General features: G+C 44.1%; 1 protein-coding gene and 1 long non-coding RNA gene across 2 annotated transcripts; one reads left to right on the top strand and one right to left on the bottom strand.

Annotated features, from left to right (window-relative positions):
* Positions 1-14,130: 14,130 nt before the first annotated feature.
* Positions 14,131-19,256, bottom strand: LOC120997755. The gene is made up of 3 exons (XR_005778217.1): positions 19,168-19,256; positions 17,959-17,963; positions 14,131-14,162 (listed from the first exon to the last, which is right to left on the bottom strand). It is a non-coding gene; the product is annotated as an uncharacterized LOC120997755 (long non-coding RNA).
* Positions 19,257-108,071: 88,815 nt separating this feature from the next.
* PLG (plasminogen) lies at positions 108,072-286,960 on the top strand. The gene is made up of 19 exons (XM_040429283.1): positions 108,072-108,205; positions 141,662-141,797; positions 145,026-145,132; positions 153,580-153,694; positions 162,012-162,151; positions 163,053-163,173; positions 189,094-189,212; positions 213,534-213,696; positions 216,030-216,151; positions 220,082-220,247; positions 225,221-225,396; positions 227,559-227,707; positions 228,610-228,706; positions 230,686-230,806; positions 235,440-235,514; positions 244,806-244,946; positions 248,856-248,962; positions 285,428-285,573; positions 286,723-286,960. Exons 1-19 carry the CDS (start codon positions 108,160-108,162, stop codon positions 286,882-286,884), a joined length of 2,409 nt encoding a protein of 802 aa, XP_040285217.1. The 5' UTR covers positions 108,072-108,159; the 3' UTR covers positions 286,885-286,960.
* The last annotated feature ends 1,398 nt before the right edge of the window (positions 286,961-288,358 follow it).

Genomic DNA, 288,358 nt, shown 5'->3' with positions numbered 1-288,358 from the left:
AGGAGAAGTTGGGCAATATGTTTTGGGGTGTCATTTTACATATACCCATGCTGGGTGAGATAAATATCTTATGTCAAATGCCAACTTTGTATAAAAGATATTTCTCTCACCCAGCATGAGTATATGTAAAAAGACACCCCAAAACACATTGCCCAACTTCTCCTGAGTACGGCGATACCACATGTGTGACACTTTTTTGCAGCCTAGGTGGGCAAAGGGGCCCACATTCCAAAGAGCACCTTTAGGATTTCACAGGTCATTTTTTACACATTTTGATTTCAAACTACTTACCACACATTAGGGCCCCTAGAATGCCAGGGCAGTATAACTACCCCACAAGTGACCCCATTTTGGAAAGAAGACACCCCAAGGTATTCCGTGAGGGGCATGGCGAGTTCCTAGAATTTTTTATTTTTTGTCACAAGTTAGCGGAAAATGATGATTTTTTTATTTATTTATTTTTCTTACAAAGTCTCATATTCCACTAACTTGTGACAAAAAATAAAAACTTCCTTGAACTCACTATGCCCATCACGAAAATACCTTGGGGTGTCTTCTTTCCAAAATGGGGTCACTTGTGGGGTAGTTATACTGCCCTGGCATTTTAGGGGCCCGAATGCGTGAGAAGTGGTTTGAAATCAAAATCTGTAAAAAATGGCCGGTGAAATCCGAAAGGTGCTCTTTGGAATGTGGGCCCCTTTGCCCACCTAGGCTGCAAAAAAGTGTCACACATCTGGTATCACCGTACTCAGGAGAAGTTGGGCAATGTGTTTTGGGGTGTCTTTTCACATATACCCATGCTGGGTGAGAGAAATATCTTGGCAAACGACAACTTTTCCCATTTTTTTTATACAAAGTTGGCAGTTTAAGCGAGATATTTCTCTCACCCAGCATGGGTATATGTAAAATGACACCCCAAAACACATTGCCCAACTTCTCCTGAGTACGGCAATACCAGATGTGTGACACTTTTTTGCAGCCTAGGTGGGCAAAGGGGCCCACATTCCAAAGAGCACCTTTCGGATTTCACCGGCCATTTTTTACAGAATTTGATTTCAAACTCCTTACCACACATTTGGGCCCCTAGAATGCCAGGGCAGTATAACTACCCCACAAGTGACCCCATTTTGGAAAGAAGACACCCCAAGGTATTCACTGATGGGCATAGTGAGTTCATGGAAGTTTTTATTTTTTGTCACAAGTTAGTGGAATATGAGACTTTGTAAGAAAAAAAATAAAAATAAATCATCATTTTCCACTAACTTGTGACAAAAAATAAAACATTCTAGGAACTCGCCATGCCCCTCACGGAATACCTTGGGGTGTCTTCTTTCCAAAATGGGGTCACTTGTGGGGTAGTTATACTGCCCTGGCATTTTCCAGGGGCCCTAATGTGTGGTAAGTAGGTAAATGACCTGTGAAATCCTAAAGGTGCTCTTTGGAATGTGGGCCCCTTTGCCCACCTAGGCTGCAAAAAAGTGTCACACATGTGGTATCTCCGTATTCAGGAGAAGTTGGGGAATGTGTTTTGGGGTGTCATTTTACATATACCCATGCTGGGTGAGAGAAATATCTTGGCAAAAGACAACTTTTCCCATTTTTTTATACAAAGTTGTCTTTTGCCAAGATATTTCTCTCACCCAGCATGGGTATATGTAAAATGACACCCCAAAACACATTCCCCAACTTCTCCTGAATACGGGGATACCAGATGTGTGACACTTTTTTGCAGCCTAGGTGGGCAAAGGGGCCCACATTCCAAAGAGCACCTTTCGGATTTCACCGGCCATTTTTTACAGAATTTGATTTCAAACTCCTTACCACACATTTGGGCCCCTAGAATGCCAGAGCAGTATAACTACCCCACAAGTGACCCCATTTTGGAAAGAAGACACCCCAAGGTATTCGTTGATGGGCATAGTGAGTTCATGGAAGTTTTTTATTTTTTGTCACAAGTTAGTGGAATATGAGACTTTGTAAGAAAAATAAATAAATTAAATCATCATTTTCCACTAACTTGTGACAAAAATATAAAATTCTAGGAACTCGCCATGCCCCTCATGGAATACCTTGGGGTGTCTTCTTTCCAAAATTTGGTCACTTGTGGGGTAGTTATACTGCCCTGGCATTTTCCAGGGGCCCTAATGTGTGGTAAGTAGGTAAATGACCTGTGAAATCCTAAAGGTGCTCTTTGGAATGTGGGCCCCTTTGCCCACCTAGGCTGCAAAAAAGTGTCACACATGTGGTATCTCCGTATTCAGGAGAAGTTGGGGAATGTGTTTTGGGGTGTCATTTTACATATACCCATGCTGGGTGAGAGAAATATCTTGGCAAAAGACAACTTTTCCCATTTTTTTATACAAAGTTGGCATTTGACCAAGATATTTCTCTCACCCAGCATGGGTATATGTAAAATGACACCCCAAAACACATTCCCCAACTTCTCCTGAGTACGGCGATAGCAGATGTGTGACACTTTTTTGCAGCCTAGATGCGCAAAGGTGCCCAAATTCCTTTTATGAGGGCATTTTTAGACATTTGGATACCAGACTTCTTCTCACGCTTTGGGGCCCCTAAAATGCCAGGGCAGTATAAATACCCCACATGTGACCCCATTTTGGAAAGAAGACACCCCAAGGTATTCAATGAGGGGCATGGCGAGTTCATAGAATTTTTTTTTTTTTTGGCACAAATTAGCGGAAATTTATATATATTTTTTTTCTCACAAAGTCTCCCTTTCCGTTAACTTGGGACAAAAATTTCAATCTTTCATGGACTCAATATGCCCCTCACGGAATACCTGGGGGTGTCTTCTTTCCGAAATGGGGTCACTTGTGGGGTATTTATACTGCCCTGGCATTCTAGGGGCCCTAAAGCGTGAGAAGAAGTCTGGAATATAAACGTCTAAAAAATTTTACGCATTTGGATTCCGTGAGGGGTATGGTGAGTTCATTTGAGATTTTATTTTTTGACACAAGTTAGTGGAATATAAGACTTTGTAAGAAAAAAAAAATAATAATTTCCGCTAACTTGGCCCAAAAAAATGTCTGAATGGAGCCTTACAGGGGGGTGATCAATGACAGGGGGGTGATCAATGACAGGGGGGTGATCAATGACAGGGGGGTGATCAGGGAGTCTATATGGGGTGATCACCCCCCTGTCATTGATCACCCCCCTGTCATTGATCACCCCCCTATAAGGCTCCATTCAGATGTCCGTATGTGTTTTGCGGATCCGATCCATGTATCAGTGGATCCGTAAAAATCATACGGACATCTGAATTCAGCCTGACAGGGGGGTGATCAATGACAGGGGGTGATCAATGACAGGGGGGTGATCATGGAGTCTTTATGGGGTGATCACCTCCCTGTCATTGATCACCCCCTTATAAGGCTCCATTCAGATGTCCGTATGTGTTTTGCGGATCCGATCCATGTATCAGTGGATCCGTAAAAATCATACGGACATCTGAATGCAGCCTGACAGGGGGGTGATCAATGACAGGGGGGTGATCAATGACAGGGGGGTGACCAGGGAGTCTATATGGGGTGATCACCCCCCTGTCATTGATCACCCCCCTATAAGGCTCCATTCAGATGTCCGTATGTGTTTTGCGGATCCGATCCATGTATCAGTGGATCCGTAAAAATCATACGGACATCTGAATGCAGCCTGACAGGGGGGTGATCAATGACAGGGGGGTGATCAATGACAGGGGGGTGATCAGGGAGTTTATATGGGGTGATCACCCCCCTGTAAGGCTCCATTCAGATGTCCGTATGTGTTTTGCGGATCCGATCCATGTATCAGTGGATCCGTAAAAATCATACGGACATCTGAATGCAGCCTTACAGGGGTGTGATCAATGACAGGGGGGTGATCAGGGAGTCTATATGGGATGATCACCCCCCTGTAAGGCTCCATTCAGATGTCCGTATGTGTTTTGCGGATCCGATCCATGTATCAGTGGATCCGTAAAAATCATACGGACATCTGAATGCAGCCTTACAGGGGGGTGATCAATGACAGGGGGTGATCAATGACAGGGGGTGATCAGGGAGTCTATATGGGGTGATCACCTCCGTCATTGATCACTCCTCTGTAAGGCTCTATTCAGACGTCCGTATGTGTTTTGCGGATCCGATCCATCTATCAGTGGATCCGTAAAATTCATACGGACGTCTGAATGCAGCCTTACAGGGGGTGATCAATGACAGGGGGGTGATCAATGACAGGGGGGTGATCAGAGAGTCTATATGGGGTGATCACCTCCGTCATTGATCACTCCCCTGTAAGGCTCCATTCAGACGTCCGTATGTATTTTGCGGATCCGATCCATCTATCAGTGGATCCGTAAAATTCATACGGACCTCTGAATGGAGCCTTACAGGGGGTTATCAATGACAGGGGGGTGATCAATGACAGGGGGGTGATCAGGGAGTCTATATGGGGTGATCTGGGGTGATCAGGGGTGAATAAGGGGTTAATAAGTGACGGGGGGGTGTAGTGTAGTGTAGTGGTGGTTGGTGCTACGTTACTGAGCTACCTGTGTCCTCTGGTGGTCGATCCAAACAAAGGGGACCACCAGAGGACCAGGTAGCAGGTATATTAGACGCTGTTATCATAACAGCGTCTAATATACCTGTTAGGGATCCAAAAAATCACATCTCCAGCCTGCCAGCGAACGATCGCCGCTGGCAGGCTGGAGATCCACTCTCTTACCTTCCGTTCCTGTGAGCGCGCGCGCCTGTGTGCGCGCGTTCACAGGAAATCTCGCGTCTCGCGAGATGACGCACGGATGCGTCCAGGAGGAATGAATCAACCACCTTCCGGATGCATCCGTGCGTTAGGCGGTCGGGAGGTGGTTACGGACCAGGCCATTTTTTGAAAATCTGACCAGTGTCACTTTAAGTGGTGATAACTTTAAACCGCTTTGATTTATCCAGGCCATTCTGAGATTGTTTTTTCGTCACATATTGTACTTCATGACACTGGTAAAATAAAGTAAAAAAAACACATTTTTATTTATAGAAAAATACAAAATTTAACAAAATTGTAAAAAAATTGCAAATTTCCAAGTTTTAATTTCTCTACTTCTATAATACATAGTAATACCTCCAAAAAATTTTATTACTTTACATTCCCCATATGTCTACTTCATGTTTGGATCATTTTGGGAATGATATTTTATTTTTTGGGGATGTTACAAGGCTTAGAAGTTTAGAAGCAAATCTTGAAATTTTTCAGAAATTTTCAAAAACCCAATTTTTATGGACCAGTTCAGGTCTGAAGTCACTTTGCAAGGCTTACATAATAAAAAAAAACACCCCTCAAGGTATTCAAAACTGATTTTACAAACTTTGTTAACCCTTTAGGTGTTCCACAAGAATGAATGGAAAATAGAGATACAATTTCCAAATTTCACTTTTTTGGCAGATTTTCCATTTTAATAATTTTTTTTCAGTTACAAAGCAAGGGTTAACAGCCAAAACAAGCTCAATATTTATGGCTCTGATTCTATAGTTTACAGAAACACCCCATATGTGGTCGTAAACTGCTGTACGGGCACACGGCAGGGCGCAGAAGAAAAGGAATGCCATACGGTTTTTGGAAGGCAGGTTTTGCTGGACTGTTTTTTTTGACACCATGTCCCATTTGAAGCCCCTCTGATGCACCCCTAGAGTAGAAACTCCATAAAAGTCACCCCATCTAAGAAACTACACCCCTCAAGGTATTCAAAACTGATTTTACAAACGTCGTTAACCCTTTAGGTGTTCCACAAGAATTAATGGAAAATAGAGATACAATTTCAAAATTTCACTTTTTGGGCAGATTTTCCATTTTAATATTTTTTTTAACTTTTACAAAGCAAGGGTTAACAGCCAAACAGAACTCAATATTTATGGCCCTGATTCTGTAGTTTACAGAAACACCCCATATGTGGTCGTAAACTTTTGTACGGGCACACGGCAGGGGGCAGAAGGAAAGGAATGCCATATGGTTCTTGGAAGGCAGATTTTGCTGGACTGGTTTTTTGGACACCATGTCCCATTTGAAGCCCCCCTGATGCAACCCTAGAGTAGAAACTCCATAAATGTACCCCATCTAAGAAACTACACCCCTCAAGGTATTCAAAACTGATTTTACAAACGTCGTTAACCCTTTAGGTGTTTCACAAGAGTTATTGGCAAATGGAGATGAAATTTCAGAATTAAAATTTTTGGGAAATTTTCCATTTTAATCAATTTTTTCCAGTAACAAAGCAAGGGTTAACAGCCAAACAAAACTCAATATTTATTGCCCGGATTCTGTAGTTTATAGAAACACCTCATACAGTCAGGTCCATAAATATTGGGACATCGACACAATTCTAAAATTTTGGGCTCTATACACCACCACATTGGATTCGAAATGAAACAAACAAGATGTGCTTTAACTGCAGACTGTCAGCTTTAATTTGAGGGTATTTACATCCAAATCAGGTAAACAGTGTAGGAATTACAACAGTTTGCATATGTACCTCCCACTTGTTAAGGAACCAAAAGTAATGGGACAATTGGCTTCTCAGCTGTTCCATGGCCAGGTGTGTACGGGCACACGGTAGGGCGCAGAAGGAAAGGAATGCCATATGGTTTTTGGAAGGCAGATTTTGCTGGACAGTTTTTTTTTGACACCATGTTCCATTTGAAGCCCCCCTGATGCACCCCTAGAGTAGAAACTCCATAAAAGTGTCCCCATCTAAGAAACTACACCCCTCAAGGTATTTAAAACTGATTTTTACAAACGTCGTTAACCCTTTAGGTGTTCCACAAGAGTTATTGGCAAATGGAGATGAAATTTCAGAATTAAAATTTTTGGGCAAATTTTCCATTTTAATCCATTTTTTCAAGTAACAAAGCAAGGATTACCAGCCAAACAAAACTCAATATTTATGGCCCTGATTCTGTAGTTTACAGAAAAACTGCTGTACAGGCACACGGCCAGGCGCAGAAGGAAAGGAATGCCATACGGTTTTTGGAAGGCAGATTTTGCTGGACTGTTTTTTTTTTTACACCATGTCCCATTTGAAGCCCCCCTGATGCACCCCTAGAGTAGAAACTCCAAAAAAGTGACCCCATTTTAGAAACTACGGGATAGGGTGGCAGTTTTGTTGGTTCTAGTTTAGGGTACATATGATTTTTGGTTGCTCTATATTACACTTTTTGTGAGGCAAGATAAAAAGAAATAGCTGTTTTGGCACCGTTTTTATTTTTTGTTATTTACAACATTCATCTGACAGGTTAGATCATGTGGTATTTTTATAGACCAGGTTGTCACGGACGCGGCGATACCTAATATGTATACTTTTTTTTATTTATGTAAGTTTTACACAATGATTTCATTTTTGAAGCAAAAAAAATCATGTTTTAGTGTTTCCATAGTCTGAGAGCCATAATTTTTTCAGTTTTTGGGCGATTACCTTGGGTAGGGTATGATTTTTGCGGGACTATTTTGGGGTACGTGTGATTGTTGATTGCTTGCTATTACACCTTTTGTGATGTAAGGTGACAAAAAATGATTTATTTAGCACAGTTTTTATTTTAAATTTTTTACGGTGTTCATCTGAGGGGTTAGGTCATGTGATATTTTTATAGAGCCGGTCGATACAGATGCGGCGATACCTAATATGTATACTTTTTTTTTATTTATGTAAGTTTTACACAATAACAGCTTTTTTAAAACAAAAAAATATATGTTTTAGTGTCTCCATATTCTGAGCCATAGTTTTTTTCTTTTTTTTGGGCGATTGTCTAAGATAGGGGCTCACTTTTTTTGCGGGATGAGGTGACGGTTAGATTGGTACTATTTTGGTGGGCAAACACCTTTTTGATCGCTTGCTGTTGTACTTTTTGTGATGTAAGGTGACAAAAAAATTGTTTATTTAGCATAGTTTTTATTTTTTATTGTTTACGGTGTTCATCTGAGGGGTTAGGTCATGTGATATGTTTATAGAGCCGGTCAATACGGACGCGGCGATACCTAATATGTATACTTTTTTTCCCCTTATTCTTTACCAATTTTTTTTTACTTTATTTGTTTATTTTTACTTGAAACTTTTAATTTTTGGGGGGAAAACTTTATTTTTTCAACTTTTTTTAACTAAATTTTTTGTCCCACTTTGGGACTTGATCTTTTGGGGGTATATTCCTTTACAATGCATTCCAATACTTCTGTATTGGAATGCATTGGCTGTATGAGTAATACTGTGTGTATTACTCATACAGCTTCCGGCCTTTGAGATCCAGGGGGCTGGATCTCACAGGCTCATCACCGGAAGGCAGCGCGATGCCTTCCTTAGGCATCGCGCTGCCTTCCATGCCATCGGGTCCCCCCTACAGCCGCATGGGGACCCGATGGCACCACCCGCCGCCGCCACAGTAGGTAAAAGCCGCAAACCGCAAGTCTGAATTGACCTGCGGTTTGCGGCGATCGCCGACATGGGGGGGTTACGGGACCCCCTGGGCATTTAGCCGAGTTGCCTGCTCAATGATTTGAGCAGGCACCGGCTTCCGATCACCGCCCGACGCACGGTGGTGATCAGAAATACACAGGGCGTACAGGTACGCCCTGTGTCCTTAAGCACCAGGACATAAGGGTGTACCTGTACGCCCTGTGTCCTGAAGAAGTTAAAGGGGTTGTTCCACAAAAAATATTTTACAGTTTTCAAACCATCACTTGCATGTAATTTTGCAATTGCATGTAATTGAACATTTAGCATAGCCACTGAGTTATTCAATCAAATGTATGTGTATAGCGCAACCTGCTGTTTTTTTCTTACTTCTTTGTCCGGATCACTGAGATGGTCACACATGCTCAGTTTCATTCTTCAACTGTCCTTAGAGGTGTGATAGGAAGAGAGCAGCAGAAAAGACTCTCCCCTTGAGCTCCCAGCTTGATATAACTCTAGCAGAGCCCCCGTAGGGGAGATCTCTGGATCTATGTGAGTCACAGGGCTGGTTTTAGCTTTGTTAGAAAACATCTAAATGGAGAACATCTAAATGGAGTTTGTATGTTTGACCATGTTTCCATGGGTCTCCTCGGGGAACTCCAGTTTCCTCCCACACTTCAAAGACATAGAGAATTTAGGCTGTGTGCCCCACTTGGGACATGAAAAAAAAAAAATCTTTGTATCATGTTAGCTAGTAAATATAAGATATAAAAATAAGATTCCTTAGTGGTTAAAAAGATTATGAGATTATGACAAAATTGCAAGCCTTCTAGACAACTCAAGTCTCTTTCTCAGGCATGTTATAAGTAGGGATGAGCAAATTTCATATTTTGAAGTTTGTGTGCAGGTTCGTGTTGTGGTATTTACTGAATTGAGTTATGGATTCCGTTAACCACAGATAATAGCGCAATTCCATGACGGAATGCATAACGGAATGCCTTTAGAAGTATTCTGTTATTCATTCCGTCATAATAGAAGTGTATGGCCTGCATAACGGATCCGTCCAGTTTTTGTTATGCTGGAGTCCTCTTCTGCATAACGTAAACCGGACGTATTTCGTGATGGAATTGCATTATGGTCCGTGGTAACGGAATCCATAACGCAATACGGTAAATACCACAACACAAACCCGCACAGGAATTTCAAAATATGAAAGTCACTCATCCCTAGTTATAACATAGTATCTGAGGAATTACATATTTAAACAATCAGACAAAATAGGTACAGATTCCCAATACACATCAGGACTACAGAATCGCAGGTATCTTTACCTACACCACCCCAAATGTGGTCTATTGATTATATGTACCAAATATCCTATTGGGGATCTCTATGTGTGTGAAACCTGTCAAAAGTTTAAAACAAGCATGAACTCATTGCCACAAAATAAAAAAAAGAAATATCTGACTGTACAGAAACAGTTTTGCAGCCATGACCACAACATCACAGACATGAAAGTCTTGATATTAAAAGGAAATATCACATCTAAGAAGTTTACAAACTGTAATAAAAAAAAGTCTCCTTTGGCCTCACCCACTTTGTCCAACTTTTATTTCAACTTTTATTTTGGAAAAGGTAGAACAGGTAATTAATAAATATGGTGCTCATTCTGGACAGCATATTTCTCAGTGTATTCACATCACACAACTGGCATAAATACATCGATAAATCTGCTGCTTCCAATCTCTTACAAAGCTGGCTGCCTGCAGCCACCACCAGGAGGAGCTCAGTGTGTATAAATGTATACAGTTACCTTGGAATCTGTAATAATCTCTTTGCATTGAGCTCCCCCTAGTGTTGGATGTGTAAAAATGCAGTGATTTCTCATAGGGAAGAGAAGAAGCAGTTAGTTTAGTGCCGCAACCCCTCTACCTGCAGGCCCCATAGCAGTTGTGTGGTCTACCTCCATTGAAGGTACGCCATTGCCTGTGATTGAAACTTGTAGAGGTCTCAATATTTTTGTCTTTAACTCCATATAGTGGACCTTTGTTCAAGTTTTCACTTTTACAGATTGTACCAGTTGATATTGCTTGGACTTTTTGCAGTACTGATTTTCATCTAAACTCTATAGATGTACAGAACCATAATTAAGGAAATTCATTATTTTATGTGTATGAGACTAGTGTTCATATTAAAAGAAACACAGTGGTGGTTACATTTTAACCATTATGCTAACACATTGATCCAAAAACTGCTCAACCCTGATTTAAACTCTGATAAATGGCCAGAGCCTCCAAATCTTTCTGTACTTTAAACACGTTTCTGTCAACATTTTGCTCACACAAAGGTATTGTAACAATCTTGTCAACTCCTCCTCAGTGAAAGCCTTTTTGGCAGTAAATGATCCAGAGTGTAAATGCAATGAAAATGGGGGAAAAGGTGGACATGTATAATATAGAACTTAACCCCCAACAGTCACAATAAAATTGGAAAAAAACCCTCCTAAAAATGTCAATTTTATTGTAGATTTTAAGTTTGTGTCTGAATTAAATATAGCCAGCGCACAACTCAGGTGACTGGAGTGCAGTTTTACCCCTTAGTGACATATCTAATTTTACCCTTAAGGACCAGTAACATTTTCCCCCTCTGCGCTCCCGTGGTGGTAACTTTTTACAATTTTTTTTATATTTAGCTATATGAGACCTTGAATTTTGCAGAAAGAGTTGTCGTTTTATTTTAACCATAATAAGGTACATACAGTGTAATAAATAACTTTTATTATTTTATTTGCAAGGGAGGGGAGATAAAAAAAAATGCCATTTTAACTATTTTGTGGGTCTACTTTAAGGGCCAGGGATTGTGTACACGCGTGTCCTATGTCCAGACCAAAGTGGTCAGGTAAGGAAGCACAGGCTGCGGCCTCCAACACAGGCTGGAAGAAAAAGGTCCGCCATTAGAGCCTGCTGTGCGAGGGCAGAGGAGGAGCAGCGGGTCCAGACAGTCATACCAGCAGCAGGGACAGGTACATAACGCAGAGCCCATGCCCACCTGTATGTGCAGATAGCAGTAGGTATGGGCCGCCAGCATAGCCACATTAAAAAAGAATACCCTTTTTTGATATCAGAAAAAACTTTTTTTTCTCAGAAAAAACTTTTTTCTGAGGTTTAACTGATAGCGCATCCAGACGCTATGTCCGGGCTCAAGACAAGGACACACAGGTGAGAGCTGCCTTCGTTTGTTTCTACCCTTTTTTGATAGTTCATTTAATTCTGTGTCTAGAATAGACTTTGTTTTACACAGTGGTCAGTCACTAAAACGTATGTAAAAAATCATGAGTCATAAGTTATTTCAAACCAAACCTGTTTCAATGCCAATCGTGGTCATTAAAGCCTTTAGATGCTGGCATCCTCTGCGGCCAATGAGGATGCAGGTAATTGATTTCAATGCCCAGGGTCTCACTGAAGAGACCCAGGGCATTTAAGCTGCAATTCTTATTTTGGTCAGCAGGTGGCAGGCCAACATAAGAAATGAGAAATTCTGAACAATTAATGGATGTAAAAAATCCCTGATTGTTCAGAATTAAAAAAAATATGGATTTTGTAGATGATGAAGGGAGGTTTGCTTATCGGAAATTGGAGATTAATGTCTATCTCCGTATTCCGTCCCTTCTATTCTATTCCCAGACTGTTGTCTTTGTTTCCTATATAACCCGCTTATTCTGTGTATTACCCCTTCCAGCCCTTCATACACCCCAGGAGTAACATACAACCCTTGCAGATATTTATATATAACAATAGTTTACTGATAACATAAAGATAACATAGCAATGGACATTATACATAAAGATACAGACACTAGAAATAACACAACACATAGAGGAAACCGCCACACACAGCTGCCTCCGTTCCTGCCCTACCTGGATGCTAAGCAATGTGGCTAATAATGTGTTTGTATATTAAGTATATCCATAGTCCTGGATATACACTTCTAACCAACTCACATCCAGTACCTGACCATATAGAGACTCATGCATAAATAGCATATACTGTATATAATCTACACGTAATACAATCGCAGACTTCAAATATCTATATGTACACATATAAAGTCTACTGGGATATTATACTTATATACATACACATATAACCAGATATATACTTAGCTTGCTCCTGAAGTGTTGTTGGTCCAAGGGCTGGCAGGAAGAGAGCGAGACTCCCAAGCTTCATGTCACCTATATATTCCTATGTCCCAGCCCCCACCATGGAGTCCACCCTGTGACCACCTAAATCTCTTCCCAATTTGTTGGCCAATGTTGGAGAATGTTGTCCAACTGCTTTTACAATGTGCCCTTCCTGCCTTTGATATGCTAACAAGGGATACAATAACCAAATGGCTACTGCCATACTGATATCACTGAATGGGTGAATACCACTGGATCAATATACACTATATCCAATTATTAGGCATATTTGTGTGGTCATCAGGCTGAGGTTCTGGCTAAGAGCCATATTTTCCTGTAACATATCCCCCTGTTGTCGGTATATCAACACACTATGTTGGAAGCCTGGTCTATGTGTGGGAGTGTTTACAATGAGAAAAAAAAATGATAAAAAGCTCATTTATGTAGCATGTTGATTCATCTTCTTGTGCATGGAGGGTTCTGATGTTCATCTGGGATTTCATAAGGAGGGGATCATCTGGTGCCTTCTTGATGGGTCTTAACAGATGTCTGGTCACCTTCTTAGATCAAGGACATTCATTGTGTCTCTGGGCATTTCTCCACCTGTAATCTTATTAAAACACAAGAGTCTGCTCCTCAGGGGAGCACACCTCAACAGCTGCAGTTCTGAAAATCTGTCAGGAGATATCATGGCCTCCCCCTGTTGACAGTATCTGTAGATGACACTTGGCTTTCTTAGTAGGCACATTACAAACTGTGGCTATATATCACAACCCAGTGGGAGTTCCCACTTGCAACAGCTGCACCCAAGTTCCGTGTCCCACTGGACAGTCGCAATTCCTGCAAATCGCCTCTGCGGATCACTGTGGGGTCAACCCATTCCCTTGCAGAATCCCCAATAGTGAGAGCTATGCCCCACAACCTGCTAGTTGTGCCGCGGGCTTTGTGGGCTAGTGGTCCACTGCGGCCCCCAGGAATTCAAGTGGGGCTCAGCCTGTGGGCGACCCCATTGGAGTAGCGGGACAGGTCACATGTGCCTGTGGAATCTTCAGTTCCTACTCCTTTGCGGGCGGATGCGGTTCCGGCGTCCGTGCCGACGAGATCGGGTATCCATGCTGGGCCACTTGAGCATCCGCGTGCACGCTTGAAAGAAGGTTCGCAAAGTGTTACGCGGCTGAACGTACCCGCATCTTATTCGCTACGCCGGCCACTGACGGGGAATATACCTGTACATCAACCCTAGTAGATTAGAGTGCAGGCATGGGTTAAGTGATCAATGACCAGCCAAGGCCGCACAAGTGTCAGGGATTAGGAGTCTTAGGTCTTAAGTCCTAATCTTGTGGATGGATAAATAAATAAATAATTAACTACTTAATTCGAGTGCCGCGGTTCTATATATTTTAGGGATTAGGATAATCATATGGCCTATGAGGAATAGACACATGGCACTCTGTGATTGGCTAGCAGGTGTTTAAGAGGTGATCTCCCTGGCTGGTCAGTGCCCACTGTTGTTTTGACAACCCGGGTGTATGTTGCTGTTCACATTCTTCCAGACTACCTGTGCATGACCTCTGAATTCCTCAATCCATGTCTAGAGACTGCCTGTGGGAAACTTCAATGCGGAACAGTTTGTCTCGTGTTGGACCTCGGATCGGACCCTGGAAATGTCTCGTCCCTAGGTACTACGTTACACAGACTATTTCTGTGCATAAGAACTTTGGCCTTGTCTGGCTGTCCCTTGTGAGTTTTCCTTCACAAGTTATTATTTGGATTGATTACCTGTATATGATTTCTGGTCTGGACTGTACTGCCGTCATTTAATAAATCCACCATTGTTTAAACTCTGTCTGGTTGTTTGGGGTTCTGCACCAGTACAGAACAGTGGGTCCCAACCTCCAGTTATCATGGATCGTATCCAGCAGCAATTAGTGGAATTGACCGGAGCAGACAATCTCTTGGTCCAACAGAGGATGAACATCTCTGCTGTAAATCTCAACAAGATCCATGCACAACTGGCAACAGTCAGGGACGAGCTTAAACTCCTCCTTCACGAAGTTCAGGGTTTGCCCGACCCGACTCCAGCAAAACCCAGAGTGGAACCCAAGATACCGCTACCTGAGTTTTTTTCGGGAAATAGGCAGGAGTTTCTCAACTTCCGTGATTCCTGCTATTTATATTTTGAATGACGTCCTGCATCTTCAGGGAATACCAAACAGAAAATCAGCATTTTATGTCCCTATTGAGGAAGGATCCGCAACGTTGGGCCTTTAATCTCCCGGCGGGATATCCGGGGAGACCTTCTTTCATACCATGAGTGTATTATATGATGATCCGAACTGCACTCGTACCATCTCCAACAAGGACGACGCCCAGCGGAGGAATTTGCTGCAGAGTTCCGTTGCTGTGCCAACTGGGGGGATGCCGCTCTCTGGCACCGGTTCCGGTTGGGACTATCTGACCCTGTCAGAGACTTGTTATTATCTCTACCATCCCCACCATCACTAGATGTGGCAATCAAGCAGGTCAACGCTGATCATCGAATTCGGGAACATCGTCTGAAGTGGTCTTCTCACCAAGCCTCATCCAGTCCATCTCCAAAACCCAGTAATCCGGCTGACAAACCCATGGAACTGGGGTCCTCTCACCTTATGCCTACTGAGGGGGCTCATCACCAAAATTAGGGTCTTTACCTATATTGTGGAGGAGTTGGTCACCAGCTAAAGAGATGCCCATTACTCCTGCCGGGAAACGACAAAGCCTAGTGGGAATCGAGGAGAACCCACTAGGTGCTCTGCTGCCTCCTCTTAAAAGAAGTCGGCTTCTCATACCCATTTCTATTGAATGGCAAGGGAAGGACCATCCTTTTTCCGCCTTACTTGACTCGGGAGCTGTCGGAAATTTTATCGACTCTTCCCTGCTTCAACAGTTCGTTAAGCCGAAAGCAGCCATTTCCGTCACCGCTGTGGACGGGTCTCCCCTTCAAGAAGGCCGGTCGTTGTGGATGACACCCGGGTTGCAGGTAACGGTGGGGGCTGGTCACCGGGAGGTCTTAAACATTTTAACCCTGGACATGCCATCCACTCCTGTGATTTTGGGTCTCCCCTGGTTGAGACTTCATAATCCAGTAGTGGACTGGCACTCTGGACAAATTTGCCAGTGGAGTTCTGATTGCCTCACTAGGTACATTTGTCCGGAGTGTGTTACCTAAACATAATCATCACTTCCAGGATGTGTTCAGCCCACAGGGGGCTGATGTGTTACCTCCTCATAGGCCATATGATTGTCCTATTGATTGGTTGCCAGGTACCATGCCACCCAGAGGACATCTGTATAATCTCACTGAGCCTGAGATTCAGGCCCAGCGGGATTATATAAAAGAGAACCTCGATAAGGGTTTCATTTGACCGTCTACTTCTCCCGCAGGAGCAGGATTCTTCTTTGTGGGAAATAAAGACGGCAGATTGAGACCCTGTATCGATTTCCACGGCCTCAATCGAATTACGGTGAAGAATCAGTACCCTCTTCCACTTATTAAGAAATTATTCTCTCAGGTGGCGGGGGCCCGAGTCTTCACCAAACTCGATTTGCGGTGTGCATATAATTTGGTATGCATTCGTAAGGGTGACAAATAGAACATCGCATTTAACACCAGGGACGGGCATTACAAGTATCTAGTAATGCCTTTCGGTCTCTGTAATGCCCCTGCGGTCTTCCAGAAGTTCATTTATGATGTCCTCCGGGATTTCTTGGGTAGATTCATGGTCATCTACTTAGACTATATACTAATCTACTCATCGGATCTGCAGACTCACCGGGATCATGTGTGTCAGGTTTTCCAGAAGCTGAGGGAGAATCGCCTATACACCAAATTCGAGAAGTGTCTGTTTGAGGTGAGAGAATTGCCCTTCCTAGGGTATATTGTCTCTTAACGAGGTTTGGCGATGTATCCATCGAAGCTCTCAGCTGTTCTGGATTGGCCTCCGCCTATGGACCTGAAGGAATTACAGCGTTTCTAAGGTTTCGCCAATATCTACCGCAAATTTATTAAGAACTTTTCTGCGGTGGTAGTGCCCCTCACGAACCTCACTAAGAAGGGGGCGAACCCATCTAAGTGACGAGAGAGGCTGGCGAAGCCTTTGAGACGCTGAAGCGGGCCTTCTGCTCCGCTCCAATCCTCATTCATCCAGACACTTCTCAACCTTTTTTCCTTGAGGTTGATGCCTCTGAGGTTGGTGTGGGGGCGGTTCTCTCCCAGTATTCTGGAAATCCTGAGAGGCTTCATCCTTGTGCCTTTTTCTCCTGGAAACTCTCACCAGCCGAATGCAATTATGACATCGGCAATAGAGAGCTTCTGAGAGTTAAGTTGGCCTTTCAAGAGTGGAGAAATTGGCTAGAGGGTGCGGAACATCTCATTACGGTTTACACTGACCACAAAAACCTTGAATACATTGAAAGTGCCAAGAGGTTAAATTCTCGTCAAGCTCATTGGGCATTATTTTTCACTCGTTTAAATTTACGGTTAACTTACAAACTGGGAACAAAAAATGTCAAAGAAGATGCCCTCTCCCGTTGTTTCCCAGAGGTCATTTCGGTACGTGACTCTGAGCCTGAGCCCATTATTCCTGCGAGGTACTTCGTAACCGCTTTGAACACCCCAGATATAATGGAGGATTTGTGTTCTCTTCTTCTGCCTTTGCAGTCAGAGAGCCCTCCTAACAAACCTGAAGGTCGGCTGTTTGTGCCTGTAAATTTCAGGCTCAGAATCAGACAACAGTTACATGATTCTAAGTCGGCCGGGCATCTGGGGATAAAAAACACCATGTCCCTTTGTAAACGTCATGTCTGGTGGCCTAAGATGTTTTTTTATATCAAAGCCTACATACAGGTATGTAGTATTTGTGTTCAATGTAAACTGGCTCGGTCCACTCCCTCTAGTACTTTGCTTCTGCTGCCTATTCCTTCGGCCCCATGGACCCACGTGTCCATGGACTTCATAACAGATCTGCCTAGGTCTTCCGGTTGTACGGTAATTTGGGTAGTGGTGGACCGTTTTAGTAAGATGGCCCATTTTATACCACTCCCCGGATTGCCATCGGCTGTAGAGCTGGCAGATCTGTTTGTCAAACATGTTCTCCGATTAAATGGGGTGCCGGAGGATATTATTTCAGATAGGGAAGTCCAGTTTATCTCCCGATTTTGGCGTTCTTTCTGCTCTCGGTTGGGGATTAGGATGTCATTTTGATTTGGTTTTCACCCAGAGACTAACGGGCGGACAGAGAAAACTAGCCAGACTCTGGGACAATGTCTCCGGTGTTTCGTGTCAGACTGCCAGGAGGAACAAGCAGCTCACCTTCCCTTTGCGGAGGTGGCTTATAACAACTCTGAACATGCCTCTACCAAGATGTCTCCGTTCAGGTGCGTGGGGGGCAGGAATCCAAGACTCTCCTCTCTGGTAGGGGCCTCCACTGACTCACCGGTGGCGGACCAATGGTTCCAAGATAGGCAACCCATTTGGTTGTTGGCGCGGCGGAATCTTCGTAGTGCAACAGAAAAGATTTGCTGATCGTCATCGCACTGCGGAGCAAGAGTTTAAGGTAGGAACATTCCCTTGAGCCAACCGTCTGCCAAACTGGGGCCTAGATTCATTGGTCCATATCCGTTGACACAGAAGATCAATTGGGTGAGTTACAAGGTTGCTCTTCCCCCATCAATTCGAGGAGTGAACACTTTTCATGTTTCACTGCTCAAATTGGCAGCCGAGTCAGCTCCCTTCATTCAAACTCCATCTCCAGTGGAGGTTCAAGGGGAGCCTGAATTGGAGGTTAATAAGATTTTGGACTCCCGTTTCGTCCAGAGGTACCTCCAGTATTTAGTGGACTGAAAAGGATTTGGTCCAGAGGAGAGATGTTGGGTACCTGCCCGCCAGGTTCATGCAGATGAATTAGTGGCAGCTTTCCATCGTGAGAATCTGGGGAAAGCCCATTTGGAGTCTTCTGAGCCGCCTCCTCAAGGGGGGGGGGGGGGGGAATGTAAGACAATCCCCTGTTTTGCGGTCCACTGGGGCCCCCAGGAATTCTCGTGGGTCTTGGTCTGCAGGGGACCCCATTAGAGTAGCGGGACAGGTCACACATGTGCCTGCGGAATCTTTGGTTCCGACTCCTTTGTGGGCGAACGCGGTTCCGGCCACTGACGGGGAATATACCTGTACTTAAACCCTAGTAGATTACAGGGCAGGCATGAGTTAAGTGATCAATGACCGGCCAAGGCCGCACAAGTGTCAGGGATTAGGATAATCATATGGCCTATGAGGAATAGACACATGGCACTCTGTGATAGGCTAGCAGGTGTTAACGAGGTGATCTCCCTGGCTGGTCAGTGCCCACTGTTGTTTTGATAACCCGGGTGTATGCTGCTGTTCACATTCTTCCAGAATACCTGTGCATGACCTGTTGAGAAAGGCTTGTATGCCGAAACGTGTCCTGGTTATAGGACATTTTCTGGAATGAAATAAAAGAAACCTACTTGCAAAAGACACAGCTGCTGGGATTTGTTGTTCTACCTGTGCATGACCTCTGACTTCATCAATCCATCTCTAGAGACTGCCTTTGGGAAACTTCTATGCGGAACAGTTAGTCTCGTGTTGGACCTCGAATTGGACCCTGGAAATGAACTTTGGCCTTGTCTGGCTGTCCCTTGTGAGTTTTCCTGCACAAGTTATTATTTGGATTGATTACCTGCATATGATTTCTGGTCTGGACTGTACTGCCATCAATTAATAAATCCACCATTGTTTAAACTCTGTCTGGTTGTTTGGGGTTCTGCACCATTACAGCTAGCACCCAAATTACACGCTATGCCTCCATGGTAGTTAGTTACTACCGTTAATGGGACCAGTCAGTTTTGGCCTGACTAAACGCCTACTTATAAGTGCCAGTGACAGACAGGGAGATAGACTGACATTTCTCCATACTACGTAGGAACCCATACAGAGGCTGACAGTACAGGGTTTACCTGAGTAAGACATACTGGAGAGATGCAATGACATGCCCTTATGATGACACTCTGAGCCAAGTTTAAGGAGCAACAGACCTTGGCACCGAAAAAATTAGAACCATATATTATATGCCGTCCTACTGATATAGGCGAGGGTTGCCTCACACAAACAAACTTTGGCTACTTTCACACTCGCATTTTGGGCGGATCCGTCATGGATCTGCAAAAACGGATCCGTTACAATAATACAACCACATGCATCCGTCATGAACGGATCCGTTTGTATTATCTGTAACATAGCCAAGACGGATCCGTCTTGAACACTATTGAAAGTCAATGAGAGACGGATCCGTTTTCTATTGTGCCAGATTGTGTCAGAGAAAATGGATCCGTCCCCATTGACTTACATTGTGTGCCAGGACGGATCCGTTTGGCTCAGTTTCGTCAAGCGGACAGCAAAACGCTGCAGGCACCGTTTTGGTGTCTGCATCCAGAGCAGAATGGTGACTGATCGGAGGCAAACTGATGCATTCTGAGCTGATCCTTTTCCCTTCAGAATGCATTAGGGCAAAATTGATCCGTTTTGGACCGCTTGTGAGAGCCCATGACGGATCTCACAAACGGAAAGTCAAAACCGCGAGTGTGAAAGTAGCTTTAGTCAGTTTTATTAAGGTACCTGCCCAACATGAAAGGCAAAATCTTAGCACTCCCAGAATTAACTGTCCCATTGTACAAGAAGTTATAAAAGATTACATGAACAATCATTTATGAACCAACCAATTGATGCAAGCAAAAGTGCTTATCTACAATCCATTGTCTACTCATGCTTGAGGGACAATGTCACCTCTTGTGAACTGTATGGCCCCCCTGAGGCTCACACCTCTGAATACTGTGGTGACCTCAGGCAATGGCCTTTACAGTAAAGAGGGTCATACATTTCTAACAGCATCCCCAACAGACAATTGTGTGTAGAAATTTAAGACAAGATCCATGGGTGTCCACAGAAATTTTTCCAGGGGGGGGGGGGGGGGCATAATTTTATTGACATCCATGCTCTGCTTGTTTCTGAGAATGTAATGAAGGGTAGGGGCATATTCATTATCACAAAGTATAATAACGCATGAGCTGTGCAGTGGCGGATCCAGAGCCTGGTCTCGGGAGGGGCACTTCCAGATTATTTCCGTCCGCCGCCACAAAACAATGGTGCTTATAGAACAGATTACACAGTGTAGCGGTATACTGTATATTGTGTGGCACAGTGTATGCTATATGTGTATAACATAAACATATTTCACATGAAAACTTATAATTACTTGGCTTGGCCCTTGGGGATCTCAGACAGCACTTCAACACTTGGCTGGGGGGCTCGGCGGAGCTGATGTGTTTTATCCTAATGAGAAAGATTTCATAATAAGGATTTGGAGAAGGGGCAGAGGGATAGCAGAGCAGGGAGAGTCTGGTGCTGCTACTAGGGGGCTCATACCATGTGGGAGTAATAAAGCCCACCATAATGCCCCCCAGTAGAAATAATTCTCCTTATAATGTGACAGTGCAAAAAATACCCCCTTGTAATGCCCCCAGTTGAGCTAATGCCCCCATAGTGTCCCCATAATTGCCAGTATAAAATACCCCTATATAGTGCCCCCAGTAAATGCCTCCATAGTGCTCCTCTCCCCCCTTCCTCCTAGTGCCCCCATAATGTACCAGTATAAAATGCCCCAGTAGATGCCCTCAGTGTCCCCCATCATTTGCAAGTATAAAATACCCCTTCTTAGTGCCCCCCGTAGATGACCCCATAGTACTCCTCTCACCCCTTCCTCATAGTACCCACCATAATGTGTCCCAGTATAAAATTCAACTGTACAGAGCCCCCCATATAAAACACCCCTTCTTTGTGGCCTCAGTAGATGCCCCTATAGTGTCCCCAATAATGTGCCAGTAATAACAGCCCCCCCATCATGTGCCAGTAATAACAGCCCCCATCATGTGCCAGTAATAACAGCCCCCATCATGTGCCAGTAATAACAGCCCCCCATCATGTGCCAGTAATGACAACCCCCCCTTGTGCCAGTAATGACAGCCCCCATTATGTGCCAGTAATGACAGCCCCCCATTATGTGCCAGTAATGACAGCCCCCCATTATGTGCCAGTAATGACAGCCCCCCATTATGTGCCAGTAATGTCAGCCCCCCCATTATGTGCCAGTAGACAGAGACCCCCATTATGTGCCAGTAGCCACCAGTATTGTACACAAAAAAACACTTATACTTACCTCCTTGGCAGCGATGCGATGCAGGCCTCTTCCGTCCTGTGTCCCGCGCTGTACGGCTCAGGCGGCGCGATGACGTCATCGCGCCGCCTGCGCCGGCCTCTAATAGGCTGCCTGCCTAGTGCCTGCAGCCTATCAGAGGAAGGGAAAGGGACACGCCTCTCCCTCCCCTGCCTCAGCACAGTCATCTGTATTGCTGTCCTGAGGACGGCGATACAGATGACTATGGAAATGAACGCTTCCACAATGGAAGCGTTCATCTCCCTGTGCCGCCCCCCCACTTCTGCTGGCCCCAGGGAGGGGCACTTGCCCCCCCTTGCCCCTCCCTTGCCCCTCCCTGCGGACGCCCATGACAAGATCACATTTGCATTACATTAAACAAAAGGTTCTGCAACAGTCCCCGTGTGTTAGTAACCATGTCACCATACACTGAGAGCTATTATAGGATTGCATTGCTTGCAGACTCTGGCCAGGATATGGGGTATCCCCGAGTTACATATTATGGGCAGATCTTTAGGGATCCCCACCACAAATCTATTATAACAGATTCCCAGTAGGGATATGGGTTCGAATCCCAGCAGAAACTTTTCTGAAATACAGGCTAAATTAGAATACACAAGCACTGACTCCATATATAGACATACAGGGCGGGACACAGGAAGAGGCTTCATCGCATCGCTGACATGGAGGTAAGTATAAGTGTTTTTTGTTTTTTTTAATACCCGACTGTTACTGCCATGGGGGGAGCGGGAGGCACTTGATACTGGCACATGGGGGGAGGGGGGTTGGCACCTGATACTGGAACATTGGGGGGGTTGGCACTATGATACTGGCACATGGGGGGGAAGGAGAGAGGCACCTGATACTGGCACATGGGGGGTTGGCACCTGATACTGGCACATGGGGGGGGGGGGGGGCACTATGATACTGGCACATGGGGGGAGGGAGAGAGGCACTTGATACTGGGACATGGGGGGGGGTGAGGAGAGTTGCACTTGATACTGGCACTTTTTACTTTTGGGGGGGGGAGATGGCACTATGATACTGGGACATGGGGGGGGAGGAGAGAGGCACTTGATACTGGCACTTTTGGGGGGGAGATGGCACTATGATACTGGGACATGGGAGGGAGAGAGAGGCACTTGATACTGGCACTTTTTTTTGGGGGGGGGGGGAGATGGCACTATGATACTGGGACATGGGGGGGAGGAGAGAGGCACTTGATACTGGCACTTTTGGGGGGGGGGGGAGATGGCACTATGATACTGGCACATGGGGGGGAAGGAGAGAGGCACCTGATACTGGCACATGGGGGGGAGGGGGGTTGGCACCTGATACTGGCACATGGGGGGGTTGGCACTATGATACTGGCACATAGGGGGAAGGAGAGAGGCACTTGATACTGGGACATGGGGGGGAGGAGAGAGGCACTTGATACTGGCACATAGGGGAGAGGAGAGAGGCACTTGATACTGGCACATTGGGGGGAGAGAGGCACTTGATACTGGAACTTTTTTTGGGGGGGAGATGGCACTATGATACTGGGACATTGGGGGGGGGGGGAGAGGCACTTGATACTGGCACATAGGGGGGAGGAGAGAGGCACTTGATACTGGCACATGGGGGGGGGAGAGGCACTTGATACTGGAACTTTTTTTTTGGGGGGGGGAGATGGCACTATGATACTGGGACATGGGGGGGTTTGGCACTTGATACTGGCACATGGGTGGATTTGGCACTATGATACTGGGACATGGGGGGGAGAGAGGTACTTGATACTGGCACATGTGGGGTTTGGCACTATGATACTGGCACATGGGGGGTGGGAAGGAGAGAGGCACTTGATACTGGCACATTGAGGGGGAGATGGCACTATGATACTGGGGTATGTGGGGGGGAGGAGAGAGGCACTTGTTACTGGCACATGATGGGGGAGCATCTATGGGGACACTTACTGGCACATTATTGGGGGGCATTATGGGGGATACTAGGCCGGCAGCCTATCAGAGGCCGGACACTGAGGACATCTACTGGGGCACTATATATGGGGCATTTTATCCTGGTACATTATGGGGGGCACTAGCAGGAAGGGGGGAGAGGAGCACTATGGGGGAATTTACTGGCGGCACTATATATGGGTATTTTATACTGGGACATTATGGGGGCACTATGGGGACATTAGCTCAACTGGGGGCATTACAAGGGGGTATTTTTTCACTGTCTATTATAAGGAGAATTATTTCTACTGGGGGGCATTATGGTGGGCTTTATTACTCCCCCATGGTATGAGCCCCCTAGTAGCAGCACCAGCCTCTCCCTGCTCTGCTATCCCTCTGCCTCTTCTCCAAATCCTTATTATGAAATCTTTCTCATTAGGATAAAGCACAACATCAGCTCCGCCGAGCCCCCCAGCCAAAGTGTAGAAGTGGTGTCCGAGATCCCCAAGGGCCAAGCCAAGTAATTGTAAGTTTTCATGTGAAATATATTTATGTTATACACATATAGCATACACTGTGCCACACAATATACAGTATACCTCTACACTGTGCCACACAATATACAGTATACCTCTACACTGTGCCACACAATATACAGTATACCTCTACACTGTGCCACACAATATACAGTATACCGCTACACTGTGTAGTCTGTTCTATAAGCACCATTGTTTTCTGGCGGACAGAAAATAATCTGGAAGTGCCCCTCCCGAGACCAGGCTCTGACTGCTAGGGGGGGGGGTCTGCTGAGCTAACGGATGCCCCCTATGGCAGTAGCACCACCATAGCCCCCATATATGGCAAAAAAATTATTGCTTCGGAGGGGGGGTGACACAATTTTCTACCGCACCGGGTGACACCAGCCCTAGCAACGCCACTGGTTTTATGTGTCCATATTGCAGACAATGGAAACACTGTATATTCTCCCGCTTTCTTCGTTGAAGAGCACTAGAATACACATGCAGTGGTCTATGAGCTGCAACCTTTGGTATATGGACATCTTGCAGATTGTAAGTAACTGCTACCTGCTTCCTTATTTGTATGGACCCTTTAGTAAATCCTTCCTGACCTGCTCTATTACCATTGCTGCCACCATCAGAGATGTCTCCTTAGCTGCATTCAAACGAATTGTGGTATCAAGATATGGAAACTTCTCCACAAACATACGTATCATGCCTTGGCGGGCTCCTACACCATGATCCTTTGTTACCTTCCTATACATAGCTTCAAACCTTCCACAAAGCGACAAGGGCTCATCATGGATGGTAGGCCTGAAGTTACTTAGGACCTCTGGGGTGACGTCCGTATGCCTTGTTACCAATTTCATGAGGATGGAAAGTCTGTCTTCCTCATCATGATATAGGCCATTCCTGGGGGCAATTTTCTCCATTACCTCAAATCTTTGAAAAATATGTGTAGACAACCAAAGCTTGAACAGTTCCATGCGATACTCTGGAGGGACAGAAAGTTTATTGCAATGTCCCTCAAAATATCACAGGAAGTGAACGCATCTGCGTCTGAATCATATGTAGGAATCAATTCACATATCTTTAGCAGAAATTCCATCCTCTCCATGTTGTGAAAAGAGTGCAATTCTGCCGTATTGCTGTGACACATCTGTGAGTTGGAAGTGGTCTGTAAATTTCCCATGCCACTTCCTAATCCACAAACTGTGTCACCAGCAGCACTTATGGAAGCTATTGGAGTGGTTTCAGTCTGATGGGAGGCAGCCATAGGAGGGGTCTCACTCTCATCATTTTGCTTTGACTGTAAATCTTTGGGATGTGAGAGCTCAGTTATTGTCTTGTGCATATTACTAATTGTCTCATCCCTCTTTGTTAACTCGGTCCTCAGGTCAGCAATTATCACCTCTGTAGAGGCTGCTTTTTCCTTATAGCCCGTTATCTCCATATACAGCTGTATAAATTTTTTAGCAACATCTGCATAATATTTTTCTTTCTCAGCTAACTGAGACTGCAGAATGCTGATCTAACTGTCTTTTTCTACAAGTACCTCTTCTTTTTCTTTAAGTTGTGTTTCTAGACTAGAAATCCGCTTCTGTACAACAACAACAATGCAAATTAGCAGGGGCCTTCAAATGATTCCACCTTCTCCAGCTTGCTAATGGCATCATCAAATATGCACATCAGCTTAGCAAGCATGTGAATCCGCTTGGATGTTTGGTTAAACACACTACGCTTAGCAATGTTCAATTTGTCATAGGAATCAGCTTAATCTACCAGAGATTCCCATAACATTTGCAAAGATTCATTTGATCTAGGCAATACAGGGTTAAACGTACTGTATCTACTTAACTTTTGAAAAGTCCCATGTCCTGCTTTGTCACTCATGGTTATCCCTGCGTTGTGTTACTCCTGTATTCTGCTGCTTGGGTCCAAGAAAGACTCTTTTACCAACCAGCAGGATTATACTGAAGGACTGGAAAAAAAATTAAGAAAAAGCAAAAAATACAAAACAAAAACGAACACCTTACAGGTTATAATGGGAAACAAAGGAAACAGTCAGTATCCTAGGAACGTCACTTAAATAGGTTCTCTGTAATTAATTGAACTCACACTAGGACTCAATGAAACTGTGTTACCTGCCCGAATCTACCAGGTCTAAAAACCTAAATTCATAGTATAACAGCAATTTCATCAGTATATCCTAATGGAGATGAATTAAAACAGTTGGGCCTGGCTCTCCATTGATGAAGGGAGGTTTGCTTATCGGAAATTGGAGATTTATGTCTATCTCCGTATTCCGTCCCTTCTATTCTATTCCTAGGCTGTTGTCTTTGTTTCCTACATAACCCGCTTGTTCTGTGTCCCTCCAGTCCTTCATATACCCCAGGAGTAACATACAACCCTCACAGATACTTATATATAATAATAGTTTACTGATAACATAGCGATAACAAAGCAATGGACATTATACATAAAGATACAGACACTACATAGAGGACACCACCACACACAGCTGCCTCCTTTCCTGCCCTACCTGGATGCTAAGCAATGTGGCTAATAATGTGTATGTACAGTCAGGTCCACAAATATTGGGACATTGACACAATTCTAAAATTTTTGGCTCTATACACCACCACAATGGATTTGAAATGAAACGAACAAGATGTGCTTTAACTGCAGACTGTCAGCTTTAATTTGAGGGCATTTACATCCAAATCAGGAGAACGGTGTAGGAATGACAACAGTTTGCATATGTGCCTCCCACTTGTTAAGGGGCCAAAAGTAATGGGACAATTGGCTTCTCAGCTGTTCCATGGCCAGGTGTGTGTTATCATGGTGACTGCGATTTGAAAAACTATTTGGTTAACATTATGTTCCCTGTACTTTTAGATGCTCAGAGACGGTTACATAATTCTTCAATAACTTTCAATGGCTTGGAAGGAGCAGTTAACGTTTTTGTCCTGCAAATTTTTGTTGTACGTTTAAAAGGATTACCACTGGAAGTGTATTGGGGTATTGAAACTTACTTCCACGTTTGTTGGGAGTTTTAAAATGAATCCTTTAAGTTGGGGAAAATACTGTAAGTTAAATGGGTTGTCCAGTGTCCGGTAAGAAACACTGGGGGATTAAGCTGCAATAAAGAATTAAGCAGTACTTACCCAGTGCATCCAGGGCTGCCGTCCCAGTTCTCTCTGCTGGGCTCTATTTTCCCAGCTGCAGTGGTGATGTGGTGTAGGCAACACATTACTGCTGCAGCCAATCAGTGGCCTCTTTTGTGCACCAATAAGACCAGTGATTGGCTGCAGCAGGCACATGTTGTTAGTATAACATCCCCACTGCAGCCCCACAGGTAAGCAGAGCCCAGCCAGGAGAACCAGAGCAGGAAGTACCGCTCATTTCTTTATTATAGTTAAACAAAACATGCAATGCAACAGCTCACTGCAAACCAAATAAAGTACAAAATTGCATCATAATTGCAAATGCTATACTAATAAGTTAGAGATGCTTGGCAAATCGTTTTGTACAAAATTATTTGAGCCCGTCTGCCGCACTTCAAGGCGATCTCTGTTAGACGGGTTCCTAACACTAAATTTTACCTGTTATGTGCCATGACGGCTACTATATAATTCAGAAAGTGCAGGTTCCACATGCATGCTGGATCCGCCTGAATTTCTGTCATTTTTGGTGCCAAAATGGCCTCCATTATATCCACGGAAAGCAGTTACCAGCATGCATGCCGGGCCCACTCCACACCACCCCTGGCGCCAAAAGGTCACCAAAGACTGCAATGAGAGTCCACACACTATCTCTCTCCTGGTGCCAGATGGCTTCAGTGAGTGAGGGGAGCAGGCCAAGCTATACAGTACAGACCAAAAGTTTGGACACACCTTCTCACACGTTTTCTTTATTTTCATGACTATGAAGGCATCAAAACTATGAATTAACACATGTGGAATTATATACATAACAAACAAGTGTGAAACAACTGAAAATATGTCATATTCTAGGTTCTTCAAAGTAGCCACCTTTAGCTTTGATTACTGCTTTGCACACTCTTGGCATTCTCTTGATGAGCTTCAAGAGGTAGTCCCCTGAAATGGTCTTCCAACAGTCTTGAAGGAGTTCCCAGAGATGCTTAGCACTTGTTGCCCCTTTTGCCTTCACTCTGCGGTCCAGCTCACCCCAAACCATCTCGATTGGGTTCAGGTCCGGTGACTGTGGAGGCCAGGTCATCTGGCGCAGCACCCCATCACTCTCCAAATAGCCCTTACTTTCAAAGTTTTCCCAATTTTTCGGCTGACTGACTGACCTTCATTTCTTAAAGTAATGATGGCCACTCGTTTTTCTTTACTTAGCTGCTTTTTTCTTGCCATAATACAAATTCTAACAGTCTATTCAGTAGGACTATCAGCTGTGTATCCACCTGACTTCTCCTCAACGCAACTGATGGTCCCAACCCCATTTATAAGGCAAGAAATCCCACTTATTAAACCTGATAGGGCACACCTATGAAGTGAAAACCATTTCAGGGGACTACCTCTTGAAGCTCATCAAGAGAATGCCAAGAGTGTGCAAAGCAGTAATCAAAGCAAAAGGTGGCTACTTTGAAGAACCTAGAATATGACATATTTTCAGTTGTTTCACACTTGTTTGTTATGTATAGAATTACACATGTGTTAATTCATAGTTTTGATGCCTTCAGTGTGAATCTACAATTTTCATAGTCATGAAAATAAAGAAAACTCTTTGAATGAGAAGGTGTGTCCAAACTTTTGGTCTGTACTGTATGTGTAATGATGCTCTGCAACAGTTGACATGTGTATTATAAGGTTCTGCAGCAACTGAGGTGTGTAATATGAGCGTCAGCAGAGGCTGAGGTGTGTACTATAATGTATGGCAGCAATTGAGGTGTGTATCATGAGATTCTGCAGCAGCAGAACTGTGTATTATGAGTTTAAGTAGCTGAAGTGCATATTATGAGGGTCAGCAGAAGCAAATATGCTTATGAGGTTGCAGCCTTGGAGGTGTGGATTATGATGCTGTGAGGCAGCAGAAATTTGTATTATGAGTTACAGCAGTTAAGGTGTGTATTATGATGCTCCTTATCAGCTGAGATGTGTATTTTGGTGTTTTACTGCAGCCGAAGCTTGGATTATTAGGACCTGCAGCAGCTGAGGTGTATATCATGAGGTTCTGCAACATTTGAGGTGTGTATTATGATGTGCTGCAGAATCTGAAGTTCATTATGCAGTTATGTAGCAGCAGAGATGTGTATTATGAGGTTCTGATATACAGTGGGATGCGAAAGTTTGGGCAACCCTGTTAATCGTCATGATTTTCCTGTATAAATCGTTGGTTGTTACGATAAAAAATGTCAGTTAAATCTATCATATAGGAGACACACACAGTGATATTTGAGAAGTGAAATGAAGTTTATTGGATTTACAGAAAGTGTGCTATAATTGTTTAAACAAAATTAGGCAGGTGCATAAATTTGGGCACCACAAAAAAGAAATGAAATCAATATTTAGTACATCCTCCTTTTGCAGAAATTACAGCCTCTAAACGCTTCCTGTAGGTTCCAATGAGAGTCTGGATTCTGGTTGAAGGTATTTTGGACCATTCCTCTTTACAAAACATCTTTAGTTCATTCAGGTTTGATGGCTTCCGAGCATGGACAGCTCTCTTTAAGTCACACCACAGATTTTCAATTATATTCAGGTCTGGGGACTGAGATGGCCATTCCAGAACGTTGTACTTGTTCCTCTGCATAAATGCCTTAGTGGATTTTGAGCAGTGTTTAGGGTCGTTGTCTTGTTGAAAGATCCAGCCCCGGCGCAGCTTCAGCTTTGTCACTGATTCCTGGACATTGGTCTCCAGAATCTGCTGATACTGAGTGGAATCCATGCGTCCCTCAACTTTTACAAGATTCCCAGTCTCTGCACTGGCCACACAGCCCCACAGCATGATGGAACCACCACCATATTTTACTGTAGGAATGCTGTGCTCTTTTTCCTCCATGCATAACGCCCCTTGTTATGGCCAAATAACTCAATTTTAGTTTCATCAGTCTACGGCACCTTATTCCAAAATGAAGCTGGCTTGTCCAAATATGCTTTAGCCCACCTCAAGCGGCACTTTCTGTGCTGGGGGCAGAGAAAAGGCATCCTCTGCATCACTCTCGCATACATCATCTCCTTGTGTAAAGTGCGCCGAATGGTTGAACAATGCACAGTGACTCCATCTGCAGCAAGATGATGTTGTAGGTCTTTGGTGCTGGTCTGTGGGTTGACTCGGACTGTTCTCACCATTCGTCGCTTCTGTCTATCCGAGATTTTTCTTGGTCTGCCACTTCGAGCCTTAACTTGAACTGAGCCTGTGGTCTTCCATTTCCTCAATATGTTCCTAACTGTGGAAACAGCTGAAATCTCTGAGACAGCTTTCTGTATCCTTCCCCTAAAGCATGATGGTGAACAATCTTTGTCTTGAGGTCATTTGAGAGTTGTTTTGAGACCCCCATGTTGCTACTCTTCAGAAAAAATTCAAAGAGGAGGGAAACTTACAATTGGCCCCCTTAAATACTCTTTCTCATAATTGGATTCACCTGTGTATGTAGGTCAGGGGTCACTGAGCTTACCAAGCCAATTTGAGTTCCAATAATTAGTTCTAAAGGTTTTGGAATCAATAAAATGACAACAGTGCCCAAATTTATGCACCTGCCTAATTTTGTTTATACAATTATAGCACACTTTCTGTAAATCCAATAAACTTCATTTCACTTCTCAAATATCACTCTGTATGTCTCCTATATGATATATTTAACTGACATTTTTTATCGTAACAACCAACGATTTATACAGGAAAATCATGACGATTAACAAGGTTGCCCAAACTTTCGCATCCCACTGTAGTTTAGGCGTGCGTTATGAGGTCATGCAGCAGCTAAAATGTCCATTATGAGGTTGTGCTGTAGCTGATGTCTGTATTATGAGATTTTGCAGCAGCTTGAGGTTTGGATCGAGTTTAAAAAAATACCCCTTTCTGATGGAAGTGTCCCTTTAATGGGTTTCACATAAGCCATCAGTCTGCCCATAGAACAGCTTTGGCAGTGTCCCAGAATAATGAGGAGTTTATTATATGTTCTCTATTAGTTGCCAAGCATTCAGTTTCCCATCCTCTAACCAAGTTTCAGAACATCTCCTCCTTTGCTAAATACAATCACCATAATTAGTTTGTCCCCTTTGGCAATATATGAGATATCTGCATTGTTATAGGGAAGTCCTTGGCCAGGAATCATGCACATGAGAATGTTCATTCTCTACCTGTCACGAGGGTGTCACGACCTATCGCTGACCCTGTTGTGCCTGGGGTCAGAAGGTCGCAGCAGGTAGCTACTCGCTCGGTTTCAAGGGATCGCTCCATGACCTAGTTGTGGGAATGGATTCCGGTCCAGGTTTTCCTGCGAGGTTTGCGATCCTTTTTGTCCCAGTTAGGAATCGGTAGCTTTTCCTTTCAGCTGTTCTTTGTCAGCCATTCCCAGCTACTATATATTACAAAAAAGAAACCACATAAAGTCACAAGACTATATCTCAATATATATCAATTCCTGCAGAATCACTAATGAATCACAGAAAGCAGGAGTTTAAAACTTAACCTTTAATACTAATTTAATGATAAAAGAATCACTTCCAGGTCCTACTTCCAGGTCCTACGGACCTTAACTACTGCCTCAACCCACACGAACACCCTGGTGGTGGGTGCTGTGGTCTTGTGCCTATCCTCACTCACCTTTTCATTACCCTAGACATTCCCAACACGTTTCCCCAAACTTTGGTTTATCGGGGGAATAAATGCAGGGTAGAAAAAAGGTTGTAACATTAGAATAAAGAATAAAAACTGAAGCACATGATACATCAATCAGAAACTGTTATAATTCAGCATGATTATTAATGCACACATAATTAGTTCTAAATCAAACAAGACTCCATGATCGTCTGTAGATAGTTCAATATAGATACATTTCATTCACCAACTGTGACCATTAAAGAATGAATATTCAAAAACCATACCACTCAACAGTGGCCCTCAATTCATGCATATATTGATATTATATGCTTAATACCACTCCAAAGTGGCCCTCAGTAATTAAACACATGGACATAACAAACCTACCGTAATCGCCCAGGTATTGCTGAGAAGGGATATACATGCGCTTTAGATGCTGTGCAAAATTATATCATTCCCAGCAAAACAGATATTTCTTATGATATTACCCTGATATAACATTGTAGTCAAAAAGACCTCTCACATGTCCAAAGGGCAAAACGCAGGTGGCGGTCGGGCTGGTGCAATTGTTGATCAGTATAGGTGTGCAACCCCATGTTCATCTTGCTCCCTATATATAGGGGGTATGCGTACGCTGACCACACCACACTTCCAGTGAATGAAGCACACGCCGCGCTCCACGTGCGCTCTCATTACACCGGATTTCCAGTCAGTGGAACGCAAATGCGCTCCATCAGGTAATGTCACTCCCTGTCCGAAGGAGCGTGCATATACTCATATAATTATGTCGAAGGGCAACATATAAAGACGTAGAATTATAACGCCAAATCGAAGTCTATAACCGTAGAGGTCACATTTGAAAGAGGTGATTAGAGTGGGCTATATCTAAATGGAGAACTATTTTATATATAAAAACAATCCTGTTCAGGGTGCAATAATAATCAGGTACATAATAAAGGAGCTAGAAGTTAATACTCAATATGCAAGGAGGCCCCTAGTTGTTCGGGGCAACCACATTTAACATCATATAGGATATAATTTTCAATGACACTTCACGTGTCGATACATAAGGCTAGTCTTATCACCAATGTAATATGTAATGAAACTATCTGAAATAGGAGAGAAATTAATGCTTCTGTTCATTCCTCCATACACCAGAGACACCAGGGAGAAAAAATCTACAAAAAACATGAGAAGGTCAATCTCTCATTGAGTCCAAGAGGGGACTGGGATCGAAATCGATAAATCCATTCAGATTCTTTTTGGAGAATCCTCCGATCCCAATCCCCTCTTCTCTGGGACTCATGCACCACCTCCAATGCCGAGAACCTAACTGCGTCTGGATTTCCACCATGAGCCTCCACTACATTATTTGCCACTGGATGTCCTTCTTTTTTGTAATATCATTAGTATGTTCACATATCCAGCATCATAATTCTCCATATGTTTTCCCGATGTAATCCCTCGGACAAGTGCATTGACACAAATAGATGACCCCTTTAGTTCTACAGTTAATAAAGTCCCTAATAATGTATTTCCGGCCGGTGGCCGAGCAAGTGTTCGTCTTTGTATTGGTAATGAATCTACAGGCTTTACATCTGCCGCATTTAAAGATTCCCAAAGGTTTGCGATTAAGCCATATGCTTTCTCGTTTAGGACCAATGTAATGGCTATGTACAGTCGTGGCCAAAAGTTTTGAGAATGACAAAAATATTAGTTTTCACAAGGTTTGCTGCTAAACTGCTTTTAGATCTTTGTTTCAGTTGTTTCTGTGATGTAGTGAAATATAATTACACGCACTTCATACGTTTCAAAGGCTTTTATCGACAATTACATGACATTTATGCAAAGAGTCAGTATTTTATTGGCCCTTCTTTTTCAGGACCTCTGCAATTCGACTGGGCATGCTCTCAATCAACTTCTGGGCCAATTCCTGACTGATAGCAACCCATTCTTTCATAATCACTTCTTGGATTTTGTAAGAATTAGTGGGTTTTTGTTTGTCCACCCGCCTCTTGAGGATTGACCACAAGTTCTCAATGGGATTAAGATCTGGGGAGTTTCCAGGCCATGGACCCAAAATGTCAATTTTTTGTCCCCGAGCCACTTAGTTATCACTTTTGCCTTATGGCACGGTGTTCCATCGTGCTGGAAAATGCTTTGTTCTTCACCAAACTGTTGTTGGATTGTTGGAAGAAGTTGCTGTTGGAGGGTGTTTTGGTACCATTCTTTATTCATGGCTGTGTTTTTGGGCAAAATTGTGAGTGAGCCCACTCCCTTGGATGAGAAGCAACCCCACACATGAATGGTCTCAGGATGCTTTACTGTTGGCATGACACAGGACTGATGGTAGCGCTCACCTTTTCTTCTCCGGACAAGCCTTTTTCCAGACGCCCCAAACAATCGGAAAGAGGCTTCATCGGAGAATATGACTTTGCCCCAGTCCTCAGCAGTCCATTCACCATACTTTCTGCAGAAGATCAATCTGTCCCTGATGTTTTTTTTTGGGAGAGGTGGCTTCTTTGCTGGCCTTCTTGACAACAGGCCATCTTCCAAAAGTCTTCGCCTCACTGTGCATGCAGATGCGCTCACACCTGCCTGCTGCCATTCCTTAGCAAGCTCTGCACTGGTGGCACTCTGATCCCGCAGCTGAATCCTCTTTGGGAGACGATCCTGGCGCTTGCTGGACTTTCTTGGACGCCTTGAAGCCTTCTTAACAAGAATTGAACCTCTTTCCTTGAAGTTCTTGATGATCCTATAAATTGTTGATTGAGGTGCAATCTTAGTAGCCACAATATCCTTGCCTGTGAAGCCATTTTTATGCAACGCAATGATGGCTGCACACGATTCTTTGCAGGTAACCATGGTTAACAATGGAAGAACAATGATTTCAAGCATCACCCTCCTTTTAACATGTCAAGTCTGCCATTTTAACCCAATCAGCCTGACATAATGATCTCCAGCCTTGTGCTCGTCAACATTCTCACCTGAGTTAACAAGACGATTACTGACATGATCTCAGCAGGTCCTTTAATGACAGCAATGAAATGCAGTGGAAAGGTTTTTTGGGGATTAAGTTAATTTTCATGGCAAAGAAGGACTATGCAATTCATCTGATCACTCTTCATAACATTCTGGAGTATATGCAAATTGCTATTATAAAAACTTAAGCAGCAACTTTTCCAATTTCCAATATTTATGTAATTCTCAAAACTTTTGGCCACGACTGTACAAGGCGATCAAGTAGGCTCCTCCCCTTACAGAAAGTAATGCTCAGGCAGGGAGGGACAACATCAGAGAGATCAGGGTCCATTCTAAGTATCGGTCAGAACTCTTTCAAGATATTTCAAACCTCCTTATTGGCTGTACCATAAGTAGATATAATACGAATAGTATTTTCTTGATCTTTTATTCTACTTTTAGGATTTAGGAGCTCATTTCTATCCTGGTCCCTGGCATATTTAAATGCCTCTCTCAACAGAAAGATCCGGATATCCTCTTTCTCTGAACCTAGATGACTCTCGATGAAATCCTTCCATTTCCGAACAGTTCCTTCTTACTCTTAGAAATTGACCCTTAGGTATCCCTTTTTTAAGGGCATACGGATGATAACTAGACCAATACAATAGGCTATTAGTGGCCGTAGGTTTCCTATACACAATAGTGGTCAGTTTATCCATTTGTCTAGTTACTACAGGGTGGGCCATTTATATGGATACACCTTAATAAAATGGGAATGGTTGGTGATATTAACTTCCTGTTTGTGGCACATTAGTATATGTGAGGGGGGAAACTTTTCAAGATGGGTGGTGACCATGGCGGCCATTTTGAAGTCGGCCATTTTGAATCCAACTTTTGTTTTTTCAATAGGAAGAGGGTCATTTGACACATTAAACTTATTGGGAATTTCACAAGAAAAACAATGGTGTGCTTGGTTTTAACGTAACTTTATTCTTTCATGAGTTATTTACACGTTTCTGACCACTTACAAAATGTGTTCAATGTGCTGCCCATTGTGTTGGATTGTCAATGAAACCCTTTTCTCCCACTCTTCACACACTGATAGCAACACTGCAGGAGAAATGATAGCACAGGCTTCCATTATCCGTAGTTTCAGGTGCTGCACATCTCATATCATCTGAAGGCAATCGTCTATGCTGTGAAGATACGAGATGTGCAGCACCTGAAACTACGGATACTGGAAGCCTGTGCTATCATTTCTCCTGCGGTGTTGCTATCAGTGTGTGAAGAGTGGGAGAAGAGGGTTGCATTGACAATCCAACACAATGGGCAGCACATTGAACACATTTTATAAGTGGTCATAAACTTGTAAATAACTCATGAAAGAATAAAGTTACATTAAAACCAAGCACACCATTGTTTTTCTTGTGAAATTTCCAATAAGTTTGATGTGTCACATGACCCTCTTCCTTTTGAAAAAGTTAAAGTTGGATTCAAAATGGCCGACTTCAAAATGGCCGCCATGGTCACCACCCATCTTGAAAAGTTTCCCCCCTCACATATACTAATGTGCCACAAACAGGAAGTTAATATCACCAACCATTCCCATTCTATTAAGGTGTATCCATATAAATGGCCCACCCTGTACAACAATAGTCAGTTTAGGTAGCTTGATAAGCCTGCCTGAAAAGATGTGTTTTTAAGGCACGTTTGAAGGTGAAGAAGTTGTGACGACCTAGTATTCCAGGGCAGAGTATTCCAGAGACCAGGTACAGCTCAAGAAAAGTCTTGAAGACAGGAGTGAGAGGTACGAATTATGGAGGTTATTAATCTTAGGTCGCTAACAGAGCACGAGTAGGGTGGTAGATGGAGATGAGGGAGTAGATGTATGGAGCTTCAGCACTGTGGAGAGCTTTGTGGGTGAGGGTGAGAAGTTTGAACTGTATTCTGTGGTGGATGGGCAACCAGTTAAGTGACTGGCACAGACTAGTAGCATCAGTGTAGCGGTTGGATGGATAGATGAGCCTGGCTGCAGCATTTAGGACAGACTGAAGGGGGGAGAGTTTAGTGAGAGGGAGACCGATTTGTAATGCATTGCAGTAGTTAAAACAAGAATCAATCAAGGCAACAACAAGAGTTTTTGCAGTTTCCACCGTAAGAAAAGGGTGAATTCTGGCGATATTCTTAAGGTGCAGATGACAAGAGTGTGTAAGTAATTGAATATGGGAACAAAGGAAAGATCAGAGTCAAATGTGGCCCCAAGACAGCGGGCATGTTGCACAGGAGTTATCATAGTGCTGCAGACCGAAATCTAAATATCAAGTTTAGGTGAGTTAGTAGATGGGGAAAGACAAGAAGTACCGTTTTTGAGAGGTTCAGTTTTAGATACAGAGAGGACATGATGTTAGAGACATCTGCCAGACAATTACTGGTGTTTTGGAGTAAAGCAAGGGTAATGTCAGGGGATGAAGTGTGCAGTCTGTCCGATGGGGGCTGTATAGAGGAAGAAGAGTAGAGGACCTAGTGCTGAGCCCTGAGGAACGCTGACATCAAGAGGAAGAGGAGAAGAAGAAGAGCCAGCGAATGATACACTAAAGGAGTGGCCAGAGAGATAGGAAGAGATCCAAGAGAGAGCAGTGTCCTTAAGGCCAATTGACTCCCTTTACATACCAAAGATATATCATCGATGTATCGAGTCCAAAACACAATTTTATCTGTCCAGCATGTTGAACAGTCTGGGAATACAAAGACATCCTCCCACCAGCTTAGATTAGCATATGAGGGTGCACATGGGCTCCCCATAGCAGTCCCCCTGAACTGATGGTAAAGGCGGCCATCAAAGAGAAAATAATTATGCGTTAGCACGTATTCCAATAACTCCACCACAAATCGGTTGTGGCCATTGAAATGCGTACCTCGGGTTTTGAGGAAATAGGAGGAAGCCCCTAAGCCCTTGGCATGAGGAATCGAGCTGTATAGGGATTCAACATCGCTAAGATACATTCTTAATCAAAATTGAGAGTCTCCACTTTTCTCAAAAAATCCATGGTGTCTCTGGTGTATGATGGCAATGACATTACAAACTGACTTAAGATCTTATCAATATAAATGCCACAATTGCGTGTTAACGAATTCACGCCAGACACTATGGGTCTCCTTTTTAGGGGGGCAGTCCCTTTGTGGATTTTTGGTAACCAATAAAACGTGGCAATACTCGGTTTAGTTGCGAGCATAAATTGATGTTCTGCTCCCCCTATCACTTTAGATTGCAATGCATGGTCAAGGATAGCCCTTAGGTTTGTAAGACATACTGTAGATCAGTGGGATCGGATGTCAAGTTCCTATAACATTCATCATCCGATAATAAGGTAAGGCACATCTGGCGATATTGTTCCGAGTCCATTACTACCAAATTACCCCCTTTATCTGCCGGTTTTAGTGTAATGGTGTCCACTTTTTCTAAACTAATCAGAGCTTCCATCTCCTGGATGTATTATGATACTGTATCGAAAGCTCTTATATTTTCTCAAGTTCAGTAGTCACCATCTCAAGAAATATATTGACACGATCTGAATTCATCGGGGGTGGTAATTTTTTGCTCTTAGGCCTAAGTTCGGTAAAAGGACCCTGCCCTAGCAATCTTGAGCCTTCTTCCCAAAGGTCAGCTAGGATCTGAATATCAGATAAGTCACTTTGAAAAACACCCAACTGATCACATAACTGTCTATCGACAGCACACCAAGTGACACTTTTGTAGTGACAGGCATTACAGTCCCCGTACACTACATACCCCACTGCTTTAAGCTGAGTACGGCCTCGTACTCCATCAGGGCTCGCCCAACTGGAATCTCTACCTGAAACAGAAAAAAGAGACATGCAGGCATACATACATGTAATTCATCTGCATTTACATTCATATCAGGTCCAATTGGCAAAGATGAAGGGTGGTGACAAGGGGCGTCGTTCTCTTCTCTCAGGATAGTGAATGGAACTGGGGCGCTGACCTGGCACAGCGTAACATTATAACCAGGATAGTCCATGACAATGAATAAGTCCATAATAGAACAGCAAAATAGATAAAACAGTATAAAAGTTCTTGGAGGCTCAAAGAACAAACATGAGTCCGTACCCAGGTTACTTTCCTAATAAATCACAGAGGCTCTCATGCGGTGGAGTCCATCTCTGGGCACATTTCCTTTTAAAAGAGCAAAAATCTCAGAGGCTCAGGTTCTTTTGAGTCTGTCTCCGGGCACGGTTCCTTAGTATGAAGTTGCACAATAAAAGGACAGCAAAGACAAGTGCTGTAATACCCCTGATCAACCTGAAAAGGGGGTGAAGGGTAAAAGGTGCAACTAAGGAACAGGCACAACTTGGCGTAGGGTAGCAAAAGCAGGCAGGAGGTCCTGGAAACAAACGTGGCTTTGTTGGCTTTATTACTTCAGTGGCCAACACCTACCACTGAGCCGTGGATGAACTGGCAGCCGCAACAAAGGACCAGGAAAACGTAGGACTCCTGTCCTGAAAGGGTTAACACCATACTTCTTCGGTGAAATAAATCAAAGGCCTAGCAGGCTGATTCACAGTGGCATATCATAACCACTTGGCTCCGCTGGCAAGTACGGCCTGTAGTAGTCCTCTACAGGAGGATGGGCCCACATAACTGTATTAGGGGGCAGCTGCAAGGTGAAGGGGCCCCTAATAGGTATTGGCCCCATAGGCCTAGGGGTAAACCCTTGGGTGGACCGTACCGGTCCCGGCATGATAATGGTGGGATGGATTGGAGTGGTTACCGCCGCCGCAAGCGGTCCGGTGGGCTCTGCGCAGCTATTCACAGCAACCGGAGGTCTTCTTTGGGGCACTGGCGGAGCGGTGGCAGCAGAAGGTAGTCTACGGGTGGTGACAGGCACCCTTACCTCGTCCTTCTTTGGCGGCGTCTGGATCCTGGCGGTCGCGATCTTGCGCAGCTCCCGCAACTTCTCCTCCAGCCGGACAATCTGCTCACCGATGCTCTCCGTGTCAGAGTCGCGGTCATCTGCTGGCGCCGCCGGCGCAGGTACAGGGAATGACGGCTCGGACTCGGCCTCTGCAGGTTCTGGTGGCGCATCGGGTCTCCGACCCTTCCGGATGTTCTCCAAGGTAGCATGAAGTCCTTGCAAGTTTTCCATATCTTGTATGGTCTTCTCCCGACGAGGCAGCTCGGGGGAAGGATAGGGGCTCACCCATTTCTCCAACACGGTTGGCTGCCAGAAGACGTTAGGCCCAATGAAGGAGCTCCGCTCCTGGAAGGCGTGATGGGCCGGCTCTGGAGAGCGTTCCGGTTCTCGCTCGCAGCCAGAGTAGTCTTCTTCTTCTGCCTCCCAGTCCTCAGGTTCTCGCTTGGGACGGGTCACGGCAGTGGCATAAGGGCCTCTCAGGCTCTCGGCAGGGGTGAACTCCACTTCCTCTCCCTCGCGGAGGCTGTGCTGATAGGAAGGGAGGTAGTCTCTCTTGACAGACCTTCGGTTAACATATAGGTCTCTGCCAGTCAGGTAATCTTGGATGAACCCGTAGCCACGGGTTTTGTCAAAGGACACCACCACTCCCTTTCTCCTTTCCAGGCGGGGTTGGGTGTTGGTGTGTCGTTCATGAATTGTCTTGGTCAACTCTTCATAGTAGATCTTGGTCTTGGTATTTCGCTTTATTGCGGCCTCCCGGATCTCCGCCATTAGTGAGGACCATTTGAAAGAGGGCTGAAAAAAGTCTCTCCACGAGCCATAGCAGGGCTCTGGTTCTTTCTCCCTCGGGCGGCAGGCGGGTTTCTCCGGTCCCGGAGAGTAGGCCGGTGGAGCCTCCTCTGGCTCTACACCGATATCAGACATCTTTGCAATCTCAGGTGCGGACGTTGCAGCAGCGCTCTGTTCACTTTCCAACATGCTCGACCCTTCTCTGGAGAGCGATAGGGTCGCGTCAATTAAATCAGCCAGCTCCTCCCCTTGCACTGGGAGGCCGCCCCCCAGGTATTCCAGTATATGGAAGGCGGTGTCCATGCTGGCAGACATGCAAATGTCCAGATAAGCAGTGGCGCCTGACCTTGAACTCCTTCCCGCTATTTCCTCAGAAAGGCGCCAATTTTCCCCGCCTTTTCGGGATGAAGATGACGCAGCAGTTATTTCAGCAAGCTCAGCGGCCATCTTTAGCAAGAAACGCTGTCTATTCACTGACAGCAAGCAGGATGATGAAAAGTCCACAAAACCACACTCCAATGTGGCGATTTTCTTCCTCTTGGTAGCGCAACACTGCACAGCGCTTTTTAGAGGTTTTAGGAACACTTTGGGTATATTTTTCAGTCCACAAAGTCCATTTTAAATAAACAGGCAATTTGTCACTTTGGTCACAGGGCAACTGTATAAGGCACAAAGTTCACGCTTCTTGCACTGGAAAGCGTGCGTATCCTGTTCGTGACGCCAAAAGAGAGGTGCAGCGTACTCAAGTTGTGTGTAATAGAGTTTCTGGGTGTAGTAGTGCAATGACACTAACCTGAGACGGCTGACTCTCTGCATAGGCAGGTGATGGTAGGAAAATGTTCGTGACGCCAGTGCCAATTAAACGGTGGCACGCCGTTTGCTGATAGCAGGAATAAATGAGGAACACCGTGATGTTAAAACAGAACTCCAACTTTAGTAGTTTTAAATATAGAGACATACACGGAAGCGCAGTTCCTTTGCATACAGTCGATTTTTCAATACGGTTGATGCAGGCCATACAGATTGAGCAAGGTGACTACAGAGTGTTAAACACACAGGACTTGCAGTACAGGAGCTTGCACTCTATCTCTGACTGATCCTGGAACATAGCAAATCTTCTCCAAGGCCCAATACCTTCACTCTGGCGTATATCCTTGGTTCTCTCTTTATAAAGTACCTCCTCTGTTATATTGAGTACCTCTTGCTTCTCTGCACTTTGCCTCTGTCTCCCTCTCAGCTTCCTCAGGCTCTAGAAACTTCAGCACACTCTAGAAACTTCTGTACGGTGGTATTCCTGCTTCTGCATATCTATACATTCAGGAGGGGAACCTTCTCCATGGATTCGGAACCCGGTTACAGGGACTGCAATACCCTCTCCTGGTCCGCAGGCTTCAGGCCTGGACTGGTCTCTGACATAGTCTAAGCTCCAGCTTCAGACTGCAGGCTGCAGCTTTAGACAGACACTTAGACTAGACTCACTCTCACTTCCCTGACTGGGCCTTATATAAACTAGGGCTCTCTAGCTCCCTCTAGTGACTAGAAGCTGGAATGACACCCCTAGCAGGCCTGTACATGCAAGTATAATAGTAACAGGGAAATACATAGCATTACATTACATGACAATTTATAAAGATGACATATACCAACTTCCCCATAATTAAGGAGGGACGACAGCACACCAAGTGACACTTTTGTAGTGACGGGCATTACAGTCCCCGTACACTACAGGTCCCTTAATTAGTACGGTGAAGGTCCTCTGGACTGATTCTGGGAGACAATAACAGTGGGTTGACCAGAGGAAGAACCTTTTTTTGTATCTTTAAATGCGGCAGATGTAAAGCCTGTAGATTCATTACCAAAACAAAGAAAAACACTTGCTCGGCCACCGGCCGGAAATACATTATTAGGGACTTTATTAACTGTAGAACTAAAGGGGTCATCTATTTGTGTCAATGCCCTTGTCCGAGGGATTACATCGGGAAAACAGATATAGAATTACAACGCCGGATATGTGAACATACTAATGATATTACAAAAAAGAAGGACACCCCGGTGGCAAATCATGTAGTGGAGGCTCATGGTGGAAGTCCAGATGCAGTTAGGTTCTCGGCATTGGAGGCGGTGCATGAGTCCCAGAGAAGAGGGGATTGGTATAGGAGGATTCTCCAAAAAGAATCTGAATGGATTTATCGATTTCGATCCCAGTCCCCTCTTGGACTCACTGAGAGATTGACCTTCTCATGTGTTTTGTAGATTTTTTCTCCCTGGTGTCTCTGGTGTATGGAGGAATGAACAGAAGCGTTAATTTCTCTCCTATTTCAGATAGTTTCATTACATATTACGTAGGTGATAAGACTAGCCTTATGTATCGACATGCGAAGTGTCATTGAAAATTATATCCTAGGGGCCTATTTTCATATTAAGTATTAACTTCTGGCTCCTTTATTATGTACCTGATTATTATTGCACCCTGAACAGGATCGTTTTTATATATAAAATAGTCCTCTATTTAGATATAGCCCACTCTAATCACCTCTTTCAAATGTGACCTCTACGATTATAGACTTCGATTTGGCGTTATAATTCTACGTCTTTATATATTGCCCTTCTACATAATTATATGAGCATATGCACACTCCTTCGGACAGGGAGTGACATTATCTGATGGAGCGCATTTGCGTTCCACTGACCGGAAATCCTGCGTGTGCTCCATTCACTGGAAGTGCGGGGCAGTCGGCGTACGCATACCCCCTATATATAGGGAGCAAGATGAACATGGGGTTGCGCACCTAGACAGATATCAACAATTGCACCAGCTAGATCGCCACCTGCGTTTTGCCCTTTGGACATGTGAGAGGTCTTTTTGACCACAATGTTATATCAGGGTAATATCATATGAAATATCTGTTTTGCTGGGAATGGGACAGTTGATATAATTTTACACAGCATCTAAAGTGCATGTATATAACCTTTCTCAGCAATACCTGGGCGATTAGGTTTGTTATGTCCATGTATTTAATTACTGAGGGCCACTTTGGAGTGGTATTAAGCATATAATATTTATATATGCATGAATTGATGGCCACTGTTGAGTGGTATGGTTTTTGAATATTCATTATTTAATGTTCACAGTTAGTGAATGAAATGTATCTATATTGAACTATCTACAGACGATCATCGAGTCTTGTTTGATTTAGAACTAATTATGTGGGCCTAAGATGTGGATTTGAAAACTATTTAAGTTAACAGATTGGTGCATTAATAATCATGCTGAATTATAACAGTTTCTGATTGATGTATCATGTGCTTCAGTTTTTATTCTTTATTCTAATGTTACAACCTTTTTACTACCTTGTATTTATTCCCCTGATGAACTGAGATTTGGGGAAACGCGTTGGAAATGTCTAGGGCAATGAAAAGGTGAGTGAGGATAGGCACGAGACCACAGGCCACCCACCATCAGGGTGTTCGTGTGGGTTGAGCCATTAGTTAGGGTCCGTACAGGGACAATTTTTACCCAATTGCATCCCTGACTCTCTCTCTCCCCCCCTTTTGGAATAATGTAATTTTGATTGACAGATTAGTATAAAGTTTTGTATCCATTATTTGCTTTGTAGGACCTGGAAGTGATTATTTTATCTTTATAGTCGTATTAAAGGTTGAGCTTTAAACTCCTGCTTTCTGTGATTCACTCCGATATATTCTCCCTTTCTACTTCCCTTGTTGCCAGATATAGAGCTTCCTTCCAGATTTTCTATTCTGACCTCTGGTGCTCTGCAGCTGTTGGAACAGTTGGAACTGGTGCTGTTTGATCTCCTGTTCTCTTCTGTTTGTTATCTCCCCACGCGGATTGTATGTGGTGTTATTTTTGTTTGTCCTTTCCCTGTTGTTACCTGAGGTGTCAGTGGTGAGGACTAGTGCTCCCATCACCCTACTCACTACCTAGGGCTTCTTTCAGGGTAATCCAGGGATGAGGCATGTGATCAGCGTACAGGGGAGCAGCCCATCTAGGGATGTCAGGGCAGCCAGGTGCCAGTGTTAGGTGAGTTAGAGATCACCACTCCTCCCTCATCCTAGTGAAAGGGTACCCTCCTTCCCTCCTCTCTGCACAGCACGTCTGTTACCTGCCATATCAGATGTGATACTACCCTTAGCTTAGGATCCACTGAAATGCCCCTCCTATTTGTTTACTCTTCTGTTCCAGTCGTGTAAGAGTTAAAATTTTTGTATTATGTGGTATATGGTCATGTAATAATTTTGACTCCAAATTTCTATACAGCACACTGTATCAGAGTTTGGAGCTTATGCAATAGAAATACTATATAGTATGGCTGAACTGCATAACATAAATATCTAGAAAGCGACACCACCGCTAATATGACCCCCAGCAGAGTTTGTGATGCAGATAAGAAGTGCCAATGCCAATGTAAAATACTTAGCACTTTTCAAAACTCTCATAGAAGTAAATGGAGAGCATGCCGCGCTTTCCCTGTGCACTCTCCATCACTTTGGGGGCCTTGTTATAGACTTAGATATGGGTCCCATCTCTGGGACCCGCACCTCTCTGACACTGGTTGTATATCTTAGTGATATGCCACCAATGTGTGAGATGGACCAACTCTTTCAGGGTGTTAAGCCTCCCTGCTGGAATATATGGTTTTGGGGAGCCAGTAAGGCTCAGAGCTTCACAAACATTGGTATAAAATAGCAGTTGTTTGTCTACTATCAGCAGCTGTTAACAGGCTAGGCCCCAATTAACCAACAGGGGATGAAAGGGCTCTGGTGGTATTCAAGTCAGATAATTTATGTCCTCAAGCTGGCACTAATCTGATGAAGATAAAATGAAAGAGGGTCATTTATCAAGCTGAAATACACCTATATTAACTGTATTTCAGGTGCAAACTGCGTTTGCAATTGTTAGTTGTGCCACAATCTGCAACTTCTCCCCCTTACGTCATGTCTAAAATTGTGGGTGTTGCGTGGGAGGGGAAGGGACGGGCGGGCAGGCCCGTCTCATTTACCATTTTCTGTGCCTGTTTCAGATGTAGAAAAAGGTCTATATGTAAGACAGCTAGGAAGCTAGTGGAGCCTGCACCTTTTCATAACTTCGGCGGAACCACCGCCAGCTTCGGGATTTATTAACACCGACGCCGGCCTTAATAAATGTGCCCCAAAGTGTTCATGAGGGCAGATTAAGGACAGATTTGGAGGACCTCCTCTGTTTTGAGTATATTTATGAAGAAACTGTTATTTTTATATGCAATGCACATTTTTCAGTATTCTATCTGTCTTGATTGATCTAATGGGGACCTCACTTGGGAGAGAAATGTTAAAAAATGTTTTCTTATGTTAACCCCTGCCATTTTTCACCTTAAGGACCATGCCATTTTTTTGCAAATCTGACATATGTCACTTTATGTGGTGATAACTTTAAAACGCTTTTACTTATCCAAGCCATTCTGAGATTGTTTTCTCGTCACATTTTGCACTTCATGACAGTGGTAAAATTTTGTCAAAATATTTTATTTATAAAAAAAAATAAAAAATTAACAAATATTTGGTAAAATTTGCAATTTTCAAAATTTCTATTTCTCTGCTTTTAAAACAGATAGTGATACCTCCTAAAATAGCTATTACTTTACATTTCCCATATATCTACTTCATGTTTGGATCATTTTGTAAATTACATTTTCTTTTTTTGGGACATTAGAAGGCTTAGAAGTTTAGAAGCAAATCTTAACATTTTAAAGAAAATTTCCAAAACCCAATTTTTAAGGACCAGTTCAGGTCTGAAGTCACTTTGTGGCACTAACATAATAGAAACCACCCATAAATGGCCCCATTTTAGAAACTAAACCCCTCAAGGTTTTCAAAACTGATTTTACAAACTTTGTTAACCCTTTAGGTATTCCACAAGAATTAAAGGAAAATGTTGATGAAATTTTGGAATTTCACTTTTTTGGCAGATTTTCCATTTTAAACCATTTTTTCCAGTAACAAAGCAAGGGTTAACAGCCAAAGAAAACTCAATATTTATTACCCTGATTCTGTAGTTTACATAAACACCCCATATGTGGTCGTAAACTGCTGTACGGGCACACGGCTGGGCACAGAAGGAAATGAACGCCATATAGTTTTTGCAGGGCAGATTTCACTGGGATAATTTTAAGTTGCCATGTCACATTTGGAGACCCCCTGATGCACGCCTAGAGTAGAAACTCCAAAAAAAGTGACCCCATTTTGGAAACTACGGGATAAGGTAGCAGTTTTGTTGGTAGTATTTTAGGGTACATATGATTTTTGGTTGCTCTATATTACACTTTTTGTGAGGCAAGGTAACAAAAAATAGCTTTTGTTTTGTTTTTTACAATGATCACCTGAAGAAACTTGTGAAGAAAAAAGATGGCTAACTACGTCCATGCATCGACTACAGGGGTCTTAACAAGATAACCGTAAAAAATAAAGTAATAAAATAAGTACCCTCTTCCCCTAATTCCTGAATTGTTTGATTGCCTGAGGGGAGCTAAAGTTTTCTCCAAATTAGACCTACAACCTGATCAGGATTCGCCAGGGGGATGAGTGGAAGACCGCCTTCAACACCTGCGATGGTCACTAGGATTACCTGGTAATGCTCTTTGGACTAAGCAATGCCCCTGCAGTGTTCCAGGAATTCATGCAGAGACTTGCTATATTCCTGTTTTGTCATGTACCTAGATGATATCCTTGTTTTTTCTCCAGATTTGGCTACTCACCGGAAGCAGGTTCGTCTGTTCCTTCAAAGGCTAAGAGAAAATCGTCTATACGCCAAGTTCGAGAAATGTTCCTTTGAGCAGTCCTCTCTGCCATTCCTAGGATACATAATATCCGATACTGGTCTGCAGATGAATCCTGAGAAGCTGTCACTGATTTTTAAGCGGCCTCGTCCTTCAGGTTTAAAAGCGATCCAGCAGTTCATGGTATTCGCCAACTACTATTGCCAGTTTGTGCTGCACTTCTCGTCCTTGACTACTCCCATCTCCACCTTGACCCGCAAGGGAGCAAATCCTAAGAATTGGACAGCTGAGGCTGAATCGGCCTTCTAAGCCTTGAAGCAGGCCTTTTCTGTGGCTCCGGTTCTCTTTCGCCCTGATGCTAACAAGCAACTCTACCTGAAGGTGGATGCATCGTCTCTTGGAGCTGGGGCGGTGCTTTCACAAAAAGTTTCTTTCGGTAAGACGGTAACCTGTGGTTTCTTCTCCAGGGCCTTCTCTGCTCCTGAGCGCAACTATTCGATTGGGGACAGGGAGTTATTGGACATCAAAATGGCACTGGAGGAATAGCGTTACCTTCTAGAGCGAGCATCTCATCCTGTGGTGATCCACACCAACCACAAAAATCTGACCTATTTGCAGTCTGCACAAAGACTGAATCCCCATCAAGCCAGATGTCCTTATTCTTTGCCTGTTTTGATTTCGTTCATTTCCATGCCACAGAGAAGAATATCAAAGCAGAGGCTCTCTTGAGGTCCTTTGATGCTACTGATCTGGAGGAGGATCCTCAACACATCATTGATCCCACAAAAATTGCTGTTTGTCCTGTCAAGTTGTCTGAAATTCTGCCCGGAAAGACTTTTGTTGAGCAGAACCTCAGGAAGCAAGTTCTAGTCTGGGGTTATTTCTCAAAAATTGCCGGACAACGAAAGACTTTCAAATTCATTGCTCAACGGTACTGGTATCCATCCATGCGGCAAGACATCCAAGAGTTTGTTGCTGCCTGTCCGTCATGTGCGCAGTATAAAACCTCCAAGCAACGTTCAGTGGGTCTCTTACTTCCTCTTCCTGTTCCTGAGGCTCCTTGGCAACAGATAGCCATGGATTTTATTACTGATCTATGCTTGTCCTCTGGGTGTTCTGTGATCTGGGTGGATCGTTTTTCCAAAATGGCGCACTTTGTCCCTCTGCCTGGTCCTCCTTCTGCTCCGCAGCTGGTGAAAAAATGTATTGACAGGAGGTGCTCAAACCCACATGCAGTCGTGCATATATATAGGGGAGCAAATCCTGCACTTGTGGCCCGTTGCTAATGGCGATCCCCAGCAAAAATGCATACGGTGGAGGATGTCCGCAGCGAACCACAAGTACCACAATAGACATCCCACACAAGGTAGCAATTGTGTGGATGTCATAATCAATATAACAATATAACAAAATAGCAAAGACAGGTGCACGCTGCGGTCTTACTAAACCCTCAAACTGGTTTTAAAATTGAGAGATTAGTCAACATGTCCTACGGTGTAGAACATGTCTAAGCCCGGGCACCACGCCAAGGTTTCTCAAGTAGCCCGGGACCTAACACTCTCCTAACTGGGCCGTATGGGCAATACCAGGAGCCAGTGGGCAAATTACAGGAGCATGAGGCCGACTCACAAACAACTCACCAGTTACCTCCAGCATGTGTCCATGCTTGCAATGGGAGGAGGGAGGAGTCTGCGAGTCCCACTCAAGACTGGCTGATATGGCCCAGGCCTCACAGGTGCACCTAAATGTGGCCTGTAGATGGAAAACAGGCACATTTAAATTGGAGTTTATACACCTCCAAAAATCTCTATATATACAAACTGAAAAGACTAGCGTGGGATTAGCAGGAGGTGCTCAAACCCACATGCAGTCGTGCATATATATAGGGGAGCAAATCCTGCACTTGTGGCCCGTTGCTAATGGCGATCCCCAGCAAAAATGCATACGGTGGAGGATGCCCGCAGCGAACCACAAGTACCACAATAGACATCCCACACAAGGTAGCAATTGTGTGGATGTCATAATCAATATAACAATATAACAAAATAGCAAAGACAGGTGCACGCTGCGGTCTTACTAAACCCTCAAACTGGTTTTAAAATTGAGAGATTAGTCAACATGTCCTACGGTGTAGAACATGTCTAAGCCCGGGCACCACGCCAAGGTTTCTCAAGTAGCCCGGGACCTAACACTCTCCTAACTGGGCCGTATGGGCAATACCAGGAGCCAGTGGGCAAATTACAGGAGCATGAGGCCGACACATGCTGAAGGTAACTGGTGAGTTGTTTGTGAGTCGGCCTCATGCTCCTGTAATTTGCCCACTGGCTCCTGGTATTGCCCATACGGCCCAGTTAGGAGAGTGTTAGGTCCCGGGCTACTTGAGAAACCTAATACGGTGTTGGACCTCCTTTTTCCTTCAGAACTGCCTTAATTCTACGTGGCATTGATTCCACAAGGTGCTGATAGCATTCTTTAGAAATGTTGGCCCATATTGATAGGATAGCATCTTGCAGTTGATGGAGATTTGAGGGATGCACATCCAGGGCATGAAGCTCCCGTTCCACCACATCCCAAAGATACTCTATTGGGTTGAGATCTGGTGACTGTGGGGGCCATTTTAGTACAGTGAACTCATTGTCATGTTCAAGAAACCAATTTGAAATTATTCGAGCTTTGTGACATGGTGCATTATCCTGCTGGAAGTAGCTATCAGAGGATGGATACATGTTCTCATTCTGTTTACGCCAAATTCGGACTCTACCATTTGAATGTCTCAACAGAAATCGAGACTCATCAGACCAGGCAACATTTTTCCAGTCTTCAACAGTCCAATTTTGGTGAGCTCGTGCAAATTGTAGCCTCTTTTTCCTATTTGTAGTGGAGATGAGTGGTACCCGGTGGGGTCTTCTGCTGTTGTAGCCCATCCGCCTCAAGGTTGTGCGTGTTGTGGCTTCACAAATGCTTTGCTGCATACCTCGGTTGTAACGAGTGGTTATTTCAGTCAACGTTGCTCTTCTATCAGCTTGAATCAGTCGGCCCATTCTCCTCTGACCTCTAGCATCCACAAGGCATCTTTTGCCCACAGGACTGCCGCATACTGGATGTTTTTCCCTTTTCACACCATTCTTTGTAAATCCTAGAAATGGTTGTGCGTGAAAATCCCAGTAACTGAGCAGATTGTGAAATACTCAGACCAGCCCGTCTGGCACCAACAACCATGCCACGCTCAAAATTGCTTAAATCACCTTTCTTTCCCATTCTGACATTCAGTTTGGAGTTCAGGAGATTGTCTTGACCAGGACCTCACCCCTAAATGCATTGAAGCAACTGCCATGTGATTGGTTGACTAAATAATTGCATTAATGAGAAATAGAACAGGTGTTCCTAATAATTCTTTAGGTGAGTGTATATGCACGACTGCATGTGGGTTTGAGCACCTCCTGCTAATCCCACGCTAGTCTTTTCAGTTTGTATATATAGAGATTTTTGGAGGTGTATAAACTCCAATTTAAATGTGCCTGTTTTCCATCTACAGGCCACATTTAGGTGCACCTGTGAGGCCTGGGCCATATCAGCCAGTCTTGAGTGGGACTCGCAGACTCCTCCCTCCTCCCATTGCAAGCATGGACACATGCTGGAGGTAACTGGTGAGTTGTTTGTGAGTCGGCCTCATGCTCCTGTAATTTGCCCACTGGCTCCTGGTATTGCCCATACGGCCCAGTTAGGAGAGTGTTAGGTCCCGGGCTACTTGAGAAACCTTGGCGTGGTGCCCGGGCTTAGACATGTTCTACACCGTAGGACATGTTGACTAATCTCTCAATTTTAAAACCAGTTTGAGGGTTTAGTAAGACCGCAGCGTGCACCTGTCTTTGCTATTTTGTTATATTGTTATATTGATTATGACATCCACACAATTGCTACCTTGTGTGGGATGTCTATTGTGGTACTTGTGGTTCGCTGCGGACATCCTCCACCGTATGCATTTTTGCTGGGGATCGCCATTAGCAATGGGCCACAAGTGCAGGATTTGCTCCCCTATATATATGCACGACTGCATGTGGGTTTGAGCACCTCCTGCTAATCCCACGCTAGTCTTTTCAGTTTGTATATATAGAGATTTTTGGAGGTGTATAAACTCCAATTTAAATGTGCCTGTTTTCCATCTACAGGCCACATTTAGGTGCACCTGTGAGGCCTGGGCCATATCAGCCAGTCTTGAGTGGGACTCGCAGACTCCTCCCTCCTCCCATTGCTAGCATGGTCACATGCTGGAGGTAACTGGTGAGTTGTCTGTGAGTCGGCCTGATGCTCCTGTAATTTGCCCACTGGCTCCTGGTATTGCCCATACGGCCCAGTTAGGAGAGTGTTAGGTCCCGGGCTACTTGAGAAACCTTAGCGTGGTGCCCGGGCTTAGACATGTTCTACACCGTAGGACATGTTGACTAATCTCTCAATTTTAAAACCAGTTTGAGGGTTTAGTAAGACCGCAGCGTGCACCTGTCTTTGCTATTTTGTTATATTGAAAAAATGTATTGAACACATTTTTCACCTCCATGGTTTTCCCCACTGTATTGTGTCAGATAGAAGTGTGCAGTTCCCGTCTAAGTTCTGGAGAGCTCTTTGTAATCTTTTGAATGTGTCTCTGGAATTGTCTTCAGCTTATCATCCGCAGTCTAATGGTCAAGTGGAACGCATCAATCAAATTCTGACCAATTTTTTGCGACATTTCACCAACCTCCATCATGATGACTGGTTTGAGTTATTAGCTTGGGCTGAGTTTTCATATAATAACCATGTCAGTGAGTCTTCCAAGAAATCACAATTTTTTGTTGTTTACGGTCAACAACCTAACATCCCACTCCCAGTGTCTTCTACTTCTGGTACCCCTGCAGCGGATGCAACTTTAAGAGAGTTCTCTAAAATCTGGGAGGCGACCAGGGCAGCTCTGAAAGAGGCTTCCGTGCGCATGAAGGAGGCTTCTGATAAAAGACGTAGAGATTCTTCTAAGTTCCATCCTGGTGATAAAGTGTGGCTTGCCTCCAAATACATTAGGCTTAAAATGCCCTCTTACAAATTGGGTCCACGCTTCATTAGGCCATTTGAGATCCTCAAGCAAATTAATGATGTTTCCTACAAGCTTAAGCTGCCAACCTCTCTTTGGGTATCGAATTCCTTCCACGTCTCCCTGATGAAACCTGTCATCCTGAATCATTTTGTCAAAAAACCTGTCTCAGCTCCTGTTGCAGTCAGTGATGAAAACATCTATGAGGTAAAAGCTATTCTGGGCATGAGGAAGAGTAGAGGTAAAACCCTGTTTCTTGTGGATTGGAAGGGGTTTGGTCCCAAGGAAAGATCTTGGAAACCTAGAGAAAACATCAATACCCCTCTTCTTCTGAAAATGTTTTTGTCCAGGACCAGGCCTTGGTAGAGGGGGCGTAAGGGGGGGTGGGTACTGTTAGCCCAGCGGTCCATGCCAGCGCTGCTGCCCATAACCGCGGGCAAGGGTGCCGGGCTCCCTCTTTCCCTGCTGCCATGCGCCGTGCTGACAGGCGCGGGCAGCAGATAGTTTAACTATGGTGTCTGAGTTCGATGCCAGAGTTACCTTCCTGATGGAGACTTTCACTAGTGTTTGAACTTGCATAGGTGTGGATTGCAGCAGGTATTTAAAGGCGCTTCCTACCACAGGAAGATGCCTGAGCAACCTCATGGTTTTAGCTTGTCTATCTCCAAGTTCTAAGTAGTGTTGATCACGAATATTCGAATTGCGAATTTTAATCGCGAATATTGGCACTTTGAGAATTCGCGAATATTTAGAATATCGCAAAATATATTCGTAATCGCGAATATTCAATTTTTAAAAAAAATACCAGTTCATGCGCATTTTTATGCAAATTCTTTAGGCGAATTTTCGCAATCAAGAAAATAATGCTTAGAGATCATGAATTCGCAAATTCTCGAATATATGGCGAATATTTGCCCAAATATTTGCGAAATATCGCGAATTCAAATATATTGCCCCTGCCGCTCATCACTAGTGCTAAGGTGTTTCTCTTGTCTGCTTCGCTGTGTACTGGACCTTGTACCTCCTTGGCAACCAAGTCCCCTCGGTGCTTGCACCAAGCACTCTGACCCCCTGGTCAGCTTCCACTGACTTGGGGACTGCTCTGAAATAGCCCCTGGCAACTACCCTAACGGCCCAAGCCTATCCTCACCATCACAGGCTCTAGCGAAGACCAGGTAGTGGCTGAGTTACGCCCCTCCAGAGTATACCCAGTCAGTGGCGCAGTAGGTCCATACCCGCTTGCATAACACAGTGTATGGTTATAAGAATGATGAGAAGCTTAGGCCTTTATTTAAACCACAAGAGGCAACTGTATTTAATTCAAAAATAGCCTCCCTTTGTGCTAATAAACGCTTCCAATTTCCACCCCTGCTGCCTACCAATATTCTATCAATACCTCTTACCTTCTAGAGAGCACCATCACATGCATCATGAATTTTCAAATGGCGAGGGATGTGATTCAGTTATGTAAAATCCTTTTCATCCTTGGCTGCAACAATACTCAAAACATGTTCTCGAGTACGTCTCTTTAATTCACGTCACATCATGCCCACTTAAATGAGGACACATGGGCAACTGGCAACATAGATCACACCAACCGTATTACACGAGATGGTGTGCGTGATCTGATAAGTTCTGCGACTCGTTCCATGTGTGAAAGATGTAGTTTTCATGATGTTGGGGCAGGCGACACAATTAGCACTTGGACGACATCCCCATTTTGGGCCCTTGGAGCTGAATAATTTACTGGGATTCGTACCTTGATAATGACTGTGTACTAATATGTCAAGTAAATTTTTCTCTCATTTGTAAGTAATAGATGGATTAGGAGGCAAATATTTTTTAAGAGTGTTATCCATATATAAGTTATTCCAATATTTATTTAAAATTGAAGAAATTTCAGTGTGGCCTGAATTGAATGAAGTAATAATTCTCACAATGTCTCTTTGGGGGTCCCTCGGTGTTGGCCGATTCTGTAATAGAGCATCTCTTTTAGAGTGTCTAGCATGCAAATACCGGTACCCTCTTTTTTAATGATGAATCATAATATCCTCTTTCTTTGAATCTGTTGTGTAGTTCTCTTGCTCATACCTCAAATTCGCTATCTCTGGAACACAGTCTCCTTAATCGCTGGAATTGGCCTATAGGGATGCAATTTATCAAATTTTTGGGATGGGAGGATTTGGCATGGAGGAGGGTTTCCGGTATAAATCTGTATAGATGAAACAATCTTTGTCTACTTGCACATCCAGGAAATCCATGTTGCTTCTACCGGCTTTGTATGTTAAATGGATATTCATATCATTTCTGTTCAAATACATAATGCATTTCTGTAAGTCATCTACCATACCCTGCCAGATCATCAAGATGTCGTCAATATACCGGCTCCATAGATGTACCTTCTTGATCTGGTCAACTGGGTCGTTCAAAAAGATCCTCCTCTCCCACAGCCCCAGGAAAAGGTTTGCATAAGAGGGCACGCAAGCTGCCCCCATTACAACACCCTGGAGCTGTAGGTAGTAGGATCCCTTGAATGTAAACAAATTATGTCGCAAGGTAAAGTCAAGAATTTCCAAAATGAATAAACCATATTCACCGTCCACATTGGACATCGAAAAAAATTACTAACTGCCTGCATTCCATCCTCATGGTGGATTGATGTATTCAGCGATTCCACATCACAGGTTACAATAATCATATCGTCCTCCAATTGTAAACCATTTACCTTATGTAAAATGTCACCAGTATCCTTTAAGTAGGAAGGGAGATTTTCAACCAATGATATCAGGGTGTAATCTACTAATTTACATATGGGTTCACACATGTTGTTCGTTCCAAAGACAATTGGTCGACCCGGACCCGCATCCTTTAATTTTTATGCACCTTCGGTAACATATAGAATGTTACAAACACTCCTTTATCACATGCTCCTTGAAGTATCCTGCCAAGCGCATCCTGGAAGGCATTCAGCGGATTGTACGTTAATTTTCTATAACACCTGAAATCACGTAGTTATCGAAATGCTTCTTGTTCATATACCTGAGGGTCGTGTTCCAATTTTTGTTTTGCCCATTCTGCAAATTCAGTGCGCCGATCTGGGTCATCCTCGTTGAGATGCTGCAGTAGCTGGAGTTTGTAAGGGTGCCATTTGTGAGTAGCTAATATCCGCCGAAGGGATGTTCGACTAATGCCACTCTCCAGTGACATGCGGCGAGTGCTATGCTGTGGGCTCTTGCTGAATGAAGCTAGGACAGCCACTGATGTTTCTTCATTAGAGACAGATTTCATGCGTCCACATTTTGGCAAATCCAACACTGAACCAGTTTCACGAAACTTAGCAAGCAGTTTGCTAACTGTAGCATGGGAGATGGGTGGTCTCGTAGGGTGTCTTGCATTGAAATCTGCTGCATTGACCCGGTTACTGCGTTCACCAGACATCAACACAATTTCTATCCGCTCCTCACGTGTTAACCTCGGCGACATGTCAATGGCTGTAAACAAAGAAAAACTTGCAAATAACTCATGAAAGAATAAAGTTATGTTAAAACCAAGCACACCATTGTTTTTCGTGTGAAATTCCCAATAAGTTTGATGTGTCACATGACCCTCTTCCTATTGAAAAAACAATAGTTTGATTCAAAATGGCCGACTTCAAAATGGCCGCCATGGTCACCACCCATCTTGAAAAGTTTCCCCCTCACATATACTAATGTGCCACAAACAGGAAGTTAATATCACCAACCATTCCCATTTTATTAAGGTGTATCCATATAAATGGCCCACCCTGTAGATTAACCAGCCAAATGTCAACATTACCTCCTTTATCTGAGGGTTTGATTATCACATTTTTTATATTCCTCAGTTGTTTAAGTGCCATCCGTTGTTGCCCATTCAAATTATCCCTCGATAAGACAGTTGGGATCCCCTTCAGATCTTCCGTCACTAGTTTAACAAAAATATTGATGTTAGCATAAAGTGATGTGGGTGGAAACTTCTTTGACTTTTTCATTTTTGAAAAAAATGATTTTTTTAGTGTCTCCATATTCTGAAAACCATTTTTTTTTTTTTAGCGATTGTCTTAGGTAGGGTCTTAATTTTTGCGGGATGAGATGACGGTTTAATGGGTACTAGTTTGGGGTGCGTCTAACTTTTTGATTGCTTGGTATTATACTTTTTGTGCTTTAAGGTGACAAAAATTGAATTTTTTACACCGTTTTTATTTTAATTTTTTTACGGTGTTCATCTGAGGGATTAGGTCATGTGATATTTTAATAGACCTAGTTGTTATGGACACGGCGATACCTAATATGTCTACTTTTTAATTTTTTCACTTTTAACAAAATAAAAGCATTTTTTAAACAAAAAAAACATTACCTCCTTTATCGGAGGGTTTGATTATCACATTTTTCATATTCCTCAGTTGTTTAAGTGCCATCCGTTGTTGCCCATTCAAATTCTCCCTCGATAAGACAGTTTGGATCCCCTTCAGATCTTCCGTCACTAGTTTAACAAAAATATCGATGTTAGCATAAACTGATGTGGGTGGAAACCTCTTTGACTTTTACATTTTTTTTTTTATTTTTTTTTGTGTCTCCATATTTTGAAAGCCATAGTTATTTATTTATTTTGCCCGACTGTTTTAGGTAGGTGCTAATTTTTTGCGAAATGAGGTGATTGTTTTCTTGGTACTATTTTGGGGGGGCATACGCATTTTTGATCGCTTTTGTTTATTTTTTACGGCGTTCAGGTGAGGGGCTGGATCATGTGATATTTTTATAGAGCCAGTCGTTACGTATGTGGCAATACAGTGTATCCAAAGAATAGGCAGCACTCCAAATGTGGTAAAAGGTAGCCATACCTTGCAATCTCTTAATTTGCGTTGCAGGATCCTTAACGATCCGCCGTACGCGTAGAAGTTGACTTCTTGGGAGGGACTTAACCATTGCCCTTGGATGACAGCTGTCAAAATGTAGCATAGTATTACAATCTGTCAGTTTAATGAACAGATCCATGATAAGGGATCCCCCTTGTATCTTAACCATAGTGTCAAGAAACTGAACTTGCTGAGTAGAGTGGGTGAGAGTAAACCTGATCTCAGGTTCAATAGTGTTGAGGAAGCCGTGGAAGTCCAACAACTCATCCTCACTGCCGTCCCAGACGACAAACACGGACACACGATCCTCTAATATAGGTCAGCTGCGTATGTTCAGCTGAGCCTATCCTCTTTTTAACCCTTCACTTACCTTATGCACTAGCACTTTATATGTTTATATTAATATCAACATGATATATGTATTCTAATCACGTTTGTAATCATTGAAATACTGTATGTATTCATTATAATCATGCACTTTCATATTAATTGTTATGTTTGACTGTATTATCAGAAATTGTTATCATTGATACTCTGGTTAAATGACACATTTTTATCATGTGACTGTATCCGGGTATTTATACCCATGTGAGACACTATTATAATTGCTTGACAAAGGCCCCAGTGTGTGGGCTGAAATGTTGCCTGGGAATAAACGGGTCATCACTGCCTATTCTTTGGATACACTATATTGGAGGAAAGGTTGTCCACCTTTTCAAAGGATTTTGCACCCAAACTATTTTTTGTGCACTGTGCTGCTGTTACTATCTGGTTTTTGTATGTGGCAATACCCAATATCATTTTTTTTTTCTTATTTTTTTTTTACAATTTTATGTTTTATTTTGGGAAAGGGGCTTTTTTTTATCCCCTCTGCAATGCATTACAATACAACTTGTGTTATAATGCATTGGCTGTCAGCTTTTATACTGACAGCCTGCCTGTAAGACCCAGCCTAAGGGCTGGATCTCACAGGCTGCCTTCTCTGCCATTAAGTCCCCGCCATTGCAGAGTGGGGACCCGATGGAGATGCGGAGGGCACGCGTACCGTCCACAAACCCTCTGCATGCCGCGGTCAGCTTTGACAGAAATTGTTATCATTGATACTCTGGTTAAATGACACATTTTTATCATGTGACTGTATCCGGGTATTTATACCCATGTGAGACACTATTATAATTGCTTGACAAAGGCCCCAGTGTGTGGGCTGAAACGTTGCCTGGGAATAAACGGGTCATCACTGCCTATTCTTTGGATACACTATATTGGAGGAAAGGCTGCCTTCTCTGCCATTAAGTCCCCGCCACTGCAGAGTGGGGACCCGATGGAGATGCGGAGGGCACGCGTACCGTCCACAAACCCTCTGCATGCCGCGGTCAGCTTTGACGGTTTTCACCGATGCTGAAAACCGAAAAACGGTTTTCACCGATGCTGGTGTATGTATCAGGGGCCCAGCTGTCAGTGACTGCCATGCCCGTGCCGCTGATTGGGCAGACGCAGCTCCTGCATCCGCCTGATCAGCTCGCCTTACATGTACGGCGCTGGTCCTTAAGGGGTTAATAAACTGGCTGCTGTGGAAGGTGTCAACAATACCCCTATCATATATTTTCAATGTTTTCAATGAACTTAAATATTCATATATGTTAACTGAAACCTACAACTTCACTCAGTACACCTACCTGGTATTACAAATTGTTTTCAAAGTGAAACTAGCTCATTAAATACAGTTCCACGTTAATGGATATGTTTTGATATTCAGTGATCTATGTTAAAAAGTGGATCATCAATGCATAGCTTTGACACAATAATCCCTTCAGATCGGTTACTAACAATAAATAATACCTACCTTATCAACAAGAGACTCTGTATTGTATTATGTTTTTTTAATTTCTAAAAAAGCTGTATGGTTTATATTAGTTATTGTGATTCAATGGCAATTAAGGTAAGATAATCCTTTAATAGTATCACCATGTGGAAATTCACAGTGTTACATCAGCACAGAGAATACTTAAAAAAAACCTCCAAGATAAAGGCATTACAATGACAGAAGATTACTGATAAAAAAAATTAAAAAAATTAAGGGATATAGATATCACAGCTTATAGAAATCAGTCTCTGGATGGAATGATATCAACAGGAACCTGTAGGTGATGAGTGCAGTCTTCGCTTGGGTTGGTGTTGGTTGTACAGCCTAACCGCAGCCGGGAGGAATGACTTCCGATAGTGCTCCTTCTTACATTTGGAGTAAAGCAGTCAGTCAGTGATGGTACTGCCCAAGCATGGGATGGGAGTTATTCTCCAGCATGGAGATCAACTTGGATAGTATCCTTCTCTCACCTACTACCTGCACTGGTTCTAGTGGGCTCCCCAGGACAGAGCTGGCCCTTCTCATCAGTTTGTCAAGTTTCTTCTTCTCCCTGGTTGAGATGCTGCTACCGCAGCAGGCCACTTCCACAGAGTTGAAATAGGCCCTGAGAAGTGCCCACTGCACTCCAAAAGCTCACAGCCTCCTAAGCAGGTAAAGCCTGCTGTGACTCTTTCTGTATAGTGCGTCCATGTTATCTGCTCAGTCCAGCTTATTATTGAGGAGTCCACAACCATTTCCTTAGTCTTCCTGGCATTAATCCTAAGGTGGTTCTGCTGGCACTACTCCACAAATTCCTGGGTCAGTTCTCTGTACTCCATGTCATCCTCGGCTGTGATGAGGACTGCTATTGCCGAGTCATTAGAGAACTTCTGTAAGTAGCAGCTAGAAGAGTTGTACTTGAAGTCTGCAGTATACAGTGTGAAGAGGAAAGGAGCAAGAACTGTACCCGAAGATGCCCCTGTACTACAGATCACCTTGTCTGACACACAGACAATTTAGATATACAATTGCATATCTAAAATCAGTACTGTAAAGTAACCCTAATGCTAAGTGTTGTACTCTTACCATGCAAACTATATTTAATAGAAAAAATGAAAATGCAAGGGTTTCCATATGCCCTAAACGTGCAGCTGCCGAGCGGGGGGCCCACTGTAAGTGACAGCAGGGCACCCCAGAGAGAAGGCAGGGGCCATTCCTCGCTGAACGAAGGCTGTGTATACAGTTCAGGAAGCAATTTGCGCTTCCTGTCCCGGCCCAGTGGTCATGTGACCACCGGGTCTGGGGGAGTGCAGGAGCTGGCGGGTCTTCCATCGACCATGATCAGCCCTGAACTGAGGCTGTACAGCACAGTATTATGCTGTACAGCCTCTCTGGGGGGTGTATTTCCCCTGTAACTGGGCTACAATGTCAGCCCAAGTTACAGGAGAAATCAATAATGAAAAAAAAAAGTTAAATCTCCTACACAGGTCTTGTATGACCTTATGGGGGACACAAAGTTTAAAATGAAAAAATTAAAATAATAAAGTGTTTTAGAAAACAAAAACAAAAAACTTTCACATGTAAAAAAATTCCCCAGTCAAGTAATTTAAAAAATGTTAAAAATAACAAAAATTATAAATAAAATAGACATATTTTGTATTGACGAGTCTGTGACGACCAGCTCTATAAAAATATCACATGATCTACCCCATCAGGGGAACACCGTAAAAAATAAATAAATAAATAAATAAACATTAACCAAAACAGCTTTTTAAATTTACCTCACCTCCAAAAATACATAATGTTAATCGATCAAAAAGTCGTATGTACCCCAAAATGGTAGCAATAAAACGTCACCGCATCCCGCAAAATATGAGCCCCCACACAAGACCATAGCCAAATAAAAACTCAAAAATGATGGCTCTAAGAAAAAAGAAATATAAAAAATACTCTTATTGTGTAAAACGCAAAAAAAAAATAGACATTTTTCCTATTGCTGCGTCCGTAACAACTGGCTCTATAAAAATATCACATTATTTACCCCATCAAGTAAACGGTGTAAAAAAAACTAATAAAAATTACACCAAAACAGCTTTTTTTAGTCACCTCACCTCCCAAAAAAACACAATATCAATCAAACAAAAATTCTTATGTAGCCCAAAGTGGTAGCAATAAAAACTTCACCTCATCCCGCAGAAAACAAGCTCCAACACAAGACCATAGCCAAAATTTTTTAAAAATATGGCTCTAAGAAAATGGCAACACAAAAACAGGATTTTTTTTTCTAATAATGTTCTTATTGTATAAAAATAAAAAAAATAGACATATTTGGTATTTTTGCATCCATAACAACTGGATCTACAAAAATATCATATAATTTACCCCATCAAATGAACTATGTAAAAAAAATATAGAAAACTGACACCAATCAGCTTTTTTTGTAAGTTCACCTCCCCAAAAATTAGATAAACAGCTACCAGAAAGCCAAATGTACCCCAAAATTGTGCCAACAAAAACTACAGCTTGTTCCACAAAAAATTAGCCCCCACGCAGCTCAGTCAACAAAATTTTTTAAAAGTTATTGCTCTTAAAATCCATGACACTAAATTCCACGTTAGAAAATCCAGATGCCCCTCCTTCCCTTCTGAGCCCTGGTGTATCCCCAAATAACAGTTTACGACAACAATTAGGATGTTACTGTAATCAGGAGAAAACTGGTAGCAAATTGTAGGGGGATATTCTTCTGTTATCTTTTGTGAAAAAGAAAGTTTGGGCCTAAAGCACTATTTTCTTGTAAAAAAAAAATGTCATTGTTCATTTTCACAGCCAAGGGTTATACATTCTTTGAAACACTTATTGGCTCAAAGTGCTCACTACATCCCTTAAAAATTCCTTGGGTGATGTAGTTTACAAAATGTGGTCACTTTTTGGGGGTTTGTACTGTGGGAGTATCTCAGGGTCTCTTCAAATGCAACACAGTGCCCTAAAACCATTTCACCAAAATCTGCTCTCCAAAAATCTATCTGCGCCCTGCCATGTGCCCATACAGCGGTATACGACCAAATATGCTGTGTTTCTGTAAATTGCAGAATCGGGTGAATAAATATTGAGGTTTGTTTGGTTGTTAACCCTTGATTTGTTACAGGAAAAAAATTATTAAAATTGAAAATCTGCAAAAAAAAATTGCCTTCATACCTTTGGAATATTTAAAGGGTTAATGTAAAAGGGGATATTAATTATTAATATTTTGAATTAATATTAATAATTAATATTAATAAATTGGCGTAAATCATCTATTGCTGACTCCACCTATTTATTCTTTATCCTACCTGTTGCTCTACCTTTTCCTGAACTACGTGCGTTGAATTACGGCGGTGACAAAAGACTATTAACTGCGTTAGGACAATAAAGTATTTATTAAGCAATCACAAGTCTACCGTGAAATATATATATTTATATCAATGGTTATATAAATATATAGATGCACACGGTATTACACTAACAGCACTCTAATACTACACTAACACAATGCAATCCCAACTACAATATCACCCCAAAATCTATCTAAATATACACTCACACACACATTATATCAGCACCCTCCGAGACCTAACTACACGCTGTCCCTACAGGGTAGAAAGGGTTAAATACAATCAGGGGCAAAAGCAGGGACCGGGTACTGTAGGGGTTAAAATGATATAAGGTTGGTGGCATAGGGTATGCAGGGGTTAATGCAGGGGTAAAAGGATATGGTGTTGGTGGTATAGGGTTAATGCTATTGCAGGCATTGGTGGCAGTGGGAAATGGTAAATATTGCAGGGGTTATGGTGTTGGTGGTATAGGGTTCTTGGTGGATGCAGGGGTTAAAGATATTGGTGGCAGTGGGAAAGGGTTAATGATAATAATATTGTAGGGTTTGGTGGCAGTGGGAAAGGGTTAATATTTCAGGGGTTATGGTGTTGGTGGTATAGGGTTCTTGGTGGATGCAGGGGTTAAAGATATTGGTGGCAGTGGGAAAGGGTTAATGATAATAATATTGAAGGGTTGGTGGCAGTGGGAAAGGATTAATATTGCAGTGGTTATGGTGTTGGTGGTATAGGAGTCTTGGTGGATGCAGGGGTTATAGATATTGGTGGCAGTGGGAAAGGGTTAATGATACTTGGCCAGCCTTGAGGGGTTAATGCTCATTCCTAGAGGGTTAATGCTTGTTTCCAGGGGATGATTCTCGTTTCAATGCTCGTCATCCTGGGGATGGTTCTCGCTTCAGTGTGGCTGCTGGGCTCCACTTCCCTTCTGAGTGCTCCGCCGCTGGACTATTTAAATCCGACGGTGCTCGCTCTTTGATCCTCTGTCTTTTGATATGTCCGCCACTGGATACTTGTCCAGTTATCCGGGCGGCATCTTTCCCCCTGGCATGCACTTGCAGGGGGATTAGGGGATTACTCAGCTGGAGGGGGCACCCGCGATTGGGGGAGTATATTTAATATACAGTATATAGACATGCATATAATACAGGGGCATGTACAGTATGCATACCTATATATACTTGTACTGGGTATATATATATATATATATATATACACACATACACCCCCTACTGGCAATTCAGGGCCAATATCTATGTATATGTATATTTTAATGGAGACATATATATATATATATATATATATATACAGTACAGACCAAAAGTTTGGACACACCTTCTCATTCAAAGAGTTTTCTTTATTTTCATGACTATGAAAATTGTAGATTCACACTGAAGGCATCAAAACTATGAATTAACACATGTGGAATTATATACATAACAAACAAGTGTGAAACAACTGAAAATATGTCATATTCTAGGTTCTTCAAAGTAGCCACCTTTTTCTTTGATTACTGCTTTGCACACTCTTGGCATTCTCTTGATGAGCTTCAAGAGGTAGTCCCCTGAAATGGTTTTCACTTCACAGGTGTGCCCTGTCAGGTTTAATAAGTGGGATTTCTTGCCTTATAAATAGAGTTGGGACCATCAGTTGCGTTGAGGAGAAGTCAGGTGGATACACAGCTGATAGTCCTACTGAATAGACTGTTAGAATTTGTATTATGGCAAGAAAAAAGCAGCTAAGTAAAGAAAAACAAGTGGCAATCATTACTTTAAGAAATGAAGGTCAGTCAGTCAGCCGAAAAATTAGGAAAACTTTGAAAGTAAGGGCTATTTGACCATGAAGGAGAGTGATGGGGTGCTGCGCCAGATGACCTGGCCTCCACAGTCACCGGACCTGAACCCAATCAAGATGGTTTGGGGTGAGCTGGACCGCAGAGTGAAGGCAAAAGGGGCAACAAGTGCTAAGCATCTCTGGGAACTCCTTAACCACTTCCCATCTGGGCCCTTTGCCCCCTTCCTGACCAGGCCAAATTTTGCAAAACTGACATATCTCACTTTATGTGGTAATAACTTTGGAACGCCTTTATTTATCCAAGTCATTCAGAGATTGTTTTCTCGTGACACATTGTACTTCATGATAGTCATAAATTTGAGTCAAAATATTTCACCTTTATTTATGAAAAAATCCCAAATTTACCCATAAATTTGAAAAATTCGCAATTTTCTAAATTTCAATTTCTCTGCTTTTAAAACAGAAAGTGATACCTCATAAAATATTTATTATTTAACATTCCCCATATGTCTACTTTATGTTGGCATCATTTTGGAAATGTCATTTTATTTTTTTAGGACGTTAGAAGGCTTAGAAGTTTAGAAGCAATTCTTCAAATTTTTAAGAAAATTGCCAAAACCCACTTTATAAGGACCAGTTCAGGTCTGAAGTCACTTTGTGGGGCCTACATAGTGGATACCCCCATAAATGACCCCATTGTAGAAACTACACCCCTCAAGGTATTCAAAACCGATTTTACAAACTTTGTTAACCCTTTAGGCGTTCCACAAGAATTAAAGGAAAATGGAGATCAAATTTTTAAATTTCACTTTTTTGGCAGATTTTCCATTTTAATCAATTTTTTTCTTTAACACATCAATGGTTAACAGCCAAACAAAACTCAATATTTATTACCCAGATTCTGCGGTTTACAGAAACACCCCACATGTGGTCATAAACTGCTGTATGGGCACATGGCAGGGCGCAGAAGAAAAGGAACTCCACATGGTTTTTAGATGCCATGTCCCATTTGAAGCCCCCTGATGCACCCTTACAGTAGAAACTCCCAAGAAGTGACCCCATTTTGGAAACTAGGGGATAAGGTGCCAGTTTTATTAGTACTATTTTTGGGTACATATGATTTTTTGATCATTCATTATAACACTTTATGGGGCAAGGTGACCAAAAAATTGGTTGTTTTAGCACAGTTTCTATTTATTTATTTTTACAGCGTTCACCTGAGGGGTTCAGTCAAGTGACATTTTTATAGAGCAGATTGTTACGGACGTGGTGATACCTAATATGTATACTTTTTCTCATTTATTAAAGTTTTACACAATAATAGCATTTTTGAAACCAAAAAATTATGTTTTAATGTGTCCATGTTCTGAGAGCTATAGTTTTTTTATTTTTTGAGAGATTTTCTTATGTAGGGGCTCATTTTTTGCGGGATGAGGTGACGGTTTTATTGGTACCATTTTGTGGGACATACGCGTTTTTGATCACTTGGTGTTGCACCTTTTGTGATGCAAGGTGACAAAAATTGCTTGTTTTGACACAGTTTTTTTTTTTTTTTTTTTACGGTGTTCACCCGAGGGGTTAGGTCATGTGATATTTTTATAGAGCTGGTTTTTACGGACGCGGCAATACCTAATATGTCTATTTTATTTTATTTTTAATTTTTTTTTTTATTCCTTACTTGGGATTTTTTTTTTTTTTTACATGTGAAACTTTTTTTTATTTTATTTTTTTAACCCTTTATTTTATTTTTATTTTATTTTACACTTTTCGTCCCCCATAAGGTCATACAAGACCTCTGGGGGACATTTACTTCACTTTTTATTTTTTTTTACACTGTTGATTTCTCCTGTAACTGGGGCTGACATAGTAGCCCCAGTTACAGATGAAATGCACCCCTAGAGAGGCTGTACAGCAGCAATCCTGCGCTGTACAGCCTCACAGCAGGGCTGATCGAGGTCTCTGAGAGACCTCACACAGCCCCTGCACTCTCCGGTCACGGCGGTCACATGACCGCCGGGCCGGAACAGGAAGCGCTCAGCGCTTCCTTCTCTGCAGACACAGCGCTCGGTGAGCGCTGTGTCTGCAGCGATCGTGAAGGCAGGGACACCTGGGAACTGTCCCTGCCTTGTCTTAGGGTTGCCCTGCTGTCACTGACAGCGGGCAACCCGATCAGCAGCTGCACGATTAGCGTGCAGCTGCTATTTCTGACAGGACGTTTTAAAACGTGCTGTCAGAAATAGACGTCCACCCATAGGACGTTTATATCCTATGGGCGGACGTGAGGCGGTTAAAGACTGTTGGAAGACCATTTCAGGGGACTACCTCTTGAAGGTCATCAAGAGAATGCCAAGAGTGTGCAAAGCAGTAATCAAAGCAAAAGGTGGCTACTTTGAAGAACCTAGAATATGACATATTTTCAGTTGTTTCACACTTGTTTGTTATGTATATAATTCCACATGTGTTAGGCTACTTTCACACCTGCGTTAGGTGCGGATCCGTCTGGTATCTGCACAGACGGATCCGCACCTATAATGCAAACGCTTAGATCCGTTCAGAACGGATCCGTTTGCATTACCATGAAAAAAAAAAAATGTTTTTTTTTTTTTTTTTTTTTTTTTTGTTCATGCTGATGCAAACTGATCCGTTTTGACTTTACATTGAAAGTCAATGGGGGACGGATCCGTTTGAAAATTGAGCCATATTGTGTCAACTTCAAACGGATCCGTCCCCATTGACTTAGGCTACTTTCACACCTGCGTTAGGTGCGGATCCGTCTGGTATCTGCACAGACGGATCCGCACCTATAATGCAAATGCTTAGATCCGTTCAGAACGGATCCGTTTGCATTAGGCTACTTTCACACCTGCGTTTAGGTCGGATCCGTCTGGTATGTGCCCAGACGGATCCGCACCTATAATGCAAACGCTTAGATCCGTTCAGAACGGATCCGTTTGCATTACCATGAACAAAAAAAAAATAAAAAAATTTTTTTTTTTGTTCATGATAATGCAAACGGATCCGTTTTGACTTTACATTGAAAGTCAATGGGAGACGGATCCGTTTGAAAATTGAGCCATACTGTGTCAACTTCAAACGGATCCGTCCCCATTGACTTACATTGTAAGTCTGGACGGATCCGTTTGCCTCCGCACGGCCAGGCGGACACCTGAACGCAGCAAGCTGCGTTCAGGTGTCCGCCTGCTGAGCGGAGCGGAGGACAAACGGAGCCAGACTGATGCATTCTGAGCGGATCCGCCTCCACTGAGAATGCATTAGGGCTGGACGGATCCGTTCGGGGCCGCTTGTGAGCCCCTTTAAGGCTACTTTCACACCTGCGTTTAGGTCAGATCCGTCTGGTATGTCCCAGACGGATCCGCACCTATAATGCAAACGTTTAGATCCGTTCAGAACGGATCCGTTTGCATTACCATGAACAAAAAAAAAAAAAAAAAAAAAAAATTTTTTTTTTTTTTTTGTTCATGATAATGCAAACGGATCCGTTTTGACTTTACATTGAAAGTCAATGGGAGACGGATCCGTTTGAAAATTGAGCCATACTGTGTCAACTTCAAACGGATCGGTCCCCATTGACTTAGGCCTCTTTCACACTTGCGTTGTCCGGATCCGGCGTGTACTCCACTTGCCGGAATTACACGCCGGATCCGGAAAAACGCAAGTGTACTGAAAGCATTTGAAGACGGAACCGTCTTCCAAATGCGTTCAGTGTTACTATGGCACCCAGGACGCTATTAAAGTCCTGGCTGCCATAGTAGGAGCGGGGAGCGGGGGAGCGGTATACTTACAGTCCGTGCGGCTCCCGGGGCGCTCCAGAATGACGTCAGAGCGCCCCATGCGCATGGATGACGTGATCACATGGATCACGTGATCCATGCGCTTGGGGCGCCCTGACGTCACTCTGGAGCGCCCGGGGAGCCGCACGGACGGTAAGTACACTGCTCCCCCGCTCCCCACTACACTTACCATGGCTGTCAGGACTTTAGCGTCCCGGCAGCCATGGTAACCACTCAGAAAAAGCTAAATGTCGGCTCCGGCAATGCGCCGAAACGACGTTTAGCTTAAGGCCGGATCCGGATCAATGCCTTTCAATGGGCATTAATTCCGGATCCGGCCTTGCGGCAAGTGTTCCGGATTTTTGGCCGGAGCAAAAAGCGCAGCATGCTGCGGTATTTTCTCCGGCCAAAAAACGTTCCGTTCCGGAACTGAAGACATCCTGATGCATCCTGAACGGATTTCTCTCCATTCAGAATGCATTAGGATAATCCTGATCAGGATTCTTCCGGCATAGAGCCCCGACGACGGAACTCTATGCCGGAAGACAAGAACGCAGGTGTGAAAGAGCCCTTAGGCTACTTTCACACTTGTGTTAGGAGCGGATCCGTCTGGTATCTGCACAGACGGATCCGCTCCTATAATGCAAACGCTTGCATCCGTTAAGAACGGATCCGTTTGCATAACCATGAACAAAAAAAAAAAAATTTTTTTTTTTTTTGGTCATGATGATGCAAACGGATCCGTTTTGACTTTACATTGAAAGTCAATGGGGGACGGATCCGTTTGAAAATTGAGCCATACTGTGTCATCTTCAAACGGATCCGTCCCCATTGACTTCCATTATAAGTCTGGACGGATCCGCTCGCCTCCGCACGGCCAGGCGGACACCCGAACGCTGCAAGCAGCGTTCAGGTGTCCGCTCACTGAGCGGAGCGGAGGCTGAACGCTGGCAGGCGGATGCATTCTCAGTGGATCCTCCTCCATTGAGAATGCATCAGGGCTGGACGGCTGCGTTCGGGACCGCTCGTGAGCTCCTTCAAACGGAGCTCACGAGCGGACACCTGAACGCAGGTGTGAAAGTAGCCTTACATTGTAAGTCTGGACGGATCCGTTTGCCTCCGCACGGCCAGGCGGACACCTGAACGCTGCAAGCTGCGTTCAGGTGTCCGCCTGCTGAGCGGAGCGGAGGACAAACGGAGCCAGACTGATGCATTCTGAGCGGATCCGCATCCATTCAGAATGCATTAGGGCTGGACGGATCCGTTCGGGGCCGCTTGTGAGACCCTTCAAACGGAACTCACAAGCGGAGCCCCGAACGCTAGTGTGAAAGTAGCCTAAACGGAACTCACAAGCGGAGCCCCGAACGCTAGTGTGAAAGTAGCCTAATGAACAAAAAAAAATAATAATAATTTTTTATTTTTTTTATTTTTTTTGTTCATGATAATGCAAACGGATCCGTTTTGACTTTACATTGAAAGTCAATGGGGGACGGATCCGTTTGAAGATTGAGCCATATAGTGTCAAATTCAAACGGATCCGTCCCCATTGACTTACATTGTAAGTCTGGACGGATCCGTTTGCCTCCGCACGGCCAGGCGGACACCCGAACGCTGCAAGCTGCGTTCAGGGGTCCGCCTGCTGAGCGGAGGACAAACGGTGCCAAACTGATGCATTCTGAGCGGATCCGCATCCACTCAGAATGCATTAGGGCTGGACGGATCCGTTCGGGCCGCTTGTGAGACTCTTCAAACGGAGCTCACAAGCGGAGCCCCGAACGCTAGTGTCAAAGTAGCCTTAATTCATAGTTTTGATGCCTTCATAGTCATGAAAATAAAGAAAACTCTTTGAATGAGAATGTGAGTCCAAACTTTTGGTCTGTACTGTATATATATATATATATATATATATATATATATAAAATCACAAATATCGCAGCAGCACAGTCAGACGTAGTAAACTGGGTGCAATTCCCCACAGAGGCCGGCCCCTCCTCCACGATATATACTTCACAAATGACGAGGCAGCACTTCCAGCTTTAGGTGATAGGGTGAAGACCCCAAAACTTTAATCCCAGCAACGTTTCGGCCTGCTCAATGAGGCCTTTATCAAGCTACATAACAGTGCATACAACCAGGTATATATACCCACAGTTCAATAAATGGAAATACAATCAGTGAATACACATGTCATCAATTAGGTCACATGATCGCTAACCACACCATCACATGACACCCTGTGTGTGATATACATTACTAATACATCCATACAAAAGTTACAAAAGTTATAAGAGTGATCATACTTCATTATTACTAAATGTACACTCCAATTTACATATGTGCTTTACATTTTGTTACACAAAATTCGTGTCCCTTACGTGCATACTCCAGATAGTGAGTCCAGTACATAAGTGTTCAGTGCATCAAGAGTTAAAATCTATTGATAATGATGCAGCTGCATCATATCTAAAATTAAAAGCATTGGGTCTCACCGCCCGTGGACCCGAGACGTCTCTCACCCAACCCCCGATGACGGCGCGCACCTACGCACACACTCCATGGACCGCAGCGTCATCCAATGGAGCGCATCGCAGGCACAGCAGCAAGGGGGAAGAAGGGCAAGGTCATGTGACACGACAACAGTCGCACAGCGTCGGGGGGGCGTGTTCAGTATCCATGGAGATGTGGGATGTGTATCCCAATGCGGTAAATGGCGGAAGTGCCAGGACCGGTACACAGTGCACAAAACTACATGTCATAATACATCCTTAACATCAGTATGTGGGGATGTCCGGGGGCAGCAGCAATCACACTCGGCCATAGCCAGAGGCGATCTCAGCATCCCCACCGGCCCCCCACTAAACTGCAGGATAATTCCGTGTAGCTCCAATGGGACAAATCCTTCCCATCTACTCGCACCTAAAGTAATGATACATGTGTATACCAACTAGCTTCCAGGCTTGTGGCTAGTAACATAGCATAGACCGTCTCCGAAAGAATTGCTAGCTTGTAAAATAACATGCAGAAGTCCATAAACATATTGTGCACCATGTAGCCCACTCCGGCACACATCAGCCACCGTCCGCCAATTCATCTCACAGTGGTCACTTCCTCACTAGCGTACTCAGGGGGTCCACACGCGGCTCCATCCATACTATAGACAAAGGGTCATTAGGCTCATCCAGAAGTTATCTGAAATAAATGAAAATTGTATAAACATACAAGGGATGCAATAGGTTCAAGAAAGCCAGCACTGTTATACATCCCCCAAACCAGACCAGATGACTAAGATCCCCCATGTTCAATAAGCTAACTACACATTCCCTATCCACAAAGTTCCCATCTACATTCTGCATTGAGGCCATCAGGCTTCAATGTGTGTAACCTATGAATCCACATAATCTCACATTGTTTCAACAGTCTTTCCCTATTACCTCCCCTTTTAAGTGGGGGGATATGATCTATCACCCTGAACTTGAGGTCATTCTCCCTGTGTCCAGCTTCAACGAAGAGATCTCTCCTCTTTTGGCGAATAGAATACCTATGATAGTTCATTCTAGTCTTCACATCACAGATAGTTTCCCCCACATACAAAAGATTGCAGGGGCAGGACAGAAGATAGACGACAAATGAACTATCACAGGTCAAGAAGTGTCGTATTTCAAATTGCGTATTTAACACCGGGTGCATGAATTTCTCCTCTTTCAGCATATAGCTACAATTAACACAACTTAAACACGGATAACATCCATACTTTCTGCGACCTATATATGTCTGAACCGAGGCCCTATTACCAGCCACCTCTGCTCTGACTAATTTGTCTCTAAAGCTGTCAGCTCTCCTATATGACAACCAGTTAGCATAGAGCCTTTCAGGCTCTGAATGTCTGCCCTCACTGCATTGATATACGTGTCTATAGCTGGACATTTGATCTGTGGTGTGAAGTCACTCTTGGCGTGCAAACCCACACCGCGAAGAGAGAGTTCACAACTCCGCTCAATGTCTCCACTAATCATATGCTTATCAGTTTCAGAAAACCACACTTTCAACTTTATGTTTCTAAAAAACTTCTGCAGGGTTCAAATATGGCGCCGACTTACACCAACATTTTCATGTCGGGCCTGGAGGCTGAACACGTCTATGTGTCCCACCACTACAGCCATGTGCGGGGGTGGTGGAGATACATAGACGATGTTTTTGTCGTCTGGGACGGCACTGAGGGTGAGTTGGCTAGTTTTCATGAATTTTTTAATGAAATGGATCCTGAGATCCAGTTCACTCTCACGTACTCCACTGAGCAGGTCCAATTTCTGGACACCATGGTTATGAAACAGGATGCCGGACTAGTGACGGATTTGTTTACTAAGCCGACGGACTGTAATAAACTATTGAGGTTTGAGAGCTGCCATCCGCGGTCCATGGTAAAAACATTGCCACGGAGTCAGTTTCTCCGCGTGCAGCGTATAGTGAAAGATCCACAGTTACGGATTAAGAGACTGTCAGAAATGGCAGACAAATTCACCAACAGAGGGTATCCAAAAAGACTGGTCCATAGACAGTTGGATGAATTGGAGTCCAAGGGCCTGAAGGAAGTTAACAAACAAGTTAGGGTGCCATTTATCTCTACATACACTGAGGGTAGTTACCAGATAGCAGGTGCCATCAAGAAACATTGGCCTATACTCAGTAGTAATTTCGGCAAGGTTAAAGAGTTTGCCGTACCCTCCCTAATGTCATATAGGAGAGCTGACAGCTTGAGAGACAAATTAGTCAGAGCAGAGGTGGCTGGTAATAGGGCCTCGGTTCAGACATATATAGGTCGCAGAAAATATGGATGTTATCCGTGTTTAAGTTGTGTTAATTGTAGCTATATGCTGAAAGGGGAGAAATTCATGCACCCGGTGTTAAATACGCAATTTGAAATACGACACTTCTTGACCTGTGATAGTTCATTTGTCGTCTATCTTCTGTCCTGCCCCTGCAATCTTTTGTATGTGGGGGAAACTATCTGTGATGTGAAGACTAGAATGAACTATCATAGGTATTCTATTCGCCAAAAGAGGAGAGATCTCCCTGTGCCCAAACACTTTGTTGAAGCTGGACACAGGGAGAAGGACCTCAAGTTCAGGGTGATAGATCATATCCCCCCACTTAAAAGGGGAGGTAATAGGGAAAGACTGTTGAAACAATGTGAGATTATGTGGATTCATAGGTTACACACATTGAAGCCTGATGGCCTCAATGCAGAATGTAGATGGGAACTTTGTGGATAGGGAATGTGTAGTTAGCTTATTGAACATGGGGGATCTTAGTCATCTGGTCTGGTTTGGGGGATGTATAACAGTGCTGGCTTTCTTGAACCTATTGCATCCCTTGTATGTTTATACAATTTTCATTTATTTCAGATAACTTCTGGATGAGCCTAATGACCCTTTGTCTATAGTATGGATGGAGCCGCGTGTGGACCCCCTGAGTACGCTAGTGAGGAAGTGACCACTGTGAGATGAATTGGCGGACGGTGGCTGATGTGTGCCGGAGTGGGCTACATGGTGCACAATATGTTTATGGACTTCTGCATGTTATTTCACAAGCTAGCAATTCTTTCGGAGACGGTGTATGCCATGTTACTAGCCACAAGCCTGGAAGCTAGTTGGTATACACATGTATCATTACTTTAGGTGCGAGTAGATGGGAAGGATTTGTCCCATTGGAGCTACACGGAATTATCCTGCAGTTTAGTGGGGGGCCGGTGGGGATGCTGAGATCGCCTCTGGCTATGGCTGAGTGTGATTGCTGCTGTCCCCGGACATCCCCACATACTGATGTTAAGGATATATTATGACATGTAGTTTTGTGCACTGTGTACCGGTCCTGGCACTTCTGCCATTTACCGCATTGGGATACACATCCCACATCTCCATGGATACTGAACACGCCTCCCGAAGCAGTGCGACTGTTGTCGTGTCACATGACCTTGCCCTTCTTCCCCCTTGCTGCTGTGCCTGCGATGCGCTCCATTGGATGACGCTGCGGTCCATGGAGTGTGTGTGTAGGTGCGTGGCGTTGTCGGGGGTTGGGTGAGAGACGTCTGGCCCGACGCATGCGCACTGCTGAAGGAGGGACGCTAACGCTGGCCGGCTCGGCGGGTCCACGGGCGGTGAGACCCATTGCTTTTAATTTTAGATATGATGCAGCTGCATCATTATCAATAGATTTTAACTCTTGATGCACTGAACACTTATGTACTGGACTTACTATCTGGAATATGCACGTAAGGGACACGAATTTTGTGTAACAAAATGTAAAGCACATATGTAAATTGGAGTGTACATTTAGTAATAATGAAGTATGATCACTCTTATAACTTTTGTAACTTTTGTATGGATGTATTAGTAATGTATATCACACACAGGGTGTCATGTGATGGTGTGGTTAGCGATCATGTGACCTAATTGATGACATGTGTATTCACTGATTGTATTTGGCATTTATTGAACTGTGGGTATATATACCTGGTTGTATGCACTGTTATGTAGCTTGATAAAGGCCTCATTGAGCAGGCCGAAACGTTGCTGGGATTAAAGTTTTGGGGTCTTCACCCTATCACCTATTCAGGAGAAGTTGGGGAATGTGTTTTGGGGTGTCATTTTACATATACCCATGCTGGGTGAGAGAAATATCTTGGCAAAAGACAACTTTTCCCATTTTTTTTATACAAAGTTGGCATTTGACCAAGATATTTATCTCACCCAGCATGGGTATATGTAAAATGACACCCCAAAACACATTCCCCAACTTCTCCTGAATACGGAGATACCAGATGTGTGACACTTTTTTGCAGCCTAGGTGGGCAAAGGGGCCCATATTCCAAAGAGCACCTTTCGGATTTCACTGGTCATTTTTTACAGAATTTGATTTCAAACTCCTTACCACACATTTGGGCCCCTAGAATGCCAGGGCAGTATAACTACCCCACAAGTGACCCCATTTTGGAAAGAAGACACCCCAAGGTATTCGCTGATGGGCATAGTGTGTTCATGGAAGTTTTTATTTTTTGTCACAAGTTAGTGGAATATGAGACTTTGTAAGAAAAAAGTAAATAAAAAAAATCATCATTTTCCACTAACTTGTGACAAAAAATAAAAAATTCTAGGAACTCGCCATGCCCCTCATGGAATACCTTGGGGTGTCTTCTTCCCAAAATGGGGTCACTTGTGGGGTAGTTATACTGCCCTGGCATTCTAGGGGCCCAAATGTGTGGTAAGGAGTTTGAAATCAAATTCTGTAAAAAATGACCAGTGAAATCCGAAAGGTGCTCTTTGGAATATGGGCCCCTTTGCCCACCTAGGCTGCAAAAAAGTGTCACACATCTGGTATCTCCGTATTCAGGAGAAGTTGGGGAATGTGTTTTGGGGTGTCATTTTACATATACCCATGCTGGGTGAGATAAATATCTTGGCCAAATGCCAACTTTGTATAAAAAAATGGGAAAAGTTGTCTTTTGCCAAGATATTTCTCTCACCCAGCATGGGTATATGTAAAATGACACCCCAAAACACATTCCCCAACTTCTCCTGAATACGGAGATACCAGATGTGTGGCACTTTTTTGCAACCTAGGTGGGCAAAGGGGCCCATATTCCAAAGAGCACCTTTCGGATTTCACTGGTCATTTTTTACAGAATTTGATTTCAAACTCCTTACCACACATTTGGGCCCCTAGAATGCCAGGGCAGTATAACTACCCCACAAGTGACCCCATTTTGGAAAGAAGACACCCCAAGGTATTCGCTGATGGGCATAGTGAGTTCATGGAAGTTTTTATTTTTTGTCACAAGTTAGTGGAATATGAGACTTTGTAAGAAAAAAAAAAATCATCATTTTCCACTAACTTGTGACAAAAAATAAAAAATTCTAGGAACTCGCCATGCCCCTCATGGAATACCTTGGGGTGTCTTCTTTCCAAAATGGGGTCACTTGTTGGGTAGTTATACTGCCCTGGCATTCTAGGGGCCCAAATGTGTGGTAAGGAGTTTGAAATCAAATTCTGTAAAAAATGACCAGTGAAATCCGAAAGGTGCTCTTTGGAATATGGGCCCCTTTGCCCACCTAGGCTGCAAAAAAGTGTCACACATCTGGTATGTCCGTATTCAGGAGAAGTTGGGGAATGTGTTTTGGGGTGTCATTTTACATATACCCATGCTGGGTGAGAGAAATATCTTGGTCAAATGCCAACTTTGTATAAAAAAATGGGAAAAGTTGTCTTTTGCCAAGATATTTCTCTCACCCAGCATGGGTATATGTAAAATGACACCCTAAAACACATTCCCCAACTTCTCCTGAATACGGAGATACCACATGTGTGACACTTTTTTGCAGCCTCGGTGGGCAAAGGGGCCCACATTCCAAAGAGCACCTTTCGGATTTCACTGGTCATTTTTTACAGAATTTGATTTCAAACTCCTTACCACACATTTGAGCCCCTAGAATGCCAGGGCAGTCTAACTACATCACAAGTGACCCCATTTTGGAAAGAAGACACCCCAAGGTATTCGCTGATGGGCATAGTGAGTTCATGGAAGTTTTTATTTTTTGTCACAAGTTAGTGGAATATGAGACTTTGTATGAAGAAAAAAAAAAAAAAAATCATCATTTTCCACTAACTTGTGACAAAAAATAAAAAATTCTAGGAACTTGCCATGCCCCTCACGGAATACCTTGGGGTGTCTTCTTTCCAAAATGGGGTCACTTGTGGGGTAGTTATACTGCCCTGGCATTTTCCAGGGGCCCTAATGTGTGATAAGTAGGTAAATGACCTGTGAAATCTGAAAGGTGCTCTTTGGAATGTGGGCCCCTTTGCCCACCTAGGCTGCAAAAAAGTGTCACACATGTGGTATCTCCGTATTCAGGAGAAGTTGGGGAATGTGTTTTGGGGTGTCATTTTACATATACCCATGCTGGGTGAGAGAAATATCTTGGCAAAAGACAACTTTTCCCATTTTTTTTATACAAAGTTGGCATTTGACCAAGATATTTATCTCACCCAGCATGGGTATATGTAAAATGACACCCCAAAACACATTCCCCAACTTCTCCTGAATACGGAGATACCACATGTGTGACACTTTTTTGTAGCCTAGGTGGGCAAAGGTGCCCAAATTCCTTTTAGGAGGGCATTTTTAGACATTTGGATACCAGACTTCTTCTCACGCTTTGGGGCCCCTAAAATGCCAGGGCAGTATAAATACCCCACATGTGACCCCATTTTGGAAAGAAGAAACTCCAAGGTATTCAATGAGGGGCATGGCGAGTTCATAGAAAAAAAAAAAAATTGGCACAAGTTAGCGGAAATTGATTGTTTTGATTTTTTTTTCTCACAGTCTCCCTTTCCGCTAACTTGGGACAAAAATTTCAATCTTTCATGGACTCAATATGCCCCTCAGCGAATACCTTGGGGTGTCTTCTTTCCAAAATGGTGTTATTTGTGGGGTGTTTGTACTGCCCTGGCATTTGAGGGTCTCCGCAATCATTACATGTATGGCCAGCATTAGGAGTTTCTGCTATTCTCCTTATATTGAGCATACGGGTAATGAGATTTTTTTTTCCGTTCAGCCTCTGGGCTGAAAGAAAAAAATGAACGGCACAGATTTCTTCATTCGCATCAATCAATGTGGATGAAAAAATCTCTGCCAAAAAAAGAAAAAGGAGGGGAAAGGCGTCTGCCAGGACATAGGAGCTCCGCCCAACATCCATACCCACTTAGCTCGTATGCCCTGGCAAACCAGATTTCTCCATTCACATCAATCGATGTGGATGAATAAATCATTGCCGGGATTTTTTTTTTTATATATACAAAGTGTTTGCCAAAGTATATGAACACCGCCACCTCCTCAGCTCATATGCCTCGGCAAATGTATCTTTTACTGCAGAGGAGAAATCTCGTCTTGCAGCGCCGCATACACCGACTTGCGTGTAATCTGACAGCAGCGCAATGCTTCTGTCAGAATGCACATCAGTGCTGCAGCTAGTCGATCGGTTGGTCCACCTGGAAGGTAAAAAAAACAAAACAAAAAAGAAAAAACCAGGCCGCAACGCAATAAATTTATTAACTTTTGAACAGAACATATAAACTTTTTTTAACTTTTTTAACTGAACGTTAACTTTTTTACTTACCGGTATTTTTTTTTTGTTTAGTTTTTTTTACCTTTATAGAACAAACCTCTCCTTCCCCATGGGACAATGTGCAAAGCGCAAATCGCCCAAAGATGTGGCGAAGTACGTTATGCACTTTATCCCAGGTGAAAGGAGAGGTTTGCAGCAGCTGTGAGTAAAAGGGCCCTAATAGCCCTGTGTGCCTGTCCTGTGAGATGCAATCCCTATGCTAAGTGTACTTGTGTGTGGTACTTCCGGAAACACTCACCAAAGCATAGGGCAGGGTGGTCAGGACAGTCAGGACAGAAATAGCGGGTGTCACGCCTTATTCCACTCCTGCTACAGACACGACATCTTTTTCGGGGTGACGGTTGGGTTGAGGTACCAGGAACGACACTGGGGAAATGTCGCTCGTGTAGACGGCTAACTACACTGGTGGATGGGGCCACGGAACCTCCTGGATACAGGAGGTTCTCAATGATCTCTTCCTGGAATTTGAGGAAGGATCCTGTTCTCCCAGCCTTACTGTAGAGAACAAAACTATTATACAGCGCCAATTGAATTAAATATACAGACACCTTCTTATACCAGCGTCTGGTTCTGCGGGAAACTAAATACGAAGACAACATCTGGTCATTGAAGTCCACCCCTCCCATGAGCGCATTATAGTCGTGGACACAGAGGGGCTTTTCAATGACACGGGTTGCTCGCTCAATTTGTATTGTCGTGTCTGCGTGAATGGAGGAGAGCATGTAAACGTCACGCTTGTCTCTCCATTTCACCGCGAGCAGTTCTTCGTTACACAAGGCAGCCCTCTCCCCCCTTGCAAGACGGGTGGTAACGAGCCGTTGGGGGAAGCCCACGCGACTAGTTCGCGCGGTGCCACAGGCGCAAATCCGTTCTAGAAACAAATGCCTAAAGAGGGCCACACTTGTGTAGAAATTGTCCACATAAAGATGGTACCCCTTGCCGAATAAGGGTGACACCAAGTCCCAGACTGTCTTCCCACTGCTCCCCAGGTAGTCAGGGCAACCGACCGGCTCCAGGGTCTGATCTTTTCCCTCATAGATCCGAAATTTGTGGGTATAGCCTGTGGCCCTTTCACAGAGCGTATACAATTTGACCCCATACCGGGCACGCTTGCTTGGGATGTATTGTTTGAAGCCAAGGCGCCCGGTAAAATGTATTAGGGACTCGTCTACGCAGATGTTTTGCTCGGGGGTATACAAATCTGCAAATTTCTGGTTGAAGTGGTCTATGAGGGGCCGAATTTTGTGGAGCCGGTCAAAAGCTGGGTGGCCTCTGGGACGGGAGGTGGTGTTGTCGCTAAAATGCAGGAAACGGAGGATGGCCTCAAATCATGCCCTGGACATAGCAGCAGAGAACATGGGCATGTGATGAATCGGGTTCGTGGACCAATATGACCGCAATTCATGCTTTTTAGTTAGACCCATGTTGAGGAGAAGGCCCAAAAAAATTTTAAGTTCGGAAACTTGGACTGGTTTCCACCGGAAAGGCTGGGCATAATAGCTTCCCGGGTTGGCGGATATAAATTGTGTGGCATACCGGTTTGTCTCTGCCACGACTAAGTCCAAGAGCTCCGCAGTCAAGAACAGCTCAAAAAATCCCAGGGCCAAACCGATTTGAGCCGTCTCAACCCGAACTCCAGACTGGGCGGTGAAAGGGGGAACTAATGGTGCGGCTGAAGTTGGTGATTGCCAATCAGGGTTTGCCAGCACCTCAGGGATTCTAGGGGCTCTACGGGCCTGTCTGTGCGGTGGCTGCGACGGGGTAACTACTGCACGTGCCACCGTACCAGCTTTAACTGTCCTTCTGGTGCTCGCCACATCACCATGTTGTGCGGCAGTGCTGGTACTAGGTCCAGGGAGGGCTGCGCTGCTGGTGTATGCCTCACCACGTGATCCGGCAGCGACAGCCCCACTCTGCTGCTCTTGAAGCGGATCCTGCATAACCTGTGGTCTAGCGACACGGGGCCTGGTACGCCTGGTGCTATCAGGGACCTCCACCTCCTCGTCCGAACTTTGGGTCAGAGAGCCACTGCTTTCCACAGGTTCATATTCTGACCCGCTAGATTCGTCAGATGAGGGTTCCCACTCCTCATCCGACTGGGTCAGAATCCTGTAGGCCTCTTCAGAAGAATACCCCCTGTTTGACATTTTGGACTACTAAATTTAGGGGTATTCCCTGAGACTACCCAAGAAAAAAAGCAAGCCTGTCTTACAAAGGTGAGGCTAGCGAAGTACCGGAGGCCGCTGCGGTTGATAAAAAATATCAAAACTGATTTTTTTATCGCCGCAGTGCGTGTAAAATGAATGTGCAGTGATCAAAAATATATATATTTTTTGTCACTGCGGTGGGGCGGGCGTGGGTGAACGCACGTGTGGGCGACCGATCAGGCCTGATCGGGCAAACACTGCGTTTTGGGTGGAGGGCGAGCTAAGGTGACACTAATACAATTATAGATCTGACCGTGATCAGTTTTGATCACTTACAGATACTATAAAAGTACAAATGCTGATTAGCGATACGCTAAACAGCGAATAAGTGACTGCGGTGCGGTGGGCTGGGCTGGGCGCTAACTCACGCTAAACTACCTAACCAAGGGGCCTAAACTATCCCTAAAACCTAACAGTCAATACCAGTGAAAAAAAAAAAGTGACAGTTTACACTGATCACTTTTTTTCCTTTCACTAGTGATTGACAGGGGCGATCAAAGGGGTGATCAAAGGGTTAATTGGGGTGCAGGGGGGTGATCTGGGGCTACAGTGTACTGTTGGTGCTACTCACTGTGAAGTCTGCTCCTCTGCTGGATCCAACCGACGAAAAGGACCAGCAGAGGAGCAGACAAGCCATATAACAGATCATATTTACTAATATGATCTGTTATATGGCTTGTGATTGGATTTTTTGAAAATCGCCAGCCTGCCAGCCAATGATCGTTGCTGGCAGGCTGGTGACGAACTTGTTCTTTAACTTTTGCCGGCCCGCGATGCGCATGCGCGGGCCGGCTTTGAGCGAAATCTCGACGCATATATGCGTGACTCTGCGCAGCGCTGCCACCTTCGGAACGCGAATCTGCGTTAGGCGGTCCGGAGGTGGTTAAAATGACTTCAGAACTGAACTGGTCCTTAAAAAAATAGATTTTGGAAATTTTCGTAAAAATTACTTCTAAAATTCTAAACCTTCTAATGTCCTAAAAAAATAAAGTTACATTACCAAAATGATGCCAACATAAAGTAGATATATGGTGAATGTTAATTAATGAGTATATTATGAGGTGTCACTATCTGTAAAGCAGAGAGATTCAAATTTAGAAAACAGTGAATTTTTTAAAAAATTCGTTAACTTTTGGATTTTTTTATACATAAAGGTGAAATATATTGATTCAAATTTACCATTAACATGATGTACAATGTGTCATGAGAAAACAATCTCTGAATGGCTTGGATAAGCAAAAACGTTCCAAAGTTATTACCACATAAAGTGACATGTCAGATTTGCAAAATTAGGCCTGGTCAGGAAGGGGGAAAATGGCCCGGTGTGGAAATGGTTAATAAATTTCCCCCAAAGTTTTCATTGTTATACTACTTGAACAATAAAAATACTTACATTTTTTTTTTACAGATGCCATTTTTTATTGTGTTTACTGTGACCGATAAATTAAATATTAAGTTTTTAGTATTGGTAGTTACGGGTGCAGCTTATCTTTTTTTCTGATCTCTGATTTATATTGGGGGAAATAACATAATGGGAGTTGTTCGGTTTCCGATATCGATGACCTATCCTCAGGATACGTCATCAATGTCAGATTGCATAGGTCTGACTGCTGGCACCTCTGCCGATCAGCTGTTTAGAGACCACGGTGCATGTTCAAGTGCTGTGTTCTCTTCACCGTTTACTTGCTTAGTGTCAGCATTGCACCACTGAGCAGTATAATTATAGCTGCTCCATCCCATTCCCTTGAATGAGAAGGAGCAGTTGTAGCTACACTCCATACCATTCAAGTGAATAGGTTCTGAGAAATTGTAGTTACACTGCTTGCTGCTGCAGTCCCGACGGTGAGCAGGTAAATAGTTAAGAGAACGCAGTGCTCTTCAAACAGCTGATCGGAAGGGGTGTCAGGAGTTGGAGCCCCGCTGATCTGATATTGATGATCTATCCTGAGGATAGGTCATCAATATTGGAAACCAAACGACCCGTTTATGTCATCGTTCTCCTAGGATGATATAAAAACCATACAGGGACAAAATGAACATCTGTGAGCCTCCTTCTTGCTCAGCTTGCTGCCTGCACATCCCCTCTAGCCCCCCTCTTTTTCTCCATGCAGGCGTAAAGGGGTTTTCTCATCTGAGACAATGGTGGCATATCACTAGCATATGCAACCATTGTCTGCACTGGGATTCGCACCTACAGTCAGGTCCATAAATATTGGGACATTGACACAATTCTAAATTTTTGGGCTCTGTGCACCACAACAATGGATTTGAAATGAAACAAACAAGATGTTCTTTAACTGCAGACTGTCAGCTTTAATTTGAGGGTATTTACATCCAAATCAGGTGAACAGTGTAGGAATTACAACAGTTTGCGTATGTGCCTCCCACTTGTTAAAGAACCAAAAGTAATGGGACAATTGACTTCTCAGCTGTTCCATGGCCAGGTGTGTGTTATTCCCTCATTATCCCAATTACAATGAGCAGATAAAAGGTCCAGAGTTCATTTCAAGTGTACTATTTGCATTTGGAATCTGTGCTGTCAACTCTCAAGATGAGATCCAAAGAGCTGTCACTATCAGTGAAGCAAGCCATCATTAGGCTAAAAAAACAAAACAAACCCATCAGAGAGATAGCAAAAACATTAGGCGTGGCCAAAACAACTGTTTGAAACATTCTTAAAAAGAAGGAACGCACCGGTGAGCTCAGCAACACCAAAAGACCCAGAAGACCATGGAAAACAACTGTGGTAGATGACCAAAGAATAATTTTCCTGGTGAAGAAAACACCCTTCACAACAGTTGGAAAGATCAAGAACACTCTCCAGGAGGTATGTGTATGTGTGTCAAAGTCAGCAATCAAGAGAAGACTTCACCAGAGTGGATACAGAGGGTTCACCACAAGATGTAAACTATTGGTGAGCCTCCAAAACAGGAATGCCAGATTACAGTTTGCCAAAGGACATCTAAAAAAGCCTTCACAGTTCTGGAACAACATCCTATGGACAGTTGAAAACAAGATCAACTTGTACCAGAGTGATGGGAAGAGAAGATTATGGAGAAGAAAAGGAACTGCTCATGATCCTAAGCATACCACCTCATCAGTAAAGCATGGTGGTGGTAGTGTCATGACGTGGGCATGTATAGCTGCCAATTGAACTGGTTCTCTTGTATTTATTAATGATGTGACTGCTGATAAAAGCAGCAGGATGAATTCTGAAGTGTTTCGGGCAATATTATCTGCTCATATTCAACCAAATGCTTCAGAACTCATTGGACGGCGCTTCACAGTGCAGATGGACAATGACCCAAGGCATACTGCAAAAGCAACCAAAAAGTTTTTTAAGGGAAAGAAGTGGAAAGTTATGCAATGGCCAAGTCAATCACATAACCTGAATCCGATTGAGCATGCATTTCACTTGCTGAAGACAAAACTGAAGGGAAAATGCCCCAAGAACAAGCAGGAACTGAAGACAGTTGCAGTAGAGGCCTGGCAGAGCATCACCAGGGATGAAACCCAGCGTCAAGTGATGTCTATGTGTTCCAGACTTCAGGCTGTAATTGACTGCAAAGGATTTGCAACCAAGTATTAAAAAGTGAAAGTTTGATTTATGATTATTATTCTGTCCCATTACTTTTGGTCCCTTAACAAGTGGGAGGCACATATGCAAACTGTAATTCTTACACCGATCACCTGATTTGGATGTAAATACCCTCAAATTAAAGCTGACAGTCTGCAGTTAAAGCACATCTTGTTCCTTTCATTTCAAATCCATTGTGGTGGTGTATAGAGCCAAAAATTTTAGAATAGTGTCGATGTCCCAATATTTATGCACCTGACTGTATCTCCTAAAAGGAGCCCTGAAAGTAGTGGAGGTCGCACTCTGCATGCGCAGCCGCCCTCCATTCATTTTTATGGGGTGGCCGAAAATAGCCGAGCTGGCTCAGCTATTTCTGTCAGGTCCATAGAATGAATGGGAGCGGTGGCCGTGCATGTGCGGTGCGCTCCCATTTACTTCTATGTGCAGCATTGTCTCAGATGAGAATACTCCTTTAAGTGAGAGCAGCAAATACAGGTTAGGTAGCTGTGACTTCAACTTGCTCTAATTCAGGATAGATCATGACTAGAGGACGCCTCTGTCTGCATTATAGCTTGAGAAAGATCACTTAGAAGTTCCCCCCTTCTTCCCCGCAGCCACACAGCCTGAGCTGTGGGAGAGATTAAAGGGTTTATCCTGTGAATATTATTTAACAGCTATCAGTAAGTTGGGCAGCAGTCCATGTCCCACAGGGATGAATGGAGCAATGGACCAACATGCACAGTACTGCTCCATTCAGAGAGAGGGCTCAGTGACCCCTCATTCTAGAGATTGAGAGTTCTCATTTGCTGAACTCCCCGCAATCAGATACTTTAACAGTATAGTGTTGTATTATGTTGATTATCGTTTAACACCAAGAATCCATGGGGAGCTATTACTAAGCTGGACTGACTCATTTGAATGGGTCGTTGGCTTTTTTCTATTAATTTATAGGTCATCAAAATCAGATTAGCTGTTTGAAGAGAAAACAGCGCTCATACCAGCGCTGCATTCTCTACTCTGTTTACCTGCTCACCGCAGCAATTGAGCAGGTGTAAATACAAGTATGGAGTCCCAGTCCCCATTCACTTATATGAGACAACAGACCAGAGCAGAAAAAGCAGCGCTCATATGAGTGCTGCCTTCTCATCAAACAGCCAATTGACGAGGGTGCTTTGAGTTGGACCCCCACCGATCTGATATGGATGACCTATCCTGAGAAAAGGTCATCTATAGTAAAAAGCGGACAACCCCTGTGCAGGCTGATCTGAATGCTTGTTATATTTTTAATTTTGTGAGTATAATAAATTATTTTTTGAAAATCGCACCCCTAAGTGCTTCACTATCCTTTGCGTTTCTTTGGTTTATGAGGAAACCGGGATTTATGAGAAGATTAAGGAATACCAGATAAGGTGTTTGCTGAAACCTATGGAGATGTGGGGAGACAAATGGTGATAAATACGCACATTGTGAATGGAACCTTGTGAGTATAATTCTTCCTTGCGGTTGTAAAAAATAGTGGCAGTACTTCACCATATGGAGTTTCTATTTGCACTCTGCAGGCACTTGTAGATCTGAGGAGGATTTTGTTACATCCTGTGAACCTAGTGAAAACCTAGTTCTCTTCCCCTTTAATCAGAGGAGAAAGGAAAAGAAAAGAAAATGAATATTCTTTCATATACCTGTTTCTGCCAAATACTGATTGAGGGGTGCTATATACCCGTTTCCGTCAAATATTGATGGAGGGCTGCCATATACCGGTTTCCGCCAAATACTGATTGAGAGGTGCAATATACCTGTTTCCACCAAATACTGATTGAGAGGTGCTATATACCTGTTTCCGCCAAATAATGATTGAGGGGTGCCATATACCATCTTCCACAAAATACTGATTGAGGGGTGCTATTGCTATATACCTGTTTCCGCCAAATACTGATTGAGGGGTGCTATATACCTGTTTCTGCCCAATACTGATTGAGGGGTGCCATATACCTTTTTCCACAAAATAATGATTGAAGGGTGCTATTGCTATATACTTTCTTCCACCAAATACCGATTGAGGGCTACGATACACCTGCTTCCACAAAATACTGATTAAGGGGTGCCATATACCTGTTTCCGCAAAATACTGATTGAGGGGTGCTATATACCTGTTTCCGCCATATAATGATTGAGGGGTGCCATATACCTTCTTCACCAAATACTGATTGAGGGCTGCGATACACCTGCTTCCACAAAATATTGATTGAGGGGTGCCATAATACTGATTGAGAGGTGCAATATACCTGTTTCCACCAAATACTGATTGAGAGGTGCTATATACCTGTTTCCGCCAAAAATAATGATTGAGGGGTGCCATATACCATCTTCCACAAAATACTGATTGAGGGGTGCAATTGCTATATACCTGTTTCCGCCAAATACTGATTGAGGGGTGCTATATATCTGTTTCTGCCCAATACTGATAGAGGGGTGCCATATACCTTCTTCCACAAAATACTGATTGAAGGGTGCTATTGCTATATACTTTCTTCCACCAAATAGCGATTGAGGGCTGCGATACACCTGCTTCCACAAAATACTGATTAAGGGGTGCCATATACCTGTTTCCGCAAAATACTGATTGAGGGGTGCTATATATCTGTTTCCGCCATATAATGATTGAGGGGTGCCATATACCTTCTTCACCAAATACTGATTGAGGGCTGCGATACACCTGCTTCCACAAAATATTGATTGAGGGGTGCCATAATACTGATTGAGGGGTGCCATATACGTTTCCGACAAATACTGATTAAGGGGTGCTATATACCTTCTTCCACAAAATTCTGATTGAGGGGTGCTATATACCTGTTTCCGCCAAAAACTGATTGAGGGGTGCATCATATCAGTTTCCGCCAAATACTGATTAAGTGGTGCTATACACCTTCTTCCACAAAATACTGATTGAAAGGTGCGATTGCTATAAACCTTCTTCCACCAAATACTGATTGAGGGCTGCGATACACCTGCTTCTACAAAATAATAATTTAGGGGTGCCATATACCTATTTCCGCCAAATACTGATTGAGGGGTGCCATATACCTGTTTCCGCCTAATACTGATTGAGGGGTACCATATTCCTTCTTCCACTAAATACTGATTAAGGGGTGCTATTGCTATATACCTTCTTCCACCAAATACTGATTGAGGGCTGCGATTCACCTGCTTCCACAAAATACTGATTGAGGGGTGCCATATACCTGTTTCCGCCAAATACTGATTGAAGGGTGCTATTGCCATATACCTGTTTCCGCCAAATACTGATTGAAGGGTGCTATTGCCATATACCTGTTTCCGCCAAATACTGATTGAAGGGTGCTATTGCTATATACCTTCTTCCACAAAATACTGATTGAGGGGTACAATATACCGGTTTACACCAAATACTGATTGAGGGCTGCGTTTCACCTGCTTCCACAAAATACTGATTGAGGGGTGCCATATACCTGTTTCCGCCAAATACTGATTGAAGGGTGCTATTGCCATATACCTGTTTCCGCCAAATACGGATTGAAGGGTGCTATTGCCATATACCTGTTTCCGCCATATAATGATTGAGGGGTGCCATATACCTTCTTCACCAAATACTGATTGAGGGCTGCGATACACCTGCTTGCACAAATATTGATTGAGGGGTGCCATAATACTGATTGAGAGGTGCAATATACCTGTTTCCACCAAATACTGATTGAGAGGTGCTATATACCTGTTTCCGCCAAAAATAATGATTGAGGGGTGCCATATACCATCTTCCACAAAATACTGATTGAGGGGTGCAATTGCTATATACCTGTTTCCGCCAAATACTGATTGAGGGGTGCTATATATCTGTTTCTGCCCAATACTGATAGAGGGGTGCCATATACCTTCTTCCACAAAATACTGATTGAAGGGTGCTATTGCTATATACTTTCTTCCACCAAATAGCGATTGAGGGCTGCGATACACCTGCTTCCACAAAATACTGATTAAGGGGTGCCATATACCTGTTTCCGCAAAATACTGATTGAGGGGTGCTATATATCTGTTTCCGCCATATAATGATTGAGGGGTGCCATATACCTTCTTCACCAAATACTGATTGAGGGCTGCGATACACCTGCTTCCACAAAATATTGATTGAGGGGTGCCATAATACTGATTGAGGGGTGCCATATACGTTTCCGACAAATACTGATTAAGGGGTGCTATATACCTTCTTCCACAAAATTCTGATTGAGGGGTGCTATATACCTGTTTCCGCCAAAAACTGATTGAGGGGTGCATCATATCAGTTTCCGCCAAATACTGATTAAGTGGTGCTATACACCTTCTTCCACAAAATACTGATTGAAAGGTGCGATTGCTATAAACCTTCTTCCACCAAATACTGATTGAGGGCTGCGATACACCTGCTTCTACAAAATAATAATTTAGGGGTGCCATATACCTATTTCCGCCAAATACTGATTGAGGGGTGCCATATACCTGTTTCCGCCTAATACTGATTGAGGGGTACCATATTCCTTCTTCCACTAAATACTGATTAAGGGGTGCTATTGCTATATACCTTCTTCCACCAAATACTGATTGAGGGCTGCGATTCACCTGCTTCCACAAAATACTGATTGAGGGGTGCCATATACCTGTTTCCGCCAAATACTGATTGAAGGGTGCTATTGCCATATACCTGTTTCCGCCAAATACTGATTGAAGGGTGCTATTGCCATATACCTGTTTCCGCCAAATACTGATTGAAGGGTGCTATTGCTATATACCTTCTTCCACAAAATACTGATTGAGGGGTACAATATACCGGTTTACACCAAATACTGATTGAGGGCTGCGTTTCACCTGCTTCCACAAAATACTGATTGAGGGGTGCCATATACCTGTTTCCGCCAAATACTGATTGAAGGGTGCTATTGCCATATACCTGTTTCCGCCAAATACGGATTGAAGGGTGCTATTGCCATATACCTGTTTCCGCCATATAATGATTGAGGGGTGCCATATACCTTCTTCACCAAATACTGATTGAGGGCTGCGATACACCTGCTTGCACAAATATTGATTGAGGGGTGCCATAATACTGATTGAGAGGTGCAATATACCTGTTTCCACCAAATACTGATTGAGAGGTGCTATATACCTGTTTCCGCCAAAAATAATGATTGAGGGGTGCCATATACCATCTTCCACAAAATACTGATTGAGGGGTGCAATTGCTATATACCTGTTTCCGCCAAATACTGATTGAGGGGTGCTATATACCAGTTTCTGCCCAATACTGATAGATGGGTGCCATATACCTTCTTCCACAAAATACTGATTGAAGGGTGCTATTGCTATATACTTTCTTCCACTAAATACCGATTGAGGGCTGCGATACACCTGCTTCCACAAAATACTGATTAAGGGGTGCCATATACCTGTTTCCGCAAAATACTGATTGAGGGGTGCTATATATCTGTTTCCGCCATATAATGATTGAGGGGTGCCATATACCTTCTTCACCAAATACTGATTGAGGGCTGCGATACACCTGCTTCCACAAAATATTGATTGAGGGGTGCCATAATACTGATTGAGGGGTGCCATATACCTGTTTCCGACAAATACTGATTAAGGGGTGCTATATACCTTCTTCCACAAAATTCTGATTGAGGGGTGCTATATACCTGTTTCCGCCAAAAACTGATTGAGGGGTGCATCATATCAGTTTCCGCCAAATACTGATTAAGTGGTGCTATACACCTTCTTCCACAAAATACTGCTTGAAAGGTGCGATTGCTATAAACCTTCTTCCACCAAATACTGATTGAGGGCTGCGATACACCTGCTTCTACAAAATAATAATTTAGGGGTGCCATATACCTATTTCCGCCTAATACTGATTGAGGGGTACCATATTCCTTCTTCCACTAAATACTGATTAAGGGGTGCAATTGCTATATACCTTCTTCCACCAAATACTGATTGAGGGCTGCGATTCACCTGCTTCCACAAAATACTGATTGAGGGGTGCCATATACCTGTTTCCGCCAAATACTGATTGAAGGGTGCTATTGCCATATACCTGTTTCCGCCAAATACTGATTAGAGGGTGCTATTGCCATATACCTGTTTCCGCCAAAAAATTTTGATTGGAGGGTGCTATTGCCATATACCTGTTTCCGCCAAATATTGATTGAAGGGTGCTATTGCTATATACCTTCTTCCACAAAATACTGATTGAGGGGTACAATATACCGGTTTACACCAAATACTGATTGAGGGCTGCGATTCACCTGCTTCCACAAAATACTGATTGAGGGGTGCCATATACCTGTTTCCGCCAAATACTGATTGAAGGGTGCTATTGCCATATACCTGTTTCCGACAAATACTGATTGAAGGGTGCTATTGCCATATACCTGTTTCCGCCAAATACTGATTGAAGGGTGCTATTGCTATATACCTTCTTCCACAAAATACTGATTGAGGGGTACAATATACCGGTTTACACCAAATACTGATTGAGGGGTTCTATATACCTGCTACTGCCAAATACTGATTGAGGGGTGCCATATACCTTCTTCCACAAAATACTGATTGAGGGGTGCTATTGCTATATACCTTCTTCCACCAAATACTGATTGAGGGCTGCGATACACCTGCTTCTACAAAATACTAATTGAGAGTTGAAATATACCTGTTTCCGCCAAATACTGATTGAGGGGTGCTATATACATTTTTCCGCCTAATACTGATTGAGGGGTGCCATATACCTTCTTCCACTAAATACTGATTGAGGTCTGCGATTCACCTGCTTCCACAAAATACTGATTGAGGGGTGCCATATACCTGTTTCCGACAAATACTGATTAAGGGGTGCTATATACCTTCTTCCACAAAATTCTGATTGAGGGGTGCTATATACCTGTTTCCGCCAAAAACTGATTGAGGGGTGCATCATATCAGTTTCCGCCAAATACTGATTAAGTGGTGCTATACACCTTCTTCCACAAAATACTGCTTGAAAGGTGTGATTGCTATAAACCTTCTTCCACCAAATACTGATTGAGGGCTGCGATACACCTGCTTCTACAAAATAATAATTTAGGGGTGCCATATACCTATTTCCGCCTAATACTGATTGAGGGGTACCATATTCCTTCTTCCACTAAATACTGATTAAGGGGTGCTATTGCTATATACCTTCTTCCACCAAATACTGATTGAGGGCTGCGATTCACCTGCTTCCACAAAATACTGATTGAGGGGTGCCATATACCTGTTTCCGCCAAATACTGATTGAAGGGTGCTATTGCCATATACCTGTTTCCGCCAAATACTGATTGAAGGGTGCTATTGCCATATACCTGTTTCCGCCAAATACTGATTGAAGGGTGCTATTGCTATATACCTTCTTCCACAAAATACTGATTGAGGGGTACAATATACCGGTTTACACCAAATACTGATTGAGGGGTTCTATATACCTGCTACTGCCAAATACTGATTGAGGGGTGCCATATACCTTCTTCCACAAAATACTGATTGAGGGGTGCTATTGCTATATACCTTCTTCCACCAAATACTGATTGAGGGCTGCGATACACCTGCTTCTACAAAATACTAATTGAGAGGTGAAATATACCTGTTTCCGCCAAATACTGATTGAGGGGTGCTATATACATTTTTCCGCCTAATACTGATTGAGGGGTGCCATATACCTTCTTCCACTAAATACTGATTGAGGTCTGCGATTCACCTGCTTCCACAAAATACTGATTGAGGGGTGCCATATACCTGTTTTTCCACCAAATACTGATTGAGGGGTGCTATATACCTGTTTCCGCCAAATACTGATTGAGGGGTGCTATGTGCCTTCTTCCACAAAATCCTGATTAAGGGGTGCTATATAACAGTTTTCGCCAACTACTGATTGAGAAGTGCTATATACCAGTTTCCGCCAAATACTGATTGACGGGTGCTATACACCTTCTTCCACAAAATACTGATTGAAGGGTGCGATTGCTATAGACCTTCTTCCACCAAATACTGATTGAGGGCTGCGATACACCTGCTTCCACAAAATACTAATTGAGGGGTGCCATATACCTTCTTCCGCAAAATACTGATTGAGGGGTGCTATATACCTTATTTTACAGAATCCTGATTGAGGGGTGCTATATACCAGTTTCTGCCAAATACTGACTGAGGGGTGCTATACACCTTCTTCCACAAAATACTGATTGAGGTGTGCTATTGCTATAGACCTTCTTTCGATTTAACACAACCAGTTCTAGTTGGTCAAACTATCATGAAGTATTGGGCTAGACCCTAAATCAATATTGAAAATCACAATGAATGGGTAGCTTTAAAAAGTATATAAAACATAACATTTAATTATGTATAGGATAAAATAATGGGCCCTACTAAACTTGACAAATAATGTATAAATAGTTGCCACTAGTTACACATATCTCCTAAAATAATGGACGGAGATAAGAAGGGACCAATAAAGGGACAGTAGTATGTAAAGAGACAGGATGAAGGGTAGCCAGGTACCAAGGCAGAAAGACACAGTGCTGGGTCCCAAAACCCTAAGTCGCCCTGTCTATCTGTGTCCTCCCTCCTGTCTACCACAATATCCCTATTATCGCCCTTCCTAAGAATGGACTGCCCAGCTTTGCCCGATAGCCAGAATATGGTCCTGAGGGGGTTACCCTAACTGAAGAACAAGGGGCAAATAAGCTGGCAGAGAATATTTGTGATGAATCAAATGTAAGTAAATCCACAGGTGTTGGGAAATCACCTCCAGTGCCAATCAAGTTCATACACAAACAGATAAATAATCAAAGTACATAACACATTCTATTGATGGTATGGTCCCGACGCGTTTCCTCAGTATAGCCTGATTCGTCAGGGGACAAGATTATGCTAGAGAGCCCTAAAAAATGGGCTCTATTCTCCAACAAAAAAGGAGGGTCACAGAGGGCACACTGAATATTCACAACCTGCAAGCTATTAGCAGTCTACCTGGTGTTGGAGACCTGCGCAGCAGAGAGAATATACCGGTGAATACCTGTGTGGCCTCCAATTGGCCGACCGTTGTAGGGTAAAGGCCAAGTCACCCTCAATTTTAAAAGACCTGCGGTTATCACTGGTATTTGATCTCTGACCGTATGGAGAAAGAGATACAGGGTGTTCAAAGAATGGTGCACACCCCTATCCAGGTATATGTCTAAACCTGGAGAATAAACCAGAAATAATCAGAGGTCAACAGTCTTATCCAAACCAAGATATTTTGTTTAATAAGACTTCAATCCAAACCTGGTAAACCAGTGATCATATATTCATACATGCATATCATTAACTGAAAGTATCTATTCAGTGTACTTCCAGGAAGAAAGGCATTCTGTCAGTTAATGGTATCTATTTAAGACACACATTGTAACCGATCCCCCACCAGTGATGTCACCAGCAGATGTTAAAAGGTCAGTACAACGTTACTTATCTGATGCTAGTAGCAGTCTGACATACAAGCAAAAAATGATAATAAGCAACTTATCTGTACAGTCCTTGGTAATGACTGTTTCTAGATAGGAATGGATGAGGGGTATTCCCTGGCGTCCCGCGTGTAGCAGTGGCAATGTAGCCAGATTCGCGGGTCATTTAAAAAGCCGAGAAGCCCCGCCTCCAAATAACGCCCCCTCTTTGTCAAATCGCGTCATAGTCACGTGATACTGCCGATATTCCGCCCATAATCACGTGGTGCTCTTTCTTACTATGACGTCTGGCGTGGAGGCGGATTCCTATTGCCAGGCAACCAAGATGACACTACGCTTTCATAGTCAAGTCGAGGTCAGTACATATCAGGTAGCCTACCGGAACGCCGCCTACCCTTATTAGGTTTCAGGCGGCTTCAAGTCTCCACTGCGCTTGTTAGGGGTAATTGTTATGGTGAGATGCAGGGATGAGATCAGAGGGCAAGTAAGTTCAACGTCTGCTCCCACCACAATATGAATTGTTTTCCATTGGTCCGTCTGGTCTGCGGTGTTCCTAATGGAATATTAGAGTTTATCAGTTGGTTCTTCAAATAGCTGTCTTGACAAACGATTGCAACATCACAGCCATATTTAAATATGCCTATCTTAATCAAGATCCCCAAAGGGGGTATAATGACCTAGTTCGAAATGTCACTCCAGCAGTATTTTTATTTTTATTTTTTGTTGCCACAATGATACAACTACTTTCTGAAGGAAACTGGAGGGGACCGCAGAGGTAGCACTGTCAAGGTACAATGTAGCAGCCAAATGACAACTGCTCATTTAGACCTCTAGGGGCTACAGTCTGTAGATGGAATATCCACCAAGTCTCCCTCTGCAGTATTTTACGGTCCCAGTCTCCTCCCCTTTTGGGTCTCGCGACCAGTTCAATGCCCATGAATCTCAGCTCCGAGGCATCCCCCCCATGCATCATGTTGATATGTTTAGCAATGGGTGTGTCTCTGTCATTTCTAATGTCGCCTAGGTGTTCACCTATCCGACGTCGCAACTACCGGGTGGTTTTCCCGATATATTCAAGACCACAGATACAGTTGGCCCTATAACTAACTCCCCTGGAGCGACACTTGATAAAATGTCTAATTTGGTGACACTTGCCGGTGACATTGGCATGGAACGACCGTCCCTTTTGGATATGACCACATGCCACACAACCACTACAGCGAAAACAACCGATTGGGCGTTGAAGCCATGTCTCTTTACAATCACGTGTATCGCTGTAGTGGCTGTGTACAAGGCGATCCCTAAGACTAAGGCCCCTTCGGTAGGTGACCTGTGCTGTTTCCGGGATGACCACCTTGATGTCTGGATCAATGAGGAGAACCTCCCAGTGTCTTCTCAGTATCTGTTTGATCTCTGCGGAACAATCATCAAAAGTACCTATAAGGCGTATTAGGCCTATATCCGGTACTTTAGGTTTGGGATAGAGAAGTTCATCTCTCTTACTACCACAAGCTCTTTTAAAGGCACTTTTCAGGACCGCATCAGGATACCCCCTTTCCCGGAAACGACTTCTGAGGTCATCAGCCTGTGTTTTAAAGGTTTCCCAAGTGGAACAGTTCCTCCTGATGCGCAGGTACTGTCCCACTGGTATTCCCCTTTTTAACGGGAAAGGATGATGGCTACTCCAATGTAGGAGTGAATTTGTGGAGGTGGGTTTCCTGAAAATGTCAGTTTGAATCAAATCATCCCTGCCCCTCGAGATAGTGATATCCAGGAAAGGCAAGGTGTTCGCTTCAAAAACAGAGGTAAACTTCATGTTTATATCATTGACATTGAGATACTTAACAAATTCTGAGAACTCTGTTTCTCCCCCTTTCCAGACGACAAAAACATCGTCAATGAATCTTGCCCAAGTGACGATGCAGGAGATGTGTCTATTGGGCGCGTCGCCAAAGACTAGGGTCCTCTCCCACCAGCCCAGGAACAAGTTGGCATACGATGGGGCACATGAACTCCCCATCGCGGTGCCCCTGAGCTGGTGGTAGAGGACACCGTCAAACAGAAAGTAATTCCTTGTGAGGACAAAATTAAGCAGTTGCAGGACAAAAACATTGTGTGGAAAAAACTGTTGGCCCCTGGTATACAAGAAAGATTCCACTGCCCTCATCCCGAGGTGATGAGGTATGGACGAATAGAGGGCCTCAACGTCGATAGAGGCTAGGGATGTCCCCTCCTCCAAGCTGATACCCTCAAGACGACCAAGAAGATCACTCGTATCCCTCAGGTATGAGGGCAGTGTTTTAACGAACGGTGCCAATATGTGATCTAGGTAGATCCCCAGGTTTTGAGTCAAGCTGTTCACTCCCGAAACAATTGGGCGTCCCTTGACAGGAAACCCACCCTTATGCACCTTAGGTAGGCTATAAAAGGTGGCTAGTGTAGGATGTTTCTTATACAAGTACTCAAATTCGTCACCAGAAATGAGGTCATTGGTTTTAGCCTGTCGTAATATGTCAATTAACTCACTTTGATATTTATCCGTAGGATCACATTTTAATTTTTCATAGGTGTTCCTATCGTCAAGTAAGATATGACACATATTGGTATAGTCATTGGTGTTCATCAAAACGATGTTCCCCCCCTTGTCCGAGGGTTTGATGATAAGATTTTTCTTTTTCTCCAAGTCCAGCAAAGCTTTATATTCGCTTTTGCTGCAGTTGAAGCCACCATGGCTAGATGTCAAGCTGGTTAAGTCACGACAAACCTGGTTCACAAACACATCTATACAGGTTGGGTCCCCCAGCGGAGGCATTTTAAGGCTTTTGTTTTTAAGTGAGGTGAAAGGGCCTTTGCCCTCCTGGGGAATACTATCACTCAAGCCGTATAGAAGGCGAACATCTTGAAGGATGTCGGGTGAGATACCCATCTCCTTGCTCTCTCGCCTAGCGACAAGCGCAAAATGTTTGCGCCATCTAAGTTTTCTGGCAAAAAGATGGATATCTCTAGACCTTCTTTCACCAAATACTGATTGAGGGCTGCGATACACCTGCTTTCACAAAATACTGATTGAGGGGTGCCATATACCTGTTTCCACCAAATACTGATTGAGGGGTGATATATACCTTATATTACAGAATCCTGATTGAGGAGTGCTATATACCTGTTTCCGCCAAATACTGATTGAGGGGTGCTATATACCTGTTTCCGCCAAATACTGATTGAGGGGTGCTATGTACCTTCTTCCACAAAATCCTGATTAAGGGGTGCTATATAACAGTTTCCGCCAACTACTGATTGAGGAGTGCTATATACCAGTTTCCGCCAAATACTGATTGACGGGTGCTATACACCTTCTTCCACAAAATACTGATTGAAGGGTGCGATTGCTATAGACCTTCTTCCACCAAATACTGATTGAGGGCTGCGATACACCTGCTTCCACAAAATACTGATTGAGGGGTGCCATATACCTTCTTCTGCAAAATACTGATTGAAGGGTGCTATTGCTATATACCTTCTTGCACCAACTACTGATTGAAAGCTGCAATACACCTGCTTCCACAAAATACTGATTGAGGGGTGCAATATTTTTGTTTCCGCCAAATACTAATTGAGGGGTGCCATATACCTTCTTCCACTAAATACTGACTGAGGGGTGCTATTGCTATATACCTTCTTCCACCAAATACTGATTGAGGGCTGCGATTCACCTGCTTCCACAAAATACTGATTGAGGGGTGCCATATACCTGTTTCCACCAAATACTGATTGAGGGGTGCTATATACCTTATTTCACAGAATCCTGATTGAGGGGTGCTATATACCTGTTTCCGCCAAATACTGATTGAGGGGTGCTATATACCAGTTCCCGTGAAATACTGACTGAGGGGTGCTGTACACCTTCTTCCACAAAATACTGATTGAGGTGTGCTATTGCTATAGACCTTCTTCCACCAAATACTGATTGAGGGCTGCGATTCACCTGCTTCCACAAAATACTGATTGAGGGGTGCCATATACCTGTTTCCACCAAATACTGATTGAGGGGTGCTATATACCTTATTTCACAGAATCCTGATTGAGGGGTGCTATATACCTGTTTCCGCCAAATACTGATTGAGGGGTGCCATATACCTGTTTCCACCAAATACTGATTGAGGGGTGCTATATACCTTATTTCACAGAATCCTGATTGAGGGGTGCTATATACCTGTTTCCGCCAAATACTGATTGAGGGGTGCCATATACCGGTTTCCGCCAAATACTGATTGAGGGGTGCTATATACCTGTTTCCGCCAAATACTGATTGAGGGGTGCTATATACCTGTTTCCGCCAAATACTGATTGAGGGCTGCTATTGCTATATACTTTCTTCCACCAAATACTGATTGAGGGCTGCGATTCACCTGCTTCCAAAAAATACTGATTGAGGGGTGCCATATACCTGTTTCCACCAAATACTGATTGAGGGGTGCTATATACCTTCTTCCACAGAATCCTAATTGAGGGGTGCTATATACCTGTTTCCGCCAAATACTGATTGAGTGGTGCTATACACCTTCTTTCACAAAATACTGATTGAGGGCTGCGATACACCTGCTTTCACAAAATACTGATTGAGGGGTGCTATATACCTGTTTCCACCAAATACTGATTGAGGGGTGCTATATACCTTATTTCACAGAATCCTGATTGAGGGGTGCTATATACCTGTTTCCGCCAAATACTGATTGAGGGGTGCTATATACCAGTTCCCGTGAAATACTGACTGAGGGGTGCTGTACACCTTCTTCCACAAAATACTGATTGAGGTGTGCTATTGCTATAGACCTTCTTCCACCAAATACTGATTGAGGGCTGCGATTCACCTGCTTCCACAAAATACTGATTGAGGGGTGCCATATACCTGTTTCCACCAAATACTGATTGAGGGGTGCTATATACCTTATTTCACAGAATCCTGATTGAGGGGTGCTATATACCTGTTTCCGCCAAATACTGATTGAGGGGTGCCATATACCTGTTTCCACCAAATACTGATTGAGGGGTGCTATATACCTTATTTCACAGAATCCTGATTGAGGGGTGCTATATACCTGTTTCCGCCAAATACTGATTAAGGGGTGCCATATACCGGTTTCCGCCAAATACTGATTGAGGGGTGCTATATACCTGTTTCCGCCAAATACTGATTGAGGGGTGCTATATACCTGTTTCCGCCAAATACTGATTGAGGGCTGCTATTGCTATATACTTTCTTCCACCAAATATTGATTGAGGGCTGTGATTCACCTGCTTCCAAAAAATACTGATTGAGGGGTGCCATATACCTGTTTCCACCAAATACTGATTGAGGGGTGCTATATACCTTCTTCCACAGAATCCTAATTGAGGGGTGCTATATACCTGTTTCCGCCAAATACTGATTGAGTGGTGCTATACACCTTCTTTCACAAAATACTGATTGAGGGCTGCGATACACCTGCTTTCACAAAATACTGATTGAGGGGTGCTATATACCTGTTTCCGCCAAATACTGATTAAGGGGTGCTATATACCTGTTTCCGCCAAATACTGATTGAGGGGTCCCATATACCTTTTTCCACAAAATACTGATTGAGGGGTGCTATATACCTGTTTCCGCCAAATACTGATTAAGGGGTGCTATATACCTGTTTCCGCCAAATACTGATTGAGGGGTCCCATATACCTTCTTTCACAAAATACTGATTGAGGGCTGCGATACACCTGCTTTCACAAAATACTGATTGAGGGGTGCTATATACCTGTTTCCACCAAATACTGATTGAGGGGTGCTATATACCTTATTTCACAGAATCCTGATTGAGGGGTGCTATATACCTGTTTCCGCCAAATACTGATTGAGGGGTGCTATATACCAGTTCCCGTGAAATACTGACTGAGGGGTGCTGTACACCTTCTTCCACAAAATACTGATTGAGGTGTGCTATTGCTATAGACCTTCTTCCACCAAATACTGATTGAGGGCTGCGATTCACCTGCTTCCACAAAATACTGATTGAGGGGTGCCATATACCTGTTTCCACCAAATACTGATTGAGGGGTGCTATATACCTTATTTCACAGAATCCTGATTGAGGGGTGCTATATACCTGTTTCCGCCAAATACTGATTGAGGGGTGCTATATACCAGTTCCCGTGAAATACTGACTGAGGGGTGCTGTACACCTTCTTCCACAAAATACTGATTGAGGTGTGCTATTGCTATAGACCTTCTTCCACCAAATACTGATTGAGGGCTGCGATTCACCTGCTTCCACAAAATACTGATTGAGGGGTGCCATATACCTGTTTCCACCAAATACTGATTGAGGGGTGCTATATACCTTATTTCACAGAATCCTGATTGAGGGGTGCTATATACCTGTTTCCGCCAAATACTGATTGAGGGGTGCCATATACCTGTTTCCACCAAATACTGATTGAGGGGTGCTATATGCCTTATTTCACAGAATCCTGATTGAGGGGTGCTATATACCTGTTTCCGCCAAATACTGATTAAGGGGTGCCATATACCGGTTTCCGCCAAATACTGATTGAGGGGTGCTATATACCTGTTTCCGCCAAATACTGATTGAGGGGTGCTATATACCTGTTTCCGCCAAATACTGATTGAGGGCTGCTATTGCTATATACTTTCTTCCACCAAATATTGATTGAGGGCTGCGATTCACCTGCTTCCAAAAAATACTGATTGAGGGGTGCCATATACCTGTTTCCACCAAATACTGATTGAGGGGTGCTATATACCTTCTTCCACAGAATCCTAATTGAGGGGTGCTATATACCTGTTTCCGCCAAATACTGATTGAGTGGTGCTATACACCTTCTTTCACAAAATACTGATTGAGGGCTGCGATACACCTGCTTTCACAAAATACTGATTAAGGGGTGCCATATACCTGTTTCTGCCAAATACTGATTGAGGGGTGCTATATACCTGTGTCCGCCAAATACTGATTGAGGGGTGCTGTATGCCTGTTTCCGCCAAATACTGATTGAGGGGTCCCATATACCTTTTTCCACAAAATACTGATTGAGGGCTGCTATTGCTATATACTTTCTTCCACCAAATACTGATTGAGGGCTGCGATACACCTGCTTCCACAAAATACTGATTAAGGGGTGCCATATACCTGTTTCTGCCAAATACTGATTGAGGGGTGCTATATACCTGTGTCCGCCAAATACTGATTGAGGGGTGCCGTATACCTTCTTCCACAAAATACTGATTGAGGGCTGCGATAGACCTGCTTCCACAAAATACTGATTGAGGGGTGCTATTGCTATATACCTTCTTCAAAAACAAAATCCACATATGCGTTCCACAGACGGGAACCAAACACAGCACTATTGCTTTACACATATGCATGTGATATATGCAAATGTCGTCTCGATGGACAATATGTGGAGCGCAACATGCGTTCCTAGTAACAGACTAAGTCCATAGATATAACGGAAACTTTAAGGGAGGTAGTAATGAGAAGTATATATATGGCTAGGGAGCTATATAACAGCTTAGGGAGAGTATTATATTGCAGAAAAGGAGGGAGGGGTTTGGAAAGGGTTAAGATGTATTCTATTTTACTAATAAATCACCTCTATAACAATACTACAAATTCCCTACATATTGCAGAACGAACTACCAAGGGGTAATCCATATGTGATAAGGATCACCCCGTGGTAAGTATTAAACGATAAATATTACGATGGATCTTTCTGATCCGATAGCTCTGACTAAGGCTTACATTTACAATACTAGAACCTATATTGACAGATATACGGAGGTACAGGTGAGAAAGAAATGGAGCAACACAGTGATGGGGATATATTCCAGTGTAAATAATATGAGCCAGAGACGGGTGAACCTAGCTATAGGAAACACCCAAATGACAGTTGTTCATTAAGACCCTCTGGATTTGATGCTTTCAACTATAAATCCATTGGCACTCCCGCTGCAATATTTTTCTATCCCAATCACCCTTGCGTGGGGAGGGGGGGGAAACTTAAATAAATTGGAATTTTAATGAGCTTGGGTCCCCCTCATGAAATTCCTGAACATGATTGACCACTGGTGTATCCCTTTTATGTTTGATATCTCCGATGTGTTCACCAATTCTCCTTCTCAATTCTCTTTTGGTCTTTCCTACATAATTTAGAGGGCATTGGCAGGTGATAAGGTAAACTATTCTACAGTGTACAGGGTCTATAGCCTTTCCCATAGCTAGGTTCACCCGTCTCTTTCTCACCTGTACCTCTGTATATCTGTCAATACAGACTCTAGTATTGTGAATGTAAGCCCTAGTCAGAACTATCGGATCAGAAAGATCCATCGTAATATTTATTGTTTAATACTTACCACGGGGTGATCCTTATCACATATGGATTAGCCCTTGGTAGGTCGTTCTGCAATATGTAGGGAATTTGTAGTAATGTTATAGAGGTGATTTATTAGTAAAATAGAATACATCTTACCCCTCTCCAAACCCCCCACTCCTTTTCTGCAATATAATAACCTCCCTAAGCTGTTTTTGCCAAATACTGATTGAGGGGTGCCATTGCTATATACCTTCTTCCACCAAATACTGATTTAGGGCTGCGATACACCTGCTTCCACAAAATACTGATTGAGGGGTGCCATATACCTGTTTCCGCCAAATACGAATTTAGGGGTGCTATATACCTGTTTCCGCCAAATACTGATTGAGGGGTGCCATATACCTTTTTTCACAAAATACTGATTGAGGTGTGCTATTGCTATATACCTTCTTCCACCAAATTCTGATTGAGGGCTGCGATACACCTGCTTCCACAAAATACTGATTGAGGGGTGCTATATACCTGTTTCTGCCAAATACTGATTGAGGGGTGCCATATACCTTCTTTCACAAAATACTGATTGGGGAGTGCTATTTCTATATACTTTTTTCTATCAAATACTGATTAAGGGGTGCCATATACCTTCTTCCATAAAATGCTGATTGAGGGGTGCTATTGCTATATACCTTTTTCCACCAAATACTGATTGAGGGCTGCGATATACTTTCTTCCACAATTACCGCTCTTCTCTACGGACTTAGGCAGAGGGTCATTTAGAAAATGACAGGCAGAGGAAGAGGTAGACCATTCTCAAGGATGGTAGGGATCGGGCAGGTGCACCAGGCCGGAGCCTTAGTGGTAAGTTGGAGAAGGCGCATGCGATAACTTCAAAGGGCGCACCAGAGTTGTTTGAAAGGCTCACTCAGCCTTCTGCTTCTGCACCCTCCTTTATCCTCTGTATCTGCACCCCCCTCACTATCTGCTATGTGCACCCCCAAAGATACCACCACCACCATAGCCCCTCCACTCGAGTAAGAAGAATTATTTTCCCATCAATTCACAGACCTTACCGATGCGCAGCCATTCTTGGCATCGGATGAGGAGAGAAGGTAGCAACGGCTGCCACCCAGCGGTCTGACGACAGTACCCAGATAAGCCCAAGGAGGGTGGTCCCCTCTGTTGCTGCCTACTCTGAGATCTCTATTGTCAGTGGTGGTGAAGGTGACGATGATGACGTGTCGATGGACGTCACGTGGGTGCCCACAAGAGAGGAAGAGGAGGGGAGTTCAGAGTGAGAGACGGAGCAGCAGATAGGGAAGAGAAGGAGGAGAAGCAGGCAGTGCACAGGAGTCAAAGAGCAGACTGCAAATGTATATGGAGCAAGTCATCCACCATGCAATGTCATATCTTGCGCTCCCAGGATGCCAGCACCTGGCTTCGCAGTGTGGGCTTTTTTTAACGGGTCAGCTGCTGATAATAGTGTTGCCATCTGCAGCCTGTGCTGTCAACGCATAAGTCGCGGCAAGCCCAACAGTCACCTAGGGATGACCGCCTTAAGAAGGTACCTGGCCTCCCATCACCGAGCCCAGTGGGAGCAACGCTGTCAGAACCCACAAAGCCACACTACCGGAGCTCCACGTCCTGCCTCTTCTCCTTCTCATCTCTCCTCCTATTTGTCTTCCACTCCACCTTCCACCGTGCCGTCGTCACGTTCATCTGGCACAAGTTAGCCTTCCGTGGCCCAAATGTTCGAGCGTAAAAAAATTATGACGCCGCATAATCCTCTTGCCCAACGGCTGACCGCTGGCTTGTCGGAACTGCCAGATCTCCAACTACTGCCATGTAAATTGGTGGACTCAGAGGTCCACCAATGGAAGGTACCCGGAAGGAAATATTTCTCCCAGAAGGGCATCCCTGAACTATATGGCCATGTTCAGCGGCAAGTTAATATATTTCTGGCACACAGGGTCGGTGCCAAAATACATCTGACCACAGCAAACACGGGCAGGGAAGGTACGTAACTTTTACTGTTCACTGGGTGAACTTTCTGACGGCCGTCAAGCATGTAACCATAATCAATGGCACCCATGTGGATTTGGTGTTACCACCACGGATTGCATGCAGGCCTGCCTCTTCTTCTCATCCTCCTTCTCCATCCTCTGTCTCCTCCTCGGCTGACTCCTCCTTTTCCACTGCTACCGCCTCTTCCGCTGCACCTCCCAAGCTCCCCAGAACCTATTTGACATGCCAGGTGAGACGTTGCCATGCTGTGCTGTTGTTGTTGTGCCTGAAAGCCAAGAGCCACACTGGTCCTGCACTCCTTTCAGCATTGAGGTCACAGGCCGATAAGTGGCTAACCCCACTCAATTTGACATTTTATAAAGTGGTGTGCGACAATGGTGCCAATCTGCTGAGTGCACTGAGACTGGGCAAAATTACACACGTGGCACACGTCCTGAACTTGGCATGGCACACATGGCACACGTCCTGAACTTGGTCATGCAGCGATTTGTTGCCAAATATCCTGGGGTCCAGGACGTCTTGCGGCAGGCCAGGAAAATCTCTGGCCATTTACGGCCATGGCTTGCCTTGCTGACATTCAGTGGCGACACCACTTGCCCGTCAGACGTCTGATTTGCGACTGCCCGACGCGCTGGAACTCCACCTTGTATATGCTTGATAGGCTGCTCCAGCAGAAACGTGCCGTTAACGACTACGTGTACAAACTCTGCGGCAGGACAGGTTCTATGCGTTTGTTTTTTTTCACCACGCCAGTGGCTGCTCATGCGCGACGCATGCATACTTCTGCGGCCATTTGATGAGATCACCAAACTGGTCAGTCACACCCAGGGCACCATCATTGACATCGTACCTTACGCCTTCTTTCTGGAGCGTGCATTGTGTCATGTCATTGATTAAGCTGTCAAGGAGCAGGAGCTGGAAGATGAGGAAGTCAAAATGCTGAATGAATTCCCAGGGGGGGCTACCCCATCTGAGACAAGTCAGCAGGAGTCTGAAGAGGAGTCAGAGGAGGATGGTGGCTGGGGGGGAGGAGGAGGAGGAGGAGCAAGAAGAGCAGGTTTTAAACTTTTCGGGGATCCCTGGTGTTGTCCGTGGCTGGGGGAGGAGACCGAGGATGACATTCTCCTGGTCGATAAGCAGGAGCCAGGCTGCTCCACCGCTTCCAATTTAGTGCAAATGGGGGCCTTCATGCTCCAGTGTTTGAAGAGGGACCCCTGTATAAAAAGCATAAAGGTCAAGGACCTGTAATGGGTGGCAATTTACTTTGGACCCCCGATACAAACACAAAATGGCGGACATGTTACCAGCATCACAGTGGGCTGTCAGAATGCAGCATTTACAGGCCTTGCTGCGAGAGATGCTGCATTCTGCTGTTGTGGGCACTGGCAGAGGAATTTCCACCCACAGCGAAACAGGTGCAAGTACCAATCCTTCCGCGCCTGCAAAAAGTAGGGGGTTTGAAGATGTGTTGGTCACTTCAGATATGAGATCATTCTTGCAGCCAACCTATCGACAGCCGCTCTCCAGATTCAGCCTTAGAGAATGGCTAGACTGACAGGTGTACGACTACAACGGGTGGAGCCGATGTGGATGCTCTGAAAAGTGAGGAACCCCTTGACTACTGGGTGTGCAGGCTTGACCTGTGGCCAGAGCTGGCACAATTTGCCATGGAACTCATGGCTTGCCCCTTGTCGAGTTTCCTGTCCGAAAGGGCTTCAGCGCAGCAGGGGGGATTGTGACCAATAAGCGCACTCGCCTAGCTCATGATAGTGTGGACTACCTCACATTTAAAAAAAATAAATGAGGCATGGATCTCGGAGGAATTAAACACCTGTGATGACCACGTGTAATTGAATTTCCTCATGCCAGCCCACACATATCCGCCACCACCCAGAACAAAAAATAGTCCTTGCCTTATGTATATACAGCAGCATAAAAGGTCTTTTATGTCAGGTGAATGCCTAATTTTTGGGGCCTGTACTGGCCGACCGTTACATATTTATCCTGTGACCGCCTGATGCACCTCTAGCCACAGAATCCAAAGTTCTGTGCTGTCAGGTGAATGCCTATTGGCTAATTTTTGGGGCCTGTACTGCCCGACAGTTACATTTTGTATCCCGTGACCGCCTAATGTACCTCCAGCCACAGAATCCAAAGTTCTTTGCTGTCAGGTGAATGCCTATTGCCTATTTTTTGGGGCCTCTCCTGGCCGACAGTTACATATTTATCCTGTGACCGTCTAATGTACCTCCAGCCACAGAATCCAAATGTCTTTGCTGTCAGGTGAATGCCTATTGCCCAATTTTTCGGGCCTGTACTGGCTGACATAATTTTTTCTTTATCTCTAGCCACATAATCACACCCCTGTCTCACTCCTCTGCCTCTCATTATGGTGGCGTATGAACCGCATTCACCATAAGGACCTTCTAATGTCACAGGATCATGTGACTGTGCCCCCTTATACCCTGCATTGTGCCCTCTTACCACACCCTGTGCAGTACCCCTAGTCATTCCCTGTACCGTGCCCTCTTATACCCTTTTATCCGGTCACTGTATAGCGGTGTTATCCGGTCACTGTACAGAGGTGTTATCCGGTCATTGTATGGCGGTGGTATCCAATAACTGGATAGCATTAACTGTATCCCTTTCCCTGCCCAGGCCATCCTTTTTTAGACCTTAGATGAGCGGGAAAAATATGCAGATTGAGGTGCAAAGGACCTCTGCGCCGCAATCTGTGTCAGAAATACACTTAACATAGACGTATTTCTATATAATAAATGACCACCTAATTGTATTATTATTCGAGTGTAGGGCTAATATCTTTATATTATATAGATTCTAGTGTACTATACTGTGCCCTGTATTTCCCAGTAGAAAATGATCCTTTGGAAACACAGTCCTCATCCCTGACCACCAGGACCAGGTTGCGCTCTGTCACTACATGGCGGCCTCCCCTCTCCGCCACGCTTCTCCGCTGTGTACTGGTGCTTATTCTGACACTAGGGCTGGGTTCCCATTCTATTTTTGCCATCCATTTAATGCATACTTAAAATGTGGGCGTTAACAGATGTCTCAGACTGATGCCGTACAGTGGCGTCCGTTCACCATACAGTTCCATGGTCCAAAAATTTTTTACATTAACGCATGCATTTTTTTAATGGACCCTGCAGGATACAAAAACGTGGAGTGCTGCACATTTGTATACATCAAACCGATAGGAAATCATAAATTTTAGGCTCCAGCAGGGCACATTTTTGAGAGTTTCCCTTTAAGACGCATAAAAATGGCCCCTGATTAAAATACATATTTTTTGTGGGAATTTGTGTGCCAATGATCCCCCTCTGGTATGTCACTGTCCATGTTGTGGGACTATTTGTGCACTCATAGTTTGTATTTGGTGGCTGCAAATATGACCTGAAGGTTTTTCAGGTTCATCTATATTAAAGTCAATGGGCGTGATGCGAACGCGCGGTTCGCGAACATTTGATCGCGAAAGCTCGTTGGCGAATCGTCCCGGCCGATGTTCGTCCATCACTAACTTATTAATATCGTTGTTGCACCCAATGATCTAAAAAAAAAAATATTCTGAAGCAACCTTTATGCTATCTATTTAAGCAGTTTTTGGTTAAATTAAAAAAAGAAGGAAAATATTTTAGAAACACTGGGATAATTCATTTATTTTGAAGCTGGGAACCTTTTGGTTTGGGTTATGCATTTCTAAAATAATATACATTTTATTTATTGGGATTACTGAGATTTTTAAAGAAAAAAATATCTACATTATCTTCTTCCAAACATCAACCGTAAATAGAAGCTTACGACACTTCATTCAAGGCTATGTTTGAACAATTTAAAGTATAAGAATCCAGAGGTCACTTAGATAATGATTGATTAAAGCTTGCAACTCTGTTTGCTAAACTGACTATTGTGTCCATCAACTAAAGTACATTTAAGTTAGAGTTCTCCACTCATTCTCTCTCAACACTCAACTAAAATGATCACTAGCAAATTTTTGTTTCTCCTTTTCTTGCCTTGGGCAGGTAAGCTATTTCTATGTAATATATTAGAATTGCCTTAGTCTTTTTTTTTTCTCAATTTCCTAAAATATTTGATTTTATTGTATTTTTTTTAACTCTGAATGCTTACTTGTTTAGTTGTTTCTAGGAAATATGTGCCTCTACTGTACTAAAAGTAGCTAACATATTTATAAACACTTTTTAAAAATTACATTACTCTTGTCACTATAACTGATGTCTTGGCTATATATTTATTACATGTATGTTTATTACAGTGTTTTTGCACTGCACAATTCCATGTTCCATTTCTTAGAATAGTACAAAAATTTATTTTTACAGAATATGGTGAGGAAAGAATTGCAGTATTACCTCTTGTATTTATATTGTGCTTATAAAGATGCAGAGCTTTAACCTTCTCCATAGCACCTGTGTAGTCAGGAAAGAGAGTAACCTGAGCTGGCCCCCTTATTTCATGGCAGCTGCCTATGTGGTATGTACAGCTGTGGAAGAATTTTTAAAAAATTGCATAGGATCCATCTTTCTGATGGATTAACACTTAGGATACTGGAGGTTTTTTCGTTTTTGCGTTTTCATTTTTCTTCCCTATTTTCCTTGAGCCCAAACTTTTTTATATTTCCGGCCACATAGCTGTATGAGAGCTTATTTTTTTGTGGGACAGGTTGTACTTTCTAATGCCACCATTAATTATGGCATAAAATGTAGTGGTAAGCGGTAAACAAATTCCAAATAGGGTGGAATTGGAAAGAAAACGCAATTCCTCCACCATTTAAGTTTTTTTTTCCCACAGCTTTTCATTTACGGCAACACTGACCCATGTCCTTCATTCTCTGGGTTAGTACAATTACAACAATACCCCATATGTATAGGTTCTTTATGTCTAAATAGTGTAAAAATAAATTTAAACTTTGATAATTTATTTTTTTACATCACCATATTATGACCTCCATAACTTTTTTATACTTATGTCTACTGAGCTGTTTAGGGGCTCTTTTTTTTGCGGATCAATCTGTAGTTTTTATTGATACCATTTGGGAGTGTGTGTGACTTGTTGATCACATTTTATAAAAATAATTTGGGTAAGAAAAGCAATGAAAAAATGGCAAATCAGCCATTTTGACCCTTTTTTCCGCTCTGCAATTCGCCGTATTATTATTTTTCTCTATTTTAATAATATAGGCGTATTTGGTTGCGGTGATACCCATGATGTTTATATTTATTGTTATTTAGGTATTTCTTTTTTTATAATACGGAAAGAGGGGTGATTTAAAATTTTATATTTTTTTATTTTTTATATCATTTTTAAAAATTTCTTATTTTTTGTGATGATTTTGTGGCTCATATATGTGTGGAGGTGGTGGCAGCAGCAGCATCAGGAGGAGTCCACAGAGTGGCCCAATGATTGAGTCTGAAAGTGGCGACAGCAGCAGCATCAGGATACCACAGAGTGGCAAGGTGACATAGTGTGGAGATGGCAGTAGCAGCATCAGGGTACCACAGAGTGGCAAGGTGACATAGTGTGGAGATGGCAGCAGTAGCAGCAACAGCATCAGGATACCACAGAGTGGCAAGGTGACATAGTGTGGAGATGGCAGTAGCAGCAGAATCAGGATACCACACAGTGGCAAGGTGACATAGTGTGGAGATGGCAGTAGCAGCAGAATCAGGATACCACAGATTGGCAAGGTGACATAGTGTGGAGATGGCAGTAGCAGCAGAATCAGGATACCACAGAGTGGCAAGGTGACATAGTGTGGAGATGGCAGTAGCAGCAGCAGCATCAGGATACCACAGATTGGCAAGGTGACATAGTGTGGAGATGGCAGTAGCAGCAGCATCAGGATACCACAGAGTGGCAAGGTGACATAGTGTGGAGATGGCAGCAGCAGCATCAGGATACCACATATGGTGACGCTGCATATGTTGACACAGAGCACCCTGACCATGCTTCACCTTCTGCCCACATATTCTATATATGACCATGTTACCTCCTCCGGCGGCTTAACAAAAAAACTGCCACACCGCTGAGTAGGTGATTTTCCCCCCAACAGTCCGCACTGACTGACTGCTACCGCCCCTGCTTCCGTGAACCTCTGCACCACTACTTCTAGGCAGGTAGACTGCTGCAAAGCAGGTGGTCTACCCCAGACACGTTTGTTTCCTGACCTCCCACTGCTGCCAACATGATGACTCCCAGCCATGCTTTCAACACATATAACCGTCGGCGTGAACTGAAAATATATTTTTATTTTTGTACTGAAATAGGCCACTAAACACTTTCAACACATATAACTGCCGACGTAAACTGAGAATACATTTTTCTTTTTGTACTGAAATAGGCCACTAAACGCTTTCAACACATATAACCACCGAAGTGAACTGAGAATATATTTTTCTTTCTGTACTGAAATAGGCCACTAAACGCTTTCAACACATATAACCGCCGACGTGAACTGAAAATATGGTTTTCTTTCTGTACTGAAATAGGCCACTAAGCGCTTTCAACACATATAACTACAGAAGTGAACTAAGAATATATTTTTCTTTTTGCACTGAAATAGGCCAGTAAACGCTTTTAGCAGAAATAAATGCACCAATGAAGTGTGCATATATTTTTCTTTCTGTACTGAAATAGGCCACTAAACGCGTTTGCCACAAATAAGTGCACCAGTGAAGTGTGTATATTTTTTCTTTCTGTACTGAAATAGGCCACTAAACGCTTTTGCCAGAAATAAATGCACCAGTGAAGTGCGTATATATTTGTCTTTCTGTACTGAAATAGGCCATTAAACGCTTTTGCCTTAGTGACCACTCATACGTGTTTTTACATCGGTCACTAAGGGGCCTTAGTCTAAGCGCTGCACGAGTCCCCAATGCAGTGGGGAGCGGGGGCCCGGCTCTCACACTTTACATACCGAAAAATGAACGCCAAAAATTTATAACGTAAAAACGCTGTGGCAGTATTGCTGTTTTTCCCATCTCCCTCCCAGAAAGAGTTAATAAAAGTTCATCAGAAAGTTATGTGTACCCCAAAATGGCACCATTAAAAACCTCAAGTTGTCCCGCAAAAAAACAAGCCCTTATAAAGATATAGATGGAAAAATAAAAAAGTTATAGCTCTTGGAACGTGACGGTGAAAAAAGGAAGAAAAACGCTTGGTCAGTAAGGCCCAAAACAGGCTGATCACTATAGGGTTAATATTATAATGAAATAGGTTCTTAGTTTTGTCCCTGCTATGCAGCGCTATTTTCATAGACATACTTATTGTTTCAGTGGAGGACACAGACAGCAGAGGGCCCCTGTGCAAGGAATGTACCTGGGCCCCCCAAACCACACATACAAATGTAAACATATACGTGCAAATAAAAAACATCTTGTTAACATCGGTCAATATGTTTACAGTATATATTTTTTTTTTTTATGCTAGCTCACGCCTCTAACTCTGCCCAAAGCATAACTATACACAACCAGTCCCCTTAATGCCACCGCATAGTAATTATTCCCCCTTTGTACCTGCACATAGTAGTAATGCCCACACTGTACCCCTTCACAGTAGTTATGCCCAGAGATGCCCACTTCACAGTAGTTATGCCCACATGTGCCCCCTTTACAGCACTTATGCCCAGATATGTGCCTCCTTCACAGCAGTTATGCCCAGATCTGTGCCCCCTTCACTGTAGCTATGCTCCCTTCACAGTAGTTATGCCCAGAGATGTGCCCCCTTCACAGTAGCTATGCCAGATATGTGCCCTTTCACAGTAACTATGCCAAGATATGTGCCCCCTTCACAGTAGTTTTGCCCAAATATGTGCCCCCTTCACAGTGGCTATAGCAGATATGTGCCCCTCACAGTAGTTATGTCCAGATATGTGCCCCTCACTGTAGTTATGTCCAGATATTGTCCTCCTTTCACAGTAGCAGTGTGATGTGTGACACTAGATTGTGCTGATGCTGTGGAGCCAGGGCCATATTTAGATTTTATGCTGCCCTAGGCACTTTAGTGCCGGCTACCTCCTCCCACTGAAGTCCATATTTTTTAGATAGCTGACAGTAAAATGCTCCCTAGGCCTTCAGCTTTCCCTCAGGACTCCCTCATACACTTGCACAATTAAAGGGCTGACCTGTTACTTGTGCACTTGGCAGCTGAAGGCATCTGTGTTGGTCCCATGTTCATATGTGGCTGCATTGCTAAGAAAAATGAAGTTTTAATCAATGCAAACGGAGGCGTTACCATTACTCATAGAGGCTCCGCTCTCTCTGTAACTGCCGCGCCCTCTGCACTGGCCAGTTGTGATGACAATTTCACTGCAAGGCCCTGTCAAAGTAGACAGGGAGAGGCCGTTGCAAAGAAACCGGAGCATCTATGTGTAATGGCAAAACCCTGTTGCTCCTATTGGCTCATTTGCATATATTAAAACATAATTTTTCTCAGCAATGTGGGCACATATGAACATGGGACCAACACAGATGCCTTTTAGCTGCCAAGTGCACATGTAACAGGTCACCCAGTTTTATAGGAACAAATCTGCTAACAGATGCTCTTTAAAGCAGTTGTCCAGGTTCAGAGCTGAACCCGGACATATCCCCTTCTCCCCCACTCAGCCCCTCTGACATTTCATACTCCAATGCTCTCCCTTGGCCTGCACTGTAAAGCGTAGGGCAAGGGCTGTTTTGTTTACAGCCCTAGCAGTATTCCCAGTGTATTTATAATGGTCCCTGCAGTACCCCCTATAATTATAATACCCCCTGCAGTGCCCCCTGTAATTATACCTCCTCACGTACCCCTGGAGTTATAATCTTCAATGTAGTGCCCCCATACATTATAATGCCTGTCATAGTAACAAAGTAACATAGTATATAAGGCCGAAAAAAGACATTTGTCCATCCAGTTCGGCCTGTTATCCTGCAAGTTGATCCAGAGGAAACAGAAAAAAAGGTAGAGGTAGAAGCCAAGTTTCCCCACTTAAGGGGAAAAAAAATTCTTCCTGACTTCATTCAGGCAATCAGAATAACTCCCTGGATCAACGACCCATCTTTAGTAGCTATAGCCAGGGAAATTTCCCGGTAGGCCGTCGGCCCTGGGGCCGCTTTAAGATGTGCCTTCACTTTTTCGGCGGCCGGCGAGGCGAATCCGAAAGCTAGCCTCTGATGTAGTGGTGGCCGGTGGGTGGAGCTGAGCAGGCCGGCCGGCCGGCCTCCGTGGGAGCGGCACTGCTCCCTCCGACCACCTGGTGTCGCTGTGAGTGGCAGCCCGTGATCCTCCTGGCCCGGCCTGGCTGGCTGTCCTGTGTGTGGCCGCCCCTCTCTTCCTGAAAGTGGCCTCAGGCTCCCGCCGCCTCACCAGATTCAATATGCCGGGCCCAGTCTGCAGACCGGAAGCAGAGCCCGACCCCTGTGTATGCCGCCGTCACCGATGTAAACAGCCCTGGGGGTAAGAAGGGGCCAGGCTGTGCCCACATGTGACTGTGCAGGCTGTCAGGGTTATGTAGTGTATATTATTTACATACAGTCTTATAAATTATAAGACTGTATGTACACTAATATACACTACATAACCCTGACAGCCTGCACAGTCACATGTGGGCACAGCCCTGGCATCCAATACATATCACAGAGAGTTATACTGTGCATTATAAGCTATACTGCACAGTATAGCTCTCTGACATGTATTGGATGCCAGGGCTGTGCCCACATGTGACTGTGCAGGCTGTCAGGGTTATGTAGTGTATATTAGTGTACATACAGTCTCCAGTTTACAGGAATCTCCAGGAGTGACATCAGCTGGGCAGATCAGCTTCTAGGATCTGGGCTCCATGGGCACTCTGTAGCCCTCACATGCTTCTTTATGCATCACAGCAAGGAGATTGGGGCAGTTGACAGCAGGGCTCTGGCTGGAGGTAGCACTTTGTGAAAGGTTGTCACACAGGTTGTCAGGGGCTGGGAGGGGAGAACATCTTGGTGTGAAACCTGGTGTCACTGTGCTGTACAAAGGATCTGCATGGTGCCTCCACAGAGGGCAGGGAATCAGATTGACTGAGGAGGGCTTGTACTTTGGAGAAGAATATGTGGTTTCATGTGACAGAGCGTGTCACAGAAGAGTGTGTGGATGAGGATACGTCGTGTCTCCAGGAGCTCTGCCCCTGACATCTCCAAGTGACAGACAGTGCTGGACCACCCTGGCACCCTGCACACATTATAAATGCACAGTATAGCTTTCCCTGATATATATTGGATGCCAGGGCCATGCCCACATGTGGCGAGTGGCGGTGCATTATACACAGCAGCACGGTGTCCGGTACTCACACAAAGACGTGGTAGACAAATGCCCAGCCCCGGGGTCTCTCCAGCACGTTGTACAGGTAGTTATGCAGCCTCTGGTACTTCACGTTCCTCCGGCAGCTCTGGCTGCTGTTGTATGACAGCGGCTTCCCCAATAAGCTCATGCAAGCTCCCTGCTTCCCCCGGCGGCTCTCCTGCAAGCCCCCTCCCGGTCCCACACCACTGCCCCTGCCAGTGTCACTTGTGCCCAGGAGAAGCAGCCCGTCCCCTCTACTGGAGTTCAACAGCACCCTGTTGCCCCGAATCGACTCCACATCCTTCATGCCGTAGTAACGGTCCCTGCCCCTGCCATTACCTCCAGAGCTGTTTTTTATCCAGAGCCTCCCACATCACCTCCACTATGGTTGCGAAACATGGCATCACCGGCGTGGGCACAGAGGGCTCCGGGTGCATGCACAGAGCAGACCTGGGGACAGGGTGGCAGCGCTTCCTGGCTTCAGACTGTCAGATTTGATCACAAGTTGGCACTAGCCATACATACAGGAAGGCTCTGTGTGCAGGGTGCCAGGGGGGTCCAGCACTGTCTGTCACTTGGAGATGTCAGCGGCAGAGCTCCTGGAGACACGACGTATCCTCATCCACACACTCTTCTGTGCGATTCCTCTGCTCTGTCACATGAAGCCACATAGTCTTCTCCAAAGTACAAGCCCTCCTCAGTCAATCTGATTCCCTGTCCTCTGTGGAGGCACCATGCCCAGCGGATCCTTTGTACAGCACAGTGACACCAGGTTACACACCAAGATGTTCTCCACTCCCAGCTCCTGACAACCTGTGTGACAACCTTTCACAAAGTGCTACCTCCAGCCAGAGCCCAGCTGTCAACTGCCCCAATCTCCTTGCTGTGATGTATAAAGAAGCATGTGAGGGCTACAGAGGGCCCATGGAGCCCATATCCTAGAAGCTGATCTGCCCAGCTGATGCCACTCCTGGAGAGTCCCTTGCTGCTCTCTGTACAGGAGGGGACAGTGATCACACAGCTCTCTGCATCCAGCAGGCTGCTCAGCCTCCACACAGGCAGCTCCCAGCAGTCTACTGTGCCTTCATACATAGAAGCCTGGAGGTCACTTCCAGGCAGCTGAAACTCCATGCATGATGGTCAGAGTGGCTGTGAGAAGCTTGGAGCCCACCACCTCCAGGCAGCTGAACTTCAACAACTTTTCCAGGAGAATCCAGCAACTCTGTGACAGCAGGAAGGGGTTGCCAGTCACTCACTTGTCCCTGTGCAGCCTGCAGCTCCAGTCCTTCTCCTGGTGCTGCTGCTGACATACATTCAAGGGGGACAGAAGGGGAAGGGGGGTAAGGAAGAGGGGAGTGAGGAAGAGGGGGGGGGTGAGGAAGAGGGGGAAGGCCAGGTACTTACAGGAGGACTATATCTGAGTATAAATTAAAGGGGTTGTTCGGGTTCAGAGCTGAACCCGGACATACCTCCATTTTCACCCAGGCAGCCCCCCTGACTTGAGCATCGGAGCAGTTCATGCTCCGATGCTCTCCTTTGCCCTGCGCTAAATCGCGCAGGGCAAAGGCATTTTTTGAAGATCTGGTGATGTACCGGGGCTCTCCATGGGGCTGCCAGGAAGCCCAGTGACGTCACAGTCGCCGGGATTTAGCGCTGCCCTAGCCAGTAAAACGGTAATATGAACAATGGGGTTCTACAAAAGAGCTATTGTGGGGCAAAGTTCATATTCGTGTTTACACACGTGTTTTAAAATGAATGCTTTCCCCTTTTATAAACAAGTAAATAATGACGCAACGCTGTGGGGCTGGTATGCAACTTTTTCCAGGGCTGGTATTTATCCCCAGTCCGGCCCTGGCTATAGCCTAGAAACATAGAAACATAGAATGTGTCGGCAGATAAGAACCATCTAGTCTGCCCAATATACTGAGTACTATGGATAGCCCCTGGCCCTATCTTATATTAAGGATGGCCTTATGCCTATCCCATGCATGCTTAAACTCCTTCACTGTATTTGCAGCTACCACTTCTGCAGGAAGGCTATTCCATGCATCCACTACTCTCTCAGTAAAGTAATACTTCCTGATATTACTTTTAAACCTTTGCCCCTCTAATTTAAAACTATGTCCTCTTGTAGCAGTTTTTCTTCTTTTAAATATTCTCTCCTCTTTTACCTTGTTGATTCCCTTTATGTATTTAAAAGTTTCTATCATATCCCCTCTGCCTCGCCTTTCTTCCAAGCTATACATGTTAAGGTCCTTTAATCTTTCCTGGTAAGTTTTATCCTGCAATCCATGTACCAGTTTAGTATCTCTTCTCTGAACTCTCTCCAAAGTATCAATATCCTTCTGGAGATATGGTCTCCAGTACTGAGCACAATACTCCAAATGAGGTCTCACTAGTGCTCTGTAGAGCGGCATGAGCGCCTCCCTCTTTCTACTAGTAATGCCTCTCCTTATACACCCAAGCATTCTTCTAGCATTTCCTGCTGCTCTATGACATTGTCTGCCTACCTTTAACCCCTTAGGGACGCATGACGTACCGGTATGGCATGTTTCCCGAGTCCTTAAGGACCCATGACGTACCATTTAAAATGCGATTGCGGCCCCGCGGGGGTTAATAGGAACGGGATGCCCGCTGAAATCATTCAGCGGGCATCCTGTCATAATGAAGGGGAGGAGTGTCATGTGATCCCCCCGTATCGGCGATCGCCGCAAACCGCGGGGATCAGAAACTTTTTTCACCCCCCCTGCACCACTGAATGATTTTATGCCGGCGGGTGGTGCAGGGGGGGGGGGGGTTGCAGGCGGTGCGGGCGGTGTGTCAGGTGGGATCGCGATCCCCTGCCCGCCTCCTCTTGAATATTCATTGGTGTCCAGTGGGTATACCAGAGTGTCAGCACATTGCTGACACTCTGGTATAAACGGCTGACATCTGTGCTGTGATGTCAGCCGTTTAACCCTTTCCATACCGCTGTATGGAAAAGGTTAACAGTCAGGGAGCTCCCTCTCCCATCGGGGGGCTGCTGTGCCTTTGCGGCCCCCAGACAGGATGGGGTGACAGAGGGAGGGAGCCCCCCTCCTTACCGTTCCCCGTCTGCTCAGTTGTGGCAGACGGGGAAGGTTCCCATGGCAACAGGATGCCTTCTCAGGCATCCTGCTGTCCATGGTGCTAAATGCATAGATCTGTTCAGACAAAGTGTAAGTAAAATACAGTACAATACACTATATAGTGTACTGTACTGTAATATACAGACATCAGACCCACTGGATCTTCAAGAACCAAGTGGGTCTGGGTCAAAAAAATATATAAAAAAGTGAAAAAAGTAAAGAAAAAAAACCCTCATTTATCACTGAATAAAAATTTTAAAAATAAAATACACTACACATATTAGGTATCCCCGCATCCATAACGACCTGATCTATAAAACGGTCATGTTACTTTCCCCAAACGGTGAACGCCATAAAAATAAAAAAATAAAAACTATGAGAAAATTTAAATTTTGCCCACCTTACTTCCCAAAAAAGGTAATAAAAGTGATAAAAAAATTTGCATGTATGCCAAAATAGTAACAATCAAACCATCATCTCATCCCGCAAAAATCATACCCTACCCAAGATAATGGAAACACTAAAACATGATTTTTTTTAAAATCACTGTGTAAAACTTACATAAATAAAAAAAATGTATACATATTAGGTATCGCCGCGTCCGTATCGACCGGCTCTATAAAAATATCACATTATCTAATCTCTCAGGTGACCACCGTAAAAAAATAAAAATAAAAACGGTGTAAAAAAAGCAATTTTTTGTCATCTCACGTCACAAACAGTGTAATAGCAAGCGATCAAAAAGTTATATGCACCCCAAAATAGTGCCAATCAAACCGTCATCCCATCCCACAAAAAATTAGACCATACCTAAGATATAATCTCCCAAAAACTGAAAAAACTATGGCTCTCAGACTATGGAGACACTAAAACATGATTTTTTTTGTTTCAAAAATGAAATCATTGTGTAAAACTTACATAAATAAAAAAATTGTATACATATTAGGTATCGCCGCGTCCGTGACAACCTGCTCTATAAAAATACCACATGATCTAACCTGTCAGATGAATGTTGTAAATAATAAAATAAAAAAACGGTGCCAAAAAAGCTATTTCGTGTATTATAGAGCAACCAAAAATCATATGTACCCTAAACTAGTACCAACAAAACTGCCACCCTATCCCGTAGTTTCTAAAATGGGGACACTTTTTTGGGAGTTTCTACTCTAGGGGTGCATCAGGGGGGCTTCAAATGGGACATGGTGTCAAAAAAAACAGTCCAGCAAAATCTGCCTTCCAAAAACCGTATGGCATTCCTTTCCTTCTGCGCCCTGCCGTGTGCCCGTACAGCAGTTTACGACCACATATGGGGTGTTTCTGTAAACTACAAAATCAGGGCCATAAATAATGAGTTTTGTTTGGCTGTTAACCCTTGCTTTGTAACTGGAAACAAAATATTAAAATGGAAAATCTGCCAAAAAAGTGAAATTTTGAAATTGTATCTCTATTTTCCATTAAATCTTGTGCAACACCTAAAGGGTTAAAAAAGTTTGTAAAATCAGTTTTGAATACCTTGAGGGGTGTAGTTTGTTAGATGGGGTCACTTTTATGGAGTTTCTACTCTAGGGGTGCATCCCCTGATGCACCCCTAGAGTAGAAACTCCATAAAAGTGACCCCATCTAACAAACTACACCCCTCAAGGTATTCAAAACTGATTTTACAAACTTCAAATGGGACATGGTGTAAAAAAAAACAGTCCAGCAAAATCTGCCTTCCAAAAACCATACGGCACACCTTTCCCTCTATGCTCTACTGTGTGCCCGTACAGTAGTTTATGGCCACATATGGGGTGTTTCTGCAAACTACAGAATTGGGGCAATAAATATAGCATTTTGTTTGGCTGTTAACCCTTGCTTTGTTACTGTAAAAAATGGATTAAAATGGAAAATTTGGCAAAAAATCTAAATTCTGAAATGTTATCACCATTTGCCATTAACTCTTGTGGAACACCTAAAGGGTTAACGATGTTTGTAAAATCAGTTTTGAATACCTTGAGGGGTGTAGTTTCTAGAATGGGGTCATTTTTGGGTGGTTTCTATTATGAAGCCTCACAAAGTGACTTCAGACCTGAACTGGTCTCTAAAAAGATTTGCTTCTAAACTTCTAAGCCTTGTAACATCCCCCAAAAATAAAATATCATTCCTAAATTGATGAAGAACATGAAGTAGACATATGGGAAATGTAAAGTAATAACTATTTTTGTAGGTATTAGGCTACTTTCACACCTGCGTTCGGGTGTCCGCTTGTGAGCTCCGTTTGAAGGGGCTCACAAGCGGCCCCGAACGCATCCGTACTGCCCTAATGCATTCTGAGTGGACGCGGATCCGCTCAGAATGCATCAGTCTGGCAGCGTTCAGCCTCCGCTCCGCTCAGCAAGCGAACACCTGAACGCTGCTTGCAGCGTTCGGTTGTCCGCCTGGCCGTGCGGAGGCAAGCGGATCCGTCCAGACTTAAAATGTAAGTCAATGGGGACGGATCCGTTTGAAGATGACACCATATGGCTCAATCTTCAAACGGATCCGTTCCCCATTGACTTTCAATGTAAAGTCTGGACGGATCCGTTCAGGCTACTTTCACACTTAGAATTTTTTTTTAACTATAATGCAGACGGATCCGTTCTGAACGGATGCAAACGTCTGCATTATAGGAGCGGATCCGTCTGAGCAGACATCAGACGGACCCGCTCTGAACGGTAGTGTGAAAGTAGCCTTACTATGTATTATAGAAGTAGAGAAATTGAAACTTGGAAATTTGCAATTTTTTACTTCATTTTTGGTAAATTTGGTATTTTTTTATAAATAAAAATGATTTTTTTTTTACTTCATTTTACCAGTGTCATGAAGTACAATATGTGACGAAAAAACTGTCTCAGAATGGCCTGGATAAGTCAAAGCGTTTTAAAGTTATCAGCACTTAAAGTGACACTGGTCAGATTTGCAAAAAATGGCCAAGTCCTTAAGGTGAAATAGGGCTGAGTCCTTAACCTCTTAAGGACACATGACGTACCGGTACGTCATGATGTCCTGGTACTTAAGGACACATGACGTACCGGTACGTCATGAATGGTTCCGATCACTGCCGCTCGGCGGGCGGTGATCGGGACCCGGTGCCTGCTCAAATCATTGAGCAGGCACCTGGGGCAAATGCGCCGGGGGGTCCTGTGACCCCCCCATGTCGGCGATCGCAGAAAACCGCAGGTCAATTCAGACCTGCGGTTTTCTGCGTTTCCGGGATATTCGGGTCTCTGAAGACCCGATAACCCGGAACAGGATGGTGATTGTGGTGTGATTTCACTCCACCAATCATCATCCAGCGATCCTGAGTGATGATGGTGACATCACCACTCAGGATCGCTTTCTGATTGGTCTGTGGGCGGTCCGGCGGCAGATTCAAAAGAGGCAGGCGCTCCTCTCCTCCTCCTTTTGTGTTCCGGAGCCGGAGGAGAGAGGAGCTGCCTGCACGTGTGTCTGCCATCGCTGCCAGCACCCCCAGGACCCGATCTCTACCCCCAGGACCCGATCTGTGCCCCAGCACCCCCCATCAGGTACATAGGGACAGCACAGGGAAAGTTTGGTTTAGGCAGGGAAAAAAAAGGGAAAGTTAGTTTCTGAACTTTGATTGCATCACCCTAAGTTAGGGTGTCTGGGGTCCGCAGCACAGCTGTGTGACCCTAGACCCCCCAGGGGTGCTGCCACTTCCCCCCCCCCCGCCCCCTGACCCCCCCCACCTTTTTTGGGGTGCATTTTTTTCTTTTCTTTTTTGGTGTACGCTGACTGTGGCCGGCACTTAGTGTTCGGCCACTGTTAGCGCATCGCACACCTCACCGCTGATCAACTTCGGACGGTTGATCAGCGGTTTTGAATTTTTTTTTCCACATTTTTTGCCCTTTTTTTAGTTAGTTGTTTTTTGTTTTTTTCTGTTAGTTTTAGGGTGAGTTCGTGAACACCCGTGCCCCCACACACACGCACACAAAATAAAGAGTTACACACACGCACATATACACGCAGACACACACTCCCCTATGGCCCGCCGGATGTTCTCGGCCGAGGAGGCATACGCCCAGCTTGCCTCCAACTTCGAGAGTCCCAGTGAGGACGAGGATGACCCCACTTTCCTGTTGTCATCCGCGTCCTCCTCATCATCTAGCGATGATGATGAGCCCCCAAGGCGGCTGAGACGCCGCCAGGCGGAGCAAGGGGACCGCCATGTTAGGGACCCTGTGGCCCAGCCTAGTACGAGCAGCTCTGGGGCTCGTACTGGTTTCCCGGCCCACCAGTTAAATCCACCGGAGCACCCTGCCGGTGAACTTGTCTGGTGTAGCCCAGAGCGATACGAGCCCGTGATTCCTGATTTTGTAGGCCAATCAGGAATCCAGATTTCCACAGTGGACTACACTGAATATGACTTTTTTCGTCATTTTTTCAGTGACCCACTGGTAAATCTGATGGTGGAGCAGACGAATCTGTACGCCCAACAGTTCGTCGCTCAACACCCGGGCTCCTTTTTGGCCAGGCCCGGTGGCTGGACGCCGGTCAGTGCAGCCAAAATGAGGACATTTTGGGGCCTCGTGCTGCATATGGGCCTGGTCAAGAAACCCAGTGTCAGGCTGTACTGGAGTGGGGACGTCCTATACCAGACCCCACTTTACAGTACAGCCATGACACGCTCCCGGTTTGAGGCCATCCGGAAATGTCTGCATTATTCCAATAATGCAGCATGTCCACCCCGAGGTGATCCTGCCCATGACCGTCTGTATAAGATACGGCCGGTCATCGATCACTTTGGGGCCAAATTCATGGAGGCCTATGTACCTGGAAGGGAGGTCGCAGTTGATGAGTCTCTCATTGCATTCAAGGGGAGACTCATTTTCCGCCAGTATGTGCCCTCCAAGCGGGCGAGGTATGGCGTAAAGCTATACAAAATTTGTGAGAGTACCTCAGGGTACACTTACAAATTTCGTATATACGAGGGGCGAGATTCCCGGATTCAACCACCAGAATGTCCCCCCACTCTGGGTGTTACCGGGAAACTTGTGTGGGACCTTATGTACCCACTGCTGGATAAGGGTTACCACCTGTACGTGGATAACTTTTATACCAGTATCCCCTTGTTCCAGTCCCTTGCCGCCAGATCCACGTTCGCTTGTGGGACCGCGCGGAAAAATCAACGCGGCCTCCCTGCCCTCCCCCTCCAGGTACCTATCCCCAGGGGTGAGACCCGTGCCCTTACCACTGGAAACCTGTTGCTGGTCAGGTATAAGGACAAGAGGGATGTCCTTATGCTGTCCACAATTCATGGTAACGGCATCACCCCTGTCCCTGTGCGAGGTACCGCGGCAACGGTCCTCAAGCCCGATTGTATCGTCGCCTACAATCGGTATATGGGAGGAGTTGATCTCTCGGATCAAGTCCTCAAGCCATGTAACGCCATGCGCAAAACCCGGACATGGTACAAAAAAGTTGCGGTCTACTTGGTGCAGGTTGCCATGTACAACTCTTTTGTACTATCCCAAAGCGCTGGCAGCACAGGGACATTCCTCCAGTTCTATGAGGCAGTCCTCATGGCCCTGATCTTTTCGGACCGGGAAAGAGCAGGCCGGAGTACCTCGGGAACTGTAGGTGCCCGGATCGTCCCTGGCCAACACTTTCCAGGTGTGGTCCCCCATACTGGAAAGAAGGGACAAACCCAAAAAAGGTGCAGAGTGTGTCACAGGAGGGGGATACGGAAGGACACCACTACTCAATGTGACACGTGCCCCGATCATCCGGGCCTCTGCATTGACGGTTGCTTCAGGGAGTATCACACTTCCATGGAGTACTAAATTTATATCCCAATTTAGCACTGACATCGGATAAAAAAAAACTGGTTCTCAGACTTAAGACACCCAAAAAAACGAAAATAATTTATTAAAAGTAGACATATTAGGTATTGTCGCGTCGGTAATAATCTCCTCTATAAAAATACCCCATGAACTAACCCCCCAGATTAACACGGTCAAGGGAAAAAAAAAAAAAGTGCAAAAAAAGATTTTTTTTTGTCACCTTACATAACAAAAAGTTTAATAGCAAGCGATCATAAAGTCATATAGCCCCCAAAATAGTGCCAATAAAACCGTCCGCTCGTCCCGCAAAAAATGAGCCCAACTGCCCCCCGGAACAAAGCCAGAAGAGGCCAGTAGCACAAAGGTTAAGGAATGACAAGCTCAGAGTCTTGTCTACAAATGCTCGCAGTCTAGGGAATAAGATCAATGAACTTGAGGCTATAATGGCATCTGAGAATATAGATGTAGTGGCTGTTACTGAGACGTGGTTCAAGGGGAGTAATGACTGGGATATATCAATACCAGGGTTCTCTCTATACAGGAAAGACAGAGAAGGCAAGAAGGGGGGAGGGGTGGCCATGTATGTGAAAGATAACATAAAAGCTAATTTGATACAAGTTAGCGAGAACAATTTAGAGTCAGTTTGGGTTACCGTGCAGCTTGATAATCATAAGGTAACTCGTGTAGGTGTGATATAAAGACCACCTAGTCAAGTCAAAGAATTAGATGATCTACTAGTTGAGGAAATAGCTAAAATGACATTGAAGGGGGAATTTATCATTATGGGAGACTTCAATCTTCCAGATGTAAACTGGAAAACCAAAATAGCTAGTTCTGCCAGGAGTACAGATATTCTAAATTCCCTACTGGGATAATCTCTACAGCAAGTAGTGGAGGAGCCAACCCGGAAGGAGGCCATTTTAGATTTAGTATTCACAAATGGGAATTTGGTATCTGATATTACTGTAGGGGAAAGCTTGGGATCTAGTGATCACCAGTCAGTGTGGTTTACTATAAGTACAGTGACTGAGTCACACCACACAAAAACAAAAGTTTTAGATTTTAGAAAAACAGACTTTTCTAAAATTAGATTAGTGGTATACAAGTCCCTATCAGACTGGAACAGTTTCATTGGAGTCCAGGAGAAATGGGACTACTTAAAAGTGGCACTATTGAAGGCAACAGAAAATTGCATTAGGCTTGTCAGTAAAAGCAAAAAAAGGAAGAGACCACTGTGGTACTCAGCAGAAGTGGCCAAAATCATTAAAAACAAAAAGATAGCATTTAGGAATTATAAAAAAAAACAAAACGAGGATGACAGACAAATTTATAAGATTAGGCAGAGAGAGGCCAAACTGTCACGGAACCATGAACCAGACGTACAACAAGAGATAAGTGAAAATAAGAAGGCTTTATTGAAAATAAAGCTGTAAAGCAAAAGTCCAAACGGATGGTGAAACCGAGCAGAGTCTTTGCGAAGCCAGAGGTCAGGAACCAGCAGGGTAGTCAGACGAAGCCAGGATCAGGAACCAGCAGGGTAGTCAGACGAAGCCAGGATCAGGAACCAGCAGGGTAGTCAGACGAAGCCAGGATCAGGAACCAGCAGGGTAGTCAGACGAAGCCAGGATCAGGAACCAGCAGGGTAGTCAGACGAAGCCAGGATCAGGAACCAGCAGGGTAGTCAGACGAAGCCAGGATCAGGAACCAGCAGGGTAGTCAGACGAAGCCAGGATCAGGAACCAGAAGCAGCAGCAGTCTAGAAGCATGTGAACACAGGAGGACCAAGCAAGGAACTGAAGCCACAGACCTCCTATATATATGAGCTAGGCATCCAGCTCCTCCCAGGGGAAGGAGGAGCCGCAGGGTGGAAGGCTACAAGAAACCCAGAACCCAAGATGGCCGCCAGCACATGTCAAACGAAGGAGACCAGCAAGCAGGTAAGACCATGACAGTACCTCCCCCTCAAGGGCCCCTCCTCCGCGGAGCACAAAACGGTTTCTGAGGGAAGCGTGCGTGGAAGGCTCGGAGCAAGGCAGGAGCATGGACATCTGCGGAGGGAACCCAGGAACGCTCCTCTGGACCATAACCACGCCAATGGACCAAAAACTGCAACCGACCGCGGACCAGACGTGAGTCCAGGATATTGCTCACCTCATATTCCTCACGATTGCCCACTTGGACCGGATGAGGCCGAGGAACCGAGGAAGTGAAACGATTACACACCAGTGGCTTCAACAGGGAGACATGAAACACGTTGGAGATCCGCATGCCAGGAGGAAGCGCAAGGGCATAGGCTACCGGGTTTACCCTGCGAAGCACTCGGAAGGGACCAACAAAGCGAGGCGCCAGCTTGGGAGTGGGCACTCGAAGGTTGAGGTTGCGGGTGGACAACCATACACGGTCTCCGACCTGGTAGGAAGGAGCAGGCGCTCGTCTGCGATCAGCCTGGAGTCTCTGGCGCTGCGCAGAGACCTCAAGGGACTTCTGGATCTGTACCCAAGAAGCACGTAGGACGGAAAGGTGATCCTCCACAGCCGGAATATCCTGGGGAGAGAATACCTCCGGTAACACGGCAGGTTGGAACCCATAATTGGCCATGAAGGGAGACGTCCCAGAGGAAGAGTTCACCGCCGTGTTCCTGGCAAACTCAGCCCAAGGCAGGAGGTCAACCCAATTGTCTTGGTGATCGGAGACATAGCAACGAAGGAATTGCTCCAAGGCCTGATTGGATCGTTCTGCGGCCCCATTGGACTGAGGGTGGTAGGCCGAGGAGAAGGAGAGATGAATCCCCAACTGGGAGCAAAAGGCGCGCCAGAACCTGGACACAAACTGACTCCCCCGATCCGACACAATCTCCTTAGGCAAACCGTGCAACCGGAAGACCTCCCTGGCAAAAATCGTGGCCAACTCTTGTGCAGAGGGTAACTTCTTGAGAGGAACACAGTGGCACATTTTGGAAAACCGATCCACAATCATGAGAATGACCGTATGGCCTCGGGATGCAGGGAGGTCCACAATGAAATCCATCCCCAGGTGTGACCATGGGCGCTCCCCGGTGGCTATGGGTTGCAGAAGGCCCAACGGAAGGTGCCGAGGGGACTTACTCTGGGCACAAACGGAGCATGCCGCTACATATGCGGCGATGTCGGAACGTAGGGAAGGCCACCAGAACAGACGTGAAACAGCCCAGGACAGCTGATTCTTTCCAGGATGCCCCGCGGTCTTGGAGTTATGGTAGGTTCGCAACAACCGAGTGCGCAACTCCTCAGGCACAAAACATCTGCCGTTGGGTCTCCCAGAGGGAGCACCAGATTGAGCCGCCAAAATCTGCTCACCCAGGGGAGAGGTCAGGCTGGTGCGAATGGCGGCCAGGATCTGATTCGGAGGTATGACCGAAGTCGGAATCGACTCCTCCCTGGACAGCTCGGAGTACTGCCGTGATAAGGCATCCGCCCTGATGTTCTTGGAACCGGGTAGGTAGGAGACCACGTAATTAAAACGTGACAAGAACAGAGCCCATCTGGCCTGACGTGGTGTCAATCTCTTGGCCTCAGAAAGGTAGGTCAGATTCTTGTGGTCCGTCAGGATGAGAACCGGAACCACCGAACCCTCGAGCAAGTGCCTCCATTCTTTAAGGGCCTGCACGATGGCCAATAACTCCCTGTCACCAATCTGATAGTTGCACTCCGCGGAAGACAGTTTCCGGGAGTAAAACCCACAAGGAAGCAGAGGACCCTCTGGTGTTCTACGCTGAGACAGAAGGGCGCCTACTCCCGTCTCAGACGCGTCCACCTCGAGGACAAAGGGCAACCCAGGGTTGGGATGCGACAGAATCGGAGCCGACACAAAGGCGGACTTTAGGGCCTCAAAAGCTCGGATGGCCTCGAGCGGCCAGACCTGGGAATTACTGCCCTTCCTGGTCAGATCCGTGAGAGGCTTGGCCAGCATGGAAAAGTCCCTGATGAACTTCCGATAATAATTGGCGAAGCCCAAAAAGCGCTGCAGGGAACGAAGACCACTGGGCTGGGGCCACTGTAAGACAGCCGAAACCTTCTCAGGATCCATGGAGAACCCCTCAGCGGAAATGATGTAACCTAAGAAGGTTACCTGGGATCGGTGAAATTCGCATTTCTCAAGCTTACCGAACAGCTTGTTCTCTCGTAACCGTTGCAACACTCGTCTGACATCCAGAATGTGGGCCTCCATGGATTCAGAATATACCAAGATGTCATCCAAATAGACTACCACACACTGCTGCAACAGGTCACGGAAAACATCGTTGATGAATTCCTGAAAGACTGCGGGCGCATTGCACAACCCAAAGGGCATAACCAAGGATTCGTAATGACCGGTCCTGGTGTTAAACGCGGTCTTCCACTCATCGCCCGCCTTGATCCTTACCAGGTTATATGCCGCCCTCAGGTCGAGTTTGGTAAAGACCGTGGCCCCTTTAAGGCGATCGAACAGCTCGGAAATCAAGGGTATCGGGTAAGCGTTCTTGATTGTGATGCGATTGAGACCCCTGTAATCGATGCAAGGCCTCAACTCACCGCCCTTCTTTTTCACAAAGAAAAATCCAGCCCCTGCCGGGGACGAAGACTTGCGAATGTGTCCGCGTGAAAGCGCCTCCCTCACGTACTCCTCCATGGCCTCATTCTCCGCTACCGACAGTGGATAGACTTTGCCACGAGGAGGAACGGCACCAGATTGTAACTCTATGGCACAATCGTATGGGCGGTGCGGAGGTAGGGCAACCGCGCGCACCTTATCGAATACATCCCGGTACTCCTCGTATTCAGGAGGCAACAGAGAGTCCGAGGAAGTACACAGCAACTTGACAGACCCATGGATGCAACTAGCCCCACACTGCGGTGACCACGAGAGGATCTCGACCGATCTCCAATCGAAAGTCGGATTATGCTTCTGGAGCCAGGGGTACCCCAAGACCACCGAGTAGTGTGGAGACGAAATAACCTGGAGGCAGACCGACTCTCTGTGAACGGCACCAATGGCTATCCCCACTGGAAGGGTCTCATGAGTCACGTGTGGCGGCAGAAGGGGTCTGCCGTCTATCGCCTCAAGAGCCAGTGGGGAACCTCGAGCCTGCAGAGGAATGGAATTGGCGGCAGCGAACACACTATCAATGAACAAACCACCAGCACCAGAGTCCACCAACGCCTGGGTCGTCACCGAGCCCCCGACCCAGGAGAGGACAACAGTGATCAGTGGTTTGTCAACACGGGAAACCGGGGACGAGGAGACTCCACCCAAGATCTGCCCCCGACAGGATCTCAGGGTACGAGCGTTCCCCGGACGGTTCGGACATGCCAACCGAAAATGCCCACCGAGACCACAGTACATGCATCGGCCCTCGCGTCTCCGGAGTGCCCTCTCCCCCTCGGACAGGCGAGCAAACCCCAGCTGCATGGGTTCACCCCCAGACAAGTGATCCCCAGGAGGCGTGGGAGGAGAGGGAGGCACGGGTGGGACAGCAAACGTAGGCACCAATCTGTTAGAAGGCCTCCGCAGGTTCTCCTTAAAGGAAGGTCTCTCCCTGAGTCTGGTGTCAATCAAAATCAGGAAAGAAATAAGAGACTCGAGCTCAACTGGTAGGTCCTTAGCTGCAACCTCATCCTTCAAGGCATCCGAGAGACCATGAGAGAAAGCAGCGACCAGAGCCTCATTATTCCAGCCCACCTCTGCTGCCAGGGTACGAAACTCAATGGCGTATTCAGCTACGGATCGTGAACCCTGTCTGATGGACATAAGGAGCTTCGCAGCAGAGGCAGCACGAGCCGGCACATCGAATACCTTCCGAAGAGAAGCAACAAAACCGGAAAACTCGGCAACCACCGGATTGTTGTTCTCCCATAAAGGGCTGGCCCAGGCCAAGGCCTTGTCCGAGAGCAGCGAGATCAAGAAGCCCACCTTTGATCTCTCAGTAGGAAAGGCATGTGGCAGCAACTCAAAATAAATGCCCACCTGGTTAAGGAAACCTCGGCACTGAGTTGGCTCTCCCCCAAAGCGCTGTGGAAGAGGGGCAGAACCGGTCATACCCCAAAACACCGCAGGCGCAACAACAGGTGTCGGGGTAGACTCTGGCGCAACAACCGGAGCGGCAGTAGGAGCGAGCCCAGGAGCGACAACCGACCCATCGGCAACGGGAGCGAAATGAGCCGTGCGTTCAAGCAGGGTTTGCAACGCCACAGCGAACCGACCCAACAGGTGATCCTGCTGATCAAGTCTGGCAACCAGCGTGGGTAGCGAGGATGGCCCTGTACCGTCAGAATTCATGGCTTGGTCCTAATGTCACGGAACCATGAACCAGACGTACAACAAGAGATAAGTGAAAATAAGAAGGCTTTATTGAAAATAAAGCTGTAAAGCAAAAGTCCAAACGGATGGTGAAACCGAGCAGAGTCTTTGCGAAGCCAGAGGTCAGGAACCAGCAGGGTAGTCAGACGAAGCCAGGATCAGGAACCAGCAGGGTAGTCAGACGAAGCCAGGATCAGGAACCAGCAGGGTAGTCAGACGAAGCCAGGATCAGGAACCAGCAGGGTAGTCAGACGAAGCCAGGATCAGGAACCAGCAGGGTAGTCAGACGAAGCCAGGATCAGGAACCAGCAGGGTAGTCAGACGAAGCCAGGATCAGGAACCAGCAGGGTAGTCAGACGAAGCCAGGATCAGGAACCAGAAGCAGCAGCAGTCTAGAAGCATGTGAACACAGGAGGACCAAGCAAGGAACTGAAGCCACAGACCTCCTATATATATGAGCTAGGCATCCAGCTCCTCCCAGGGGAAGGAGGAGCCGCAGGGTGGAAGGCTACAAGAAACCCAGAACCCAAGATGGCCGCCAGCACATGTCAAACGAAGGAGACCAGCAAGCAGGTAAGACCATGACACAAACAAGTTATAAGAGCTTCCAAAGCACAGGCAGAAGAGAAATTAGCTCAGTCAGGGAAAAAAGGCGAGAAGGCATTCTTCAGATACATAAATGAAAAAAGGAAACTAAAACAAGGAATTACCAAATTAAAAACAAAAGAAGGAAGGTATATAGAAGAAGATAAAGAACTAGCTGACTGCCTCAATGAATATTTCTGTTCAGTTTTTACAAAGGAAAATGAAGGAGAAGGACCTCAGTTAGGAAAGAAGACTAATGAATCTTTTGATGCATGTGTCTTTACAGAGGAAGAGGTTCTAAGTCAGCTGTCTAAAATTAATACAAATAAGTCACAGGGGCCTGATGGGATACACCCAAAGCTATTAAAAGAGCTCAGCGTTGAACTAGCAAAACCATTAACAGATTTATTTAACCAATCGCTGGCAACAGGAGTCGTCCCAGAAGATTGGAAATTAGCAAATGTTGTGCCCATTCACAAGAAAGGTAGTAGGGAGGAATCGGGCAACTATAGGCCAGTAAGCCTGACATCAATAGTGGGGAAATTAATGGAAACCATACTTAAGGAGAGGATTGTGGAACATCTAAAATCCCATGGATTGAAAGATGAAAAACAGCATGGGTTTACTTCAGGGAGATCATGTCAAACTAATCTTATTGATTTTTTCGATTGGGTGACTAAAATAATAGATGGAGGAGGTGCAGTAGACATCGCTTATCTAGACTTTAGTAAGGCTTTTGATACTGTCCCACATAGAAAGCTTATCAATAAAGTGCAGTCTTTGGGCTTGGACTCCCATATTGTTGAATGGATTAGGCAGTGGCTAAGGGACAGGCAACAGAGGGTTGTAGTCAATGGAGTATATTCAGACCAAGGTCTTGTTACCAGTGGGGTACCTCAGGGATCTGTTCTGGGACCCATATTGTTTAATATCTTTATCAGCGAAATTGCAGAAGGCCTCGATGGTAAGGTGTGTCTTTTTGCTGATGACACAAAGATTTGTAACAGGGTTGATGTTCCTGGAGGGATACACCAAATGGAAAAGGACTTAGGAAAACTAGAGGAATGGTCAAAAATATGGCAACTAAAATTTAATGTTGATAAGTGCAAGATAATGCACCTGGGACGTAAAAACCCAAGAGCAGAATATAAAATCAGTGATACAGTCCTAACCTCAGTATCTGAGGAAAGGGATTTAGGGGTCATTATTTCAGAAGACTTAAAGGTAGGCAGACAATGTCATAGAGCAGCAGGAAATGCTAGCAGAATGCTTGGGTGTATAGGGAGAGGAATTACCAGTAGAAAGAGGGAGGTGCTCATGCCGCTCTACAGAGCACTAGTGAGACCTCATTTGGAGTATTGTGCTCAGTACTGGAGACCATATCTCCAGAAGGATATTGATACTTTGGAGAGAGTTCAGAGAAGAGCTACTAAACTGGTACATGGATTGCAGGATAAAACTTACCAGGAAAGATTAAAGGACCTTAACATGTATAGCTTGGAAGAAAGACGAGACAGAGGCGATATGATTGAAACTTTTAAACACATAAAGGGAATCAACAAGGTAAAAGAGGAGAGAATATTTAAAAGAAGAAAAACTGCTACAAGAGGACATAGTTTTAAATTAGAGGGGCAAAGGTTTAAAAGCAATATCAGGAAGTATTACTTTACTGAGAGAGTAGTGGATGCATGGAATAGCCTTCCTGCAGAAGTGGTAGCTGCAAATACAGTGGAGGAGTTTAAGCATGCATGGGATAGGCATAAGGCCATTCTTCATATAAGATAGGGCCAGGGGCTATCCATAGTATTTAGTACACTGCTCAAAAAAATAAAGGGAACACTTAAACAACACAATGTAACTCCAAGTCAATCACAATTCTGTGAAATCAAACTGTCCACTTAGGAAGCAACACTGAGTGACAATCAATTTCACATGCTGTTGTGCAAATGGGATAGACAACAGGTGGAAATTATAGGCAATTAGCAAGACACCCCCAATAAAGGAGTGGTTCTGCAGGTGGTGATCACAGACCACTTCTCAGTTCCTATGCTTCCTGGCTGATGTTTTGGTCACTTTTGAATGCTGGCAGTGCTTTCACTCTAGTGGTAGCATGAGACGGAGTCTACAACCCACACAAGTGGTTCAGGTAGTGCAGCTTATCCAGGATGGCACATCAATGCGAGCTGTGGCAAGAAGGTTTGCTGTGTCTGTCAGCGTAGTGTCCAGAGCATGGAGGCGCTACCAGGAGACAGGCCAGTACATCGGGAGACGTGGAGGAGGCCGTAGGAGGGCAACAACCCAGCAGCAGGACCGCTACCTCCGCCTTTGTGCAAGGAGGAACAGGAGGAGCACTGCCAGAGCCCTGCAAAATGACCTCTAGCAGGCCACAAATGTGCATGTGTCTGCTCAAACGGTCAGAAACAGACTCCATGAGGGTGATATGAGGGCCCGACGTCCACAGGTGGGGGTTGTGATTACAGCCCAACACTGTGCAGGACGTTTGGCATTTGCCAGAGAACACCAAGATTGGCAAATTCGCCACTGGCGCCCTGTGCTCTTCACAGATGAAAGCAGGTTCACACTGAGCACATGTGACAGACGTGACAGAATCTTGAGACGCCGTGGAGAACGTTCTGCTGCCTGCAACATCCTCCAGCATGACCGGTTTGGCATTGGGTCAGTAATGGTGTGGGGTGGCATTTCTTTGGAGGGCTGCACAGCCCTCCATGTGCTCGCCAGAGGTAGCCTGACTGCCATTAGGTACCGAGATGAGATCCTCAGACCCCTTGTGAGACCATATGCTGGTGCTGTTGGCCCTGGGTTCCTCCTAATGCAAGACAATGCTAGACCTCATGTGGCTGGAGTGTGTCAGCAGTTCCTGCAAGACGAAGGCATTGATGCTATGGACTGGCCCGCCCGTTCCCCAGACCTGAATCCAATTGAGCACATCTGGGACATCATGTCTCGCTCTATCCATCAACGTCACGTTGCACCACAGACTGTCCAGGAGTTGGCAGATGCTTTAGTCCAGGTCTGGGAGGAGATCCCTCAGGAGACCGTCCGCCACCTCATCAGGAGCATGCACAGGCGTTGTAGGGAGGTCATACAGGCACGTGGAGGCCACACACACTACTGAGCCTCATTTTGACTTGTTTTAAGGACATTACATCAAAGTTGGATCAGCCTGTAGTGTGTTTTTCCACTTTAATTTTGAGGGTGACTCCAAATCCAGACCTCCATGGGTTGAAAATTTGATTTCCACTTTTTTATTTTTGTGTGATTTTGTTGTCAGCACATTCAACTATGTAAAGAACAAAGTATTTCAGAAGAATATTTAATTAATTCAGATCTAGGATGTGTTATTTTTGTGTTCCCTTTATTTTTTTGAGCAGTGTATATTGGGCAGACTGGATGGGCCAAATGGTTCTTATCTGCCGACACATTCTATGTTTCTATGTTTCTATGTTTCTATAATCAGATAAAAAAAAATAAAAAAATGACACCTAGACTTTAGAGATACAAAAATGTTTTTTTTGTATCAATAAGGATAATATAGTCTAAAACCTAAATAAATGTAAAAAAAGTAGACTTATTAGGTATCGCCGCGTTCGTAAGAATCTCCTCGATAAAAATACCCCATGATCCAACCCCCCAGATTAACACGGTCAAATTTTTTTTTAAAAGAAGCGCAAAAAACGATTTTTTTTGTCACCAAACATAACAAAAAATTTAATATCAAGTGATAAAAAAGTCATATAGCCCCCAAAATAGTGCCAATAAAACCGTCCGCTCGTCCCGCAAAATATGAGCCCCCACATAAGATAATCAGATAAAAAATAAATAAAAAAATGACACCTAGACTTTAGAGATACAAAAATTTAATTTTTGTATCAAAAAGGATAATATAGTCAAAAACCTAAATAATTGTAAAAAAAAAGTAGACTTATTAGGTATCGCCGCGTCCGTAAGAATCTCCTCTATAAAAATATCCCATGACCTAACCCCCCAGATTAACACGGTTAAAAAAAATAAAAAAAACGGTGCCAAAAACGCAATTTTTGGCACTTTTCCATTTCAATCCGTTTTTTCCGGTAACAAAACAAGGGTTAACAACCAAACAAAAGTTAATATTTATTACCCTGATACTGCAGTTTACAGAAATGCCACATTTGTGGTCGTAAACTGCTGTATCAGTAAAAGGGAGGCCGCAAAAGGAAAGGACCGACATGGTTTCTGGAAGGCCGATTTTGATGGCCTTTTTTATTGACACCATGTCCCTTTTGAAGCCCCCCTGATGCCCCCCTAGAGTAAAAACTCCCTAAAAGTGACCCCATCTAAGAAACTACACCCCTCAAGGTATTCAAAACTGATTATACAAACTTTATTAACCCTTTAGGTGTTCCTCAACAGTTAATGGCAAATGGAGATGAAATTTCAGAATTTCAATTTTTGGTAACCTTGCCTCACAAAAATGTAATATAGAGCAACCAAAAATCATATGTACCCTAAAAATAGTCCCCCAAAAAATGCCACCTTATCCCGTAGTGGGGTCACTTTTAGGGAGTTTCGACTCCAGGGGTGCATCAGGGGGGTTGAAACAGGACACGGTGTAAATAAACCGGTCCATAAAAATCAGCCCTCCAAAAACCAAACGGCGCACCTTTCACTCTACGCCCCGCTGTGTGGCCGTACAGTAGTTTACGGCCACATATTGGGTGTTTCTGTAAACGGCAGAGTCAGGGCAATAAAGATACAGTCTTGTTTGGCTGTTAACCCTTGCTTTGTTAGTGGAAAAAATGGGTTAAAATGGAAAATTTGGCAAAAAAATGAAATTTTCAAATTTCATCCCCATTTGCCAATAACTCTTGTGCAACACCTAAAGGGTTAACAATGTATGTAAAATCAGTTTTGAATACCTTCAGGGGTGTAGTTTCTTAGATGGGGTCACTTTTAGGGAGTTTCGACTCCAGGGGTGCATCAGGGGGGTTGAAACAGGACACGGTGTAAATAAACCGGTCCATAAAAATCAGCCCTCCAAAAACCAAACAGCGCACCTTTCACTCTACGCCCCGCTGTGTGGCCGTACAGTAGTTTACGGCCACATATTGGGTGTTTCTGTAAACGGCAGAGTCAGGGCAATAAAGATACAGTCTTGTTTGGCTGTTAACCCTTGCTTTGTTAGTGGAAAAAATGGGTTAAAATGGAAAATTTGACAAAAAAATGAAATTCTCAAATTTCATCCCCATTTGCCAATAACTCTTGTGCAAAACCTAAAGGGTTAACGACGTATGTAAAATCAGTTTTGAATACCTTGAGGGGTGTAGTTTCATAGATGGGGTCATTTTTGGGTGGTTTCTATTATGTAAGCCTCGCAAAGTGACTTCAGACCTGAACTGGTCCCTAAAAATTGAGTTTTTGTAAATTTCTGAAAAATTTCTAGATTTGCTTCTAAACTTCTAAGCCTTATAACATCCCCAAAAAATAAAATATCATTCCCAAAACAATTTAAACATGAAGTAGACATATGGTGAATGTAAAGTCATCACAATTTTTGGGGGTATTACTATGTATTACAGAAATAGAGAAACTGAAACTTTGAAATTTGCTAATTTTCAAATTTTTTGGTAAATTAGGTATTATTTTGTGCAAAAAAAAATAATTTTTGGACTTCATTTTACCAGTGTCATGAAGTACAATATGTGACGAAAAAACAACTCAGAACGGCCTGGATAAGTCAAAGCGTTTTAAAGTTATCAGCACTTAAAGTGACACTGGTCAGATTTGCAAAAAATGGCCTGGTCCTAAGGTGTAAAAAGGATGTGTCCTTAAGGGGTTAAGTCTTCTGAAATAATGACCCCTAAATCCCTTTCCTCAGATACTGAGGTTAGGACTGTATCACTGGTTTTATATTCTGCTCTTGGGTTTTTACGCCCCAGGTGCATTATTTTGCACTTATGAACATTAAATTTTAGTTGCCAGATTTTTGACCATTCCTCTAGTTTTCCTAAATTCTTTTCCATTTGATGTATCCCTCCAGGAACATCAACCCTGTTACAAATCTTTGTGTCATCAGCAAAAAGACACACCATACCATCGAGGCCTTCTGCAATTTCGCTGATAAAGATATTAAACAATATGGGTCCCAGAACAGATCCCTGAGATACCCCACTGGTAACAAGACCATGGTCTGAATATACTCCATTGACTACAACCCTCTGTTGCCTGTCCCTCAGCCACTGCCTAATCCATTCAACAATATGGGAGTTCAAGCCCAAAGACTCTAATTTATTGATTAGCCTTCTATGTGGGACAGTATAAAAAGCCTTACTAAAGTCTAGATAAGTGATGTCTACTGCACCTCCGCCATCTATTATTTTAGTCACCCAATCAAAAAAATCAATTAGATTACTTTGACATGATCTCCTTGAAGTAAACCCATGCTGTTTTTCATCTTTCAATCCATGGGATTTTAGATGTTCCACAATCCTCTCCTTAAGTATGGTTTCCATTAATTTCCCCACTATTGATGTCAGGCCTGTAATATTATCACACTCCAGAAATACATCCAGGCCCCTCAAACTCTTTTCCTCTCCCTCCAGTCTTTTATACCCTTGTAAATAACTTAAATCCCCTCCTTCAGCTCCTCCAACACATAGTCCCATGTAAATAACATTACTCCTTACCCTCCAGTCCTATATAATATCCAGTCCCATGTAACTAACACCCATCCCCTCCCTTCAGCCCCTCTAACATACAGTCCCAGTAAAATAACATATTCCCCTCCCACTAAACAGGGAGGGGGTATATAGGTGAAACACGAAAAATTTGAATATCGTGCAAAGTTCATTTATTTCAGTAATGCAATTTAAAAGGTGAAACTAACATATGAGATAGACTAATTACATGCAAAGCAAGATATTTCAAGCCTTTATTTGTTATAATTTGGATAATTATGGCTTACAGCTTATGAAACCCCAAAGTCACAATTTCAGGTACCCTTTGCTCAGGGGGTATGGATTAATTAGCTGACTAGAGTGTGACACTTTGAGCCTAGAATATTGAACCTTTTCACAGTATTCAAATTTTAAGCTGCATTAATGCAATTCCTTTTAACTTGCATTACTGAAATGAATGGACTTTTGCACAATATTCAAATTTTTTGAGTTTCACCTATAATAGGGGAGAACCACATCTCCCAGCATTTCTTTGGCACTTACATTCATTGCATGGCATCACAGGTCTCCACTGCTAAGCGCTGCCTTTTTCTGCACTGGTCACATGATTGTGACCTCATCACAGGTCCTACCACCACATCCAGTGTTGAAAAGATCACATAACTATGATGTCATCTCAGGTACTTCAGCTGTGGAGTATAGGCAGAACAGGCAGATTGCTTTCCATTCAGATTGCATTGGGACAAAACGGAAGTGTTTTTTTTCCGGTATTGAAACCCTTTACCAGATTTCAATACTGGAAAAGAATAACGCTAGTGTGAAAGTACCCTTATTACTATTGGATTCTTAAAGGTGTTTTCCAGGAATTTTATATTGATGGCATATCCTGAGGAGCTCTGGTAGGCGCCTGAACTACATAGCTCCGTCCAATGTGTAGTGGATAGAGCAGGGGCGGATTAAGTGCATCACATGCCCGAGGCTATTTACCCAACTTCCTTCCTCCATTTTCCCCTGATATCCACCCTTCTGTGCGACGCCCAGTAATGCTTTGTTTTCTGTATGAAGGGGCTGCAGCGCTCCATGAGCACTGCAGCCTCTTCCTAGGCCATGTAACATCACATTCATCTGTTTTGTGGCCTAGGAGCAGCTGAGGCACATCCAAGTGAATAGGGCTGAGCTGCAATATGTACCAAGCACAGCCGCTGCATGGCATGCAGCGAGGACGCCGTGGTCGCCTCAAACAGCTGATTAACAGGGGTGCCAGGAGTCAGGCCCCCAGTCTGATATTGATGACCTATCTTAAGGATAAGGATACTCCGTCAATATGTAAATCCTGGATAACTCCTTTACATCAGATGCAACCGAACTACACTTGATGGTTAACGCATTAAGTAAAAAATTGCAAGAAAATGTTAACTGACTTCTTAATGGATTTCAGTGGCTTTTGTAATGAGATAACTGAGATAACATTGTGACATGTGTTATCAAAGTCAATTTTAGCCCGCCTACATCTGTTTGTAACATCTACTACATTATTTGTACTCAGAGTCCAGATAATGTAGTAAATGTTAGGCTACTTTCACACTCGCGTTTGGTGCGGATCCGTCATGGATCTGCTCAGACGGATCCGTTCAGATAATACAACCGTCTGCATCCGTTCAGAACGGATCCGTTTGTATTATCTTTAACATAGCCATGACGGATCTGTTTTGGACACCATTGAAAGTCAATGGAGGATGGATCCGTTTTCTATTGTGTCATAGAAAACGGATCGGTCCCCATTGACTTACATTGGTGTGGCAGAACGGTTCCGTTTGGCTCAGTTCCATCAGACAGACAACAAAACGCTGCATGCAACGTTTTGGTGTCCGCCTCCAAAGTGGAATGGAGATGGAAGGGAGGCAAACTGATGCATTCTGAGCGGATCCTTTTCCATTCAGAATGCATTAGGGCAAAACTGATCTGTTTTGGACCGCTTGTGAGATCACTGAAATGGAAAGCCAAAACGCCAGTGTGAAAGTAGCCTTACTTGCAGTCCTATGTACAGTAACACCACAGATCGCACAGTGATAATTCTCTGAGTATAGATAATGTAGTAGATGTTACCTGCAGTCCTATGTAACACCACAGATTACACAGTGATACATTTTTGAGTACAGATTGTCACGACTGTGACTAATCCAGACAGGTCTGGGAGGAGAAGGTTGCAGCGACTTGCTACTCGCGATAGCTTGTGAGTTTGCTCCGTGGTTCAGGGTATGTCATCCGGGTTTTGCCTTGTGAACCTTTTTGTCCTGACTGGGAGTTTGTAGGCATCCTTCTCAGGTGAGTCCTGTCTGCCACTCCCAGATACTATATTATTTTCAGTTTCACTTGCAGTCATTGCCAGATATAGTCGTTACTTCCAGTGCTATTCTGACCTTTGAAGGAGATCGTTTGACAGTGTTGCTGTGGAGCTCTTGTCCGGCGTGGACTGTCGTGTTTGGGATCGCCTTCTCTGCTCTTGACTGGATAAGTCTATCTCTGCTGTTTATTGTTTGTTTGTTGCTGTCTTCCCCTGTTGTTCTCCTAGATGTGAGTGATGGTGACTAGTGCTCCCATCGGCCTTTCCCCAGTCTAGTCTTGTTAGGGTGACTGAGGGTTTAGGCATCCTGCTCGCCGCACGGGTTCACACCCCGTCTAGGGTATCAGGGCAGACAGGTGCCAGCTTAGGGTTAGTCAGGGGTGGCCATTCTATTTCCCATCCATAGATAAGGATCCCCCTTCCCCTCCATCTGGTGCGACACGACTGCTGCTGGGATAGCGATCGTGACACAGATAATGTACATTATATGGTATCTGCACTCTTCCTTCTTGCCGCTTCTCTGACCACCTCCGGTTTTGGCGAGGACACAGCAGCGCGGCAAGAGGGAGGAGGCAGGGAATGCAGAGAACAGCAGACATGCAGAGCACTTCTGAGCTGGTTATTGAATAGCCAGGAATAGAAGCTGTGTGGCCACGCAGCTTAGGGGAACACTGCAACTCTGTGTACTTCAATGTGGGTATTTGGGGTGGTGTTGAGCCCCACAGAGATGTCGGACCCGGGGCTGCTGATCCAAATGCCCCTGTTGTAATCCGCCATTGGGATGGAGCTGGTCACTGCAGTGAATGGGGGCAGCACTGCAGTTACCATCTTCGTTGACTACATATTGGATGGAAGAGTGTCTTCCCTGAGCTGGAGTCACTACAGAACAGCTGATGGAAGAGGTGCTGGGTGTCTGACCTCCACCAATCTCTTGTTGATGGTTTATCCTGTACATAGGCCATCAATATAAAAATCCTAAAAAAACTTTAATAATGATCTGTTGTTTGCAACACAATTTACAAAGCCAGGTATAAACATTAACCATATGAGTGTGGTATTATACAAACATTGCATGCAGTAGAAATCTTTCTTTATCCTTGTGTCACAATAAAATTTGCATGCCTTGTCTCAATTTAATTGGTTGATCCGGGCCCAGTTTCTGTCGCCCCCTGTAAAAGCTGCATGCTGCCACTCATTCCCTGCATTAACTATTACACAGATCCCATTCAATTAATGGTTGACTATGTAATACTTAAGGTCCCTTTACATGGGACGATATTACAGCAGATTGTTGGGAAGAAAGGGTTCCTTCCCAACAATCTGCTGATCGCTAACGGACGAGACCGCTGCATTCACACACAGCGATTTCCTCCAGAATATAGGGAGGAGCGATCGCTAATGCAATTGCTATTCCCCATAACTACTAGTTTTTGTCACTGTGTGATCTGCTTCCAGGAGACAATCATTTTTGCGTGCGCACAAACGATCGGATTACCTGATGAACTAGTACATTCACACCGTCCGATCATCGCTAACAAGCGTTACTATGAATGCTCGTCGTTAGCTATAATCTGTGCTATTCTCTTCCTGTGTAACGGTCCCTTTAGTCATATCAAATCTACCATAATGGGGTTTGCTGTCTCTGTGATATAGATAAGACAACATGTTTAATTCATATCTACAAATCATAATTTATTTAATTTGGTGTTAGAACTACCATGGTTAAACCTTAGAGTATATTGTTTATCCTCCACTAGGGGTGAGCAACTTTTTTTTGTCCAAGAGCTATACAATGATCTCTCAAGATACAATGGCCTCAGGATACAATATTTTCAACATACAATGATCTTTTCTGACCCATTGTAAGTTGAAACCAGACTCAACATACAATGTCTCAGACTCAGATCCAACCATTTCTCTGGTAAAATAACTGTATTACTTGCTAGTTATCAGCTATTCCTGACTGTTATATGTACAGACTTGTTTTATCTGTCTTAGTTATCTGCTTATTTTTCTTAAATCTTCATTTCATATTATCTTGGATGACATTTTGGGGCTTTGGAACTGATTACTCAACTTACAATGGTTTCAACATACAATGGTCATCGTGGAACCATTTAATATTGTAACTTGAGGGACTGTACTGTATTGTGCATATTGTATATTGTGCATTTACGCTTGAACCTCCTCACTGGGGTCTTTTTTTAGAATGTGCTGAATATGGAGGTTACTGTATATGTGCTCCCTGACCCTAGAGTCACCCTAATGCTGGAATCTTCACTGGCCCAGAAATCTGGAATAAACTATTTTTCTTTGTTAGTTTTGAGTGATGAACTTGAAGCCTATGTAAAAACCGAAGGAGCATGGATGGTGGGTAGACAAAGAACGTTTTACACTACAGCCAATGATTTGGAATGTGCCAAGATGTGTGACGCAGAACAGAAGTTTACTTGTAGGTAAGTTGTACATGAAATTAAATTATGAACAAGGACGTGTATCTATACTGATTCATGGACCACAGAGAGGCCATGTGAAACTAATCTTTAAATATTTCAGCTTTATCATTTATTAAAAATAAGAAAATAGTTTTATCAAATGGGAACATTGATGGAAAAAAACATTTTGTAAGAATATACATGCTTGTGCTATCACCCTGCTATAACCTTACATTTACTAAACTATCTGGGACATACAGTATTTTAAATATTCACATTAAGTGTGCTTCTGGTATGAATTTTGGCATAGGCAACTATAATATTACATAATTTACCACACAGCTACTCAAAGGTCTTAGGCTGAGTTCACACGGGCGAGATTTCCGCGTGGGTGCAATGCGGGAGGTGAACGCATTGCACCCGCACTGAATCTGGACCCATTCATTTCTATAGGGCTGTGCACATGTGCTGTGATTTTCACGCATCACTTATGCGTTGAGTGAAAATCGCAGCATGCTCTATATTGTGCGTTTTCCACGCAACGCAGGCCCCATGGAAGTGAATGGGGCTGCGTGAAAATCGCAAGCATCCGCAATCAAGAGCGGATGCGGTGTGATTTTCACGCATGGTTGCTAAGATGACAGTCTATTCACTGTATTATTTTCCCTTATAACATGGTTATAAGGGAAAATAATACCATTCTTTAATACAGAATGCTTAGTAGGTGGTCAATTGAGGGTTAAAAAATAAAAAATAATTAACTCACCTTCTCCTCTTTGATCGCGTAGCTGCCGGTCTCTTCTTACTTCTTTAATCATGAGCTACCAGCTAAAGGACCTGTGGTGACCTCACATCACATGGTCCAATACCATGGTGATGGACCATGTGATTGGACCATGTGATCTGACGTCACCACAGGTCCTTTAGCCGACAGCTCATGATTAAAGAAGTAAGAAGAGACCGGCAGCTACGTGATCAAGAGGAGAATGTGAGTTAATTATTTTTTATTTTTTAACCCTCAATTGACCACCTACTAAGCATTCTGTATTAAAGAATGCTATTATTTTCCCTTATAACCATGTTACAGTATTTGTACATGAGCCCTTGAAGGGGTTATCTGAGCTTTTTGAACTGATGACATATTCTCCATAGAGGTGATATTTAATTGGTGGGGGTCCTCATCAAGCACAGCGACACTATTCTATAGCGACTTTGCTTGTTATCGCAACTTAGCCACATTCACTTCTCAGTGGGTTTTGTTGACAAAAGACTTATGTCTATGGCCCTGTTTACATGTAGCTCTTGGGTTTTTGGCTTTTTCTCTGAGCATTGTACAATCTGACCTTGGAGTGAGTGTGCTGGGACGTCCAATCCTGGGTAGATTGTCAATTTACTTGAAAATGTTTCCATTTGTGAATAATCTTTCTGTAGAATGACAGACTTCAAATTGGAAATGGCTGTATAGCCCTTCCTAGATTGATGGGCAGCAACAACTGCTTCTCTGTGCTGATGTCTTTCCTTATTGTCATTGTTTTAACACATGTCTATTAAAGAGGTGGTCACACTTAGGGCTCATGCACATGACCGTATGGCTTTTTTTGTGTTTTGCGGTCCGTTTTTTACGGATCCGTTGTTCCATTTTTTGTTTCCATTGTGTTTCCGTTTCCTTTCCGTTTTTCCGTTCCGTTTTTCCATATGCCATATACATTATACAGTAATTACATAGAAAAAATTGGTCTGGGCATAACATTTTCAATAGATGGTTCCGCAAAACGGAACGGATACGGAAGACATACGGATGCATTTCCGTATGTGTTCCGTTTTTTTTGCGGACCCATTGACTTGAATGAAGTCAAGCACCGTGATTGCAGACAAGAATAGGATATGTTCTATCTTTTCACGGTACGGAAATATGGAAATACTGAAATGGAATGCACACGGAGACACTTCAGTTTTTTTTTTCTGAACCATTGAAATGAATGGTTCAGTATATGTACCGCATACTGAACTCAAAAAACGGCCAGTATACTGAACGCAAAATACTGTTGTGTGCATGAGCCCTTACTGATGATCACTTAATCAAGGGCATTTGATTAACAGTACCTAGATGTCACATACCTTCTTAATTCCTATGGAAGCAGTAATGATTTACTTAACGTTTTACAGAGAGCTTCTTCATCTTGGTCTAGTTTTTGTTAAATAAATAATGTCGTAGTGTGATTAGTCATGTGCTGTTAATCTGAGAGTGTATTTTCCTAATTTTAAGACCTTCTACCAGATGTTTCTTTTATTATGTACTGATACATAAAATCATAGAATTTAAAAGGTTGCTTATATACTAAAAAAATCTAAAGGCAAAGCAAAATTGCTGTGTTTTTTCACTCCATCAATGCAAAAAAATCATAAAAGTCGTACAATAGATTAGATGTACCCCAAAATAGCATTATAAAATATAACTCAAGGTTTCATATGACTATGTTGACACAAAACTAAAAACATTATGACTTTTGAAATGCACAGATGAAAAACATGAAACAGATGGACCACATCCGTAATGCGACCTTCCGGGTCAATGAAAAAATTCACATTAACTGAGAAACAGAAAGATCACTTATCTGGTGCCATCCTTTCCATCTTTCTAACTGCAGATCCACAAATTCCTGTTCTCACTTTTTACTATCCAATGTGACCACACTGATAAGACAGTCTTGATAGCTCAAGACACTTCCTACTTGTTCAAACCTGCTCTTGACCAATCCAAAGGCAATAACAGATGTCTTGGACTACCAAATGCACATTATGCATCAGGCAGTCTGAGAAGCAGTTCGACTATCTTGGATGGCAGAAAAGGAGTCAGGGAATTTTTGTATCAGCAACTAAAAAGATGAAATGGAGGGCACCAGGTAAGTGTTCAATTCATTCCCTAGTGAATTTTTTTCTTGAACTGGAGCGTTGCCTTAAGGGGTTAAACATGTTGACCAATATAGTAGTTACTTGTCTTATGTATGCATAAACCATATTTAAACTTAGATTGTTAAAAGTTTTATTATTATAGTTTTTCCAGGAAAAGATATTTAGTTTGGATCAGTTATGGTTATTGGCCAATTGTGTTTGCTCTGTGATAGATAATGATTCTGTTTGTCCTCTATGCAGTCGGATTCAGCCAGATTCTTGCTTAATTCAACTATTTACATTTCTGTTATTTCCCGTTATAAAATTTTAGTTAAATAAATGTAATATTTCTTTCAGGTCATTTTTGTATAGCACAAAAAATCAATTTTGTGTTACACTCATGGACAATCAGAGATCTTCACTTTTACACAGACGAAATGATATAGCTTTGTATGAGAAAACAAGTAAGTCAATATACTAATATGTGTTGGACAATGGTGTCCCTGCAGCAGATCTTTTGGAGCTGGTTTTAACCTGCGCCTCTAGTGTGGCGGTTAGACATATACGTCCATGTATTGTTTGGAAGAGAGTAGTAATGGGTGTTGTATGTGCCTGAGCAATATTGCTCTGGGGAGTGTCAGCCTCTGCTGCCATAATTGACAAGAGTGGTGTAGGTGCCAGGTCCATTGTCGATTATGGAGCTGCTGATGTGTCGTCATATCATATGACCCATGTGGGCCGAGACTGGTATTTAGAGTATGCAGGGGCTCATTTCCTGACAGTCAGGCAATGTGTCAAGGCAGAAGTTGCAGATACAGGTACAGACCCCTGTGAGAGACAGTTATTGTGGCCGTGAGATTGAGTGTCCTGCTAAGAATCTGCTGGTGTGATGCCTTTCACACTGTTTCACACATCTGTGCCGTTCATGCTGCATGAGCAGAACTGTGACTTAAAGGATGGAAGATACCCAGGCAATAAACCACCCATCTACCTTACCGCCCCTTCCTGTTCCCCAATTAACACACAGAGACATCTTCTTGGGAAAAGAGCCTTCTCGGCCAATTTATTCAACAACATTAATTATAACTTCACAGAAAATACGTAATAACACGCATAACATATCAATTACCATAACAATTATCATAACATCTGAACCATTGAATAGGATCCTAGAAGGCAACAGGTAAGCTGTGTTCTCCACCATTCACCTCCACATGTAATATCGCCTTACCCTCGGCCGCGGTCACCGACCCGAGAGCACCGAATACTCCAACTGTAATTAGTCTCCCCTGTAGGCCCATCTGCCCACAGGAGCCCCATGCACAAGCTTACCGAACCTCCTGAGATGCACACTCCACCTTGGCATGCACCTCTTAAACCTATCATTGCCTTCCAGGACCCTCCATTACCACGCCACGAACGACCATAGGAGAAACCTCACCTATGGGAGTACTGCCACACCCGAAAAGCCGTCTCCAGACCTTCCTGAATCCCTAAGGCCCACATGTCAATACCCACCTCATTCAGGTGAACACCATCAGACCTAAGGAACTGAGGCGATGCCACCTCCAGCTCCCGGTGCCGCACCACAATTCCACCATGGCGCCTCACAAAACGTCCAACCTCCCTATTAAGTTTAGCCCGGGCCTTATTAAGCCGGTCAACCGACCTCGCAAAACGCCAGGCTCTCCGAGCCACAACCTCGGACCAAACCACCAACACACCCGGAACATCCGACCACAAACGCAAAAGATCCAGCTTCATATCACGAATCACCTCCCTAGTACTGCGAACACCCAGGTCATTCCCCCCAACGTGCAACACAACAATATCAGGTGACCTATCTAACGAAACTGAAGCATGAAATTCCGGGAGCACCCTACCCCACAACAGGCCCCGTATGCCGATCCAGCGCACTTGCATGTCAGCCGGGTCGAACCCCAACTGCCGTCCGTTTCTCCGCACGTCCGCCCGCAATGCTCCCCAGTACATGTAGGAGTGTCCGAAGATCCAAGCCATACAAGCCGACCCTGTAAACACATAAAGTTAAAACCTAACTCACCAATCAGCGTAATAAAATACTGTATAGACAACCGAACATTGATCCCCTTGGCACTCACAACATGTGAGTACGAACATACGACTGATAACACCTAGATTCCCACCGGCCAATACGTTTAATGGCCTCCTCCCCCAGGCCCCATCTGGCCGCCTCCGTTGCCGCCCCAATCCTAAAAGAATGGAACGCAAAATCCTGAGCCGGGTAACCCGCTGCGAACAAACACTTCCGAAAAACTGCAACAAACTGATACCTTGACAATGCCGACCCATCTGCATGCATCAACAACGAACCCACCTCATCCGGCCTAACCACCAACAACTCCTCCATACACCTGACCGGGCACAAGACCGACCCAACCAAAGGGCACAATATAATAACCACCCCTTTGCCCTCCTGATCCGTCTTAGACCTACGCAATACGCAACGCAAACCTCCCCCAGAAAAACACACATCCTGCCTCAACAAACCTCCCCCACACAACCGATTTCCCGACACCAGTTCCGACACCCTGAATGCCCCGAAAAAGGCCAAGGAAAAAGCAGCCCTAAACAAACAAACCTCATAAGGCGTCAAACACACCACACCAACCATCTCCCACAACGACTGCAACACTGCCCACGAAACCGGCCTACGTGTGTCTGGCCGCGCGGCACTACGCCTATAACCCTTCAAAGCTTGCCTAACCAGAAAGCAGTTAGACACATCCATGAGACCCCGCAACCGCAACCAAAAATTGACGGCCGCCACTCGCTTGGAAACCACCGAAACAGACACCCCCGAACTATAAGACAAACCTATAAAATATACCAACAACATCTGAAAATCCTCCACTACCTCACAACCCCCCACCTGATCCAACAACTGCTCCCACTGGGACCACACCAAAGAATACGCCAACCACGTACTCCTACTCACGGACCGGCGAATCAACTCAGAGGAGACCCCAAGGCCACGTTCCAGAGCCACTGAGGACATGATAGACCCGTCTCGTCCGCATCCGGCACCAGCCCGCGAAAACGATCCCACTGAAAGCGAGAAAATGAATCAGCAATGTCGTTATCAACACCCGGAACATGCACAGCCACAAAACAGGCATTCAACCGCAAGCCACTAAGCACTAAATGGCGAAGCAAGCGCAACACCGGGGGCGAATTAGCAGACTGACTGTTAATCGCCTGAACCACCCCCATGTTGTCACAGCAAAAACTCACTCTTTTATTCCTGAGCACGTCCCCCCACAACTCAACAGACAAAATGATCGGAAACAATTCCAACAAAACCAGATTCTTCAAAAAACCTGCCTCCACCCAAACCTCCGGCCAGGCACCAGCGCTCCACTGCCCCCGGCAAAAGGCCCCATAACCACAAGACCCCGACGCATCCGTACACAATTCCAAATCAAAACTGGACACAGGCGCCTCCATCCACACCGAACGCCCATTAAATTCCTCCAGAAAACGCTCCCACACCAACAGGTCATCTCGAACCTCAGATGATAACCGCAAAAAATGGAAGGGCCTCCGCACCCCAGCCGTCGCCATGGCCAAGCGCCTGCAGAACACCCGGCCCATTGGCAGAATTCTGCATGCAAAATTCAACTTCCCTAGAACCGACTGCACACGCTGCAACTGCACCTTTTTCGCCCTCCTTAAAAAGGCAATATCCTCACACAAGTCCGCCACCTTCTCCTCCGGCAACCGACACTCCATGGCCACACTATCTATCACTATACCCAAAAATTTAACAGACGTCGCCGGGCCCTCCGTCTTTTCCGGTGCCAACGGGACACCCAAACGACCAGCTATGCTCTCCATCGTGTGAAGTAACACCGAGCAAACTCGCGACCCAGCAGGTCCCAGAAACAAAAAGTCGTCAAGATAATGTAAAACAGAAGTCCAACCCGCCTCCTGCTTCACCACCCACTCCAAAAAGGAAGTAAACTTCTCAAACAAAGAACATGAAATTGCACAACCCATCGGCAGACAACAATCAACATAAAAACTGCCTTCCCACTTAAACCCCAACAAATGCAAACTGTCCGGATGAATGGGTAACAAACGAAAAGCGGCCTCTCTATCCGTCTTCGCCAACAAAGCCCCTTTCCCAAAACGACGCACCCACCGAACCGCCTCATCAAATGAAGTATACGAAACCGAACAAAGCTCCTCAGCAATACCATCATTAACAGAACTACCCTCAGGAAACGACAAGTGGTGTATGAGCCTAAACTTGCCCGCCTCCTTTTTTGGGACCAAACCCAACGGTGACACCCACAAACCTGACAACGGGGATTCCGCAAATGGGCCAGCGACCCGCCCCGCCGCGATCTCCTTACCAATCTTCTCCGCTACCACGTCCGGCCTACGCAAAGCCGACGTCAAGTTACGGGGAGCCACAACCGGGCTGACCGAAAAACAAGGGATCCGAAAACCATCCCTGAAACCAACAAACAACAAAGCTGCTGCAGCCCAATCTGGGTACCTCTCTAACCACGGCAACATCTCTTCCACCTTCACCGGCGTCGCCCCTCTTCTGCGCCCCATCAACTCCTTTTCCTCGCCCCCGCTTGAAACACCGTGACAGACTGTGCGCCCCACCGCATCCGGAACACTCGTGCTTGAACCGACAGTCGGCGAGGTATCTGCAATAACCCTCATTGAACTGCCAACAGCAACCCTTCTTTTGCCCAACACCAGGTTCGGACGCCGAGGGACCCCCGGCTGCCCCACGAAAGGACTGATGCCCCACCTTCGGAGCCGCCATAAGCCGCATCCAAAGACTGATATCTTTGTGATCCCAGCGAATACTCGCCCGGACCGCCTTCCGCTGACGAAACTGCTCGTCGTACCTCAACCATGCCACACCCCCATACGTCCTATAGGCCTCACCAATGGCATCCATGTAACAGAAAAGCGCGGAACAGTGCTCCGGCGCTTTTTCTCCCACCACACTTGCCCCAATGGCAAAAGCCTGCAGCCAATTCAAATACGTCCGCGGTATCAACCGATACCGCCGCTTCTCCTCCTCCTCCTTTTTGGACTCATCAGGCCTAACCCTATCCAAACTAAACTTTTCCAACTGAAGCAAAGAGAATATCTCCACATACTCGTCCTTCCAGATCTTCTCTTTAACCTCCGCCTTCAAATGAGCCCCCAGCGGCCCCTCAAAACAGACGTAGACCTCGCCCTTAGCTGCGTCCGCCAACCGCACCTCGTCCCCGACTTTTCCTTTCTCCCCAACACCGACCGACACATCCCCAGTCCCCGGCGCCTCCACATCCGCCCCAACGCTACTCGAGCCAACCCCGCCAGACTGACACCTCGTAACACCGGACACCTCTGGAGCCCATACCGCCGCAGGTGACTCCCGCACACCCGACCCCAACCTAGACAAAAGCGACACCATCCCCTCTAGCAATTCCTGCGCCAACCCCTGGCCCTGCAAAACACCCCCCCCACCGATTGCTCATCAGGAGCCCGTTGCTGACCCGAAGGCCCCTCACCTGACCGGCCCTGAGGTATCCGCCCAGCAGCCACGGTCCGCCCGGACACTCCCGCCATCGATGGTCCGCTCAGCTGCGCTGCCGCCGGACCGGCTCCATCCTCGTCCATCCGCCCGTCGTCAGCTCCAGAGTCGTCCTGGCTCACCTCGCCGTCCTCCACTTCCGCCCGCTGTCCAGGCCCGCCGACAGGCGGCCGCCGTCTCTCGTCGCCCCCGGCAACCGACGTAAACCGCCTCCGTCCAGGCTCACCGGCAGGGGAACCGGCAGCCGCATCCGAAATACCTCCATCACTGCAGTCGTCCAGTACTGCAGCATCTCCTAGTCCAGCTCCTACAGCAACCTCGGCCTCCTGAACAAATCCAGCTGCAGTACCGGGGACAGCCACAGGTGTCGCTTCCGTGCTCCGCCCGCTCCTCTGCAGTCTCACTGAAGAACGCCGCCGGCCCTGCGACAAGGGCCGCGGCGCAACACGCACCACTGCTGACCTCACTCCAGGATCCAGGCCCCCACCGGAAGGCTGTGGGGCCGCACGCTCCTCTCCCCGCCGTGGTCGACTCGCCGCCCGCTCCTCAGGTAAGGGCCGACGCCTGGCTCGCTCCCCGTCCGACAAGGCCACAAGGGGAGACGCCGCACCTGCATAGCTCCTCCCACGCCGTGAATAGGACGAGGCGACGGGCACAGTCCGGTCCTCTCCCGCTGGTGCACGGCGCCGACCAGGATTCCTCCCGAAGGGTCCCTGCTGGGGCTCCTTAAGCGCCGCCGCACCCGTGGGGTAGCCTCAGGGCTCAGCCTCTCTGGGGGCACAGACCTCCTAGCCCTAGGCCTAGCAGCAGGGGCGGCCGGTGTGGGAACCGGACCCGCCAATACAGCTTGCAGACTCTGCTGCAACCAATCGGCCCCATGTCTCTCCGCCGCTGCCTTCACCGCATCCAATAAAACGTCCAAAGACTCCATAACTCCCAGCAAAAAATCCTTCCAAACCTTAAAAAAAACCTTCCTGCTTCTTCACAAGCTCCTGACTGATAAACTTCGCCCCCCATTCCCTTCATATACTGCCCGGGAAAATAGCTGACCGAGACCCCTCCCCACGACCTAACCTTAACCCTCAGCTGCCTGAACTTCCCCCCAAGTCAAAGAGCACTGCGCCCAGCTCCGTTGCTCCCATTCCTGCCATTGCATTTAAGGGTGCCCAAAGTCACAATATTTTTCTTCAAGAGTACCATCATATATCCTTCCTCCTCCTGGTAATGTACCTCTACCAAATGAGTGACTGTGCTTATTTGCACTAGCTGAGCCTTACAAGTGCACAAAGATATGCTCCAGGATAGAAAAGATTTTTTAAAATGTTAGGCAAAATAATGCTCTATGTAACCTATCAAAAAAAAATAACATTTCTATTCTACTCATGTATAGGTTCAGGCCTTATGCACATAGGTTGCAAATATGGTGCCTTTGGCCTGCCACAAGCTTATGTGGTTACGCACTTGGGATTTTGTTTGTTTTTCGAATTTGAGAACATATTACAGAAATATTCCCCCCAGAGGCAATGTACTCCATGTACTCCGTGTAGAGGCAAGACATGAAGTACAATGTGGACACTGCAATGTGTACAGGAACTTAGTAAATAAAAAGTTAAATAATGACCCAAGTTTTCTTTAAAGAAGCACTCCCACAAAATGTTTGTTTATTTTTTGGCCCATTAGAAAGGTACATGATGTAACTTGTAGTGAGAAGGTAATCTTTTTCCCATGGCTGCATTTGTGAGTTACCATTTCCCTTCTGGTGCTCGGCTGTGTGACAGATAGATACTCAGGAAGTCAGTTTTTTCTATTCATTCATTCATCCTGTAGACCCAGCAAAAGGCTCATGGGCCCTGGTGCAAGAGTTTAGCCTGGGCCCCCCTCAGTGTTTGTGGCCAGGTGCAGGAAATCACCTAGCCTTTCTACTGCCTGAGGTAAAAATTTAAGTGGCCCCCTCAGGCTCCTGGGCCCGGTAGTGACTGCGACCTCTGCCCCCCTCCCTTTTAGCTACGTCCCTTATTGTGAGCCACATGACACAACTGAGGACCAGAAGGAAGTGGGGTACTTTCACTACAATTGTATCTTTCAAATGGTAGAGAGTGAAGAGTTTTTTTAAAGGGTTATTCCAAAAATGTAATACTCTTATTTTCTCACTTATCTGCTTATGTGGAGGACTTTCTTCCCTTTCTGTGGGTGGGCAGTAGCTCATCCTTTAAGCCCCTGCATCTCCCTGGAAGTAATGCAATTAGCTCTTGTTATCCCCCTCATTTGCATTGAAAATAGTCCCTGACATTTAGCCCCAGAGATATATATGGAATTCAATGCTTTCTCGATTTTCTTCTTCACTGTCTAGAGAGGGAGAGATAGCTATATACTTCTATAATATTAGAAGTAGGAATGATAGATAGATAGATAGATAGATAGATAGATAGATAGATAGATAGATAGATAGAATATAGATAGATAGATAGATAGATAGATAGATAGAATATAGATAGATAGATAGATAGATAGATAGATAGATAGAATATAGATAGATAGATAGATAGATAGATAGATAGATAGATAGATAGATAGATAGATAGATAGATAGTTGATGGGCAGGTGTACTAAGCCTGTACATGTTGTATACATAGACAGATACCAGAATCATCACAGTGGTTCAGGCTGGATGATAAATGTCGTGCAGGGCTTGACACTTTTATGTAATGCTATACCAAGCCTTGGCTTATTTTAAGACACAATTTTATGCTAGAATTGTGGTAATTTTGTTGCAAAATGGCACATCGTAGGTACTCCTGCTTTCCTGCAAAGCCACACTCCTTTCCCATTAGGCTACACAGAAATTCTTTCAAAACCTAGATGCACCAGATTGCACCACTTTGTGCTGAAATCCATGTGCACTGACAGTATTTTTATTGCATGTATATTGCAATAATACTTCATTGGAAATTCCCTGTTCATTGCATAAAAATACTTTTTGTGGGATAACCCCTTTAATGCTGGTTAATTTATGAATATATGTTTGTGTGTTTGCTCATCATTAGAGATGTGCTAATTTCATATTTTGAAATTCGTACATGCTTCGTTTGGTGGTAAAAGCAGAATTGCGTTATGGATGCCTTTAGAGGCATTCTGTTATTCATTGCGTCATAATAGAAGTCTATGGGCTGCAAAACGGATCCGTCCGGTTTCCATTATGCAGGGGAGTTCTTTTCCATAACGCAATTCTTCTTTTACCACCAAAAGAAGAGTTAATGAATTTCAGAACATGAAATTCGCTCATCTCTACTCATCATCTACAAATTTGTATTATTTATTTTATAGTATATCTCGAAAACTGCATCACTGGAAATGGAAAAAATTACAGAGGAACAGAGTACAAAACACATTCTGGGAAAACATGCCAGGAATGGACAGCAACCACTCCGCACACACCAAAGTATAGAACAACAATATTGAATTTATTATAACTGAATATTATACTATGCTGTGTACAAATTTTCATTCAAAATACTGTTCAAAGTGTTCATCATTGTGTATGTCATCAATAGGAGGTGATTTAGATATTTTTTTGGCTAAATTAATGTAAAATTCAAGTGTTCCCATATTTATGTTACATTATTCATCATGTGTCTTACAAAGATGGTGTTGGTCATGTGACCTGCACATGTCATGTGATTAGGCACAACACCCAGTCACACGTTTGGTGCAGGAGGGGTTCAAGTAATAAACTCCATGTTCAGAGTAACTAAACCTTTCTAAAACTATTCTAAATGCCCTATTATGTTTTTTTTATGCTGTGCTATGCAGAGTTTTTAGAGGCGTTAGTGGGCACAGGCAGGAGCTCCTTCCTCTGCCCTGCTAAAAGCTCTGCATTGCACGTCAGTGCAGAAGACCCTGCATAATGTCCTATGCCAGGCTTTACCTGAGTGAAGTGGCCACATAGACAAGAGCAGTGGTGTGTCTCTGCCTGGACAGTGGTTTCTCTGTGGGCCCTATGCCTGCCATATACCCGTACACTGCTGACATACAGCAGTGTATGGATTCTAAATATAAATATTATAAAAATGTAAAATAAGCCATTTAGAATAGTTTTAAACAAAGTTGTGGAAATGTTTAGTTACTCAGTAATCTTGTTTAGTGAGCATAGGTATTTAAAGGGCATCTGTCAGCAGATTTGTACCTATGAAATTGACCGACCTGTTGCATGTGTTCTTGGCAGCTGAAGGAATTTGTATTGGTCCCATGTTCATTTATGCCCACATTGCTGAGAAAAAAGATGTTTTAATATATGCAAATGAGCCTCTAGGAGCAACAGATGTGTTTCCTTTAGGCCTCTTGCACACAAACCTTTTTCCGTTTAGTTTTTTTTGCGTTCCATATACGCAACCATTTATTTCAATGGATCCGCAAAAAAGACGGAAGGTACTCCGTATGCCTTCCGTTTCTGTATTTCTGTTTTTGCGTTCCGTTCAAAGATAGAACATGTCAATTATTGTCCGCATAACGGACAAGGATAGTACTGTTCTATCAGGGGCCATCTTTTCCGTTCCACAAAAAACAGAATGCACACGGACGTCATCTGTATTTTCTGCAGATCCGTTTTTTGCGGACCGCAAAATACTGAAAAAGCCATACTGTCGTGTGCAAGAGGCCTTACTCCTAGAGGCTCAGCTTCCTCTGCAACTGCAGTGTCCTCTGCACTTTGATTGACAGGACCAAGCAGTGAAAACCTCATCATGCCTGGCTTTGTGAATCAAAGTGCAGAGATAACGGTAGTTGCAGAGAGAGCAGAGCCTGCAGATGTAACAGTAAAGCCCCCATTGTTCCTAGAGGCTCATTTGGATATGTTAAAATATAATTTTTCTCGGCAATTCGTGCACATATGAACATGGGGCTAACACAGATGCCTTCGACTACCAAGCGCACATTCTACAGGTTAGCCAGTTTTAGGCTACATGCACACGACGGTATGTGTTTTGCGGTCCGCAAAAAAACAAATGACATCCGTATGCCATCTGTTTTTTTTTTTTTGCGGATCCATTGTAACAATGCCTAAAACGGACAAGAATAGGACATGTTCTATTGTTTTTGCTGGGGGTACGGAACGGACCTATGAATGCGGATAGCACACGGTCTGCTGTCCGAATTTTTTGCGGACCCATTTAAATAAATGGGTCCGCATCCTATCCGCTAAAAAAAACGGACACGGAAACAAAATACTTTGTGTGCATAAGGCCTTATAGGTACAAATCTGCTGACAGATGCCCTTTAAATTGCAGCTCAGATCCAAATAAAAATAAAAGTACAGTGTGATCTTTAATAAATACAATTTCACAAGTGCCTATTTCGGAAAACTAATTATTTTCAGCATGAATTTATTAGTTCAGTGGGTCTATCTCTTCTGCTCCACTTCTGCTCTTGATTGAACAATGCAAAATAACATTGAGAAATAAAAATCTTTTATTAAATCATCCCCAGCAGAGTTACTACAGTCAGGTCCATAAATATTGGGACATCGACACAATTCTAACATTTTTGTCTCTATACACCACCACAATGGATTGGAAATAAAACGAACAAGATGTGCTTTACCTGCAGACTGTCAGCTTTAATTTGAGGGTATTTACATCCAAATCAGGTGAGCGGTGTAGGAATTACAACAGTTTGCGTATGTGCCTCCCACTTGTTAAGGAACCAAAAGTAATGGGACAATTGGCTTCTCAGCTGTTCCATGGCCACGTGTGTGTTATTCCCTCATTATCCCAATTACAATGAGCAGATAAAAGATCCAGGGTTCATTTCTTTCTTTTTAAAATCTTTTTATTGATTTTATAAACATGAAAAATAAGTGTACAAACAAGGAATACAAGACCGTTCTTTGTACAGAGCACATATATTGACACCTTATGACAGGGCTAATACAGCAAAATATGTGAGATCTGGCTAATGAGCGGTACAAATAAATCGCAATCTGATAGGCACCTTTATAAGGGTTGCTGTTATAGCAATATGGTGAGATCCATATCAATGGTTTCACCTACAATAGATATCCAGATCATCTTTACCGCAAATCTGCAAAACTGCTCAAGCACAATATGAGAGCAGATGGACTCTTGCTTAGATTAGAAGAGAAAAATGCTGTAAATAGTTGGACAGACAAATTGCTAGTGACTGCATTCCGGAATTAAAACATAGAAACAATAACAACAAAAGTAAAGGTACGGTAGGAAAATAACAAGGAAGGGGGAGGGAAGGAGGGAATATGCGAAGAGCAGTAGGTGGGGAAGAGTAGGAAGGAAGGTGAGGGAAGGAATGTGAACTAGACTGTGCGAAGATTTTGGGCCAGCAAATCCAAGGGATGAATACCAAGTATTAATATATAGGGTATGCTATAATGACGAAAAGGTTTTCCTCTAAGGTCATCGGTTTTGCAGGAGTATTGAGATATAGGTGGCTCATTACCCACTAATAATTGTAGGGAAGAAATGTAATGTGAACTGGTGCTCAAGGAGATGAGGGGATTAACTCCCCAAGCTGGTGAGGAGAGATGATGTTTTTCTTAGAAGTCCATGGAGACCATATTTTAATATATTTATGACGGGATCGGAGTTCCCAATGTGAGAGTTCCTCTATTCTGGCTATAGCTTCTATTTTACCTCTCCATTGCGACATTGAAGGGGGAACCTCTGATTTCCAGTTAGATGCTATCAATAATCTAGCTGCTGCCAACATTATCTTCAAGAGATATGTTTTTGAGACTGAAATAGGGCTAGGTACCAACGACAACAGAGCTACTTCAGGGCAGCAGGGAAGCACTTCCCCCTTCATATCGAGGATTTCCCCAACCAGCCTAAAGACCAAATCCCAAAAGGCTTTTATTTTAGGGCACGTCCACCATATATGTAGGAAAGAACCCTTTTCAGACAAACATCTCCAGCATCTGTTAGATGTGTCTCCATACATCTGACTTAACCTGACTGGGGTTAAGTACCACCTTGTGAGAATTTTGTATGCGTTCTCTTGTATGGTTACACATCTTGAGATGTTTTTCGGAACACTTAAAATAATCTGTAACTCTCTGTCAGAGAATTTCTTGCCTAAGTCATTTTCCCATTCCCTAATGAAATATAAAGAAGGAGGAACATCTAAGAGTAATAGATTCCTCATCACCAGGGAGGTAATCTTTGATGGGTATTGAGTTTGTGAGGCTAATTTTTCAAACCAATTTAGTGAAGAACTGTCTTGGTTCTTTTTAAGAATAGGGCCGAATATAGTTTTCAAACATAAAAATTGCATCTGATTGAGGTTAGGTAGATTAAATTTACTCCTTAGGGTGGGGAGATCAAGTAAGGTGCCTTCCTCATCTAGTAGCTCCTGTATTGACTGGTCAGAGTTTCTTAAATGAGGAGGGAAGATATTAGCACTGTCTTTACAAATGTTGATGCAGTCCCCTATGTTAATAATTGATGATGGGTATTTAAGACAAGTATCTTTTATATTTTTGTTCTTCCAAAGTGCTAGCGTTACCGACGCCAGTGGCCCTCCTGTGTTTGCGCGAGGAGGCTTCTCAAAGTCTGATAATAATAAAGGTCTAATGGGACATCCCACCAGATCATTTTCCAGCGGGATCCATAATTTATGGATAGGTTTCCTAATCAGATCAATGACTCTATTAAGGTGCACAGCTCTGTGGTATCTTTTAATAGATGGTAATCCAATTCCACCTTTTGTAAAGGGATAGGAGCAGAATCTTGTTGGAAATTCTGGGTTTTACATTCCCCCATATATACGAGGAGCACATTTTCCTAAAAGATACATAGAAGCTGTTTGGCAGTTTTACTGGGAGGGCTTGTAGTAAGTAAGTGAATTTAGGGACTATTAGGGAATTAAATATATTACGCCTGCCTATCCATGAGATAAAGGAGGGCGACCAAGAGTTTAGTATTGCTGGGATGGATTTTAAAAGAGGAGGGAAGTTAGCTTCGTATAATTTATTGAAGTCCGGTGTGATGTTTATTCCTAGGAATTTTATATGTGAGTTAGTCCATTCAAATGGGGAATTTTCTTTAAGTGACTGTAGGAGTTTGGGGGGAAGGTTTATGTTCATCGCTTCAGATTTGGCTAGATTTATTTTAAAATTAGAGATGAAGTCGAAGGTTTTAAAAATCTCGATTATAGCAGGGAAAGCTTGTGTTGGATTTGAGATCATTAAGAGTAGATCGTCTGCGTATGCGGCTTGCTTGATCTCCAATTGGCCGCATAACAAGCCCTTTATCTCTTTAGATTGTCTAATGCATTGAAGAAGAGGTTCAATCGTTAGAATGAAAAGAATCGGTGACAGGGGGCAACCCTGTCTGGTTCCGTTATTTATCAAAACTGACTGAGAGAGGATATCATTAACTTTAATATTGGCGCTAGGAGAAGTGTACATAGAGAAAATCGCCTCTATAAAAGGAGTGGGGAAACCTAACTTGAACAAGGTACTTTTGACAAAGGCCCATGCCACTCTGTCAAATGCTTTTTCAGCATCCGTCCCCAATACCACAAAAGGAGTCCCAGTCTTTTTTGCAAGAGCTATAGCGTTGATAACTTTATACGTGTTGTCTTTACCTTCACGTCCAGGAACAAATCCTGTCTGATCCGGGTGTATGAGATCTTTTAATAAAGGTTTTATTCTGTTGGCCAGAATTTTGGCATATATTTTGATATCTAAGTTCAACAGAGATATAGGTCTATAACTGGAGCACAAGTTGGGGTCCTTTTGTGGCTTGGGGATCAGAGTGATATGTGCACCAACCGACTGAGGTGGGAAAGCCCTGCCAGCAAAAGCTTCATTAAAGGAATTAAGTAAGTGAGGCTTTAAAGTCTCTTTAAAAGAGAGGTAATACAGCATTGGGAGACCGTCCGGTCCAGGAGACTTTCCTTTAGCCATCTTATTAAAAGTCTCTGATAGTTCGGAGGGTTTGATCGGTGCGCATAGGTTATCAGCTTGTTCTTGGTTCAGACTAGGGAGCTGAATTTTACTAAGAAATTCTTTTGTAATGGCTCTTTTTTCTTCTATGAGGGTATCGGTGTTAGACTTCTCTAAGTTGTATAAATCTGAATAGAAATTATGGAAGGCCTTTGCTATTTCCTGATCTTTATTAACTACTGTGTTCCCATCTATCCGAATCGCTGAAATTCTAGATTTCCTTTTACGCTGTTTTATTACTGCCAACATAAATTTGGTAGGTTTGTTTCCATAGGCGTAAAATTTATAATTGGTGGCTAGGTATATCTTGGCTGAGTATTTATTAAGGAGTTCCCTAAGTTCTTCCCTAGTGGAGGAAAGTTCTAGTAATAGTTGTTTGTTTCCAGGGTTCATTTCAAGTGTGCTATTTGCATTCGGAATCTGTTGCTGTCAACTCTCATGATGAGATCCAAAGAGCTGTCACTATCAGTGAAGCAAGCCATCATTAGGCTGAAAAAACAAAACAAACCCATCAGAGAGATAGCAAAAACATTAGGCATGGCCAAAACAACTGTTTGAAACATTCTTAAAAAGAAGGAACGCAACGGTGAGCTCAGCAACACCAAAAGACCGGGAAGACCACGGAAAACAACTGTGGTGGATGACCAAAGAATTCTTTCCCTGGTGAAGAAAACACCCTTCGCAACAGTTGGCCAGATCAAGAACACTCTCCAAGAGGTAGGTGTATGTGTGTCAAAGTCAACAATCAAGAGAAGACTTCACCAGAGTAAATACAGAGGGTTCACCACAAGATGCAACCCATTGGTGAGCCTCAAAAACAGAAAGGCCAGATTAGAGTTTGCCAAACCACATCTAAAAAAGCCTTCACAGTTCTGGAACAACATCCTATGGACAGATGAGACCAAGATCAACTTGTACCAGAGTGATGGGAAGAGAAGAGTATGGAGAAGGAAAGGAACTGCTCATGATCCTAAGCATACCATTTCATCAGTGAAGCATGGTGGTGGTAGTGTCATGGCGTGGGCATTTATGGCTGCCAATGGAACTGGTTCTCTTGTATTTATTGATGATGTGACTGCTGACAAAAGTAGCAGAATGAATTCTGAAGTGTTTCGGGCAATATTATCTGCTCATATTAAGCCAATTGCTTCAGAACTCATTGGACGGCGCTTCACAGTGCAGATGGACAATGACCCAAAGCATACTGCAAAAGCAACCAAAGAGTTTTTTAAGGGAAAGAAGTGGAATGTTATGCAATGGCCAAGTCAATCACCTGACCTGAATCCGATTGAGCATGCATTTCACTTGCTGAAGACAAAACTGAAGGGAAAATGCCCCAAGAACAAGCAGGAACTGAAGACAGTTGCAGTAGAGGCCTGGCAGAGCATCACCAGGGATGAAACCCAGCGTCTGGTGATGTCTATGCGTTCCAGACTTCAGGCTGTAATTGACTGCAAAGGATTTGCAACCAAGTATTAAAAAGTGAAAGTTTTATTTATGATTATTAGTCTGTCCGATTACTTTTGGTTCCTTAACAAGTGGGAGTGGGTTCAATGTAATTGTAGTATATTAACAAGTGGGAGGCACATATGCAAACTGTTGTAATTCCTACACCGTTCACCTGATTTGGATGTAAATACCCTCAAATTAAAGCTGACAGTCTGCAGTTAAAGCACATCTTTATTTCAAATTACAGTTTTATTTCAAATCCATTGTGGTGGTGTATAGAGCGAAAAATGTTAGAATTGTGTCGATGTCCCAATATATATGGACCTGACTGTATGTTCTTTTGCACTATGTATGCATGCATTTAATGTCAGGTTAGCTACTAAACAAAGTAATTCCCTACTACCTTGACACCTTGAATGCCCCATCATGTTCTATCCGCTCCCAAATCAGGCTTTTTTTAAACACACCGCAAGAGGTAAAATAGACGTTTCTGACTTCATTATGATATCGTGAACCCACACAGCCTTAAACAGCTTTACATTTAATCTGTAAACTCAAAATGGTGGCTCACTTCAGGCAGGGTTCTGGATTGGGTGCTTCTAGCCCAGTATAGAGGAACACCCAACCTCTAGTAATAAATATAGCACAAATCAAAGTTAGGGCGAGCACTCAACACTTGGACCACAAGTGTTGAGAGCTCGCCCTAACTTTGATTTGTGCTAGCTTTACATTTAAAACATCATCTTAGGTATTTGTAAAGTCTATAACTTCATAGTCTAGGATTCTTTGAGAATGAGTGATGTCACTAAATCATTCTGGTCAGCACAATGACTCTGAGCTCAGCAGTGTCAGTATGCTAGGATCTTGGCACTAAATAAGCAACTGTAAATCAACTGAGTTTCTTAGGGTACTTTCAAATTAACATAGTCCATTAGAATATGTTCCATGGGGTGAATAAGCTGTGAATTGTCTGCTGCAGAATTGCAGGTGAAAATTCTGCACAGCAGCAAAGTGGATCAGATTTTAAGCTCATTCACATGCTTTGGCAAAAATAAGTGCTGAATCTGAGCAGAAATTGACCTGTGGTGTGGATTTAAAATTTGTAGAATGTCAATTTATGCTTGGATTTCAACTGTAGTTTTCACCCTATGCAATACAAAGGGTGAAATGCACTAAAAATCCATAGCAATCGGCACAATCAGCATGTTACTCATGTAAATTTTGTGGTCGTGTTTTTTTTTTTTGTTTTTTTTCCCACAGAAATTATGTTTTATGGGAAAATATTTTTCATTGGTGTTTTTTTAAATAGTAATGTTATTATTTTGTTTTCCAGCTATATACCTAAAGATTTTCCAAATGAAGGGCTAGATTCAAATTTTTGTCGAAACCCAGATAGTGATCCGAATGGCCCTTGGTGCTACACTACAGACCCAAATCAACGCTTTGAGTTTTGTAACATTCCACAATGTGAAGGTGAGAAGGAGATTGTGTTTAATAACAATCCAAATAAAATATTATATTTCTGTAATGATTTGTAGACAAAAATATATGGTGGGCTAGCACTCTGTGTCTTAGGAATGCTTGATCAATCTGTAGGGGGTGTAACACAGTGAGGGGTTTTGTCTGGGAAGGCAGGTATTTTCCTCCCAACATGTGCAGCTGGGTTAGTTTCCAGAAAGGTTAAGTCAAATACCAGACTGGAGTTTAAGTGCCGCTCCGGGTTTTGGCAGCACCTGGCTGTCCTTAAATAGGCAGCTGAGCTCAGCAGCTGAGTCTCTGTGTTGGGATCTGAGGTTTTGTGCCGGAATGGAGGGCTGAGACCCATGTGCAGGGGGAACAGGCCCCCTAAAGCCTGCTGTGGACTACTGGAGGCAGAACTGCCAACAAGGACACTTGTGCAATATGAACTTTCCATTGTGTGTGAATTAACACCAAAGACTGCAAAGTGACATGTTGTTCTGTGCAACTGCCGCAAGTGTGAATAAACACTGAAGTTTGAGTTAAGAACTTGTATTTTGCCTTTGTTCTGCGTCCGCTTACCCTATCTACCAGAGTGAAACCCACAGGGGTTAAACAAAAATTATCCATTCACATTCATTAGAGGCCTCTGTTGCAGTCTATCAAACAGTCCAAGAAAAAATAACACAGCATGCTGCAATATTATGTTTGTTAAATTGCAGATCTCCATAATGGGAACCCAACAGACCCCATTATATTCAATAGGGTTCATCCAGTATCATTAGTTTACCTTATTTGCTGGATCCAGCAAACCTGTTATTTTCATTGTTCTGCTCTGTACTTAACAATGGAAACAAAAATGCTGATGTGAACTCAGCTTTACACTAGTTTACAATTTTTTTATTTTTTTTTGCAGAAGAATGTTTCCATTGTACTGGAGAAAATTATAGAGGCAAAATTTCAAAAACAAAGTCTGGATTCGAGTGTCAAAACTGGGATTCACAAAAACCTCATGCTCATGGCTATAAACCTGAAAGGTAAAAGAAATCCAATATTAATATAGTTGCCTTTTGGTTGAGTAAATGAACATTTATCTTTAAATAAGAATTGAATGTAAAGTAACTAATAAGTCGGAAAACAGAAAACGAATACAATATTTTTTGGTAATTTTATACACATTCCTGCCAGCTATACACAATACTATCTTGTCACTAGGTTTCTGTTGCTAATTAATGAAAATTTATGAGAAAAAACTTATGAGATAAGGGCAGAAAGCTAGAAAACGCGAGACTCATTGCCTTAGAGCAGTGGTTCTCAAGGCGTGGCACATGTACCAAAGGTGGTATGCGTCACACCCCTGGGGGGTATGGAGTGGTGGCTGTGCTACCTAGAAGAAAAAAACAGACTTCTCACTGCTCTCCCTAGCCTCTAACAAGATCAATCACTGCAGTGCATGAGTTGAAGCCCTCCTCCTGTTGCCTCTGTGCCCTGCACCCCTCCCACCATCTTTTGTCTTTATGCTGCTGTCCACCGTGAGGTCAGGGGTTTCTCAGATTTGGGGTACAGTAGTGGGGATAGTATAAGCATCATACTATCACCACCTCTGAACCCTAATCCTAAGAAACCTATGCCCCCCACTCACAACTTGTACAGATATATAAACTTTGTCTGCACCTCATAGTTTGCAGACAGTGTTGGCAAAGTTAATATATCTGTAGAAGCTGAGGGTGGGAGCATAGATTTTGTTATAACGTGAAAGTTGTGCTTCTACCCACTCACAAAAGTGCACATCTGCCCAGAAGTTCAATACTTCATTGAGATGCTGTCATAGTGAAAGAGGTGCTTTATTACTGTATGGAAACTAGCAATCTTCACTGCTGAATGGAACAAGTCATACAGTTCTGCACTCAGGTACCAGTGCTCCCTGTTCCTGTCAGGCTTCTCAGCCTGAGAGCATGATGCAGGCACGACCAGCATCATTGCTGTAATTGTTGAGCATATACGAGTACTTTGGCAATGCTCTAGAGTCAGATAATAACAATGATGCAAGAAGGAAGCTTGACAGGAATGGGGAGCACTGATATGAAGCCAAGCACCAGACCACAAAACTGTAAGGAAGCAAGGTCCCCACTCACTTCCCATGCACTCTTCAATTTGTTAGTGGCCATATTAACCCCTTCCCGACTGCCCACTGACTATATACGTCCTATCTGCACATAACCCCTTGCATATAGCATGTATATAAATGACCGAGCAGCTCTTTACGGTCAGACACAGTGGAGACCCTGAGTAGAATACAAGAGCGCTTTATTACCGGCAGGAAAGCGCTGGACAGGGAGGGAGAGCAGGAAGCGGCCGAGCCGCTTCCTCTATTAGTTCCAGACGGTTACATGACCCCTGGGTGTCTCAGGGCAGGAGCAGAGCTGCAGGGTCTAAGGAGACCCTGATCAGCTCTGCCTGTGTGTAATGTAACCACAGAGAGCTGTTTTCCCCTATAACTTGGGCTCCTGTGGATGCCACAGTTACAGTGGAAACAGTGCAAGTAAAAAAAAAAAATTAAAAGTCAGTGTCCTCTTTTTAATGACCTCTTGGGGGACATATTATGTGCCAAAAATAAATTAAAATCTATGTAAAAAAATAAATAAAATACAAAATAAAACTGTCACCATAGTCGTCCCGTTCACTCAAACCTATACATGTTATATATCAAAAGGATTGCCACAAAATAGGGAACCCATCGCAATAATTAATTTTTGTGTCAGTTTTAATATTTAAGAAATAAAAAGCTATAATTTTAAAAAATTACTTTTTAATAAGAATTAGCGGGTTTCCCCAAATTAAACCTAAAAAAGTAAACAAAAATCTCTGAAAAGAAACCATGCTAATAAAAAGTCCTAAGTGTCAAGCAAAGAACATCACAAAAATTATTTTGGTAGTCAAACAAATAAAAAAGCCTGGACATTCAGGCCTTTTTTAGGCCCGGTCATGAAAGGGTTAAAGAGGTTGTCTGGTCCCAAAATCAATTTTTTTAATGTGCTCCCAATACCCCTCACAATGCATATACAGTGGATATAAAAAGTCTACACACCCCTGTTAAAATGTCAGGTTTCTGTGATGTAAAAAATTGAGACAAAGATAAATCATTTCAGAACTTTATCCACCTTTAATGTGACTTATAAACTGTACAACTCAATTGAAAAACAAACTGAAATCTTTTAGGTGAAGGGAAGAAAACAAAAAAATAAAGTGTGCACACCCTCTTATAACTGGAGATGTAGCTGTGTTCATAATTAAGCAATCACATTCAAAATCATGTTAAATAGGAGTCAGCATACACCTGCCATCATTTAAAGTGCCTCTGATTATCCCCAAATAAAGTTCAGCTGCTCTAGTTGGTCTTTCCTGAAATTTTCTTAGTCGCATCCCACAGCAAAAGCCATGGTTCACAGAGAGCTTCCAAAACATCAGAGGGATTTCATTGTTAAAGGTATCAGTCAGGAAAAGGGTACAAAAGAATTTCCAAGGCATTAGATATACCATGGAACACAGTGAAGACATCATCATCAAGTGGAGAAAATATGGCACAACAATGACATTACCAAGAACTGGACGTCCCTCCAAAATTGATGAAAAGACGAGAAGAAAACTGGTCTGGGAGGCTACCAAGAGGCCTACAACAACATTAAAGGATCTGCAGGAATATCTGGCAAGTACTGGCTGTGTGGTACATGTGACAACAATCTCCCGTATTATTCATATGTCTGGGCTATGGGGTAGAGTGGGAAGAAAGCATTTTCTTACGAAGAAAAACATCCAAGCCAGGCTACATTTTGCAAAAACACATCTGAATTCTCCCAAAAGCATGTGGGAAAAGGTGTTATGGTCTGATGAAACCAAGGTTGAACTTTTTGGCCATAATTCCAAAAGATATGTTTGGTGCAAAAACAACACTGCACATCACCAAAAGAACACCATACCCACAGTAAAGCATGGTGGTGGCAGCATCATGCTTTCGGGCTGTTTTTCTTCAGCTGGAACTTCAGCCTTAGTTAAGCTAGAGGGAATTATGAACAGTTCCAAATACCAGTCAATATTGGCACAAAACCTTAAGGCTTCTGCTAGAAAGCTAACCATGAAGAGGAACTTCAGCATGACAATGACCCAAAGCATACATCCAAATAAACAAAGGAATCGCTTCACCAAAAGAAGATGAAAGTTTTGGAATGGCCCAGCCAGAGCCCAGACCTGAATCCGATTCAAAATCTGTGGGTGATCTGAAGAGGGCTGTGCACAGGAGATGCCCTCGCAATCTGACAGATTTGGAGTGTTTTTGCAAAGAAGAGTGGGCAAATCAGCAAGCACATCCAAACACATCTGGATCTAATAAACTTATGTACAATACAGCCTGCTGTGCCTGATACATAGCTTGTTGTGTGTGATACTGCCTGTTGAGCTGCGTATTTAACCCCTTAAGGTCCAGTCCCCAAACATGGCGCCCACTCACACGTGCAGCGGGCGCCTTAGGCTACTTTCACACTGGTGTTTTGGTTTCCGTTTGTGAGATCCGTTTCAGGGCTCTCACAAGCGTTCCAAAATGGATCAGTTTTGCCCTAATGCATTCTGAATGGATAAGGATCTGTTCAGAATGCATCAGTTTGCCTCCGTTCTGCCTCCATTCCGCTCTGGAGGTGGACACCAAAACGCTGCTTGCAGCGTTTTGGTGTCCGCCTGACGATGTGGAGGCAAACGGATCCGTCCTGACACACAATGTAAGTCAATGGGGATGGATCGGTTTTCACTGACACAATATGGCACAATAGAAAACGGATCTATCCCCCATTGACTTTTAATGGTGTTCAAGATAGATCCGTTTTGGCTATTTTACAGATAATACAAATTTTTTTTTTACTTTAACTACCCAATAATTTTTTTTATAAAAAGTTATCAAAAAGTGGCACACACTTCAAATTGGTATCACTAAAAAGAACAGATCGTCCTGCAAAAAATGAGCCCTCACACAGCCCCGTACACATAACTACAAAAAAGTTATAGGGGTCAGAATATGGTTATGCAAATTATTTTTGTTTTCCTCAAACGTTTAAAAAAAAAATCTGTATTAAACACAAGAAAAATTATACAAGTGTGGTATCATTGTAACCGTACTGACCTGGAGAATGAAGATAACAGGTCAATTTTACCGCATAGAGCACAGTGTTAAAAATAAAAAATAAAATCTTTTTCATAATTGCGTTTATTCCCAATTCTACACTATTTGGAACTTTTTTTCCGCTTCCTACTACATGGTATGTAACCGTAAATGGTTCCATTAGAAAGTACAACTTGTCCCACAAAAAATAGGCCCTCATAAGGCTATGTGAATGGAAAAATAAAAAAGTTAGGACTATGGGAAGGAGGAGAGTGAAAAACAAAAATGCAAAAAAGGAAAATCCCAGGGTCCTGAATGGGTTAATCCCATTGTAACAGATCCCCCTGTTTTAAAGATGGTTTTTAGCCAGGGCCTTTGATACCTACTCTTAACAATGGACGCAGACATCTATGTGTATCAGGGAAATAGGTGAAGACACACTTCCAGACATTCAGTCTGTTCTAACCACCAGACTGACCTACTTAATTACAATACACAAGATAACACCCTGGTCCATTGTCTGGGTAAAGACACAGGACCAGATTTATCATTAGCTCAAGTCAGAATAATGGAGTGAAAAAGTCGCAAATTTTTGCGCAATCACTAAAATTTGCGACTTTTTTCTGCTCTGCACTATGCTCGCCAGTTTTCTGAAAGTGGGCGTGTTTTCTTATGTAAATGAATCTCTAGACAGATTTACTATTGCGACTATTTAAAAAGTCACAAAAAAGTTGCAAAAAAATTGCGCAATTTCACTCCAGTGAGGACCATGCTTATCTTTTGAGACTTTTTAATAGAACATGCGACTTTTTGGTAAAGACGTGCGAATTTTTCTTAAAGATGTGCGACTTTTGTAAAGCTGCTTACTGACGGATCAACTGCTACCATCAAACCACATTTATTACAGTCTTAAAGGGCCGATCATAAATCTGACTTGGCTAAAACTGACTTTAGCCATATGTGAAAGTGGAGTGAGCTGTCATAGTAATGATAAATCTGGCCCACAGTGTCTACTTGTAAGCTATGTGACCAAGTGAGTGCATTATGTTTTACTGTATATTGATTGGTTGCTGCAATTTGTGTTCCTGTATAAAAGGCCAAGCAGTGGCCATCAATAAAGTGAGTTCTTCTTTACCCTCAATTTAGTCTTGTCTCTTATTGGGGGTAACAAATATACAGCTATCACACTAGCGCTTGGAAGAGCTTCTTCACTTGGATCACTACTGGATGCTGACCAGACTCCTCCACGATCAGGAAAAGGACACCCTCCCTCTACGCTCTGGGGTAACCGTTACACCCATCTTGTATGATATTGTCTTGTGTGGTGTGTATCTAAGCTTATAATGTCAGATACTGTCTGTTGTGCTTCTGTATCTAAATCTGTCATCTGTGATACAGTCTAATGTTCCCGTATCAAAGATTCTCATGTGTGATACTACCTGCTGAAGTGTGTATCTAAAGCCTCCTTCACACAACCGCATTTATTTTGCAGTCTGCAAGTTTTTGGCCACATCTCCCAGGCCGATCGCACACACAATGCCCCCAAGTGACGTGCACAGCATAGTGATGGAGCAGAGGCTATTTTGCGGTCCGTTTTTCACTGATCCGTTGTTCCGTATCAGAGTTTTTTAAATCTGATTTAAGTCCTCTTCTGTTCCGTTATTGCACAAAACATATCCATGTGGTTTCCGTATTTGATCCGTTTTTTGCGGATCGTATACATAAACAGTAACTTATTAAATCACCAAACACATGAGCAATATTGGCTGGGCATAGCATTTCTACAGTATGGATCCGCAAAAAACGGATGACATACAGATGTGTTCCGTGTGCGTTCCATATTTTTTGCGGACCCATTGACTTGAATGGGGCCTCGGACTGTGATCTGCGGACAATAATAGGACATGCACTACTTTGTTGTGTAGCGGCCAAGCGGACAAACGGAATGCACACTGAGTAACTTCTGTATTTTCTACAGCCCCATTGAAGTGAATGGTTCCGCATACAGTCCTAAAAAAAAAATGGAACGGAAGCGGAAAGAAAATACGTTCTTGTACATACACAGTGCTTACATTGCACTGTGCATGAGTTAGTACAAGCTTCAAACAGAAGCCTGTACACTGAATACTGTAGATGGTCGGCGGTCCAGGCACATGTGTAGTAGTGTGCAGGCGTCGGGACCAAGGCAGGCCGTTTCCTCCAGAAGAGAGGAAGAGAAGAATATGGTGAGGGACCGGAAGATGCAGAAGGAGCGGTCATGTGACTGAAGAGGATCTAGGAAAGGCTGCTGCTGGGGGTAAGTATGCCTGTCCTAATCTTCTCTCCACAGTTAGCAAAAAGATAAAAAAAAAGTTATTGGCAACAGATTATGGTGACACAAAGCAATCTTTTTCAGATTATGGCGACACAATTGTAAAACGTAATCTCCATAATAATACTTAACCACCTCCGGACCGCCTAACGCAGGATCGCGTTCCGGAGGTGGCAGCGCTGCGCACAGTCACGCATATACGCGTCATCTCGCGAGACGCGAGACTTCCTGTGAACGCGCGCACACAGGCGCGCGCGCTCACAGGAACGGAAGGTAAGAGAGTTGATCTCCAGCCTGCCAGCGGCGATCGTTCGCTGGCAGGCTGGAGATGTGTTTTTTTTAACCCCTAACAGGTATATTAGACGCTGTTTTGATAACAGCGTCTAATATACCTGCTACCTGGTCCTCTGGTGGTCCCCTTTGTTTGGATCGACCACCAGAGGACACAGGTAGCTCAGTAAAGTAGCACCAAGCACCACTACACTACACTACACCCCCCCCGTCACTTATTAACCCCTTATTAGCCCCTGATCACCCCTAATCACCCCTGATCACCCCATATAAACTCCCTGATCACCCCCCTGTCATTGATTACCCCCCTGTCATTGATCAACCCCCTGTAAAGCTCCATTCAGACGTCCGCATGATTTTTACGGATCCACTGATAGATGGATCGGATCCGCAAAACGCATCCGGACGTCTGAATGAAGCCTTACAGGGGCGTGATCAATGACTGTGGTGATCACCCCATATAGACTCCCTGATCACCCCCCTGTCATTGATTACCCCCCTGTCATTGATTACCCCCCTGTAAAGCTCCATTCAGATGTCCGCATGATTTTTACGGATGCACTGATACATGGATCGGATCCGCAAAACGCATCCGGTTGTCTGAATGAAGCCTTACAGGGGCATGATCAATGACTGTGGTGATCACCCCCCTGTCATTGATTACCCCCCTGTAAAGCTCCATTCAGATGTCCGCATGATTTTTACGGATGCACTGATAGATGGATCGGATCCGCAAAACGCATCCGGATGTCTGAATGAAGCCTTACAGGGGCATGATCAATGACTGTGGTGATCACCCCATATAGACTCCCTGATCACCCCCCTGTAAAGCTCCATTCAGATGTCCGCATGATTTTTACGGATGCACTGATAGATGGATCGGATCCGCAAAACGCATCCGGATGTCTGAATGAAGCCTTACAGGGGCATGATCAATGACTGTGGTGATCACCCCATATAGACTCTCTGATCACCCCCCTGTAAAGCTCCATTCAGATGTCCGCATGATTTTTACGGATGCACTGATAGATGGATCGGATCCGCAAAACACATCCGGTCGTCTGAATGAAGCCTTACAGGGGCATGATCAATGACTGTGGTGATCACCCCCCTGTCATTGATCACCCCCCTGTAAAGCTCCATTCAGATGTCCGCATGATTTTTACGGATGCACTGATAGATGGATCGGATCCGCAAAACGCATCCGGACGTCTGAATGAAGCCTTACAGGGGCATGATCAATGACTGTGGTGATCACCCCATATAGACTCCCTGATCACCCCCCTGTCATTGATTACCCCCCTGTCATTGATTACCCCCCTGTAAAGCTCCATTCAGATGTCCGCATGATTTTTACGGATGCACTGATAGATGGATCGGATCCGCAAAACGCATCCGGACGTCTGAATGAAGCCTTACAGGGGCATGATCAATGACTGTGGTGATCACCCCATATAGACTCCCTGATCACCCCCCTGTCATTGATTACCCCCCTGTCATTGATTACCCCCCTGTAAAGCTCCATTCAGATGTCCGCATGATTTTTACGGATGCACTGATAGATGGATCGGATCCGCAAAACGCATCCGGACGTCTGAATGAAGCCTTACAGGGGCGTGATCAATGACTGTGGTGATCACCCCATATAGACTCCCTGATTACCCCCCTGTAAAGCTCCATTCAGATGTCCGCATGATTTTTACGGATGCACTGATAGATGGATCGGATCCGCAAAACGCATCCGGACGTCTGAATGAAGCCTTACACGGGCGTGATCAATGACTGCGGTTATCACCCCATATAGACTCCCTGATCACCCCCCTGTCATTGATCACCCCCCTGTCATTGATCACCCCCCTGTCATTGATCACCACCCCTGTCATTGATCACCCCCCCTGTCATTGATCACCCCCCCTGTCATTGATCACCCCCCTGTAAGGCTCCATTCAGATATTTTTTTGGCCCAAGTTAGCGGAATTTATTTTTTTTTTTCTTACAAAGTCTCATATTCCACTAACTTGTGTCAAAAAATAAAATCTCACATGAACTCACCATACCCCTCACGGAATCCAAATGCGTAAAATTTTTTAGACATTTATATTCCAGACTTCTTCTCACGCTTTAGGGCCCCTAGAATGCCAGGACAGTATAAATACCCCACATGTGACCCCATTTCGGAAAGAAGACACCCCCAGGTATTCCGTGAGGGGCATATTGAGTCCATGAAAGATTGAAATTTTTGTCCCAAGTTAGCGGAACGGGAGACTTTGTGAGAAAAAAATTAAAAATATCAATTTCCGCTAACTTGTGCCAAAAAAAAAAAATTTCTATGAACTCGCCATGCCCCTCATTGAATACCTTGGGGTGTCTTCTTTCCAAAATGGGGTCACATGTGGGGTATTTATACTGCCCTGGCATTCTAGGGGCCCCAAAGCGTGAGAAGAAGTCTGGTATCCAAATGTCTAAAAATGCCCTCCTAAAAGGAATTTGGGCACCTTTGCGCATCTAGGCTGCAAAAAAGTGTCAAACATCTGGTATCGCCGTACTCAGTAGAAGTTGTGGAATGTGTTTTGGGGTGTCATTTTACATATACCCATGCTGGGTGAGAGAAATATCTTGGTCAAATGCCAACTTTGTATAAAAAAATGGGAAAAGTTGTCTTTTGCCAAGATATTTCTCTCACCCAGCATGGGTATATGTAAAATGACACCCCAAAACACATTCCCCAACTTCTCCTGAATACGGCGATACCACATGTGTGACACTTTTTTGCAGCCTAGGTGGGCAAAGGGGCCCATATTCCAAAGAGCACCTTTAGGATTTCACAGGTCATTTACCTACTTACCACACATTAGGGCCCCTGGAAAATGCCAGGGCAGTATAACTACCCCACAAGTGACCCCATTTTGGAAAGAAGACACCCCAAGGTATTCCGTGAGGGGCATGGCGAGTTCCTAGAATTTTTTATTTTTTGTCACAAGTTAGTGGAAAATGCTTATTTTTTTTTTTTTTTTTTTTTTTCATACAAAGTCTCATATTCCACTAACTTGTGACAAAAAATAAAAACTTCCATGAACTCACTATGCCCATCAGCGAATACCTTGGGGTCTCTTCTTTCCAAAATGGGGTCACTTGTGGGGTAGTTATACTGCCCTGGCATTCTAGGGGCCCAAATGTGTGGTAAGGAGTTTGAAATCAAATTCTGTAAAAAATGACCTGTGAAATCCGAAAGGTGCTCTTTTGAATATGGGCCCCTTTGCCCACCTCGGCTGCAAAAAAGTGTCACACATCTGGTATCTCCGTAATCGGGAGAAGTTGGGGAATGTGTTTTGGGGTGTCATTTTACATATACCCATGCTGGGTGAGAGAAATATCTTGGCAAAAGACAACTTTTCCCATTTTTTTATACAAAGTTGGCATTTGACCAAGATATTTATCTCACCCAGCATGGGTATATGTAAAAAGACACCCCAAAACACATTCCTCAACTTCTCCTGAATAAAGAGATACCAGATGTGTGACACTTTTTTGCAGCCTAGGTGGGCAAAGGGGCCCACATTCCAAAGAGCACCTTTCGGATTTCACAGGTCATTTACCTACTTACCACACATTTGGGCCCCTAGAATGCCAGGGCAGTATAACTACCCCACAAGTGACCCCATTTTGGAAAGAAGAGACCCCAAGGTATTCGCTGATGGGCATAGTGAGTTCATGGAAGTTTTTATTTTTTGTCACAAGTTTGTGGAATATGAGACTTTGTTTGAAAAAAAAAAAAAAAAAAAAAATCATCATTTTCCACTAACTTGTGACAAAAAATAAAAAATTCTAGGAACTCGCCATGCCCCTCACGGAATACCTTGGGGTGTCTTCTTTCCAAAATGGGGTCACTTGTGGGGTAGTTATACTGCCCTGGTATTCTAGGGGCCCAAATGTGTGGTAAGGAGTTTGAAATCAAATTCAGGAAAAAATGAGGAGTGAAATCCGAAAGGTGCTCTTTGGAATATGGGCCCCTTTGCCCACCTAGGCTGCAAAAAAGTGTCACACATCTGGTATCCCCGTACTCAGGAGAAGTTGAGGAATGTGTTTTGGGGTGTCTTTTTACATATACCCATGCTGGGTGAGATAAATATCTTGGTCAAATGACAACTTTGTATAAAAAAATGGGAAAAGTTGTCTTTTGCCAAGATATTTCTCTCACCCAGCATGGGTATATATAAAATGACACCCCAAAACACATTCCCCACCTTCTCCTGAGTACGGAGATACCAGATGTGTGACACTTTTTTGCAGCCTAGGTGGGCAAAGGGGCCCATATTCCAAAGAGCACCTTTCGGATTTCACAGGTCATTTTTTACAGAATTTGATTTCAAACTCCTTACCACACATTTGGGCCCCTAGAATGCCAGGGCAGTATAACTACCCCACAAGTGACCCCATTTTGGAAAGAAGAGACCCCAAGGTATTCGCTGATGGGCATAGTGAGTTCATAGAACTTTTTATTTTTTGTCACAAGTTAGTGGAATATGAGTCTTTGTAAAAAAAAAAAAAAAAAAAAAAAATCATCATTTTCCGCTAACTTGTGACAAAAAATAAAAAGTTCTATGAACTCACTATGCCCATCAGCGAATACCTTAGGGTGTGTACTTTCAGAAATGGGGTCATTTGTGGGGTGTTTGTACTGTCTGGGCATTGTAGAACCTCAGGAAACATGACAGGTGCTCAGAAAGTCAGAGCTGCTTCAAAAAGCGGAAATTCACATTTTTGTACCATAGTTTGTAAACGCTATAACTTTTACCCAAACCATTTTTTTTTTACCCAAACATTTTTTTTTTATCAAAGACATGTAGAACTATAAATTTAGAGCAAAATTTCTATATGGATGTCGTTTTTTTTGCAAAATTTTACAACTGAAAGTGAAAAATGTCATTTTTTTGCAAAAAAATCGTTAAATTTCGATTAATAACAAAAAAAGTAAAAATGTCAGCAGCAATGAAATACCACCAAATGAAAGCTCTATTAGTGAGAAGAAAAGGAGGTAAAATTCATTTGGGTGGTAAGTTGCATGACCGAGCAATAAACGGTGAAAGTAGTGTAGGTCAGAAGTGTAAAAAGTGGCCTGGTCTTTCAGGGTGTTTAAGCACTGGGGGCTGAGGTGGTTAATGGCAGAATAAAGTTAAAATGTCATTATTAAAAGTCAAACCCTAATAACAATGGCAGTTTTTCACCCAAAATAAATTTTTATAAAAAGTTATAAAACAACTAACGTTGGTATGGATGGGCAGACATGGTAAGAGAATAAAAAAAAAACTGCTCACTTGTTTTGGTTGTAACAGTTGCCACGTGGCCACAACTATTAAAATATATACATATTTATCCAATGAATGATGTAACAGAAAACAAAGCAAGAAGCAGGGATGAATCATGTGTTCAGATGGGAAAAAATGACGAATATTCGCTATAACGAATATATAGCACTATATTCAAAATATTCGTGAATTCTCAAAGTTGCGATATTCGAGATAAAAATTCGCTATTCGAATATTCGCGCTCAACACTAATTGTCATAAGACTATGAAACCAGTAGATGGCGCAGTTCATGACTCATGAACAGCGTCATCTATTGGTTTCATAGTCTTATGACAATACTATTACTCTTGTCATAAGATTATGAAACCAATAGATGGCGCTGTTCATGAGTAGTGTAGATCGCGAATTTTCCGTGCAAATGGTTTTTCAGCTGAAAAACAAGGCAGATTCTGCTCATTTGCATGTCTTTCCCATATGCCCATGTTTATGTAAATTAGTTTTTACATGCCAAAACTGTATAGAAAGGTTATTGAATATTATGTTAGGACAATCAGAAAACTTTTTGTCTCCCTAATGATATTGATCTAGGTGCGCAGGTCCACCCAAGCCATCCAACAGATCTGAAGTAATTTTGAGGCTTACTGGCTCTCAGTCAGATGAGAGCTGGTTTGGAATGTCTTAGTGCACAAGGCTGCCATTGTAAGGTATGCTGACTAAGCCTGTCATCTGTCTTATGGATAGATTGATGGCTTGCATATACCTGGCTTTTGGCATATAGCCTTTGTGTGGTTGTCTATAGTATGTCGTAGATAATAGGAGTCCAAGATGCATCCAGCCATCCTCTCAATGCTGTTTCCAAACCATTTTGATGGTGTTTTCCTCAATTTCTAACCTTTTTTTGTAAACCAGACACCCTCTCTTCTTCAGAGCAGGGGGGTGCCTGGTTAGATGCTCGGGTCTCCCATGAACTTTCATTATATTAAATTGTACTCGAGCACCCGCAGTATTCGGCCGAGCACTCGGATGTGCCGAGCATAGCATTGCTCAAGCCGAACAGCAGTTTGGCCGAGCATGCTCTCTCAACACTACAACTGAATAAAAAAATTATAGAAAAGTCATACACACTCCAAAATTGTATCAATAAAAACTATATATTGTTATGTCCTCACTCGGCTCCATAAAAATAACTATAAAACAAGTTATTAAAAGACAAGAAAAACTATATAAATGTGGTGTCACTGTAAATGTACTGTCGGAGAATGAAGACACCAGGTCAGTTTTACAGCATAGGGAACACCATAAAAATAAAACCCATAAAACTGTGTGAGAATTGCATTTTTCCCCCCAATTCTTTCCTATTGTATGTAGAGATGAGCGAATTTCTTAAAAATTCGATTCGGACGGTTCGCCAAATTTTTCGAAAAGATTTGCTTTGAACTGAATTTATTTGCGGCAAATTACGTAAAAAAATGGCTATTTCCGGGCTGCAGAGAGCCTTTATAGGGGTGTAGCACACTGTGCCTTGCAGTAACACGCATAGGGAGTCTGCTGTGGTAGTGAAATAATACTGTGAGTCATTATGACATGCAGATGACAGGGGTCGCTCTTAAAATTACTGCATAATTCACTAATTTGGGCAGTCAGGGGGCCAAAACTGACCAAATAACTGAAGTATCAACTCAGACTTACAGGTCGATGTTAGCGTCAAGAAGCACATAACCCACAAACAACGGATCCTGTCTGTGAAGCATACGCCTTTACTCGGTCAGCATTTGCTCAATAATCCATCAGTATTGCTAATGCCAAAAAACAAGGAGTGGATCTAAAACAGAGATGACACGTGAATGGAATATTTGCATGTCTTCTGTGTTTTTTACCCACTCCTGCTTTTGGATACCAAATCATAAGCCAATTCTGATGGGACCATACAGGCCTTACAGCTGCTACACAGACAGGATCCGTTGTGTGCCTAATGTTTCCTTCCTTCTTACAGATCAGAAGAAATGTCAAATAAATGATGATGTCAGCCAGGCTGAAAGCCAAAATAGTGGAGGGTGGGACCAGCATGAGAAGTCCACAGAGTGGACCTATGACATAGTGATGAGGTGGAAGCAGCATGAGGAGATCATAGAGTGGCCCAATGACAGTCTTGAGGTGGCAGCAGTATGAAGAGGCCACCGAGTGGCACAATGACAGATTCTGGAGGTGGCGGCAGTATGAGGAGGCCGCCAACTGTCACAATGACAGAGTCTGGAGGTGGCAGGATCAGGGAAAGGCCACCAAGTGAGACAATGACAGACTCTTGAGGTGGCAGCAGTATGAGGAGACCACCGAGTGGCACAATGACAGAGTCTGGAGGTGGCGGCTCTATGAGGAGGCCACAGAGTGGCACAATGACGAAGTCTGGAGGTGGCGGCAGCATGAGGAGACCACAGAGTGGCCCAATGACAGAGTATGGAGTTGGCAGCATCAGGAGAAGGCCACCGAGTGGCACAATGACAGAGTCTGGAGGTGGCAGCAGTATGAGGAGGCCACTGAGTGGCACAATCACAGAGTCTGGAGGTTGTGGCAGCAGCATCAGTAGAAGGCCGCCAACTTGCACAATGACAGAGTCTGGAGTTGGCAGCATCAGGAGAAGACCACCGAGTGGCACAATGACAGAGATTGGAGGTGGAGGCACTATGAGGAAGCCACCGAGTGGCACAATGACCAAGTCTGGAGGTGGCATCATCATGAGGAGACCACAGAGTGGCTCAATATCAGAGTATGGAGGTAAGGGCAGCAGCAGCATCAGGAGGATACCACAGAGTGGCAAGGTGACATAGTGTGGAGATGGCAGCAGCAGCATCAGGATACCACAGAGTGGCAAGGTGACATAGTGTAGATATGGCAGCAGCATCAGGATACCACAGATTGGCAAGGTGACAGTGTGGAGATGGCAGCAGCAGCATCAGGATACCACAGAGTGGCAAGGTGACATAGTGTGGAGATGGCAGCATCAGGATACCACAGAGTGGCAAGGTGACAGTGTGGAGATGGCAGCATCAGCAGCATTAGGATGCCACAGAGTGGCAAGGTGACATAGTGTGGAGATGGCAGCAGCAGCATCAGGAGACCACAGAGTGTGAAGGTGACATAGTGTGGAGATGGCAGCAGCAGCATCAGGAGACCACAAAGTGACCCGGTGTGAGAGTGGGGCGGTGGGTGGCAATACCAGTACTCGCTGATGAAGGTGGGTGAAAGAAGGAGCACTTGGCATCAGATGTGTGGCATCAGGCGGGTGGCAGAATCAAAGTAGCATCTGAGGCAGGTAGCCAGAAGAAACCGGTCTCTTTTTTCAAGGTTTGGGTGAGGCGGCATGGATCAGGCATTGGTGGGTGGAAATCCTGGCTGATCCACGCCTTATTCATCTTGACAAAAGTTAGTCTCTCCACATTTTGGGTGGACAGACGAGTTCTCCTTGGGGTAACTATGGCCCCCGCCACACTAAACACCCACTCTGATGCCTTGCAGGACAGCTTTTCCAGGGCAAACTCTGCTAGTTGTGGCCACAAATCCAGTTTGGCTGCCCAGTAGTCCAGCTGATATTCAATGTGGGTTGGCAGGGTGCTGTCCAAGTATGCCACCACCTGCTGGTGAGTAGTTTCTTCACTATGCGGGTGAAGAAAGCTACTGTAACGGTCACGTCCACACACACACACAGGGGGAGTATAGTGACCACTGCGCTCCACCCTCACCCCTGGCCCTGCCTACTTGCCTCACAAGTCCTGATGACAGGGGACAACTGGACGGCAGTCCCTAACTTAGAATAGGTGCTGGGAGGACAGACAAGACAAATAACGGATCGTGAACAGACCGGGTCAAAACCAAGAGAGCAACGCAGTACAGAGGGATAAGCAAAGAATGGTCAGGAGAAGCCAGGGTCAAATACCAGGAGAGTAGAGAAATACAACAGGAGTCCAAAAAGAACAGTCTGGTGGAAGCCGAGGTCAAAATACCAGGAGGGATGCGCAGTACAGGAGGAGCAGCCAAAGGATCGTCAGGGAACAGGATCAGGTAAGCATACAGGAATCAAACAAATCGCTAGGAACCTAAATTAACAGGCAACCTGTGGCCAGCAGGCTGCCTGTTAAATACTAGCTAGCTGGGGTCATGTGACGTGGCCAGCGTCACATGACCCGCACCAGGAAGTACTGCTGAGCACCGAGTGCCCAGCTTGGTGCTCAGACCTCGCCTGGTTGCTGGGGGAACTGGGGACGCCAGCCGAGCGGAGGAGACATGCGCGGTCGGTCCGTCCCGCCCCCTATCACCAAGGAGACGAGGGCGCTGGGTGCGTCCTCGCTCCTGCACAGAAACGGGATGCCGGCGGCGCTGAGGAGAGCAAGCGCCCCGGCGTCTCGTGACAGTACCCCTCCTTTTATGCGGGGCCACCGGACCCAAGACTTCAGGCGACGGCCTTTCAGGGTGTTCTAAATGAAATTTTCTAACAAGTCTAGGAGCATGAACCTCCCTAGCAGGTATCCAAGATCTCTCTTCAGGTCCATACCCCTTCCAGTGAATCAGGTACTGCAAGGAATTACGCACCTTCCTGACATCCACTATTTTAGACACCACATACTTGACAGCATCATTAATAAGAACCGGCAGAGGCGAGGCTTTCGATGGTTCTACCGGTTCAAAATATTTTTTAAGTAGAGATTTATGGAACACATTATGAATGTGGAATGACTCGGGCAGCTCAAACCTGAACGATACCGGGTTAATCACCTCCGTGATCTTATATGGTCCAATAAAACGAGGAGCAAATTTTTTAGAATCTACCTTGAGAGAGAGATTCTTGGAGGACAACCATACCTTATCCCCAACTGAAAATTCACCCCCCTTGAACGTCTCCTATCGGCCTTGAGTTTTTGAGAACTTTGACCCTTTTCTAGGTTTATTTGAACCCGGGCCCAAACTGTGCACAGTTCAGAGGAGAGTCTATCCGCCTCAGGGTTAGAGGAGGAGACGGATGACCAAGAATGAAAACGGGGATGGAAACCATGGTTACAAAAGAAAGGTGAAACCCCAGCAGAAGAATTAACACAGTTATTCAAAGCAAATTCAGCCAATGGAAGGAATTTAACCCATAATTGCTGGTCATCAGCAACATACAACCGCAAGAATTGTTCCACAGACTGATTAAGGCGTTCAGTCTGCCCATTACTCTCAGGGTGGTAAGCGGAGGAAAAAGACAATGAAATTAGAATTTTTGACAGAAGGCCCTCCAGAATTTGGACACAAACTGCACACCCCTGTCAGAAACAATATTTTCCGGGATACCATGTAATCAAACAATTTCTTTCACAAAAATAGACGCCAGGGTTTTGGCATTCGGGAGTTTAGACAGGGGAATGAAATGGACCATCTTGCTAAACCTATCGACCACTACCCAAACCACAGTCTTACCCTCTGCCAGCAGTAGGTCAGTTTTAAAGTCCATCGAGATATGAGATCAGGGTCTACTGGGAATGGGTAGGGGTCGTAGGTTACCAGCAGGGCGAGTCCTAGGTGTCTTGGACCTGGCACAAACCTCACAGGCTGACATGTAGGACTTGACATCCCTAGTTAGAGTGGGCCACCAATAAGATCTAGAAATCAGATCCTTAGTGCCCTCAAAACCCGGATGTCCACAAAAGGCAGAATCGTGACACTCACCCAACAGCTGGAACAAACAACTTATCTGTTGGGGTGGATACCGGTGCCAGATGTTGTTCAGCCTTAATGTGAGTCGAGATATCCTGGGTTAGAGTTGCTATGAAGATATTTGCTGGTAGGATGGATTCAGGCGGTGCCTCAGTAGGTTGAAAAGCATGAAAGCTCCGAGATAATGCGTCTGCCTTCACATTTTTACTTCCCGGCCTGAACGTAATGGAGAAATAAAAAAGAGTAAAAAACAGAGCCCATCTGGCTTGACGGGGATTCAACCTCTTAGCAGACTCGAGAAACATTAGGTTTTTATGGTCAGTGACAACAGTTACACAATGCCTTGCCCCCTCCAAAAAATGCCTCCACTCCTCAAATGCCCATTTAATGGCCAGTAGCTCATTATTCCCTATGTCGTAGTTTCTCTCCGTGGGAGAGAATTTCCTGGAAAAGAAGGCACACGGTCTCAGGTTAGTGAGGCTAGCAGGACCTTGTGAAAGGACTGCTCCTTTCGCCGTCCTCGGACACATCCACCTCCACAATAAAAGATATCTCCTGATCAGGCTGGATCAGAATGGGAGCACTACTGAATGCCTTTTTTAATGTTTCAAATGAAGAAATGGCCTCAGTAGACCAATTCTCTAAATCTGCCACTTTCTTAGTAAGGTCGGTCAATGGTTTAGCAATTACAGAAAAATTCATAATAAATTTACGATAGTAATTGGCGAAACCTAAGAACCTTTGTAAGGCCTTTAAGGATGAAGGCCTTACCCATTCCTCAATTGCTAATACTTTACTAGGATCCATCTTGAAGGCGTGAGGAGTCAGGACATGCCCTAGAAACAGTATCTCCTGTACACCAAAGACACATTTCTCTTGTTTAGCGGATAGCTGATTCTCCCTCATCACCTCTAATACTTGTTTAACATGAGACACATTGGATTTGAAATCAGGAGAGAATATCAAAATGTCATCAAGATAGACAATAACAAATTTACCTAAGAACTCCCTAAGAATATCGTTCATAAAGTTTTGGAACACAGCTGGGGCATTGCTGAGTCCAAAATGCATCACCTGATATTCAAAGTGTCCTGCCGGAGTATTGATCGCCATCTTCCATTCATCTCCCTCCTTGATTTGGATTAGATTGTATGCCCCTTTCAGGTCAATCTTGGAAAACCAGGTTGCCCCCATAACCTGGTTAAATAGATCCCGAATCAATGGGAGGGAGTATCTATTCTGGACAGTGATTTTATTTCATCTCCTGTAATCGATACAAAACCCCGCTCCCATAGGAGAGACAGAAGGTCTAATATGCCCTTTACCAAGGCTCTCCTTAATATAATCTTCCATGGCCTTGTGTTCGGGCTTAGAAAGATTATAAATTCAGCGCTTAGGAAACTTGGCCCCCTCTACTAGCTCTATGGTGCAATCATAAGGTCTATGGGGGGGGGGGGGTAGAACCTCCGGAGTTGGTGATGAGAATACACCAGAATATTCCCTAACGACTGTGGGTAATGTATCAGACTTTACTGAGACCCCAGCCTGTACCACGGAAAAGCACGAGTCACACTTTGGTCCCCATCTCACCAACTCCCCCTTGGACCAATCTATAGTGGGGTTATATAATCTGAGCCAAGGCAACCCTAGTACCACCTCAACCGGTAAGTTATCCAAGACTAAAAGGGAACATCTCTCTGAGTGGCACACACCCACGGTTAGAGAAACCTCTGAGGTACATGACTTCACCATACCACCAATCAGGGGAGTAGCATCAATAGCCATGACATGGATAGGTGTAGGTAAAGCAAACATTGGAATACCCAATTTAACAGCGTACTCAGAGTCAATAAAGCTGGCCGCTGAGCCAGAATCAATAAAGGCCTTACCCGGCCATTTATTTACCCCCAGAGAAATCGTCATGGGTACCAAAAGCTTACATTTAGTAAAATCAGGGTGTACCTGGTCTTTAGGTTGCCTTGCCTTAGGAGACTTGACAGAGAGGACCTTCTTAGGACACTGGTTGATCCAATGGTCAGGATCTCCACGTCTGCGGCGATGATTCCGTCGGGTCATGCCAACCTGCATGGGTTCCTCGGTGGAGACCTCAGCGTTGTCTCTGGGATAGGTCTCTGGCTGGACCACCATCTGAGAAGAGAGCTGTCGTTCCTGTCTCTCTCTAACCCGTCGGTCAAGTCGGACAACAAGGGTCATCATCTCCTCTAAGATCTCTGGAAGTTGATAACTGACTAGCAGATCCTTTAAGTTATCAGACAGACAAGACCTAAACTGACTCTTAAGGGCTGGTTCGTTCCATCCTGAGGGGACACACCACCTTCTGAATTGAATGCAATACTCCTCCGGCAGGTAGATTGCCCTGAACCAGTGTCTTTAGAGCAGTCTCGGCTACCAGAGCCCTGTTTGGTTCATCATAGAGGGTACTCAGGGCCTGAAAAAACCCCTCCACAGATGTTAAACAACTGGTGCCAGCAGGTAAAGAGAATGCCCAGTCCTGGGGATCACCCTGTAGGCGGGAAATGAAAATGCCCACGCGTTGACTCTTGGGGCCAGAGGACACAGGGCGCAAACGGAAGTAAAGTTTGCAATTCTCCTTAAAGGAGAGAAACTTCTTCCGGTCAGAAAAGGGTTCTGGGAGCTTAATCCGGGGCTCAAAATGCGGACTGGAGGCCTGAGGAGTAGAAGAACCTTGTCCTAACTCAAAAGAACAGAGTTTTTCCCGTAGCTCCTGCACCATCTGAGTCAGATTAGAGACATGGTCAGTCAGGGTCACCAGAGGATTCATTATACAGTGGTTATTGGGCCTGTTAATCTGTAACGGTCACGTCCACACACACACAGGGGGGAGGATAGTGACCACGGCGCTCCACCCTCACCCCTGGCCCTGCCTACTTGCCTCACAAGTCCTGATGACAGGGGACAACTGGACGGCAGTCCCTAACTTAGAATAGGTGCTGGCAGGACAGACAAGACAAATAACGGATTGTGAACGGACCAGGTCAAAACCAAGAGAGCAACGCAGTACAGAGGGATAAGCAAAGAATGGTCAGAAGAAGTCGGGGTCAAATACCAGGAGAGTAGAGAAATACAACAGGAGTCCGCAAAGAATAGTCTGGTGGAAGCCGAGGTCAAAATACCAGGAGGGATGCGCAGTACAGGAGGAGCAGGCAAAGGATCGTCAGGGAACAGGATCAGGTAAGCATACAGGGATCAAACAAATCGCCAGGAACCTAAATTAACAGGCAACCTGTGGCCAGCGTCACATAACCCGCACCAGGAAGTACAGCTGAGCACCGAGTGTGCAGCTCGGTGCTCACACCTCACCTGGTTGCTGGGGGAACTGGGGACGCCTGCCGCGCGGAGGAGACATGAGCGGCCGGTCCGTCCCGCCCCCTATCACCAAGGAGACGAGGGCGCTGTGCGCGTCCTCGCTCCTGCACAGAAACGGGATGCCGGCGGCGCTGAGGAGAGCGAGCGCCCCAGCGTCTCGTGACAGCTATTCATCAGTGACTGTAGACTCAGGCTGCTGCTGATGGAGCTGGTACTGCTCCTGCCACCCCACCCCTCCCCATCAGCCATAGCAGTGGAACGTGAGCGCAGAGGGCTCCCCGGTCAGACCTGCGAGAGGATGGACGATGGCCCAGATAGGCAGCGGCCAACTGGCTACATAGGATGTCTCTGTAGTAGTTCAGTTTATCCTCCCTCTCAGTGGGTGTAAAAAAGGCACCCATTTTGGACCGGTAGCGAGGGTCCAACAAGGTGGAGCCAGAAGTCATCCCTCTGCCGAATAGTGACAATTCAGCTGTCACTACGCAAGTAAGTGAGCTGCATCGGGCCATTTCTGCAAGTGACTCAGAGGGACTCCATGCCTCCATGTCCACTGCATACTGCCACGGTGTGTCTGGCTCTTCATCTTCCTCATCGCCTTATAGCTCCTCTGGCTGCCCCTGCTCCTCCTCTCCTGTCAACAGAGTAGAAAAAACACCCATTTCGCTACACATTGCCTGTGCTCCAATGTCCTCCACCCCCCTCCTCCTCCTCTTCCAGTTCAGCCCCCACAGGGCTCATGTGGCCGTGAGATCTAGATGCCACATCCCCTGTCCCCTGACCAGCCATTGTTACCACCATCTGTTACAGGACATAAAGCAGTGGAATGACATCGTTCATCCCGTATTCCTGGCGACTGACAAATAGCGTGGCGTCCTCAAAGGGCCTGAGCAAACTGAGGGTGTAGTACTCCTATCCTCTTGGATCATCAAGAAATCATTGATGGCCTTTCTCTGTTCGTATAGTCGGTCCAACATATGGAGGGTGGAAACGTTGCATATTAGCCTATGTTGGGAGATGCCGTTCTGCCGCTGGAGCTCAAGGAGGGTGTGCTTTGTGGTGTACGAAAGGCTGAAGTGCATGCAAAGTTTCCTGGCCATTTTTAGGATGTCTTGCAGATGGGTTCAGGAACCGCTTGACAACCAGTTTGAACACATGTGCCATGGAGGGCGCATGGCTCAGCCCTCCTTAACGCAGCGGCGACACAATGTTCTTCCCATTGTCGGTCACTATGGTTTCGATTTTGAGTTATCGGGGAAAAAGCCAGGATTCAATTTCTTGCTGAAGGAAACGGAGCAGTTCCTCCCCTGTGCGACTCCGTTTGCCAAGGCAAACGAGGTCAAGAACAGCGTGACACCGCTGTGCCCTGCACATGTGGTATGCTGGAGGGGCACTGTGACTTGTCCCTGCAGTGGAGTCTGAGGACATGGTGGAGGATGATGAGGCAGAGGCGGATATTGTCGCAATGACCAACTGCGTGACAATATGGAGGTGGAAGCGGCGTGACCTGGCCAAGTTGCTGGTGTGGCTGTGCAGGAACCACATTCACCCAGTGGGCCGTAAAGGACATGTATTGTCCCTGAGCGTAGTTACAGCTCCACACGTCGGCGCTGCCATGCTCTTTGGCATACACCAACAGGCTCAAGGACTGGCCCACCTCCTGTTCTACATATTTGTGCAGGGCTGGTACTGCCTTTTTCGCAAAGAAATGATGGCTTGGGACTCTCCACCTCGGGTGAGCACAAGCCATCAGTAATCTGAAAGGTGCAGAGTCCAACACTTGGAAAGGGAGAGACTGCAGCACCAGCATCTTGGCCAGGAGCACATTCAGCTTCTGTGCTGTTGGATGAGTGCACGCATACTGCTGTCTCTTGGCAATTGCTTCGGTTATTGATTGCTGACGGAATGACTGACGAAGAGGAGGAGGAGCAGGAGCATCTGGACCAGCAGAAGATGGGAATGACAGACAGCTTCCTTCAGCTTACGGTGGTGGAGCCTTGACTGCCTGAAACCGGGTGCGTGCCACTGGGTGATGCAGCGGTTACTGTGGCAGGCTGGACCACCACATCGGAGCCACAGTTATCCCAGGCCACTTTATGGTGACGCTGCATATGTTGACGCAGGGCCGTGGTGCCAACATTGGCACCCTGGCTACGCTTCACCTTCTGCCCACATATTCTACATATGGCCATGTTAACCTCCTCCGGCGGCTTAACAAAAAACTGCCACACCGCCGAGTAGGTGATTTTCCCCCCAACAGTCCACACTGACTGACTGCTACCGCTGCTGAATCCGTGAACCCCTGCACCACTACTTTCCGGGCAGGTAGGCTACTGCGAAGCAGGTGGTCTACCCCGGGCACGTTTTGGTTCCCGACCTCCCACTGCTGCCACCCTGCTGACTCCCAGCCAGGCTACAACCTTGCTGGCTCAGCCGCTGCCTCACGGGCAAGCTGCCACCCTCTTCTCCTGATGATGATGAAGCCCCTTCTGCACCCGGCTCCCAAGTGCGATCGGCTTCATCATCATCGAGTAGTGTCTGCACGTCACTGATGTCTCTGGGTAAGGAGCCTGACCGCTTGCAACACCACCTCCCACATCACTTCTTCTCCTCATCACTACTTGCCGGCCTAGCGGAGGAAGTGGCGGATGTCTCCTCCAGATCTTGGCTGGGCAGTTGCTGCTGACTGTCCTCTAGTAGCTCGTCCTCGCTGTTTAGTAGATCTGAGCCCACAGCATACAATATTCCTGTGGCTGAGGGAACAGCAAAGAACAGAGGCAGGTTGAGTACAGGTCCTGCTCCCGGACCATGCCAACTAAGGGTTGTGTCTGACAAACCCACAGACTGTTGGCCTGGGGGTGTCTGATGACACTTGGGATGAAGTTGATGACCGAGTTAACCAATCAAGAACCGCTGGGTTGCTGGTCAAGACACGACGGCTAGGTGACAGTGGGAGCTCAGGCCTCTCACTGCGACTCCTGCTACCACGCCCCTTTACTCTGCTGCGACCTCTGCCTGCGCCAGAAACATTTAGGACTCTGCCACTCCTCTGTGCATGGCCTGGCACTTCTCTGTCTGACATACTTTTAGCTGAACTAAATAAATTAAAAGCAAATTAATCCCCAAATAATCTTTCGCTGCACTTGTAAATCGCTTTCTAGCACTGCCGCTAGTGCCTTCTGATGTCTCTCCCTGCACTAAGATGCTGTGAAATGATTCCTCCCTATCCTTTCCCTGCACTTATAAAAAAAAAAAAAAAAAAAGTTTTTTTTTTTCACAATGAGGTTTTTCCTATTGCTGTCCCTAGCGCCTTCTCACGTCTGTTACTGCACTCAGAACGATGAAAAATGTCTGAATCCAAGATGGCCGCAGTATTTATAGAGCTTTGACATCACAGGGCTGGCTGGCTGCTGATTGGCTGCATGCATGGCGTTATGGGTCATCCCGCCTTCCCAGAGTTCCTTGCTCCATGTCCTCACACATGTAGCCGCCATTTTAGGAAAAATTGTGATTTGTTACCACGAAGCACGAGGAAATTTGCATTCGTTGCAATCGAATTCCACTTTGTCAGCTTCAATTCGCTCATCTCTAATTGTATGCAATATTAAATGGTGCTATTAGAAATTACAACTTGTCCTGCAAAAAATATGTGAATGAAAAAAAAAAAAAGTTATTGCACCTGGAAGTCGGGTACTAAAAAACAAAAATAAAAATAAAAATCGAAAATACCAAGGTCAGAAAGGGGTTAAGGGTTACATTGGGGGTATATCCAGCTCAGCCACATTCAGTCCCTTTATTCTAATAGAAAGTAGGGATCACACAAAATTAGCCTAACATTACTAATCTGAAAGTATGCAACACTATACAAATTTTGAATAGTTTAATTGATAACTGCCTTTGAAAGAAGGCACAATTTTCTGTGAAAAAAGTTTCTGTTACCAGTTTTGGGTATGCTGATAAAGTGTTTGCAGCATGAAAACATATAGGGTGGCTTCACTTGGTAAATATATGAAAACACCATTGTGATATAAGCCCTTGGAATGTGAACCATAAATATTGTAACGGTCGCGTACACACACACAGGGGGGAGGGAAGTGACCACTGCGCTCCACCCTTACCCCTGGCCCTGCCTACTTGCCTCGCGAGTCCTAATGACAGGGGACAACTGGACGGCAATCCCTAACTTGGAATAAGTGCAGGGATGACAGACAGACAAACAACAGGACGTGAACGGACCGAGTCAATACCAGGAAAGCTACAAAGTACAAATGGAGCAAGCAGAGAATTGTCAGGAGAAGCCGGGGTCATAAATACCAGGAGAGACGTGAAGTACCAAAGGAGTCAGCAGAGGAACGTCAGGAGGAGGCCGGGGTCAGAATACCAGGATAGCAGCAAAGTACACAAGGAGCAGGCAGAGGATCGTCAGGAATTCAGCAGGAGGTAAGTACGCCAGGAAAGACCAAATCACAGGTGGAACCTAAATTAACAGGCAACCTGTGGCCAGCAGGCTGCCTGTATTTATAGTGGGGAGTGAGGGTCATGTGACGTGGCCAGCGTCACATGACCGACAGACCAACCAGTCGAGCACCGAGTGATCAGCTCGGCGCTCAAGGCAGACTAGGAGCAGGAAGCCACCCAGCTAGTAAAGCCGCCCTGGGAATGAGGTCAAACACAGATCCTCATTCCCAAAGCTAAGCAACAGGTCTGCGGGTAATGGGGGACCGAGTGCACCTTCGGAACCCCGTTACAAATATACTGTATGGAACAATATATTCCAAATAAATTTACCATATCAATATGTGTCTATTTCAGATATAGTTATATATATTTCTCAGAGATACTGTAAGAATAATTTTTAATTGTGTTTTTCAGCATTCCTGAGAAGAATCTAATAAATAATTACTGCCGCAACCCAGATGGAGAATCACGACCATGGTGTTTTACTACTGATCCAAACACGCGATGGGAATTCTGTGATATTCCACGCTGTAGTGAGTTGTTTTTTTTTTGCATTTAGTATTCCTCCTCTTTGTTATATAAAAATGCCTACCATAGCATCAGTTTGTTTGACTTTATAGTTTTTATATTCTATTCTAACTTTAAATAAGGTTTTTAGGAATAACAAAAAAACATTTTCTATTGCTAATATGTTTATAACAGATAACAATGCTTAAATTGTACTTTATTTTGTCTTAAAAAAACAACACAGACTATATAAAAAAAGTGTCCATAGCAAACTACAGTACATACACAAAAGACCCATTACTCTCAAATATTGTTCACAAATCTGTCTAAATCTGTGTTAATGAGCATTTATCCTTTGCCAAGATGATCAATCTCACCTCACAGGTGTGGCATATCAAGGTGCTGATTAGACAGCATGAATATTGCACAGGTGTGCCTTAGACTGCCCACAATAAAAGACCACTCTGAAATGTGCACAGTTTTGCCTTACTGGGGGGGGTCAGAAAACCAGTCAGTATCTGGTGTGGCCACCATTTGCCTCAGCCTGCGGTTGTGAGGCCAGTTGGATGTACTGCCAAAATCTCTGAAATGCCTTTGGAGACGGCTTATGGTAGAGAAATGAACATCCATTGCACGGGCAACAGCTCTGGTAGACATTCCTGCAGTCAGCATGCCAATTGCACGCTCCCTCAAACGTTGCAACATCTGTGGCATTGTGCTGTGTGATCAAACTGCACATTTCAGAGTAGTTTTATTGTGGGCAGTCTAAGGCACACCTGTGCAATATTCATGTTGTCTAATCATCACCTTGATATGCCACACCTGTGAGGTGGGATGGATTATCTCGGCAAAGGAGAAGTGCTCACTAACACAGATTTAGACAGATTTGTGAGCAATATTTGAGAGTAATGGGTCTTTTGTGTATGTAGAAAATGTTTCAGCAAAACCGACAGTGTTGCGTTTATATTTTTGGTCAGTGTAAATGCCAAAATAGCATAAGCAGAGAAACATGTAGGATACACAATAGTATAGTGTACACATTTCACTAAGTAGAGAGTTCATATTGAAGTAATTGGCCAACGTAGGTTGTAATACATAAAACGCTGTAGCAGTTGGGTGTAGTTCAAAAATGCTATAAAACTAGGGAGAGCAGGTGAAACACTAAAGATATCCTGCGTAACATTATAGGCAGACCCATAGTTCATAGCTTCAGTTTTAGCAGAAACAGCAGGAACAGGCAGAGCTTGTTCACAACTATATCAGGAAACCTGACCATGTGGCCGTACCCTATGGGTACAGCCATACAATAAAGTTTCCTTATGAAGTTATCAAAGCCAAAATTAGGAGTGGATCATAAAAGGGGATAAAGTGTAAAGGACAGATATTAATTCTTCTCTGCTTTGAACTTTTGCTTCCAAAACAACATCAAGAAGTCTGAATGTGTAGCTGTCACGTAATGGTAAGAACAGAAGTACCAAATGACACAAGAAAACAAAACCCTGCCTACATTTAGTGGCCAATAGATGCATGTTTTTGCATGCAATACTAAGAGATTGCCTTCATAATTGGGCATCCATTGGCCATGGAACGTTTGACCACATTTATATGTAATACACACACTCTCTATAGAATTTGTTGCTTGAGTGGGTAAGCTTGCTGACATCTAATAGCTGTAGAGCTCTTCTTTTCTATTACGCCTTGATTCTCAAATTGGGCTGAATAAGCTGTCTAATATAACTGTTATTGGGGTGTCCAACTTGTTTAATAGATAAACAATTCTATTATGCCTTGATTCTCAAATTGGGGTAATAACCTGTGTAATATTGGGGTGCCGACCTTATTTTATAAATAAGCAATTCTATTACTAGAGATGTCGCAAACATAAAATTTTCCGTTCGCGATAGGCGAACGCGAATTTCTGCAAATGTTCGCGAACGGGTGAACCGCCATAGACTTCAATAGGCAGGCGAATTTTAAAACCCACAGGGACTCTTTCTAGCCACAGTAGTGATGAAAAGTTGTTTCAAGGAAACTAACACCTGGACTGTGGCATGCCGGAGGGGGATCCATGGCAAAACTCCCATGGAAAATTACATAGTTGACGCAGAGTTGGATTCTAATCCATAAAGGGCATAAATCACCAATCCAGTGTGTGTATACGATCAGGTATGATGTTGTATCAATCAGGTAGTGTAAGGGTTACGCCCGCTTCACAGACATTAACAGACCAAACTCCCCTTTTAATGCACCGCAAACAACCGCAAACAGTCCATTTGCCCAACTGCAAACTCCCCATTTGTACAAGGTTGGATACCAAGCTAGCCATGTCCCGTTGATGTCATTAAAGGTTTCTTCCTCTACCCAGCCACGTACAACACCAAGGGTCCCGGAAAGGTGAATTGAATAGATTTTTCGAACGGGGAGATGGTTAAAAAAACGCTGGCTCCCTCCCCTTTGTTTGAATCCACGGTCACTGCGTCTGTGCCGTGCAATTTACTGTCCCACCCGATATGAGTGGTATTTTCTGTAGTTCTCTCTTCTCATCAGTTTAATCCCTGTTACGTCCCCAATCTGGGGTCCATTTATTAAATGGATTTTTCGAACGGGGAGATGGTTAAAAAAACGCTGGCTCCCTCCCCTTTGTTTGAATCCACGCCACGGTCACTGCGTCTGCGCCGTGCAATTTACTGTCCCACCCGATATGAGTGGTATTTTCTGTAGTTCTCTCTTCTCATTAGTTTAATCCCTGTATGGTCCCCAATCTGGGATCCATTTATTAAATTGATTTTTCGAACGGGGAGATGGTTAAAAAAACGCTGGCTCCCTCCCCATTGTTTGAATCCACACCACGGTCACTGCGTCTGCGCCGTGCAATTTACTGTCCCACCCGATATGAGTGGTATTTTCTGTAGTTCTCTCTTCTCATCAGTTTAATCCCAGTTACGTCCCCAATCTGGGGTCCATTTATTAAATAGATTTTTCGAACGGGGAGATGGTTAAAAAAAAACGCTGGCTCCCTCCCCTTTGTTTGAATCCACGCCACGATCACTGCGTCTGCGCCGTGCAATTTACTGTCACACCCGATATGAGTGGTATTTCTGTAGTACTATTCTCATCAGTTTAATCCCTGTTACGTCCCATATCAGGGTGGGATTGCCTTTTGTGAAAAGAAATTTAGGCCGGGTACCTTCGACTGCCTTCACAGTGACAGACCAATCTCTGATACACCAAACTGAATTGATTTTAGGAACCGGGAGATGGAAAAAGCAGCTTGGTCGGTCCTCTTACTCCCAAGTTGGGGCACTGTGCGTGCACGGAGCAATGTGCTGTGACACCCTATATGAGTGGTGTCTTAACTAGTACTATTCCTATCAGTTTAATCCCTGTTACCTCCCCTATCCGGGGACGTGTGTCGAATTGATTAACCATTGTCGAATTAACGAACCATTACGACATCCTGGAATAATTTAGTTCTGAGCTTTGTACTTGCTTTGTATTGGAATTGATGGGGATTTTTTAAATTGTCTGCATTATTTCTAATAAACTATTAAGAGACTTTATTATGATTTTTTTATTTTATGTATTAAAAACCCACCCATACAACTTAAAAAAAATAAAAATAAAAATTAACTTTTTTTCTATGAAAAATTATCCAGCCGATCGCTTTTGGTCTGATCATAATGAAGCAACGGCCTTATCATCTGGGTTGTGGCAACATTGCCAACACACTCATAGAGGTGATGATCGCTTCATTGTGATACGCAAGCCCCTTCACCACAACAAGGTAACGATCACGAAGGGGAATTGACACTTGTATGTGCCTTTTTTTTTTGTTTTGTTTTTGCAGCCACAGTGCAGCACCAGAGGCCAGAAAAATTAGGCATGTACACATGCCTGAAAAATAATGTTATTGTTGCAGCCGCTGTTGTAGCAGCGGCCAGAAAAATTGATGTTTTCAGGGCAGAAAGGTGACTAAAACATTGCGGCTTGAACCCTAGTTGGTAGCGGAGAATTCACGAAAGTCATCCGGTATGCAGACATTAAATACAGCAGCGTGGGGACCATTTTGAGGCCAAGGCATGTCATCAGGCCTTTTGTTAGTCAAACGTATCCCCCACTGTCAGTCCCTTCGGGATCCATGCCTCATTCATCTTAATGAAGGTGAGGTAATCAACACTTTTTTGACCGAGGCGACTTCTTTTGTCAGTGACAATGCCTCCTGCTGCACTGAAGGTCCTTTCTGACAGGACACTTGAAGCGGGGCAGGCCAGAAGTTCTATCGCAAACTGGGATAGCTCAGGCCACAGGTCAAGCCTGAACACCCAGTGACAGTCAAGGGGTTCATTGCTCCTCAGAGTGTTGATATCTGCAGTTAAGGCGAGGTAGTCTGCGTTCTCTAAGGCTGGATCCCGAAGGGCTGTGGCGATGTGTAGGACTGAAAAAAGCTCCGCATGTCCTCCATCAACAACACATCTGTAAAGCGTCCTGTCCTTGTCGCCGTGGTCGTGGTAGGAGGAGGATTACTTTCACCTCTTCCCCTGTTAGATTCCCGTTGTGCTGTGACATCCCCCTTATAAGCTGTGTAAAGCATATTTTTTAGTTTTGTTTTGAACTGCTGCATCCTTTCTGACTTTCGGTAAGTTGGTAACATTTCCGCCACTTTCTGCTTACAGGTTCTTCTCAAAAAATTAGCATATTGTGATAAAGTTTATTATTTTCTGTAATGTACTGATAAACATTAGACTTTCATATATTTTAGATTCATTACACACAACTGAAGTAGTTCAAGCCTTTTCTTGTTTTAATATTGATGATTTTGGCATACAGCTCATGAAAACCCAAAATTCATATCTCAAAAAATTAGCATATCATGAAAAGGTTCTCTAAACGAGCTATTAACCTAATCATCTGAATCAACTAATTAACTCTAAACACCTGCAAAAGATTCCTGAGGCTTTTAAAACCCCCCAGCCTGGTTCATTACTCAAACCGCAATAATGGGTAAGACTGCCGACCTGACTGCTGTCCAGAAGGCCATCATTGACACCCTCAAGCAAGAGGGTAAGACACAGAAAGAAATTTCTGAACGAATAGGCTGTTCCCAGAGTGCTGTATCAAGGCACCTCAGTGGGAAGTCTGTGGGAAGGAAAAAGTGTGGCAGAAAACGCTGCACAACGAGAAGAGGTGACCGGACCCTGAGGAAGATTGTGGAGAAGGACCGATTCCAGACCTTGGGGGACCTGCGGAAGCATTGGACTGAGTCTGGAGTAGAAACATCCAGAGCCACAGTGTACAGGCGTGTGCAGGAAATGGGCTACAGGTGCCGCATTCCCCAGGTCAAGCCACTTTTGAACCAGAAACAGCAGCAGAAGCGCCTGACCTGGGCTACAGAGAAGCAGCACTGGACTGTTGCTCAGTGGTCCAAAGTACTTTTTTTTTGGATGAAAGCAAAATTTTGCATGTCATTCGGAAATCAAGGTGCCAGAGTCTGGAGGAAGACTGGGGAGAGGGAAATGCCAAAATGCTTGAAGTCCAGTGTCAAGTACCCACAGTCAGTGATGGTCTGGGGTGCCATGTCAGTTGCTGGTGTTGGTCCACTGTGTTTTATCAAGGGCAGGGTCAATGTAGCTAGCTATCAGGAGATTTTGGAGCACTTCATGCTTCCATCTGCTGAAAAGCTTTATGGAGATGAAGATTTCATTTTTCAGCACGACCTGGCACCTGCTCACAGTGCCAAAACCACTGGTAAATGGTTTACTGACTCAGTATTTACTGACTCAGTATTACTGTGCTCAATTGGCCTGCCAACTCTCCTGACCTGAACCCCATAGAGAATCTGTGGGATATTGGGAAGAGAAAGTTGAGAGATGCAAGACCCAACACTCTGGATGAGCTTAAGGCCGCTATCGAAGCATCCTGGGCCTCCATAACACCTCAGCAGTGCCACAGGCTGATTGCCTCCATGCCACACCGCATTGAAGCAGTCATTTCTGCAAAAGGATTCCCGACCAAGTATTGAGTGCATAACTGAACTTAATTATTTGAAGGTTGACTTTTTTTGTATTAAAAACACTTTTCTTTTATTGGTCGGATGAAATATGCTAATTTTTGGAGATAGGAATTTTGGGTTTTCATGAGCTGTATGCCAAAATCATCAATATTAAAACAAGAAAAGGCTTGAACTACTTCAGTTGTGTGTAATGAATCTAAAATATATGAAAGTCTAATGTTTATCAGTACATTACAGAAAATAATGAACTTTATCACAATATGCTAATTTTTTTAGAAGAACCTGTATACCGGGGGTCTAGTTGCGTGGCCACCCAGTACAGGTCGTTCTCCTTCATCCTTTTTATACGAGGGTCCCTCAACAGACATGACAGAAAGACCCCATTTGCACAAGGTTGGATGCCGAGCTACTCATTTCCCATTCCTCGTCCTCACTGATGTCATTGACGGTCTGTTCTTCACCCCAGCCACGTACAACACCACGGGTCCCAGATAGGTGACAACAACGAGCACCCTGGGATGCCTGCTGTGGTTGGTCTTCCTTCTCCTCAAAGCCACATTCCTCCTCTGACTCCTCTTCCTCATACTCCTCTTGCAGCGTTGCCGCAGGTCCGGCAAGCGATGATGACAAGGCTATTTCTGGTGGTGATGGTGACCACAACTCTTCCTCTTCATCTTCACGCTCATCTACAGCCTGATCCAGCACTCTTCGCAGGGCACGCTCCAGGAAGAAAACAAATGGGATGAGGTCGCTGATGGTGCCTTCGGTGCGACTGACTAGGTTTGTCACCTCCTCAAAAGGACGCATGAACCTACAGGCATTGCGCATGAGCGTCCAGTAACGTGGCAAAAAAATTCCCAGCTCCGCAGAGGCTGTCCTAGCACCCCGGTCATACAAATACTCGTTGACGGCTTTTTCTTGTTGGAGCAGGCGGTCGAACATTAGGAGTGTTGAATTCCAACGTGTTGGGCTATCGCAAATCAAGCGCCTCACTGGCATGTTGTTTCGGCGCTGAATGTCTGAAAAGTGCGCCATGGCCGTGTAGGAACGCCTGAAATGGCCACACACCTTCCTGGCCTGCTTGAGGACGTCCTGTAGGCCTGGATACTTAGACACAAAGCGTTGTACGATGAGATTCAACACATGTGCCATGCACGGCACATGTGACAACTTGCCCAAATTCAATGCCGCCAACAAATTGCTTCCATTGTCACACACCACTTTGCCGATATCCAGTTGGTGCGGGGTCAGCCACTGATCCACCTGTGCATTCAGGGCAGACAGGAGTGCTGGTCCGGTGTGGCTCTCTGCTTTCAGGCAAGTCAACCCCAAGACAGCGTGACACTGTCGTATCCGGGATGTGGAATAGCCCCTGGGGAGCTAGGGGGATTCAGTTGATGTGCAGCCAGACACCGCAGCAGAAGAGGACTCAGCCGAGGAGGTTATGGAAGAGGATAGAGTAGGAGGAGTAGAGGAGGTGGCAGTAGGCCTGCCTGCAAGTCATGGCGGTGTCACCAACTCCGCTGCAGAGCCACGCATTCCATGCTTGGCAGCCGTCAGCAGGTTGACCCAATGCGCAGTGTAGGTGATATACCTGCCCTGACCGTGCTTTGCAGACCAGGTATCAGTGGTCAGATGGACCCTTGCCCCAACACTGTATGCCAGAGATGCCATGACTTCCTTTTCAATCATTGAGTAGAGGTTTGGGATTGCCTTTTTTGAAAAAAAAATTCATCCGGGTACCTTCCACTGTGGTGTCCCAATAGCGACTAATTTTTTGAAGGCCTCAGACTCCACCAGCTGGTATGGTAAAAGCTGTCGGGCTAAGAGTTCCGTCAAGCCAGCTGTCAGACGCCGGGCAAGGGGGTGACTCTGTGACATTGGCTTCCTACCCTCAAACATTTCCTTTACAGACACCTGACTGTGGGCAGATGAGATGGAACTGCTGAAGGTGAGAGGCGGAGTGGCGGGTGGTTGAGAGGGGGCAAGGAGGACAGCAGTGGTTGACGTGGCTGAAGATGCTGGACCAGGAGGAGGATGGTGGCTTTGAGCTTGTGTGCTGCTTCTACTCGTCATCATGTGTTGATCCCATAGGCGTTTGTGATGTGCGATCATGTGCCTTCACAAAGCAGTTGTACCTAGGTGGGTGTTGAACTTCCCACGACTCAGTTTCATTTGGCACAGGTTGCAAATGGCATTGCTGTTGTCAGAGGCAGACACACAAAAAAAAAAGCCACACTGCTGAGCTTTGCAATGACGGCATTCTGGTGGTGGCAACAGCATGTGTTGATTGGCGTGCTGTCTGGCTGACCCCGGGTGCCGATACATGCTGTCTGACTGTGCCACTAGCTCCTTGCGACGACCTCCCCCTGCTTCCAACTTGTCTCCTCCTTCTCTCTGTCTCCCCTTCTGAACTTTCCCCCTCTTCTTCTTCTCTTCGAGCAGGCACCCAGGTGGCATCCACGGACACATCGTCATCATCAACCACTTCACTTGTATCTGACACCTCAGCAAAGGAAGCAGCAGCGGGTACATCATCATCATCATCACACTGTACGTCCATGTGTGTAATGCTGCCTGACTGAGACATATCCCTGTTATCTCCATCCTCTGGCAATAATGGTTGCGCATCACTAATTTCATCCAACTGATGTGTAAATAACTCCTCTGAGGGATCAAGTGAAGCGGCTGTGGTGGCTGTGGTGGTAGTGGTGTTGGTGGCGGCGGACGGGAGAGTGGTAACTTGAGAGCAGGTGACCAAAGCTGAGCTGGAGGAGGATGGTGCGTCAAGGTTCTTAGCGGAAGCTGTTGAAGATTGGGTGTCCTGTGTAAGCCAGTCAACTATTTTCTCCGAATTTTTCGGGTTCAGGGTACGTGGCCTCTGAACACTGGGCATTATTCCAGGGCCAGTGGAAATCACAGCACCACGAACACGACGACCCCTGTTGCGTGGCCTGCCTCTGCCTGACATTTTTTTATTAGATAAGTGTTACTATGCGTGCAAGGTACTGTGCCACCCTATATAAGTGGTGGGCAGTGGGCACAGTACAGTCTGTGTGGGCTTGACACACACTGGCTTGCAACTGTGATGATATCACAGAAAAATATTAAATATAATTTTTTTTTATCTGCGAGGTATTTGTGAGTGAGTGACACCCTGTAACGGTATAAGTGGAGGCCTAGCCAGTGGCCACAATACAGTCTGTGTGGGCCTGCCACACACTGGCTTGCAACTGTGATTATATCACAGAAAAATATTAAATTGAATTTTTATTTATCTGCGAGGTATTTGTGAGTGAGTGACACCCTGTAACGGTATAAGTGGAGGCCTAGCCACTAGCCAGTGGCCACAATACAGTCTGTGTGGGCCTGACACACACTGGCTTGCAACTGTGATTAGATCACAGAAAAATATTAAATAGAATTTTTATTTATCTGCGAGGTATTTGTGAGTGAGTGACACCCTGTAACGGTATAAGTGGAGGCCTAGCCACTAGCCAGTGGCCACAATACAGTCTGTGTGGGCCTGACACACACGGGCTTGCAAATGGGATTAGATCACAGAAAAATATTAAATAGAATTTTTATTTATCTGCGAGGTATTTGTGAGTGAGTGACACCCTGTAACGGTATAAGTGGAGGCCTAGCCACTAGCCAGTGGCCACAATACAGTCTGTGTGGGCCTGACACACACGGGCTTGTAAATGTGATTAGATCACAGAAAAATATTAAATATAATTTTTTTTTTATCTGCGAGGTATTTGTGAGTGTGTGACACCCTGTAACGGTATAAATGGAGGCCTAGCCACTAGCCAGTGGCCACAATACAGTCTGTGTGGGCCTGACACACACAGGCTTGCAAATGTGATTAGATCACAGAAAAATATTAAATAGAATTTTTTTAATCTGAAAGGTATTTGAGTGAGTGACACCCTGTAACGGTATAAGTGGAGGCCTAGCCAGTGGCCACAATACAGTCTGTGTGGGCCTGACACACATGGGCTTGCAACTGTGATTATATCACAGAAAAATATTAAATATAATTTTTTTTTATCTGCGAGGTATTTGTGAGTGAGTGACACCCTATAACGGTATAAGTGGAGGCCTAGCCACTAGCCAGTGGCCACAATACAGTCTGTGTGGGCCTGACACACACGGGCTTGCAAATGTGATTAGATCACAGAAAAATATAAAATATAATTTTTTTTTATCTGCGAGGTATTTTCTGTCACACCCTGTATGAATGGTGTGCACACAGTACTGTCTGTGAATGAGCCTGCAGCCTCTCACACACGGGCAGGCAACTGCAATATATATAAAAAAAATTAAAAAAAGCAGACTGATGTACCAGCCCTGAAAAGGGCTTTTTGGGGTGCTGTCAGGACGCTGTCCTTACAGCAGATGAGTCTGTGGACACAGAACACTGCCCTAGCTAACGCTTTCCCTATTGAATCAGCAGCAGCAGCAGCACTGTCCCTCCTCTCACTGAGAATGCAGATTCCGAATGCAGATTCCCAGGAGGTGGGAAGTTCTGGGAGGGAGGGTCTGCTACTGATTGGCTGGAATGTGTCTGCTGACTGTGAGGTACAGGGTCAAAGTTTATTCAATGATGATGTATAGGGGGCGGACCGAACATCGCATATGTTCGCCGGGAACTATTCGGGCCATCTCTAGACAGGGGTACTTCCCAGTGTAACTTTGACATTAACCAGTGGCAGTTCATGCTTGACACCTGCCATTTGCTCAGGCCCTTTGAGGAGGCTACTTCATTTGTCAGTCACCAGGATAATGTCATTCCACTCCTTCATGTCCTGGAGCAGAAGCTGATAAATCTCGCTGACCAGGGGACAGGAGACGTGGTGCCTACATTTCACAGATACCTGAGCCCTGTGGAAGCTGAACTGGCGGAGGAGGAGAAGGAGGAGGGCATTAACGCCCAGGAAACGTATACAGAAATAGGTGGTTTATCTGCCCAAATGACAGGACAGGAACAGGAGGAGCATGGGGAGCTGAAGGGTGATGAGGAAGACCAGGCAGATGACCCAGACAGACCGTGGCATTGTGCAGTGGATATGGAGGCAGGGAATAACTCAGATTCCCTTGTGCAAATGGCTAAATGCATGCTGAGTTGCTTGCATAGTGACATCCACATTATCACCATTTGGCAGTAGGATGACTACATGCCCTCCACGATGTTAGACCTTCGCTACCAGGCCAAAATGGGGGCCTTTTTTACGCCTGCTGAGTGGGATGATAAACTCAATTACTATCGAGACATCCTATGTAGTCGGTTGGTCGTTGCCTATGTGCGCTATCGCCCATCCTCACTTAGGTCTGACTGGTAGGACCTCCTACACTCATGCTTCACCGCCATGACTGCAGGATCAGCACATGCTCTATCAGTGACAACTTAACCCATGATCCTCTGAACTACAGGGCAGCCAAACTTGATTTGTGGCCACCACTGGCTGGTTTTGCCCTGGACAAGCTTTTTTGCCCAGCCAGTATTGTGGCATCAGAGTGGGTGTTTAGTGCAGTGTGGTTATAGTTACCCCAAAGAGAACTCTCCTTTGATCAGAAAATGTTGATAGAGAAACATTTCTAAAGATGAATCAGGCGTGGATGGGCCAGGATTTCCACACATCGGTGCCTTTGGTATCAGACTAGATCATTCTGGCAGTAATTTTCTGACTGCAGTGTGCTGCCACACCAACACATTGTGAAAAATGGCCCGTTTATTCTGGCAATTTGCTTCACTTTTCTGATGCTGCCACCCACATGATGCCACACACCTGCTGCCATCTTCTGCTACTACCACCCACCATCTTGTGCTGTTACTGTCACTGCTTTTTCTCCCCTCTCTGTGACCAGGCCCCTATGTTGAATCCTCATGCTGTTGCCACCCTCCCCACTGTGTGACTAGGCCACTATGTTGACTCCTCATGCTGTTGCCACCATCCACACTATGTGACTTGACCACTATGTTGACTCCTCATTCTGTTGCTACCCTCACCACTCTGTGACGGGACCACTAGTGTTCCTGTTTTGCCTTGAAGACATCACCATTTATTTTACCCTTCTTCTCATCTGTCAGAAGAATCGAAAGATAAAAAACACCAAGGATCATGTTTTTGGAGCAACCATAAGGCCTCTATCACACGGTCAGTATTTTGCATCAGGATTTGATCATGATTTGAAAGCCAAAAGCAGGAATGGGTCCTAAACGCAGATGACAGGCAGATATTTCCATCACATGTTATCTCTGTTTTGGACCCACTCCTGTTTTTGCCTTACCGATACTGATCAAATACTGATGAAAAACTGACCAAATTCTGACCGTGTGATAGAGGCCATCACGGTGCAGGACTTCTTTTCCATCTGAATAAAACAGATTTTAGAGGCAAATGGCCAAAACTCACATGATTTGGAAGCCAAAAGCTGTATATATAATACACTGCTCAAAAAAATAAAGGGAACACAAAAATAACACATCCTAGATCTGAATTAATTAAATATTCTTCTGAAATACTTTGTTCTTTACATAGTTGAATGTGCTGACAACAAAATCACACAAAAATAAAAAAATGGAAATCAAATTTTTCAACCCATGGAGTTCTGGATTTGGAGTCACACTCAAAATTTAAGTGGAAAAACACACTACAGGCTGATCCAACTTTGATGTAATGTCCTTAAAACAAGTCAAAATGAGGCTCAGTAGTGTGTGTGGCCTCCACGTGCCTGTATGACCTCCCTACAACGCCTATGCATGCTCCTGATGAGGTGGCGGACGGTCTCCTGAGGGATCTCCTCCCAGACCTGGACTAAAGCATCTGCCAACTCCTGGACAGTCTGTGGTGCAACGTGACGTTGGTGGATAGAGCGAGACATGATGTCCCAGATGTGCTCAATTGGATTCAGGTCTGGGGAACGGGCGGGCCAGTCCATAGCACCAATGCCTTCGTCTTGCAGGAACTTCTGACACACTCCAGCCACATGAGGTCTAGCATTGTCTTGCATTAGGAGGAACCCAGGGACAACCGCACCAGCATATGGTCTCACAAGGGGTCTGAGGATCTCATCTCGGTACCTAATATCAGTCAGGCTACCTCTGGCGAGCACATGGAGGGCTGTGCGGTCCTCCAAAGAAATGCCACCCCACACCATTACTGACCCAATGCCAAACCGGTCATGCTGGAGGATGTTGCAGGCAGCAGAACGTTCTCCACGGCGTCTCCAGACTCTGTCACGTCTGTCACATGTGCTCAGTGTGAACCTGCTTTCATCTGTGAAGAGCACAGGGCGCCAGTGGCGAATTTGCCAATCTTGGTGTTCTCTGGCAAATGCCAAACGTCCTGCACGGTGTTGGGCTGTAAGCACAACCCCCACCTGTGGACGTCGGGCCCTCATATCACCCTCATGGAGTCTGTTTCTGACCGTTTGAGCAGACACATGCACATTTGTGGCCTGCTGGAGGTCATTTTGCAGTGCTCTGGCAGTGCTCCTCCTGTTCCTCCTTGCACAAAGGCGGAGGTAGCGGTCCTGCTGCTGGGTTGTTGCCCTCCTACGGCCTCATCCACGTCTCCTGATGTACTGGCCTGTCTCCTGGTAGCGCCTCCATGCTCTGGACACTACGCTGACAGACACAGCAAACCTTCTTGCCACAGCTCGCATTGATGTGCCATCCTGGATAAGCTGCACTACCTGAGCCACTTGTGTGGGTTGTAGACTCCGTCTCATGCTACCACTAGAGTGAAAGCACCGCCAGCATTCAAAAGTGACCAAAACATCAGCCAGGAAGCATAGGAACTGAGAAGTGGTCTGTGATCACCACCTGCAGAACCACTCCTTTATTGGGGGTGTCTTGCTAATTGCCTATAATTTCCACCTGTTGTCTATCCCATTTGCACAACAGCATGTGAAATTGATTGTCACTCAGTGTTGCTTCCTAAGTGGACAGTTTGATTTCACAGAAGTGTGATTGACTTGGAGTTACATTGTGTTGTTTAAGTGTTCCCTTTATTTTTTTGAGCAGTGTATATCCTCTTACTGGGTCTGATTCTTTTAAGTTGGGAGTAAGAAATGAGACACAAGAGCGAAATTATAAAAAATAGGTATATTGTACAGTGTGGGAATATTGATATTACATTTCCTATTGATAAGTATATTTATATATATTGTGGTGATGTGAACGCTAAAGTGAATAAGGATCCTGGAAGAGGGGTATATCTCACCCAGGTTCCTCAACTGAGTGACATAAGTGAAAAACAAACAATGCCCCTAGCGCTCGCTTCAGCTCCTGCTTTCTTACTTGGCTGCTGGTGTCGCAGCGGTACTACACGAACCGCTGCAAATATGTACACTGTAAGAATCAATAAATATGACACCGCGCTCTTCCCAACCTATGCCAGCTTACTTGTCATACACTGAAGGTGTCACTGACACACTTGCCAATAGGATACTCAGGCTGATATTGCTGTTAGTTTTAATTACCTGTTCCTTGGCGTTTCCTTTGTGTCTATTCCTTCCTCTTTAAGTATGAACGGACGTGGTGCTCGGTATCAGGTTAGGATAACTAGATTACAGCTCGCGCCCCGGCTGGTGGCGCTGTGCCGAGTGTATACTTCATACCTCACGCGGATAGTGACGTCACTATACACACTACGGTGAGTAGTGGGTACCAAAATTCCTATCTATGCGTTTCGGACAGTACGCTGTCCTTCGTCAGGAAGAGAGTGAGATAAGTAAAGTTCCAGAGTGGTGCTGGCTTCAGCAAGGTATAGTTGCTGGAGCTATTTTGTTTAGTATTTAAGGGCTGGATTTTACTTGGATTGGGAGCTAGGTTGGTAGTGGGCTCTCCAAATCCACCCCTTCCATTCCAGGGCAGATTTTCCCTAGCATGAGGGATCCCCAGGTGTAATTACCTGGGATCATTACTGGGGAGTAAAAGCGCATCCCAGACTGTCAGTCGGGGGCGTGTTTGCAAACAGAGGCCAGGTGAGGCTCTGGGTGTGTGCTTTCAGCCGGGCTAGGCTGAGAAACTACGAGGCTGGGACAGAGCCTGGACTGACCATGTTACAGCCTGAGGGACTGGTATACGCTTGGCTGAGGAAGCCGGACCTGACTCTGTATCTGAACAGCACTGTATAGGTGAGTCAAGGATTGTATCATATGTTTAGTTAGAGCCCAGCCAGGCAGCAGGTGTTTGTTTTGTAATATTTAGGTAATATTTATTCTGAGAGTTTTTTTGTGCAAGGCATCATTCACATCAGGCAATGCTTCTTGTGAAAAGCAAACCCAGAACTGGTGCGTGTTTTTTATAGGGCAGGGCAGCTGCAACCAACACCTCCAATCTCATCTCATTGATTGGACTCCAGTTGGCTGACACCTCACTCCAATTAACTCTTGGAGATGTCATTAGTCTAGGGGTTCACATACTTTTTCCACCTGCACTGTGAATGTTTACATGGTGTGTTCAATAAAAACATGGTAACATTTAATTCTTTGTGTGTTATTAGTTTAAGCAGACTGTGATTGTCTATTGTTGTGACTTAGATGAAGATCAGATCACATTTTATGACCAATTTGTGCAGAAATCCATATCATTCCATAGGATTCACATACTTTTTCTTGCAACTGTATATCAATGCTCCATCAGCCACTTTACAAGACCTTACACCACACAAACAAGTTTTATATTCAGCACAACAAAGTCCATACTATCTGCTTTTTAACATACTTGCGACCAACACCATTATGTAAGCTCAGACTGTCCTTACAAGGCTCTCGGACATCCTTGGCTAACTTGCCGATTCTGAGAATATGGGCCTTCTTTGTTTTCATCTTTAGTTCTACCTAGATTGTGCTTGTTCCTTTATTCAGTGCCACTAACACCATAAGTAATTTTCACAGTCTTTGGTCCATCACAGAAAACACACATTACAGGACAGATTTTTGCTTGCCAACACACTGGTTTTGGAACAGTAACTATTCAATTTGGAGCAGAAATGTAAACACATTTACACACAACACATGACACATGGTGCAAGATAACACTAGATACTAGTGGATTCAGGAATTCTTATTAATTTAACCCACATTAGGTTACTGTACTTCCAGCCAATTGCTAAGGTTGCCCATGTCACTTATGTCTCAGCACCTCTATCTGCTCAAAAGTTTACTATAAAAACCCAAAACACACCTTATGAAAGAGAGAGCTTGTTTTTAAAAAGAGACTTTCTGGAGAGACCTTGCGACATTTAAAAAACCCTGAACATAGTGTACCATAAAATATTGTGTATGCAGTTTCATATTATTGGTAACTTACAAATAAATATGTCATTATAGCCCTTGTAGGAGCTACAGAAAACCCAGACAATGTATTTATTGAAAGAGATACTCAGCAACACATATAGTAACCGCAAGCAACAAGTAAAAATGAAAATCCAGATTGAATGTTGCTTAATACCATTATGGGTATTTTCACTGGTAATAAAGGAGCATATTCACGCCTCTTTGGCACAACACTCACTTACAGATATTAGATGGTATAGCACAGGATCAATTTTGGCAAAAAAATTGGATTCTTTCCCTGGCACAGGTTGTTAATAACGGAGAAATCCCGCCGTTTGTGGAATTATCACATAGTGTTGGGAATTTGTCATGGTTTAGGTATTTTCAGCTTCGTTCGGCACTTTTTAGTCTAGATGATAAATCACTGTTAGAAATAGATAATTCCTCCCCGCTAAATGAGTGGTTTGGGAAGGCACTAGTAAGAATGAAGATTTCAAATATATATAAACTATTAATTAATTCACGGTTTTCTGAGACACAATCACCAGGGCAAAAGGCTTGGGTGAGGGATTGCCCAAATATACAAAGTGTAGGATGGGGGAGTATTTTTACTAACCCAGATGTATTATCCCATAACTTCAATCATGTCCTAATACAGTTCAATATTTATCATAGGCTATATGTTACCCCTACTTGGCTCAACAAGTGTGGAATAAGAGATTCTTCCAACTGCCCTCGATGTGATACTGCCGGTGCGGATTACATACATATGATCTGGGCATGCCCAGAACTCGGGGCATATTGGAGTGGTATTAACCAGTTTCTTACTTATAAACTAAAAACACAGATTCCTCTTGAGCCACAATTGTTTTTATTGAACAATCTCTCGATATTAACTAGTCATAAACCCCAAAAGATTCTAATAGGCAGAATATTATTAATGGCCAGTGTCCTGATTAGTCGGAGTTGGTTTGCACGACAGGCCCCAGAAGTAAGTAAATGGATAAATCTGGTCAATAAGGTTAAAAATTATGAGCGGATTATCTATAAGCAGAGGGGTGGAATTGAGAAATGGGTTAAGATATGGGACGGCTGGTAACTCTGATAGGACTTTATGAATGTAAAAATGACTATTCTATATTATATTTTAATTATTATTATTTATTTATTTTTTCTCCCCCTTTCCTCTCCTCCCTTCCCTTAATTTTTAGGGGGGGTAGTAGGGGTGGCGGGGGCGCACGCATCATATGTTGGGGGGGGCCTGGGTGGGGGGAGAAGAGGTGGGGGGGAAGGAAAAGTGGGTGTCACGACCATGTTCATGGCCGTGACTCCTTGGGAGCCGCATGCAGTTGCCCGCGGTTTGGTGTTGTGTCAACCGCAGCTGGGGGCACTTTGCTGTTTGCCTCAGGTGCGGTTGCCGCGGACATTAGGTATGTGTGCGGTTGCCTTAGGTTTATGTATGGTGTTTAGAAGATGTTTGTTTGGTCTTTGTTTATTGCAGAATATGGTTTCCTGGGTTCCCGTGTGATGTCTGTGTGTGCGGTGTCCTTTGTGTTGTTTGTGGACAGCAGCACTTGCACGTGGGTTCCAGGTTGTGTGTCTGTGGCAGGTAAGTGTGGTACTAGTCTCACTTACCTGTCATTGCCATATGTCTGTTTATGTTCCCTTTTCTTTATAGCTTGGCCATTTTAGACTCCTGTTACTCTGTGTCCAGGAGGAACGGGCTGTCTACCCAGCTCCTAGTACAGGGATCGTCGGAGGGTCAGAAGGGATCCAAGGTTCCTGAGCATGAGCCCTCCTACCTTCAAGGGCGGCTCATGCAGCTAGGAGTCAGGGTCAGATTAGGGAAGCTCTAGGAGGTGCCCTGCTCCCTAATTCTGTGTTACTGGCCGAGTAGCGACCTAACATCCTCCTGATACCGCACGGCTGAGGGTTTTCCCCATCCTCAGCCGTGACAGTGGGTTTGAAAATGTATACTAATTTTTTAATTATGTTTTCGTGTACAGCTTGTATAGTAATAAAGATGTTAAATAAAATAAAAAATAAAGGAGCATGCAATTTGTTAAAATCATTAAACTTGCTACCAGTGAGACCAATGCAAAAAAAAAAAAAAAAAACGTTTTAAAAGTATGCAAATGTGCACAGAATGTGAGAATGAGACTGCTCCCTGTTTGCATTCATCCACATTGCTAAAGAGGCATGATTGTCCCCAATGAAGAGATATCCTCACTGTCACGTTTGCCTCACAATGGCAGCTACTTGTTTCACTACAGTACAGTGGTCCTTCAAGATACAATATTAATTGGTTCCAGGATGACCATTGTATGTTGAAACCATTGTAAGTTGAGTAATCTGTTCTAAAGCCCCAAAATGTCATCCAAGATAATAGAAAATGAAGATTTAAGAAAAATAAGCAGATAACTAAGACAGATAAAACCAGATAAATCCTTACATATAACAGTCAGGAATAGATGCTAACTAGTAACTAATACAGCTACCTTTCCAGAGAAGTAGCCTTGATTGGTTGGATCTGAGCCTGAGACATTGAATGTTAAGTCTAGTTTCAACTTACAATGGGTCAGAAAAGACCATTGTATATTGATAATATTGTATCCTGAGGCCATTGTATCTTGAGGGATCACTGTACAGGCTTTGAGGAATAAAACAATAAAATGTCCATTTAGAATTTAGCCACCTGACTGTATATTACTTATTAAATTTAGAGGCTTCTCAAAAACAAAACAAAACAAAAAACAATGTAGTAAGGTCCTGTAATATAGAACAAATGACAGCACTACCTTCTAAGTTGTCTCAGTTAGTCCATTCGGTGGCGGTGCCTGTGGTGTCGGATTCTAGGCTCTAGGGATCCCAAGATGCCGAAATAGAAGGAAAAACCACGGCACTCCAACTTCGCAAATCAAGTCCGTGTTTGATTTTCACCCAGTCTTTATTCAAGGTCCTGTAATAGTTAGTTATGCCTACAAGGAAAAATATAGTTACACCACACATCTTTAGGTTCTTCTTTAAGGTTCTATTTTTCCCTGAAAGTCAAAACTAGTGATAAATTAATAAAACAAGACAAGATCTCCTCATAAGATGTTCACATTAGGAAACCCCTCTTCTGTTCTTGTAAAACCTTTTGGTCTTTTTAAGCCTGGTTTTAATCAGAAATTTATGTTTTCTTATTTCATTTTGGTCACCGGCAACATTGCTATAAACAAACAGCCATTGCCCTGTGTGATACAGAGAGGCTGCTTGGGTGAAAAAGGGGATATGTCCGGGCTCAGCTCTGAACCTTGACAACCTCTTTAATGTTTCATTCTCTTCAGTTAGTACTTGTATACGATCTTACAAATTTTCTTTTTGTTCTCTCATACCTCCATATAACTCATCCAAGCACTTACCTTTGTTATGTAGAATTTCATTTTGCTCCATTAGCTTAGAATACTGCTCTGCTATCCAGCATACAGCCAAAACTAGAGCACATTTTCCTTCTGACTTTGTGAACTTGACAGAAATTGCATCGGTCACAAAACTTTTGGCTTCCTACCAGGGATCTCTACATCCGCCCATTAGATTTAGGCTCCATTCACACGTCCATGGTGTGTTGCGGACCCGCAAATTGCGGATTTGCAACACACCCGCCCGGCACCCCTATAGAAATGCCTATTCTTGTCCGCAGCTGCGGACAAGAATAGGACATGCTCTATCTTTTTGGGGAGCTGCGGACCCAAAGATCGGGGCCGCGCTCCGCAAATGCGGATGCGGACAGCACACTGTTCCATCCCCTTAGAGAATGAATGGGTCCGCACCCGTTGCGCAAAATTGCGGACCGGATGCGGACCCATTTTGCGGACGTGTGAATGGAGCCTTAAAAGTGCCTTAGTGTCATTAACTTTTGCAATCTCTTTCACAAAGCACTCCATGGTAAATTCTACACAGCTATGCAATCCAAGTTCTCCATTATACAATATTATATTCACAAATGCACCTCATAATTACACTCCAACCTCCTACCTACCGCTCGCCAAATTATGTAAGAAATTATTATATATAATATATATTTATATATGATAGTTTCTTATGGGGTCTAAAACACAGAATACATGCAAATATTCCCATCATGTGTCATCTCTGTTTTGAACCTACTCCTGTTTTTTTGGAGCTTACTGATCAATTACTGACCAAATACTGTCAAAAGACAGGATCCGTTTTTTTTTTTTTTTTCTTCTGATGGATCAGAAGAAGGGAAAAATAAACTGTGACGTCAAACACAAACTTACTGCTGACACCCTCTCCACTCTGCAAGAAAATTTAGACTAGCATACCAATAGTCACAGGTGCACATCCATAAAGCTAACATGCAGACAGCAAACAAAAACATATGGCAGCACACCATTACACATGCAAACAATAGAACTAAGGATTAGGGAATATTCTGGATTAAAGTGGTACAATACATACTATACATAAAAAATGGAAGCTCTTTGCACACATTTTTGCTCAAACTTGTGTCGGGCCCAGCTACCGGCATCAAGGTGGCTCTGTTAGTGGCAGTTCTGTTAGGCCTCTTTCACACGGGCGTCCCGTATTTTCTCTGCATTGTGGGAAAACCACGCGAGTAGGCAAGCAATTCCGATGTTCAGTTTTTTCTGTGCGAGTGCAATGCGTTTTGCACGCACGTGAGAAAAAACAGAATGTGGTACCCAGACCCGAACCCGAACTTCTTCACTGAAGTTTAGGTTTGGGTTAGGTGTTCTATTCATTTTATTATTTTCCCTTATAACATGGTTATAAGGGAAAATAATAGCATTCTTAATAAAGAATGCTTACTAAAATGTGCCTTGAGGGGTTAAAAAACAAAAAACGAATTAACTCATCTCATCCACTTGTTCGCGCAGCCGGCATCGTCTTCTCTCTTCTTCTTTCAGGACCTGCAAAAAGACCCTTGATGACGTAATCGCGCTCACCACGTGGTGAGCGTGGTGACATCAGCGCATGTCCTGCTGAATGAAGATAGAAGATACTTCTATCTTCATTCAGCAGGACCTTTGCTAACGTCACCACGCTCTCCACGTGGTGAGCGCGATTACATCATCAAAGGTCCTTTTGCAGGTCCTGAAAGAAGAAGAAAGAAGACGATGCCGGCTGTGCGAACAAGTGGATGAGGTGAGTGAATTTTTTTTTATTTTTAGCCCCTCAAGGCACATTTTAGTAAGCATTCTGTATTAAGAATGCTATTATTTTCCCTTATAACCATGTTATAAGGGAAAATAATACAGTGATTAGACTTTAATGGGGTCCGGGGTTGCTCATCCCTACCATCTCCTAGCAACCATGCGTGAAAATCGCACCGCATCCGCACTCACTTGCGGATGCTTGCGATTTTCAAGCAGACCCATTCATTTCTACGGGGCCTGCGTTGCGTTAAAACCGCAGAATGTAGAACATGCTGCGATTTTCACGCAAAGCACAAGTGAATGGGTCTGGATTCAGTGTGGGTCCCATGCAGACAAGAATAGGCAGTTATATTAAAGCCTGTCCATGCCGTTCCGCAAATTGCAGAACGTACATGGACGCCATCCGTGTTTTGCGGATCTGCAAAACACACCACGGTCATGTGCATGTAGCCTAAGAGTGACGCCTGTCACCTGCCTGTCATACTGACGCACAGTAACTAGTAACTAGTCCATAACGGACTTGCTATGCATGTTTCTGCGATGCACAGTGATGTACACCGAGATACACTCTACCTGTAGGCCGGGAAATAGCTGATTTATAACAAGCTTCGTGACAAATTAATTTGGAGTAAAACAGCTTTTTGGGAAAAATTTGGCGAAGTATCTGAATCGAATTTTTTAAAACTTTGCTCATCTCTAACGACAATCTCAAGAGAATATGTCACTGTAATAATGCAGTGCAATTTTCAGGCAGCATGATGTAGAGCAGAAGGAGTTTAGCAGATTAATATGTAGTTTTGTGGATAAAAATTCAGCAAAACTTTTAATTTACACATTTAAAGGGCTTCTTTCACCAGATTTATTGTAGTGAAACAGGTTGGCTTGTGTCATGTGCGCAATTACCAGATGCAAGCAGTCTTGGTCACAATCCCATCTGTGGTTTTATTTATGAGAAATCTAAACTTTTTACCCTTTTGCAGGAGGGATATGCAAACATGGCGCCCACTCACACGTGCAGCGGGCGTCATGGCCGGTAGGTCTCTACTGTTTCAATGCCAATCGCGGTAATTAAAGGCTTTAGATGCCGTGATCAAGTGATATCATGGCATCTAAATGCGTAAAAACTTTACAGGTGACCTCTGCGGCCAATGGGGATGCCGATAATTTATTTGAATGGGCTCAGCCTCGCTGCAGAGGCTGAGGACATTAAAAGTGCAATTCTTATTTTGGCTACCAGATGGCAGGCCAACATAAGAAATGAGCAATTCTCAATAAAAGTCCAGTTTAAAAATACACAATTGTTCAAAATAAAAAATAAAAAAATAGATTTTGTAGGTTCATATGAGTTTCAAAATCATCACAAAAAATAAACAGTTAAAAAATATAAAAGTTTTAATCACCCCTCTTTCCATATAATAAAAATATACATACCTAAATAACAAAAAATATAAACATCATAGGTATAATCGCAAAAAAAATGCTCATAATAATGGCATGATGAAAAAAAGGGTCAAAATGGCCAATTTGTCATTTTTTCATTGCTTCTCTTACACAAAAAAATGCAATAAAATCTGATCGAAAAGTCACACACTCCAAAATGGTATAAATAAAAACTACAGATTGTCCTGCAAAAAATGAGCCCAGACAGCTCAGTAGATATATTTATAAAAAAGTTATGGTGGGTCAGAATATGGCGATGTAAAAAAATTTTTTTTTCAAAGTTTACATTTATTTTTATACTATTTAGACATAAAAAAAACCTACACATATGGAGTATCGTTGTAATCGTACTGACCCAGAAAATGAAGGGCATGGGTCAGTTTTGCTGCAAACAGAACGCTGTGCAAACAAAACCTGTAAAACGGTGGAGGAATTGCGTTTATTATCCAATTTCACCCCATTTGAATTTTTTTTTACTGCTTTCCACTACATTCCATGCCATATGGTAGCATTAGAAAGTACAACTTGTCCCACAAAAAATAAGCCCTCATACAGCTTTGAGAACGGAAAAATATAAAAGTTATGGCTCAAGGAAGATAGGGAAGAAAAATTAAAACGCAAAAACGGAAAGATCCTCCGGTATCCTAAGGGTTAATATATGCAAATGAGCCTCTAGGAGCAACGGAGGCATTCTAGAGGCTCCATTCTTCCTGATGCTGGCGCCGTCGTCTGCACTCTGATTGACAGGGCCAAGCAGTGTAAACACCATCACACCTAGCCTTGACTTCTAGTCTTGCACATTTGCCGTGCGCTTCAGTACCTGGCAAAGGCACAGTACAGGAGAGAGGCAACTGGCACAGGTGCAGCACAGGAAAGAGGCTCACTGGCTTCTTCCGGTGAAGCCTGTGAGTCGAAATGGCGTTGGGAGGAGGTGGCTTGCAGAGTCGGCGTGCTACATATGGTATCACTATTTTCCTACATCCCACTTTGCCCTCTACTTATGTTGCATATTTTGTCTGGGATTTTCTCCTGGTATGTTTCAATTACTTTATGGGTATGGATTAGTGGTATTGTTTCTTGCTCTTTTGTTTTCAATGTTTCATTTATTGTGGCTGTCCGACTCTGCGGCCCCCTCCTGGTCCTCATTTGAGGGTTTTACTTGCTGCTAATTGTCTCTTTGTATTTTAAGATGTATTAATTATGTGTTCAATAAAGATATTCTGTTATTTGTCTGGAATGGAGGTTAATTGCGTTTTTTTGTGAGGTATATTTCTTTTTTATTATTATAAACATAATATGGTAGGTGGACAGCCCCATGACAGGATCTTCAAGTTACACATCTGAGCTTGGCTAATTTTTTAGCATTTTGCAGAATTGTAGTTTTATTTCTGATAAAATCTTAAAATAATCTTTTTTTCATACAACAGCTTCCAATCCTCCACCATCACCACCAGGGCTGAAATGCTTATCTGAGAATGGAGCGACCTACACAGGAAATATTGCCGTAACAGTATCTGGAAAAATATGTCAGGCCTGGAGTTCTCAGGAGCCCCATATTCACGGCAGAACGCCAGATAACTATCCCTGCAAGTAAGATATATTTCAGTCTAGCACTATATTTACAATTAGTTCTGTTTAAAGTGTTTTATATTGTTAGGGGACAGGGATCTTAAACATTTGTAGGGACAGAGATCTTAAACATTTTTGTAATATACTTTATTAGGGAAAGATGTTTCTTTGTACTAGAAAACAGAAAATGGTCTAAATGTAAGCCAGCAGGATACGCCAAAGTTTTGTAGAGGCTGGCACATCTTCATAACGTCGGAGGATCCACCTTGATCTATAGAGGTTATTAAGTCCAGTGTCTAAAACGCCGGTCCAGTCTTAATAAATGACCTCCAGAGTGTATTGCCAAGGAGTCTGTCTTCAGCGTTCTACTGAGCGTTTAAGATGCTTATGAATAAAATACAGAGGCTTTCAGCCTGTCTATTGTCAGTGCCCCAGTCCATGACTATGTACATGTGCCCCATCACTGTCCACCAGTGCCACCACCATGCCTATCTGACGTGCTACACATAGGCATCTTCAGCCTCTCTGTGACCTTTTTACTACAGAATCACATTGAGATAAAGTTGTCACTGTGATTTTGTAGCACAAAGGTCATAGAGAGGCACAGAGCTTTATCAATCATGTTACTGCTCCATGTCTCTGCTGTCTGGAGCAGGGTTTGGCACTCTTTCACACAGCGGATTACCCGCACGGCATCCGCTCGTGTGAAAGAGCCCTTAAACTTAAGTTTGGGGCCTGCAATAAAATGCAAGAGAAATATTAGGTAAAATGCTGGTAAAATACCCAGTTTGATTGTATCATAACCATGGTGGTTAGTAAGTTGCTAGTAACAACTATTCCCTAGAGGTTACACCACTCTCAATTTGGCCTGCTTTTATACACTTTGCAGCTACTTATGGTCTAGAAAGATGGTGGTAAAATACAACATAAAAAAATTGCTATTAAAATCAGAAACAAATACCATCATCCTATAATGAGTGATACTGTCCGTTTTCGGTTCTATAAGAAATGATTAGGAGGTAAATGTTGATTGTTGATGATGGTTTTATTCCTATTTGCTGTATTCTTTTGATTCTGCCATCTAAATAGCACAACATTTTTGTGTGTTTAGCATAAAAACTAGATACTTCTGTCGTTATAATACGCTGCCTTTAAAGGGTATCTGTCAGCAGATTTTTACCTATAAAACTGACTGACTTGTTGTATGTGCACTTGGCAGCTGAAGGCATCTGTGTTGGTCCCATGATCATATGTTCCTGCATTGCTGAGAAAAATTAGGTTTTAGTATATGCAAATGAGCCTCTAGGAGAAATGAGTGCATTGCCGTTATACCAAGAGGCTCAGATCTCTCTGCAACTACTGCACCCTTTGCAGCTTTTTCATTCTCTGTGGTAGCTTGGAGCCCTCTTAAGGATCCAAGGCTACCATAGCATTTGTTTCTATGGAAATAGGAAATAGAGAAAATAGCGAATCTTCCATAGACTGCAATGGTAATTAATTGCAGTCTGTGGGAGAAGCAATCTCATGATTTCATGTTCCCCTAGGGAGACTTTAAAACAGTAGGAAAAAAGTAAAAAAAAAAAGTTTTTTAATATATATGAAAAAATATAAATGTTCAAATCACCCCCATATTAAAAATAAACATAAATAAAAAAAATCATTTGCACTGCTGCATCCCAAAATGCCCATATTATTAAAATATGAATGTAAATGTATTTATCCTATGTGGTGAACGCCGTAACAAAAATTTTTTGCATGGCCATAGCTTTTTTTTATAAAGTTTTTATTTTTTTAAGTAGTAAAACACAAAAAAAACATAAAAAGTGGAATTACTGTAACTGTACTGACTTTCATAATGGACTGAACATATTTTTACCGTATAGGGAATGCTGTAAAAATAACACCTATAAACCGCGGCAGAATTGCATTTTTTTTCAATTCCACCCATTTAGAATTTTTTTTCAGCTACCTACTACATCATATGTTATACCAAATAATGCTATTAACAATTACCACTTGCAAAAAACAAGCCCTCATATGGCTTTGTGAACGGAAAAACTAAAAAGTTATAGTTCTGGTACAGTAAGACAATGAGTAAAAAATTTGAATGAAAAATCGCTAGATAATAAAATGGTTAATGAAGGATTAATCCACCTGAAACATTCCTCAGTATGAATCCTATATTATGAATTATTTTCATAATTGAAAATAACCCAGATAAGATATGAATAGGATAATAATGTTCATATGAAGCTTAAATACACCCACTGCTGTACAGTTCCTTGGCTTTCCTCTTCTGGGAAAATATGTATTTTGAAATACTTTAAACTATTATCAATCAATTTAATTTTCAGGAATCTAGATAAGAATTATTGCAGAAATCCAGATGGAGAGTCAACGCCTTGGTGTTATACCACTGACAAACAAACAAGATGGGAATATTGTGATATACCTAGCTGTGATGCTCCCCCTGTTGGTAAATGCATTAATTACTTGACAAGATATTGCATGATTTGCTTCATGTAATCATATAACTATGAGTTTAAGGCCTCTTTCACATGGGTGTGTGCGCCCTGTAGTCGTTCTGCGGCCCGCACCATTCCGTGCTTCCGTTCCGCACCATTCTGCATCTCCGGATTTGCAGACCCATTGAAGTGAATAGGTCCGCATCCGTGATGCGGAATGCCCACGGAACGGCACCCGTGTATTGCGGATCCGCAAATGCGGTCCGCAATACGGCAACAGAGTGCACACACCCATGTGAAAGAGGCCTAAGAAGGGGTTCTCCGGGAATTAAGAAAATGAAAATACGTAAATATTACATTATTTTAAATATATTACCAAATACCTTTCATTAGTTATACTGGCTCGTTTTGTTCAGGGAGCAATTATTGGGAGAAATAAAATGGCCACCGGCCACCGCCCTATTAGTACTCACAAAACCTGTCCTAATCACACAGCAGGACAAGTTACTTCACAACAATGATCTAAAGAGCTGCCTCCTCATCCCCTCTGCTCTGCTTGTCAGGGATTATAATCCTGAATACAGAGGATAAGATCTTCAGCTAAATCTCTGTGGGAATGTAGTTCAAGATGAGACATGAAGTACAGAGAGGATGGACAGGACAGACTGTGGTAATGTGGGCTATGTTAATGTAGCCGACTGTATAGAAGTGCTGCTGCTCATTAGCCACACTCTCTCCTAACTCTGTACTTCATGTCTCCTCATGATTAGTGTTGAGCGCGAATATTCGAATAGCGAATTTGTATCTCGAATATCGCAACTTCGAGAATTCGCGAATATTTCGAATATAGTGCTATATATTCGTTAGCGAATATTTGTCATTTTTTCCCATCTGAACACATGATTCCTCCCTGCTTCTTGCTCGTGGGCCAATGAGTCATTGGCCCAAAAGCAACTTAAGCAGGGAGGAATCATGACTTTAGATGGGAAAAATGCTGAATATTCAAAAAAAAAAATGAATATATAGCACTATATCGAATATATTCATTTTTTAGAATATTCATCTTTTTTTTTTTTCAATCTGTACATTTGTTCCACTTCGGCATACTCCTCCCCGACAAGCATCCCCATCACCATGGGAACGCCTGGGGGTTAGAATATACCATGGGATCTGAGTTTTCATGATCTCAGTGAGATCATGAAAACTCAGATCCGATGGTATATTCTAACCCCCAGGCGTTCCCATGGTGACGGGGACACTTGTCGGGGAGGAGTATGCCGGAGTGGAAAAACAGATTGAAAAAAAAAAGACGAATATTCCAAAAAACTAATATATTCGATATAGTGCTATATATTAGTTTTTTTAGAATATTCGTAATATTCTAAAACAAGAATATATAGAAATATAGCAAATATTTGAAAAAACTAATGTAGAGTAATTTAGCTACTATAGTACTATAATCTTCTTTGTCTAATAGTTGTAATTTTTTGCTCATCTGAAGTTCAGATTGGAAAAAAATTACGACTATTAAAAAAAATTATTATAACACCATATTAGCTAAATTGCTCTATATTCATTTTATTTTTTCAAATATTCGCTATATATTCTTGTTTTAGAATATTACGAATATTATAGAATATTCGTCATTTTTTTCCATCTGAAGTCATGATTCCTCCCTATTTAAGTAACTTAAGCAGGGAGGAATCATGACTTCAGATGGAATAAAATGATGAATATTCTAAAAAAAGAATATATAGCACTATATTCTATAGTGCTATACTGTATATTAGTTTTTGACCCACGCCTGTATTGATCGCATAATATTCGCATATTACGCAATCATTACCTTGCCAATTTTTCGAGTAAAAAAATAAGTAGAATATAACAAATATTGTAATTCGCGAATACCGTATTTGTCGCCCTATAAGACACACCAGCCCATAAGACGCACCTAGGTTTTTGAGGAGGAAAATAAGAAAAAAATTATTTTTAACCAAAAAGTGTACTTTTGGTGGGTTTTGAACTAATGGTGGTCTGTGCATGACACTACTATGGGGGATCTGTGGATGGCACTGTTACGGGGGATCTGTAGGTGGCACTGTTAAGGGGGGATCTGTGGACGGCACTGTTATAGGGGATCTGTGGATGGCACTGTTATGAGGGGGATCTGTGGATGGCACTGTTATGGGGGGCATCTGTGGATGGCACTGTTATGGGGGGCATCTGTGGATGGCACTGTTATGGGGGGATCTGTGGATGGCACTGTTATGGGGGCATCTGTGGATGGCACTGTTATGGGGGGTGATCTGTGGATGGCACTATTATGGGGGGGTGATCTGTGGATGGCACTGTTATGGGGGGGGAGATCTGTGGATGGCACTGCTATATATGTGTCACCCACAGATCCCCCACCCCATAACAGTGCCATCCACATATCCCCCACCCCATAATAGTGGCATCCACAGATGCCCTAATATACCGGAGCTAAATCTGTGGGAGTGGGGATGGAGGAGGGGCCGGTGTCATGCAAATGCGGCGGGGCCGGTGCGGTCACTGTTCTCCGGCCCCCCCGCTCACTCACTTCCTTATTGCCTAAACCTTTTATAATAATAACTTTAATTGAAGTTCCGATCCCCAGCCCCATCTGTACTACTTACTAAATGTCCTGTAGCAGGCAGAGCAGGGTGGGCTGCCGGCCGTAATTCACTGACGTCACGTGTCTGCGCTGCCTACTTTATGAATGAAGTATACGGCGCAGGCACGTTACGTCAGTGAGTTACGGCTGGCCGCCCGCCCTGCTCTGTCTGCTACAGGACATTTAGTAAGTAGTACAGATGGGGCTGGGGATCGGAACTTCAATTAAAGTTATCATTATAAAAGGTTTAGGCAATAAGGAAGTGAGTGAGCGTTAGGGCCGGAGTACAGTCACCTGCACCGCCCCGCCGCATTTCCATGACACCGGCCCCTCTCCCCTACAGCTGATACATCGCAGTCTGCGATGCTGCAGCATCGCAGACTGCGATGTAAAATTACAGCATTCGCCCCATAAGACGCAGGGGCATTTTTTTTGGGGGGGGGAGTGCGTCTTATGGGGCGAAAAATACAGTATTCAACGAATATTCTACAAAATATTTGTGAAATATCGCGAATTCGAATATGACCCATGCAGCTCATCACTCTCTATTCCTGAAGAAATTCAGCTGAAGATCTTATCCTCTGTATTCAGGATTATAATCCCTGACAAGCGGAGCAGAGAGACGGATGAGGCAGCTCTTTAGCCCATTGTTCTGAAGTAACTTGTCCTGCTGTGTGAACAGGACAGGTTTTGTGTGTACTAATAGGACAGCATTTTATTTCCCCTAATGATTGCTCCCCAGACAGAATAGCCATTATAACTGATGAAAGGTATTTGGGAATATATTTATAATAAAGTAATATTTAAGCATTTTCAATCATTTTATTTTCTTAATTACCAGAAACCCCTTTAATGAAAAGTCATTTACATTGTTTGATTGTTTTATTGAACACAATGTGAAATACAGAATTGAGAACAATTTTGTGCAAGACCCCCAATATATTATTGTATTGTCGCATAAGATGACTGATGGCTGACAAACATCTCCCTCCATTTAGGGTCCATTCACATGTCCGTATGTGTTTTGCAGATCCGCAAAACATGAACACCGGCAATGTGCGTTCCACATTTTGCGGACCGCACATCGCCGCACTTTTCTTGTCCGCAATTGCAGACAAGAATAGGGCATGTTCTATTTTTTTGCAGATCCGAAAGTGCAGATCCACAAATGTGGATGCGGACAGCACATTGAAAAGAAGTGTCACTTCTTGTGTATATTGCATGGCAGGTTATCAGACTATAACCATTGCTTTAGCTTTGCATGAATCAGTTGTATTATAGTCCTTTTTATGTCTATGTTTTACAGCTAAACCGGCTCCTACCACTTCAGCTGCAGTTTCTGAATGTTACACAGGAAATGGTGAAACTTATAGAGGTACAACATACCTGACGGTTTCAGGTAAAAGATGTCAGGAATGGAGCTCTATGGTGCCTCACACACATGTAAAAACCCCTGATAAGTATCCAAATGCGTAAGTAAAATTTTCCTTAAACTGTAATTTTAGACATGCATTATTTTGATGTTTTTTTTTTGCAGATTTCTCTTGCTATGTCCTCATTTATTAATCATTGTGCCGACATACACATGCAATAGGTGAACTCCATGCCTTCAAATACATTAAGGCTACTTTCACACTAGCGTTCAGAGCGGGTCCGTCTGATGTCTGCACAGACGGATCCGCTCATATAATGCAGACTTGGGGTCCGTTCAGAACGGATCCGTCTGCATTATATTGTAGAAAAAATTCTAAGTGTGAAAGTAGCTTCAGACGGATCTGTCCAGACTTTACATTGAAAGTCAATGGGGGACGGATCCGTTTGAAGATTGAGCCATATTGTGTCATCTTTAAACGGATCCGTCCCCATTGACTTACATTGTTAGTCTGGGCGGATCCGCTTGCCTCCACACGGGCAGCAGCGTTCAGGTGTCCGCTTGCTGAGCGGAGGCTGAACGCTGCCAGACTGATGCATTCTGAGCGGATCCGCTACCACTCAGAATGCATTAGGGCAGTACGGATGCGTTCGGGGCCGCTTGTGAGCCCCTTCAAACGGAGCTCACAAGCGGACACCCGAACGCTAGTGTGAAAGTAGCCTAATAGAGATTGACATGTCAGGTTCCCTCCAAAACCAATTTCACATACAGTATTCATATTTGTTCAGTATTTGTCATCAGTATTTGTGGCTATGGCTTACAAATACTGATGCAAAATACTGACCGTGATAAAGTGGCTGAGTAGTCTTTCACTCTTTTCCAGCACCAGAGCTACTGCAGAACAGCTGATCGGTGGGGTTCCTGTAGTCGAAGCCTTGGGATAGGTATCATGGGGAGTTGCTTCAAGGTTCCTTCATACAGCAGCCAGATGATTCAGATGGAGCTTAAAGGGGTTGTCTCACGTCAGTAAGTGGCATTTATAATGTAGAGAAAGTTAATACAAGCCACTTACTAATGTATTGTGATTGTCCGGATTGCCTCCTTTGCTGGCTGGATTCATTTTTATATCACATCATACACTGCTCGTTTCCATGGTTACAGACCACCCTGCAATTCATCAGTGGTGGTTGTTCTTGCACAATATAGGAAAAAGCACTAGCCTATGTGTGCTCCTATGGTCCCGGCCACCAGAGAGGCTGATGCTTTTTCCTATAGTGTGCAAGCACGACCACCAGTGATGGATTGCAGGGTGGTCTGTAACCATGGAAACGAGCAGTGTATAATGTGATGGAAAAATGAATCCAGCTAACAAAGGAAGCAATATGGACAATAACAATGCATTAGTAAGTGGCTTGTATTAACTTTCTCTACATTATAAATGCCACTTACTGACGTGAGACAACCCCTTTAAGCTCCATCTGGATCATCTGGCTGCTGTATGAAGGAACCTTGAAGCAACTCCCCATGATACCTATCCCTAGGATAGGTCAACAATATGAGATTGGCGAGGCTTCTTTTATTTGTAATCCAATCCAACTAAATATCTCAGCATCAGCATCTCCCTGATCAGACAATCCTCACACATGGTCCTAGGATCTGGCCTCAACTCAGATCCTAACCCTTTCAGTGCAAAACAGAAACTATCAACTACCACATCAACTTCTTTACTTTTTCTTCTCATCACTCCCCCAACCCATTGGTAGGTAGGGGAGGGAACAACCCCAACCATCCAGCACCTCCTGAATGGTCCATAATAAAAAGGTGATGAAATCCATGGTGTCTTGTCTTCCCCTCCACATTCCAAGGTGTCTCCGGACAGTCAACAAAATGTTTATTTAGTGAGGCCCCCAGCAACACAGAAATGGTTTACGGCCCCTTCCCCTCTGAATGTTTGTAAGATATATGACTCTAATAGGGTCTGTAGGTCCATAGCAGATAAGAGGAGGATGGAGGCTATTCATTGTAACAAGCACATTAGGATGAAAAAAGGCTTGAAATGATGCCCCTGTCACAAAAGGCCATTGATATAAAAGTCCCAGAGAACTGGTTTAATTTTATTATTGTCATTTTTTTTTCTACATTTTTTCTGTATCACAGATATTAGTGCTGTAATGCCTGCCAGCCATTAAATTGCTATTAACAGCGATCTGCATACAAATGAATGCTGAAAGGAAACAAATCATCTCGTCCCAGCACAACCCTTTCCCCTCCTTGCAACAGCATGGAGGCTTATGACGTAATTGGTGCTTAAATGCGCTGATGATGCACCGTGTTTAGCATTTTTTGTTACAGGAGCTGATCATTATGGCTCCTGTCACTTCTGGAGTGTTGGTCTGACAGTCTATCAGCCCAAACTTTTTAATGGCAGAGCACTAAGCGGCACAATCTGCCATTAAGACCATATATTTTGCCTTCTATCTGACATCTAAGCTCCCTTCAAACATCTTTTGGCATATCACTGAAACATGTCAGAATATTTAAATAGTGGTGATCTATCCCACGTAACCCACACATTGCTAGAATGAAGAGGTCGCTGTGCTCCTCTGAGCACTATGATGTGTTGTCTTCACTTCCTTCAAACAACTTAAGGGCCCTTTATAAGGAATTCACTAACGAATGTTCATAGGAATGCTCGTTAGTGATTATCTGGCGGTGTGAATGTACTGCCGATTACCCGAGGAATGCGCAAAATGCGTGTTCATTGGATAATTCGATCCTTTGTGCGCACACAAAAATTATCGTTTGCTTGCAGCACATCGTGCTGTCAAAACATGATCTGCTGCTGGCAAACTACAAGTCAGCATGGGGAACAGCAAAGGCATTAGTGATCGCTCCTTCCCATACTGTGGAGGAGATTGCTGTATGTAACAGCAGTGGTCTCCTCTGCTGATGAGCAGTCAATTGTCGGGAAGGAACGCTTCCTTCCTGACAATCTGCTGCTCTGTCCTCCCATGTAAAGGGACCTTGAGGCCCCTTTCACACGGGCGAGTATTCCGCGCGGATGCGATGCGTGAGGTGAAAGCATTGCACCCGCACTGAATCCTGACCCATTCATTTCTATGGGGCTGTGCACATGAGCAGTGATTTTCAGATAAGATAAGATAAGATGCCTTTATTGTCACTGTACAATACAATGTAATACAATGTACGATACAATGAAATGTTGTTTGGAGCAATCCTAGATGCCATGGACAGAGGAACAAGAACTGACCATTAAACTAAAGCATTACACTAGAAAAAAAAAAAAAACATTGCACTAGAAAGCATTACTATTCACAGTTCACAGCATATATATAGCAAGAGCAAGGTAGGAAGTGCTTATGAGTATATATACACACTGATTCAGACCCCACTGCAGACAAGAGATCATCATGGGTTCATGAATGCAGCAGTTACTTTCAGTCTGTGGTAGTTTCTATCCTAGGAAGGGGCAATAGTCTCTGAGCATTTAGGAGACTGATTGCTTTGGGGTAAAAGCTGTTCTTCAGCTTGCATCACTTGTGCGTTGCGTGAAAATCGCAGCATGCTCTATATTCAGCGTTTTTCATGCAACGCAGGCCCCATAGAAGTGAATGGGGCTGCGTGAAAATCGCAAGCATTCGCAAGCAAGTGCGGATGCGGTGCGATTTTCACTCACGGTTGCTAGGAGACGATCGGGATGGAGACACGATCATTATTATTTTCCCTTATAACATGGTTATAAGGGAAAATAATAGCATTCTGAATACAGAATGCATAGTAAAACAGCGCTGGAGGGGTTAAAAAAATAAAAATAAAATTTAATTTACCTTAGTCCACTTGATCACGTAGCCGGCATCTCCTTCTGTCTCCTTTACTGAACAGGACTTGTGGTGAGCATTCATTATAGGTCAAGGACCTTTGATGACGTCACTTCGGTCATCACATGATCCATCACATGATCTTTTACCATGGTGATGGATCATGTGATGACCGGAGTGACGTCATCAAAGGTCCTGTTCCTGTAATTAATGCTCACCACAGGTCCTATTCAACAAAGGAGACAGAAGGAGATGACGGGCCGCGATCAAGTGGATTAAGGTGAGTTAATTTTTATTTTTATTTTTTTTAAACCCTCCAGCGCTAGTTTACTATGCATTCTGTATTCAGAATGCTATTATTTTACCTTATAACCATGTTAAAAGGGAAAATAATACAATCTACAGAACACCGATCCCAAGCCCGAACTTCTGTGAAGAAGTTCGGGTTTGGGTACCAAACATGCACGATTTTTCTCACGCGAGTGCAAAACGCATTACAATTTTTTGCTCCTGCGCGGAAAAATTGCGGGTGTTCCCGTAATGCACCTGCACATTTTTCCGCAACGCCCATCTGAAAGAGGCCTAAGGGTTGTTAAAAGGAACAGACCTCATCAATTACATTATCTAATAGTCTGAGAGATTACTGAAAAACAAAAGCAGAGTAAGCCCTTATTCACACACCGTGTTAGTGATGGTATTTGTCACAAGATAGTGTTTCATCTGTGAAGATATCTGTGAAGGGTCCACACAGATATCTGTGTGTCCATTTATTTGTTCTCCGTGTGTCATCCATATTCCATGTGCACTGCTCAGTGGGAGTGTTTGGTCTGGATCACAGTCAGTGGAAAACCACTGATATGTGAATAAACACATTAAAGTCAATGGATCAGTGTGATGTTTGTGAAGGACATGGACAGCACACGTCCATGATTCACTAATGTGTGAATAAGCCCTCTTGGCACTGCAGCTATCAAGTGCACACAAGGTTTTATACTCAGTGTACAATATTTCTCTACAACATGACATTCTTTTACCCAATGTCCATCCTTCTCCCTTTCTTTCAGAAAACTAAATCAGCACTTGATACAAATTTACAACCCAGTAGAGTGGGTCTTTTTAGAGACTTGGCTACTATTTGAAGCATCTTTGCTTATATTTCCTGCTTTCAAAAATAGTAATTTCCAAATGCCAAAATTTAAATGCTGATATTATGAAATACATTTTGTATTTGCAGGGGTCTTGAAAGAAATTACTGCAGAAATCCAGATAATGATAAGAGTCCATGGTGCTATACCAATGATCCAAGTGTGAGATGGGAGTATTGTAACTTGAAGAGATGCCTTGAACCGCCACAATTAGAACAACAGCCCATTAAAACAACAAAACCTACTATAGTCTCATCTAGTCCAGGTGAAGCAAAGTATTTTACAAAGCAGGTTCAACTAACATCCGCAGTATAGTAATACTAACATAAGATCAAACCCTGTAATAAGGAGTTGGTTGTATAACATTTACAGTCCGGGGTGGGCCATTTATATGGATACACCTTAATAAAATGGGAATGGTTGGTGATATTAACTTCCTGTTTGTGGCACATTAGTATATGTTAGGGGGGAAACTTTTCAAGATGGGTGGTGACCATAGCGGCCATTTTGAATCCAACTTTTGTTTTTTCAATAGGAAGATAAAAGTCTAAGGGGGTCAGATCGGGAGACCTTGGGGGCCATTCAACTGGCCCACAATGACCAATCCACTTTCCAGGAAACTGTTCATCTAGGAATGCTCGGACCTGACACCCATAATGTGGTGGTAAACCATCTTGTGGTGGTGCATTCCTAGATGAACAGTTTCCTGGAAAGTGGATTGGTCGTCGTGGGCAAGTTGAATGGCCCCCAAGGTTTCCCGATCTGACCCCCTTAGACTTTTATCTTTGGGGTCATCTGAAGGCAATTGTCTATGCTGTGAAGATATGAGATGTGCAGCACCTGAAACTACGGATACTGGAAGCCTGTGCTAGCATTTCTCCTGCGGTGTTGTTATCAGTGTGTGAAGAGTGGGAGAAGAGGGTTGCATTGACAATCCAACACAATGGGCAGCACATTGAACACATTTTATAAGTGGTCAGAAACTTGTAAATAACTCATAAAAGAATAAAGTTACGTTAAAACCAAGCACACCATTGTTTTTCGTGTGAAATTCCCAATAAGTTTGATGTGTCACATGACCCTCTTCCTATTAAAAAAACAAAAGTTGGATTCAAAATGGCCGACTTCAAAATGCCCGCCATGGTCACCACCCATCTTGAAAAGTTTCCCCCCTCACATATACTAATGTGCCACAAACAGGAAGTTAATATCACCAACCATTCCCATTTTATTAAGGTGTATCCATATAAATGGCCCACCTTGTAGTTCATTAATTCTAAAGTTTACAAAAAGAATCAAAAATTTACATAAAGCAAGTTGACTGTCTCTTTAAAACCCCTTTGAAAAACAAAAAAAAGCACGCAGAAGCAGCGCCTCATGTAAAGCATGTCTGGTAGAATACATATATGAGCGTAGATAAGTACTGCACTCACTGCAGCTATGCAGGCATAGTATATCTGAGCCATGTATCGACCAATGCCCCTTCATTAAGTTGGTCTCCGCACTGCGTAGATCACTGGAGGAATCCAAGTAGGTACTACTTTAACAGAAGAAGAAGTTCAGCTTCATCTCAGCAAATCCAAAATTGGGAAGGAAAAAATGACCAGTATTATTGCCACTGTTTGCATCATTTTACCTAACGAAAGGGGGCAATTCACCTCCAAAACGCATTTTTCAATAAAGGGTACAATTCACAATATTTTAACCCGTCATTGTTTGCTCCAGTGACAGCGCTACCGAAATCAAAGTCTTTCTGTTCTTCAAACATACCTACTTGGATTCCTCTGGTGACTTACACAGTGGTGAGACCTGCTAAATGATCAGCTCTTTGAAGGTACCTCAGCGCTCATACGAGCTCTGCCCTCTCTTCAGTGTTTACCTGCTCGCCGTTGACATTGCAGCTGTGAGCAGGTGGAATTACCTTCACTGCAATGGGATGGCTGCTTCCTATTCAAGTGAATAAAGCCATCTTTAGACCATATGTACTGCATTATTGCAAGTGTCTCTTTGGTAACACAAAAGGCTGATCTTTCACCATCTGTATGTATATTTTATAAAGGTGTACTGTGTGCATATGGGGGAGACGGGATACAGCTCCTCCCAGAATCAAATGGCAGTGACATCTTCATGAGAATAAAATATCATCTGGCAGAGTAAGAAAGCGCTGTACGCATTTATGTAATGCAGCTTTTAGAGTATCACTAGCACCATAGGTGTATGACTGTTATTCATACTATGTAGCTACAGTTGAACTTCACACACTTTTTCATTTTCCAAATAAAGGTTTCTAGATGTGTAAGCAATCTGATAAGGAGGAGACTATGTCCATCCAATTCATATACAGTATTATGAAACTATATGCAGTGAAATATTGTAACGCTGTGGTCGACACTTTATAAAAGAATTCCTTGTACGTATATCTTCCAGACTGTATGATTGGTAAAGGCCAAGACTACCGAGGCACAAAATCTGTAACTGTGAAGGGATACACCTGTCAAGCATGGAATTCACAAACACCTCATGCACATTCAAGCTTTACTCCACAAACTCACCCACATTCTGCCTTGGATAACAACGTAAGCTACTAAGGTTCATTGCAGTACTCTGAGTTCTGAGATTATTTTCTGTCCACAGTACTCTAACTATGCTTTACATATCTTCTGTTATGCATGTTAACCCAGGTAAGCTATGAAACATTTCAAGGAGCATGCTAATTACCTACGTCTAAATTCTGTAGGCTCATGAATATATTGGCAAATGTATATAAGTGGAAATTATACAGAATTGCAAAATTATATAAATTCTTGATAAACCTTCCTCGGATAGTGATAGTATTATCTATTTAAAAGGTTGGGTAGTCTATATTACTAGCTGCACAAATGCTGGTAACAGAGCATACATGCAGCTAGTAATAAGCATTATTAAACTATTGCCACTCATGTCTGATAGTTTAATACGAGTAATTCATGTTTGAAGCTGTGCTCGGACGGAACCCTCCATCAGTGGCCTCCATTTACTAACATTAGGGACGGAATGCGCGTACATTCGTTTTCCCCTCTGTCCCCAGTGTAATTAATGGCGGTCGCTGATGGACAGGACCCTCCAACAGTGGCCATGTTCTGAGCACAGCACCGGCATTCAGGTCAGCGGACCTGCATGTAAACATGAATTATTCATATTAAACTATCGGACACCAGTGCTGATAGTTTAAAGGGGTTATCTGGGAATTTGATATTATTGGCCTATCCTTAGGATAGGTCATTAATATCAGATCAGACCTCGGGTGAGCGCATGAGCCTCTTCATAATATGCTTCATAACAGTTTTTAAGTCTGGTACTTTCTAAGTACTTCTAATGTGTTAAACGATTGAAAAGTGATGCAGCATATGCTTATGTAGTTATGCTATATGGAAATGCATGTTATCATGTACTACAAATGCTAAAAATTATTTCTGTGGTTTCTCTCAATCGTATATAGTACTGCAGAAACCCGGATGGAGATATCAACGGCCCATGGTGTTTTGTTACAACTCCTGGATCAGTAAGCTGGGATTATTGTGACATTCCAGCCTGTGGTAAATATTTCCAGCTATACCAAGACTAAAAGAATTTCCTAAAGCAATTTTTGTTTCATAAATGAAGTTATATGTGTGGAACAAAGAATTGGCCATGTTGAAATCCAACATTCACGATCTTTCTTTCCCTTGACCTCTGCCATCGGTGGAAAGATGTGATGCCCCCTATTCTCTATTGAATAAAAATACGCCAATTATATATCCCTATCTATCCAGGATCTGGTCACTGTGACATGTCACAATACCACATGTAACATTTGAAAATGTTTCTGCATTCAAAATAAAGCAGAACATTCTGGCGCACACTCTTCACAACATCTAACAGTTTTCCCCTGTCCCTCCCTGGTTATCCATCTTTCACTCCCACCATACCATGAGTACTTAGTTCCTATATGAAAACAGAATTTACATTAGAATACCCCTATGTTCGATGAATTCAGTGAGTAAGAGCAGAAACACAAGCAAGTTTTGTGCGAGAAACTTGCAGCGCGCAGCAGTGTGAGTTCCTGTTTTCCTGTTCTGACCTCCGCTTTTATTAACTGGATCGCACAGCATTATAATAATTTAGTGACCCTGAGGGACCTGTATCGACTGATTTACACTGAAAGCATTATGTCAGTGTAATTCAATAGATTTCAGGTTTATAAATCATTATAAAACTATCTGAAACAGAGTTCAGAAGGACAGAACTCACACTGTCACACACAGCGAGTTGCTAGCACTGAACTGACTTGTGTGTGTCTGCCCTAAAGGTTTAAAAAGATTTTTCCAACAACAACATTTAGCACCGATCCATCTCTCAATTTTCCAGCAGTCGGAGTAATCCCTATGGTCATACATTTACCACCTATCCTTTGGATAGGTGATACATGTTTTTCTGAGGTGCCCTTTAACATAAAGTAAATTCCCAAACAGACTGTAACTGAAAACAAGTACATGTTGCTTAATCTAGTAATGTACCTTGATTTAAGGTTAGTAGGTCCCAGATGGATAGCTATCACATGACAGAAAATAGTGTATGTAGACTAGTAGATCCATTTCCAAGATATTCCCCTTCATATGTGAAGGCAGAGATATACATAGAGGGATATCAACAGAAACGCTAAATGTGAGCTGCTCATTGGTATAAGTGAGCGGGTATAAGTTTCCTAAGACTGGAGAAAATGGTTGGCACGGCAGAACATTAGAAAGAGTTCAAGACCTCCAAATTCTCCAGCTGTCAATCCAGTCAAGGAACTATGAGCCCCACCTTGCAGCTTACAAGTCTTTAAATACTGTACCTGCTGCTAACCTCTTGGCACCAGATATCACAGGTGTCTTCAGAGATCTTGTGGAGGCCACAGCTTTTAGGTCAGGGCTTTTGGTGGTACTATGGGACCTACACAGTAATAGGCAGGTAGTTCTAATGTAATGGCTTATTCATGTATACTACATCTTTTATGTGACAATTAATAAACTTTCTAATCAGGATGGTTTGCTCTTACGCAGATGCTGGAGAGAGAGGTGTATCACAACTGTGCTGTGTAATATAAAGATAATTCATGTTAAAAAGTGAAAGCTTGAAGGGCTTGTCTAACTTTAGCAAATGGCATTTATCATGTAGAGAAAGTTAATACAAGGCACTTACTAATGTATTGTGATTGTCCATATTGCTTCCTTTGCTGGCTGGATTCATTTTTCCATCACATTATACACTGCTCGTATCCATGGGTTGCGATGACCCTGCAATCCAGAAGTGGTGGCCATGCTCGCACAATATAGGAAAAAAGCTGGGACTGTGGGAGCGAGCATGAATGCCATTTGCAGAATTAACCCCTTTTAATACTGAGACTTTTAAATGTATATACCATCGTTAGTGTCTTATTGTTTAGCGATAAGAAAAATATAACAGACTACTGGTTTTTATACATTGTCATTCATTGTCAAATTTGATATGATTTGATATGTCAGTTTTACATGACTATAATTTATTCCTTCAGCCTCAACAGAAATTGAATGTGGAAAGCCAAAGAAAAAGCAGAGAAAGTGCTTTGGAAGAATTGTGGGTGGGTGTGAAGCAAATCCACATTCGTGGCCATGGCAGATCAGCCTTCGGACTAGGTATGTCCCTATGTTTTAGTTTAGTTTTGCAGCAGCTTATATGACCTCACATTAATCAGTTAACAACTACCTATGCTTGTTGTTTTAACCACCTGCCATCTGGGCCATTTGCCCCCTTCCTGACCAGGCCAAATTTAGCAAAACTGACATATCTCACTTTATGTGGTAATGACTTTGGAACGCCTTTATTTATCCAAGTCATTCAGAGATTGTTTTCTCGTGATACATTGTACTTCATGATAGTCATAAATTTGAGTCAAAATATTTCACCTTTATTTATGAAAAAATCCCAAATTTACCAAAAAATTTGAAAAATTTGCAATTTTCTAAATTTCAATTTCTCTGCTTTTAAAGCAGAAAGTGATACCTTATAAAATATTTATTATTTAACATTCCCCATATGTCTACTTTATGTTGGCATCATTTTGGAAACGTCATTTTATTTTTTTAGGACGTTAGAAGGCTTAGAAGTTTAGAAGCAATTCTTCAAATTTTTAAGAAAATTGCCAAAACCCACTTTTTAAGGACCAGTACAGGTCTGAAGTCACTTTGTGGGGCCTACATAGTGGATACCCCCATAAATGACCCCATTGTAGAAACTACACCCCTCAAGGTATTCAAAACCGATTTTACAAACTTTGTTAACCCTTTAGGCGTTCCACAAGAATTAAAGGAAAATGGAGATCAAATTTTAAAATTTCACTTTTTTGGCAGATTTTCCATTTTAATCAATTTTTTTCTTTAACACATCGATGGTTAACAGCCAAACAAAACTCAATATTTATTACCCAGATTCTGCGGTTTACAGAAACACCCCACATGTGGTCATAAACTGCTGTATGGGCACACGGCAGGGAGCAGAAGAAAAGGAACCACATGGTTTTTAGATGCCATGTCCCATTTGAAGCCCCCTGATGCACCCTTACAGTAGAAATTCTCAAGAAGTGACCCTATTTTGGAAACTAGGGGATAAGGTGCCAGTTTTATTAGTACTATTTTTGTGTACATATGATTTTTTGATCATTCATTATAACACTTTATGGGGCAAGGTGACCAAAAAATTGGTTGTTTTAGCACAGTTTCTATTTATTTATTTTTACAGCGTTCACCTGAGGGGTTCAGTCAAGTGACATTTTTATAGAGCAGATTGTTATGGACGTGGCGATACCTAATATGTATACTTTTTCTCATTTATTAAAGTTTTACACAATAATAGCATTTTTGAAACAAAAAAATTATGTTTTAATGTGTCCATGTTCTGAGAGCTATAGTTTTTTTATTTTTTGAGAGATTTTCTTATGTAGGGGCTCATTTTTTGCGGGATGAGGTGACGGTTTTATTGGTACTATTTTGTGGGACATACGCGTTTTTGATCACTTGGTGTTGCACCTTTTGTGATGCAAGGTGACAAAAATTGCTTGTTTTGACACAGTTTTTTTTTTTTTTTTTTTTTACGGTGTTCACCCGAGGGGTTAGGTCATGTGATATTTTTATAGAGCTGTTTTTTACGGACGCGGCAATACCTAATATGTATACTTTTTTTATTTTTTCTATTTTTAACTTTTTTTTTTCATTCCTTACTTGGGGACTTTTTTTTTTTACATGTGAAACTTTTTTTTATTTTTTTATTTTCAACCTTTTATTTTTATTTTTTTTATTTTACACTTTTCGTCCCCCATAAGGTCATACAAGACCTCTGGGGGACATTTACTTCCCTTTTTTTTTTTTTTTTTTCACAGTTGATTTCTCCTGTAACTGGGGCTGACATAGTAGCCCCAGTTACAGGACAAATACACCCCTAGAGAGGCTGTACAGCAGCAATCCTGCGCTGTACATCCTCACAGCAGGGCTGATCGAGGTCTCTGAGAGACCTCACACAGCTCCTGCACACTCCGGTCACGGCGGTCACATGACCGCCGGAACAGGAAGCGCATAGCGCTTCCTTCTCTGCAGACACAGTGCTCGGTGAGCGCTGTGTCTGCAGCGATCCAGAAGGCAGGGACACCTGGGAACTGTCCCTGCCTTGTCTTAGGGTTGCCCTGCTGTCACTGACAGCGGGCAACCCGATCAGCAGCTGCACGATTAGCGTGCAGCTGCTATTTCTGAAAGGACGTTCTAAAACGTGCTTTCAGAAATAGACGTCCACCCATAGGACGTTTATATCCTATGGGCGGACGTAAAGCGGTTAAGGAGTTGTAAAAGAGAACTTGTCACAACGAAATGCAGCGCTATCAGCAGGCAGCATCAGCAGCTGCCACTAGGTGGAGCTCAAAGCAAAGAGATTTTCGCTTCCATTCTGGTAAATGGTAACTATATAAATTTCTATGCACTGAGCTCCCCCTAGTGATGGCTGCAGAGAAGCAGATTTATTAGTGTACTTATGCCAGTTGTCTGGTGTAAATACATTGAGAAATAGCTTAGGATGTACACCATATTTGTGAAGGATGTATTCCACTTGCTACATAGAAGTCAGAAAAAGTGGGTGAGGTGGAGGGTCAATTTTTATTACGATTTTTTTCTATTAAAATTTCTTCTGCTTAAATAAAAAAAACAAAAAAAAACAAACATGTTCACAAAAATCTGGAGAATTGCACTTTACATGCATGAGAAACTGTTATTGTCACACATATTTTAACTAAATGGAACAGTGGGGCCCATACTAAGTTTTGCTATTGGGGCCCTATGAAATCTGTGTGCACCTCTGTTTTTGTAGGAAAAGATTTAATAAAACTTGTAATTTACATAAATCTCTATTCTTATCCTGATAAGACGGCTGACTTGGTCTGCTGAGAACAGTAGGAGTAGAGATTTATGTAAAAAGTTACTGAACCTTTTCCCATAAAAAGATATATTAAACTGCTCAGCTCTTTTTGCTCTATAACACGCTGTCTGAGGATTGCATTGCTCATCAGTGCTTAGTTTTCAGTTCAGTAGGCCCTAGGCATTATTCATGAGCCCATACATACCAATGTTCCCTACCTTCCCCTGAGCTCCCTCCACTCTCTCCTACTCTTGTCCAGCTCCACTCCCCTCCCCTCCTTTTTGTCTCCTGTCACTGATCTACAAGTAAGGGACAGTAGCATGCTGCCCTGACTTACACAGTCACTTCAGTCCCCAGACTCAGGCTCTCAGCCCCCTGATCAATGGTCCCTCTAATTTGCAGTTGCTGAACAAAGCAGTTAGGTAGCTGGGTGATAAATCTTAAAAGGTGGGCAGTCTGTAACTAAGGATGCATTCCCATATAGCAACCACAGGGTAAACCTGCAACACGGTGTGACCATCATTTAAAAGGGCATTCCCATCTCTGACTTTTCTGAGAATATACCATAAAAGTTCAATACATGCAGACTCTATCTTGAGAAGAGGGCTTCATTTGCCTACTGCAGTGTATGTGACGCCACATGTGTGGCTCCCTCTATTTACTTCTATGGGTGAATGGAACCAGTGGTGGGTCCTGCATCTACCGGACTCCTGTGGATATGCCATAAAAGTCTAACCTGCTGTCCTATGTAACACCACAGATAACACAGTGATAACTCGCTAAGTACAGATAATGTAGTAGTTTTTATCTGCGGTCCTATATAACACTATCGACAGCGCGGTCCTAACTCTCTGAGTACAGATAATGTACATGTGCAGTCCTATGTAACCCCACAGATAACACAATGATATCTCTTTGCATACAGATAATGTAGTAGATGTTGTCTGCAGTCCTATGTAACACCACTGATAACACAGTGATACCTCTCTGAGTACAGATATATTAGTCGATGTCACGTACAGTCCTATGTGACAACACAGATAACACAATGATAACTCTTTGCGTACAGATAATGTAGTAGATGTGACCTGCAGTCCTATGTAACACCACAGATAACACAATGATAACTCTCTGCGTACAGATAATGCAGTATATGTGACCTGCAGTTCTACAGTATGTAACACCAAATATAACACAATGATGACTCTGAGTACAGATAATGTAGTAGATGTGACCTGCAGTCCTATGTAACACCAAAGATAACACAATGATGACTCTGAGTACAGATAATGTAGTAGATGGTACCTGCAGTCCTATGTAGCACCAGAGATAACACAATGATAACTCTCTGCGTACAGATAATGCAGTATATGTGACCTGCAGTTCTACAGTATGTAACACAATGATAACTCTGAGTACAGATAATGTAGTAGATGTGACCTGCAGTCCTATGTAACACCACAGATAACACCGTTATAACTCTCCGAGTACAGATAATGCAGTATATGTGACCTGCAGTTCTACAGTATGTAACACCAAATATAACACAATGATAACTCTGAGTACAAATAATGTAGTAGATGTGACCTGCAGTCCTATGTAACACCAGAGATAATGCAGTGATTACTCTGAGTACAGATAGTGTACAGTAGTGTAGATTTCTAAATAGCAATGATGTATCTTTCTTGTATTATATGCTCACTTATTTTGTCTCTACTATGCTTATGTCTATTTGACAGTAAAGACAGTGTAGATAAATAGAAACCAAGTATTTTAGAAAGTTGGATCTTTTTTCACAAGTATGCTAGTAATAATAATAATTTTACTGCTGATAAGTTATTTATTTCATGACCTATGATTGCTGTTTTCCAGTTTTAATTTGCACTTCTGTGGTGGAACATTGATCGATCGCCAGTGGGTTCTTACTGCTGCACATTGCTTAGAACGGTATTTTTCATTCAAAACCTTTTCTAATCAAACTGTTTAGATAAAATAAAGAAATGAATGGAAAAGATATATAATGTATTTGTGATATATACCAGCTTCTTTTGTTTAAAACAGATCAGTTACTATATTTTATATGCTAACATATACCAGCAGGATACTGAAAATATTGACCAGTTACAATGTTATTAATTGGAACTCAACAAAATTTACCCCCTCCAAAAAAATAAAAAAATAAAAATGTAGATACATTTGATTTACAGATTTATGTTACATATACACTGTCATTTTACAACTAAATCAGCAGACACTATCCCATGAATCTAAAACTCTTTTAAGAACTCCTTTACTGACTTATCTGGAGGACTTTCTTTCCATTCTGTTTGTGGACCGCAACACATATTAGATAATCAAGCATCTGTATCTCCTAGAATGCCCTGCAGTCTCATGAAAACCTCTTCCTCTCCTATATAGAAAATAGTCCCTCACATATAGTCCCCGAGATACATATAGTATGTAATGAACCAATTTTTCTCTCCACCCTCTACAGAGAGTTATAGCTGTATACTTCTCTAGAAGTTGGGATAAATGAATAAAAGGTGGCTGGGAAGCTTCATCTGCCTCTCTATTCACACGTCCGTGATAAAATCTGTGATGAGATCATGGTCAGTGATTCATTCGTGAAGATTTCCATGAAGTATCTGTGTTCATGGAATGTGTCTATTTTTTGCTCTCCGTGTGTCCTCTGTGCTCCGTGTGTCAGCTGAAAATTCATATTCAGAGCATCTCCTATAAATGGTCCCATAGACTAATGGGTGTGATTAGGGATGAGCGAACCCGAACATTTTCGGGGTGTCCGTGACACGGACCCGAACCCGAACATTTTCGTAAAAGTCCGGGTTCGGGTTCGGGTTCGGTGTTCGGCGCTTTCTTGGCGCTTTTTGAAAGGCTGCAAAGCAGCCAATCAACAAGCGTCATACTACTTGCCCCAAGAGGCCATCACAGCCTTGCCTACTATTGGCATGGCTGTGATTGGCCAGTGCAGCATGTGACCCAGCCTCTATATAAGCTTGGGTCACGTAGCGCTGCACGTCACTCTGCTGATTCAAGCATAGGGAGAGGTTTCTGCTGCGACGTTAGGGCGAGATTAGGCAGATTAACTCCTCCAAAAGACTTAATTCAGTGATCGATCTCCAGCTGTGGATCATTGAAGTGCTAATATCGACTTTTTTTAGGCTGCCCAGAGCGTTTTTAGATCACTTTTTTCTGGGGTGATCGGCGGCCATTTTGTGGCTTGTGGTGCGCCAGCACAAGCTACCACCAAGTGCTTTTAACCATCAATAGTGTGGTTATTTTTTGCTATATCCTACATCAGGTGCAGGCTGAGCCTGTGTCACCTAAGTGCATTTAACCATCAACAGTGTGGTTATTTTTTGGCCATATACTACATCAGGTGCAGGCTGAGCCTGTGTCACCCAAGTGCATTTAACCATCAACAGTGTGGTTAATTTTTGGCCATATACTACATCAGGTGCAGGCTGAGCCTGTGTCACCCAAGTGCATTTAACCATCAACAGTGTGGTTATTTTTTGACCATATACTACATCAGGTGCAGGCTGAGCCTGTGTCACCCAAGTGCATTTAACCATCAACAGTGTGGTTAATTTTTGGCCATATACTACATCAGGTGCAGGCTGAGCCTGTGTCACCCAAGTGCATTTAACCATCAATAGTGTGGTTATTTTTTGGCCATATACTACATTAGGTGCAGGCTGAGCCTGTGTCACCCAAGTGCATTTAACCATCAATAGTGTGGTTATTTTTTGGCCATATACTACATCAGGGGCAAGTTGAGCCTGTCACCCAGCGCCTAAAAAATAGACCTGACATTTCTATTCAACCAAATCTGTACTGTTTTAGCTGGTCAAGTTATTTGTAGTGACCGTAAAAGCACAGTTTTTGTTCTGGGTTGAAAAACTATTCCCAAATTTGCCATTCTCAAAATAACTAAGTAGTTTATGCTATATGAGGCCTACTTGAAATCTATCCCAAAAAGGATATCTTAGATTCAAGGTGCTGATAGTGTCATTCAGAAAAACTTAACACACACGCTACCGTGCAGATACAAGTCTAATTCTGTGATTAAACGTATACCTGTCACACAGCGCAAAAAAAAATAGGTCTCACATTTCTATTCAACCAAATCTGTACTGTTTGAGCTGGTCAAGTTATTTGTAGTGACCGTAAAAGCACAGTTTTTGTTCTGGGGTGAAAAACTATTCCCAAATTTGACATTCTCAAAATAACTAAGTAGTTTATGCTATATGAGGCCTACTTGAAATCTATCCCAAAAAGGATATCTTAGATTCAAGGTGCTGATAGTGTCATTCAGAAAAACTTAACACACACGCTACCGTGCAGATACAAGTCTAATTCTGTGATTAAACGTATACCTGTCACACAGCGCAAAAAAAAATAGGCCTCACATTTCTATTCAACCAAATCTGTACTGTTTGAGCTGGTCAAGTTATTTGTAGTGACCGTAAAAGCACAGTTTTTGTTCTGGGGTGAAAAACTATTCCCAAATTTGCCATTCTCAAAATTGTGGTGAACGGGAACAATGAGGAAAGCATCTAATAAGGGACGCGTACGCGGACGTGGACATGGTCGTGGTGGTGTTAGTGGACCCTCTGGTGCTGGGAGAGGACGTGGCCGTTCTGCCACAGCCACACGTCCTAGTGAACCAACTACCTCAGGTCCCAGTAGCCAGCAGAATTTACAGCGATATTTGGTGGGGCCCAATGCCGTTCTAAGGATGGTAAGGCCTGAGCAGGTACAGGCATTAGTCAATTGGGTGGCCGACAGTGGATCCAGCACGTTCACATTATCTCCCACCCAGTCTTCTGCAGAAAGCGCACAGATGGCGCATGAAAACCAAGCCCATCGGTCTGTCACATTACCCCCATGCATATCAGGGAAACTGTCTGAGCCTCAAGTTATGCAGCAGTCTCTTATGCTGTTTGAAGACTCTGCTGCCAGGGTTTCCCAAGGGCATCCACCTAGCCCTTCCCCAGGGGTGGAAGAGATAGAATGCACTAACGCACAACCACTTATTTTTCCTGATGATGAGGACATGGGAATACCACCTCAGCACGTCTCTGATGATGACGAAACACAGGTGCCAACTGCTGCGTCTTTCTGCAGTGTGCAGACTGAACAGGAGGTCAGGGAGGAAGACTGGGTGGAAGACGATGCAGGGGACGATGAGGTCCTAGACCCCACATGGAATGAAGGTCGTGCCACTGACTTTCACAGTTCGGAGAAAGAGGCAGTGGTGAGACCGAGCCAACAGCGTAGCAAAAGAGGGAGCAGTGGGCAAAATCAGAACACCCGCCGCCAAGAGACTCCGCCTGCTACTGACCGCCGCCATCTGGGAACGAGCACCCCAAAGGCAGCTTCAAGGAGTTCCCTGGCATGCCACTTCTTCAAACAATGTGCTGACGACAAGACCCGAGTGGTTTGCACGTTGTGCCATCAGAGCCTGAAGCGAGGCATTAACGTTCTGAACCTTAGCACAACCTGCATGACCAGGCACCTGCATGCAAAGCATGAACTGCAGTGGAGTAAACACCTTAAAAACAAAGAAGTCACTCAGGCTCCCCCTGCTACCTCTTCTGCTGCTGCCGCCTCGGCCTCTTCTGCTGCTGCCGCCGCCTCGGCCTCTTCCTCCGCCTCTGGAGGAACGTTGGCACCTGCCGCCCAGCAAACATGGGATGTACCACCAACACCACCACCTGCGTCACCAAGCATCTCAACCATGTCACACGGCAGCGTTCAGCTCTCCATCTCACAAACATTTGAGAGAAAGCGTAAATTCCCAGCTAGCCACCCTCGATCCCTGGCCCTGAATGCCAGCATTTCTAAACTACTGGCCTATGAAATGCTGTCATTTAGGCTGGTGGACACACACAGCTTCAAACAGCTCATGTCGCTTGCTGTCCCACAGTATGTTGTTCCCAGCCGCCACTACTTCTCCAAGAGAGCCGTGCCTTCCCTGCACAACCAAGTGTCCGATAAAATCAAGTGTGCACTGCGCAAGGCCATCTGTGGCAAGGTCCACCTAACCACAGATACGTGGACCAGTAAGCACGGCCAGGGACGCTATATCTCCCTAACTGCACACTGGGTAAATGTAGTGGCGGCTGGGCCCCAGGCGGAGAGCTGTTTGGCGCACGTCCTTCCGCCGCCAAGGATCGCAGGGCAACATTCTTTGCCTCCTGTCTCCTCCTCCTCCTACTCAGATTCCTCCTCCTCTTCTTCCACCTGCTCATCCAGTCAGCCACACACCTTCACCACCAACTTCAGCACAGCCCGGGGTAAACGTCAGCAGGCCGTTCTGAAACTCATATGTTTGGGGGACAGGCCCCACACCGCACAGGAGTTGTGGCGGGGTATAGAACAACAGACCGACGAGTGGTTGCTGCCGGTGAGCCTCAAGCCCGGCCTGGTGGTGTGTGATAATGGGCGAAATCTCATTGCAGCTCTGGGACTAGCCGGTTTGACGCACATCCCTTGCCTGGCGCATGTGCTGAATTTGGTGGTGCAGAAGTTCATTCGCAACTACCCCGACATGTCAGAGCTGCTGCATAAAGTGCGGGCCGTCTGTTCGCGCTTCCGGCGTTCACACCCTGCCGCTGCTCGCCTGTCTGCGCTACAGCATAACTTCGGCCTTCCCGCTCACCGCCTCATATGCGACGTGCCCACCAGGTGGAACTCCACCTTGCATATGCTGGACAGACTGTGCGAGCAGCAGCAGGCCATAGTGGAGTTTCAGCTGCAGCACGCACGGGTCAGTCGCACTGCGGATCAGCCCCACTTCACCACCAATGACTGGGCCTCCATGCGAGACCTGTGTGCCCTGTTGCGCTGTTTCGAGTACTCCACCAACATGGCCAGTGGCGATGACGCCGTTATCAGCGTTACAATACCACTTCTATGTCTCCTTGAGAAAACACTTAGGGCGATGATGGAAGAGGAGGTGGCCCAGGAGGAAGAGGAGGAAGAGGGGTCATTTTTAGCACTTTCAGGCCAGTCTCTTCGAAGTGACTCAGAGGGAGTTTTTTTGCAACAGCAGAGGCCAGGTACAAATGTGGCCAGACAGGGCCCACTACTGGAGGACGAGGAGGATGAGGAGGAGGTGGAGGAGGATGAGGATGAAGCATGTTCACAGCGGGGTGGCACCCAAAGCAGCTCGGGCTCATCACTGGTGCGTGGCTGGGGGGAAACACAGGACGATGACGATACGCCTCCCACAGAGGACAGCTTGTCCTTACCTCTGGGCAGCCTGGCACACATGAGCGACTACATGCTGCAGTGCCTGCGCAACGACAGCAGAGTTGCCCACATTTTAACGTGTGCGGACTACTGGGTTGCCACCCTGCTGGATCCCCGGTACAAAGACAATGTACCCACCTTACTTCCTACACTGGAGCGTGATGGGAAGATGCGCGAGTACAAGCGCACGTTGGTAGACGCGCTACTGAGAGCATTCCCAAATGTCACAGGGGAACCAGTGGAAGCCCAAGGCGAAGGCAGAGGAGGAGCAAGAGGTCGCCAATGCAGCTGTGTCACGGCCAGCTCCTCTGAGGGCAGGGTTAGCATGGCAGAGATGTGGAAAAGTTTTGTCACCACGCCACAGCTAACTGCACCACCACCTGATACGGAACGTGTTAGCAGGAGGCAACATTTCACTAACATGGTGGAACAGTACCTGTGCACACCCCTCCACGTACTGACTGATGGTTCGGCCCCATTCAACTTCTGGGTCTCCAAATTGTCCACGTGGCCAGAGCTAGCCTTTTATGCCTTGGAGGTGCTGGCCTGCCCGGCGGCCAGCGTTTTGTCTGAACGTGTATTCAGCACGGCAGGGGGCGTCATTGCAGACAAACGCAGCCGCCTGTCTACAGCCAATGTGGACAAGCTGACGTTCATAAAAATGAACCAGGCATGGATCCCACAGGACCTGTCCATCCCTTGTGCAGATTAGATATTAACTACCTCCCCTTAACAATATATTATTCTACTCCAGGGCACTTCCTCATTCAATCCTATTTTTATTTTCATTTTACCATTATATTGCGGGGCAACCCAAAGTTGAATGAACCTCTCCTCTGTCTGGGTGCCGGGGCCTAAATGTGTGACAGTGGCCTGTTCCAGTGGTGGGTGACGTGAAGCCTGATTCTCTGCTATGATATGAAGACTGATTCTGTGCTGACATAAGGCCAGATTCTCTGTTACGGGACCTCTCTCCTCTGCCTGGGTGCCTGGGCCTAAATATGTGACAGTGGCCTGTTCCAGTGGTGGGTGACGTGAAGCCTGATTCTCTGCTATGACATGAAGACTGATTCTGTGCTGACATAAGGCCAGATTCTCTGTTACGGGACCTCTCTCCTCTGTCTGGGTGCCGGGGCCTAAATGTGTGACAGTGGCCTGTTCCAGTGGTGGGTAACGTGAAGCCTGATTCTCTGCTATGACATGAAGACTGATTCTGCACTGACATAAGGCCAGATTCTCTGTTACGGGACCTCTCTCCTCTGTCTGGGTGCCGGGGCCTAAATATGTGACAGTGGCCTGTTCCAGTGGTGGGTGACGTGAAGCCTGATTCTCTGCTATGACATGAAGACTGATTCTGCGCTGACATAAGGCCAGATTCTCTGTTACGGGACCTCTCTCCTCTGTCTGGGTGCCGGGGCCTAAATATGTGACAGTGGCCTGTTCCAGTGGTGGGTGACGTGAAGCCTGATTCTCTGCTATGACATGAAGACTGATTCTGCGCTGACATAAGGCCAGATTCTCTGTTACGGGACCTCTCTCCTCTGTCTGGGTGCCGGGGCCTAAATATGTGACAGTGGCCTGTTCCAGTGGTGGGTGACGTGAAGCCTGATTCTCTGCTATGACATGAAGACTGATTCTGTGCTGACATGAAGCCAGATTCTCTGCTATGGCATGAAGAGACTGATTCTCTGCTGACATGAAGCCAGATTCTTTGCTATGGCATGAAGAGACTGATTCTCTGCTGACGTGAAGCCAGATTCTCTGCTATGGGACCTCTGTCCAATTGATATTGGTTAATTTTTATTTTTTTAATTTTAATTTTAATTAATTTCCCTATCCACATTTGTTTGCAGGGGATTTACCTACGTGTTGCTGCCTTTTGCAGCCCTCTAGCTCTTTCCTGGGCTGTTTTACAGCCTTTTTAGTGCCCAAAAGTTCAGGTCCCCATTGACTTCAATGGGGTTTGGGTTCGGGACGAAGTTCGGGTCGGGTTCGGATCCCGAACCCGAACATTTCCGGGAAGTTCGGCCGAACTTCTCGAACCCGAACATCCAGGTGTTCGCTCAACTCTAGGTGTGATAGATCTGTAAACACAAACAAAATAGAGCATGCTAAAACCGTGGACCCTCAGACCATGCTATAACACAGATGTGTTAATACATACATTCAAATAAATGTGTATTTGTGCTGTTCGTGGAGAACACAAACAGCACACATCCGTGAATCACTGACGTGTGAATAACGCCTTAGGTCACTACACCAGCACAGAGGGGAGGGAAAGGAAGCAGATAAGCTAATGAGAATGTTAGTACATCTCTGAATGCAGGAGAAGGTGGACCAGAAGGATAAAAAGCAGGGGGCGCTACCAATCAGAAAAATGTAACATATGTAAAAAAAGCCAAACAATATTTTTATTGCACAAATATTGCAATAATCCTTCATTGACAGAGGGGGGGGGGGGAGAGGGGAGGCAGCGCCAAATGTGTAGTACAGTATTAAGTAATTATAATATTACAGAAGTAATGCGCTTACCAGAGTGTGTTGTGAGGAGTCACAACACCTTCAAAAGCCCTGCTGGTAAATTAACCCGACCAGCATCTGGGGAGTGCCTTGCTGCAGCCTTGGTTCCAGGACGCACTTATATAGTAAATGCGGAAGCAATGTAAGGTACAGTAAATAAAAAGCAAGAAAAACTGGAACTGCTTATTCTTTTTGCGGCGCTGCTAGGCTGGATACATCACGCAGGTGGTAAAATAAAAGGTAGTATTTTATTTGTCTACGCGTTTCGAGGGCATAGGACCCTCTTCTTCAGGACAATACACTATTAACCTGTTGGTTAATACTGTATTGTCCTGAAGAAGAGGGTCCTATGCCCTCGAAACACATAGACAAATAAAATACTACCTTTTTACTTTACCACCTGTGTGATGTATCCAGCCTAGCAGCGCCGCAAAAAGAATAAGCAGTTTCAGTTTTTCTTGTTTTTTATTTACTTTAATAATACTTCATTGAAATAAATTGTTTGTGGGATAACTCCTTTTAAAAGTGCACATCTCTTAAGAATGCAGGGTATTTAGACCATCAGATAAATAACTTTTTAACTTTAGTTTATGGGTTGTTATGTTTATGAAGTGAAATATGTAGACATTATGGAGGTCATTTTTTAAGCTGAAATACGCCTATATTAGGCATATTTCAGGTGCAGACTGCAGCGCAAACTGCGACTTCTCCCCGCTCACAACAGGTCTAAAAAAGTGGGCGTGGTGGGGAAGGGGACGGGCCGTCCGTCTCATTTACCCATTTTCTACGCTTGTTTCAGGCATAGAAAGAGGTCGAAATGTAAGACAGCAATGAAACGGTCTTACATTTAGATGTGGCGGTAGATTCGCCGAAGTTATGAAGAGGCCGGCGCCTCTTCATAACTCGCGGCAAATCCACCACCAGCTTAGGAGTTTATTGAGACCAGCGTTTAAAAGGCAGGTCTTAATAAATGTGCCCCTATATTTTTATATTTTACTGTTTTTACACACTAAAAGTCCATTTTGCATTTCCTCATTCTGGGAACCATGTTTTATTTTTCTATAGCTTTAGCTTTTTTTTTTTTTTTTTTAAACCTACCATATTTTTCACCCTATAAGACACACCTACACATAAGACACACCTAGATAAAAATAAAGTAAAAAATTTTTTTCATCAGACCTCAGCTCAGACCCCCAATATTAATCAGACCTCAGCTCAGATCCCCAATATTAATCAGACTTAGGCTCAGAGCCCCCATCAGATCCCCTATGTTAATCAGACCTCAGATCAGACCCCACAGGTCACATTCTTTTTCATTATTGGGTTGAGGCTTGCTTTCTTATTCAGCCTTACTATAAGGTTATTATGCTCAAACTTTACAACTGGATTTTTTGCAGCAGTGTCTATTTACAATTATATCTCTCTCAATTTTGTATATAGGTCTAAACGACCATCATCCTATAAGGTACAACTTGGAATTCATAAGGAAAAGGGCAATGAGCCTTCTAAGCAAATTAGAGATGTTGAAAAGTTATTTTTGGAACCAAATAATGAAGACATTGCTTTACTGAAACTGAAGAGGTAACTGGCATTCATACAACATTGTACATGGTAATACTCTGATAAATAATAATGTGTGTAAGTGTAGGGAATATATTAAAGCTATCTGAACACTAAGCCAGGAGATTTATCATGAGGGAAATTTTGCAGGAGTCTGCATTGCCATAATTTGCTCCAAATTTATCAAATGTCTCACAATATATTGATGAGCGAACTTGTGTTTTCAAGTTCAGCATACACGGTTCGGGTTATTTAAGAATTCCGTTATGGATTCCACTACCATGGATAATAACTTATGGTCCATGGTAGCAGAATCCATAACAGAGTTCTTAGATAACCCAAACCTTGCATGCCTAACTTGAAAACACAAGTTCGCTCAACACTACTCACAATCTCTTGTAAGTTTGGTACCTCAAGTCTAACGTTTCTGCACAGTGCTGCTGTCTGAGAGTGAGCTGTTCAAAAGGACATCCCTGTGTCCGTCTAGGCCCTGTGCCAGACGGAGGACAGGGAATCTGAAAGCCGGGGCAGGCTGCTGTGGAGTTCACAGTTAAGGGGATGGTCCATTATGGAGGTCAGTGTTAAGGGGAAGATTGCTGTAGAGGCCACTGTTAACATAGAAACATAGAAACATAGAAACATAGAATGTGTCGGCAGATAAGAACCATTTGGCCCATCTAGTCTGCCCAATATACTGAATACTATGGATAGCCCCTGGCCCTATCTTATATGAAGGATGGCCTTATGCCTATTCCATGCATGCTTAAACTCCTTCACTGTATTTGCAGCTACCACTTCTGCAGGAAGGCTATTCTATGCATCCACTACTCTCTCACTAAAGTAATACTTCCTGATATTACGTTTAAACCTTTGCCCCTCTAATTTAAAACTATGTCCTCTTGTAGCAGTTTTTCTTCTTTTAAATATTCTCTCCTCTTTTACCTTGTTGATTCCCTTTATGTATTTAAAAGTTTCTATCATATCCCCTCTGTCTCGTCTTTCTTCCAAGCTATACATATTAAGGTCCTTTACTCTATCCTGGTAAGTTTTATCCTGCAATCCATGTACTAGTTTAGTAGCTCTTCTCTGAACTCTCTTCAAAGTATCAATATCCTTCTGGAGATAGGGTCTCCAGTATTGCGCAAAATACTCCAAATGAGTTCTCACTAGTGCTCTGTAGAGCGGCATGAGCACCTCCCTCTTTCTACTGGTAATGCCTCTCCCTATACACCCAAGCATTCTGCTAGCATTTCCTGCTGCTCTATGACATTGTCTGCCTACCTTTACGTCTTCTGAAATAATGACCCCTTAAATCCCTTTCCTCAGATACTGAGGTTAGGACTGTATCACAGATTTTATATTATGCTCTTGGGTTTTTATGCCCCAGGTGCATTTTCTTGCACTTATCAACATTAAATTTTAGTTGCCAGATTTTTGACCATTCCTCTAGTTTTCCTAAATCCTTTTCCATTTGGTGTATCCCTCCAGGAACATCAACCCTGTTACAAATCTTTGTGTCATCAGCAAAAAGACACACCTTACCATCGAGACCTTCTGCAATTTCGCTGATAAAGATATTAAACAATATGGGTCCCAGAACACATCCCTGAGGTACCCCACTGGTAACAAGACCATGGTCTGAATATACTCCATTGACTACAACCCTCTGTTGTCTGTCCCTCAGCCACTGCCTAATCCATTCATCAATATGGGAGTCCACGCACAAAGACTGCAATTTATTGATAAGCCTTCTATGTGGGACAGTATCAAAAGCCTTACTAAAGTCCAGATAAGCTTCACCTCCGCCATCTATTATTTTAGTCACCCAATCAAAAAAAATCAATAAGATTAGTTTGACATGATCTCCCCGAAGTAAACCCATATTGTTTTTCATCTTTCAATCCATCTTTCAACATTTTAGATGTTCCACAATCCTCTCCTTAAGTATGGTTTCCATTAATTTCCCCACTATTGATGTCAGGCTTACTGGCCTATAGTTGCCCGATTCCTCCCTACTACCTTTCTTGTGAATGGGCACAACATTTGCTAATTTCCAATCTTCTGGGACGACTCCTGTTACCAGTGATTGGTTATATAAATCTGTTAATGGTTTTGCTAGTTCATCACTGAGCTCTTTTAATAGCTTTGGGTGTATCCCATCAGGCCCCTGTGACTTATTTGTATTAATTTTAGACAGCTGACTTAGAACCTCTTCCTCTGTAAAGACACATGCATCAAAAGATTCATTAGTCTGCTTTCCTAACTGAGGTCCTTTTCCTTCATTTTCCTTTCTAAAAACTGAACAAAAGTATTCATTGAGGCAGTCAGCTAGTTCTTTATCTTCTTCCATATACAGTACCTTCCTTCTTTTGTTTTTAATTTGGTAATTCCTTGTTTTAGTTTCCTTTTTTCATTTATGTATCTGAAGAATGTCTTATCGCCTCTTTTCACTGACTGAGCTAATTTCTCTTCTGCCTGTGCTTTAGAAGCTCTTATAACTTGTTTGGCCTCTCTCTGCCTAATCTTATAAATTTGCCTGTCATCCTAATTTTTTTTTTTTATAATTACTAAATGCTATCTTTTTGTTTTTAATGATTTTGGCCACTTCTGCTGAGTACCACAGTGGTCTCTTCCTTTTTTTGCTTTTACTGACAAGCCTAATTAAATTTTCTGTTGCCTTCAATAGTGCCACTTTTAAGTAGTCCCATTTCTCCTGGACTCCATTGAAACGGTTCCAATCTGATAGGGACTCGTATACCACTAATCTAATTTTAGAAAAGTCAGTTTTTCTAAAATCTAAAACTTTTATTTTTGTGTGGTGTGACTCAGTCACTGTACATATAGTAAACCACACTGACTGGTGAGCACTGTTTTCATTACTATAAGTACAGTGACTGAGTCACCCAGTTAAGGGGGTGGGATTTTGTGTCAATCACTGTTAAGGAGATGGGGTACTGTGGAGGTCACTAATAAAGGGGCGGCCACTGTGGAGGTCACTGTTAAGGGGGCGGGATGCTGTGGAGGTCACTTTTAAATGGGCAGGCACTTTGGAGGTCTCTGTTAAGGGGGCAGGGAATGTTAGAGATCACAGTTAAGGGGATGGTCCACTATGAGGTCATTGTTAAGGGGGGGAGTGCTATAGAGGTCACTGTTAAGGGGGTGGAATGTTGTGGAAGTAACATTTTAAGGGAACTGATCTCTGTGGAGGTCACTGTTAAAGGGGCGGGGTACAGTGGTGGTCACTGTTCAGGGAGCTGGGTACTGTGGCAGTCACTGTTAAAGGGGCAGTTGCTGTGGAAGTCTCTGTTAAGGGGGCCCGGAATGGTGGAGGTCAGTTAAGGGGACTGTAACCTATGGTCAATGTTATGGGGCGGATGCTGTAGAGGTCACTGTTAAGGGGGCGGGCCCCTGTGGAGGTCACTGTCAAGGGGGTGGGGTGCTATAGAATTCCCTGTTAAAAGGGCAGGCTGCTGTGGAGGTCTCATTTTAAGGAGACGGGGCACTGTTATTTGAGTGTTTAGCAATTGAATATTAAAGGGGTTTTCAGGGGATTCAATATTGTTTACCTATCCTCAGGACAGGTCATCAATATTTGATGGCTGGGAGTCCGGCCTGTGATGTCATATCCATCAGTTACATGGCCTTTGTGCATTCACTTGAATGGTCCTTAGCTGCAGTTCCAAGCATCCTCTATACAATGTACAATGCAGTGCTTAGTATACTGTGAAAAGGCCACAGTGTTCCTTTTAACAGCTGTTCGGGAAAAGTGCCAGGAGTCAGTACCCCACCATTCGGATATTGATGAGGTCCTTAATATTGAATTTCTGAAAAATCTCTTTAACACAAAAAAAGAAATTGCAGACCAGACATGCTTAAAAGTCTATTTACAAGCTAAAGAAAAAATAAATCTCACTACCATTTCTTTTGCAGCCCAGCTCTGATAACGGATGAAGTTCTCCCAGCCTGCTTACCACCTCATAATTATGTGGTTCCAGATAAATCTGAATGTTATGTAACAGGATGGGGTGAAACTCAAGGTAAATGTACTGCAGTTATTTAGGATAGTACTGTCAAATTTGCTGCTTTTATTACATACTTCATTGCCACAGGTAAAGGTTTAAAAGACTTGGAACTTAAGACTACATCAGATCTGCACCAGAAGCTCCATAGGAGGTGTCTGTCATGGATACCTTAAAAAATGCCAGACAAAATAGCACAGTGTGCTATATTTTGTCAAGTAAAATGACAGATCCCATGACAGATGATATAGTGGCGGCCTTTGCCCACCTCCATGCTGCTTGGAAAACCAGGGTTCCACTTAGATAATGACCTTGGGAGTAGCCCCGTGCCAAAACTGTTCAAATAACACAGTGGGTCCACATCCACTATGTAAGACTACTCAGACCATGGATCCCGCTGGCCCACCCAAAATAGGACTGCCTGAAGTAATTAATCGCTTAATGACTAAGCCAGTTTTTGTTTTTACGTTTTTGTTCTTTCTTGTCAACCTCCTAAAAGCCACAACTTTTTACATTTTTTGTCCACATATCCATATAAGGCCTCATGCACATAACAGTATGTATTTTGCGGTCTGCAAAAAAACGGATCTACAAAAAATATGGAACAGCTGGCCCCTAATAGAACAGTACTATCCTTGTCCATAATGCAGACAATAATAGGACATGTTCTATTTTGCGGAACGGAAATACGGACATACAGAAACGGAATACACATCCATGGAGTAACTTTTTTTGCGGACCCATTGAAATGAATGGTTCCGCATATGGTCCGAAAAAAAAACTACATTTTATGCCATAATTAATGGTGGCATTAGAAAGTACAACCTGTCCCGCAAAAAATAAGCCCTCATACAGCTATGTGACCGGAAATGTAAAAAAGTTATGGCTCATGGAAAATAGGGGGGAAAAAATGAAAATGCAAAAACAAAAAACCTCCGGTAGCCTAAGGTTTAATAAACTTTTTATTTTTTATTTTTTTTATTATTGTAATTTTTAGTCCCCTTAGGCGACTTATACATGCAATCTTCTGATACAGCTTCACAGGGATTTCACAATGCCCCAGGCTTTCAAAACAACCAGAGTCCCGCAAGCCTCCTCCATTTGTCTATCCCCACAGAAGCTGCAGTTGCTATTTAAGGCAGCATCTTAGAGGTTAAATGACTGGGTTCAGGGTCATCACTGATCCCGATCAATGATGTCGGGAGTCCGCTGTCTGGCTCTCGCCATGTATAGAGTGAGCTCAGAGCATGAACCTGCTCCATACAACTCATTAACGCTTACAACATACATGTGAAGTCCTGTAAGCCCACTGGGGCATGTGTACTGTACTTTATTCACAGTGTCTTCCGAGGGTGTATATGGAGAGTTGGGGGTTAATCATCCAGCCAGCCCCTACAGTAACCATGTTCTCCACCCTACTTGCTATAGAGGCCGCTGAGTCAGTGTAAGACTGAAAGCCAGAGAGTTAGCTGTGTGAGAGAGCTACAGCAGTATTGACTAATGAATGCCCGCCCTGGGAGACAAGAGTAAAGTGACCAGCCTCTGAGGAAAAGAAAGCTGATCGTAACAGAAGTTACAATGGCCATTTACAAGGCAGTGAAATACAAGCCAGAGAAAGGTGACACATATGTATCTTTGTTTCACAGTATTATGGTCAGGAAGGGAAGTCTCGGGGCACCTTGCCATGCCTAAAAGACAGACTGGCCATCTATTATATCCTTATTGAATAAGCTAAAATAGAGCTAGGCATTGTAGTGCTGCGTTTGTGAGTGGAGTGCTCCAGAGTTATTGAGAGGGATAGAGAGTAAGCTTGCCTGCATTTGAGAAGATTGTGCAGGTTATATAGACAGAGACTCAGAGAGAACTTTATTTGGCCTACTGTATCCTATATACAAGTTGGGAACCTTGAATATGCCAGGTGTAAAGACTGTACTGACCCTTAAAAGTGTATGGATGCTGAGTTGCTCACTAAAGTATCACTTGTTTGTTGTAAGAATACAAACCGTATCATTGTCTACACCAACATTTGCTTTGCATTGCAAAGTTTGGGGACTCTGTCTTGCAGCCCAAAACCTCACTATCACTGTGCTCCAAGGGAAGATAGTGTGCACCCACTGCATGGCCCAGGGAGCACCGGAGTGAAAGCTGCCACTGTGAGTACAACTACTAGAGTCCTTTCTGCTCTCTTCTTCCGGGGACACTGTACATGTACATGATATAGCATTATAGGGCTAAGTACCTAAATACCATCTCAGTCAACTTGGATGATTTAACTACCGACACTACACCTTCAGCCACTGTGTCTGCACCACCATTTCTACCAGTCACAGTCTCTGAAATTTCTTTCCGCTACTTCCATTCTATGAAGTGGATACCAGGTCATGCTGTTTGTTCCTAAATCCCACAGACCAATCTAAGGTAGCATTGATAGTTTCCCTCTTGTCTGTAGAAGCATTAGCCTGAGTTACAACTCTCTGTGAATAGAGTGATCCTCTGTATAATAATCTTCTGGAATTTCTGGATACCTTCCGCAAAGTCTTTGAAGATCCTGGTTCTATTGCTTCTGCAGCCTCATCTCTTCTGCACTTCCACCAGGGCAACCTCACTATAGGGCTATATGCCATACAATTCTGTACTTTTGCCTCGGAACTAGTGTGGAATAATGAGGCCCTGGTGCCTGCTTTCTGTGAGAGTTTGTCTGGAGGCATTTATAAGCTTGCAAGTCATCATGTACCCTCCATCCAGAACGACCTAATTACCCTAGCCACCCACATAGACCTCAGCTTTAGCAAGTGCCTCAACGAATCTACCCGTGAGAGGAGAATTCTGAGGCTGGCAATTTCAGAGTCGCTTGATAACTTCATTATCCCCACCTTAGGAACCTATGCAGTTAGACAAAATCTGATTGTCTTTGAAGGAGTGTCGACTTTGTTAGAGCAGTAATTTATGCTTGTTCTGTGGAGGCCATGAAGAATTGCCCCTCAGTTTGGTAAACTCAAGTGCCTAGGGTTGGTCGATTATCAATTTGACTAAACTGGCCTTCCTGGATTCTGGCTCAGAAATTTCTTGAATCAAGCCTTGGTAACCTAGTACCACATTTCCATGACATGGTTTATGAGGTCTTTGGTGGTGATGCCTGTCAAAGCAGTGCCACTGCCGGAGGTTAATAAATATTCATTTTATTGCCATAAACAGAATATAGGCAGATGTATTATTTTTATGGCAATAGAGTGAAGATGTATTAGTATCAGAAAGGGAGTGCTGATCCACTTATTCTACTTGGATGTATGGGCCTGCAACTCAGGATACGAGCACCACCACCTTCCAGAGTGCTGATTATTTCTACAAATTGTCTGCCAGAGGTTATACTTTACTTTACCTTGGAATCTTCAAGTGGAAGTCTTGAACTGTTAGAAGATTTCAATCCTTCCTTTTTTTTAAAACTAGTTCCTTCCTACTGGAACTGCCATGGCTCTATCTGTATGGTCATCTTATCAATTCAAATTTGTAGCAGATTTTGCGCTGGGGATCTGACTGTCACTCTCTCTTCCAAAAATTACAAGAAACCGGCACTCCAATGCACCCTTTATTGCACATAAAAGAAGGGCATCATACACCCCTAAAAAATTATGATTGATGGCCTGCTGATGACCCTCAAAAACATTAGGAGCAAGGGCCTGCTGAAGACCCTCTAAATCATTACGGGCGAGGGCTTGCTGCTGAGCTGACCATCTAAAACATTAGGGGTGAGAGTCTGCTGCAGAGCTGACTCTCTAAAACATTAGGGGTGAGTGCCCGCATGCTGAGCTGACCATTGAAAAAATTATGGGCGAGTGCCTGTTGCTTAGCTAACCATTGAAAAAATTATGGGTGAAGGCCTGCTGATGAGCTGACCCTGTAAAACATTATGGTTGAGGGCCTGCAGGTGAGCTGACCCTCTAAAACATTAAGTGCGAGGGCCTGCAGGTGAGCTGACCCTCTAAAAGATTGTAGGTGAGGCCCTGCAGGTAAGCTGACCCTCTAAAAGATTGTAGGTGAGCGCCTGCTGGTGAGCTGACCATCTAAAACATTATATGCGAGGGCCTGCAGGTGACCTGACCCTCTAAAACATTATATGCGAGGGCCTGCAGGTGACCTGACCCTCTAAAAGATTGTAGGTGAGGGCCCGCTGGTGAGTTGACCCTCTAAAACATTATATGCAAGGGCCTACAGGTGAGCTGACCCTCTAAAAGATTGTAAGTGAGGGCCTGCTGGTGAGCTGACCCTCTAAAACATTATATGCGAGGGCCTGCAGGTGAGCTGACCCTCTACAACATTAGGAGCGAGGGTAGACTAATAATCATGTTGATATGATGGAAGAGGAGGAGGACGAGAAAAGGAAGATTGAACCATATACCCTTTTTTGTGTTGGAAGGGGTGCATGGGAATACAGTGTATTCAGTACATTATAAAAAACACATTTAAAGTGCCTTTATGTTCATCAGCTTTCCTCTGGTGGAGTAGAGAAGTCAGGGGCAATCCAGGCCTTGTTCATTTTTATGAGTCAACCTGTCAGCATTTTCAGTTGACAGGCAGATGCGCTTATCAGTTATTATGCCCCCAGCAGCACTAAATACCCGCTCTGACAAAATGCTGGCGGCGGGGCAGGCCAGCGCCTCCAAGGCATAGAGCGCCAGTTTGTGCCACATGTCCAGCTTGGACACCAAGTAGTTGTAAGGCACAGAGGGATCATTGAGGACGCTGACACGGTCTGCTACGTACTCCTTCACCATCTTCCAAAATTTTTCCCTCCTTGTGACACTAAGCTGCGCATCAGGGTGAGGGTGCTGGCGCCTGGCGGTGCATCATGAAGCTGTCCCAGGCTTTAGAGAGTGTTGCCATGCCTCTGTTGGAACTGCTGTGTGTTCCCCTCATCTCGCCTCCTCGGTTGCCCAAGGAACTACATACTCTGCCGCCAATGTTGACAGCTGGAAATTTTTGGAGCAGTTTTTGCACAAGGACCTTCTGGTATTGCACCATTTTGCTCGTCATCTCCACCACAGGAATGAGAGATGAGAAGTTCTCATTGTAGCGGGGGTCGAGAAGGGTGAGCAACCAGTAATCGGTGTTTATCCAAAATGTGTAAAACGCGTGGGTCACAGGAAAGGCAGCCTAACATAAAGTCAGCCATGTGTACCAGAGTCCCAACAGACAAGACTTCGCTGTTGTCATCAGGAAGATGACTCTCAATCTCCTTATCCTCTTCCTCCTCTTCTGCCCATCCACACTGAACAGATGGAATTAAACTTCCATGGGTACTACCCTCTGTAGCGGAGGCAACCGTCTCCTGCTCCTCCTCCTCATCATCCAATTCACGCTGAGAAGACGAACTGAGGGTGGTCTGGCTATTACCCTGTCTAATGTCTTCCCCCATTTCCACCTCTTCCACATGAACAGCGAGCGTTTCAGTAGACACGAAAGTGGGATGGTGATGCTGGTAATAGCGTTATCGCCGCTCACCATCTGTGTTGATTCCTCAAAGTTTCTTAAAACCTCACAGAGGTCAGACATCCATGCTCACTCCTCGCTTGTGAAGAGCGGAAGCTGACTGGAAAGGCAATGACCATGTTGCAGCTGGTATTACACTACTGCCCTCTGTTGCTCACAAAGCCTGGCCAACTTGTGGAATGTCGAGTTCCAGCGCATGCTCACGTCGCACAACAGTCGGTAAGCTGGCAATTGTAAGCGCTGCTGCAGTGTTGACAGACCGGCAGAAGCTGTCGATGACTTGCGGAAATGGGCACCTTCACCAGTAGCTCAAATTGGGGTAGGTTTTGAGAAACCGCTGAACCGCTAAGTTGAACACGTGGGCTAGGCATAGGATGTGTGTCAGCTTGCCGAGCTCCAAAGCCACCACCAAGTTATGCCCATTATCAGACGAACCATGCCTGGTTCTAGGTTGAGTGTCGAGAGCCACAGCTCAGTTTGGTCTCTTATCCCCTGCCACAGCTCTTTGTCGGTGTGCTGTTTGTCACCTAAGCAGATCAGCTTAAGCACGGCCTGTTGACACTTCCACACTGCAGTGCTACACTGCTTCCAGCTACAGACTGATGGCTGACTGGTGTTGCAAGAGGATAATTCTGAGGTGAAAGTTGAGGAGGAGGCGGAGGAGGAGAAGTACGGATTGGAGCAACTAACGTAGGTGGTGGTGAAAACCCTAATGGAATTAGGGCCCGCAATCTTTGGTCTCGGTAGCACCTGTGCCATCCCAGGGTATGACTCGCTCCCCACCTCCACAACGTTCACCAAGTGTGCCGTCAGGGAAATGTAGAGTCCCTGGCCGAAAGCACTTGGCCATGTGTCAGTGGTTAACCCCTTAGGGACGCATGACGTACCGGTACGGCATGTTTCCCGAGTCCTTAAGGACCCATGACGTAGCGGTACGTCATGTGTTGTCCCGATCACCGCCGCCCGGCGGGCGGTGATCGGAACACGGTGCCTGCTCAAATCATTGAGCAGGCACCACGGCTAAATGCGCGGGGGGGTCCCGTAACCCCCCGTGTCGGCGACCTGCGGTTTGCGGCTTTTACCTGGTGCGGCGGAGGTGGTGCCATCGGGTCCCCATGGGGCTGTGGGGGGGACTCAATGACATGGAAGGCAGCGCGATGCCTTCCTGAGGCATTTGCGCTGCCTTCCGGTGAAGAGCCTGTGAGATCCAGCCCCCTGGATCTCACAGGCCCCGGAAGCTGTATACAGAGTACTGTACACACAGTATTACTCATACAGCCAATGTATTCCAATACAGAAGAATTGGAATGCATTGTATGGGAATATACCCCCAAAAGTTCAAGTCCCAAAGTGGGACAAAAAATAAAGTGAAAAAAAAAAGTTTAAAAAATAACGTTTTCCCCCCAAAAAATTAAAAGTTTCAAGTAAAAATAAACAAAAACGTCATTTTCCCCAAATAAAGTTAAAAAAAATTGGAAAGAAATAGGAAAAAAAAAAAAGTATACATATTAGGTATCACCGCGTCCGTATCGACTGGCTCTATAAACATATCACATGACCTAACCCCTCAGATGAACACCGTGAAAAATAAAAAATAAAAACTGTGCTAAATAAACAATTTTTTTGTCACCTTACATCACAAAAAGTAGAACAGCAAGCGATCAAAAAGGCGTTTGCCCACCAAAATAGTACCAATCTAACCATCACCTCATTCTGCAAAAAATGAGCCCCTACCTGAGACAAACTCCCAAAAAATAAAAAAACTATGGCTCAGAATATGGAGACACTAAAACATCATTTTTTTTGTTTCAAAAATTATATTATTGTGTAAAACTTACATAAATAAAAAAAAGTATACATATTAGGTATTGCCGTGTCCGTATCGACCGGCTCTATAAAAATATCACATGACCTAACCCTTCAGATGAACACCGTAAAAAATGTAAAATAAAAACTGTGCTAAATAAACCATTTTTTGTCACCTTACATCACAAAAAGTGTAATAGCAAGCGATCAAAAAGTCACACGCACCCCAAAATAGTGCCAATAAAACCATCATCTCATCCCGCAAAAATCATACCCTACCCGAGGTAATCGCCCAAAAACTGAAAAAATTATGGCTTTCAGACTATGGAAACACTAAAACATGATTTTTTTTTGCTTCAAAAATGAAATCATTGTGTAAAACTTACATAAATAAAAAAAAAGTATGCATATTAGGTATCGCTGCATTCGTGACAACCTGGTCTATAAAAATATCACATGATCTAACCTGTCAGATGAATGTTGTAAATAACAAAAAATTAAAACGGTGCCAAAACAGCTATTTCTTGTTATCTTGCCTCACAAAAAGTGTAATATAGAGCAACTAAAAATCATATGTACCCTAAACTAGTACCAAAAATATTGCCACTCTATCCCGTAGTTTCTTAGATGGGGTCACTTTTATGGAGTTTCTACTCTAGGGGTGCATCAGGGGGCTTCAAATGGGACATGGGTGTCAAAAAAACTGTCCAGCAAAACCTGCCTTCTAAAAACCGTATGGCATTCCTCTCCTTCTACGCCCTGCCGTGTGCCCGTACAGCGGTTTACGACCACATATGGGGTGTTTCTGTAAACTACAGAATCAGGGCCATAAATATTGAGTTTGGTTTGGCTGTTAACCCTTGCTTTGTAACTGGAAAAAAACTATTAAAATGGAAAATCTGCCAAAAAAGTGAAATTTTTAAATTGTATCTCTATTTTCCATTAATTCTTGTGGAACACCTAAAGGGTTAACAAAGTTTGTAAAATCAGTTTTGAATACCTTGAGGGGTGTATTTTATAGAATGGGGTAATTTTTGGGTGGTTTCTATTATGTAAGCCTCGCAAAGGGACTTCAGACCTGAACTGGTCCCTAAAAATTGGGTTTTTGAACATTTCTGAAAAATTTCTAGATTTGCTTCTAAACTTCTAAGCCTTGTAACATCCCCAAAAAATAAAATATCATTCCCAAAATGATCCAAACATGAAGTAGACATATGGGGAATGTAAAGTAATAACTATTTTTGGAGGTATTACTATGTATTATAGAAGTAGAGAAATTGAAATTTGGAAATTAGCATTTTTAAAAAAAAAATTGGTAAATTTGGTATTTTTTTTATAGATAAAAATTTATTTTTCTTTACTTCATTTTACCAGTGTCATGAAGTACAATATGTGACGAAAAAACTATCTCAGAATGGCCTGGATAAGTAAAGGCGTTTTAAAGTTATCAGCACTTAAAGTCCTTAAGGTGAAATAGGGCTGAGTCCTTAAGGGGTTAAGTGGACCTTCCCAGTAACTGCGTTGGTCAGGGCACGGGTGATGTTACAGAACACTTGCTGGTGTAAAGCGGGCACAGCACACCATGAAAAATAATGGCGGCTGGGGACTGCGTAACGAGGAATGGCCGCCGACATCAGGCTTCGAAAAGCCTCAGTGTCCAAAAGCCTAAATGCCTTAATTTCCAGGGCCAGTAATTTGTAAAGTTGCGCATTTAGTGCTATGGCATGTGGGTGGGTGGCTGGGTATTTGCGCTTGCATTCAAATGCCTGGGGTAAGGACATTTGTATGCTGCGCTGGGACACGGAAGTGGATGTGGTCGCTGATGGTGCTTGTAATGGTCCAGGTGCAGGGCGGGAGGCATCTGGGCATGTGCCTTCAAAGGGGGATTGGCCAGCACGTAACACAGGGTGCTGCGGATTCCACCCCCTCTGTACTGCTGTCCTCGCTCAGCTTGCAACCTTCCCCGGTTGGGTCAGTGACTTCATCGTCCACCACCTCCTCTTCTACTTCCTCACTCTGCTCATCCTCCTGACTTGTTGACCTAACAACAACCTCAGTTATTGACAACTGTGTCTCATCCTCATCATCAACCTCTTGAGACATTTATTGCCATTGACTTATTGGCAACTGTGTCTCATCATCATCCACCTCGTGAAACACTAATTGCCATTCCCCACTGTCATCTTCTTGTGACTGTGGATGCTCAAGAGTTTGGGAATCAGGGCACAAGATCTCATGTCTTTATTCAAGCGGGATTGTCAAAAGGCCCAAATGAAGGAATGGCGCTGAAAAGAGCTCCTCGGAATATCCGAGTGTGGGATCACTCTCCATGGTGGGAGGAAGGAGGATTCTGTTGACCAGACTCTTGGCTACTGAGACTTGACTTGGTAGAAGACAGGGTGGTGCTTAACTGAATGGAAGCAGTATCTGCTGCAATCCAACCGACCACCTGGTCGCACTGGTCTGACTTCGAGAGCATTGTCCTGCGCTGCCTTGCAAACTGGGACATGAAGCTAGGTATCGTGGATGATTGTTTTTCTTGTGCTCTGGCAGCAGGCACAGTTTCAACGTGCCCAGGGCCACGGCCTCTGCGTGCACCATCAGCATCACGGCCACTTCCCTGTCCCTTACTGCTCGCCTTCTTCATATTAAATGTTATATATGCGTGAAAGTATGTCACACGTACAGTAGCATAGGATTTGTAAGTGTATGCGCAAAAAAATTAAAAAAGGTATTTGGGATGTGAAAACATCACACAGGAGATATGCCACAGATAATGTTGCTGATGTCAGCAGCGGCTACTAAAAAATTACAGGGAATGTCACATGTATTTGGGATGTGGAAACGTTACACAGGAGAAATACTGCAGATAATGTCGCTGATGTCAGCAGCGGTTAATATAAAATTACAGGGAATGTCATAGGTGTTTGGGATGTGGAAACATTACACATGAGAAATACTGCAGATAATGTCGCTGATGTCACCAGCGGCTAATAAAAAATGACAGGGAATGTCACAGGTATTTGGGATGTGAAAACATTACACAGGAGATGTACCCCAGGTAATGTCACTGTCCACAGCGGACACCGTCTACGGAAAAAGTACACTGGATGTCACAGGTATTTTTTGGATGTGTACACGTTACACAGGAAATGTAGCGCAGCTAATGTCACTCTCCGCAGCGGACACCGTCTACGGAAAAAGTTCACTGGATGTCGCAGATATTTTTGGGATGCGCACGTGTTACACAGGAGTTGTAGCGCAGATAATGTAGCAGTCTGCAGCGGCCTAACTACTGCATGCTATTTAGCGCAGGATGCGCTAAAAATAGATATTGCTGCCACACACAATAGTCCTTAAAAGGACTTTTGGGTCTGTAAAGTTTTAGCAATTCAGCGCAGGTTGCGCTAAAATATATATTGCTGCTGCCACACACAATAGTCCTTAAAATGACTTTTGGGTCTCTGACATGTTTTTCAACGTAAAAAAAATTTCACTCCCTACACTATCTTTCCCTTCTTCAGCACAACTCTCCCTGACTAACACTGAGCTGAACACGTGTCATCGGGTGCTATTTAGCAGCCGATGACGCGTTCCGGCCAATCACTGTAATGCCAGTAACCAAAATGGCTACGGAATAACAGTGAAGGGCAGTACTTACCTGCACATTTATTGGATGGTAGCAGCCAACAAACGTGCGGAGAGGAGACTCGAGCATTGCGCTCGAGCACATGTGGTATTCGGGAGAATACCGGCACGCGCCGAGCATCGAGATGCTCGGGCCGAACTGGTGTTTGGCCGAGCATGCTTGATCAACACTATTGGTCACCCTTGAGTATTTAATCAGCTCAAAACCAGGCCCTTTACCCCCGTTCCTGACCAGGTGCATTTTTTTCCCTTTCAGTTAGGTAAAAAAATAATAATAATTTTATAGCATATTTATTTTTGGATTTGTTTTGATTACATTTTTTAGAACACGGAAGATACAAGGGGAAAATAGTCTGTTTTTCACATTTTTTAAAAGTTCTGTCATCAGGAACATCATTATTAATCCCTTTTACTCCAGGCCTGCAAATCTGACATATGTAGTGTGACACAGTAAAAGGAATTGTATGGGGAGGCAGGTATTTTCCTCCCAGTGTGTGCTGCTGGACTGATTAGCGGCCAGGTGGGGTCAAACACTGGACGGGACTCATGTGTCAGTCCTGGTTTTGACAACACCTAGCTGCCTTTAAAAGACAGCTCTGGTTAAGCAGAAAGGATCTCTGAATTGGGATCTGAGGCTTGTGCTGGGCTTGGAGGCCTGAGACCAGTGTGAGGGGAAACAGGCCGCCTAAAGTCTGTTCATGGACTCTTTGAGGCAGAACTGCCAGCTGGGTGTAAACTAACACCAAAACCAAAAGGTGACTTTTTGTGTTGAATGTGACTTTTTGTTTATGAACTTGCCAAGAGTGTGAATAAACACTGAACTGTGTGTCCTGGATTAAACCAGCTAAATTTCAACCCGTGTTACCCGGCAAAATGGAAGAAGTAATGAAGGCCCTCTTGGAGGCTAACCTGCAACAGTGGGAGGCTAATAAGCAGCAGCAAGAAACAAACCAGTTGCTGCTGCAACACGTGATGGCTCTACAGATGGCAGGAGCATCCCCCAGCGTTCACGATGCCCGGAAAGTGGTTCGTACGGCACCAATAGATGACGTCGAAGCCTACCTGGTGGTATTCGAGAAAGTGGCCGTGAGGGAGAATCTACCCCCGAGATCAGTGTGCTGAGGTCGTCGCTCCCTTCCTGGCATCAGAGTCCCAGCAGGTGTATTTCGACTTACCAGACGAGCAAGCGGCTGATTACCAGAAAGTCAAGGGTGAGATCCTGGCGAGACTGGGGGTGAATGTGTTGGTCCGGGCCAGAGGTGCACCAGTGGGGGTTTAACCCCGCTGAGCCCGCGAGACCCCAGTATTATGATTTATTCCACCTTTTGCAAAAATGGCTACAACCAGACGTACTGAATCCCACTACTATGCTGGACCGTATTTTAGCAGATTTTAGATGATATGTTCTGGAGGGCGTTGCCATACCCTCTTCAGCATTGGATTGTCCAGGTGTCTCCTGTCAATGCCCTTGAGATGGTGGACCTGGTTGAATGATATGAGGCTACTAGGAAACTATAAGGGGGCTCTTTCGGGAAGGGGGAAGTTAAACCCCGACAATCCCCACCCCAGACCCGGAGACTGGAGCCGAAAAAGCCCGCCTGGGAGGTACCCACTGTTGACCTGGCTTCGGTGATTTGTAAGGGCCGACTGTCCCCATAAGGTTGAGCCCATGGACACTAACTATGTCTACCGTCGGTAACTATATGCCAGGAAGCTGTGTGCAACAGGTACCAGGGAGTCTGTGCCAGGTGGAAGTGGGAGACACTCCAGCGGTGGCTCTGCTGGACTCAAGGAGTCTGGTGACCATAGTAAGGGCTCCTCTGGTGCGACCCGCTGAGTTTACTGGCTGGACAGTCGAGGTAATGTGCATACATGGTGACTTAAAAGACTACCCCACCGCTTTGGTGTCTTTAACCACGGTTGCCGGCAAGAGGATTCATGAAGTGGCCGTCGCCACAAATCTACACTATGAACTAATAATAGTAAGAGACTTCCCGGGCTTCTCGGAACTATGGCCAGCTATGAGACTTACCGGTTCCCAAGAGTCAGGGGATTGGCCTTGCTCAGGTGGGAGGCCAGGACCCTGGGAACCCGTGGCCGAAGGGCCAGCGGTAGCCACTTTGGTGGATGAGGGGAGAACAACCCTGTTGAATGTGATGGTTGGGGAGGTGGAGAACTTGCAATTGACAGACTTGAATGTCTCCGTTGATAATTTCGTTACAGCACAACACAGGGACCCTACATTATTCCGAGCCTGGAAGAATGTGTGAATGATCGATGGAGAACCACAACAACTGGGGGCCGAGTCAATATTTCCTCTTTTTGTGGTCCTCCATGATTTGCTGTATCCGGTCAACCAACTACGGGGGGAGAATGTGGAACAGTTGGTGTTTCCCAAGACTTATCACAAACTGGTACTAGATCTAGCGCACCAACATGTTCTTGGGGGTCATCTGGGATTGCAGAAAACACAGGACCGTATACTACAGCGGTTTTACTGGCCCAGTGTGTTTAGAGAGGTGGAAGTTTTGTAAGTCTTGCCCGACCTGCCAGATAACTAGCCCCCAGCCCCATTTCTGTAGTCCCTTAGTACCTCTCCCAATCATCGTTTGAAAGAATCGCTATGGATCTAATAGGACCAGTACCAAAGTCCGCTAAAGGACACCGACACATCCTAGACTACTCTACCCGGTATCCGGAGGCGGTGCCACTACGGCATACATCGGCCAAACTCATAGCTAAAGAGTTAATGGAGATGTTTTCCCGCGTAGGACTACCCAAAGAGGTTTTGACGGACCAAGGGACCCCGTTCATGTCCAAGGTCATGAGGGAATTGAGCAAGTTGCTGCACATAAAATAGTTACGGATGTCCGTCTGCCATCTGCAAACGGACGGGCTGGTAGAAAAATTTAACCAAACCTTAAAAAAATATGTTAAAAATAGTGGTGTCCAAAGATGGAAGGGACTGGGACCTCCTCCTGCCCTATCTCATGTTCGCAGTGTGAGAGCCTCTACTTGGTTCTCGCCCTTAAAACTGCTATATGGAAGACATCCTTGAGGGCTGTTGGACGTAGCCAAGGAAGCATGGGAACAAAAGCCCACTCCGTATAAAAGTGTTATTGAATACGTCACCCAGATGCAAGAATGGTCGAATCTATAACCGGCAGGCTTAAGTCCGGAGCTTTAACCCGGGTGATCAAGTCTTGGTTCTGGTACCGACAGTGGACAGTAAGTTCTTGGCTAGGTGGCAGGTGCCCTTCGAGGTAATAGAGAAAATTGGAGATGTAAATTACAAGATACACCAGCCAGGGCGGCGAAAGCCGGAGCAGGTCGACCATGTTAATCTACTAAAACCTTGGAAGGATAGGGAGACCTGCGTTGAGGACAGACCGCGGTCGGTTTGTCTAGGGGAAGAGGTTTTGGCCCTTCTGTCTGCTGCAGGGGAAGCAGTTGCCACAATAAGAATTGCTGACAGCCTCTCCTCTAAACAGGCTCAGGAAGCCAGGGAATTCGTTAGTTGGAACACCGATATGTTCTCAGAACTCCCTGGACGCACTTCCATAATCCAGCATGATATTGTCACCGAGACCCAGGCAAAAGTCCGGTTAAAGCTGCACCGGGTGCCCGAGATTCGGCGAAAAGCCACCTCGGAGGAAGTGCAGCTAATGCTGAGGCTGGATGTTATCGAGGAGTCTAAAACTGAATGGGCCAGCCCAATGGTTCGAATACCCAAGCCAGACAGGACATTACGGTTCTGTAATGATTTTCGTTAATTAAATGAGATTTCTAAATTTGATGCCTATCCCATTCCCCGGGTGGATGAGCTAATCGAGCGGTTAGGACAGGCAAGGTATTTCTCGGTCTTGGACCTCACCAAAGGGTACTGGCAAGTGCCCTTAACGGAGGCCGTCAAAGAAAATACTGCCTTCATCACCCCTAAGGGACTGTATCAGTATAAGATGTTACCCTTTGGCCTTTATTACGCCCCCGCCACATTTCAACGATTAACCCCTTCCCGACTGCAATACGTCTATATACGTGCTATTTGCACATACCCCGTGCAGCTAGCACGTGTATAGAAGTCATGGCAGCTCTTTAATCCAAGCGCTGCAAAACGCTTGGATTAAAGCTTCTGCCCCTGGACTGCTGCTATCACGGACAGCATACAGTCCAGTAATGCCGGCAAGGTACCAATTAGAGTGGTCACTTGCCTGCAATCGATCCGATTGGTTAGTCTGTGCAGACTAACCAATCGGATCGCGGCAGTGTTAAAATGCCGGTTTCATGCTCTGATCTGCGCTCTGCAGATCAGAGCCTGAAATCAGGCACTGACTGCTGTGTGTCCCCATATATGTGCCCCCCGATGTCTTCCCTGCTTGCTGTTGCCTCCATGCTCTGCCCCCATCTGTGCCGTTCCTGCCCCCATCTGTGCCAGTCCTGCCCCCATTTGGACCCTGCGCTCCCCCCCCCCCCCGTGGGTCCCCCTGCTCCGCCCCCCTGCTATTTGTGATAGCGGCGGCTCCGTTCCTGAGCCGCCGCCATCAACAGCGAGTGTCAGCTGTATGCTGACACTCTGCTGTAACCCCTTAGATGCCGCTGACAGCAAACAAAGAGAGGGGGCTCCCTCTCTCAACCACCGGGCTGCCGCGCTGCGATGGCAGCGCCCGATAGTTGCCATGGCAACCAGACGCCTTGCAAAGGCATCTAGTGTTGCCATCTATCAGTGTAAAACTGATAGTATTATACTTTGCAATGCAAGAGCATTGCAAAGTATAGTACAGCCATCAGCCCCACTGGATCTTCAAGATCCAAGTGGGACTTGATAAAAAAAAAAGTGTGAAAATAAAAAAGTAAAAAAATATAAATAAATATGTAAATTAAAAATAAAATAAATTGCCTTTTATTATATCTGCTTATTTATAAGAGATTAAAATATGAAAAAATATAAACTACACATATTAGGTATCACCCCATCCGTAACGACCATCTCTATAAATATATCACATGATCGACCCCGTCCGATAAACACCATAAAAATTTAAAATATAAACTGTGTAAAAAAAAAGCCATTTTTGTCACCCTACATCACAAAAAGTGCAACACTAAGCGATCAAAAAGGTTTACGTACCACAAAATGGTACCAATAAAACCGTCACCTCATCCTGCAAAAAATTAGCCCCTACATAAGAAAATTGCTTAACCCCTTTAGGACACAGCCTTATTTCACCTTAAGGACCGGGCCATTTTTTGCAAATCTGACCAGTGTCACTTTAAGTGGTGATAACTTTAAAACGCTGTAGGGGATCAGCTCTCTTTCGGGGGTCATTCTCACAGATATCTTCAGGACACCAAGTTTCAGATCCAAACACGCTGCTTTATTGCGGCACATCTGCATAAACATAAATAATACAAAATAATAAACACTTGCCTGGCTGGGCTCTAACTAAACAAACAGATCCCTGACTCACTTAAGTCCCTGTTCACACCCTGTGAACACGTGCGGCTTTCTGAGCCAATGTCCCACAGCCTCCTGGCTGTACAGAGCACAGTAAGCCCACTGTCTCCAGTCCAGTGTCTCTTGGGGAATCGTGGTCCCTCAGCCCTCCTGGCTTGGACCACACTGACAGATCCTCCAGGCCTCTGTCCACAGGTAACATACTCCCCCCTTTCTGACACCCTGGGAGGTTCTTTATGCCAGCCTGATTACTTCCAGCTGGTCTCGCCTGTGGTGGAATAGGGGTGTGGACCGAACTATCCACCCCTTCCTTGCCTCTACCCTGCGTGAGACCTGTCACTGTCTCACATATCCCCCCCCTTTGTTCAAGCCCGTGAGGGTGAACATCTGCATAACCACGGGAGGCTGGTGAGAGGGCATCCACCTGGCCTGGACATGGGGAACAGCCACCCACCCTGCTCTTTGGCTGCTCCCAATAAGAACCGGCCCAGATTGGCTTTACAGCCACACTGAGTAACACAGTGTCAGTGAGCACTAGCTGCCGCTGACAAAAAAAATTACCGGTTCTTATTTCACCGAGGCCAGGAACCTCGGTGACACGTACCTTCCCTTTGTTCTGCCAGACCCACGCCAGCAGAGCTTGGTTTGTCACCAAAACTAACATCTTGCCCAATCTAAACTGCCTAAAGGCCTCATGTGCCCATCTCATGGCCAGGTACTCTTTTTTCTACTCTTTCGCGGGTGATAATGATGCGCTCTCGCACTCTTTGATCTCTCTCTCTTTTTTAAACCTCTGGTTCCCGCACATGCGCCTCATGTCCTTTCTTGGACTGCTGCAGCTCTTGACTGAACTGTTCCCAGTCATGGTCCTGTCCCGACACTTTCTCCTTTGCTTTGCAGGGCTCCTTCAGCAGAGCATGCCTGCCCCTGCTCGCTTCTTTTACGTGCATCTGGGTCACTTCTTCCTTCTTTCCAGCAGTAGTTACCCCAGCTATGGTGGCAGTTTCAGAGACCTCTGCTTTTTTAGTGGCTTTTTCCACTTCGGCTGCCGCTCCCTTTGTCTTAACTTTGGTCTCTGCAGCACCTGGGGACTTCATGTCAACCAACACATCGGCCTTAACTTCTTCATCCTTTGTCTTCTCTGAGTTTCCAGTCTCTTTGAGAGCCTTCTCAGACATGGCACCATACGCTTGCCATCTTAACCCCTCCCCCTCTTTCTCATCAAGGCAGGAGGCACCGGGGTCTTCAGCATACTCCTCATCTTCTGGCGTTTTCTCCAGAGGCTCACCCAGGACACTGGTGTCCTTTTGGGGAGGAGTCAGGAGAGACAGCCCATCGTAATAGCCCGGATCCAAAAACGGATCGTTCACCTCCTCGTACTTCTTCCCCAGCAGGCTGCTGGCTATTTGGAAGGCAGAGGGGACGTCTTCCGGCCTAGGCTACACTCTACCACAGGTCTGTGGTCTTCGGCATCCACATCAGCCCCATCAACTGGTTCAGCAGAAGCATCTTCCATCTTCTCTGCCACAGCCAGCACCGCAGTGACACCATCTCCAGATCCATTCTTAATAGGCTCTAACTTAGACATCTCCAACTCATTCCCAACGTCATCCTTTGAGCTCACAAGATTTTCCATCTCTGCTCTGAGTTGCCTGTTCAGCCTCTCAAATTTATCTCGCTCCTCAAGCACTTCTTCAAGGGTTCTAGCCAAGGAGAGGGCCCTGGTCTCCTTCTCCCGAGCATCAGCCACCGCTTGGTCACGTTACTGGGCATATCGAGTTGATATGCACCTCTCTTCAGCCAGGAGCTGGTCAAACTTCTGTTTCTTCTCCAATCTAGACACAGTTTGTCTTTGGTGGTCCAGGTCCACCATCCGATCACGAAACTCTTGATTAAGTTGAGCCATCCCGGCTTCCAAATGTCTTTTCTCCTTCAAGAGAGCAGATTTTTCTGAGGCGCTGTTTAACCTCCTCAGGACCGCCGTACGCAGGATTGCGTCTTTGCGGCGGTCCTGTTGTTCTGGGTGGACGCGCCGGTGCGTCCTCTCGCGAGACGCGAGATTTCCTGTGAACGCGCGCACACAGGCGCGCGCGTTCACAGGATCGGAAGGTAAGCGAGTGGATCTCCAGCCTGCCAGCGGCGATCGTTCGCTGGCAGGCTGGAGATGTGATTTTTTTAACCCCTAACAGGTATATTAGACGCTGTTTTGATAACAGCGTCTAATATACCTGCTACCTGGTCCTCTGGTGGTCCCCTTTGTTTGGATCGACCACCAGAGGACACAGGCAGCTCAGTAATATGTTGCACCAAGCACCACTACACTACACCCCCCCCCCCGTCACTTATTAACCCCTTATTAGCCCTTGATCACCCCTGATCACCCCATATAGACTCCCTGATCACCCCCCTGTCATTGATTACCCCCCTGTCATTGATCACCCCCCTGTAAAGCTCCATTCAGATGTCCGCATGATTTTTACGGATCCACTGATAGACTGATCGGATCCGTAAAAATCATACGGACATCTGAATGCAGCCTTACAGGGGAGTGATCAATGACGGAGGTGATCACCCCATATAGACTCCCTGATCACCCCCCTGTCATTGATCACCCCCCTGTAAAGCTCCATTCAGATGTCCGCATGATTTTTACGGATCCATTGATAGACTGATCGGATACGTAAAAATCATACGGACGTCTGAATGCAGCCTTACAGGGGAGTGATCAATGACGGAGGTGATCACCTCATATAGACTCCCTGATCACCCCCCTGTCATTGATCACCCCCCTGTAAAGCTCCATTCAGATGTCCGCATGATTTTTACGGATCCACTGATAGACTGATCGGATCCGTAAAAATCATACAGACGTCTGAATGCAGCCTTACAGGGGAGTGATCAATGACTGTGGTGATCACCCCATATAGACTCCCTGATCACCCCCCTGTCATTGATTACCCCCCTGTCATTGATCACCCCCCTGTAAAGCTCCATTCAGATGTCCGCATGATTTTTACGGATCCACTGATAGACTGATCGGATCCGTAAAAATCATACGGACGTCTGAATGCAGCCTTACAGGGGCGTGATCAATGACTGTGGTGATCACCCCATATAGACTCCCTGATCACCCCCCTGTCATTGATTACCCCTCTGTCATTGATCACCCCCCTGTAAAGCTCCATTCAGATGTCCGCATGATTTTTACGGATCCACTGATAGACTGATCGGATCCGTAAAAATCATACGGACGTCTGAATGCAGCCTTACAGGGGAGTGATCAATGACTGTGGTGATCACCCCATATAGACTCCCTGATCACCCCCCTGTCATTGATTACCCCTCTGTCATTGATCACCCCCCTGTAAAGCTCCATTCAGATGTCCGCATGATTTTTACGGATCCACTGATAGACTGATCGGATCCGTAAAAATCATACGGACGTCTGAATGCAGCCTTACAGGGGAGTGATCAATGACGGAGGTGATCACCCCATATAGACTCCCTGATCACCCCCCTGTCATTGATTACCCCTCTGTCATTGATCACCCCCCTGTAAAGCTCCATTCAGATGTCCGCATGATTTTTACGGATCCACTGATAGACTGATCGGATCCGTAAAAATCATACGGACGTCTGAATGCAGCCTTACAGGGGAGTGATCAATGACTGTGGTGATCACCCCATATAGATTCCCTGATCACCCCCCTGTCATTGATTACCCCTCTGTCATTGATCACCCCCCTGTAAAGCTCCATTCAGATGTCCGCATGATTTTTACGGATCCACTGATAGACTGATCGGATCCGTAAAAATCATACGGACGTCTGAATGCAGCCTTACAGGGGGGTGATCAATGACAGTTGGGTGATCACCCCATATAGACTCCCTGATCACCCCCCTGTCATTGATCACCCCCCTGTCATTGATCTACCCCCCCCTGTAAGGCTGCATTCAGTCTTTTTTTTGGCCCAAGTTAGCGGAATTTTTTTTTTTTTCTTACAAAGTCTCATATTCCACTAACTTGTGACAAAAAAAAAAATCTCACATGAACTCACCATACCCCTCACGGAATCCAAATGCGTAAAATTTTTTAGACATTTATATTCCAGACTTCTTCTCACGCTTTAGGGCCCCTAGAATGCCAGGGCAGTATAAATACCCCACATGTGACCCCATTTCGGAAAGAAGACACCCCCAGGTATTCCGTGAGGGGCATATTGAGTCCATGAAAGATTGAAATTTTTGTCCCAAGTTAGCGGAACGGGAGACTTTGTGAGAAAAAAATAAAAAATATCAATTTCCGCTAACTTGTGCCAAAAAAAAAAAATTTCTATGAACTCGCCATGCCCCTCATTGAATACCTTGGGGTGTCTTCTTTCCAAAATGGGGTCACATGTGGGGTATTTATACTGCCCTGGCATTCTAGGGGCCCCAAAGCGTGAGAAGAAGTCTGGTATCCAAATGTCTAAAAATGCCCTCCTAAAAGGAATTTGGGCCCCTTTGCGCATCTAGGCTGCAAAAAAGTGTCACACATCTGGTATCGCCGTACTCAGGAGAAGTTGGGCAATGTGTTTTGGGGTGTCATTTTACATATACCCATGCTGGGTGAGATAAATATCTTGGTCAAATGCCAACTTTGTATAAAAAAATGGAAAAAGTTGTCTTTTGCCAAGATATTTCTCTCACCCAGCATGGGTATATGTAAAAAGACACCCCAAAACACATTCCCCAACGTCTCCTGAATACGGCGATACCAGATGTGTGACACTTTTTTGCAGCCTAGGTGGGCAAAGGGGCCCACATTCCAAAGAGCACCTTTCGGATTTCACTGGTCATTTACCTACTTACCACACATTAGGGCCCCTGGAAAATGCCAGGGCAGTATAACTACCCCACAAGTGACCCCATTTTGGAAAGAAGACACCCCAAGGTATTCCGTGAGGGGCATGGCGAGTTCCTAGAATTTTTTATTTTTTGTCGCAAGTTAGTGGAAAATGCTGATTTTTTTTTTTTTTTTTTTCATACAAAGTCTCATATTCCACTAACTTATGACAAAAAATAAAAACTTCCATGAACTCACTATGCCCATCAGCGAATACCTTGGGGTCTCTTCTTTCCAAAATGGGGTCACTTGTGGGGTAGTTATACTGCCCTGGCATTCTAGGGGCCCAAATGTGTGGTAAGGAGTTTGAAATCAAATTCTGTAAAAAATGACCTGTGAAATCCGAAAGGTGCTCTTTGGAATATGGGCCCCTTTGCCCACCTAGGCTGCAAAAAAGTGTCACACATCTGGTATCTCCGTACTCAGGAGAAGGTGGGGAATGTGTTTTGGGGTGTCATTTTACATATACCCATGCTGGGTGAGAGAAATATCTTGGCAAAAGACAACTTTTCCCATTTTTTTATACAAAGTTGGCATTTGACCAAGATATTTATCTCACCCAGCATGGGTATATGTAAAAAGACACCCCAAAACACATTCCCCAACTTCTACTGAATACGGAGATACCAGATGTGTGACACTTTTTTGCAGCCTAGGTGGGCAAAGGGGCCCACATTCCAAAGAGCACCTTTCGGATTTCACTCGTCATTTTTTACAGAATTTGATTTCAAACTCCTTACCACACATTTGGGCCCCTAGAATGCCAGGGCAGTATAACTACCCCACAAGTGACCCCATTTTGGAAAGAAGAGACCCCAAGGTATTCGCTGATGGGCATAGTGAGTTCATGGAAGTTTTTATTTTTTGTCATAAGTTAGTGGAATATGAGACTTTGTCTGAAAAAAAAAAAAAAAAAATCAGCATTTTCCACTAACTTGCGACAAAAAATAAAAAATTCTAGGAACTCGCCATGCCCCTCACGGAATACCTTGGGGTGTCTTCTTTCCAAAATGGGGTCACTTGTGGGGTAGTTATACTGCCCTGGCATTCTAGGGGCCCAAATGTGTGGTAAGGAGTTTGAAATCAAATTCTGTAAAAAATGACCTGTGAAATCCGAAAGGTGCTGTTTGGAATATGGGCCCCTTTGCCCACCTAGGCTGCAAAAAAGTGTCACACATCTGGTATCTCTGTATTCAGGAGAAGTTGAGGAATGTGTTTTGGGGTGTCTTTTTACATATACCCATGCTGGGTGAGATAAATATCTTGGTCAAATGCCAACTTTGTATAAAAAAATGGGAAAAGTTGTATTTTGCCAAGATATTTCTCTCACCCAGCATGGGTATATGTAAAGAGACACCCCAAAACACATTCCCCACCTTCTCCTGAGTACAGAGATACCAGATGTGTGACACTTTTTTGCAGCCTAGGTGGGCAAAGGGGCCCATATTCCAAAGAGCACCTTTCGGATTTCACAGGTCATTTTTTACAGAATTTGATTTCAAACTCCTTACCACACATTTGGGCCCCTAGAATGCCAGGGCAGTATAACTACCCCACAAGTGACCCCATTTTGGAAAGAAGAGACCCCAAGGTATTTCGTGATGGGCATAGTGAGTTCATGGAAGTTTTTATTTTTTGTCACAAGTTAGTGGAATATAAGACTTTGTAAGAAAAAAAAAAAAAAAGAAAAAAATCATCATTTTCCGCTAACTTGTGACAAAAAATAAAAAGTTCTATGAACTCATTATGCCCATCAGCGAATACCTTAGGGTGTGTACTTTCCGAAATGGGGTCATTTGTGGGGTGTTTGTACTGTCTGGCCATTGTAGAACCTCAGGAAACATGACAGGTGCTCAGAAAGTCAGAGCTGCTTCAAAAAGCGGAAATTCACATTTTTGTACCATAGTTTGTAAACGCTATAACTTTTACCCAAACCATTTTTTTTTTACCCAAACATTTTTTTTTTATCAAAGACATGTAGAACAATAAATTTAGAGCAAAATTTATATATGGATGTCGTTTTTTTTGCAAAATTTTACAACTGAAAGTGAAAAATGTCATTTTTTTGCAAAAAAATCGTTAAATTTCGATTAATAACAAAAAAAGTAAAAATGTCAGCAGCAATGAAATACCACCAAATGAAAGCTCTATTAGTGAGAAGAAAAGGAGGTAAAATTCATTTGGGTGGTAAGTTGCATGACCGAGCAATAAACGGTGAAAGTAGTGTAGGTCAGAAGTGTAAAAAGTGGCCTGGTCTTTCAGGGTGTTTAAGCACTGGGGGCTGAGGTGGTTAAGACCTCATAAGCCAGTCCGTCCCTTTTCTGCTCTGCATGACGTCTGGATCGCTCAGAAGCTGCAAGTTCCTCTTGAAGTTAGAGAATTTCCGCCTCTATTTGTGACTCTAGATCCTTCAGTTCATTTATCTCTTTCTGAGTCTCTTCCTGTGACTCCTCTGGAGCTTTCTGCAGTTGCTCTGCGAGAACTGCTAGTCCCTTCTCTAGTGTATCTAGGGACTGTGCGAAGTGAGGGAAAACATCTTCAAGTTTGTAGCTGTACTGACCTGTCAGGTCATCTACCCTGCCTGGGTATGGGTCTCAGACACTAGGCTGCCGTCTCCCCACTCAGCTCTCGTCACGTCAGGTATAACTGTCATCTGGTCGCTACTAGTGACTGCCTGAATTTCACAATACTTTGACCTGGTAGCTTCCCTCTCGGAGTTGCTAATGGTCACAGCACATATATCGCCTATGTGACTCGTGTCATTATTAACGCTGACCTCTAGGGGCACACATCAACTAATCTCCACCTTAGACATTTCCTCAGTAACCATAGAACCCTGTGGAGACTGCATACCCACTTCTGGTACATGTGGTACATACTCTAGCCCCGCCACATTGTCTACAATGGGGTCTCCTAGTGGTGTTCCTTCAACATTTATCAACACTTTTACATCAGACACATGTTTACCAACAGGGGGAGCTTCTTCCCCAATCACAGCCTGCAAAGGAAAAGGCATGTGATTATTATCACATATTTCACATGACATCACATTTCCATTATGCATTTTGGCAAACATGGTACCATCACTTTGCACCTTATCTGCACCCTTGTTCTGAATGTGCAGCTCCTTCACGTTATCATTTAAAGGGACAGGTACAGGTTCTGCAGGAGTTTTGTCACTCTCTGCAAAAGTGTCTCCATTACATAAAACCTCCAAGCATAAGGGGAAATTACATCCCACCATTCCCTCATGTATGAGTGTATTTGTAACATCAGGTTCACCAGTCCCAGTTCTCACCGGAGACTCTCCCTCAGTGAGAACCACCTGATAGTCCGTATTATCCACATAATTGTCCCGAACATGTAACACTCTATCAGTCTCTGGGGCGGCCATCATGCTACCTCTTACCCTGGCTAGCATGGGATCTGACTTTCACCACCCCAAGTCTAGCTTTGATCACAGGCTCTTTGGGCGACCCAGAAACCTTCTTCCCTGCAGGTTCCTGCGAGGGAGTATCCGCAACAGGCTTACCCGCCTGTTAAGACACTGCGTTTTTCCCAATGTCATACACTTCCGAGACGGTTTTTCGCCTCAGTGATTTTTTTGTCACTGACCCAGCCGGTTTCCACTGCGGCCGGTTTACGGTCACTGGATCTGCCACACAACTATTAACAGGAACAGTCTGACCGCCTGACGTCGTGGATTCGGGAGACGACGATATTCCCCAGACATCTCTACCAAGATCACCAGCCTTCTCTTGGTTCCTGGTATCCCGAACACCGGCAGACTCCTTACTGCAAACGTTGCCACCGGAAACAGCATGGCCTGGAGTCCCAACTTTTCCTGGACGGTCACTCCAGCCACACCCTTTTGGACTCTGTGCACAGTCGCAAGTAATATAGGGACTCCGGAAAACCACACTGTTCTCCATCCTGTCTTCCAGACGGTTGCCCTTGGCAACGGCACACATCTTTTACTCTGGAACTCCAGCCGCACAACTCGAAGCCTTTTTTCCGCTCCATAGCTGCCAGAAGAACGGAAAGTCTTTGCCGAGCACAAACTCCACTTCCAGGGTCTCACATTTTAAGAGCTCCCATTGCACAGGGCCATAGTCCGTGATAAAGGTCAGAGACACGGTGACATCTGTCTCTGGCCCCCTCTTTAGAAAGTCCAGTACTTCGGGCATAACCCAGGACACGCGATGGTGGGAATCTAAAGTGAACCACAGCGGGATTCCCCCAATCACCAACTCGCAGGATCTTTCTGTATCAGATCTTCTGACCTCACAATCATCTGTTGCGTAGTCCTGCTGCAAGTGGTTCTGCACAGACCTCATAGTGACAACAACACAACATTTTTTATTTTATTTTTTTCAGTCAGTCAGTCTCTTCTCTGGGCTTCTCGCCCTTTAAATCTCTGCACCACAGCAAAAATAGTCCACAATAGCACGAGCAGCACCTGCTCCACTGAACAAACAGGCTTCTGGCCCTTTAACTCCACACACGGCAAAACAGCTTTCAGCAGCACCTGCTGTCTCGTCGTTGCCCCTAGCAACCGACCATTGCCCTTCTCTCATGGACAACTTGCCCGCATCCTCCACCAATTGTAGGAGATCAGCTCTCTTTCGGGGGTCATTCTCACAGATATCTTCAGGACACCAAGTTTCAGATCCAAACACGCTGCTTTATTTAAACAATAATACAAAATAATAAACACTCGCTCGGCTGGGCTCTAACTAAACAAACAGATCCCTGACTCACCTAAGTCCCTGTTCACACCCTGTGAACACATGCAGCTTTCTGAGCCAATGTCCCACAGCCTCCTGGCTGTACAGAACACAGTACGCCCACTGTCTCCAGTCCAGTGTCTCTTGGGGAATTGTGGTCTCTCAGCCCTCCTGGCTTGGACCACACTGACAGATCCTCCAGGCCTCTGTCCACAGGTAACACTCTCCCCCCTTTCTGACACCCTGGGAGGTGCTTTGTTCCAGCCTGATTACTTCCAGCTGGTCTCGCCTGTGGTGGAATAGGGGTGTGGACCGAACTATCCACCCCTTCCATGCCTCTACCCTGTATGAGACCTGTCACTGTCTCACAATGCTTTGACTTATCCAGGCCATTCTGAGATAGTTTTTTTTGTCACATATTGTACTTCATGACACTGGTAAAATGAAGTAAAAAAAAAACTTTTTTATTTATAAAAAAAATACCAAATTTAGCAAAAATTTGTAAACAATTGCTAATTTCCAAGTTTCAATTTCTCTACTTCTATAATACATAGTAATACATCCAAAAATAGTTATTACTTTACATTCCCCATATGTCTTCTTCATGTTTGGATCATTTTGGGAATGATATTTTATATTTTGGGGATGTTACAAGGCTTAGAAGTTTAGAAGCAAATCTTGAAATTTTTCAGAAAAATTCAAAAACCCAATTTTTAGGGACCAGTTCAGGTCTGAAGTCACTTTGTGAGGCTTACATAATAGAAACCACCCAAAAATTTTACAAACGTCGTTAACCCTTTAGGTGTTGCACAAGGGTTAATGGCAAATGGAGATAAAATTTTGATTTTTTTTTGGCAAATTTTCCATTTTAATCCATTTTTTCCAGTAACAAAGCAAGGGTTAGCAGCCAAAACAAAACTCAATATTTTTTGCCCCGATTCTGTAGTTTGTAGAAACACCCCATATGTAGAGGTAAACTACTGTACGGGCACACAGTAGGGCGTAGAGGGAAAGATGCGCCGTGTGGTTTTTGGAAGTCAGATTTTGCTGAACTGGTTTATTTACACCATGTCCCATTTGAAGCCCCCCTGTTTCACCCCTAGAGTAGAAACTCCATAAAAGTGACCCCATCTAAGAAACTACACCCCTCAAGATATTCAAAACTGATTTTACTAACTTTGTTAACCTTTTAGGTGTTGCACAAGAGTTATTGGCAAATGGGGATGTAATTTGAGAATTTAAATTTTTGGGCAAATTTTCCATTTTAATCTATTTTTTCCAGTGACAAAGCAAGGGTTAACAGCTAAACAAAATGCTATATTTATTGCCCCGATTCTGTAGTTTGCAGAAACAACCCCATATGTGGCCGTAAACTACTGTACGGGCACACAGTAGGGCGTAGAGGGAAAGGTCCGCCATACAGTTTTTGGAAGGCAGATTTTGCTGGACTGGTTTATTTACACCATGTCCCATTTGAAGCCCCCCCTGATGCACCCCTAGAGTAGAAATTGCATACAAGTGACCCCATCTAAGAAACTACACCCCTCAAGGTATTCAAAACTGATTTTTACAAACTTTGTTAACCCTTTAGGTGTTACACAAAAGTTATTGGCAAATGCAGATGGAAAATTTGCCAAAAAATTTAAATTCTCAAAATTCATTTTAATCCCTTTTTTCCAGTAACAAAGCAAGGGTTAACAGCCAAACAAAATGCTGTATTTAATGCCCCGAATCTGTAGTTTGCAGAAACACCCCATATGTGGCCGTAAACTACTCTACGGGCACACAGTAGGGCGTAGAGGGAAAGCTGCACCGTATGGTTTTTGGAAGGCAGATTTTGCTGGACTGATTTATTTACACCATGTCCCATTTGAAGCCCCCCTGATGCACCCCTAGAGTAGAAACTCCATAAAAGTGACCCCATTTTGGAAACTACGGGATAAGGTGGCAGTTTTGTTGGGACTATTTTTAGGGTACATATGATTTTTGGTTTATCTATATTACATTTTTGTGAGGCAAGGTTACCAGAAATAGAAATTCTGAAATTTCATCTCCATTCGCCAATAACTCTTGTGGAACACCTAAAGGGTTAACATCTGCAGCGTTAGGGGGAGGTATTTTTATAGAGCAAATTCTTATGGACGCGGCGATACCTAATATGTCTACTATTTATTTATTTATGTTTTACACTACAAATCGCTTGCTATTACAATTTTTGTGGTGTAAGGAGCCAGGGCACAGTGTCACACCAGTGCAACTCATATCTGGTGTAACAGTGGTGCACATTTAAAAAAAAAAAAACTTTTTGGACTGTGAAATAATATCAGTCACTTTCCTTCACACGCGTGCGTTTCAGGGCCTGCCAGGGCACAGTGTCACACCAGTGCAACTCATATCTGGTGTAACAGTAGTGCACATTAAAAAAAAAAAAATACTTTTTGGAGTGTGAAATAATATCAGTCAGTTTACTTCACACGTGTGCGTTTCAGGGCCTGCCAGGGCACAGTGTCACACCAGTGCAACTCATATCTGGTGTAACAGTAGTGCACATTTAAAAAAAAAAACACTTTTTGGACTGTGAAATAATATCAGTCAGTTTCCTTCACACGTGTGTGTTTCAGGGCCTGCCAGGGCACAGAGTCACACCAGTGCAACTCATATCTGGTGTAACAGTAGTGTACATTTAAAAAAAAATAATTTTTCGACTGTAATAGATTGAATAGCAGTTAGTTGTCTGCAAGCGTGTGTGTCAGGCCTACAGCATCTACTCTGCCAACTTATATCTGGTGTCACAGTAGCTTGTACGCATAGTACAACTTAACTAATCTAAAAAAAACGACAGGCAGAGGCAGGCCACCCCGCAGGGGCCGTCGTGGTCATGGTGCTGTGATTCCCTTTGGCCCTAGAATAGTGCCCAGTGTTCAGAGGCCACGTACCCTGAACTCGAAAGTTCTGAGGACATAGTTGACTGGCTAACACAGGACACCCAATCTTCTACAGCTTCCGCTCGGAACCTTGACGCACCATCCTCCTCCAGCTTAGCTTCGGGCACCTCTCAAGTTACCACGCGCCTGCCTGCCGCCACCACCAACACTAGCACCACAGCCGCTTCACTTGATCTGTCAGAGGAGTTATTCACACATCAGTTGGAAGAAATGAGTCGATGCCATATACACATCCCCTGATAGGGGACGTAACAGGGATTAAACTGATAAGAATAGAACTACTTAACACACCACTCATATCTGGTGGCACATTAGATTGCACGCGCAGTGCCCCAAATTTGAAGTAGGAGGACCGACCAAGCATCTTTTTCCATCTCCCGGTTCCGAAAATCGATGCCATATACACGTCCCCTGATAGGGGACGTAACAGGGATTAAACTGATAGGAATAGTACTACTTAACACACCTTATAATAATAATAATAATACTAGTGGACGTAACAGGGATTAAACTGATATGAATAGTACTACTTAACACACCTTATAATAACGCAGAGAGAGGCAATGCAGAGAGAGGAGTCTGAAGAAGAGGAGTCAGAGGAGGAAGGTGGCTTTGAGGAGGTGGAAGACCAAACACAGCAGGCGTCCCAGGGGGCTTGTTGTCACCTTTCGGGGACCGTTGGTGTTGTACGTGGCTGGGTGGAGGAAGAGACCTTCAATGACATCAGTGAGGACAAGGAACGGGACATGGCTAGCTTGGTATCCAAACTTGTGCAAATGGGTTGTTTGCGGTGCGTTAAACGGGGAGTTTGGTCTGTCATAGTTTGGTCTGTCACTGTGAAGCGGGCGTAACCCTTACACTACCTGATCGATACAACATCATACCTGATGTTTTAAAGCATGTTACTCCAAACAATTTAGGAATGTTAGGTGATTTATGCCCTTTATGAATTAAAACCAGATTCTGCGTCAACTATGTAATTTTCCATGGGAGTTTTGCCATGGATCCCCCTCCGGCATGCCACATTCCAGGTGTTAGTCCCCTTGAAACAACTTTTCCATCACTATTGTGGCCAGAAAGAGTCCCTGTGGATTTTAAAATTCGCCTGCCTATTGAAGTCTATGGCGGTTCGCCCGTTCGCGAACATTTGAGGAAATTCCCGTTCGCGAACGGAAAATTTTATGTTCGCGACCAGGTGCCTCTATACTGCGTCCACTTATCCTGTCTACCAGAGCGAATCCCCACAGTGGTAATAACTTTGGAACGCTTTTACTTATCCAGCCATTCAGAGATTGTTTTCTCATGACACGTTGTACTTCATGACATTGGTAAATTTGAGGCGATATATTTCAGTTTATTTATATCTAAAAAAAAATCCAAAATTTACCAAAAATTTGGAAACATTGTTCTAAATCAACATTCCCCATATGTTGGCATTATTTTTAAATGGCACTTAATTTTTTTAGGATGTTAGAAGGCTTAGAATTTTTAAAATTTTCAAGAAAATTTCCTAAACCATTTTTTAAAGCACCAATTCAGTTATAAAGTGATTAAGAGAGGCTTACGTAATAGAAACCACCCATAAATGGCCCCATTTTAGAAACTACATCCCTCAAATTATTTAAAACTGAAAACTGATGTTACAAACTGATGTTACACCCTTGAGGTGTTCCACAAGAATTAAAGAAATTTGGAGATCAAGTTAAAAAATTTATTTTTGAAGATTTTATGCAAATTACCCTTTAAGAGCAATGGGGGTGTTGCCCCTACTCCTAGAGGCTCAACTTGCTCTCCTCTAGGCACGCCTTCATCATGTTGATTGGCAGGGCCAGGCAGTGTTCACCTCATCCTGCTTGGCCCTGTCAATCAACATGATGACGGCTTGGCCAAAGAAGGGAGAATGGAGCGGGGGCAACACCCCATTACTCGTAGAGGCTCATTTGCATAAGATAAAAGTTCATTTTTCACAAAAAAGGAAGCACATAGAAAGAAGGGAAAAAGACTGTTAGCTATTGCTGACATTAGCAGATGCTTAAAGTCAGCCAGTTTAAAAACGATGTTCCTGATGACAGAAGCCCTTTAATAAAACAACGTTACTCCTGAGTCCATATATAGACTTAATTATGACCCATTGATAAATAAAATAGTTAAGGAACTACGTAGATGGCATGATCTTCCGTTGTCGTTGCTGGGGCGTAATCATCTAATTAAGATGATGTCGGTCTCTAAATTTCTATATCCCTTGCAGACTATCCCCATTCTGTTAAAACATATAGATGTTTCTAAAATTGTAAAAGCATTCAAGAACTTTTTGTGGCATGGCAAGAGGCCTAGGATGCGTTCCTTAATAAAGGGGATTGAACAGGGAGGGATCGCTTTTCCTGATATCAGAAGTTATAATTTGGCTTGCATGGCAAGACATGTTTGTGACTGGATAAATGGATCTGATTTCTACTCAGCTTTGTCGCTAGAAAGGGAATTCTGTGCTCCTTGGTCTACAGTGGCGCTGCTACATTCAAGGTTGTAGATGATTCCGGTATGGATTAAGCAATCTTTGTTGTTTAAAGATACAATAGCTGCGTGGAGGATTCTTCGGAAGAAGTACTGGTTGTCTTACAGGATCTCTAAGCATCTTCCTTTATGGGATAATCCAGAATTTGTACAGGGTAATGTGAACAAATTGTTTGAAGAATGGAGGCGGAAGGGGATTTTATATGTGAAACATTTACTACATGACACTGAACCTAGGTGGTTAACGTGTGAAGAATTGATTGCAAAGTTTTCTCTGTCATCCTTTCAAATTATTCAATGGTCTCAGGTAAAGGAGGCTGTGATAAATCAACTGGGGTTGGTGCAGAAAGAGATTCGTAGAAATGTTCTGGATAGGATCTTGGATTTAGGTGGTGGGAAGGTCTCAATTTCCACAATTTACACTGATATGAGAAAGGAAGATGGGACTGGGGATAGGAGTATTAGATATGAGAAAGGAAGATGGGACTGGGGATAGGAGTATTAGATTCGGAAAATGGGCCGAACAGCTGGATGATGGGGATATTGAACAAAAGATGGTGAAAGGTTGGGAAGTGGTTAGGAGGCATGTTATTAACGAGTCGTGGAGGGATACGCAGTTTCGACTTATGTATCGTGCTATCTATGGCTTTAATATCCCCCCCTCATCCAGCGAAACCAGATAGGATAACTAGTTGCCCGAAGTGTGGAGTGGGTTTCTCTGATTTATTTCATGGGATCTGGACGTGCCCGCAGAGTAAGAGGTTGTGGGAGGAAGTGGGGAATTTAGTCAAGAGAATCTGGGGAAGAGAGCTTCCATTGTCCCCTCAACTATATTTATTTCATTATGAGGAAGGAGAGGTAGGGCAAGAGGGGCTACCTCGTTTGTTCCATACGATATGTATGGTAGTTAACCGTAGTATTCTACAAAAATGGCTGCAGGCCGATGCTCCGGGGTTACAATTTATAATAGATCAATTAAAGAATGTATTTTATTTGGAGAGATTAAATTCCCTCGCTGTTAAAGAACGACAAGCCAAGGGGTTGTTTCAGAAATGGAAACCGTTTATTGTTCATTATATGTCTGATGAGGAGATACAATTAATTGTGAGACCGTTCACACTGACGGAATGGTACCTTGTGGGTCAACTGAAGGGGACCTTGGGTCGTTTGTTGCTCCGATCTGCTAATCTGTCTTAGTTCTATGGGAGAATGTCTTAATAATGTCATCATATTTTGATTGCTTGTACTGAATATATTGTACTCTTGACTATATAATGCCCCTATGTATGTTATTGAATTGCTCACTGCACTCTTAGTGCGGGTTTTGTATTCAGAGATGTACACTCTGGATGTATTGTTTGTCTTGTTGATAAAATAATAAAGAATTGATTTTTAAAAAAAACAACGTTTAACAAATTTTTATTTTTATTATGTTCCCTTTCTATAATGGTCATTTTAATATTTGGGGTGTATGGGTTATGGTTGCTAGGGGTGGGGCTAGAAGCTGTGGTGCCGTGTGTAATGGAAATTTGTAGTGTTTTTAATTTATTTATTTTTATTCATTTTACACTTACACGAATATACTAGCCCCAGTTACAGGGGGAATACAGCCCCCAGAGAGGTTGTACAGAGCTGTACAACCTCACTGCAGAGCTGATCCTGAGCCCCACACATGACCACTGGGACTGGAGCAGGAAGCGGTACTTCTTAATGTGCACTATGCATACATCAATGGGGAGGGCAGAGACAGTGGGAAAGCCAGAACCATTTAAGGGACACAGTGGGTCTACACTTGCTGCGTAACAATGGATGGACCCTTTTATAATAGAACCTCACTGTAGAGCTGAGCCTGACCCCTGGCAATCACATGACCACTGGAACTGGAGCACGAAGCGGTACTGCTTAATGTGCACTGTGCATACATCAATGGGGAGGGCAGAGACAGTGGGAAAGCCAATCCCTGCCTTCTCTATTGGAAGCCCTGCTGTCACTGACAGTGGGCTCCCGGCTCTTGCAGCTGCACAATTAACATGCAGCTGTAGTCTGTTCAGAGATGTTTTAAAACATCCATGCAGAGTTACATGTCAACTGCCCAGGCATACAGTATATAGTCAATAGGCGATCGGCTAGCAGTTAAGGCACCTCGTCCTGTGGCATGGTGCCTGAGCAGTCGGTTCCAGTTTGCTAGTTCCTGCAAAAGTGTGCTGTTTATGTTAATTTGCCGGTGTACCAAGTCCTGCCTATTTTCAGGATTTTGACCCTTTGCTGCCTATTCTGACTTCGGCCTGATCTCTGTACTGACCTTGAGGTGCCTGCCCTGACCTCAGACTGTTTACTGGACTGCACACACTCAGCCTGAGCTCTCTGTTTTCCGGACTGGTGTCTCTTGACCTCCCTCTTCCTCCATGAGTCAGCAGTCACTTGAACAGGGACTACTCTGGTGGCAGCCTGGTTGTTCCCCTACAGTGAAGCCCAAATCCTTGTATAAGTGTTAAAGAGTAAATACACTTAGATAATGCACTTGGGAGTAGTCCCAAGCCAGAACCATTCAAGGGACACAGTGTGTCTACACTCACTGCGTAACAATGGATGGACCCTATTATAATAAATGGAATTTGTCACAGTTGTTGGCCATTATGACATAGATCTCACAGTGCCCAGCGTATATTATTATTATTATTATTATCATTATTGTTTATTTTTTATCATTATTATTCCTTTCATCTATTATAGCCTTTTGGAATTCCTCTAAAGGTCATCTGTCAGCATATTTGTACCTACATATGAAACTGGCTGATCTGTTGCAGTGCACATAGCAGCTGAAGACATCTGTGTTTGTCCCATGTTCATATGAGCTCACAAGAAAAATTATATCTTAATATATGCAAATGAGCCTCTAGGAGCAACACCTAGAGGCGCCCTCTGCACTTTCATTGACAGAGCCACGCAGTGTAAACGTGATCATGCCTGCCTGGCCTTGTCAATCAAAGTGCACAGGGCACAGCAGTTGTAGAGAGAGCTGAGCCTCTAGGAGAAATGGCAATGCCTCCGTTGCTCTTAGGCGCTAATATGCATATATTAAAATTTCATTTTTCTCAGCAATGCTGGCACATATGAACATGGCCCAAAACAGATGCCTTCAGATTCCAAGTGTACAGTCGTGGCCAAATGTTTATTAGTTTTCACAAAGTTTGCTGCTAAACTGCTTTTAGATCTTTGTTTCAGTTGTTTCTGTGATGTAGTGAAATATAATTACACGCACTTCATACGTTTCAAAGGCTTTTATCGACAATTACATGACATTTATGCAAAGAGTCAGTATTTTCAGTGTTGGCCCTTCTTTTTCAGGACCTCTGCAATTCGACTGGGCATGCTCTCAATCAACTTCTGGGCCAATTCCTGACTGATAGCAACCCATTCTTTCATAATCACTTCTTGGAGTTTGTCAGAATTAGTGGGTTTTTGTTTGTCCACGCGCCTCTGGAAGATTGACCACAAGTTCTCAATGGGATTAAGATCTGGGGAGTTTCCAGGCCATGGACCCAAAATGTCAACGTTTTGGTCCCCGAGCCACTTAGTTATCACTTTTGCCTTATGGCACGGTGCTCCATCGTGCTTGAAAATGCATTGTTCTTCACCAAACTGTTGTTGGATTGTTGGAAGAAGTTGCTGTTGGAGGGTGTTTTTGTACCATTCTTTATTCATGGCTTTTTTTGGGATTAAGTTAATTTTCATGGCAAAGAAGGACTATTCAATTCATCTGATCACTCTTCATAACATTCTGGAGTATATGCAAATTGCTTAAAGAGGGCCTTTTACCGATCCTGACATTGTGAACTAACTATACAGACATGGAGAGCGGCGCCTGGGGATCTCACTGCACTTACTATTATCCCCGGGCGCCGCTCCGTTCTCCCGCTATGTCCTCCGGTATCTTCGGTCACTAAGTTATAGTAGGCGGAGATTTCGGTCACTAAGTTATGGTAGGCGGAGTCTGCCCTTGTTCTGCTGTAGCGCTGGCCAATCGCAGCGCAGAGCTCACAGCCTGGGAGAAAAGAACCTCCCAGGCAGTGAGCTCTGCGCTGCGATTGGCCAGCGCTACAGCAGAACAAGGGCAGACTCCGCCTACCATAACTTAGTGACCAAAGATACCGGAGGGCATAGCGGGAGAACGGAGCGGCGCCCAGGGATAATAGTAAGTGCAGTGAGATCCCCGGGTGCCGCTCTCCATGTCTGTATACTTAGTTCACAATGTCAGGATCGGTGAAAGGTCCTCTTTAAGCAGCAACTTTTCCAATTTCCAATATTTATGTAATTGTCAAAACTTTTGGCCACGACTGTACATGCAACAGGTCAGCCAATTTCATAGGTACTAATCTGCTTACAGATGGCCTTTAATCCACCTTCCCAGATAGCAAGTAATTGTGCTGCAATTTTGAAAATGACTTGCTAAGCTATTGCAGACTTGCCAAGCTTCACAAGTATGTTGCAAACTTGTAGCAAGTCTGTTTTGCAAGTCTCCAGATTAACTTGATTTTGCAAACTTGCTGCAAGTTCTTGTTAAGTTATTATGCTCTTGCTAGAGACTTGCCAAGCAAATTTGCTGCAAGTTGAAAAAGTGTCAACTAGAACTTGTGCTGCAAGTTCTCTGCAAGTGTACAACTTGCCAGATAATGTGTGCAGCAAGTTAACAAGACCTACAATTTAACCCTGCCACAAGTTTGTGGCAAGTTATCCTTGCTATCTGGGTTGTTATAACCTTGATGTCTACTGTATTCAAATATTTCTGGGGGGAAAAAGTCATTTCCAGCTTTCCACATCTGTGCAAAATGCATCATTGAATCTTCAGTTCTGCTGCAATTACTTTCTACATTATTCATATGGCTCTAAGATCCTGCTTTCTTCTGTCTTGTATATCAGATTTCCTAAGAATTATCTATAAAAATGTAATACTGAATATCTAATAGAAACATTATATTCTGCATGTAAATACTAACAGTTGATATGTCCTGCTTCCAGGCACTGGTAAAGAAGGCCTACTCAAAGAAGCTGGTTTCCCCGTGATTGAAAACAAAGTATGTAACAGCCCTGAATATCTGGGTGGTAAAGTTACAAACGGGATGCTGTGTGCTGGGAATATCCACGGTGGAGTGGACAGCTGTCAGGTATAAAACATTGCTTAGAAAGCCTGAGAAAGTCTGTTGATTTAAATAAATAAATAAATAAATACACAGTGTATATGTATATATTAAATATATAATTATATTAAATGTGTATATACAGTATGTATGTATATATATACAGTACAGACCAAAAGTTTGGACACACCTTCTCATTCAAAGAGTTTTCTTTATTTTCATGACTATGAAGGCATCAAAACTATGAATTAACACATGTGGAATTATATACATAACAAACAAGTGTGAAACAACTGAAAATATGTCATATTCTAGGTTCTTCAAAGTAGCCACCTTTTGCTTTGATTACTGCTTTGCACACTCTTGGCATTCTCTTGATGAGCTTCAAGAGGTAGTCCCCTGAAATGGTCTTCCAACAGTTTTGAAGGAGTTTCCAGAGATGCTTAGCACTTGTTGGCCCTTTTGCCTTCACTCTGCGGTCCAGCTCACCCAAACCATCTTGATTGGGTTCAGGTCCGCTGACTGTGGAGGCCAGGTAATCTGGCGCAGCACCCCATCACTCTCCTTCATGGTCAAATAGCCCTTACTTTCAAAGTTTTCCCAATTTTTCGGCTGACTGACTGACCTTCATTTCTTAAAGTAATGATGGCCACTCGTTTTTTACTTAGCTGCTTTTTTCTTGCCATATAACAAATTCTAACAGTCTATTCAGTAGGACTATCAGCTGTGCATCCACCTGACTTCTCCTCAACGCAACTGATGGTCCCAACCCCATTTATAAGGCAAGAAATCCCACTTATTAAACCTGAGAGGGCACACCTGTGAAGTGAAAACCATTTCAGGGGACTACCTCTTTAAACTCATCAAGAGAATGCCAAGAGTGTGCAAAGCAGTAATCAAAGCAAAAGGTGGCTACTTTGAAGAACCTAGAATATGACATATTTTCAGTTGTTTTACACTAGTTTGTTATGTATATAATTCCACATGTGTTAATTCATAGTTTTGATGCCTTGAGTGGGAATCTACAATTTTCATAGTCATGAAAATAAAGAAAACTCTTTGAATGAGAAGGTGTGTCCAAACTTTTGGTCTGTACTGTATATATATATATATATATATATATATATATTGAATAGAGAGAGATTTTGGTGAAAACTCATCCGCTTTGTCTTACAGGGTGACAGTGGAGGACCTCTAAGCTGTTTTGATGGAGAAAAGTATATTATACAAGGGGTGACTTCCTGGGGTCTTGGTTGTGCACAGCCAATGAAGCCTGGTGTATATGTACGTGTATCTATGTTTATCCCGTGGATTGAAAAGATAATGAAAGAAAATTAAAGCTTAGTAAAAAAACATTTTAATGGAAGAAACTGACAAGATACATTGTAATAAATAAAATACTTGGAATCAGTTAGTCTAAGCTTTTATATTTATAATAGCTTCTTTATACACTTTTGACATAGCAGTGCACTTTCATGAATCTTGTACTGTGCTAAAATACACAAAAAAAACTGTGATAATAACATTATGATACAAATGATAAACACTACGAGGAGAAATTTATCAAAATGATTTTATGACTAAATCCATTTCCATTTATTTCCGTCTCCACACGGTTAAATTTTTTTTGGGGGTTGTTGAAATTTTTCAAACCACTGTATACGTGATTACTACACCAATACACAGGGTAGCGTGCAAAATTATCTGTGAGTGATAATGTGATATTAGGCAGCAGGCCTCAAACAATTTACATTTATTTCTGTCTCCACATATGTGCAATCAAAGTTGTTTTTTTGGGGGTTCATTTGTATCTCCACACGGTTCCAAATTTTTTATTTTTTTTGGGGGGTGTTAAATATATTCAAACTAGCATATACATAATTACTACACCAATACACAGGGTAGTGCACAATATTGTCTGTGAGTTCCAAAAATGTCAGGGCTACGGTAGGGTTCCATATGAAAGAGACAGAATGTGGGTAGTAGCAGCACCAGCTATCCGGCAAATTATCGTGGGGGAGAAAGAGGATGAGATTGTGGATTGGATGGCTCAATCCTTTCAGTTGCAGCAGGATGACGTGTAGGTGACATCAGAGTCTGACACCGTTCTGTGGAGCCAGGGGTCACATTGTTCCTCCTGCTCCTCCTTCTAGCAGCCTCAGAGAAGGCTTCTAACGAAGTCCTCAGTCTTCACTGCCCCTTCCTAGTGGGTGCCTTAGTTTTTCCTAAGAGGCAAGACAACCACACCACACTATGGCAGATAGTAAAGAGAGTCTCCCTGTTGACGACTTGTGTGAGAGCAGTGATAGTTTGTACAGCCCTGAGGAGGAGGCTGAGTAGGACACTGCAGACACCATGGATAGCTGTGTTGTGGTAAGTGGTAGTGGCACCCGTAACCATGGTATTGGTGTTGGGGTCAGCAACAGTGGCAGTCATGGCAAATTCAGAGAAGGAGAGTGGGGCCAAAGAACCCACCATGATATCCTACAGTCTGATAGAAGTGGCAGGGAGGGTGAGGACTCTGATGATGATTGTGTGCTGGACAGGACCTGGGAGTAGGATTGAGGTGCTGAGGAGGAGGAGGCAATATCAGAGAAGGAGGGTGGTGGTGGCAGCAATTAAGAGCCGAGGCCACATCCTACCGAAAGAACAACCAGGGTCATGTCTGCTTTGGGATCTGATGTGTGGCGTGCCAGAACCGCAGGGGCGACACGTGAGGTGCACGGTGGGCTGATGAAGGCCAGTAATAATACAGTTCATCGGTTTACTCACGGTTAGCAGAAAGCCTCCCTGGGCCGGCAGCACAGTGATG

The sequence above is a fragment of the Bufo bufo genome, chromosome 4, assembly GCF_905171765.1.
Source record: "Bufo bufo chromosome 4, aBufBuf1.1, whole genome shotgun sequence".
NCBI lineage: Eukaryota > Metazoa > Chordata > Amphibia > Anura > Bufonidae > Bufo > Bufo bufo.
Note: the sequence above shows the minus strand (reverse complement) of the source record. Positions and strands in the feature narration are given on the sequence as shown.

Excerpts from the sequence above, each read along its gene's own strand:
- PLG (XM_040429283.1), top strand. The coding sequence starts at position 108,160 with ATGATCACTAGCAAATTTTTGTTTCTCCTTTTCTTGCCTTGGGCAG. Across the intron at positions 163,174-189,093 it reads CATGGCTATAAACCTGAAAG|CATTCCTGAGAAGAATCTAA; the intron begins GTAAAAGAAATC and ends TGTGTTTTTCAG. Across the intron at positions 244,947-248,855 it reads GCTTTACTGAAACTGAAGAG|CCCAGCTCTGATAACGGATG; the intron begins GTAACTGGCATT and ends TTTCTTTTGCAG.